The sequence below is a fragment of the Conger conger genome, chromosome 4 (genome assembly GCF_963514075.1).
Source record: "Conger conger chromosome 4, fConCon1.1, whole genome shotgun sequence".
In the NCBI taxonomy this organism is placed as follows: domain Eukaryota; kingdom Metazoa; phylum Chordata; class Actinopteri; order Anguilliformes; family Congridae; genus Conger; species Conger conger.
The window spans coordinates 29,469,879-29,758,236 of NC_083763.1; the positions used below are offsets into that span (position 1 = coordinate 29,469,879).

Sequence of the window (288,358 nt, forward strand, 5' to 3'; positions counted from 1 at the left end):
CTAGCCTATGGTTCCTATTAATTATTTATGAGACAATAAGCAAATATTTATCAGATCGAAAACTGTGATGTGTAAAATCAATTTAGCTTTTCTGTTTAAAACTAAATTACACATTCGCGTATTTACGTAATAGGCGGACAGCCTATTTGCGTTGATCAGCATGCACCCAACCAGCTGGATTCAGCACGTTTATTTAACCTGGCTTTATGTCGCACGTGAGCTGAAATCCCAGAGGAGCGCCCCCGAGTTCTGACGCAGGGTATCCAAAGTCCGGAAATTCCCCAAGACCCTGAGCGGCTCTGTCCTGCATGTGGACCAAGGTGGGCTGACTGACGGCGTCCTCGAACCCTGCTGGACAGCTTTCCCCCACACACGGTCTTGGTCTTGGCTTCGGCCGTATCCTCATCGGCAGTTTGCATTCAATGCCCCGGCACTCTCTTGTGTCGTTACTGGCTTGTCTTTGAGGTGTAATGCAATCCGCCCCAGTGCATCCATAACTAACTTCAGAGGGTCTCATCCTTGCGCTCTCCCTGCGGAGGTCGCTGCCTCCACGCTGAGGATGAATAATCGTGTACGGATCCGATATAGCTCTGGATGGAGAACTAGGGTGATGGGTGTTGTGGTGGTTGGGCGCGATCTGTGCTGACCTGCCCTGTGTCGTTGGAGTAAACTGCCAAGGCTGTCGAGAATAACGCCCCTGGCAGTGCGTCCCTATGCATGGTCTGGAGTCTGCAGTCTCCGCGGTGAAACAGTGCACTCCTCGGCATATTTCTGCCACACTTCCAACAATTACAAAGAGTACAGTGCGCTGCAAAAGAAACAGCCGTGTTCTAGACACTATCATGTTGTTGTCAGTCTGTCGTTCTGAGGGGAGAGAAAAATCTCAACATTATACAGGCACTGTCATCCATAATTCTTGATTTATAGAAAACACACAGTCCATCCTGAATATTTTTCATGCAATAATCTGAAGCAAAAAACGAACCATGCGAAGTAGCCTAATGGAAATATTACATAGGCTACATTTCATTTTCATTACAGGCTTACGAACTCACCCAAACACTATTTCTCATTGTCGTCACATACTGTATTAGCCTTAGTTTTCCATTGTAACTTATGAGTCGGTAGCATCATAAAGATGTAACAATATGCTGTAAAGAATGTCTGAAACAGAGCGATAACACCAAGCACGATGTCACCCAATATAAAGAACAGTTTCTGAGTAACTGAAAATTACCTGCCGTTCTTTGATTCAGTGCCCGTGACCTGTCGGTGTGTCAGTAGCACGGACAATGAGGCTCGTACATTACTTCCTTCCTTAGTTTCTGACCCACTCTGAATGGTTTTGAAGAAAATGTCAGTATATGGCATTCCTTAGACTTAATTAGCATCAGGTTTCTCCTGAGGTTTCCAGATTAACCCTTCGCGTTCTCCACTCCGAGCCGTCTTGATTCCTGCGATCATAGGGTTTTTGAAGTTCGTTTCCAGAGTTCGTTTAGCTATTTGGATATTTTGTTATAGCCTATATTTTCATGTTTCAGAAACAAGGCAACGTACGCATTTTAAACCTCACAAGCGCTGCAGGAATGGAATAGAACAGAGTCTGGCATTGTTGCCAACTGGATATCTCTTTCTCCCATTGAAGTAATTGAAGTAGGGTACTATACATTTCGCTAAAATTAAAGCATTGAAGGTGTCCGTAAGTTGTAAAATGAACTTATTTTCTGCACGAGTCGCTTTCATTTTGTTCGAAACGGGGGTGTCTCCTGCTTACTCTAATCAACTGCAAGTTGCTTTGTGTGTCACCGCGATAACTGCAATGTAATGTTAGCAGCAGCTATGTGGAGAGAGCTGCCTGGTTTATGCTCTTTAAATCACTGACACTAGACAGGCAGGCACATTAAACATGTTCGTGTGCAGGTACCAGGCTGCTCATCATCAACGGGAGTTCATTCATTAGGCTATTGTTTTTTCTTCTTATAAACCACAAACAGCTGAAGGCTGCTTTATTATTTAAATAGTTAAACTGTATCCTAAATTGGTGGCACCAAACCACCCACAAAGTTCACAAGGATACGGTCTGATTAACAGACGGTGCATCTATAGTAGCCATTCAACAGGGGGCGCTGTTGCACTCCCACAAACTTTAACATAAACACTGAGGCCTGGATACTTTTCCATAAATCTTTGCTTGGAGCAAAATATGAGGATAAACTTGTACAAGCACAGTGTGACACTTTGATGATCACAAAAATGCATTGAAATGAGCCAGAAGTGGGCACTGCAAAAAAAAATATATATATATATATATATTTATATATATATATTTTTAAATTATTATTATTATTTTTTTTTTTTTATTTCAGAATCCAGCATAAGGACACAAGCTGACTAAATCCAGGCCACATAAACCTACAGTAGTATGTGTAACATGTCTAAGACTCGATGACTCAGTTGTGTTATCCTGGTAAACAGAAGGTGCACAAAGTACTGAATCAGGGGGTGGCAATAATTTTAGATAATAAAATAGCAAATGAACAATGTTTATCATGAGTATCAGTCAATGTAGGTGAGTGTGTATGTATGTGTGCACGCGCACATGGGCGTGTGTTTTTGCCCAAATGTGCTGTGTGTGTATGTGTGGAAGTCTGAGGGCACTTCCAAGTCCTGGTTGTTTTCCTTATTTATCAAGAAATAATGCAATTATGAGACTCCAATTACACTTCTTAACAAGCAGAACGGATTAGGATGGCATTCCCACTACCGTCACTGGACCTGAACCCAATCAAACTTCCGTGGGAGCTGCTGAAGAGGGGAAAAGGCAAACATCAAGTCACATGAACAGATCATCTCTGGGAAGTGTGTGAGACAGTGTTGGGATGAAATGGAAGATGAGGTGTTGCATAAGCTTGTGAATCAATGAAAAGCAGAGTGAAGGTGGTAATCAAGACAAAAGGTGAACATACCAAGTACTAATCAATTTTGACCTTCAATACATACAGTGCCTATATGCTTTTTGACTTATGTTATTAAAATAATGTATTATTGAATATGGGAGTATCGTAATTGTATTAGCCCTTAAGAAATAATTAAAGTAATTATTGGTAGTGTCCTTAGACAGATGTGTCAGTACAGTTTGCTGAATAAATAATATTCAGCGAGTAGCAGTGAGCGAGTAGTGCATTATTCGTATCTCCGTATCCGTTAAACCAATTAAATTACTCGTATCCGTATCCGTTACTCGTACTCGGAAGTTGGCATGAGGTAACCCGGAAGTGGTGTCGTTTAAACAGTCCCCCGTACTACTTTGCGATTTGCGGTACATTGAAACCAAGGCTTTCACCTGAAGCACAACTACTACAGTTTTGCACTGTTATGCAGTTAAATCTCAATTAAATCTTTATCTGGTTAATCTAGCGAAACCGTCTATATAAAACTTTTTTACAAGGAACACTTTTGGCTATCCATGTTGCCGTCACACTCACTCTTTAAACACACACCCACGTTGTCCTAAAGCACTATACTCTTAAGCAATACATCCGTCACAGTTTGTTACTTAAATAAAATAATGCAGATAAAAATCACTCAAATGAAGTACCATAAACCACACAAACAATTGTGTGACCAGCGACCACACTCCCGTTCAGATCTTCAGACCACTAACTCTCACGGCAATCTGTGACAATACATCTCATTCAAAACACTGGATTATTGGTACGTTTCAAAATAAGTAATGTCAGAACTAAACTGCCCCATACCTTGCTATCAGGTGACGTCTGACATACACTACAGTACAGTCAGCCTAAAGTATCTGGCTAGGCTACCAACCACCACCTAAGGTTAACGTTACAATAAACTGGCTTAATGTTATCTCAATTCAGCTACTTCACCATTTTAAGAGCTAAAAATGTAGTCAAGAACATGATCATTAAAACGTAGTATGATTGATTTATTTAACAACCCTGACGGGAGAATGGGCGGCACGGATGGTGCAGTGGGTAGCACAGCCGCCTCACAGCAAGGAGGTCCTGGTTTCGAATCCCCGTCGGCCGGGGCCTCTCTGTGCGGAGTTTGCATGTTCTCCCCGTGTTTGTGCGGGTTTCCTCCGGGTACTCCGGTTTCCTCCCACGGTCCAAAGACATGCAGGTTAGGCTGATTGGCGAGTCTAAATTGGCCGTGTGAGTGAGTGAGTGAGTGAGTGAGTGAGTGAATGGTGTGTGTGCCCTGAGATGGACTGGCGACCTGTCCAGGGTGTATTCCTGCCTTTCGCCCAATGTATGCTGGGATAGGCTCCAGCCCCCCTGCGACCCTGATCAGGATAAGCGGGTTCAGATAATGGATGGATGGATGGATGGACAGGAGAATGCAGTAAGTCCAACCCAGGTAGAAAGCTCACTCCATGCAAAGTGCCACCATTCATGCTTTGACATGTTTGGGGCGTTATGGGTTTATTCAGCACAGTAATCCTGCTATGTCAAATACCACCAGTTCAGATTGCATTTGTCACTGATGTTAAAGCAGGCCACTTTGGGTGTACAAGTGCTTTGATAATGACAACATTGTAATTGTTTACACCGCGATCGCTGCTGTAATTTGTGTCTTTGTGCTGCAAATGGGGTAAGAGTGATTATTTTAAAAGTTATGTTTTATGAATTCAGAGTCTGAAAAGCTGAATGACTATTATCCTATTTGATTGGAATTGTTTTTGTGTAGGCTATTAGTCATCCAGGGGCGACATGGCTCAGGCAGTAAGAGCAGTCGTCTGGCAGTCGGAGGGTTGCCGGTTCGATCCCCCACCCGGGCTGTGTCGAAGTGTCAAGACACCTAACCCCCAAATGCTCCTGGCGACCTGGTCGGTGCCTTGCATGGCAGCCAACCGCCATCGGTGTGTGAGTGTGTGTATGAATTGGTGAATGAGAAGCATCAATTGTACAGCGCTTTGGATAAAGGCGCTATATAAATGCCAACCATTTACCATTTACCATTTAACATACATTTCAATTGTGAATAAAAATAACAACTCGGACTAAATACAAAGTAAATCCAGGATTACGGATAATGAAACCAATTACTCGTACAACACTTGTATTCGTAAAAAAAGTAAATATTCTTGACATCAACAATTCCCTGACCTAATGGCCAATAAATGTTTTAGTCTCGTTGCAGATTTCCTCCACCTGTAGCATGAGCCATGTGTCGGCATGGTGGTGCAGTGGATAATAGTGCTGCCTCACAAACAACAATGTTAAGAGTTCAAATCCTGCCAAGGGGAATTTGTGGAATTAGCATTTTGCTATTTTTCAGCTCCCTCTACCTACCTTATCCCTCTGCCAGTCTTCCTCTTCTCCAATACAATGAATGATTGATTTTATGTGCGAAATTACTTTCAACAGCGTTATTCACGCAATTAGCTTCAATGTGTCAGTCATTATGTTGCTGAATTGCATAGGTTGCCCTACACATTCACTCCTGATAATGGCACAATTTGTTTGCATTCCTTGAGTGAGTCAAGTTTATTTTTTATTTTTTTTAAACACATGTACTCTTTAGGAAAAGCCATGGAAGGAGGAGGGTATTGCATTAATTGTGTTGCAATCCATGTAATTAAGGAAATAAGAAACAATTGGGTAGGTGTCGTAGCCTAACATAGGGGAGCAGCCACTCGGAAAATAAACTAGTGAGTAGATGGGATCGTTTAGGCCTACTTATTTTTTGTGTATTGATGTGCTGCAAATGAAAACATTTTTTGAGAGAGACCAGCAAAGGTGTGTGTGCAGACGCCAGCAACAAGAAAAGTAGAATAAACTGACACTGACATTTGATTTAATATTAATCATAATAATGAATCCCACAAATCTTCAACATCTTCGTCACTTGGCCAATTTCTGTGAACTTCACGAGTGGTCTCAGCTGTTCGTATTGTGCACGGAAAAGAAAGCGCACGGTTGTAAAGCGTGTTTTATGAATGTATTATTCCATTAATTTATATTTTATTTTGATTTAGTGTCACAAAATTATTTTTAATAAGTCAATTGAATACTATAATTATTTATATCATATAAAAACACAATAGGATTAAACATTAAAATGGGTGATGTTTCATTCCGGTAATACTGATTAATTAATGCTTAAGTGGAGTTCAATATGAAATCCATAAAACACATAAAAAAGTTTGCTATAAATAGAGCATAGCCTACAAGTCTAAAATTTTGCTATAAATAGGGCGTAAACTGTCATATAGCTTATTAGAAGAATTGGGACTTCGGAAAGAGTACATCTTCCAAGATTTTTTTGGTGAGGCATACAGAAGAAACAATGAACAATAACAGTGAGTTCAAGTTCAAGTATACACCTGCTAAGACCATGGTCTAGAAGTGGCATGGCATGTGGCTGATGCGCTTCATTTGTTTATGAATTTAATGTCAGATAGAAGATTATTAGAAGATTTGAAGCATGGCCACATAACCACTTTATTTGAGGCTTGTGACACCTCCTTCTGGCTCTCTGCAAGGACAGGGAAAACGTCTATTGCTGTCACCCTCCAGTGTCATTCCAGATAGCGATGTCTCTACTTTAATTTGCCAATGCGTTCCTCCAGCCCTGTACTTTCCTACCCTCAGTGAAGCCTAGACGGCAGCAGCTTGTAGAACTGGTAAACTAATCGTCACGGGTTTAGTAAACTAGTTAACTTAGTAACATAGACAAGCACAAAGAAAAGCTGCCTGCAAAGTAATATTATGTAGCTACACATAATCTGTGGTTGGTGGAGCTCAAACTTCACTGGGGGAAAGAAAGTACCTCAGTTTTTGTTAGTTGAGAAAGAGTTTTCAGAGAAACAGTTAGGTTATATATTGCCAGGCTTTATTTTTCCCTAGCTCTAACAATTCACTGCTTACACTATGAAATAAAATATGTTTTTGAATTGTACTTCCATTAAGAGAACTTCAATCTCCGCTTCAGAGAACGTTTTTTTTTCAGTTATCTCTTTAAATAGCCGAATTTTAGGGGCGTAAATTTCATCACATAAATTAGCATAATTTATCAACGTACTCATGTGGATACAAAAAAAGCTGTTTGTTTGATAAATCCCGTAGAATTTGTTCGTTCGGTTCTAATCACACATTATTTGCACACGGATTTCCGAAAATATGAATCCACTGTGTTCCAAACCGAGGTTGCTAGAGTGGGCGGGGCTTAGGAATGATCTATTAACACCCTTCATTTTCGTCACCACTTCATTTGCAAAGCTACAGCTGATGCACCAGCAAAGAAGAATGTGGAGGACCAACAGGAAATATGACCGGTCTCATATTAGATTTTATATTTTTCCATTTTTTAAAATATTTTCTTATTGCAACACATAATGGATTTATAGCTGAACGATAGACGAGTATTTGAAGATTCCAAATCCGCGCTTTTTTCATTTTTGACCAAAATCGAATCGAACTTTGTAAGTATTCTGTAAAACAGAGAACTGTGCGATGTTACCCCCATGGTCACGTGTAAAACCCCACGCTAACCCAACGACGGAATTTAGCGAGGGCTGAAGGTATCAGCGTGCTCGTCCTTCTGGTGTTGCTGAAAGAATACTAGTAGGGTTAAAAATTAGTGGCCCCTAAGCAGAGAGTCTAGATCAGCCAATAAATAAACCATGATACAAAGACAGTAGTACCACTCTGCCTTCCGCTCTTTACTGGTCCGGGCTGACCAAGAATCTCCACAATAGGGCCAATAGATTCACCTTCGTTTATCTGACTCCATTTTAGAATAATAATTTAGATCAGTTGTCCACATTTAGTGGATGTCGTATTTATAATTTTGATTTGATCGCTATAGGAATCCTGTACTGAGATTTACTCTCCGAACAGTCCTCTGCTGGTACCGCCGCATGTCACATCGCGCGTTATGTGCACGTCTCACGAACTGACTAGCTATCTGTAGTCATCACAGAGGTCGCAGGAATAGCTACTCTTGGGTATATCTGTTTACAGCCTAGGGACCCAAGCAGACCAACCTAGCTACGGCTGTGCTCGACATGACTGAACTACCACACGGAGGCGAGGGATTTACCATCATAGGTCTACGGGTGCTATACGCCGTGATACATTAAGCGTAAATATTCATCCTCCCTAGACCAGTTCGAGGGTGTAAACCAAGCATTCCCTGTACAACTTTGAGTGTCAGTAAGGAAAACCAAACAGATCAAGTTTTAACAGTTTATTTTACCAGGCAGGTTACATACAAGTAATTACATACTAGTTCCAAATCAAAAAACATTACAACGTAAACCAAATTACGGAGTCTTAAAAGTCATGCCTGGTAATAAAAGCTACATACGGGAGTCTGACTACAGACACCCTGTACGTAGAAATTACGTGCACTGTGTGCACGGGAGGCTGATTGCATTCTCCCAGATTGCTTAGTTCACTGTCCTTAAATCCAAAATCTGGCCTTTGATGTTAACCCTAAATATGGGTCACCCATCTGTAATTTGGAGCCACGCCTCCCCAGGAAGCGCAGGGGGGTTGAGGCACATGGCTTTCACTGGGGCAGAGCTCCACACAGTTTCTCCTGGTTGGTTATGATGTCCAGGGTTTGCTGTTGCAGAAATAAAACCATTGCACCAGTCGCACTGAAACAATCAGAATAATACCAAACATGAATATTATCTAAACTGACTTTGTCATGAAACATCCAATGCTGTACACATCATTTAGTGACTGAGTAAAGAGGGAGAGAGCAATAAAGGGGGGTTCGAAGGGAATAATGGGCCCAACAGGCCGTGCCCTCTGAAACCTTCCCGTGCCGTAAAGGATGTTGCCCCGTCGTAACGAGTTTTACGGTTGGAGGCCTGAGTCTTCCCCCACAGGCTCCTGCCCGTATGGGTGCGGAGATAGTGGGGGTTAATGGTGCATGCTCCTGAGTTAAATTACTTTACAGCCACATATTCCACAATACCAGAGGAAGCCAGCAAGCTGACCAGCCCTGAGTGATAATGCCAGATTTCCAGCCTTACACACGCAGCATCACAATTTACCTATAGATGGTATTTTGGGAGGAGTTGAGGAAGGAGGTGGGGTGGTGAAGCAGTCTAGACCACACCCATACAATCCTGAAATACAGAAATTATTCCTGACTTGAAATGTGTGTTATTATAGTTATTTACATTATTTAGAATATATATTTGGTGAATGTGTAGTAGATGCACCCATCGGTGATAATTTAAGTTTTCCAGTCACTATACGGTCACTTTAAAACCTCCTGGACTGACCGGAAGTCTTTGATTTTCTCTCTGGATTACAGAGTACAGTATGTTGGCAAATTCTGATTACAGAGAGGGTGGCCCTGCCTTCTTGTAGGAGCTCCACTTATAAAGAGAGTAAGGGGAAAAAACACCAGCCCTTTCCCTGTTTGTTCTGTTTGATGGGCAGAAAATGCTTAGGTTGGGTTTCCTTTTCCTCACAATTCAATACCAAGGAACACAAATGCAGTTTCCCAGTCTGTCAGTGGAATCTGACTTCTCACCTCACAGTTGCGAGATGGTGGCTATGAGATGCCACGCCTGCTGATATCACCTTTGGGCAAGGCTTGCATGAAAATTTGTGATTATAAGGTACAGCTGGGTGATGAGACACCCTCTTTTCACCCTTTCATTACTATTTTTAGTTCAATCACATCAGCTACAATGGTGGATGGTGAATCCTGATTTCCATGCTGGCTGAGATGGGCATTTTTGGGACTGCCCTCTCTTGGTTTGCATCCTATCTGCCAGATCACTTGGAAGGGGTCCATCTCTGCTCCTCACCCCCTACTTAGAGGAGTCCTACAGGGCTCTGTACAGGGGCCTCTGCTATTTTCCCTTTACACAAAATCTCTTATCAGTAATTGCATCACATGGCTTCTCATATCACAGTTATACAGATGGTAGTCCATGGTCAATGAGAAAACATCTGCCTGCCTAGCCAACATCTGATCATGGAAGGCCAGGCATCACCTGAAGCTCAATCTCAACAAAACAGAGCTGCTCTTCATCCCTCACAGAGCCTTCCTACGAGAATAACTGTCAGTCACCATTGATGGTACTACAGTCACTGGCTCCTGCTCTTCTAGGAGCCTGGAGGTGGTCCTGGTTGACCAGCTGGACTTCAAAGAGCAAGTTGTAGCAACATCACAGTCCTGCAGACTCCTTCTGAATAACATCAGGAGAATTCAACCATACCTGTATGAGGCCAACCAATCCTATATGAATTGTACATTATTTTACGTTCGGTAGTTTGTTCTATGTTTTGTATGTCGTTTGCATCACTTTTATTGTCATGTATTCATTGTTCTTATTAATTGTGATTTATTCACATGATTCCTTTAGCATTTCTTGCTGGAGACAGAATGTCCACATAATAGTTTGGATCAGTGTAGTTGTGGGGCTGTTCCCTTCATTTCCTTTTGAAAGCAAAAGCGTGCACCAGCTTTAACGTCTACTGAAAACCCCACCCTTTGAGGTGTTACCACACACGCAGATACACACACAGATGTCCACATAAATAATATTGTCGAAAGACATAAAAAACCTTTCCTTTACACATACACACACAGAAAAACTGTGCTATAAAGTCCAAACACTTGGACAGTGAGGGGGGCACTATCTGCCTTTTAGCGCTCTTTTGCTATCTACAAACAGGCTTTTGTTTTCATTTGTTTTAATAAACCAGTGCTCCTTTCTAAGAACTAGTACTGCAACTTTTCAATTTAACATTCCTGCAAGACCACAATATTATGGACTGTGCAGGTGCATTTTCCAACCCCTTAGGGAGTGCTGCAGTTACCTGGAGGGAGCGCTTTCTGTTTGACGTGTCACATTTTATACTCCGGGTGGAATGCAGTGAGCAGGTTGAGACCTGAGCTTCCGCAAAAGAAAGGCAGGAAGCTCAATAACTGTCAGGGTGTAGCGGACTCGGCATAAGACGCCCTGCTAGGTGTGTGACGTGCCCCATGCATTATTTAAAAATTTAAACCCAATACAGTTTTCGTCATATATAACTGGATATAAGGCTATCGCTCTAAAGGTAAGTTTCTTTTCTGGTTTCTGTCTTTGGCTTGGTGTGTGTGTTTCATGTTTTGGTTTGGGTAATAGTGTGGTAAATTGTGTTGTAGGGTGCTAAGCACCAAAGCATTTTCATTAACCTCAGTCCTGAAACTTGAATTGCAGTATACTCCACCATTAAATATGATTCCTTTCAACACACTTTTGAATATTACTATTTCGAAATCGTTCAAATCTCTGTTTTCATATTTGAATCCTACAATCTTTTTTAACTGCTATCATGTTGAGGACCATTCAGTCTACAGCTGAATAAAAGTAACTTTCTTACTTTGAAAATTATTTCAACAAAATTGTGAGCACAATAAAAAAGTTTTGTTCCTGTAGGGACACACATACAAGACAAAATATTGCATTGTATTGTGGCTTCAAATTGTATTGCGATCATGATCACATGACTGCATTTAAAAGGATTTCTTGAGAGCAATCTCAGTAAAACAAGATGTGTAAAGAGTGAACCATTTCTGGACAGAAGAAAATTGTTGTAGCATAAGAAAATAATAATAAAGCAATAATTCAATATTTTCTTTAGGTCGATCTAGAAATCCCAACATACAAAAATACACAAATACAAATATGATCAGTTCTGTGATTAGATTTCTGAGATTGCTCGGCCTTGAACAGACGTTATTACTCAGACATCAGACTGGTTTATGCTGCAGAATACAGTAAGCAATCCTTTTTATTTATCACCTTAAGGTAAAAAAGCAGTGTTTTTAATGGCAGATGCTGCTCAGCGATGGCTTATAAATTATATAAATTATGTGCCGCTCGATAACTGTGGATGTGTAAAGAATCCCACTTGGGAAACCTTCGGTTGGTCACAGAATGCCAAAATCACCAGGAGTTTGTTCCCTGTGACAACATTCACTAGCAGACAGACAAAATGGTCATGACCTGTTGCAACATGTGCAAGCAGCTCAAGGTGGTTATCAGTATGAGGGGGTGGAGGCTGAGGCAGGCAATGTAAATTTGGTGGAAATGCTACCATATCTCTGTCACTATTGAGAAACTCAGACTTTGATGGCTGAGAGAATGAGATTGTGTAACAGAGGGGATATTGCAGAAAGAGAAGCAAACTGAACCCAGGGCCTTTCTGAGAGATAAATGACCATTGCAAATTTCCGACAAAACCCCAATGTAAGTGGGCATGTACAACCAAGGCGGTGGGAAATGTCATGAATGAATTTGTCATGAATTTGAAACTAAGAAACCGCTTACTGAATTACTGATAAAGGCTTTGCTCCATAACCGCAGATACAATTACTCCTTTTTGTGAACATTTGTATACCATATGTTCCTGCCCAAATTTATACATCCTATCAAATTTCACTAGCTGCCCATGCTGTTCGCCGTAAATGTGGGACAGTGCACACTAGCACATGCCCTCCTTCCCCTGTGAGATAACATTCACTTGCCTCCCCTTACAGACACTGTGGCATGAATGGGGTAGTAGTCTCATACATTATGACAGTTCCTGTTGGCCTCCTAACATGGGCATGCACACACTTATGCTCACTTGGGCATGCGGTCAGTGGCAATGATGTTTCACATGATATAGACAATATACAATCCGTTTATAATAATAAAGGGATAGTGGCATATAAAGGTAGTTTATGATTAATATAGGACGGTATAAAAGTAGCTTTCAATTCCATGAAAAGGGAAAGCCTCCTTTTAATCTACATGCACTGAAGTAGGTGCCTCTTCTCGTGTGTCTGATTCCCAGAACATGGTTGTTATGTGGATTTTGCTGTATGCTTGGAGTGATTGTCCTGCTGGACAATCTACTTATGACCAAGACTCAGCTTCCTGGCAGAGGCAACCAGATTTTCTGCCAAGATTTCCTCGTACTTTGTTGAATTTATTGTGCCACTGACTGCAACCATTCCATATGTTTTACACCTTTTTATTATTGCAGTGCTAAATGGCATGTTTAACCATTTATGTATTACCATATGTGTCTTCTGAATTCACAGTTCTTTGGCTTTTCCCATGCCAATGGTTGACAAAAGGATTCTGTATGCTTGTTACCTCATTTCTTATACTCTAGGGAACAGGAAGTGATGCAATGACACAATATAGTTCCTTTAGACTGAGATTAACTAAACTAATTGTACAGCCAATTCGATTTTTATTTTATCGACAATAATTCTTAGGGGTGCCAATAATTTTGGCACCTGTGTTTTTAAATGAGATCACTGAATAAAAAACATAGAAACATGAGACTAAATGTATTGATATAAAAGTATGTAGTTTTCCTGTGTGTTTGAACATAAAATATAGATCATTGTACATGTTGTTTATTAAGGTTCCAATAATTCTGGAGCCCGCTGTGTACTGTACAGTACTGTGTGTGACAGAATCTGAAGATTTACTGAATATATATTTACAGTTCACCATTCTTTGTTTGATGGTTTGTTTTGCTAGAGAATGAGTGAAGTTTTTCATGCACATGGTAAAACATAGTGCTGATTTGGTTGGTTTCTGTACTGTTGTGGTGGATGCATTTGGACTAAGAATAGTGGTCTAGGAACAATCCATATCCACACGTTAATTTGTATATTTTTGAAATATTTCTAAATATTTATTTTTACATGATTATGGCCCAAATAAATAAATTTAAAAATTTAAACATACAAGAAACATATATGTAATTTCCCAAAAATATAAAATACATGTGTGATAGAACTGGAATGTTTTTTTTTACATATAAGGCACTTTAATTAATTAATAATTTAATTTTGCATTGTGATCATAAGAATTGTATTTGTGTAATGTGTCACTATATATAGGGGCTTCAGAAAGTATTCAGACCCCTTTATTTCAGTTTTAGTTTTCGATTTTTAATAAATGTACAGACATTTCTAAAACCATGTTTTCACTTTGTCATTATTGGTTATTGAGTATAGATTGATTGGCAAAAAGTGAAGGGGTCTGAATACCTTCTGAAGCCACTGTATAAAATCTGATCAAAATAAGTATATTTTCTATATGTTTAATTTAGTAAAACATACTAATCAACATACGATTTTTGAAAACTTTTTGCATATGGAATGTTGAAGTGATGCTGGCGAGTGCCCTCACAAACTAATAGCCTGGGAGATTTCACATGCTTTGAAGACTTTTTCTTTAGGGGAAGTGATGAGGTGAAAAGTGTAAGGCTACATAACCAGTATCAATATCACAGAGACGATGACCTCAGTCCCACCTCTCGAGTGGAATGCCTTTTTCCAAATATATTTTTATGCCTTTCCCCCTTTTTTTGGAATTTGGAACGCACAATCATGGTCACACTGCAATGCCTCAATTTCTGATTCGAGAGAGCCCAGGCAAGGTTGTGCTGTCACCTGAGATACACTGTCACCTGTCACTACTTACTGCAACATAGGCAGGCTCCCAGAGAAATTGTTTCATGTGCAGCTTTACAGCTACCATTTTTCGAAACAGCTAGTAGACAAGCTATCAGCACTAGCTGTTTGACCAGCTCATCCCCAGCTAGACCAGCTTACTGTATGTCCACTGTATTTTCTAACTGGTGAAGCTGGCATAGCTGAATTATACAGTAGGGTGCTCACCATTGGCAGACTTTATCATGGTAAAACCCATATTGTTTTCATGGAGCCATCAACTTCTTGTTGTTCTGATACCTGAGTGTCCATGCTGTAGTCATGAAGCATGGGTTACCTTTCCAATAGAAATCCAGTCCCAGTACTGGTGCAGCTTCTGGGGTTTTGATAATTTACTGCGATCTCTCCAAGTCATCTTTGAGAGGTCTGTCTGAGTTGCAGATAAGCGCTGGATTGGTGTTGTGAGTGACCTTCAATATTTGCATCCTACAGTGGTTAAGTGAACCATGACAGGGTCTTTGCATGCCTCATTAAAAGCATATTGAGAGTAGCATCGAATGTAGGCTATGTCTGCATGCTGCTTGTTTTGAGTGTAACCCACCTAACTATCGGAATTATTATTCATCTTGAAGGAGGCTATAAAATAAAGGACTGGCGCTAAAGGACGGTCCTACCACAGGAAACAAAACAGTGTTGTGCAGCAGTTTCACAGCCTTCGAAGGCATTTCCACTCAGGGGCAACAGATCAACGGCATGAAGGAAAGGGTGTTGCCTTAGATTGGGGTCACACCACAGCAGCTGCACCTGCACACTTCTTTGTTTACAATCAGCCATTTTGGTTTCACTAAAGCCTTTCACACCATTAGATGTGTCTAATGGTGATTAGCAGCACCGCTGATAAAGTCAATGCAACCCGACAAGGGTGTTGTCCTACGACCAATCAACTGCACTGATTCACATCAAGGACCACAGATGACCACTGCTGCATTGTTATATTAGGCTGCTAGTCTTATCTTCGATACGGTATGCACTTACTGTCTATCGTTCAAGCATCCACATCACCATAGTATATAAATATATATACATATGTGTCTTTTCAAAATCGTGGTGGTTGCAGAAAAGTACCTTGTGTCACGGTTTCCTGCTGAAGGCTCACCAGCTACAGCTTTCAACATTGAACAGGAAATGGTTGCCACAAACACTTCCTTTAGCTAGGGGTACATCCCACTCATGAGCAGACTATCTCTTAGTGAGAGATATTAGAAAGAAATCAATGCGATTTTGTGTACTTTGCTGATACTGTATTGGATGCCAGAAGCCAATAAACAAGAGCTTGTTGGTTTTGGGTGTGTAAGTTGTTGTCAAACTCAGACAAAGACATTTACCTATAGTGTGTCTCACCAAATGTATTGCTCATTTACCACATGCTATTTCAAAAGAAGTCATAATGCCTCACATGAATTTACTAATGTGTCTGATGAGCCATTTTTGGATTGTACTTACTTCAGCTACTCCAGAAGCCGAGATTCTTCCACTCACATGAGCAATGTGTGAGTCTATTCGCTGATTTTCTTTTGCATAACATTTATTCAGCAATACTTTTTACATGAAAACTGGCAGGCTTCAGTTCAGAATTTGTGAAAAGAATCCCCTGGAAAGAGGTTACTTTATGCCCAGCATGGAATTAAAGAAATGAACACTAAAGAGCGTTTTTTCACCTATATGTTTGTGGCACATGTTGTTCAGATGTGAGATGACGCCAAGACCGGACAATATGCTCATCACTGAAAATAAGCTAAAGATTTGTCATGGATTTCTTTGGCTAATCTCCTCCCATTACACACAGCCCATCTGACTGAGGCACTAAACTGCAAAAACAGTTTGTATTAACAAAAAAAACCTGCCCGCAGATTCTCAGAAGTCATGCCAAGTCGTTTCATTTTGGAAAATAACCTTACTGGCTTTCAGTCGAATGGGATTGCCAGTCCACCTCCAGAAAGCCGCTTTGCACAGGATATTCAGTGGGTTTGGTCTTCAGGAAGTTCAAAATGGCAGCGTAACAAATCCAGATCCTGCTGCCCATCCCCTCGTGGCTGCAAATAAGCTGTAATTCGAGAGACAGGGCCTGGGGAGCGACCCTGCTTGCCAGAGATGGCTGATTCATTCCATCAAATCCATGCAAAGATCAAGGCGTCCATACTTCAGCACGCACAAGAGTCCCATTATACAATCAGAAAAAAATTCAAACAAGTCTGCGCTTACATTGCCTACCCCAGCCATCATAACATTTGTTCTGCTTAATCAAGCTGTGTGTGTATAATGGCCATCATGATGAAAAATGTGATAGAAACCCTGAAATGTTTTATTACTTTATTAGGGACTTACTAAGATGGTCTGAGTAGTTTTTCTTTCCCCGTTTCCAATGCACAAAATGAGGGGCCCTTTAACAATAAAACTTCACAGGTTCAAAACCGAAATCTATTTTCATCTGACAGCATGAGGCAGAAAAGGCCACACATCCTCCTCTATGGCCAGCCAGAGTTCAGCAGGCTCACATCCCGATAAAAAACATGCTAGCTAGCTAGTTACCTTGTGGCACCCAATCACTGTACCACAGTGTATTTACGCCGATGTGGCAAGGCATACACTTTTGTCATATCTCTTTTTGCTGTCTATGGGGGCTCCAAGAAAGTGCTGAATCAGTTTGGACATACACTGATCTGAAATTTGAGGTTCTCAACAGAATGTGTCTTTATATCTTCTAGTGCTCAGATGTCTACCAGTATGGCAATTTTCAGATATTTGGGGTACAAAATTATAAAATGCATTGACAACCAAATAAAGAGGTGTGAGATAAGGGTGTTTAATAATATGCCATTACATGCCATATGTGTTATGCCAGAGCCATCACTTGTAAATCATATTGTGCATACATTCACCACTTGCAATGCAGCTGACTTGGACATAGCATGTGTGAAACTGACACATTTTATAAGTGCACCGCAGTCATGCACTGCAGTGGGTTTAATAGCCTCAGGACCCAGCAGTCGTTCAGAACAATATGGTGTTCTCCAGTGCTCAGTGATGTTACTCGAGGAGGTTATAAACCACTCAACGCAAATTATTGATTGCAAGACTGAGCTGCTTGATGATACTGCTGTCCTTACATGCTTGTGTCGCAGTTCTTGTCTGTGGATAGATCAAAGGCGCTCACATCCTCAAGCCACAGCACTATCCTTTTATATTTCTGTCCGTTTTCAGTTCTGCCTATTGCATGTTCTGTTCTTTAGAGGAAATCCACAGTTCTTACTCCTTCTTAGAAAGGGCTTACAAAAAATATCTGGATTGTCAAACCCAACATCAAACAGAACACCTGATATGCATTATTCAAGGTTTTGAAATAATGGTCGCAGTGGGTGTTTAATTGCAGTGTGCACATGGAAGATTAAAACAAACCATAAAAAACATGGAATCAATACATTTCCATGTTTTAAAAATGATGGCGAAAGCTTTACAAAAGACATACTCAGTGGTACTCAAATGGTAAAGCGTCATACATTACATGAATGTATGGTCTATAATATTCCTATTATAATGAATCAGTCTTTGAAAACTGCTTAAATCAAAGATGTTTCTCAATATTTCCGCCCATTGAAGATGTTCATTATTTCTTCCAGACCGGAAATTTGATCTGATTCTATATGGGTTAATCCACTGATTATTCACTTTGTTTTCAATGACAAAGATTTTTTTATTACTTTAATCTAGAGCTTCAGAATTAAATAGCATTTTTCTTCAGCAGACCATAAACCTCATTAACTCACATTAATAGAGAAAGATTCCCCTTTGATTGAAATTCAATAGTTCCATAGAATTTCAGTTTATCTCAGAGCATTCTGTTGGCTGCTCATTATTATTGTACAAGCCATGGTAGGACAAAAGGACAATGCATTTTAAAAACATGCTTCCATGGTGGAAATGACCATGCATTTAACTGTCATATGAAGAGACTGTCAGTATCCACAAGAAAAAAGTAATGGATTGTAGATTATGGTGAGGATCAGAAGGCCTTCAGATTTATAGTATATACTTATAACTAATTTTGTAAAGATGTTTTTCTTTTTAAATATTGTTTTATGCGTGTGGGGATCATATATGGTAATAAGCCACACCCATTGGGGTTGGCAAGAACACACATTTGTCACAAAAATTAAGAACATTTCATTGGATTCAGTTAAGATATTGATTGTTCATGGAATTTAGATTATTTGAACAGCTGTTCTTAGGAAAAAGGTTCCTACTTCCTGAGCTCCAGCCAACAGGAAGTAAACACATAACTCTGGTACCGAATCAACAGTTCAGTTTAATCTCTAGATGCTCTCCACAACTGTACTGTGCAGAAGTTAGTTTGACACCGAGAAACTTTAATCAATGAATGTAATCTCAGTCTCTCACAAATACATTTGCAGACAGGAGGCTTGCAGGATGTGCATGTCTTGACAGGGAATGAATGTACAGTACCAGTGAAACTATGCAAAGCATCTATGACTTACCGATACGCTTAACTTGTTGCATAGAACAAATTGCCCAAGGCTATGTATTTCACCTGGATACTGATTTGTGTGTGCATGTGTGTGTGCATGTGTGTGTATGTGAGTGAATATCAAAAAGGAATACGGTTTTTATTTCAGTTTGAGCATTGAATAGAATAACTTTTGAATTTCTTCAGAACATCTCAAGACTGGGCATGTTGACTGTTTCATAATGTCTCCACTTTTTCATATTACCCAACATTCTTTGAGGCTTCCACGTGCACAGCTTAGCATAGCTATAATGTCCATGTAAACAGAGCCACGTGATTGATGTGTTTACTCTGTCTGACAGATGGACGATATTGACGCAATGTTCAGTGACCTGCTGGGGGAGATGGACCTCCTAACACAGGTGAGTTCACAGTCACATTCTGGGCTATAGCTTAGCAGCCCGAGTTAGCATCTCATACCACCTCTGTTCAGTTGAACCACAGAATGAAGCATGTCTGTCTGAAGCATGTCACAACTGACCGTTATTCATATGCAGCCAACATTTACAACTTTTAGTCGCTCTTCTACTTGCATAGCTATGGAGTCTGGTAGCTATGTTCAGTGGTAACAAAATGGTGGGGGCTGTACAACTATTCACCACCCTCATTAGTAATAATGACTGTAATGGAACCAATAACTATATGACATAATTGACTTAATTTGTCCACAGGCAGCAGAGGTTCAAGTCCTCAAAGATTTTTGCATTCCTGCAGTATTCATTCCAACACACAACATCCCATTTGCTGACAGCCTATCACTGTCTGTCACTGAGAGATGTGTGTCTCACTGAATAGAATGTGAAATAACCATGGCATGAATGGAAGCGGTTCAGCTACAGTGCTTCTCACTTGCAGTGTGGGCGGAATAGTAATAACTCACTATTAGGGATTTCAAACTGGGATGAATTATATCTTCTTCTTTTTTTGGAGCATGGTGGTTGGAATGTAGTTACTCATAAAATTACACATCAACCTATAACTTCTGACCAGACTTCTGTTCACGATTGGTTTCAATTTTGTTTTTGTATAACTGAAGGTAATACAGGTCATTTCGCTTCCCTGTTTGCTGTAAGAAAAAAATATTAATTGAGGAACGAAAACCTATGTCTGGTTGCAAGGAACCAAAATCTAGATATACATATTAAATGCTGAAAAAAAACAATTTCCAGTGTGATGACATCCACATACTGTATTGATATGTTATTCTAAGAAAAGGAAAGATAAAAAGAGTAAAAACAAAGAAACCGTTTGTGAATACCATACAATGTGTGCATGATAGACAATACATTTAATGCATTTCCCCCAATTTCTACCCCAATTTGGAATACTTTTGTCATACTTTAAAGCCATGCTCATTGCTGCATACATTGCTGAGTGCAGAAAAGTATGTGAAAACACATACTGTTTTTTCATGCTGGTATTTGTTGTCTTATTGCAGTTCATTAGTTGAGGTTGCAAAGAGTTCAGCCAGAGGAAGACATTTCATGAGAAGTTTTAAGAAATAGACTGTGGCGACTAAATTCTTTGGTTTGGAGGGGCGGGATAAGACACTGAATTCCTCCATCTTTGGGCACTCCTGCTGTCAACACTAGCATAGTGGCCCAGAAAATGTGTGTGTATATATAAATATATATATATATATATATATATTTTTTTTTTAAATATGTTTTGTCATATAGGAACAATGATTTTCTAATAGATGTATTATAATTATTTTTATTTTATGTTTTGTCATAAAGGAACAATCATTTTCTCATATATGTATTATTAATCTTTTTTGTTATTTTTCTACTCTGCAGAGTTTAGGGGTGGACACTCTTCCCCCAGAGTCTGAATCAAGTTCAAACAAAGAACTCAACTTCTCCATCGGGTTCACAGATTTGAACGGTATAACACACATTGTACAACATCCCAGTCGTAGCATTTACTATATGTAGGTTTCTTTTCGTTTCAATTTGAGAGTCATAAAATGAACGATTACATAAAAGTAGGAATATAATGGCATAACAATATAAAAATAGATTTTATTATGTTTTCAAAATATTCATAAAGTTCATTGCTAATGCACAAGGAAACTTGAAGCATGAACTCTCCAGTCTATTAAGGGCACATTATCAGATTAATTAGGAAAAAAGTCAAACACAGGAGAGTCAGTAAATCCTTATATATAGTAAATATAGTACAAGCATGTCAGAGATTTCTCCTTGTAGTCTGATGGTATTTGGTTTTTCAGCCAATTTTATTAGATTGTTGATTCCTACTGAATAAAATCACGAAGTGATTATTCTATGACTATTAGCATTAGCATTAGTATTAGTAACAGTGGTGATTCTACTGGGCCAAACTGTTAACTGTAGCCAATGTTCTTATTCTTTTTCGGCCTTCTTTGATTATGTTCAGAGTCTCTCAATGAACTGGAAGACAATGATTTGGATGCCTTGATGGCGGAGCTGGTAGCAGATATCAGTGCAGCGGAAGAGAAGCTGACGACGGCAGAGAGCACCCATCCCGCACCCCACCCTGACCCCATGGACCTGCCCCCACCACCCCTGCCTCCACAGAACTACAGCCTCCTTTCCTGGCCCAACAATGACGACAATGCCACAGTCCCTGTGCCCTCACATGCAGCCTTGCCTCCAGCACCTTCCTCACAACCCCCAGCCCCGCCTCAGGCGTCTAAGCCTTTACTTCCGGTAAAGGTCCTTTACCCGACACTTACCAAACTGATATTTCCAGTCCTGGATGCTGATTGGTCAACCAGCCTTCCTAGCAGTGCTAATGTTTATGATATAGTGCAGCTAAATCGAACATTCATGCATCATTTTGTCATCTTTCATAAATACAAACATCCTAGATATTGAAATTTTGCAAAAATAATAATTGATTGGAGAAAATATATATATATATTGGTTACCCTGGACTTCACCGGAGGCTGTTAAAATGACACTACACCATCTTAAAGAAGCTCAGACATGGCACATGAACTTGTATTGCCTTTCTCAGGGTAGCTGGACAAGCTGCACACAGTTAACGCATTTTGCCCTCGTATTTATAGGATGAATGCAGGTACAACAGTCTGTCTGGCAGGCCACATGTCTCATGTGGGGGCGCAAGGAGTAAATGGACCCTGTCTGGAAAAGATCAAACACTGCAAAGGCAGGATGGAAACAGTTTTGGGATCTGTGTGAGGTGGAGGGGGATTTTTATAGCCTCTATAACCCCATCTAATAGACAGGACCAAAAGACAAATCACAAATTGTGCCAGCAGGAGAGCTGGCCGCTTGTCATTGTTCCTATCAGATGAGAACAGTGGTCTTTGTTACTCACACAGTATGGTTCACCCAGCGGTGAATTATGGGGGAGGAGCTTCCAGCTGTCATTTATTGTACCGGTGTAAAATGTGCATCACATGTATCCTGTATGCTATTACATATTTCACTAGCATGCTTGCTTATTTTCTCAGGAAGAAATAGAAGCACAAGCCAAAGCGGACAAAATAAAGCTTGCCCTGGAAAAGCTGAAAGAAGCTAAAGTGAAGAAGGTAAGATAATTCCTACATATGGTAGTAACATTGTGTAGATACGGTAGTGTAGGTATTATATCTCAGTTAATTATTCAGTATTCAGTCATTAGTCAATTATTAGCCATCTCGTCAATCAGTCAATTCCCCAGTTAGCTCGACTGTATCCTTCTCTCCGGTCACAACGTTCACAGACATTTTGAACATTCCATCTATATCTAACACTATACAGTATGTAAGAGTTCTATTATATTCAACTAGTTGAGCATTTTAACTATAATTTAAAGACCACCTTTGATATTCAGAATCTGCTGTTCACTGGTTCAGCCAATATTCAAAATCAAATTTCAAAGAGTTTACGTCTTACTTTAAAAATAAGATTACTACATTGAGTGAAAAAATACAAACCTGTGTGAACTCAGAATTAGACTCCCAACTACAGTGTGTGTGGATAATATGGGCTCTTTCTCTGGAATTAATGAGGTTCAGCTTTGCAAAATCTTCTCGCAAATGAATTCCTCTATCTGTTCCCTAGATGCCATTCAAACAATGTTTTATAATATAATATCACTCATCGAACATTTTTACTCTATTACACCTACTTATTCATGCAATTATCTAATCAGCCAATTGGGTGGCAGCAGTACAATGCATACAATCATGTAGATACGGGTCTGGAGAACAGTATTCATGATAATTTCAGGTCTGGTTTTCACTAAAATCATAGCACAGAGGCAACAGGTAATAAATTACCTTTGGCATACTATTAATGTAAATAATACATCAGTTCTTATTCTTTTAGACTTGAGTACTGAATTTGACACAACAGACCATTAGATATTAATGTATCAATTTAAAAACAGGGTTGGTCTTTTGGAAACTGTGCTAAGATTGTTTCAATCGTGTTTGACTGGGAGGCAATTTTATGTCAGTCTAGGTGACCATGTTTCTCGGAAGAATGAGTTCCACAGGGATCACTACTTGGGCCTCTACTCTTTACTGTGCATATGCTCCTCTTAAGGAAAATTACTAGCAAGCATGGTGTAAAATTCCATACATGATGACACAGTTATATATGTCTGCAGGACCAGATGAAGACAATGATTTAAACCATTGGTTAACTGTCAGTCAGATATTAAAAGCTGGATGTCCAAAAACCATCCACAAAGAAAGCTGAGAGAAAAAAAAAATGGTTGCATATTTTTTTACATTTTATACAGCTACAGAGGGTAAAGCTAACCCCACACACAGGTGAAGGAATGTTTATACATTATAAAATTATAAAAATCATGCAGTATCAAGACTAAAAAAAGTTAACTGTTTTTTAAGAGATAGACCGGAACTTTACATGATGCTAATTTCTGAACAAAGCTAAACAAAAAGGAATATGGAACAGGAAATAGAAGGGCCGCTCTCCCTCTCCTTCCGTGCTGCACCTGGTCATTGCTGTGAGATGGGTTGGGTTTCAGTTGTTTAGAGGTCATATACCATGGTGGTCCATAACTATATTTCCTGAAGATGTCCTCACCATTATTTGTATTTGTAATATATTCATGTTTATTACGTATTTGTATACATTATCAAATACCCTTTTCAGCTTCTTTACAGAAACAGATAGATCAATTGAAATACATTGACATTTATTATATAATAGCCCATATACAATAATTGCACTATTACATTTGCTAACGTTGAACTTTGAGAACACAGATGGTGAGGTATTGTCTCCACTAATTTTCTTCAGCTGTTACAATGTAGTTCTGTTTGGCTATCAGTCTATTCATAAGATGACTGGACATCTGAGGACGAATGAAGGCCAGTTCAGACCAGCTTCCAGCTCAACATTGTTTGACCAGCCGAAGCTATGTTTCTCAAACAAGCTACCAGCACTAGCTGGTTGACCAGCTCATACCCAGCTAGACCAACTTTATGACCAGCAGAAGTTGGCATAGCTAGATTTTACAGCAGGATAAGTGCACACAAAATGGATCCCCCACCCTACCACAGATGTATAGTGTCATTATAAAAACCAAATCCAAACTAAAAACAACAACGCTGATGTTTTGTGTCCTAGCCGTTGTGCACATTCTCCCACACTCGCTGCCGTTTTTTCCTCAGCTCGTGGTTAAGGTGCACATGAACAATGGCAGCTCCAAAACGCTGATGGTGGACGAGAGGCAGACGGTGCGAGATGTGCTGGACAACCTCTTCGAGAAGACACACTGTGACTGCGGGGTGGACTGGAGTCTGTACGAAACCAACCCCGAGCTTCAGATTGGTGAGACAATATGAACATAACTTGGGTCTTGCAGCAAGGTTCTGAATCACGTGTTGTGTTTGCACTGGCAATGTGATACACCTGGCAGACCCATAGCACAGTACAATGAAGCACGCTTGGATATGCTAACTGTCAATCATATTCAGTATCATGCGCAAAATCCAGGTCAAATCACTATTAATTATTTATTGATTATAAATACAATCATTTCATAGCATGTACAATACAATAGAACAGAATGGAAAATATACCGTATACCCTACAACACAAGGTTATAAATACAGTTAAAAATAGTAGTGGGACAGAGACACAATTTTTTGTTGTTATGGCTATGTACTTAGCACATTGGATATGAAGTAAAACAAATTCAAAATAACAGTGCTTACATAAGTCAGGAAAAGGGGGAAAACCCTTGGTTCCTTGATAGAGCTATCTTCCTTTTTGCCTGAGATGTTGAGCATTACAGTATATTGAATGATCATGAGTGTGTTCTGCTATTTATGCCCTTGACTCATAGGCACAAGTATAGGTTGATGTGCTGTCATAAGCAGTCATTTATGCCTCTACGCAATACTCCCTACACTGATTTTGATGCAGCCACATAACATTTTATTTTTGGATTGCGTATTACCTCACATGCAATGTTTTGTACTTTATCCTGCCTGTAAAATGCTATCAGATATGGAACTAAATACAAATTGTATTTATCCCCTGTAGGCACTATTCATTTAATGCAATACATTCAGTGTGGCTCCAAGAAGAAGCCAGCTTTTTAACGGGGGTGGCTTCTAATTGAAAACTGAGGCTTATATATCCAGAATAGTTGAAAGTTATAAGCACAGGGTTGGTTTTACAGCGTTTGTTTTACAGTCTGGGTGGCAATGATTAGGGGCAAATTTTCCCATTGTGTCACACACGCTGGCTACAAAGTTTTCTCTGGAAGCAACACGTTATTTGTAGTTTATTGCCCTTATGAAACATCAGGACTTTCAAACATGAGGATTATATAGCACCATCACTGTGAACTCAAAATGATCGTGCTGTGCCTGTATGAACACATTTTCATCGTAACAGATTTTTTAAAATATTTGATTTTACACTTGTAGATGTTACAAATGTGTAACATGGAAGATAGAAGAATAGGGAATACTACTGATGAAATATGACCATTATATTATCACATTATGAGCGTGATCAGATTAACTGCTTCTCAAATTATTCAGTGCATTGTTGATAGCTAGTTGTCTATGATCGTCAAAGAAACTATAGTAATAAACTTGAAATTATGTATTTTTATGTGAGGCTATTCATTTTTATATGTGTGGTGCTTCAACAGAAAGAGGCTTTGAAGACCATGAGAATTTAGTGGAACCTTTGTCTGCATGGACACGGGACAGTGAAAACCAGATTCTCTTTCTGGAGAGAATTGATAAATATGCTGTCTTTAAAAACCCTCAGGTAAGCTTTATTTTTTCCCCTCTGTGAGTGATGTTGTTGCTCACACTCTGCCAGTGAAGTGCATGTGAGGACAGTTGGCCTCAAGAGTCAGTTTAGATTTCAGGCCTATGTGTTTGTTTACTTGTTGAAAAACATCAAGCTGACTGACATACAGTAACAAAAGACAGCTTTTTCTAGAAAATAATTTTTTGACCAGCAAATAAAATACAATTGCATGAACTTCGCATGGATGTTAATCATGTAGTAATGTAGCAATGAAGTATACAGGCATAGAGGTGAGAAGGTTTGACAGGCCACAGACCCATATAAAAACACGTTTTTTGTCACATGTAATTCATTATTTGCTCAACACACTCCCTTATCATACATGTGTACAGTGTAGCGGATATATTGCTTGAACCTGTAGAGTTGTGGTTAATACATTGGCCTTTGCCATAATTTGACATAATGGCATATACAACATGCAGAAGTGACTGCAGTATTTTTACTTTAATCACTACTTTTGAGAGTTTAAAATACACAGTGCCCTGCCCAAAGTCACTGGGTGGCTAATAATCATAAATGCAGCTTTGACAAAATATGATGGATGAATGTAATGCACTTTATTTACAAATGAAGTCACTCACGTGTATTGTACTGCTTCCCCAGATTAAATTCTGAGACAGGAGTCTAGCCAGCAGCTGCCACATGGCTGAAATACTTTGCAATTATGAAGGTCTGAGCTGTCAAAATAAGTACAGTAATAATTGCTGTGTTTACATTCTACAGCTCTATTTTACAGTGTAGTATTGTTCAATGAAGACATAGGCCAATCTCTGATTTCAAGAGTATCAAACATGTGAAAATAAATACCTCATAAGAGGAAGAAATATGAAGATACATTTTGAATAAACAGAAGAGAGGCCAAAGGGAATTCAATTTAAAAATGCAGAACCTCTGTTGTGTTGTGTTCATAAAGAAATAATAAGCAGTTGAAAGTTGCAGGCAGTTGGAGGCAAAAGTCATGTAAATATAAACCTCCACAATGAGTTTATTTTCCCATATAATTCTTAGTTTTCACGTTCTGGATAGTTCAACCTAGCCATCAATTACATAATAGGGCTGGTTACTTCCATACCATGAATGAATGATTAATAGTCTTTTGGAATGTGGCATTGCATTAAAACTATATGAACTTGAGAAATAAGTGGCCATGGATCTTAATCATTAACGCTCTCCAGCTCACATCGCATGTCCATTTGCAAAAAGTGCTCTGAATTCTACATGGTGAAACCAATGTGTATAAATATACCCTTAAATAAATGTTGAGAAAGTGTACTTTACCCACGCATGTATTGTTTGATTACAAATGTTAAATTGTGGAGTACAAAGCCAAAAACAATTATTGTCCCAAACTTTATGGAGCTCACTGTATCTCTGTGGGGAACTGCCATTTCTCTCTCTTATTTCTGCTCTCCATTTTGGTACCCTAGAATTTCTACCTGTGGAAGAAAGACAAAAAGACTCTCAAAGACATGAAAGAGAAGGACAAGGAAATGCTGCTGAAGGTGAGTGTGCCCCGCCCAAACACACACACCACCATCTCAGAACAGTGCACTCACACTTTTCCAAAACTGCATCCAAGTAACGATAAAAGCTGCCAAAAACAGAAGCTAACTGGGGCAAAAGCTGTTACCTCATTGTCACTGAAGTTTTTTTTTTTATTGCAGTGAGCTTGTTGGTTTTGTCTAAGAAAGCCAGTGACTGCTTGCCTTCTCAGTGACTGATGACCTTTTGTCAAAACAGTACTCTATGTGGTGGTTCTACTGCACACAGAATTGTTTCTGAAGAAATGTTTTGTTAATTTGTCCCTTATGCTGTTTATAGGTGGAATAAAAACAATGAGCATTTTGTGGTTATTTATGCAGAATAGTCATTACAGTAATGTCCTATACCTCTGTTGGACTTCTGAAGGCTAATGTAACCATCTGGAGTGGTTCCTGTATTGAATGGTTATGTTCGGGATCCACAGTGCAACAAAATGGGTTTAACTTGAGCAGAAAATTTTTCTGTGTGTGACTGGCTTGGCCCCTATCTCCACTTTCTTTAACTTTTCAGGAGAACTTTTGTGGGTCCTCCATCATTGTTCCAGACCTGGAGGGGCCTCTCTACCTGAAGGAGGATGGGAAGAGGTCCTGGAAACAGCGTTATTTCCTGTTGCGGGCTTCAGGGATTTATTACGTTCCCAAAGGAAAGAGCAAGGTCAGAATCCTATAGGAAGTTTCTTGGTTGGGGGTGACAGCCTAAACACAAAAAAACAGCGATTCTGTCCAGTGAACACAGAGACCCACCCCAATGATCTTGTCACATTCATGTAATCATGCGGTTAAAAAGTAGGCCTACCTCCTTTTAAAATAAAACACTTATTATTAGGGTACTGCCAGCTCAAACCCATTCTGACAAGAGGATTTCTGCTTTGAGCTCCAAGAAAAGTGTTTGCTTTCTGCTGTGACTTTAAATCTGACCTGGAATCTAAAAATAAATCTGATCACCCACAGAGCTGCTTAATTCCTCTCTCCAGTCATGTGCCTATCACCTTTAGCTGCTCTGCACTGATAACAACTCAACTGTGCTCAGCTAATTGTCTTATTTAGCATGCACTTGTAGTTGCTGATAGGTGCACAGATTATAATTATTAGTACACTGGCAATAAACCTTTACAGCATTTATGATTACTGTACTAGATATGTTGATCTTATAAATTAGGTACAGTGTTATACTTTGTGTCCCGCTATTTAAATGAAAAATGATTATAGATATGCAGACACAAGTATCTGATGGTGTGCTGCCCTCTCTAGCCACTAACACATGGATTTCACATTTGTTGAGTGTTGGCTGGCTATCACAAAAGGGAGGCTGTCATGAAAGGACATTTCAATTTGGCAAATGGAATGTCCTTCCTCCTTCAAATGTCAGTTCAAAGCTACGTTAGTTACAAACGTGACAGATGGGGAGAGGTGGATCCACAGGTGGATAATTTATATGTCAATATGAAATATACATTCAATATGAAAAATACTGCTTATTGCAATATTTTCTTGCTCAAAGGAAAGATTGGGAGTTTCTAACTTCTTGCTCATGGAAGGAACATTTAATGGGGTGGAATCATAGAGTGGAGAATCATTTCTCTCCCTCTCTACTCTAGTTGATGTGTGGTAAGCGTTCTGGTGCAAAATGGCTGCCGGGCATCACCTATGTGGGAGCTGCACATTAGTGGTGGTTGAGGCGAATTGAAATATATAAATGCAATGATCTATCTACCTCTCCTCTCCCTCCACAGACATCACGTGACTTGACTTGCTTCGTCCAGTTTGACAACGTGAACATCTACTATGGCAAAGAGTACAAACAGAAATACAAGGCACCCACAGAGTTCTGTTTCGTTCTCAAGGTAAGACAAGATTGAGTCAAACAGTTCAGGTAGAACCGACACAGCTCTAGTCTGATAACAACTGTGTGGTTTGGATGTAAATTCATGAGATTTGATGCAGAATGACCATATAAAGACAATGTTAGAAATGGTGTTGGGCTGGTCACCTTCAATTATCAACCACAGACATTGCATGTAGTTGTAAACATACGTATCTGCTTTCTCCCCAAGTTCCACCAACAGGCCAAAAATGTATGTGTAGTTTAATACACCAAAGATATGACTTATTTTCATCTGAGTGTTGAATGACTGTTGAATAGGGGCATCTTTTTCTATCAATGCTTCTTTAGAAGCACATTAATGGTGTCTATGATAAGATATAACATTAAGTTCAGTAAACAAAAAGGTTTCGGTAAAACACGCTGAGGTTCCGTTCTTAAAATATCTATAATGTTGACCAGATGAGAGGCAATATGCCTGGTACTTTCACCTTAGTTAACCAAAGCTAGCATACATTCTGGTTTTACTGCACGGTCCCTGCAGCATATTGACTACACATGCTGCCTGGAAGTAAATCAATGATGCATATAATTTCAGGGGTTACATGTGGTCAGGAGCACACCTCCACACTCAGCAAGAGACGTCCAGAATAACGCTCTTTCAAAACCTTCTCACCACTCTTATATAAATATACACTATTGTATGATCTCATTCGGATTTTAAATTTCCAAGAGCTGAAGCCTACAACAAATTTTTTTATGTGTTATTTTTCCAATTATGAACTTATTTTAGCTGATAAACCCATTTTGTTCGTCTAATTCAAAATTGGGACAGTGGAGGGAGAGAGCACAGACTTATTTTTTACCAATACGTACTGCAGAGCAGTGTTGGCTCACATTTTGTTTGGGCATGTGACGTTGGTGAACATCACTCAGCTCATGTGAGTTTCAGCCCACCAGAGCCATGTATGGAGGCTGTATAGGACTGTGGTTAAAACCATAATGACTGATCTTACTCTGGGCACAATATCATTACAAACTAGAAAATTGCAACGAGGGCAACCCCTGTAGGAGAAGACAATGCAACTCAGCTCCTACCAGCCCTGGTGGCAGCATGGCAGATTTACCTTCTTCCGTCAAAACAACATGGCTGTTCCCTGCTGCTAGACTGGGCTGCCTCCCATTATCTTTCACTCCACTCTCCTTTACTCCACTTTCCCACTACCACTCCTCCACTCCAGCAGAAGTAAGTGGAGCAAAGGCGTGAACGAGGGGGAGTGAAGAAAATTGGGACAATCTTTTCGCCTTCATCAAAGTCGACATCCCGTCCAATTAGTGATTGTATACAGGGTCAGCCCTTTTAAAGCTACAAAGTCGCTTGTAAGTTTCTAGTATTGCGGGATACAGTAGCCTGTGAAAACACATTGCGGTTCATCTCAGACACTAATTAATATGCAACATTGGATCAAAGTAAAAATCCCAGAATCCATTTTTTCTGATCTGAACACCTTGTAGTGTAACAGTTTAAGTTCTTGGCTATTGTCTGGTGCATATCACATATATGCTAATTCAGAAACATTTCTATAGATTAGTGAAATTTAGCCTAGCCTATATGGCGCTTCATATGTGAGTTATCGTTTTCCAATGTTCAGTGTTCACAATCTGGGTAGGATGATATGCGTGAGAATAATGACACACACATTTGGCTAAATATTTTGCATAGTTGGGGGAATTCAAGTTCCCTGCCATGTCCGCTTTCTGGATCTAGACAGTGCCAGATTTTGTGGTTTGGGTTTTCATAGTATGTGGCCATGAGAATGATGAAGTTACCCAGAAAGATGAAAAGATTTCCACTGAAATCGCTGTACACTACGCTGGGGGAGTGGAGGAGGGCAGAGTTGAAGCTGCTTTGTTCATCTACTTCGAAAATGGGACAGTGGAGGGAGGGAGTCCACAAAGATCGGTTTCCGGGGCACGGAGTGGAGAAGGGTGGTCATGGAGTTAAGGAGGATGCACTTCCCGGCTAATGGGACACACCCATTGACTCTTGGTTTGCTTCACTTTACTTTAGCTCTGTCCATTTACAAAAAATCCTGCTCATTTTATTAAAAAACAGAACAAAAAAAAACACTGAATAATGAGATGAGCTGTAATCACTTGAAGTAAAAGAAAGGTTGAAAAAACTAGCATTTTTACAAGACACCATTACAGCTTGACAATACTGTATGTATATATAGCGCTGTATGTGAGTGAAACAAAAACCTGGAAGATTAAAATTGTATTACAGGAAGTGTAAGGGACTCTATGTGAACACCTGGAGACTCAGAGCTAAAACAGAGACCAGACAAATGCCTGTGAATGAGTGGCAGAGAAGGACCAGCACAAAAGTGCTTGACATTATTTGCTTTGACCTAACTGTGAGCACAAGTGGAAAAATTCTTTGAGGACTACTTTACCCAGAATTCATTTAAAAGATGTTCATTGGTGACACATTGGTGCAGTTGAAATTGTACTTCCCTCTAGGGTCTTTCAGCGCACTTTCCCTGGTTATGGGTATGCACTTTGCACTTTGCGCTTTGGATAAGAGCGTCTGCCAAATGCCATTAATGTAATGTAATGACACTGTGATCTCTAGCCGTGCACTAAAATCTAGTCGTATGATGGCTTTATGAATGGTGAATTCTGAGACTTGTTAAATGTTAAATGTTTAGTCTTAAGTTCTGGTGACAGTGATTTATTGGCGGCAGTGTAATTAGACTGTGGCCTGTTTTAAGCAATTCTGGCTTTCCAGAATATCTGTTCATGGTTTGGAGGTGACAAGTGGATGTACAGGGCCAAACAAATGGAATCCCCTAAGTGTGTACAAAGAAGAATTCAGGTTTTGGAGTCTGTTTCCGGTGTTGACCCGCATGCTGAGGTTATGGAGACGGAGAGAAACACAGCCGCTCTGAACCGTCAGATGGTAGTTATTATGGGAGCATATGAGAGCATTTGCACTTTTGAAGTTAGCAGATCTGAATTCCTTTGTCAAGGGCTCTCATGGTTCAGCCGGCTTTCCTAAATCTGACACCGACAGTGTTTCCATGACTACACTAGTTTGAGAGAAAAAAAAATCTGATGAAAATCACTGCACCAACAAAAAAAATGTGTACTGCGACAGAGTTAAATACAGATTTCAGGAAGTGAAGGTAGAGTGTGGTCTCCATAGTTCTGTAAAATCTGTCGTTCTGGAAAAGCTGAAATAGATGATTAGCATATTTCATTATGCAGTGCACACTCCATTATTGAACTCCTGACTTTTCTGGATTTTGAAGCTGGCAGGATAACAACCATTTCAAATGAAGCTGACTGTTCTTTCCTCTTATCTTTACCTTAAAATAAAATTTGTTTTGAAGATGAACTGCAAATGTTTGAGCATTAACCTGCTTAAATCCAATTTCTTTGGGACAAATCTGTTGTTGTTAGTTTTAGTTATCTAGCATGCGGTGTCCCCTATCTCTCCATTCTGCAATGTCATCATACCTGGTGAGAGTTGTGAAGAAAAGGAATCGGTACTTTTAGGGAAATGAAACTTTTTTTCTTCCTCCACCGATATTCTCCTTGGAAACCCCTGATTCAGCAAATTCATTATTTTGGGGTGTTGGGAGTCAAAACCAAGTACTTACCAGAATAAAGAAGCTAAATTACATTTTAGTAAGAGATGTTCTCCTCCAGGGAACGATGAAGCCAGAAAATGTGCTGGTCTGACAAGGCAAGGCTAGATGACCTCAATTAAAGGCATACTATGCAGGATTTTTTATCCCTGCTGTGGTGCTGTGGTTTGTTTACAATCAAATAAGTCTCCTCTTCTGACCTCATTCCTGTCCACTCACCTCCCTTTTTTATATTTAAAATCAATTGAGCTATTTTTACCATTATACTGTATCTTTGATTTTCAATAGCTTCCACCAGCATATGGTGGAACTTCTGATAAGTAGCTGATTTCAATGTGGGTAAGCAGTGGAATGTGTTGTATACACACTGGAGCTGTGCTGCGTGCGGAGTAAAATTGGGGTAAGCAGTGGAATGTAAAGGCAGGGGAAGACGAAAACCTGGGAAGATATTGCTGTTGTATATTGCTCTACCTCAAGTTCCAGGTACTATGGAACAGGTAAAACAAAAATGGTTTGACATTAAACTGGAGGCAAAGTTAAAATTAGAGGAGAAAAATTGCTGTCTGGAATTGCCCATGAGGGCGACAGCAATATGTTTTCTCTGTCCTGTGCTAGTCCCCAAAAAACTGAAGACAGAAAGCACTTGAACATGTTTGGAATTGGACAGGAATGGCGTGTGGATGTTCTGAGTTCTGGCTTCAGTGTGTTACACAAACTTAGAAGGATTTGGCAAGGCAGTTGGAACCCGTTCATGAGCCTCACTAAAGAAATTGGCTCGGTCTTTGAAGATGCGCTCTCTCCGAAATACACGTAAATGTAATGTAAAGAGAGATCAGCCATAGTAAGGACAGTCCAAACTATGACTTGTATGCCCTATTTATAGGAAACTTCATGTGGTTAATGGAATTTATATTGAACTCCAATTAAACATTAATTAATCATTCCCTGAATGAAACCTCACCCATTTTAATGTTCAACCCACTTGCGTTTTTTAATATTCAATATCATATATTATCATTATAATATTCAATATTAAAATAATTTTGCCACTCCAAAATAAAATTAATTAATGGAATAATAGGACAAGTGAATAATAGCACAAAATGAGCTTTACAACAGTATGCTTTCATTTCCGCAAACAATACAAATGGCTGCGAGCACTCATAAAGTCCATTTGGATCCTGGTAAATAACAGACATCCAAAAACTTTGATAAATCCCACATTGTTGCATTGTATTGCATAGCATTGCATTTCCGAACGATTTACAGTCAAACTCGTTCGGCACACGTTTGATAAATGAGGCCCATTGAGTGTGTCCTTAACCTCATGAATATGCATATGGCGCCGATTGTAAATCAAGATGGTTTCTCTTTCATTGCTGATGAGATTCTTGGAACGGTTAGGAATTGTAAACAGTTTGCACCATCTGGTGTCACTGTGGAGAACTGCATGCACTTTGATCAGCCAGGCTTCTTTCATCAGAGAACAGTGCAAAGCCATGGCAGTTTTACAACCCCAAAGATCTGAGCACAATCTCATGCAGCAATGCCAGAGGCTAGAGATCTATCATTGAAATGCATGAGCTGTTGTTCTTTAAACACTCTAATGTCCTGACTCTTGTCAGAGAGCCAGGCGACAGAGGCTTCTTCTGTGCCGTATGGAAAACACACAGACATGACTAATCAACATCATCACCCCCTACCCCTAATGACTCTTCTAAAAAATTTAGCTCCCTGCACAATTTCCAGCAACAGTGTGTACACTTTTAAACCGTAGCTAAAAAGTAATGAGACCGATTGGTGTTTCAGCCACTAACAGTCCCTGTTAAGGTAGAGCTCTTCCAGAGTTGTCTTCACTGTCTAGGATGACACGTCCTCTGTATGACCCCGACCACTTTCTCTGTCATAGCACCCTCAAATTCAGAAGGAGTCTCAGTACATCAAATACCTGTGCTGTGAGGATGCCTGGACCATGACCCTGTGGGTAACTGGGATCCGAATCGCCAAGGTGAGCCCCAGCGTCAACCACCAAGAGAAATGCCGTGACTAAGACGAAAAATGTGCTGAAAAAAAAGCTAGGTTTTGAAACAGCTGGTAGCTGGTTGGCCAGTTCAGACTAGCTCCCAGTTTCACATGGTTTGACTAGCTCAAGCTATGTTTTTAAACAGCTGGTAGCTGGTTGACCAGCTCATACCCAGATAGATCAGCTTTATGACCAGCTTGGCCATGCTAGTTCACCAGTTCATACCCATCTAGACCAGCTTTATGGCTGGCTAGGCCATGCTGTTTGACCAGTTCATACCCAGCTTGACCAACTTATGACCAGCTTGACCAGCTCAATTTTCAAATTGGTGAAGCTGACATAGCTGGTTTTTTGCAACAGGGCTAAATAGCTTGTTCCCCAAAATAGCGTGTTGGTTTGTTTGAATGCAGTGCTATTCTCTTTAGCACAAGAGTGACAAGTGTTTGACATTTTCGTGCTTGTTTCTTTCAAACTCTTTTCCATCAGTACGGGATGACGCTGTACAACAACTATAAGGAGTCCATGAAGAAAGCTGCAGTGTCCTCTATGTGGTCCAACCGTACCATCGGCAACTCAAAAGGTAAGAAAGGTATCTCCCCTGTGACTGATTAGCATTGGCTTTTGCCACACACCTCCCCCGAGCATATCAAGTGATATGCATGGGGAATGCCACCAAATCGAAAACTGCAGCTTACAACTTTCATATACAATTTTGTGATTGCAGCAATGAAACAAAGCATGATACTTATCATGGAATGATAAACAGATGTGTTGTCTTTTTGAGAGTATTTCATAGTTCCAATACACCAGACACGCTCATTAAAGCATAGAAAAGTATTTGAATCTAAAACAATCATGTGTTTGATATGGGTGAGATCGCAGTCTCATTGTATTATTATTCTCCAGGAACAACGTCCTCTCAGCCCAACGGACATGCTCCACAGCCCCCTGCACAGTCACCTGCTATAGCCACTGCCTTCTCCGAGGCCTGGAAGTCTGCCGACACCAAGGTACGAAAGGACCGCCCGGCTGTAGGACATATCTGTGTTTAGCTTACATGCATTGACATGCACCATGTTACCCAACTGTACTGCACTGCAGGTCTTTTTTTCAGTTCTGACCAAAACAAATGCACAGTGCTTCAACTTCTTTCTCAGTTACTTGTCATGTTTGTGCTGGTATATGAAAACATTTAGTTTATTAAGTCCTGGGGTCTTTCACTGAATCCTCTACATATGATTTCCAGATGTAATACTAATGTCAAAAATGAGCTCTTGCCAAAAGTTTGATCAAGCCGCCATTGCTCAATAGCTCATTCACAGCTTTGTTCAATAGAAAGCTCTTCAAGCCAACAGGCAGGTATGTGTGCTTTCTATGGATGCTGTTACCTGAGGAAAAACACCAATCTACTTTTTCCATTAACAGCTGCACTGTATGGTTCCCCAAGTGTACACCCTGACAGCTTGCTTGAATCCATTAGACTGACATTCTCATGTTGTGAAAACTCCCTTGACACAAGCATTATCAGCTGACATCTTAAATAAACACTCAAGCAGGTCTAAATTTACAAAAAAGGGGAAGGGATTGTAGAACTCTCTGGTAACAGTCTGCCAACTATGATTGACCTCAAAACACACTTTTTGTTACAAATTGAATAGCAGTAATTCCAGCTGCTGTTTAAAAACTCTGTAAAAATCTGCAGATGAAGTGCAATTTTACGGTGATGCCAAGTTCTTTTTTATAGGCCTGTACTTACATACACACACACAAGCACACATACACATATATATATATACACTATGTATACTGTATGTAGAGCCGCATTCGTTTTTTTCTGTTATTTTCTTTTTGTGACATATGGGTTTCCCCTTTGGAGTAATAAAATGAAATTCAATTTAATCAAATATATTAATATTCATAGAGAGAATAGGAATTCCACCACCGGGACAGGAAAATGGCAGTCTCATGTGTTGGGAAAGGAATACTAGCCTCTCACAGCTTGAGTTAGCAAGCGGCAAGCTGCTATTGCCACTCTATTTCGCACGCCCAGCACGTCCGTTTGCCCTGAGGAGATAGAGTCAGCCATCAGGCACCCAACACCGTCTGGCACTGACAGTGATCCTGGAATAGCTGAGCACTTTAAAAACGTTTCATTAACTGGCATTGCCGGGACCCTGACACCTGCTGTTGCAATCTGGGTGCAGAGCTGGCAGACTTCGAGCTTCAACACAGACCAAAGGGTCTGTCCTAATACGCTCCGCTGCTGTTGTGATTTGGATGTTTGCAGCATAAGGGGCGATTGTATATTGTTGTGTTAGGGATTCACTGGTTGCCCCATTCTTGCTTGCCCCCTCGTGGTAGTGCAATGTTTTGTTTTTGGATATAGCTGGAGGTAACCCAAGAAATTCTAATAAGCCATTTAAATTGCTGGCAGAGCAAGCTGCTCCCACAAAGCAACAGCAGTATTTTGTTTTACCACTAGGTGGCGAAAAGACCAGCAAAGTGGCTACAGAACCTCAGCAGCGCTTGTTCTCGTTATGCTGCATTTAAATAATGTACATTGCCGTATAATGTCGAATGAGGTCTAAGGTAATAAGTAATCATCAAATTTTTGTACTGTAGCTTAGTGGCTAAGGTACATGACTGGGACACGCAAGGTCGGTGGTTTGATTCCCAGTGTAGCCACAATAAGGTCCGCACAGCTGTTGGGCCTTTGAACAAGACCCTTAACCCTGCATTGCTCCAGGGGAGGTTTGTCGCCTGCTTAGTCTAGTCAACTGTAAGCTCTGGATAAGAGCATCTGCCAAAATGCCATTAATGTATTGTAATGTCATATTTTCCATTTTGACAGGTTCATGGCAATGCTTCCTCTCTGCCACTTCCGCCCCCACCAGATGATTTTCTACCACCTCCGCCCCCTGACCCAGTAATTCCACCTCCACCCCCACCCCCAGACTCCATGCTCCCACCCCCACCCCTAGACCCAATTCTACCACCCCCACCTCCAGGCTGCATGTTGCCACCCCCACCCCCAGATCCCATGATGCCACCCCCACCTCCACCCCTGTCTGGAAAGAAACATTTAAGGGACTCCCTCAAAGCCGCGGCTCAACAGCAGGCGGCAAACCTCCCTCCTCCGCCCATGGAAGACTTTCCGCCTCCTCCCAGCCACCTCCTGGATGCACCCCCGGACTTCTTGCCACCTCCGCCTCCTGCCCCCGGGCCTATCGGAGGAGGAGGAGGAGGAGCTCCTCCCCCACCGCCTCCACCACCCCCGCCTCCTCCCGCTTTTTCGGCTGCTCCCACCCCTGCCCTGAGAAAAGTGCGTCCGCCCCCGCCAAAGAGGACTGAGCCCGTAGCAGCAGGGCCCCCTGCAGGCGACCTCATGTCGGAACTGATGTTAGCCATGCGGAAGAAGAGGGCCGACCAGTAGTGTTTTTTGACATGTTGCGAAAGGGTTCACCGGTTATATTCGTGCCAAAACTGTTGAACACAGGAAGTAATACCTACTAAATATTTACCAAAATTTGCAATAATCTTAAAGGGCTGTTAAGATACTGTTCTAGTGCATTGATGAGTCCCACAGTATGGTGTTGAATCCAGGGATGGGAGGGTTATAGTTGGCCAGGATGTTAGCATCTCACCAGTCGATCAAGCACCTGAAATCTGTTAACCTGTTAATCTGCACAGCTAACAAACCAATGTAAATAGCATATCTCACCTTCTCTTTGTATTTAGGGAGTACATGTACATACTGTATAAACCAACAAGTTTATTGATGGTCAAGGAGAAACTGAAACTAAAAACCTGTCTGACTACGGCATGGCTTCTGGTGTGACAGAACCTTGGGTGTACGTTGAGAAAAATAATGGAAGAAGTCCAGATTAACTGTCTCAATAAAAATATGTATTTTAAGTGGAGCTGCCTTCAGCTGTCTGTTTAAAAGTGTTTTCATCATGTAGTCCCTGTACATTTGAAAACTATTTTGTATCTATTTTGTATCCATTTTGTCTTTTTTGTATCTTTTTCAACTGCAGTCTATCAGGTGAGCTGCACCTGACCGCACCTTTGTCAGAGGAACCTATTGTGCAATAAAATGAGGATAATTCCACAGAATAAAACCCAACTGCCAATTTCAACACTGCTGACCATTTCGCACTGCTGACCACAACAAGGAAGGAAATGGTCAGGATACCATGAAGAATGTCAAGAAGGAACAAAGGTACAAATGCTTGTCGCTGGGACAGTACCTTATTGGTAAATAAAATTGTACCCCTAGCCAGCAATATCATTAATTTGTTCTTTTAATTTGTGCTTGGAAAACATACTTATTTGTACCCAAAGAAAACATTACTGTAATAACTGCAATAAATAATATATGAAATGTATTATTCACTTTTCATTGAGTGAAAAGTGCTATATAAAAATATAATATGAAAGATAAGCAAATAAAGGATTTTAAGAATATTATAAAAACAAAAACAAAACAAAGTTTTTGAGTTGGCAGACGGAAAAGCAAATTTTAGTACTTTCAGGGTACATTTGTGAAATTTGATCCTTGAAGAACAAAAATGTACCTCCACTGTCACTTTATTGCTGAGAGTGTGTAACAATGTAAAAAACAGTGTGTCCTCAATGCACATATATACAGGGGGTGTCTGAAGCAGGTTTAAATCAAGTGGCTCCAGTCAGGTACAATGCCTTGCAGTTGTACAATCAGTTTGGTGACATGCATAAGCAGATTACCCTGAATTTGTCATTGTGTGTTTATAGCATGTATCATATCTCTGGTTTGTACATGCAGTGGCTCAAAGGATTTAACCTTAATATTTATTTTATTTTACATAATGTCAAAGGAGTGGAAATGAACTACACCAGATCCGCAGCCAATTTTGGGCAGATGTATCAATATATTTATATTTATTCCAACATTAAAAAATAGAAAAATACAGGAAAATGAAGGTCATTTTTGGTAACTGTCGGGTGTTTTCACAGCCTGGAAAGCTGGGGGCAGTGATGTGTTGTTGAATGTTGGAAGGTGTGGTATGTGTCACTACTCGACACCTCTGCTCTCGCCCATCAGGAGGAACAGCTGACACGCAATCTCTGGGCCCAGCTGGGGGGCTGAGCAGCGTAGCCCATCCTCTCTGCGGCCTCCTGCTCCTGGAAGGGGTGTCGCAGAACCTGCAGCAATAGCTGCACCTGGGGGTGGGGGGACATCTGCTCAATCTCCACCTTTCACAACCTGGTCACTAGTTTTCACCGATTGAAATTACATTGTTATATTACACTTTTTTAGCAGACGCTTTTATCCAAAATGACTTACAAAAAGTACATATCAAGGTCATTAGAACAAACTACAAAAAAGGTTGGATAAGCTATAATTCACACAGAACCAGTTGCAAAGCCATGATCATTATTTCCAGTACACATGGAAAATAGGCCAAGTTGTTAAGGAATTAGGACAGTAACTACAGTACCAATATAATTTAACTGGCTTAATAAATCTGTAAGTTCCCCTAAAATAGCTGCCATGCATCACCTAGGGTGGTCCCACAGTATGAAAAAAACAAAATCCAAAAAAAGGGCTGACTAGCCCTAAAGCCTGCCACAAGCCATATGAACAAACATGTAAACAGAAATCAAGATGTGACTCTTGTGTGTGCCGTACAGCTTACATGTTGTGCATGAATAACAAAATGCCTTCCAGCTTGACTTCAGTGATAATCAAAATAAATGTTGCCATCTGGTGGCCACTCATTGATAAAGCAGGAATTCAACAGTTGTTAAGGTCCTTTCAGACCTTAAAAAAACATTTTATTGGTAGTTTAGTCATGCATAAAACTATATATGAATTTAACTGAAATAATTACCTCTGAGAAATCATCCTTTTCAGCTTTTCTGATTGCGGACTCGGCCATCCAGGTCCTCAAAACGTATCTGGGATTAACTCCTGCATTTAAGACAACAGTGTGTGCAGTGCATCAAAATAGACTCATACAAACCTGCACAAGTTCACAAGGTCATCAGCAGAACAATTACCAATTCTGATTTCATCAATTAACAACCCAATGGCTATGGCTAATTTCTGAGATTTGAGAGTCACCAGCAACATGGCCAATCAACATTTCTGCTGACAAAGTCACAGGCGGGCAGTGAGTTCAGCCCCTACTCAAAACAGAAAATAAGGCTCCAGCAGCTATGCCTTACAATGAAAATCAAGCTTTATTTTACATGTCCCATTTTCCATCTAATTATCATTGTACCGGCGTGTAGCTGCTCTGGAGTCTGAGCTCTGTAATCCATGGCCATGTGTCACTACGTTCAGCACAAAATTGTTTCAGGGGCCCAAATCTAGTTAAGAGGGAATCCGTGGCCAAATTGTCACAGACATCTGGTAAGAAAGAAAGCTATTGTTACACCACCACACAAGGACACATATGGCGGCCATCTTGCCACAATGTTGTAATGAGCCCGTAGGAAGGGAAACGGGTGAGACGAGGTGACAATGAGGCAGCAGTACCCTTACGCAACATCAAGCACACACTCGTCAGGTCGTTTTCCACCGCTCCATAACGTTTCCTAGCCTCTAGACGCCCCTATCTGGATCGGCATGCTTGCACATCCACATTGATTACTCCGCTGTTGGATTCAGCCACAGCATCTGCCCGAATCTATGCTGCGCTCGCTGACCGGTACTTTACCGGTTCTGCTACCGGCTAATTCTGATGCGCTACTGATGTTGTTTAGTCGTGCAAACAAATGCTGGTGAGCACCTGGTCATGTGGTCCGTGAGTGAGTTTACTCTACGACGTTTTAGCAGAGACTGGTCAGCTGTTAGCATTAGCCGTAACTCTTGTAAAAATTGATGGCAGCAGAAATGAGCAAATCTTCTATTCATTGTGATGGACAACGCTATGGATTATGGCAAATTTTGTGACAAAGGAGTGCTAGGCCTGTTACCTGTCAAAAAAATGAATGGAAGCCAATTTGTTACTTCATTAAGGGTGCTACAAAACCTTGATAACAACAAAATCTTTTATCCCCATTTTTTCTTTATGCATGAAAAGAGCACGTCTGCCTCAAGGTATGATGAATCACGAGTAGTGACAACTAATTTAGTGAGAGAAGATTTTGCAACATTTTGCAAGAGCAGACCACAACATACGGCTTCTCAATCAGATTTAAGACCTGAGCCGTGAGGTGCAACAGATGTGTTAAAATGATCCATTGTATCTGCTCCTATTGTTAAAGTACGTCACGGTCAGTCGACAATTTCATTTTTCAAACTGATGCCAAAAACATAAGAATAACATCCGATAATTTGTAAAATTTATTTTCCTTTGCATAATGTATAAACAAACAATATGTATCTTCATTATCATAAGCAATTTTTAAGGCTTTCAGAGTACTCCTTAGAGCAGAAAAGAAGAGCTTACTTTTCATTCTGTTCTGTCGGTCTTCGTCTGAATCTTCCTTCTGCCTGCAAACAAATACAACAAAGATGACATAAATTGAACAAAATCACTTCACCTCATTGCAGGTTCCCTAATCAAAGAATCAGCATTTGTATAAATGAACATCGTTCCATCAGCTCCCTCCATGTCAGCCATTTTCAGAAGAGCTAAACTAGGCCACAGGCTCTCCCATTTTAGGGGACCAGAAGTAATTGGACGGTTGGCTTCTCAGCTGCTTCTGAATACTGAGGTTCCTTAGTACAGCTATATGAAAGCTTTCAGTGCGATTCTATGCTTTAGAGTCTGTTATTGGCATTTGTCAACATGACACAACATGAGACCCAGAGTGCCATTGACGGTCAAGGAAGCCATGATGAGGCTGAGAAATGATCAAAATGGCGGCAGGAGCCCTCAAACCCCAAGGTATCTCACCTCTTAAGTCTCAGTAGGTACATGCTGACCCAATTAGCGAAGAGCTCATGGGTGGCCAGATCCCTCAGAGCCCACATCCCCTGGGAGGTTATGTAAATGAATGAAAAAATGAAGGAATTCATGAATTAATGAATTAATGCATTTTTAATGTCATCCCAAGATTTTTTTCTCCTGTGTTTCTCCTGTGCCATTCTAAAATCGGTTCTATTGAATAAAATCAAATTCAATTCTGCACTAGCCGAAGAACGGATAACGGGCTAGCGCGTGTGGGTGGGTCCACGGCAACACGGCACCTGCGAGACGGAAGGTTCCAGCAGCCCACGGGAAGGAAGCTCGCTGAGGTGCCGGAACGTCATGGTGAAGTCTGCCCCCGTGTCCTCCATTAACTGCAGAGAGAGACGCCCCATTAGCGCACCACCCACCCCCCCCAAACAACGTCCAGTACGGCCCCCGCCAGCTCCCCGCGCGGTAAATGGAGCGTGGCCGGTGTCGGCGAGACAGAAAAAACGCTGGGCCATTGCGAAAAAGGGCTTACCCTCAGTAAGTAGGCAATCAGATAATCATCCTTTTCCTGCTTTCCCAGCAGACCCAGCTTTGCCTTAAATAGCTTGTGAAACCTGAAATGAAATCCAACAATACTTGTAAGACAAAGGAGAATGGGGAAGCGGGGCTGGTGCAGCAATTCAAAACTATTATAAAGACAATGACAAACACAAGGCAGGATTATTGCCTTTATTACAAATACATTTTATTCTCGAGATGAATTTATTTTAATTTGTTTTATGAACTGTGAGCCAGCCCTTGCAGTAGACTGAATTCCCCTTTGGTGTGTATCCTATTAGAAGTAGGGCAGACAGGCTCCCTCTGGTTCAGTCAAAGGATGAATTAATCTCTATCCTAGTGATCCAGCACAGGCACACAAACACAGAAACACACACAAATGAGCGTGCATGCTCTCGATCTTACCATCTCTGGTAAATGCCAGGATATTCTTTCAGGATCCTCTCAATCCTTTACAAAAACACAAGTAGAAACTAATGAGAAAAAATGGTAAAGATGCATATACAGTGGCTTAAGAAAATATTCAGACCCCTTTAATTTATTGTGTTGTAGAATGAATTTTAAATGGATAAAATTGTCTCATAATGACAAAGTAAAAACATGTTTTTTTTACATTGTGGCAACCCTCATGACTGCCAGACGACTGCTCCTACCAGCTGAGCCAATGTCACCACAAATCACGCAACATTAGTGCAATTCTCAGATTTTATTTTATATTTATACATCTTGTTTTCACCATGTATAAATTACAGCGGAGTTTATACATAGTCCCCCCATTTCAGGGCACCATAAAGTTTTGGACACATGGCTTTGTGTTTGTAATTGCTCAGGTGTGTTTACTTGCCTCCTTGGCACCTAGTCTTTCGGCCAGCCTTTCGATCAATGCATTCGCATTGCAGCGAAGGCATTTTGAGTGATTGATTTTATGTGCGAAGAAACAATGGGCTAGGTATTGTAGCCTAAATCATTTGTCATGTAGGCTGCAGCCTAACTTCACTGTGTTCCGAACCGAGGTCGATAGAGTGGGGGCGACCCATCAACATTACATTACATTACATTACATTGCAAAATCATCAGAGTCTGGACATCTTAATTTCAGGTTATACTAAAACTCTTTGCATTTGAATGGATCTCTTTGGGAACTGGGGGGGTGTCCTGTCCTACCACCAGGCGATATTTTTTTTCTTACATTTACACATTTACAGACAAGATCTGTCTGTATTAATCTTGCTGCGACCACCTACATTTCATCACAAAACAAAAACATTTAGCCTGTTCCATACATGCTATGTTTTACAGATGAAGTTTGTTGCTGTTTTTTCCTCCACAAATGCTGTCTTTCACTTTGACAGATATCTATTTTAGTGTCTGACGAGGGGGTTACGCCTTGCAGTGTAGTCTCAGTATTTACCATGGTGACATCTTCTATGGATCAGGGTACTACATATTTCCAGTCATACTGTCTGGAGAGTTTATTTTTGATTTCTCAAACAGTAATTTTCTTCACACTTGGAACTGTCAACCATTACACTTTTATGGACAACCTGTTCTAACCCTACAGGCAATTGCTCCGGTGGCTTCCTTTCTCAATCTTGCTGAATATAATTTTCTTTCCTCTCATCTTCAAAATAGCTTTTTTCCCATCAGTAGACAGCTCTCTGGTCTTAATTTGGGGTTTTGCTGACTGAATAAAGCCGACTCCAAAAGTAGTTTCAAAGCACCACAAGCCTAGACCTTCACAGGTCTTTTATTTGTGCCAGAACAATGCAACATGAAACATCTGTAAAGCTATTTGTTCCAATATTTACAATAACCTAAAATGAGGGGGGTTGAACACAAAGAATGCTATTGTCCTACAATGGTAAAATGTGTTTGTGCAAAAATACCCAAAGGAAAAAGGGGATGTTTTTAACTTTTGTCTTGTATTCATTTTTTACACAAAATGTACATTTCACCTCAAAATGAAAAACTTGGTTCACACACAGACACACATGCAGACACATGCATGCACACACACACACACACACACACACACACACACACACACACACACTTTTGTATTCAGGGGACAGTGAGGCACTCACATAGGTTGTTGCTTGGGGCTAAGTACTGGCTTCAGGGCCTCTCCAAGCTTCTCCAGGTTGAACAAACCACTGTTGGCCTGATTTCCTATGCTGTACCTGCCCTCGTCATCCGAGCTGTTGGGGATGAAATCTGCGGATTGGGGGAAATGACTAGTTTTCATCTCAGTACAACAGGCACCGTTCAGGAGGAGATTGCATTTCTGATGCAAGCTGAAATCACTACCCAGTACAGGTCTGTGTTCAGACAGCCCTCAAAACTGATCTAATACTGTTGATCTACATTTTTATAGTACCCACAGGTTCGGTATTACAATTTCATATTGAATTGCAAAGTAATTACAGTAATATAATCATATTCATATAATTACAAAAATTCCAATGCTTACTTGGATCATAGGATTCCATAAATCCAAATGGACCATAATCTATGGTGATTGAGAGTAGACTGAAATTGTCTGTGTTGCATACACCTGAAACAAGAAGAGACCGCCTTTCTTAATGTACCAGGGCAGGTTACAGTGGGTTCAGCAACAGTGAACCTGAAGAAGAGCTGAACATGTTAGACCCTATAGTCAGGACAAAACTCTTGCATTTAGCCTCAAACCATTGAGACAGCAGTTCAGTCCACAGCAACACAACGAGGAAAACATAAGCAAATGCATGAAGCAAATACTTAATAACATAAGACTGGCCTACCGTGTGCAAAGCCAACGGACATCCACTGCGCAATAAGATGAGCCGTTTCATTCACAACCTTTGAGTAGAAAGCCTGAAGAAACAGTGATGGCATCAGGACATGGTCACTCTTAACCAAGTTACTGGTGGGGTAAGCTTGTGACACAGCCTGTCAGGCAACTGACTTTCAATCCCATATACAAATCCAACTTGTGGCTGGGGGTCTGAATCCCAGATGTGATACTTTCTTTACTGCGATCCCATCTCTGTGTAACCCACGGACGTCTGTAACCCACCAACGCCTCTTTCAGTTTAACTTCGGTTTCAACAGTGAATGAACACAAAGGACTTACGACATGGCAATGCACTTGGGTCTAAACATTCGCTGAATAATTGAAACTAGCATTACTTGGGCTTCATTGAAATCAGCAGAAAAGAAATGAAACCCAAATAAGAATAAGTAGTAATCACATCTGTTTTTCAATGTTAAGTACAAAGCACTCTGTGGTTAGGCCGAATCTTTGAGTGCATATACTACTACATACGGTTAAGATAAGTGCATTCTATTATAAGGCCAATGTGCACCCTCTGTGTATTTTTCTTTTCCAGCAATAGCCTAAGGCAGATTATAATCTAGGACACACCAGCAGTGAAGTTTGTATGTTCTAGATATAAAAACAAGCAGTTTCTTGATTTAAAATTCAGGGTACATCGATAGCTGTGCAAAGATTCATCTCACAGGTCAAATGCGATTAAGTAATTCTACATACTAATTTCAGCAGCAAAGGATTTCAACTTGTCTTTCAGTTGCATTAAAAACTAGCCACTAGGCCACACTTACCAAATATTTATCCGGGTCACTTAATTTTATTGAAGGGAAGTGTTCTTCTATAACGTGGTTTAATAATTTCCTTGAAGAGAAAAGTCATTGAAAAAGGATGAGAAAATAGCTACCTTGTATATCTGATTTTGTATACAAATTAACTGGAACTGTTTTCAACAACAATTTCATTTAATGCAGCAATTTAATGCAGTCTCACTGTAACACATCCAACTCTCCAGCCCTGGTTAAGATCTCTAGTGACCCGATTCGGAACCAGGAAGGAGCCAAGCGGAGAACAACAGCTCCTACAAGAAAAAAACAAAACATGGTCTTATGTTTGCTTTAATTCCTGCATTTCTTCCACACATTCTGGTTAACCATCTCATGTGAACTGGTTTGAAAGCATGCACAATAGCAAAATTGCCTCATTATCATTAAAACACATCATTTAAAGATCCTGTGCAATCAGGTCAGATACATTAGAAATGAAGAACCAAAGAAAATAAATGAATACTATTCATTTATGAATGACTTCCTATTCTGTTGAGATCCTTTTTTAACCTTAAAGCAAAAAGGTTCTTATACAGCCCACTGCTGGATGAATTTGGTACTGGCTTTGGAAGACTTAATTCTATCAGTAACAAGCTGGTTTACATCATATCATTTTTCACCAATCAGTCGTGATAGAAAACCATCTCATTGTACAAATACTGTAATATGCCAGCATGTCACTTCACCAGTACTGACTATCAAAGAGACTGTGCACACACCTGGGTGAAATATGTAATTGCTTTGGATTCTAATATTTTTCTACATTTTACTGAGCTTGTCTGGAACCGGTGAAATACACCCAGAAATTGCAATTGAAACATGCAAGATCAATTGAGGACAGAAAAGTATTACGTATTTGATCCAGGTCTGAGAGTACAGGCATAACTGCTTCTTGTATAAGCAGATGTGTGGGCAGTGTAAATATAATGTAAAAGTAAAAATATAGCTGGGCAGGGAGGAACACATCATTGACGAGTTAGCCGGCTAATGACATGCTGTCTATCAACATCACACGGCTTCAAAAGAATGGTAACAGTATGACTTTATTATGACATGGAGGAAATACGATTAGCTAATTAGTAAGCATTTATGTGTGACATTGTAGTTGACAATGTGACATTGTAGTTGACACTGGAACCTGGTAGAAGGCTTGATATTAGAAATCAATCACTTGCTAACTTAGATAAATTCTCTACCAATTCACTACCATGAATCCATATTGTCTATAAAACATTATCTTGTGAATATTCAACGCAGAAGGGATATGTCTGCACAGTCCTTCAAAACTCCTGTTTAGAAATATTTTGCTTTACATCAAATATGATTGCAAATAGCAATTCCAAGAAGCTGATGGCGTCTTTATCTGTCCCCAACAGAAGAGAACATAACTACATGAGCTTCAATTAGCTTTCTCTGAGGAAAGAAAGCTGTGCATGTTACTGTAATTGAGAACACAACATCAGGATTTGTCAGTGAGGTCTTACCTCTCTCCTTTCTCAAATTTCCATTATAGAACTGGTCTCTCCAAACTGGCTCCTCACTTACAATGAGACTGAAGCAGAAGAAAACATTCTAAACCCGCTGTTATTCAAAAGAGAAGATTGGAAACCAGCCTATATGACAGAATTCCAAGAATTCCAGACTGAACTTGAACAAATGCATTTGACCCCTTCAGCAGTTTCAGTAATAATATCCAATTTTGCAAGCTGTCAAATTTAAGCCCGGCAGTTAATAGCAACACTGTTTGAACACATGATAGTAAAAGCAATGTCTGTTCCTTTGTGACCTGAATGTTAACACTGTTGAAAACCTTCTGCTATAACAATTTCCACCCCCATAAGACTATAATTTCACGTCAACATCACAGTTCTGTTGACATTAGCCATCCAAGCCTATTGCCCTCTCGGTGACACTGATTCAGGGACTATTTTCAGTCTGTAGTTCAACACTAATAGTGAAAAACCATTCTCTATAACATACAGAGTCTGCCTGAATCTAATAAGGTTCAAGCAGTTCAAGAAAATGCCATGGCTGCAATATACAGTGAAGTCAAGAATTGTTTTCCACCTGCGATGTAAGAAAAAAGTTGTGTAAAATAAACACATATATAGTATATTTTATACTCAAATATATATGGGACAATGATATACTTATTGTAATACTGACTTTCTCTCAAAAAAATAGATGTTAATGTTATTGGCTTACCTGGCAGCCCGGCTGGTGGGCACACTTAAATAGTGCATAGCCTCGCTGCATAGGAATTCTCTGACAGAGGAGCGAATCACAGCCCGCCCATCTCCAGACCTGTGAGAGCACACATGACATGCAAGTGCAACAAGTTAAGAGATTTTTTCCTGAGTCTAAGGCGTGAACCCCAGCCTCTGACTCGTCCAAGGAATTGGTAGACGAACGCGTTACCAGTCAGCTAAACGCTGTCGTGGTAACCAGCGCCAAGCCTTTGCCGCAATTAGGGCGAACTAGCCGAGCTAACCCTGTTACACAAGCCTTCTAAATGTTAACAATACTGCTCCTTTATCTGTTAGCTCTGAAAGACTTAGGCCTAGATTAGACATGCTTTTATTCACAAACACTTTTTGGTGAATTCATGTTGGCAGTTGCTGAACTCGCCGAGCTATGGTTGTGAAGAAGACAAAGGCCACAGTTAAGGACATGACGATGCAGTCCAACAGTGTGTTGAGATGATGAGAAATTTCCCATATTACCGTGAATAGGGTGTTTTCCCAGACCCTTTCAGCTGGAGCTCCCATTTCTCACCATTCCTGTAGGACAAACATAAGACAAGTTGCATGAAATCCTGTGCTAAAATATTGACCAATGGAATATTATTAATAAATACGGCAACACATTTCATTTTCACCTCAGAATTTCCATTAACAGTTCAGGCATCTGTGAACATTCTTCCACTACATCCTGTAGAAAACCCTGTGTAACTCTTGACAACTCTGACAGCTCATTATTAGCATAAAGAACACTAAAATTATTTAACTTTATTGATATCAGGCAGACAGCCAAAGTGCATTCAGCAGAGAGAAAAGTGACAAGTACAATTTAGGTTATAAGCCAGTGAAGATACAACATTGGCTCTACACTGCACCAGCTGTACACATACCCAGGACAGTGAGAATAAATCATTTACCAACATATTCTCATTGTGATCTCACAATTATTGCATTTGCAAACAACCCCAGTGGCAAAACCCAGGCTGTTAACCTGTCTAAAATGCACAGGGGTACTCACTTGTTTGTGTATTCACCAAGCAGATGTGCCCTACCATCTCCAAGCTGACCTGACCAGAATCCAAACTAAGAGACAGAAAGTTAAGTCATTGACTGTTTTGCAGGAATAGTTCATTGGGTCACAGTAGAATATGAAATTACCTGGTGTCCACCGTATCTGTGTGCAAGGGGGACAGACTCTGGCCATAGTTTTCCACCACTGAAGTAATGGGCAAAATCGTCAATCTGTGAAACAGAGGAATTCAAATCCAAAATCTCCTCGAGTGCATCCTGTGGAATATACATAAAAGAAACAAGTTTACTGCAAACCATCAACAATTGTTATGTCCCGGTACATGCAAGTTCTACAAATATAAAGCTTCACAAGTCTCACCTTTGAGTCATAATCACAATGACAAAAATGGGACTGGTACATACAGTAATATAAACCAAGGGGGCCCAATGCAGTTGAAAATTACTTCACCCCGTGGTCTAGAATCTAAGGAAGTCACTATTCTGACTGCACATTGACCTCGGAATCGCTAGTGGAAGGAGGACAACTGGGCATGCACTACGTCGTTCAAAGCCCGCAGCGCATGAAGCGCACTTTTGCGCAATGGCTGTCCGCCACAGTTTAGCTTCAGGGTGCGTGTATGTTAGTCTGTGGTCTCCATACACAAGATATAGCAGCAATGGGATTACGCATGAAAGTGACTACTCTAGGCTAAATATAGGTATTGATATTGGCGCGGTATTGTAGCTTTACCTCACAAGCTTACCTTTGATACAGCAGCGACTTTTAGAGGGCCTTTGAGTGGGGTCGGTTGAGTAACCGAGAATACGCAGTGATTCACTGTCCTTACAAAATTATCCCTTACTTCATCCAGTGGAAAAGCGTCTTTAGAAAAGGACGAAATGACGTTTATGAAATATGCTATTACATTATTAAATTTAAACGCCAACATTAGCATAGACACATAACACTTTAGCTATTAATTAGCCGAGGCAGCCTACCAATTAATTTTCTACACGATAACCCGAGGGAGTCCAATGCGAATGAGTCCGTTTTCTTCCCAAAGCAACTTACGTTACTTCGCCTGAAGTGATCATGCAGTTCGCTTTTACTGTCGAGATAACTTCCACCGTTTTCACAATAATCCAAATCTGCTGCCTCCAACAGTATTAAAAAATACACAAAAAGTACGAAAACATATGATGACCGACAGTTCCATGACATGACTGAGGAAAGTTGGTAAAATTTCGAGCTTCTTCAGCGAGCGCGTATTGGTCCAAGTCTAAGAACATTGATCTTGCCCGTTTCTATCACAACCACAGCATGCAAACGTTAGATTACTTAACCGTTTGGCTGATTAATGATGTTAAAACTTGTAAAAAAACGCAACGTTGGATATAGCCTAGAGTAATTATTTAATTGCGAGTCTACTTTAAAATCTCAACATAAATGAACACTTGCAATGCCAACAGAACATAGCATACATAACACTAGACTAGTTTTTTCTTAAGTTATATCAGCAAAAATAATTATGTATGTTCTTATGTATCTCGATGTTATGTACATTCCGGTTTCCATGCGGAAATTCCTCGTAAGTGCAATGATCTTCACCTCCCCAGCATATGAAAATACTGAATACTGAACCTTAGACAGACAAATCCATTTCATATACACATTGGTGGATCGCAGCGCCTGTTCGTAACAAACGTTACATTGCACGTTTCCGTTTCCTGCTTTGTTAAAAGAAAAATGACAGGCGTTTGTTGTTGTAGGAGTTGAGGGGAAATGTTGATAGGTTTGCTTGCTTGTTGTGTAGCTAGCTTGTTAGCTATTCATTCACGGGTGTCGCTGTCAGCAGCTGAAACATGAACTTGTAGCTTAGTTCGTTGCCATTTCCGTCCGTTTTTAGTAGTTTGTTTCCGGAGCCTTAAAAGTAAACAATGCAAAAGTCTGATATGACAGGCTTCAGACAGGTTTCAGACACGTTTGGTGACTGAAAATCTTTTTGTGTGACATTCTCACACGAACAGTTCAATATGTTCTGACTAAGCTTATTTTTAGTAGAAGGTAAATGCTTGCACGCTATGATATCTCATAAATTGACACTTTTAGATGCTAGCTAGATGCTAGCTGGCTAATTTCTATCATGCTATTTTTTCAGAATGACAGGTAGCGTTTGTCCGTTCTTGTTTATTTGTTTTCGGTAGTGACTGCGGATAGACTTGTGAGTCAAACAGAACTCATTGGGCTCCAGAATTATTGCCAACCTTAATGAAAAATCGCGCTAGCCTACTGTATATTGATGTTCAAACATATGGGAAAACTATATACTTTTATTTCCATACATTTCATCTCAAGTTTTTTTTTATTAAGTAATCTCAATTATTAATGTAGTTAATCTCAGACAAAGGAAACTATATTGTATCATTCCATAACTTCCTGTTACTTAGTAGCTTAAACAAGCATGCTAAATCCCTTCGTCCATCAGCATAGGAAAAGACAGAACAGTCGATTTAGAACAGACAGACGGCAATTGCAGTCTGATAATGGGTACAAAAAATACATAAACAGTGAAACATACCAGTTAGCACTGTAATAATAATAATAATAATAATAATAATAATAAAAATAATAATAATAATGAATTTCTGGAATGGTTGCAAACTTGCCAGGAAAAGGACACATTGGCTGTCAAGACGGTGAGGAAGATGGTGAGGGAGGCCATAAACAACCGAAGGATCCCGGTTTAAGAATTGCAGAGATCAGTTGCATCTTGGGGTCATCAACTCTCAAAAAGAAGCATAAAATGGCACCTCCATACCAACAAACTATCTGAAAGGGTGGCAGAAAGACATCCCTTACTGAGCACAATAGACAAAATAATAATAACTCTAACGATGTTTGGAGTTTGCTAAACATCATTCGAATTATGACTGCAAGAGAGGGCTATGGTCAGATGAGACCAAAAGTGAATATTTTGGCCATACACACCATCAACATGTTTGGTGGAAAAAGTGGAATGCGTAGAAGAAGAAGCACCTCTTACTACGGTCAAATTTGGAGGTGGTTCATTGATTTTTTGGAGATGTTTTGTGGTCAATGGCCCAGGGGTACTATTTAAGATCAGTAGCACAATGAATGAAGTCAACAAAGTTCCATGACATTGTTGCAGACATCTGGCCGTCTCTGCAAGGAAGCTGAGATACTGTAGATTGTCCAGGCGGACAATGTCTCTGAGCATACATAACAATACACACATAAATAGTTCAATGAAAAGATCCATGTTCTGCAATGGCCATCTCAGTCTCCAGACTTAAATCCCATCACCGAACTGAAGAGCAGGGTCCATAAACTCAAATCCAAGGTTATCAATTATTCAGAAAGGCCAATGGTCAAATTCCCTCCAAATGTGTTCACATGTAATCTTATCACAAATTACAAGAATAGACTCATGGCAGTAATTTTTGCCAGGGATGTGTGTACATAGTATTAACACAGGGGTCCTAATAATTCTGAAAATTCTTTGTGGAATCTTTATTAGAAAAATAGAATACTTTGGTTTATTCCATTGAATCATCAATAAAGCACATACCTTTTTTTCATTTATTTTTTGTATATAAATTTCAACATATTAATAACTTGATGTCTCAGATATTAGTGTAAATATTATCAATATTAACCAAGGCCTCATATCCACAATGTAACCATACAATGCAATGTACACTGAGATTTTGTACATTAAACCTATATTGTGTACACAATGCCAATCACCACAGTATCCTTTTGTGTATATAGGAGAATTATTTATTATATAAAAAAAGCTGTACATAAATTTCATTTTAACATACTTTTATATATACAAATTATGGGAGGAAGAGGAGTTTTAGATTCCTCTCCCTGAAAAAAAAAGAATTTAGCATTTTTCAGCAGTTAATATACCAAAGCATACGGACAGAAGAATCAAGGCATTGGCTGCAATATCCTGTAACACACATTGGTGATCAATATACTGTAAGCATGGTCAGTTTTGGCCTGATGGATTTTTCCAGAAGAGGAAAAACTAAAGGAATGACTTCCTTCGCAAGTAGGTTTACTGGTAAGTTTCAAACTTATGTTCATACATTAGAAAATGTAGAAAATGTACAAAACTAAGAGATGACAAGATGATACTGCCTTGCTCTGTTCCAGTGGACGTTTAATAACAAAGGTGATTACTAGACAGGAGTTATGAACCCAGACAATTAATGGAGTAATGTTACTTTTTCAATGAACCAATTCCTTGACAGGAAGTCCCTTGTTCTCCTTCTCAGGAAGAGGAATACGTTGTATTGGTTTTCATTACAATTTTTAAAATGGAATACTCGTATGGCTTTTTAGGTGACAGATGAGAAATTCTTATAACCCAAACGAGCACGTGGGCAACATCAACAATATCCATGTTTGATCTAGAGCTCATTAACACAACACAGAATATCAAATCAATTGGCATTTTTAAGAAGCATGTTTTTTTTTTCCACAGAAATTTTAATGACTTGAGGTTTGGTATTTGTAATGAATGGCCATTTAAACAGTTTCAACACCAGTATCAAGCAAAGGCAAGAGTTCCAGACTTCTGAGACACCTTACCAACAAAAGCAGCCTAGCTTTACATATATAACTCGATGTAAAAATTCATCATGTAAATTTAATGATATCAAATGTCTTAAATACAAATTAGGGAATTTCAGAACAAAATAAGACTCAAGAAATCAAGTCCACAAATGCTTCAGACTTCTCATTCAAAAAAACAAATTTTGAGTGCTCACTGTAAATATTACAATATACTGGAAGCATAATGGAATTAACAGTATAGGTTACAAATACAGTTCTTTGTGTGCATGCTTTACGGCAAGGTTTAACTACATTTCAGGAATTATGAGTAGCCAGGAAACGCTGTTCTAAAAAGTCTGCAATTCTGGCAAGCAGTTTAGTTTGCATTCAGGATCCAAAATGCATTAATTGGTCTTGTGTCTTCAGAGTAAGAAAGGTAGGGAAAAATGGCACAATTTAGAACCTGACTGATAATAAAACATAATTCCTGCTTTAACTTGTTCACTTGTGGCACCTGCTGCTCGGAACACTGATCAATATTAACAGTAACACTACCAACAACTCAACATTATATACAATTAAATCATAGCACTGTCAGACACGAGCGTGTTATGAACCAAGCCATTGGACCTCATCAGAGTAATGCATTATATCCCACAATCTCCCCACCATAAAAAGTAAATAGATTATTTTTTTTATTTGCCATTCAATAAAGAACAAACATTCTGTCATATCCTAATGCACTTATATATGCTTTTGCAGACCAGTTTTATGTTTTTATAATGGTCTAGGGATGACCGAACAAAAGGGGTGCCTTTAGTCGGCATAGTGCATGATGGACTCCACATAGTTTCCGGGAAAGAGGCCAGTGACGCCGTTGCAGATGCCCTCAAACCAGCCGTCGTCGTTCTTCTTGATGATATAGATGATTGACCCTTCCATAAAAGACAACTCGTCGTCCTTGTCCTTGGTGTAGTCATATATGGCCACCACTAAAGGAGGAAGAGCAGGGGATTAGCAGTGGTTGAGCCCCGTAACTGCAGCCCCAAATCACACACAATACCAGGAGACAAAGATACCATAATTTGTAATACCATGTGCACTGTGTGACCATAGTTTGTAATACCATGTGCCTCATGTGACCATAGTTTGTAATACCATGTGCATTATGTGACCATAGTTTGTAAGTGTTCCCTTGAGGCAACCGGGTGGGGGTTGAATGCCAATTCATAGTAGCTGCAGCATATTTACCCAACAGGCATCATACAACCTCGACTTGTGAGCCCTGTTCTCTAATTATATCATTCAGCACTCAAATCACCCAAGCCAATATGCTAAATACAGAAAACAATAATTATGCAGTTGAGTGCATCTTTGAAACTTTAGTTTGGATCTCTGCCTGGCTCAGATTTGTGGAGCGGGGGGGGGGGTCACCTTTCTCAGTGTACGTCTTGGGGGCCCACTGCGGGTCGCTGTCCGCATAAGGGTCGTTGTAGCTGACGATGGCCGCCTCCTCGTCTTCGTAGTCAACCGGCGGCGGAGGGGGTGGCGGCGGGGATTCGTCGAACAACGGGATGTCGTCCGGGGGAGGAGGGGGCGGGGGGCTGGGGGTGTCGGCGACTGGAACGATGCAGAGTGATGAAAGATAAGGGGGGGGGGTTATAATCAAGCCTGCTCCCCCCCAGCCCCTGGGGGGCTGGATGGAAAGTTTGGGAAGAGGTATAGTCGGCGCACATGCACAGCAGCCCTTAGAACATGGACCATGCAGTTGTGGCAAAGCGGCAGGCGTTTCAAGAGCCTGGTTAGGTTAGTTCCACCTACGGTCCCGAGAATGCCGGTTCCTCAAGAATGGCGGTTCAGAAAGATGAACTCGTACTCAAGGCGCTTCCTTTGAAAATGAACAAGGTTTTTGCCTAACAGGAAGTGAAAAAGGTGAGAGGACTGTTTAAAACGCACATACTGTATTCTCTATGCTCCAGGCCTCGCACCACCTGACCCCAGCAGGGGGCAGCAGAGGAAATCTCCACAGGGACTACTACCCATTCCACTTACTCTGTCAAAAAAGCAACTAGTGTTGTCCACCTGCCTTTAATATGTACCTGTAATTTGGAAATGTATAAATAATATCACAAATTCCACAAATGTGACTCTCTGATACTATTTTCAATATACATTGCAATATCCATCAGTATAGACACAATATTATTCAGTTCAGTCACATTGACTTACCCATGCTGCCAGCAGGTGGCAGTCTGCAATATACGGCTTGGTTAATTCTGTCTCTGACTTCTGCATGCATCGTGTGTTCTTGAGGGCAATCTGAAGTGCTCTTGAAATCGAGTAGTCATTTAAAGGATCGACGGAGAAAAAGTACGGCCGTGAATGGCCAGAAATTGTAGAAATGTTCACGGTTTTGGGTATGTTTAGTTTTCACACACGCTGTTGAAATTATGCTGTATTTTATTCCTGTATTGTTTCTGACGCACAATCCCATGCCTGGGCGAATGACAGGGACTGTCCTCGCCCTTAATATAAACAAAATGCCTTTCCCTGCAAACAAAAGCCAGCACTCTATTTGAAGTCACCTTGTAGCCAAATGATTCCAGGAACAACATGAAGAGCACTAATTTGCAGCAGGGAGCATTCATTGTGAGGCATTTGGTTAATCCAGGGCTTCTGACATGCCCAACATGCGTGTGTTAGAGGCATTCACACGTTGCGTGCACAGCGTTCAATCATACACCTATACGGCAGGTTTACGTTCTCTTGCTTGTTTCAGCTGACTTGGCTGAGGCCTGCACTGATGTCCAGCTAACACAAAATGTCCTCACAAGATCGGTGAAATGTTTTGTCAATGTTACATTACATGGCAGCAACATTGTGAGAACATTTTGTCTTAGCTGGCTGGCTTCTCAGGAACAGGCATCATTGATGGAAATGTCAACACACAATGAGACTAGTCAGAGGGGTTTCAGAGGACTACTAAAACAGAAAAAAAGCACACACATACACACAGAAGGGAATGTACACGAATTGTTCTAAGACAGACAGACGGACAGGCACGACCATGGCGTGACATGCTGTGTGTGAGGCATGCTACTCTCAGAGGCAGCTAGGTGGCGCTGCTGTGCACTTACTGTTCTCCTGCACCCTGGCCACAAAGCCTGTGAGTGGTATCTGTGGAGTCAGCTGAGGCATGGGGGGAGGAGGGGGTGCGATAGACACTGGGTGGCCACGAAACAAAATGAAATAAAGGGTGGTGGAGGAGGAGGAGAAGGAGTGGTGGAGACAGGAGACAAACGGAAGCAGACGTCAGTTACAGTGAGGGGGAAAAAAAAGACCCAGCGCGAGAGGAACCGTTAGCCTCTCCCCCCCCCCCCCCCCGACCCAGATACACAAACACGACGCCGCGTTTGTGGGGAGAGGGGGTTCACAGGTGTTTGTGCGAGCAAGGTTTTGAAAGTGGTGACAGAACAAAACGGCACATAAATATGCTTATATTTATCGCCAGAATGTTTTGTTAAAGGGACAGTGGACTTTCGGAGGTTTTTACTCCTCATCTGTGTTTTCAATGAGGTTTTGTGTGCAATGGATATCCTCAATTTTTACAGATGTTTCTGGTATTGGGGGCATGTGGAGGTGTGCCCAAAAGCAACAATATACACTCCAAGCAACTCCAAAGCATCATGCAACATTACTTTTCCTGATAGGAGCAGAATAATTCTATAGAAAACATCAGTAGTTACAATATCTTGTCTCATATACATCTACGTATGTACAGTAAAGCAGTCTGAAATAGGTCATATAAATGCAGTAATCATTGGTACAACAGCAGAATATTTTTTGGTCAATATTCAGTGGCATGTTGTTCTAGGATTCCCTCTCCCCTGCCTTTATGCTGACACCACGCTCAATTTCCATGACTACGGATAACGCAAGACAAGAAACGCAGGAAAAGCAGTGTCTAGTCGCATCTTGTTCAGCAACAGAACCCAACAGAGCTCTAACTAACAGCAAGCAACAGTTACAGGGTTTTCTTATATATAAAAAAATAAATAAATAAAAAACTACTCAGAGATATACTGACACGCTGTGCCAGGAGCGGGAAGTCTTGGAGACTAAACCGCTTTATTTTCTGGCAAATTTCCAGAAAAGATTTCTACATTCATCAGACAACATCCGGCCCATCTGTCCTAACGCCTGTCGACATCCGCCAGCGACATTTCAACATGGCGTCTCGCAACTAAGGTGGAAAATCACCAAATCAAAAATTGGTGCCAACAGTTCAAGGAAATGCACCACTTCAGGACAGTCCAATTTAGCCACAGGTCAACCATTGCCCCAAAGACCAAAGACCTATGTATTTAAGGAGACAACTATGACTAACAGCCTGCGTAATATATGCGCCACCCGCACCAAATTCACCTTGAGGACTGTGTGCCGACTACATCAAGAGAGTGGAGGTGTATATTTAACTTAAAAAAAAAAATGACAGGAGCACCGGCTGCCTCATCCAATTGCCTGGATAAAAGCTGAGCCCGTATTTAATTTGCCGATATTGACTGGCTGCACTGCGTCTTATTCTAAACACAAGGACATCCTGAACTTGTAGGAAAGACAGCAAAACCTCTCTCCAAGGAATCAAATAAAGCCTTATCCTGCACTTTTCTACAAAATAATTCAATACACAATACTCGTGTCCTTCCGATGGGGCAGGGGGTTCGTATGCGAGTTCCACGCAGTCAAATGGCTGCCATCTTTGACGAGTAGTGGGTGAGGCATGTGAGCAAGTGCTAGACAGCATGACAATCTGAAGCGGACCCTTTTCCTCAAAAAAAAAAAAAAAAAAGAGCCCATTCATTGCGGTTGCATGCTTTGTGAAAAAGTGTCCAGTTAACCACACCAAAAGCATGTACAGTGTATGAGTAATGCTGCATAAACAGTGCAGTCCGTAAGTATTTGGACAGTGGTACATTTCCTATCATTTTGGCTCTGCACTGTGTAGCGCACTGTGTAGCACACTGGATTCGACGCCGACTGATTGTTCCTTATTTACCTGCCTCATAATGGCTTCCTTGACGTTCATTGGCACAACTCTGGTCCTCATGATGACAAACATCAGTAAAACAATAACAGACTCATAAACCATAACCATAAACAACTAAAGACTATCATAAACCGGAAATTAAGACTAGATACTTATACCTGCAATATGGGACCTATAAAAAGGGCTGTAATTCTTAAACAGATCTCCCAATATGGATGTAAATACCCTCAAATTAAAGGTGCACTTTAACCTCATATCCATCAATTAATTAGAGTACAGAGCCAAAACAACAGAAGTACCACTGTCCTAATACTTAGTGTAGGCTGCACTCTATGCGTACATTCATGACTTGTCTTTCTAAAAGGAGGCACTGAGCATAACACACAGGTGAGGCTGACGTCTAAAGCAGTGGGTGGAGCTGTCGACAGGCCCGTAGTGATTGGCTATCAGGCGTGACAAACAAACAGGGGAGACCAACGGAGCCTTACTTGAGTTCTGGGGGAATGCCTGGGGGCCGCCGTTAACGTGCGGTTGCTGGACTGAGAACTGTGAGGTGACGGATGGGGCCCGTCTGTACGTCCCCGTGGCCGAAACCATGGAGACCGAGGAGGTGGTGGAATTGTGCCGGGAGATCTGCCGAGACAGCGTGCCGAACTGGGACATGGGGATGGGGCCAGGGCCGGGCCCCGGGGCCACTGCTGCAAACACCGAGAAAGGGAAAGAGAGAGGGGGACAAGAGGCAGAGAGAGAGAGAGAGAGAGAGAGAACCCATAGGGAAAATGAGCAATACCCAGTTACCCAGGCAAGAAATGCAGAGCAGTCCCCAAAGAACCAGGGCCAACCAGAGAACCAGGGCCAACCAGAGAACCAGGGGGAGGAGCAGGCTTGCAGCACTGGAGTGGATGATGCGAGATGTAGAAAAGAAGTCGAAGCGCTGACGAGGAATGAGCACCACACCACGTTATGCAAGCAGCAGGAATGCATGGGCCGCGGTCGCTGGGCACGCGCGACCATGCGCCAACCGCAATGCAACCGCGGGTGGAAGTAGAGAGGAGGAGAGCGCATTTGCAGCAGGGATTTCGATCCTGCCTGCGTGGGGCGCGATAAGTCGTCCGGTGTCCAGAGCTCGTGCCGACTTGTCACACCCTCGGCCTCCGCCGCGGAAAGGCCGTGTTGTAAGGCTTGCGATTCTATACTTGCGACAGCACCCTTTACAGACCCCCTGCTCTTCTGCAATGTTTAGGTTGGCTTTACAGGTTTGTGAAGCTCACCCTTCAAAGAGGGAAGAGATGGCTCGAGGGCTTGTGTCGTAACGTAACAATATTTCCACATCTACACTTGCCGTCAGTTTCCTTTGCTCCATCGTCACAAACAGTTCCTTGAGCACTTGCACAACTTTAACTGAAGCACTTACCCAGCAGCTTGGTGTGAATTACAGTATCTATGTGTTAAAGAAGACGACAAACCTGTGGGCCAAGAGCTTTTCATAATACAGTCAACTCCAAAGACCGTTGTAAAACTGGCTCAAATACTGCTTGCTCAACAAGAATGTACAAATACTGTTCACACCTCACAGGTGCTAGAAATGTGGTGACCAGATAGCAAGAGGAAAAAAAATTAATCAGTACCATCTAGGGGCCTAGAAGAATGATATTTTCCACTGGTTTAAATTTTGGTAGACTATAGGCATACGCATACAACCTTCTGTGAAAAGTTTTAGGTTATGATGAATTGCACACACTGAATGACTTTAATCATTTCCATTACAAAGAAAGCATTACAATACATTGTAAATGCATTAAAAAATAATAATAATTCAGTCACCAAAATGCACTGCCTGCAAATTATCAGGACAAAAAGTGTCCTGTTCTACATGTCAAGATGAGAGGAAAAAGCTTGAAAGTCTTGATTTTATCTAGGTCTGGTCACTCTAGTTTAAAAAGACTTATGAATTGTGTATTCATAATGTAATTATTTTTAAGTGAATACTTTCCAAGATATAGGAATATCAAAAATTATTTTCTTAAAACGTTTTTTTGCTTGTTACAGCAGCCACTTTGCTTCCTATTGCAGTATGTAGAGGGCATGCAATCACACAGCTTGCTTTAATTTCTGATTCAGAGAATGGCGATTTACAATTTACCAGTTTCATAACCCCATTGACCATGTCCTGAATTTTGCCAATGCCCTACAATTCTGGCGTAGGCCAATAGATTGTTGACAAATAGAGAGACTGAATACCTTTTTCTTTCGCTGATGGTACATCAGAGAGATGTAACTGTAAATGTCTGTTAGTGGATAGTTTTCCGGAAACTTCTTTCAATTCTCAATTTCAGGACCATGCCAACCCTGGTTGTGATAAGGATTCTAGACATGTCAAGTAGCAGCTTTGGCCAGAGTGTTCTTATTTTGAAATTGAACAAGAACCCCTGGTCAGAGATCGGACTAGATTATAAAGAAGCAATTTCTGTCCAAATAAATGCTTCCTGTTTACAGCAGCAGATAACAGCAGCTCTTTGGAGGAAGCTTACACAGTTTGATGTTTGTGTAGGGTGGATATCTCAGAGGAACAGAAAAAATAAATTATATATATATATATATATATATATATATATATATATATATATATATATATATATATATCTTTGTCGCATCCCATACCCCTTCGAAATAAATCTCCTGAGATTTTTTATTAACACACTGTGAAAATAAAAGTAATCACGTAACATATAGTTAGACACCATTCACAAAAAGCACAGCCTCGCCTTACAGACATGTCAGCAATGAGATATAAAACAAAGAAGAAAACTGCTGTAGAATAAAGAAGGTAAAACGTGTGGAAGTTGCTTTGAGTCGGGCATAGTCAAACGCTCACTCGCATGCTTCGCAAGCCCAACACCACAAGACAGTTCAAATGTGATTCATGTAATGACATCATTAACAAGCTGATTTGAGATTGGCAGACCCACGGGGTGAAATACAATCATACACATATAAATAAGGCTCACAAGATGCATGTCATGTAGCCAAATTACCTGGAAGATTTTTTTTTATATATAAAATGGGGCCCCTATTCAATCTAACTGCAAAAGGACTTTGACCTTGGCCAATAATGAAAAATTCTTACATTCCTGCTTTTGGTACCTTGGGCAGAGTCCAAAATCCTCTGCGTAAGCAAATAAAAGAATATATGCTAGCTCAAAATTATTTTCACACAAAGGTCAAGGAGAACTGTGCATCGACTGAATAGAGGCCGTACAATCTTAAAAAGAGCATATGCTGAAGAAGTCTCTGATAAAACACACAGTGCACAGGTTCTGTACTGAAAACAACCTAAACTGAATACGGTCACTGTAAATACTGACTTATTTTACCTCTAGCTCTTAATTAAAGTGCAACTTTTGGGTCCAGTGGAGAATAATATGTGGAGAAATTATCCAGGAAAACAATGTTGAGAGCTTTTTTAAATATATACATTCTTTAAATATAATTACAGCTGGACTCCCAATTTGTAATGCAATTAGCCATGCCCAACTCAAACACAGTAAGGGTTTCTCTTTGCTACCTCGAGCAGGGAGTCCTTTGTGCTATTTCACTGGCCAAGATATTTTTTCAAAAAAACTATTTTGAAGGGGACGTGGCAAAATATTTTTCAAAAATGAATCCACACCATGAGTCCAGCTTTGTAAATCCCTTAAAAGAACAGAAAGTTGCACTTTAAAAAAGGGACAAACGTGTGTGACCCGACACCGGCGCCAACAGCACTGCAGAATGAGCTCATTGTGCCCTGGGACCAGTGCTAGTAATGGAGGCAACAATGAACGTTTACACACTGCACTCCGTCCGGCCATTAGAGACTCCTTCAAGGCATGATGCGGAAGAATGACTGGGAGGGAGGGAGAGAGAAGAAGAGAGAGCAATAGTGCTGGAAGTCCCGTCCACCTGTGAAAAGCATGACTGACAAATCATTTTGATTGGAACCAGACAGACACGACGGACAGACAAGCAAGCAGGGCACGCCGGGCGATGATCCCACGGGTTTTCCGCGTGCAGACGTGGAGGGTCTCACCTATCGCAGCCGGGGCCACGGGGGGGCCCTGTCCGGGGAGCGGGGGTGGAGGAGGGGGGGGCGGGGGTGGAGGGGCCCCCGTGGGGGCGGACATGGACGGTACTGAAACAGCCGGGGCAGAAGAGGAGAGTCAGGCCCCCGTTGATACCCTTATGCATCGACAGGCCCGTCCGTGTCTGCACACACCCACACGTAACATACACTTGCACCAGTGGGCCTCACTCCTGGTTCTGGAGAGCCGCAGGGTGTGCTGGCTTTTGTTGTTACTTAACTGCTTTAATTGATCAATTAAGTGCTACATTAACTCACCTCACCCGGATTCTTGAGTCTGAACCGGTTGCTGATATTAAGGTGAAGACAAAAACCAGCACACCCTGCGGCTTTCCAGGACCAGGAGTGAGGACCACTGACCGACATATACACACATACATTCACACATGCACGCACATTGTTCTGCACACAGTTCTGCTACACAGGTTGGCTTGACACACCTTTGTGGTTGACAAAACCATCCTCTTCACACACCGACCTAGAAGAACTCTTTCAAAGCCCTTATGTGGCCTTCACCAAGTGAACCCCTATCTTTTTTGAGTGCTAGCTGTGAGCTTCCTGTCAATAACACCCTCATTTCAACATCCCCGTTATCTCCCAATAGGGGTGCATCCCAAAACTAAAAACTAAAAAAATCATTCATATCTCCCTTGTTTCTACTGGGGGATGGGGGGAGGAAATGAGTGGAGGAAAGGAGGATACATTTTTTACAGTATAGGGAAACACCCTATGACACCCCCATTTTCCTCTTTTTATCCTTTCAATGACACAACTGCTACAAATGAAGGGCATGAAATGAAGGGCATGCTTACATTATTTAGTTATTTATGTGTTATGAATATGATGACAGAATACATTGTACATATTTTACAAGCCAGTCATCTAGAGAGAGACCTTTGTGATGAAGAATCCCTTTCTCCGTCTCTCTCGCACACACGCGTGCACACGCACACGCGCACGCACACGCGCACGCACACACAGGCACATACAGGCACATACAGGCACATACAGGCACATACAGGCACATACCTCCACCCCTCCAATGGTTAACAGCAGAATGAGAGACTGGTTAACACTTAATAACGTAAAACTAAACTCTGAACTCAACTGAACTGAACTGAACTGAAGTAAGGTAAATCTTGATCATTCCCAGGTAGCAAATGTAGGCTTTGTTCCATGAACAATCTGCTTGCCCACAAAGTCAAGCACATGGTCTGACTGGTGATTTTCTCTGAGGCTACCAGCGCAGGTGGAGTCAGTGGTGCTGTAATACGGAAGTGGTGTTTGGCGAGAGGCATCACAAGATAACATGAGTTTCTCACATTGACACAGAGGACAGAGCAGAGCCGGGAGGCTGGAGGGAAGTGGAGACAGAAGAGGCTCAGTGCTCACCTGGTGCCATGGTGGGTGGAGAGGGCGTAGGCACGGCCAAGGGAATGCCCGCACTGCTGCTGCTCCCGCTGTTCTCGCGACTGCCGCTCCCCCCGCTGCTCCCACTGTGGAGACAGATGTAGAAACCCGCTGTCACATGCCCTGTGGCTGCGCAGACAGACACCCTACCCTGACCCCTGTATAATGACACCACACCATGGTCCCTACCGCCATTTTGCGACATCACGCACCTTGCTGCTCCCTCTCCCTATATTAAAAGCCACACTCACTGCACGTGTGTGTGACTTTTACACCCAAACACCCCCTGCCCAACTAGGGCAAACACACTCATCCAGTGGCAGTGCCTGGCACACTGCACCTTCCTCCATTAATGACATTCAGTGTGTATGTGTGCATGTGTGCGTGTACAAATAGAAACACGCATATTCCAGCAGAATGTAGCCATCACCCGATAAATAAAATGCTCTGCGATGACTTCCTTTGTTTGCTCAGGCATCCCAAATTATCAAATTAAATGGAACAGCTTGGTGAGGAGACAGGCATTCTTGCAGTCTATGAAAAACTGCTCTTCCAAACGAAGCAAAGCACTATGCTGCAGGACACAGGGAATATCACAATGCTTCCATATGGACCATTCCTGACCAGCTGATGAAATTTTCGGCTGAAATTACAACCCCCTACCCAATCAAAAAATGACAAAAACGAAAGATAGCCTCTTAAAGCATACCATAAATCCAACTCCAGATTGCAATGGCTAATCAATAAACAGATTTAATCTATGAAAATGACCTCCAAGCACATTAAAAGCAGTGCTGAGTGAATTATCAGAGGGCTAGTTGTAGAAAGTTGTAGTAGTACATAAAAGACAGCTATTCAAAACAGTTCAAATAAGCTTTGCAATAACTACTACGACCATAATCCATTCAGCCTACACACAAGTAACGAGCCAGTTTGGTAGAACACACAGAACTCACAAAAAAGATTCTGTGTTTATATTATTTACCAATTTTTTGATGGAGGCAGCATGCCCATGGGCAAGAGTTCTGCTGTTTTTTCTAATCAGCACCAAAGCCTTTTCAGCTAATGAAGCAGCTTCAATCAATCATCTCTGATGATCTCATCCTCTCCTCCCTTTCCTTCTCTCTCACTTTCCCCTCTCAGTGAAGGATAGCTGACACAGATAGCGATAGATGGATGCATTTATATAGCACTTTTCTCGTACTCAAAGCGCTTTACAGTGATGAGGGGAAACTCACGTCAACCACCACCAATGTGCAGCACACACCTGGGTGATGCAGTGGCAGCCATTTTGTGCCAGAATGCTCACCACACTTGACACAGGGACATCTTGAGATAACAAAGATTCCGTGCTTCTCTTTCTAGGCCACGGAACAGGGTTTCATGTGTGCCAAAGTCTTTTCCCTGACTGGAGGGTGACATGCTGGCCAGCTGAAAGTGGTCTTAAAGGAGACTGAGACAGGGCAGTGTGGTGCTGCAAGGGCACACACACTCGCATGTACTCATAGGCACTCACGCGCGCACACACACCCAGGATACAGGATGTCCTAAATCAAATAATGCCACGATCTGCTCAGTACAGCAGTTCTGTGATGAATAGCAGCCTTGCCGCTGCCAGTTTTACTTCAAATTTTGAGTTGAGACTGAGTTTAAGCTCTGTGCTGTTTCACTGACTTCCAAGTGTCTTAGCAGTGAGTATTACATCTCCCACCTGTGTGTCAGTGAATGAGACTTAATTGTGAGTTCTGGGCCTCTAATTGAGGGAGGCTGGGCTACCTGTGAGTTTTTGGGCCTCTGGTTGAGGGAGGCTATGTTACCTGTGAGTTTTTGGGCCTCTGGTTGAGGGAGGCTGGGTTACCTGTGAGTTCTAGGTCTCTGGTTGAGGGAGGCTATGTTACCTGTGAGTTCTACATCTCTGGTTGAGGGAAGCTGTGTTACCTGTGAGTTTTTGGGCCTGTGGTTGAGGGAGGCTGTGTTACCTGTGAGTTTTTGGGCCTGTGGTTGAGGGAGGCTGTGTTACCTGTGAGTTTTTGGGCCTGTGGTTGAGGGAGGCTGTGTTACCTGTGAGTTCTAGGTCTCTGGTTGAGGGAGGCTGTGCGCCCAGGGCTGTGCTGGCTGCCCAGGCGGGCGGGGCTGGTCATGTAGTCATTGGGCACCACAGGAGGCTTAACAGGTTCCAGGGTTTTGTAGGGTGTGTTGCGTCTGCCGAGTAAGGGGTGATATTTCAGTACAAGACCACGGAGAGCAGATCCAACCTCCTGAAGTATAGAGCCTCCCACCATAGAATAGAGAATATTACCAGAGATATTATACCCTTATAACAAGTTCTCACAAAGCTGGGTACAATAGAGAAGAGCTCCTGTAAACACAGAGGCATAAAGCATTTTGGTGTTGACTGCATCTCTGAACCCACATTTTGGGCGTAGTCCAAAAGTCTGCGGATACATGCAAAGTAAGCTCTCCAACGCAGTCTCAAAAATACCGCCGGATACACTTGCGCTTCGAAGCAGCGCAGCCCGAGGAAAGGCTTACCCGAGAGTGCCACGCCCTGGCATGGGTGGGCTGGGGGGCTTCTGCGTGGGTGGATTGGTTCTCGATAGTGTCCCTCCTCTGGCCGGCTGGCTGTTCCCCTGCTGCAGGGCAAGAGGTGGAGAGAAACACGTGAGGGGCCAGTGGCGAGTTGGAATCATGCGGTCCTATGCACATAGACCGTGAATGTTACTGCACAAAATGGAGGGTGAGGGTGGGTGTGGGTTCAGTGGTCTCCCAGAACCCAAATAGTTTTCGGGCCAAAAAATGTGTTTAGTTTGAAATAATGTTGTTACTTATTATATGTTATTTAATTTTGTTATTTTTTAAACTAAACTAAGAAGGGGACAATTCCCCCTGGGGCAATATGGGGTTAAGAGCCTGGCTCAAGGGCCCAACAGCTGTGCAGATGTTATGGTAGCTACACAATAACCACCAACTGGGGCTTCAACCACCAACATTAAGGGTCCCAGTCATGTACCTCAGCAACTAGACTACAGGCCGCCCCTGTTTTAATGAAACAGGCCCTGATAAATTCACAAAAGTTTAGAAGGTGTGTTCTGTCCAACCACAAACTTTTCTGCTAGCTCATGTTTGTGGATCAGTCTCTGATTTAGCTTCTGAAAATCATTCTAAATGTCACTTGAAGCCATGGGCGATTCAATGAGTTGCTAACTGAAAGCCAAGAAGCTGACAGAGTATATTTTTCATAGTGGTTAATATTTAACATACTGCATATCATTTTGACAGTGTGGTAAATTCAGCATGTAACAAATTTAATTTCCAAATGGAGAAATCAAAAAGGGAAGCATTTAAATTGCTCACAAACTTCCTCTGTTGTATCAGGACACACAAGTCATCATAAATATAATTAGCAGAGTACTACAGGATTTTTTTTTTCTTATTCAAATCTTTCTGGGAATCTAATCTGGGAAACCCCAAGTAAATGATGAAATTCTGAAATTAACCACTATGAGGGAAGCAAATATAAAGATGATGATACAGTGAGATACAAGTAAGATCTTGACAGTTTGTGAGGGATATAAATTGCAGGATCAGTAGAGTGGCAATGGCAGCCTATGAAAAGTGTACTATGGCATTATGAGTAATGTGATAAACAGCTCTTACCTTTGCTTTCAGCCACTTAATGTGGGTAGAGGAGAAAAGAGAGAGACAGAGAGAGAGCACGTCACAAATGCCACACCAGAGAGGTTAAGGGCCCCTAAGTGTATTGAAGGAGTCCTACATCTCCACAGCTCTAATTACACCTGGCTTAACTTTCGGCCCAATAAATTCTCCGCAGCAGCAATGGAATTTCGCAATTTTGCCAAACAGGCGAAAAACGGGGTTGAGCCATTTAAATGAATTTAAATCCACGATGAATTTAAATCCATGCCTTTGTTTTTAACAGCAACAGCAGCATTGTAGCTCCTGGGGTCATTAACCCGATGCCATCACAGTAATGTACCTTCCTAGGCGTCGTCAGTGTAGTTATGATATGTGCCATATTTAAAGTACAGATGAAGCTCTGATGTACCCTGGAGTCTTGAGGGATTACAGTCAGATGGGGTAAGGGGACCGCTCCACAGTGCGAATGAAAGAATTTAAAGTACCAAATTCATTATTTATGTGGGCAATCCAGCAGCAAAAGAAAATAGGCCATCACACTTAATGAAAATTGGTCTGAACCAACGCAAATGCAGGTTCAAATGTAAAAAAATAAAAAAATAAAGATAAATTCTTTATCTTTGGAAATTATTATATTATTATTATCATCATTATTGTTATCATTATTGTTGTTATTATAATTACATTACATTATTACATTATATTAATGGCATTTGGCAGACGCTCTTATCCAGAGCGACGTACAACAAAGTGCATACCCATAACCAGGAATAAGTGCGCTGAAAGACCCTAGAGGGGAGTACAATTTCAACTGCTACCTGCACAACAAAGATAAGGACCAGGGCCTATTTGACCATATTTTTTTAACATTTTTTAACCGCAACACGGTTGTATGAACAAACCCCTTAACTAGCCAAACACTGCTTACCTAGCCAAACTAAAACATCCCTATACACAAATTACAAATTATAATTTGTGTAATTTGTGTAATTATAATTATTATAGATAGTCAAAAGTCACCTGGCGGTCAAGCTGCACGTTCACGCCTGTTTTCCGTTCTGGTTCCTCAGTGGTGGAATGACTTGCCTACCACTGTCAGGACAGCAGAATCCCTCCCCCTATTTTGACGCAGACTAAAAACACACCTTTTCAAACTCTACCTTAGTCCTCCCACCCCTTTCTGATATCCCTATCCCTCTTGTCTAACCCCAAAAAAGATATATATATATTTTTTAAATTGCACTTATGATGACTATATGTTTAGAACAACACTTCATGTGTATTTTACTAGTTATGGATGAGATGCTTTAACTTGTGGAAGAACCTATGCACTTGTAAGTCGCTTTGGATTAAAAGCGTCTGCCAAATGACAAAAATGTGAAATGTAAATGTAAAAAGAGAGACAGAGCAAGGGAGAGAGCTTGAGGGGAGAGAGAGAGGAAAAGAAGAAGAGAACTCCACACAGGTGGTTTTGCTCTGTGCTTAAAGCTCATAGCAAAATTCTATTTTTTCCACAACATATTCAATTGTTCATAACCATACCCAGACACCTTAATTATATACTCAAAAGAAATTATGAAATTGTAAGACAGAAATTTTCCATCAACTTGGTACCAGTATGACATGGTACATGATGATGTCAGATCAAATGTATGTCAGTCAATTCTCCGTTCCTCTTCAATCAATATCTGCTTCACACAGCGGCGTGCATCCTCATGCGATATCCCCCTCTTCATCTGACGTAAGTTAAATCTCCTCCCCCACCCATTCAAAAATCCCCCAGAAAGAGCAGTTTCACCACGTATGTAATATCACGGGAGCTAGTGCTTGTCTGTAAAGTGAAGCCAAACACCCCCACAAGGCTGCCTGTATCCACATTACAGCGTCCGGGTCACTCGTAGAGAACCCAGCACCTCAGAGAGAGCTGACAGACAGCGTGCGATGGCCCCAGAAACCCAGGGCGTACGGAGCATTCGCTTTCCCAGCCAACAAATGTCTTAATTTACTGCCCGCTCCGGCAGCACCCTTCACGTTCTCTTCCCCAGCCCGCGCTCTATAAAGTCCCATTACTCCTCATTCTTTATTGCCCACTCTTTATTTTTACAGACACGAAAGCGTATATAACTTTTACCAGCGTTTATATGTGACATCGCAGCTAAGTCGTCAACCGTTCCCATATACCTCCACTCCAGTAACCCTGAAAGTGGCATCCTCTGCTATTTGAAGTTGAGGGAATACAGTTGAAGATATGCAAAATGTGTATCAAAACACAGGCGTGTGGTATTATAAAACCACTGCACGTTTCTGTACACTGCTAGCAATGCCACATTTCTCATTTGGAATGTGATGTCTGAAATGTGCAATTTTGCCACAGGTTGACTGATGAGGACCAAAGTTTTCAGATTAGAATTTTCATCTTTTTTTTTTTTTGCATTTTCTGGGCGAGTACAAAAAAAAAGACTTCAAGATACTCCAGAAACTGGACAAGAGCACTTGTAACAAACATCAAATAACAACATCTGACATCTCTCCTGCATTCCTGAACAGATGACTAGATTAAATGTCAGCCGATTCGCAAAACAAATCTCATCTACCGCACTGGCACGAGCAGCACAGCCGACACTGTGGTCAGATGACCTGGTTTTTACAGTACATAGCGGGTTTCACATCAGAGGAACGTCAAAAGACACAGGGGAGTACGGACGGACATGCATCACAGGAGCCTAAATCGCTTCAAAGTCTTCTCATGAATTTTATTTATCTACAAATACCTGCCAGCTCCTGTCATTTTGGCCGCTCAGGCTACGTTTGATTTGCTAGTAAAAAACTACAGATGACTACATTACAAGAATACAAAATATTTGGCTTTGTACAAGCCCCAGAAGTTATTTTTCATCTTGCGTGCCCAAGATAAAAATACTTTTTGGAACTTTGTGGGCTCCATCGTAGCCTACATTGGGAAGTATACACGTTGCAAAAGCCCCACCTCCCTTTGTCTATATAAGGAGCATGATCTAGTTTTTCGCATGCAATTCATCTGCCCTTTATAGCAGAGCTGGTGCGCGCAGTTATCCAAGATGATCCAATGGTGGATTGACTAATCAAATCGTGTTCACGTTTATGAAATGGAGTAAGGCTGAATGCTATTCATCAGAATTTGATGAGTGATTCGATGTACTCCTCAGCTCCTAAGCAGTTACAGCACTGGGCCTTCACTCGAAAAATGCTAATGCTAATGCTTAAAAAACTAAATTAAATAAAATGTTGGCTATTCATGTGACACGTTAACAGCTACCGTGTATACCCCCCACCAGATGTAAGAAACACATGGATAGAGGTCAAGCCACAATATTGATTCCCCCATGTATATATTCATAGGGGTGTGACAAATGGTTCTTTGAGGAATCGGCGAATAATTATGCTAAAGCCCCGACAGATTTTTTCAAACTAAAGCAGAATACAGTGCGATCCTCAGATAAATGCTTCAGATTTACATATAGGGTGGACAAAAAAATAAATAAAAATAAAGATATTTTTTTAATTTAACTATGCCAGCTCATTCCCTGTAGGATCACAGCAGGTACTTCTTTCAAGTGACAAGTGTGAAATTTGAAGTGGCGTTTCACTTCAGAAAGAGCAAAGAGACGTTAACAACACCGTGTTTCTGACAGGAGATGAATCTGCCACATGAAAGCACACAGGGGGACATTTCCTGCAGTGGAGCTTAAGGGACGGACGCCCACCAGGCGTTTGTTTTCTCAGGAATATCCACTCAGGGCTGTGGTAGATATCCACTGTGGGATTCAAGAAATTTTGCTAGAGCAAAAAGTCCACACCCAAATGTTGCGAACGTATTATAAAAACTGCAGGGACTTTTTAGGGTGGGACCACTCCCTTGCCATGTTACGCTTCATGATCTTCAAATATTTAATCAGCCTTCATCGACCATTTTGTGTGTGTGTGTGTGTGTAGGTGGGTTGGGACGTGTCACCTGAATCTTTAACGTCAGCAACGAGACTACTCAGTGGTCCAATGGGAATCAAGGTGCCTTTGGTGATTTGCGGTTAAATAAATGGAGTATGGCAGGAAAGGGGCTTTTAACCTGCATTATCATGGCTTATCATTCACCAAAACGACAACGGCAAGCAATGTACTGCAACTTAATTCAATCCCCCTGACAGGGGCAATCGATCGTTTGATTCATGAGAGGGGTGGAAGTGGTGGGGTTGGATGGCGGCAAGACCCGCCGTCTGGGATCTGATGTAATTAGCGTTGCCGTCCCGGGCCATCTAAACCTGATGCACTGAGCATGACTTGTGCTAGCGGTGGCAGTGACGTCACCTTGACCAGCGGTCGGTATATTGAGACTTTCTTAAAAAAGTACACATTGAGGAAGTCAAATTATAAGGAAGAACTGTCGACGAGGTGCCACTGTATAGCAGGGATCGAAGGAACACTGCTATTAAGGCGAAAAAGCGATTCCTTCTTCCCCCAAGGAGGAAGTTCAGTGATGGATCTGACGCCAGAGTGAAATACGAGCGGCTTATTGAGTGGCTCGTCAAGGATGCTGCTCGTCTATAAGTGCCTTTTAAAACACTCGTTTATACATCTACTAAAACGTGGCTTCACATTTTTAATGGAACGGCCATATCCTTCAAACAATATTATGTCCATTAAGGACTCTGATGTTTTCAGGGGTCGGTTACAGCACCCACAATCCACGGCACGCCTCTGTGTGGGTCAGGCTAGAGCAGAGTTTCTCAGCTCGAGTCCTCGGGACCCACTTGCCAGAAGGTTTTTGTCGTCAGCAGGAACTCACACACCTGATTTGATGACTGAGACAATCAAACCAGCGAAAATGCCCTTCATTAGTTAAATCAGGTGTGTGTGTTCCTGGTTACAACAAGAACCTTCCGGCAAGTGGGTCCTGAGGACTGAAGTTGAGAAACACTGGCCTAGAGAACGTAAAGGAGATACCCTCACCTTGACTCCATGGCCCACGTCATCCAGCACCGCGTAGTCTATGGGCTTCCGAATGTACCTCACAGGTCTCTCCATGTTGGCGGGGGCGATGATTTTATGGGTCCTCGCCGTGTTCTTGTTCGTCGTCAGAATTCCAATCTCCCGCCTGGCGACCTTCTCCTTGTGGATGTCCACAGTCTGGGATGAACAAAGACGGGAACGAGAGTGAGAGAAAAACAGATAAAGTAAATGAGAATAATAAAGGAAGCTGCAATTCACAAAGCCAAGCTTTTAATCCTGTTATACAGATAACACACGTTGACAAAGTCAGTTACAGGGAGTAATATATGCCAAATTGCATAATGACTCCATTGTGAACACATAATTTGTTTTGTGTCCGTGTTCGCTCCTCCAATATAAATGAACTATTGTAAGCAGCATACGCACAAATAGCATATAATGAACAGTCTTCGCGGTCTTTATCAATGAACATCTGGAGGGAATTATGGACTAAACCCCTGTAAATGTGGGCCAAAAGGTCAGACAGGATAATAGTGCTCAACTGCTACAACTCTACAGTGGTAAACAAACCTACAGAACATCCACCATCATCTACACTGGCTAACAAACCTACAGAACCTCCACGGACATCGTTCTAGCAAACACGACTCTAGAAATAATGAGAGAATGAACAGATAATAAACAGAGTTTTATTCTTAACCCTGGATTAAAGATGCGTCATATGTTAGTGGATATCCTGTGGGTCTGATAGCCATGTTGGTAGACCTTCTGTAAGTTTGAATGGTGTAGATGTGGTTTTATTGCTACTTTTGTTTGGCTATGTAAGCGGTTTATTGTTGTTCCTACATAAGTGTATATCATGCTTTCACGTTATGTTGTATAAAAACGGTTTTACAGATATAATCCATTGTCAAAATAATCTACATGGCTCAAGTCCTTATCTTTGTTGTATTCTTAGCTGTACTTCCCACTAGGGTCTTCCAGTGCATTTCTCCTTTTCATTAGCATTGCAGCAGTCCTCTTCCAGTTGCATTTAATATAAACATATGAGGTGCAGTATTTTACACCCCATAACACCCATATCTTTTGGTTACCAAGTGTCTAAAAGGCCTATTTGGGAACCCACCTGGATATATTGCAGCTTCGGAAAAACAAAGCAGAATGCATACTTCGTGGTGGTATTGTCATCAAATTTGAAACAGGATTTGCTCAGTGTTGTGGCTTTGTTTCTATGCCCACCAGGCACATCCACTCACTTGTTTCAGCAATATAATGATCAGGCTTGTGTTAAAAAAGACAGTACTAAAGAAGGGGTTAACTGAGGCTGCCAGTGTATGTCATGTGACCCTGCCTGCATGTGGCTCACTCAGCAGAAAGCCAACCACCCTGTCCACCCACAACTCCTGAAAACAGACCAGAAGACAGAGACACACAGCCCAATGGCAGCTTGCCACACGGCTTGGCTAGGGTGTGGCTCTCCCTGTGAAAACCTCCACAGAGTAGGACAGAGTGACCTAATTCACAGAGTGACGCTATTCGCAGAGCGACGCAATCTCGTTCATGGAACAGTGATGTCACTTACAGAAAGGAACAATGTAATTTACAGAACAGTGATGTCGCTCATAGAAATGCGATGTCATCTACAGAACCGTCACACTCAAAGGACAGAGAAACACCGTGATGATTCCGCTTCCTGAAAGAGGAGGTCATCACTAACGTCTCTCCAAAGCCCAGACGGCCAAAGGCTCAGAGCTTATCCATGTGTCTGTGGTGTTATACAGCCCAATTTCTTTAACATAATAAACTCCATGCAGGAGGTCTGTAAGGATATTTCTGCTGCGCAATAATGGTATGACTAAGCTAGAGCCTCGAGCCATGGCAGATATTCTAACCATAGCTGACTGAACCAGTTTGGATAGGACTGTTATGCGTTCCAGGACATTTGCTTACCTCAGCATCAGGAAACAGATCTGATTAGAGGCAGCTGACATAAGGCAACATTTGATTTTATTTGTTGTTAATTTGGTTCGCCGGGATCTTGTTGCCCTTGCATGCGTGCGAGAGTGCATAACCACATGTATGCAACATAGAAAGAGAGCGTGTTGAGGGGGAGCATAAATGTGTGTGCGTGCATGAGACAAACATAGTTTTGCGAGTATGTGTGCTTGTGTTTGTGAGTGTGTGAGAGACCGTGTGTATAACCACATGTATGTAATTTAGGAAGAATTGAAAAGATAAGTGTTGAGTGTGAGCATAAATGAGTGGGTGGATGACAAAGATAGCCTTTGTGTACACGTGTGTTTGTGAACGAGAGAATGATAGTGAGGGTGGGTGTGTGTGAGGAAGAGAGCACGTGTGTGTGCGTGGGTGTGAGCGTTTACGCGTATGTGCTTGTTGTGTGTGAGAGAGTGCATGTGTTGTGTGTGAGAGAGTGTTTGCCCATATGTGCTTGTTGTGTATGAGAGAGTGCACGTGTTGTGTGTGAGAGTGTTTGCGCATATGAGCGTGTGTTTTGTGTGAGAGTGCGTGTGAGTGTTTGCACGTATGTGCGTGTGTTGTGTGTGTGAGTGTCAGTGCGTGTGCGCGGGTGTGAGAGAGTACGTGTGTTACGTGTGAGAGAGTGTCTGCGCGTATGTGCGTGTGTGAGAGAGTGTCAGTGTGTGTGCGCGGGTGTGAGAGAGTGCGTGTGTTGCGTGTGAGAGAGTGTCAGTGTGTGTGCGCGGGTGTGAGAGAGTGCGTGTGTTGCGTGTGAGAGTGTTTGCGCGTATGTGCATGTGCTGTGTGTGCGGGAGTTTTGTGCATATGTGCGCGTGCTGTGTGTAAGAGAGTTTGCCCATATGTGCTTGTTGTGTGCGAGAGAGTGCGTGTGTTGCGTGTGAGAGTGTTTGCACGTATGTGCGTGTGTTGTGTGTGAGAGAGTGTCAGTGTGTGCGCGCGCAGGTGTGAGAGAGTGCGTGTGTTGTGTGCGAGAGAGTTTCAGCTCCCCTGCCCAGGCACTGTCTGTGACTGGCTCCCAGAGCCCCTCCCTGCAGCAGACTCTGGAGCACGGAGGAGCTGACCAGCCCACAGCCACTCATAATCACATAATCAGTGTTTACAGCTCCACCATGGCACCGAAGAGCCATAATGTTCCCCAAACACCAGCTCGGGCCCTTCCACAGATCCTGTGGGGAATCACGGAGGAATCGCTGCAATTCGCAAGCCTGCCAATCACTCATTTATCTTCGGCAGATAAGGACGGAAAGGCGTAATCACACAGGACTGCAGCAGCAATCTCGGGCAGAATAAATCGCAGGACAGCTGCTGCAAAAAAGGGAAGTGAGGAAAGAGTGACTTTACCTTCTTCCTGTTCAGGAGGAAGGACCAGCACAAAAGCTTCATGATGAGGTCACCCGAGTATACTTCCTGCTAACGCGCTGCGGCCCGTACTCTAGTACGACCTACACGTCGCTTTCTTTTAGCGCATTGGAAGGTTTTTGTGAGCTACCCACACATTTGTAGTTCATTTAGTAGTTTGTAGTTCATTCACATTTGTAGTTCATTCAGTAGTATGTAGTTCATTCAGTAGTTTGTAGTTAATTCTCATTTGTAGTTCATTCAGCTGCTGCCTGTGAGCAGCCTGAAGTCCTGCATTAACCAGCAAGGCACAGCGGCCTTGAGAGGAGGAACAGGGAGAGATATCTACCATTCTTTCACTGTGGGAGGATTTTGGGAGGTGGGGGGAGAGGAGAGAAGCGAAGAATGAGGGTGAAAGAATGCCAAACTCAATGCTTATCTTACAGTCCCAAACAAACAGGCCTCCGTTGAGGGTCACCCTTCTAAAGCACTACAGCTCCAACTGCTTTTCAGTTGCCGCCACGTCAACACAGAGTATCAACACATACGATGTAGTCTGCTCTGCATCAACCAGCAAAGCTGGCTAACATTTGGCCTTCCCCTTTTCTGGTATATCCTTCATTGACTTGTGATCCACTGAGTGGTTTACACTTTGATGTTGCACTGGTTCCAGACAAGGGGAGAGTTTGTGTCGTTCACTTGGAGTGTTTCCGAACTACAAATGCGCAGATAAATACGGCAGGGCCTGTAAATCATCCAGTGCGAGTGGAATTTGTGAGGCTCAGACAACCTTGTCGGACTCCTCAGGGGGAATATTAAGACTTCAAACACCAATACCGATGATGGGGGGGGAAGGAAAAGTTGATTGAAGTGTGTTGGGCCTAAAAAGCAGCTTTAGCAGGTCTCTCAAGCCTGGCAACATCATCTGTATGCATCATTCAGTATCTCCCAGCCCTGCGTGCAAAATTGTTTAAAGTTTGCCCAGTGCTCTCGAAAAAACCCTCCCCCTGTGCCACGGTGTGGGCAGGCCAACGGCACAGATGTGTCCACAGTTAAGAATAGCATGTTCTGCACATCATTATTTTTAGCCCAAAAAAAAAAAAAAAAAAAAAAAAAAAAAAAAACAAGACCACGCCTTAACATTTCAGCAACTGGTGGAACAGGCAAATGTCACCCGCTTCCTGTCTCCTTTAGAGCTCTTTGCAGACCTCCGAATGGGAGGGGGAGAGAGAAAGAAAGAGCGAGAGTGTGTGCGTGCGTGCATGCGCGCGTGTGTGTGTATGTGTGATAGAGAGAGGTTGTGTGTGTGTCAGAGTGAGTGTGTCAGAGTGTGTGTATGCGTGTGTGTGCACGCGAGGGTGTGTGTGTTGCGCTTGATGGTGTGTGTGTGTGTGTGTTCTATCAATTACTATGCATTGTCGTATAACTATTATAATGCTATGTTAAACATTTCAAGGCATTCTGTATTGTAAGTTTAATGGAATGTCTTTATGTAAAGCTGTGGCAACACATTGAAGAGCAAGAGAGAGTGAGAGAGAAAGAAAGACAGACAGAGGGAGAGAGAAAGATTGGGGGGGGGCTTGTGAGAGAATAACAGCTGCTTGCTAAAAGCAGTGTCCACTGACAAACCAGCCAAAGTGTCCAGTTTGTATTGTATTGTTCCTCCAGTTACTTGGATACAATACAATTTTCCCCTTAGCTGCATGTGTAACCCTACATGTTCTCCATTTTTTATGAATAGTTCTTACAGCAATTTCTGCTAAATTTACCGGTTTATATTTAATACTCAACAAGGCATTTGAATTTAACTGAATTGAGACAGACAGAGACAGAGACAGAGACAGACACAAAAAGGGAGATGCGCCTGGTTAAGGCTGATAACGAGTCTACAGCAAAACACATGAACGAGCGGCGATGACAGAGGGTCTTTCTGGATTTACGGCTGCGTTTCTGCGCTCCGCCCCCCTCTCCGAGATTTTCTCAGGACAGCGTAAGACGGAACATGTGAAAATGTGTCTGCGGAGAGAGCCAGGGAGGACGAGCCCGAACCTCTCGCCAGACTCGGAGGCTTTTCAGCAGAAAAAAAAAAAAAAAAAAAAACACAAGAACAATAGTTTGCAAAACCCAGTCGTTCTGGGAACTTGCAGCTACTGCCTGATGGAGATAAAGACACAGAAACGTCGGGATAGCAGAGCGGAGAGACAAAAAGGGAGAAGGAGAGAAAGAGAGGAGAGACTGAGGGAGCGCAAGAGAGGCGGGGGGGGGGGAGAGCTTGAGGAAGAAGAGATGGAAGGAAAGAGAAAAGGACACACCCCTGCACAGATGATCAGTCAACCGATTTATTTACACAAGGCAAAGAAAATTACATATCACACAAAAACACAGTCGCAAGGCAAGAAAGCACAGTCGGAGCAGATTGGATGTCCACAATGACAAAATATTTGGCCAAATATTCTGAACTCATAGCTAAGGAACGCACACCCAAGCAGGCAAATCTGGCAACCGTGATTTAAGCACACTGCAGTGCACGTGACGTAGTGGTAAAAACAAATTTCCTCATGGCTGAATTCCTAAATAAATCCCAAGAATAACAGAATTCCCCACAGAATAGGCCAGAGGTGTACAGCATTCACAGACTATCACGATGCACCCTGCCACTGTCTGTGGGACAAGTAAAAACACTTTTACATCGTTTTCTATTTTAAACATCTATTTTAGAGTATGTTGATTTTTCTTAACAGGGTGTTAATGCTTTCTTATCACTGATAAGTATATCATAATAAATCATTACACAGGGTTCTACTTCTCGTGGTTCCACAGAATTAGAAGTCCCATCTGTTATTTTCTGCATCCAGGCAACAGACACAGGATTCCTGAAAAAAGCGAGCTGAAGCTGACAGAGGGCAGAAAGAGGGGGAAAGAAGAAAAGGACAAATGGCAAGAGAGGATGGTGAAGGGAGAGGGGGAGAGAGAGACATCGTCATTCTATCGATCGTCTGTTCGTTCATCGGCTTGACGGCACCCTCAGTGGATTGGTCGATAGGAGACGGCGCTATTGAGTGTGTTTGAGTGTTTCTCATCGCCGAGCTACAACAGCGGCTCGGCCGATTACGCGCCATTCATCCTCCCCAGAGAAGCTTCCGGAAAAACCGAGAGAAATGCAGTCAAATCAGCTGATATAGGCCGGCCAACTCCAGCTTGCCAATACCTACATGAGTTTACATGAGATTGGGAAAGATTTAAGTAACCCAAAATAAAACAAGTGGACTTGTACACACTTCCTTATCGAACAGCGCATGCAGAAAATTAGACCGTGAAAGGTTTAGTTGCTCTCGGCATAATCTAAACATAGAGGACGCAAGACGTGATCTTTGCCATACGAACATCTGTCTCTTGTTTAAAGTCAAGCAGTCCGATGGAGGGAGATATTCAGCGCTTCGATTCCAGGTTATGACACCGTTAAGGGCCCTATGATTTACTCAACAGCTTTTGTGGAAGGAAAAATCCCTCGCTTGGCTTTTTTTAATGAACCGCATCACTCCCTCGAGGATGCGCTTCAACACCGGAGGAAATGAAGGGGGGCTTTCGGAGCCGATGAGAAGTCGTTGGAATGTTTGGGTGACTCACGAATGCCGCCTGCCAAACAGGGCGCGGATGAGCTGTTCGACTGAAAGTTCTGTCTGAGGGACAAGGAGCAGTTTGGGGGCGGTGGGTGCTTTGCAGAACAGTCCCCGTGGAACGGTTTTGGGGTTTCCCGCAAAGGCCCTGAGACCCAACCAAAAAAACGAACAAAAAAAAACCTGCTCTAAAAAGCGTGCGATACTAAATTTGGTGAATAAAAAAAAATCCAGATGAAGGTAGCATGAATTCAAAGACCGTGTCACTAAACACAAGAAAATAAAACTTCCTTTGGTAGGACACCTTGGTAGGTAGGATGAAATGCTAGAACTAGTTAACTAGTTCTCGATTAAATGAGCATTTCTTGAACTTTGTTCATGTCCATCAGTAACTATGTCAGTATATTTGGAAAGAGACGTTCCTGTTGAGTTTTTAATAATGTAAACTGTTGTGTGTTCTGGGATGGTTATATAGTACTCTGAGTAAGTGAAAACACGCTTTAATTTCATTCTTGGGTGAACCAGAACTGAAGGGCACAACAACTCCAGCCCAGCTTGGCCAACTGCTGCTAGCTAAATGTGTCCTGATCGACCCCCGAATTTACCCTATGCACAGATGGGCGCATACGTGCATATGCACATGCAAACGCGTACATGCGCAAGCACGGACCCAAGAGCACATATGCGTGCAGACGTGAGCGTGTGCACACGTACACCCTTCAAGTTCCCAAAGAGAAAACCCATTTTTTTAAACAAACCTCATTTTATTTATGTTTATTTAACTCTCCCTCACCATCTGCTAAAATGCACTTCCGTCCAGAGCATATACAGAGGGGTCACTCCAGGTCACCCCCAGAGGAAGAAGCTCTTACACACCAGTGTGCAGGAGAGAGAATGTAATCACTGTAGCAGGGGTAACATGCAGCACTAAAATGGAGAAAAACCTAATCATAAATTTGAAGGGGCACAAATAGAAATTAGCAAAGGATATATTCCGAACAGTGGTGAGAGTAGTCACTATGAAACAGCTTACCAGGTCATGTAGTGGAGGCAGAAATTCTGGGGGGTTTTGAAGACCAGGCTTGATACGGTGCTAGTTACCACCTAGCTTTTAAGTAAGCTAAGCATTAGGTGCACTTCAGCGACAAGGAAAGGCTAGCATTGCTGGGCTGGATGGCCTGTTCTTGTCATTATGTTGTGTTATGAAGCACACCAGGAGAACGTCTCAGCCAGAGTGACCCTGATGGCATTCAGCACTGGATACTCCCTGGCGAGCACACTTCCTCGTGGAGTCTCTAACCGAGGAGTAACACCAGCAGACACCTCGGGGGAGAGGCACCCGTTATAGCCGGAGCGCTCCGACACTCCACCACTAAAAGCGTTAGCTTTCAAAAAACAACAATACAAAAGCACTGCCATGAATCTTTTCAATGCGATGGCTCAGGGCCCCAAACACCCAGCGCTTTGTCTCGTCTCTGTGCACCAGACGAGGATGAATGAGAGAGAGAGAGAGAGAGGGATAGAGAGAGAGAGAGATACGCGTGAGGAACCTCGCTTCATTACTGCCAAGTGTCTCTGTGTCAGCTCATTACCTCCGCTTACTCTCCCACTCAACCCCCCCCTCACCCCCACCACCCTTCCGCTGCCGGCACCCTGCAATCACTCCCTCAGGCCTCACTTTCCAAACACTAAATACCAGCCATATGTCTATAACCTACACATTCTATATTTATTCACGCAGAATGAGAATATGCGCAGACTACTGTTATTTATTCCAATACAACTACGGTTCTAAAGCTGAACTCTGGGGAGCCCCCATATTTGCAGTTTTCTGCAATGGCTTCATAAATTTATATTGTTTGGCTTCTCAGTTACCACGAATGGTTTAATTTAGTGGTCAGGGTTCCGCAGCTCAGCAATTAAGGCCCCACAGATTTTATCTGTCAGTTGAAAATCAATTTGAAAAAGTAAACGTTCTTAAGGAAACATTTGTCACATAACAAAACAAATGTAAATAATTTGTTAATGTGTCTGAATAATTATGTTTGTTGTTGGGTCCTGTGTACAGGAAACTACATTCTAGGATATAACATTTATGATGACAAAATCAGGCTCAGCTTGGCCCGGTGTCTAATTAGGTTGCGCCAGGTTAGCGCGTGTGCATGCCGATGGCTGGCGATAAAACGTGATTTAGTGTAAATTGCTTTGGCAGGGGCTGGTGGTGATGGGGACAAAGATCCACACACCAGCCCCGCACTCACCATCACAGTGAGATAATACTCTTTCTGTGCGCCAATCACTGAGGAGCGGGAACAATAGAGCCATCACCTCTGCTGAAAGACATGGCTTTTCAAACAGCATCTCCCAGCAGTTCATCCTGCTAACATGGCTGTTCCATCAATATAAATTAAATACAAACAAACCCCTTCAAAAGTGGCTGTTTGGCCACAATGGACGAAGTGGACGAAGTGGACAATGTGGACACATTTTCAAATAAATGCCTCCCTACTTTTATCATTTCATCTCAATTTTGGGCTGCAATCAGACAAGCGCTGCAGTATAGCTTGAAGATGGTCCTCAGCGGAGTGGAACAGGAGCGGTCAGAACAAAGCACTCACTGTGTGCAGTGTCTCTGCAGCAGGTAGCAGCTCTCTCGGTTCCCTTGGCTACTGCAGCCCCGCTGACGCGTCCGCGGAATTCTAATACCGAAGAGCCGGCTCTCTGCACACATACACACCAGAACAAACACACACATACACCCCAGAACAAACACACACATACACACCAGAACACACACACATATACACACCAGAACAAACACACACATACGCACAAGAACAAACACACATACGCACCAGAACACACACACACCAGAACAAACACACACATACGCACCAGAACAAACACGCACATATGCACCAGAACAAACACACATACGCACCAGAACAAACACACACATACGCACCAGAACAAACACACACATACACACCAGAACACACACACACATACACACCAGAACACACACACACACATACACACCAGAACACACACACACACATACACACCAGAACAAACACACACATACGCACAAGAACAAACACACATACGCACCAGAACACACACACACTAGAACAAACACACACATACGCACCAGAACAAACACGCACATATGCACCAGAACAAACACACATACGCACCAGAACAAACACACACATACACACCAGAACAAACACACACATACACACCAGAACACACACACACATACACGCCAGAACAAACACACACATACGCACAAGAACAAACACACATACGCACCAGAACACACACACACACCAGAACAAACACGCACATACGCACCAGAACAAACACACATACGCCCCAGAACAAACACACATACGCACCAGAACAAACACACATACGCACCAGAATAAACACACATACGCATGAGAACAAACACACACATACACAACAGAACAAACACACACATACGCACAAGAACAAACATGCACAAACGCATGAGAACAAACATGCACAAACGCATGAGAACAAACACGCACATACGCATGAGAACAAACACAAATACGCACCAGAACAAACACAAATACGCACCAGAACAAACACACACATACGTACAAGAACAAACACGCACATACGCACCAGAACAAACACGCACATATGCACCAGAACAAACACACACATACGCACCAGAACAAACATGCACAAGAACAAACACACACAGACGCACCACAACAAACACACACATATGCAAAAACATACACACGTACAACACACATACACACGCAAAAACACACCTGCACACACACACACATTTACAATGTCTAAAGACACGCAGACTCACACACAAACACATACTGTAAAACACACACACACACACACACACACACACAACTATGCATGCACATGCAAATGCATATGCAGGCATACACACACACGCACACATACACATACAAAGCAAGCACCCGTTACCCTGATGTTTAACTACAGCAAAAGCCTTAATTAAAAATCATGGCAGAGAGGGGGCCCCCAAGCGCACTGCTCTAACACAATGCACATTTGCACAAAAATAATAGAATCTTTGGATGTTCTATGCCCTATAGAGGAGAACAGGCATACTGTTGCTCCAAATCACTGTGCCAGAGATATGGTGTGTTGAGGCCTACTGGCTCCACACCCCTTACATTAGCAGCGAACAACCACCGTCAGTAGCCTACCAACAGCTTGGTACTAGCTCACCGAGTTGAAGGCTGGTGTTGTGTACATTGACACACCCAGTGAGTCTGCATTTGGAGTATTTGGACAGTGGTACAGTTGCTGTTCTTTTGGCTCTGTATTCCAGCACATTGTATTTAAAATTAAACAATGGATATGAGGTTTAAGTCCGGCCTTAATTTGAGGGTATTTGCATCCATAATCGAGTGATCTCTTTTATACATAGTCCCCCCATTTTAGGGCTCCTCAGCAGTTTAGTCCGATTAGTCAGGTGTACTCAGTAATTTCATTAGTGCAGGCATATGGACGATTTCAGTGTCTAGTCTTGATTCTAGGCTTTTGATTGCCTTTAGTCTGTTCATTTCACATCCAAAGCACTGGAGTACAGAGCTGAATGTATCAGTCCCTTGTTCTGAGCAGATAATGGGGAAAAGCATCAGAGAGAGGGAAGAGGAGCAGTTCTGCAAACCACAAGGGATTGTGCATTTTCACACAAACAATGACAAATTAGATACTGTAAGCAATGATATGATAGCTACACCTGACAATGATGAAATGCTATTTGAACAATGACATTTGCCAGGGAGCATTTGATGCAGCCATGAGGGTCATCAATGACAATGACTCATCATTAGTCCGTTTAACACATCCCAGCACCTGTGGATCTGTACAACAGCGGGGGCACCCCTGTTCTTTCCCTTCCAACATTCACACACATAGCAGTCTCCTGTTCTTTAGAGCAGGTAATGGAGTGGTGGATTCTAAGAAGCAGCAATAATGGGGGCGGCATAAATTTGCACCCCCTTCCCGTATAATACACTGTCACCCTACACCAGAGTGACAGTGCAGTATAGTGGTTGGGGACCTGGGCTTTTAACTCAGTTGTGTGTTTCCCATCAATTCCCATAGGACACATGAGCAAGGTACTTTTCCATGAATTGGTACATGAATGGTAAATGGTCATCTTTCTGCAGGTTTTGATGGAGGAGTTCTTTCCATCCTTACATCGATAACATTGATTGTTTTTTGAGTCGTGTTAGGTTACCGGTCCCGTTTGGGGCATTGTGCAGTGCTTTCCCGGTAAGTGTGCTTTGGAGCATGTAAAAAAAAAAAAAAAAAAAAAAAAAAAAAAAAAAAAAAAAAGTTGTGCGAGTCACTCTGGATAAGAGAGTCTAGCAAATACCTGCATGTAATACAAATGTATAAATACACACGCACACACACGGACATGGACACCCCATTCCTCTCCTACTTAGCAGTGCCATAAAGCCTGCACTTGTTTCCCCACCGGAAGACCCACAACCTCAACAGCCTTGCGTACACCCACAGAGTGGGTATCTGTGAGCTCCGGATCTCCCTGATACGACAGATAACCATGTCAAACACCGCTTTACTCAACGCATGTCCGACCATAAAAGAGGCGGATAAGAGAGAAAGCAAACAAGCAGGCGTTATTTTTATTCAAAAATAATTGAGCAGGGAGAGACCTCGATGAGGAGACCGGACTGGAACGGCCCGCTTGCCGCGACCTCTCATTCCGACGGCTATCTTTAGGAGACATCGCCATGGATACCGAGCACGCTCACATGCACGTCTGGGAACCCAAGACAAGAGAATTCCCTCTGTGTGTGGATGCAGAAATCTGAGCCCTGTGCCACAAAGCCACTCTAGAGACCTCCATGTCACATCCTGCTGTGAGGAAGGGGGGGGGCACTGAACACATGTCAGCATTATATAATTATATAAGCCATAATAATTATATAATAACTAGTATTATATAACTACAGAATTAGTAATAATATGTTATTGTAATAATAACTATTATTATTGTGAAGGTGGAGGTGATGAGGAGTATAACATGTGGCCTCACCTTGGTTACAGACATTGATTCTTAAAGCCTTAAACACTATTCCGGCTGATAATTACCATCCAAAGGGACCAAGCTTAAAAGGTCTGAGCAGTGCATTCCAGTATTAAAACAAACAGCAGTTGATCATCTAGCATTCCACACATTCATGATGTTGTTGAGCTGAGGAATACCCTTCCATTCGATGTCCAGCTTTCTTGATTTAGGCATATCAAACGCAAGTATTAATTTTAAGCTCAGACCAGTGGCCTTTATTTTGCTCAAAAGTTTTTATTCTTTTGTAAACACAAGTGAAGATACATAAATACTATGAGTAGCAACCCATGATATAAGAAATACCAAGGACCCTATCAGAGAACTGGCTGAAATTTTGCCTTGATTTTGTCCTAATTTAGACATCTCTTAAACAGCAGTCTAATTAACCACTTCTCCAGCAGGGAGGGAAGAGAACCATCTCTGACCAGATCATCCATTATGCAATATACAAGCAGAAGAATTAGTTCTGAAAACCTACGCAAGCATACCTTGAAACACAAGATGCATACAGTACATTCCATTTGAGAGGGCTTAAAAGCATAGTTATCAGCACCCACTGCTACCGATTTACTGCATGTCCTTAATTAACCTGCACATTACAGGATGATCGATAGCAGGATATGACCAGCCGCAAGGGCTTATCAGCAAGGAAATGGATATGGACTGAGCGAACTGAGAGAATGAGATTACCGGGGTGGGTCCAAAAGCAATTACTGCGTTTCATCATCTATGGCATTTAAATTCACTGATAGTATTGGGCAGCTAATAGTACACAGGAAATGGGATGCAGTAATTAGGGTGGGTGTGTGCAATGAGATGGATGGTGTTTGAGGAGGCTAAAAAGTTGTTAGCATGAAGTAGCGGGGTACCGAATGGGTAGACGCAATCGGCAATGCTCTGCCCAGATGGACAGTGGGTCGATAGTTACAGTGCAGTCCGTAAGCATTTGGACAGTGGTACAATTTCAGTTATTTCGGCTCTGAAATTAAATTATGAATATGAGGTTAAAGTGCAGACTGTCACCCCCCCTCCAATTCTAGGGGACCAAAAGTAATTAACCACTGATTTGCTTCTCAGCTGTTTAATTAGTCCTCAGTGTTTAATTAGTGTACTCAATCGCTTCCTGAGTACAGGTATAAAAAAAGCTAAAAGAGCCAAAAGAACAGAAATTGTACCACTGTCCAAATACTTATGGACTGCATTGCATAAGTGTGCAGTTTGGGTAGAGCGGGGATACTCAAATGAGGCCCTCGAGGCCAAGCCTCACTGCCAGTTCTTTTCACCCGATAAGCCAATTAGAAAATTAATGCCACTTTATTATCGGCCAAAGATTGAACTCAACCGGGGTCCCAGGTTTAAATCAGCCCTCATTCCAGGGGAAGAATGAAATCCAGCAGCACTACTGGCCTCGAGGTCCAGATGTGAATACACCTGAGGTAGAGGATGGATGGGTGCACTCCTTGGGAGGGAAAAGCAGAGGGTTTTGGGGAAGATTAGGCAGCACAGAAGGTAGGATGTGCACGGTCAGACAGTGTGGAGGCCCGACCTGGGAGATGTGGTTGATGGACGACTCCATTCTTCTCAGCTGGGAGGCCTGGATGTCCAGCAGCTGTAGCACGTTGTTGGCTAAGGCATTGATCTGGTAGGCCACGCTAGCCAGAGACTGGGTGGTGTAGGCTTTGGTCTCCTCCAGAGCTTTCCGCTTGTCTTGGGCCTGTAGACGGGGGGTGGAGGGGGAGCAGTTAACTTTACATTTTTACTTTATTGTCCATACTGGGAGGAAATTAGTTTTTCGGTTTCACGTTACAATATAAATACATTAAAGACATAAAAAAAACAAATCATCACTCGCATCTGAATCTCATTCATGTTAAAACATTAAGACATTCAAATAACATATAATTGCATAAAACTGCCTCATAGGTCCGTATTGCTGAAATCTTGCATTATACTATGATACGTTTATTTATCAAAATTCTATATGCTAATTGCATTTGGTATAAAAAAAAAGAAGTGATATTTAGGTAGGCAGTATTTTAGCCATTTGATTATTAAGGTATTCTAGGCATAAATTCATGACCAGGGTTTCGGCTCGCCTGCCTTTGAGCTCAGGGTTGTTTACAAGGCTCTGGGTTCGAGCTGTAGAAAGGAACGCCCTCTTGGGAACGTTACTTCCTGGAAACATCCCGTTATTGTACTTAGAAGACTCAAAGGCGGCACCGCTAAGCTCAAGGACTGAAATCACCTGCCAGAGGAAAATAGACAGGACCCCCCCTAGGAAACCTGCTCAAATCGCCCAAAAAGTGTTCTCTCATAACAGAAAATCTCATCAGCTTATAGCTGTCTGACAGTAACTTTAATGGAGTTCACGCTTAAAACTATTAACAACTACAACTGATTAACTAATGTAGTTGTTACCATGAATTGCCAAAAGATATATAAACAAGTACACAAAGCTTTACAGATGAACTTCTCAGTAGTTAGTTATACATTAGTTAATGCGAATTCATGTACCATTATTGTAAAGTGTTACCTGAGAGGGTTTGTGAACACCAAACAGAGCTGAGGTGGTTTTACAGGGGTAATACAAATCCTTTTTTCCAACAAGACACAGTAGACAACCTAAGCAATTTCTGAGCCTATTTCTGCATTGTGCCATAATTCATGACTCATTTGCCTATATGCACCAAATGGGCATAACATTTGTCTAAACCTTAGTGAACAGAGAAAACTCACAGCTGGGACAGGAAGACAATTGATAAGTGAGGACATGAATACTTCCATATTCTCAGAATGACATTTAGCACATTGAAATCCGACAGACCTTTTCACAAACATTTAAAGGAAGACATTAAAAACACCAGGTCCGCCCGGGTGTGGTCAGCTATTGTTCATCTAAAGTTTTGACAATGTTTGGCCTCAAAATACGGCCTGTGAGTTCCATGCTATCGATTAGCTGCAAACCTACGAATAACAGTAGAATCATGTGAAATGATCCTGAAGGTCAAAGAAGGACAGGCTACTGCTGTTCTCGTTAAAGGGGTAACAGAAAACACCCTAGGGGAATGAGTTGACATTCTTCCAGGGAACTTTTACTGTGCAGTAGCCATCTATCTTGGTAGACACCAGCAAGCATGGTCATGCAGGCACACTCATACAAGCACAAATGCACTCATACACCCACACCCACACCCACACCCACACCCACACCCACACCCACACACATCACCTTGGGTATCACCATATAAAATCATACTGTGTTTTACAGTATAAATGTTGACACATTGTCCTTTCAAAAAAAAAAAAAGGGTCCACACAATTGGCTGCACACAGGAACATCACAGACCTAATAGTGCCAGTGCCAATAATAAATAATAGCCTATATATCATATTCCATATTATTTATGGATTTGGCTTGCATACTGCTGTAATGCAGCACCGGTCTTTATACATTATTCATTTGCACAGTTTACAACTCACAGTGAAAGGGATTCATTCTGTTCTACATGCAAGACGATCTCGCACATCTTCAGTGATTTCAACCTCAGACACAGAATACTCCCTCCACATCTACATCTGGAGCAAAGATGACCACATTTCACAGTTCACAGTTCACATTTACATGCTAACAAAAGCATACATTAAAATAAAGGTCACAATCCGCATATTTTGCATTCTGTGTGCAGGAAATGTTTCAAAATCTGGAAACGGAGAGTGATACAACAAAACCAAATGCATTTTCCCCGGCACTGCTGTCAAACATCACTGCAATCGGGGATCTCAAACTGAGTGCTGGAGGGATGTGATGTCTGTCGGCTTTTGCCATTTCCTTTGAATTTGGGGCCAAATTAGGCTTTGGAAACAAAGTAGCCTAAATGTAAGCAATTCAGTGACTGAAATTATACATTTTAATGTGTAAATGCACAAAAAAACATCCAGCAGACTGGGCACATGCACCTGGAGCTACAAATTCATCCCCCTACCCTCTGAACTCCAGACCCTACACCCCTCAGTACAGACTCTAGTTTACCTACTAGTTTCATAAATTAAACTTATAGGGCAGCGGCGGATGGGCATGCCCCTATAGCCGGGTTCCTCCTGAGATTTCCTCCTATCTGGGAGGTTTTTCTCACCACTGTTCGAGGGTTTTTCTCCCCTAAGGCAGACGTTTACCTTACATGCTATTGGGGACATAGGGCTGATATGTTTAATTATCTTCTGTGTTACTCTGTAAAGCATCTTTATGACAGTCTCCTGTGAAAAGCGCTATACAAAAATGTATTTCATTTAATTTAATTGAACCATACTATAGCACTCATTAATGTTACTGCAGTGTTTTTTTTTTTCTGCGGAATTTAATCATGAAAAAGGCACTGTTCATATCAATTTGTTTAAATTGCAACCAAGACAACCCAGGTGATACGGTCAGCTTACATTAAAATGGAACTCACTGTTCTCAATATAATAAATGAATGGCTGCACAGGCTTTTCAACATCATCAATAAAAATGGTAGCTACAAAAACGTGGTTACTGTGGGATAAAGCCATAGACTGTAGACAAATATGGAGCAAGTGCCTGTTGAGTCACCCACTGACTATCCACAGGCTTCTGAAAAACGTTTTGAAGCCTGGGACGTTTACTGGCACCGCCATGTTGTAGAATTTGGAGCCAGAGACTGCACAGTAGGGAAGCCCATGTGGCTCCTCCACTAAGTATGTGAGAGAGAGCGACATAATCTGCCCCTGATTCGTCCACAAAGTAATGCTGTATTGTCCCAACACAATAGCTTGAAGAAAATCAGCACATGTGGAGGCATTTGATGAAGAAAAAAAAAAAAAGAAACAATACAATTTGTTGTGTGAAAAAAATGATTGATTTTGTATTTTCACCACAATTGTACCATTCACTTTGAACCTCAGTGGCGCTAGTGAGCACAGTCTCACAGTGCTCTCAGCATCACCAGGAAATGAGCTCGGTTTTGGCCGCTTGGATAAAACCTGCCATTCCTCTTGCCTTATCGCCTCTGGCCTTACGCACCTGTCGCAACTTTCTGTGATGATTTAGACTGACTAAAAACAATGTCACTGTCCGTCAAACCACTCCACAATCTCAAGGCCACGAAGCTGTAGGGGCTTTTATCCAATCAAGACAAACTAGGTCAGCAGCGAGGAGAATTTACACATTCTGATAATATGATTAATACAGAAAGATAACAGCAATCCTTACTGTGTCGATATACAGCAGATAAGAACTGTGTTTGGGGGCCCAGTAGGAATGCGGTGGTCTTCTCTGGAATGCAACAAACATTCTAGCCTCTGACCTAAGGGTAAGCCCTGTTCCGGGCTCAGTAAACATGAAACTTCATTTTTGTTTAGGAAACTCAATAACAGAGTACAGTTGGCCATTCTCTGATAATCTTCCTTTCCCCTTGGGGGGGGAAAAAGTCATAATGAGTGTTTCAGTGAAATCAATCTCCTTACTTTGTCTGGTTTTGCAGGTGTGCACAAGGAACTCAACTGCCTTATAGCACTTGCAAGAGTAATACACCCACCTGATAACACAAAGTAATCTGAACAGGGGAAAGTTCTAGAAGATAAGGAAAACAAACTGCCCTGAATGATTAACCCAAGGTAGGTGGCAATAATGGAATATGGATCTTGCGGTTGCACAGTGAAGGTTGTTCATGCTAACTTTACTGTGTGACCGGAGGGGAGCGGGGTGTTGATAGAGTGACAAGGTGATCATTGGGCAGGGTCGCACCAGGAAGGAAAGCCCTCCAGACTTCCTCCCAAGAGGATGATGTTCCAGGGTAAGGGAGGGCATTGCCTAGCCAGCTGGATCCACCGCTGTCCTCTGCTGGAGAACCAGGACATCCTCCCAGCAGTGAAGTAAGAAGGAAGCCTCTCCCAGCCGCTAGATACAGAAATGCTGGCAGGGTAGCCTCGTTGTAGGTTGCTTGACTGGCAATTGTAGAGTTGCTGGTTCAAGCCCTCGGTGGGCACATAGGGATGCTGACATGCATCCGTTCTGGTTCCTCCGTGGTGGAATGACTTGCCTACCACAGGACAGCAGAATCCCTCCCCCTATTTTGACACAGACTAAAAACACACCTTTTCAAACTTTACCCTAGTCCTCCCTCCTGATTTAACCCCCCCCCCCCCACCCCCCCTTTCTGATATCCCTCTTGTCTAACCCCCCCCCCCAAAAAAAAAAGTTGCTTTGGATTAAAAGCATCTGCCAAATGACTAAAATGTAAAATGTCAATGTAAATGAGGAGAACTGAAGTAATGTCCCTCAATGAAAAAGGAAGAACTCCAACGTTGGACCCTCGAACAAGGCCCAAAAACCTGCTCCTGGGGCTTTATCCCTGTTCTCTCTCACTCTCCCCACTTGCAACTATTCTCTCTGGCATTTCTCCCAGGGTGACCTTGAAAAAGAGAAATGTTCTCAACGGATTTTTATTTTATTTTTTTACTTCTAAAATGGCTAAGGAAACCAAACAACTATGCTCAGTGTTATTTATTTTCTTTGCAGGGTCATTACCCAGGTCAACAGGGGTAACTTACACACCCTCATGGACACACACACCCATCTCTCCACACTTATGCACACACAAATGCCATTAACATTACGTTCCTACACAACAGCAGCAGAGCCTACTGCAAACTGGTCACAAGTACAGTTCGGCAACTGCATATTTTCCATTTCCATTTCCAATGCATAAAAGGTGCCGCTCAAGATGTCGTCAGACATTTTCTCCTCACAATTAATCTTCAGTATCAGTTCTGGCCCCGGGCCTGATCCACAAAGCAGGTTTACCGAGTTAGCTGGATAACTGCACTGCATAAAACCCGGAACCATCCCAAATCTGGAAGGTGGACCGAAATCAGTAGACCTGTTCTGAGTTTTACTTTCGCAGTTACCCAGCTGACCCAGTAATCCTGCTTTGTGGAACATGACCCTGGTAGTAGTCACCTCCCATGTCACAGAGTTACTAAAAGTTACCTTTTCAATACCAGATGTTTTAAAGGAAATAGTTTAAATCCAAAAAATAAATGCAAATCCTTTTTACTTTTTATCTTTTAGCTGTACCCTTGTACTTTTAGTTGTTACAAAAGCAATATTCTGGAATGTAAAACGCAAGACAGGAATGTTCGCTGGATTCTTGAAAGAAAAGACACACGGAGGCTGAACATGCAATGAGAGAGACAAGCTGGAACGTTGCCCTCTGAAATAACACCGTGCAGAGCCCTGGTGGGGCCCACCCCCCAGCATGATGACAGAAAAACGTAATATGCACATACAAATGTCCTGGAGAAAAATACCCCTTCAAACACTGGGAACCTAAACACCACACCAAGGACCAAAACCAACACAGGCTTACCTCTTAAACCTGGGCCAATACGATCTACAGAACTATCCCAGAAAAACAGCACTGTTTGGCCCACACAACTGAATTTCATTATTTGTATTCGCAGTGGGTGTTCCTACCCAGGCAGGACTTGATAGCAAGCCCTTTTTAATACAGAACTGCACTATCTTTTTATATAGCTGTACATTTCCAGAGGAAAAGAAACTACCTTGAGCCCATGCATTACAACTACTGAGGCCCATCTGGGAATTGAACCTGCGACAGTTTGGTTGCCCAGTGTCTTCAGCACTACTTAGCAATCTCAGGGGTTGATCTCCCAGGAAGGTGATAGCTGCAGATCAAGCTGACAACGCAAATGACATTAAGGGGGCTGGTCCTTTTTTGTTCAATCATCTCTGCCTTTACATTGGACAGGAGTAGCACCAAGTTGAAGGGAGCTTACCCCTACCAGTACCCAAAGAGAGTTTACAAAAGCCAAAATCTGCAAAAATCTGCCAAGACCAGTGCATGGCTGGGATGTTCAGCACAGCATCATCAACTCCGGCTGGAGCCACTATATATACGGGGGTGTATATGGAGACATGGCCTGAAGTGAGTCTTCAAAATTGGCAAGAAAAATTCCCCTGCACCCACCTGGGAGGCCAGTTCAGCAGCACATTTCTGAAAACCCTTCATGAGTCTTAAGTGGTTGCTGGAAAAGTACTGAACTCAAATACAAGATTTGAATCCCGTTTAATACTTCCACTGTGCTAATCCATGATCAGCAGTATGGCGTGCAGCATTTTTTAGCTGTGCCATCACGGCTCGGCACAGATTTTTCTGTCACAACCAGTCCATATGCTGCCGTTCTCTCACTGGGGAAAAAACTCTTGCCTTCTATTTTGTCTATACCAAGATGAATACAGGATTGAGGCTTGAAGCCTGAAAGAGTGAGATTTCGGAGATGAGGGAGAAATCGACAGCAGTGTGAAAGGAAGTTGCTGACAGCAACCTGCTGCTCTCCCCTACTCCCGAATCCTAGTACAGCCCCCTGAGCCCCCCTCCCTCCACCTTCAGGGTAGTCCCATGCTAGGACTGCCCTGGGCTCCTGCACGGTTCCAGCACCGAAAAGAAAACAACAGCCAAATATCAGCGTTGAGGGTGCTTCTTCTGGGAACCAACACCAAGCCGTAAAAGACAGTGGTCCTCACTCCTGATCCTGGAGAGCCACAGGGTGCACAGGTTTTTGTTTCTGCCTTAATATCAGCAACCAATCCAGACCCAAGCAACCAGGTGAGATGAGTTAACTGTAACTAACTGCTTTAATTGATCAATTAAGTGCTGAGTAACAACAAAAGCCAGCACACCCTGCGGCTCTCCAGGACCAGGAGTGAGTGCAGTGATTTGTGGAAAATATCAATGTGGACAGAGATTTCTGACTACCAGGGTGTGACAGGGAGGAGTAATCCTGCGGCAAAAAAAGATTACAGGCCTCAGCAGTACGGACAGTGCATCCCAAACATGGCTCTTACTGCAAGGCTCTCTCTGCTTCACACACGTCTTACCAAACACACAAAACATGTACTACTGACCTGGCCATCTGACGAGATCGTCACACATACAACCACATCGCAGCCACTACACACATACATACAGAGGCATACTAACAAACACACGCACATGAATACTGACACACACACACACACGACATGTAAATGGTAAATGGTAAATGGTTGGCATTTATATAGCGCCTTTATCCAAAGCACTGTACAATTGATGCTTCTCATTCACCCATTCATACACACACACTCACACCGACGGCGATTGGAGCATTCGCCAGGAGCATTTGGGGGTTAGGTGTCTTACTCAGGGACACTTCAACACAGCCCGGGCAGGGGATCGAACCGGCAACCCTCCGACTGCCAGACGACTGCTCTTACTGCCGGAGCCATGTCGCCCCATGTACACGCAAACACACGCACACTTGCATGTGCACACATGTACTGGCAAACACACCCACACAATACCGCCCTGTGACTCAAATCACGGTCCTCGAGGATCAAGAACTACTGGTTTTCTAGCCCACTTTCACCTGGGAGTCAGGTGTGCAGACGGCCTGGCCAATCAGGCCTCTGTGCTGCCGATCCAGCCGCCGTCTCTTGTAACAACCATAAAAGAACTGCTGCCCTAAAACTGCTCCATAGGGTGAGGGTCTCTATCTATCATAACACACATAAAAGTAATGGTGCCCTGAAACTATTTCATGAGGTGACAGCTCCTATCATAACACACATAAAAGTAATGTTGCCCTTAAACTCTCAAGGGGTGATGGACTGTCTATCACTACACACAAAAAATAATACCGGTCTAAAAGAGTCATGCAGAGATGATGGTGTATACTATGCTTACTCATACACTGGCCATACACCAATGATTGACTGGAAATGCAGCCTAAAACAGGAAAAGGACAACCACGCACATCACACACGTGAAGTGTGAAGTCAAGCTGACACCATTGGCCACCAAATGGTAGTTAAGCACAGTGCTGCCTGTGGTTTCAGGAATAAATACATTTATAAGATCAGGGGGTCCACACCCTAAGGTCAATGTGGTCATTTCAGGAAGCCTAGCGTTAGCGTTGTCTTCATGAACGATCTGAATGAGGTCATTGCCGGAACCTTCCTTTGTTTTCCAGGAACAATGAACTGCGGCAGCGATTCCGTCATGCCAAAGTTTAGCGGAACGGAGGGCGGCGTCATGAAACTTAAAGACAGCGGGGCAGGAAGGGGAAAAAAAACACTGCTTTTGTGGCACTACACTACAAACCTCTCAGAGCGGTCACAGATGGCAAAGCTTTTATCCAGAGCACCGACTGTTACACTTAGCCTACAGGTTGAAAACATATCCCGCCCCGATCGCACATAATGACAGGCTACGCCGTAAGAAGCAGCAGTCTGGTCCTGGCACTCCCTGTATGACGGCAGTCATTTTCGGACACCGCAGAATTTCTGAAACACCCAGCTCGTGCCAGCTGACGCATTAGACTAATACCCACTGGCAGGTGAGTTTGTTTTCCCCCACTTTCTTACACACTCCACTTAAATTTTAAACGTTCTTCAATGACTGGAGAGGCAGAAGGAAGACTCCGGAAGCTAAATTCTGCCTCACCTTGAGGGATTGTCTACACAATTAAAACTTCCACTGACATGATAGGAAAGGGCAGAGAAAGGGGAATCATTGTCGAACATGGAATGCAAATAGCACAGAGCCATCTGCGTTTGGTCTGATGGGCTATTCCCAAGGTAGGAAATAGGAGATGCAATACACTGCACATACCCAGCACATACTGTAGCAATAGCTATTACAACATTAGGTTTGAATAATATGTTTTTATGTTGTTAAATGACAAAATGGGCACAACCAAACTGGGAGACAAACAAATCATATTTATGGAATCACTGAATCCTCACTACCGGCTTTTTGGCTCAAGGGTAGGATGATGAAACCTGAAACCTGAAACGCAAGCCAACACCCATACCACAGTGTCCGCACAACTGACAACTGATACGTATGGCTGAGCTCATTATGCAGTTAAAGACAACAAATTTTAGAAGGTTTCACAACTAACCATCAAGGATCAAGGCCAAATAGAGTAATGTACCAGAAGTAACAGTGACCATTCAGCTACAACACACTGGAAGTCATTTGCAAACTGATTTATCAAAATGCCTTCAAAATACATTTTCAAGCACATTCCACAGTGAGATCTCCCACTCAGTGTTTGTCAGAAAGGCTGCCCTGGTGTTCAGACCTCATGTTTAGGATCACCGAACAGACGAGACACCTGTTTGTACAGCCAATGGTTGTGAGAGGAATGCTATGGTGAATGGGGCAGGGTAACAGGTGGTGGTAGAGATGAAAGGATCTACAACACATGACAGCCGTCAGCTTTGAATTCAAACAGAGAAACAGAGCTGCACTACCATGATATGATAGGATACTTTATTGAAAGTACACACTCTCACACACTGATGGTGATTGGCTGCCATACAAGGCACTGACCACCTCGTCAGGAGCATTTAGGGGTTAGGTGTCTTGCTCAGGGACACGCACATGAATACAGACACACACACACACAACATGTAAATGGTAAATGGTTGGCATTTATATAGCGCCTTTATCCAAAGCGCTGTACAATTGATGCTTCTCATTCACCCATTCATACACACACTCACACACCGATGCCGATTGGCTTCCATGCACGGCACCAACCGGCTCGTCAGGAGCATTTGTGGGTTAGGTGTCTTGCTCAGGGACACTTCGACACAGCCCGGGCGGGGGATCAAACCGGCAACCCTCCGACTGCCAGACGACTGCTCTTACTGCCTGAGCCATGTCGCCCCCACATGACTACAAACAGGAAGAGGCAGACACCCAAACTCTGCCTTAGCCGATCTCCAGGACGATGCCTACTTTGATTCGCACGATCCAATCATGGGGCAGCCTGTCATGTATTGGCTAAGGTACAAGACTTGAACCCAAAAGGTTGGTGGTTCAAACGTGGTGTAGCTCCCTGGGCAATGCACGGTGGCTGCCCACAGCTCCCAAGTAACTTGGATGGGATGTCCTCAAATGCAGAGGACAAATGAATAAAGTATATCTTCTTTTCCTTCTTCAATCCCCAACCATTCCTCCCAAAAAGTCTAAACTAATTGAGATTCAGAGCATTGAACCTATTGATAATGGCAGCCGGTTCATAAATACGGCAGAACAGCAAATCCTTGCCATCCAATCACTTTGCCGTCCACTCCTCCACCCGGCCCCACCCTTTACTCTGTGTGGCCATACAGGCTGTCGCCTTGGCCAGGAGCTCCTCTCCTTACTGCTGCCTCTGTGGGGAGGATACAGCCCCATCTGACAGGTTAAACAGCCTATCAGCTGTGCTCCTTAAAAGTTACAGTCCCCTGCCAAAAATGGAAATTGGCTTTTTCCTTAATCTGTCACTGTAATACAGTGATATGCAAATGTGTGGCCGCTTCTGTGAATTTCCTTACGGGTGGACATGATTTTCTGTGGTGCGGCATGCAGGTGCCGCCACGCAAACTAAACCTCAGGATCAAGCACAGGAGCCCATGGCAGTCTTTTCTTCTCATTTTTAAGAATTAAAATAGTGTCATTGTACAGGTGTTCAATTCACTCACAAGTGAGTACAGTATTTGTAACCATACAATAACTGTTTGCCAATTATCTCACCATTAGAATACAAATACACAGTTAAATGTACTGTATACAGTTACATGCTAGTATTGGGACAGTGCCATCATTTTTGTGGTTTTGGCTCTGGATTCCAGCACACTGGATTTGAAACAAAACAATTAATATATGGTCAAAGTGCAGACTGTCAACTTTCGTTGGAGGGTACAAACAAAACACAAACCTAAAAGATGTGGCATTCCAATGAGTGGGGGGGGGGGTGTTTTGAGGTGCAGAGGTGGGAGTTTGACAAAACTACACTTTTAATGAGATACAGGATGTTCTTTAAGAGCCCACAACAGAAGGGAATGAATGAATGAATGAATGAATGAATGAATGAATGGATCTTTCGGTTTATCAGCAGTGACGCACCGCGGGAGGACACAAGAAACTCTCCCACTGCACTAAAGTGGGGCAGTTGCTGTCCTTCTTACGGACTACAGTGTGCGGGCTCTGTTCCACTGCGAACCATATGTCGCCACAAGTCCAGTTCCCTTTGGCTGCAGTCATAGCTGCAGGGGCCATTTGCTGCAGATTCCACAGCCAGAGATGAGAGGGCAAAGACCTACAGCCCCTGGGAGCACACAAGTCTGGACCTGCCCTGAGCTGTTCAGAGACTGCCTTTCCATGAATACCTGGGGCCTTAGCTTGGGGGGGCACAACATTTGACAGCAATGTGGTGAAAACACAAAAATGCCAAACATCAGGAACATCTTTTGCATGTTCTGTATTCTGTACAGGAAGTCACAAAACACAGCATACTATTGCACATCAAGTTATTTTAAATATTTACCTTTGCAGTGCAAGCACAAAAGACGATACATACTGTATAATAAGCCTCAAAAAAATCTGCATTCTCTGAAAGTATAATATTTTGAAAGATAATCTGCCTCAGCTTCCCTGCCCTCCATGCATGCTACCATGAACAAAAACTGGACCTCTTCTATTAATTAGGAAGATGTTAGTGTGCTCCAATTTAGTTTAGTATGCTCAATTTAGGGGCACGTCTGCTCCTTGGAACCTTTTTTTTAGCATGCCCATTTTGCAGGCTATGGTTTAAGCAACATCACCAGGTGAGGACAGGCATTACTTGCATTTAATGCCAATGCTATAAACAGCCCTCCACAGGTCATTCACATATCCTCATATGATCAGTGGCAAACAGAAAAACAGCCAGGATGGAGACTACTGCAAAGTGCAAACAGGCAGTGCCACACCTCAGAGCTGTGGCTTGAGGTCAAGGACACACTCCCGCCCTGTTGCAGCTTGCCTTGATATCGGCCAAAGACATTAGTTATGCGCAAAATGCTTTTTTCACTGGCTAAACAGAGTACAAATGTACCCTCTTTTTTGGGGAGAAAACCATTATTCATTCCAGACAGCATGGCAACTCTCCTACAGTTCAAGTGTTTTCCCACCTTTTGTTATCACCCAAGTTGCAGTAGAAACATTTCGCCAATTTATAGTTCCATTTAAATATCTACAATACAGAAAGAGGCAGTTTAAATGAACCAGTAAGTTTGGAAATAATATTTTCTTACAAATCTGCTCAATTTCTTTTTCATGTTCAATATCCTAGAATACAGAAGGAAGCTGTTCCCATAGTACAACATAATTGGAATAAAAAATAAAAAATAAATCGAACTGACAGATACACTTATTATGTGTAAGGCACATAATATATTTTAGATATGATCTTGCATTCCACTGTATGAAATATCTGGATGGCTTAGAGCATCAAGCAGTTTACGGCAATAAACTGCTTGATTCCACTCAGAGAGATAATATCTGCTCCATTGAAGATAAAAAAATTTGCGTTTTTAGAACGGTTTCAAGCATGTTCATAACCAGCAGGTTTTTGACAATGTCATTAACTCAAGCGCAGCAAAACAAGCACTCTAAGAATGACTGTAAGAGCAAGTACGCCAATCTGGCAGCAGTGGACAAAGCATATAAAAATACATAAAATATAAAAGAAAGCTTGCGTGATTTATTATCATTATTTCAAGGGGATTTATCGAATTAAAAAACGGTGTGAACATTTAGGAATGGAACCGTTCTGCAATGCCCTGTTCAGGCTAATTTCTTCTCAAGATAGCAAACTGCAGCCCAACACATCACTGGAATATAGCCCAGGCTAGCCGACTGAAACATCAAAAAATAAAAATCGGCATCTGACAAAACTAAATAGGCTAGCTACAGCTTAAGTAATAAACATGATCGTCTGTCTCAATGCTATAGTTCCCATTAGCCCAGTCCTTTAATTCTTAGACAAAACATTAATTTATCAGACATTCGGTAGTTCATAGCCTATGGCTCAGCTATGAACATTTCACGTTCAGGTGGTCAACGTTTGCAAGTAATCTGTTTTAGCTAGTAGCATAATAAACGACAATGTGGGCTGTGAAACCAGACAGTTCAAAATTCACCATGTCACAATACCATTAACTTCAACTAACAATCTAACGAATAGTTCGAGCAGGAAAGCTGTCCTAGACCAGATATCGCGAGCAAGATAGGCTACACAGCATTTGATGTCACAATGAAAGCTTCCGAATTGTGGTCATGCTAACGCTCACCAAACATACTTCAAACTATTAACAAGCAACCAATACAAACAGAACTTTGGCTTGCAATCTAGGTTTGTTTATCGTACAGCGATTGACGAATTGTTGTCTTTAACACAGAAATTTGTCGAAATGTGACACGATTTGATTTTAGACACACCCTCTAGATACACTGACTAAACCTGTCGCGAAAATATAATTCCAATGAATGGGTAGGCTACATCAGAACAAATGTATCCATTACAAATTAGATGTATGATTGCTTGATACACAGTTGCCCATGTTCTATAAACAACAATGCGATACATTTACGTTATTGTTTTAATATCCAGATCTCCGCTTCCCAGGACCTACAACGCTCCACATTTCCTGTGTTTCCTCACACTACCTCGGCAAAAAATCCCACGAAATCGGGAATCTGTCATTCAAATCTCTAATTTTTCAATCTTACCTGGACATAATTGCTTTCACAATAGTCCGCAACCCTGGTGAGGTTCTGGTAGCTTTCTACGAGGGCTCTTTTGCCGGCTGGAATTTCCTCTTCTAACAACATTTGTAACTCTGCCATCTTACATGTCTCTGCATCGCTTCTTCGCCTTCCCTTTGATTAAAACCACAAGCTCAGCCCCGAAAAGGAGCTCCTTCGCCTAGTATTGTGGGATTCCTGGCCTCGATTTCACCACAGCGACCTTTCACCAGCAGACATACAAAAAAAAAAAACGAAACGACGGAATAAAAACATTGCAATGTGGACATGTGCATTCTGGGAATCGTAGTTTTTCCATTCCTCTTCGTCTCGTTTTCACGTAGGCCAATTTAATGTTCATCTAATCTAATTCGTCCATGTTATGCCAAGAACAGTGTCATTGTAGCTCAACAAATTTATATAATTTACGACTGCTCTTATACTGCCATGGACCTAGCCTAGAAGAAAGGCTTTCCAGCGTAAGGCAACAGTTTGGAACGATGGTGTGGAAACTATAATTCGAGGTCATCCTAGTACATAATTAAACCAGGGTTATTTAGCACTACAGCTCCCAGAAAAACCTGATAATGTCTTTGCATTGTGGGTGTTGTAGTGAGGTTTTCATGTGTTCTATAATCTACACCAAGCAAACGCTAGTGGTTTTGAAAAAGAACCACAGTTCCCAAGCATACAGTGCATGCTATAACCGTATGGCGTCTGTTTGGGATTAACCGTAGTGGGCTCAGAATAAACAGCAGGTAGGATATAGATTATTAAATGCTCAGGTGCAACTGGCAACTGCAAAACATCTTAGACGCTTTTCTCTAAACCTGTATTCATTTTGTACTGGAACTCTGAGTGAAACTCGCTAATGTTTGTTTGCTAGGAATTCCGATCACGACCGTGAACAACATAGTCTATCTGTTGTTATTGAAAATGTGAAACATTTACAGCTTTAGGAAAATCTGGGTGTCATTTGATACGACCACCTCCCTTTTCTAATAACCAGGCAATGGACGACGCATGACATTCACATCGCTCCAAGGCCGGTCGAAGACGACTAGATAGGTTACCTTTAGCGATTTAAGCGTTTTATGCATAGCCTATTTGTAATCCATACTGTAGGTCTGGACTTGCTGACACCCTGGGTGTTTCGTGTCACGATGGCGGATGACAACAAACCGATCAATGAGCTAAGGTTTGATGCTGCAGTAAAAGTCATTCAGAGTTTACCTCCAAATGGTGAGCACTTTCGGATTCATCCACTTAAGAGATTGTGAAATTCCCCTGACAACTACACCTGTTTAACTAGTGTAGCAGAAATGCTACATAGTTTTCTTTCAACAAATACAAATAGGTGACTATAGCCTAATGTATGAACAGAACCGCGGTAGGAGTCGTTTACGTTATGTCTTTGTCAGTTAAATATAGTGGTTCTGCGAAAAACACTTTTGAAATAAAAAAAATCTTCTTTTCCCCCCATTGCAGGTTCTGTTCAGCCTTCCGAAGAGATGCTGCTCAAATTCGACAGTTACTATAATCAAGCTACGCAAGGACCTTGTGACATCCCAAAGCCTGGATTCTGGGACAATGTCGGTAAAGTGAAATGGTAAGGAATGGGGATACATGGTTTTACTAAATGTTATGCAATTAAGTCTTAATGCTGAATACTAAGGAGGGTTCTTGATCAATACACCTAATTGAGTTGACAAGTTCTTTCTTTAAGTTCTTTCTTCCATCACCTATGTAGCATAACTTAAAAGTGGGATATACACTTGCATTACTGTAATTTTCCTGGTCGTTCAAAGAACTGAGGACTCTGGTTGAAACCACCTATTGAAAGTTCCTGCCGAAACAGCCGTATTTACCCCAGAATGCTTACTGCTAGACATGAGCAATTGCATCACAAGCTTTGACAACCATCCTTTTCTGTTGACAATATGAGAAATGAAAAACGCAATGATGCAAAAATTCTGAACTCAGTTAATTTTTGTAATGCAAAAGAAAGTGGATATGTAATGGAGAGATGTGTAGCCTACATTCTGCTTTATGCATTGCAAACAGTAGTTTATATCGATACCTAAACGTATTGAAAATCATGACACAGTATATTATCATTATACAAGATGGGCTAACTATGGGAGAGAGGGGACACTGGCTGAAAAATATTCTTGTAACAGTGCTTTGAATTCAATTTGGAGAACATCAACAGGATAAAGGAGCATGCTTGTATGTGATTGACTGATTAACAAGAAAATTGACTGCCTTGCTCATACTAGATATATAAACCGGTGACATTAACATTTACACAGAAATTTGTACAACTACAAAAAAACCTTAAAACTTGAAATCGCCTAAGTGGTTTTGAAACTCATAGTAGTTTTTTTTTTTTTCACATTGTTTTAACAATGTTTTCTTCTAAATAATTGGGGATTGACTGTGTGAATTGAGATCAATATCTGTAATTTATCTGTGCATATGTTTTACATGCATGTAATGGAACATATCAGAATAATATTGGTATTCATAATAATGGTAATAATCATAATAATAATAATAATAATAATCATAATAATAATAATAATACTTATAATAATTTTGTCATATTCTAAATATGCAGGCAGTGGTCTGTATGGTCTGTGATGTGTATTTATTGTATATGGGGTTTTTTTTTCTTGTTTTTCTTTTCCAAAACCCTAGAGTAATTTATAGAGTTTGTATTCATTTTATTGTGTTCATTTTCTAATGCATTTCTCTGCACAGGGTAGTAATTTATGTGCAACTTTTTTTTGCCCACTCCCCAGTTGTTTACACACACATACACATATACAGGAATGGGATGCCTTTTATCCACGTTTGAACTGCAGGACAATCCTTGCCTCGGAGCAGTGCCATGTGCTGTTAATGTTTGGACAGTAATCCGATACAGGCAGTGTGTAACTTTCACCTTTGATTCCTACTAGCATGGTGAACTGTTACACAAGTCAACATTGACGTCTTCATAAACCTGACATGTAGGCCTCAGTGCTACACACCAGTTTCCATCAAATCATAAAGTGGACGACTTGAAACGTGTACATGTTAAGCACAACTGTAGCTAACGCTTCCTCCTTCTTTTGAGTTCTTATCTTCAGTTGAGGCATTGACACGATTCGACCTCTGTCTGAGGCCTGTCTGAGTTTTGAATAAAACGTTTTGAATAAAAATGTTCAGATTGAGATGACGGGCCTTATATCGCTGTGTTGTGCTTCATGTGTAGGGAAGCATGGAGCTCTTTAGGTGACATGCCGAAGGAGGAAGCTATGACCGCCTATGTTGACGAAGTGAAGCTGGTAAATAATCTTTCATTTTTTATTATTGTAAAGTTTAAAAAAAAATGTTGGTTGCTTTACTGCAACGAAGATCTAGTAGTGCTTATCACAGAGAGGTGTGTCCAAAGTTTGCTCCTTGTTGTTCCAAATGTGCAGATTCTGGAGAGCATGCCAGTGACGGATGAGGTGGAGAGGTTGCTGCATGTTCTCGGACCCTTCTATGAGATGGTGGAGGAGAATAAGAAGATCAGCAAAGTGTCTGACCTGTCCGCAGGTACGCTCCAACACGTCACCTCTCCGGGGTTCACTGGGGGGAGGGGACTGTGTCCAGCGTGTAGCCATTGCATATCTCAGCATTTCTGAAACAATAATGTCAAACCAGTTTTTGTGTGTAAGCACGTCTGTGTGAGCGTGACCGAGTGTGTGTGTGTGTGTGTGTGTGTTTGTGTGTGTGAGTGTGTGTGAGAGAGCACATGTGTCAGTGTTTGTGTGCGTTTCTGTTATAGAAAGGAATGGGCAGAGATGTTATCGGCAGAGGAAAAAATGTGTCCCTTTTGGCACAATATCAGTTCTTTAACATGCTGGTTTTTGCTTTTGTTTTATGCTCAGCCCGGTTGGAAAAATTTGCTAGGTCACTGGAAGGCAAGTCTATCACTATGTAGTGCTCCTAGTGATGTTAGTGGCTAGTATATCTCCCTGTCAAATGATGCCCTTAACCTTATCTGTTGCTTGTGTGTTATATGTTGCTGGTTAGGAAAAACACTGTAGATTAACACACCCAGGTCCTGTACAGATCAATGGGTTAGTTGTGGGATAGTAGTCCAGCTGGCTCAAGCAACAAGAGCAGTTGGTACAACACAAGCTTCTACACAGAATCTGCATGTTCAGGTTGACATGGAGGGATAACTGCTGGACTCTTTCCAGTAAATGGAGAAAATGACTGAGTACATCACATGCATCCTTAGCAGTAGTAGAGAATGTGATGTACTGTAGTCCTGCCTGTTCTCCTTTTACTATAAATCAATCTAGTCTTGGTTTAAACACCCTAGGTGGAAAGCATTGAAAAATGCACTTGATTGTGGCATACCTTCTCACAATAGATGGATGTCACTGATGCTGTCCAAGTTTAAGATGATCTCATTGTGGATACTAAGTATATACTCACTGACCACTTTATTAGGTACACCAGCATGCAGCACTAATTTATGCAAATATCTAATCAGACAGTCATGTGGCAGAAACTCACAGACATGGTCAAGATAAGAGGTTCAGTTGTTGTTCCGACCAAACATCAGAATGGGGAAGACCTATGATCTAATCAACTTTGACCATGGAGGAATTGTTGGTGCCAGATGGGGTGGTTTACAGTTGTGGTGTGAAAAACAAAAAAACATTCCAGTTATGTGGGCTAAAATATCTTGTTGGCCAAACTGATTCAAGCTGACAGGAAGGTGACTGAAATCACCATGTGTTACAAGTACAGTATGCAGTATGGCACAGTATGCAGAAGATCATCTCTGAACACACAACACATCAAACCTTGAAGTGGATGGGGTACAGCAGCAAAAGACAAATAAGTCTAAGAAAATAAAGTCTAAAATACCTAATAAAGTGGTTACTGAGTGTACGTATATATATTGTATATCCATATCCATTTATAGGCACAGGTTCGAGTTTTAGGAAACTTTTAATTAAAATTTTTTAATTCGTCCTCAGGATTTGGAGGTATGCTGACAGCCTCTTCAAAAAGTATGACTAAAAGCATTATCAGGACAATGACTCAGAATGGCACTTTGGAGAGCAGCTGCAAAAGAGCTGAACTAGAATACAACACATTCATGAACACTGAAGAGGAAGAGGAAGAGGAAGATGAAGAGGATATGGAAGAGGAAGATGAAGAGGAGGAACAGATAGAGAAAGGTACCCTTATGGAACATTACTTGCTTTTCTTTTTCCAGTTTTACTCCCATACACGCCCAGCACTGGTGGTGCATGCTGTGAATTGGCTTGTTAATTAGCCCGTATAAAGGGGTTGAAAAACAGTATAATGTACAAACTGGGGCACCGGGAACGTTTTGGGAATGCAAGGAGATATTTTGTGAGTAAGTTCACATTGTCCTTTGTGAAAGGAGTAACATGATGGCTGGTCACAGTTTCTAGGTTTTTTTTTTTAATATGCAATTTGCACAAGAGGGCATTGAAAAAACACAATGAAAGTATAAAATGTGTCCGTTCTTTAGTTTTGGAGAAGTAAGCTTTTTAAAGGTATCCTATTTTCAACCGTTTGAAAATGTACTCCTCACAGTGTGTCACACAAGGATAACCACTCCCATTATCCCTCTCCTATAACTTGTGGCTTATAGTTTGTGCTGTTGGCCTCCAGGCAAGACAATGCAAATATTTGACTAACATTAGGTTAACTTAAATTAGAGTGCCTTTCAAGGACTGTTGGAATAGGATTACACTATTTCTGGTTGTATTCATTTAGCTAACTAACGTTAGCTAGCTAGCCAGTTTGTGATAAGGTGACGTTATCGATAACGTTAGCCTGCCAGTTTGCTTTCATAAGGACATTATAGTTGTGCTTTTATCTTAACTTGGCTAGCTAGTTTGTGAAAATTAAATCTTCCAAGGTGAGCGCATATCATGGAGGTAGCTATGGCAACAAACAACAATGTGTGGAAAGTGGAAGCACAGTTTGTCAATCATAGCTAATTGACAGTTCTCATTACACTCTCATGACAGTTTGGGTGAACTTTTATTGTGGGAAATTTAGTCTTAGAAAAATAAGTTTGACAATACATTTAAATGACTGAATAATATAAAAAATTATGCACATTTGTTTTGTTCTGGCTTAAAGACAACTGATAAGTGTCTCATTCAACCACCGTGTTACTCCTTTAAATCCAAATGGCAGTATTTTTGTTGTAATATTTGCCATTTTTGTTTTGTCTAAATGACTTTCAAGAAAAAGAAGTTTCAGCCTTGAATTTGAAGAATGAAGGCTTAGTAGAAAAGCCTGAGCTCCCATTGTCAAATGGTAACATGGAACACTCACCGCTGACCAATGGCAATCACAGTTCTAAGGCAGCCCTCAATGTCGAAGAGCCCCAGGGGGAGCTACTGGACACCACACATCCCCTGGAGACCACTAAACTCAACAGCCATCTCAGCGGTAGATATGATTATCTTTTTTCCATTCAACGTGCATGGAGGGCTACAGAGATTAAAATGGGTCCATTTATGTAGGACCCAATTTAGTCAGATGTTTGCTTATCTGAAGTTTTGGGAGGCACTTCCTTGCAAGTACTGGAAAACAGCTGTACAATTGATGCTTCTCATTCACCCATTCATACACACACTCACACACCGACGGCTATTGGCTGCCATGCAAGGCGCCGACCAGCTCGTCAGGAGCAAATGGGGGTTAGGTGTCTTGCTCAGGGACACTTCGACACAGCCTGGGCGGGGGATCGAACCGGCAACCCTCCGACTGCCAGACGACTGCTCCTACTGCCTGAGCCATGTCGCTCCATAGACAGACTGACAAGAGAGGATCACAGGCAGACTTTACAGAGAGAATCACAGACAGACTGACAGAGAATCACAGATGTTTACAGAGAGAATCACAGGCAGACTTTACAAAGTGAATCATAGATGTTTAGAAAGAGAATCACAGACAGACTGACAGAAAGGATCACAGACTGACAGAGAGGATCACACAGCCTTTTACAGAGAGGATCACAGATGTTTACAGAGGATCACAGACTGACTGACAGAGAGAATCACAGATGTTCACAGAGAGAATCACAGACAGACTGGCAGAGAGGATCACAGACAGGCTTTACAGAGAGAATCACAGATGTTCACAGAGAGAATCATTGACAGACTGACAGAGAGGATCACAGACAGACTTTGACTCAATCTGTCCTTGGATCCCAGCTTCTCGATCAGGTCCTGCAGTGGGGCCAGCTCCCTCCAATCGATCAGGCTGAACTCCTGTATGAAGTAGATGAAGTGTTTGAAGGAGGTGTTGAGGTGGGCCTCCTCCTCCTGACGGAGTCGAAGTGCTGGTGGTAGATATGAGTGTAGACCCGGAACAGCCTCTTCAGGATGGTCTTGGCCACAGACAGGAAATTCTTCGGGAAGGGCACTCCGATCTTGGAGGGGAAGAGAGTCTCGTCGTCCAGCTGGTCCTGCACCCAGTCATCAGATAGTCAATGTATTTGGGAGCTGAGCATTTGATGGGCTTCTTAATGTTGGTGCCGTTGGCCCAGTGGTACTCATACCTGGGCCCCGCAGACATGACAGCACAGCTGATCTCTGTGCAGAACTCTGTGATGGTGCCGTACAGCATGTTGATCTGTTTAAAGAAATCCACCATGTTAACGGCGATCCACTCGTTGAGGTCTTCTCCCTCCGGCAACATCACAGCCTGCTGCAGATTCCCACTGCCCAGTGTGGCCTCGGCGTGGCAGGTCGTACTGGTGGAATACACCCTGGACAGGTCGCCAGTCCATCACAGGGCACACACACCATTCACTCACACACTCATACCTACGGGCAATTTAGACTCTCCAATCAGCCTAACCTGCATGTCTTTGGACTGTGGGAGGAAACCGGAGTACCCGGAGGAAACCCACGCAGACACGGGGAGAACATGCAAACTCCGCACAGAGAGGCCCCGGGGATTCGAACCCAGGACCTCCTTGCTGTGAGGTGGCAGTGCTACCCACTGCACCATCCGTGCCGCCCCAGTATTTAATATTTAGTATTTATTTTACTGTACTGTACTAAACTGAGATGAGTCATTACAGATTAAATATTTACTGGAACCCTCTTGAAGTTACATCATTCATGAAATTCGGTGGTTTCTGAAAATTTCTCGTCAAACATCACTAGAAGTTATCACTTGTGATCTTAAAATACTTTCAAACTGAAAAATATTGAATCATGACTGGGTTTTTTTTCTTTGCTGAAGTGAAGCCTTAATTTAAAAAATTAACTAGAATTTTGAAGGTAATAAAATCTCTAAAACAATGAAATGACATTCCCAGATTTAATGGCCAAATACTACTATATATAGTAGTAATCATAATATTCAAAGAATATATGTCAAATAGAAAATATTTTTCTATGTAATAATGAAAGGGTGGGAAATAAACACGTGTAATACAAGTTGTGCTGAATTTAAGCTATCTAAACCATTAACAGTATAATTTACCATTAAAATGATATCTGGATTGAGTATTCCACACAATACATTAATAATAGAAGTATTTGGTTTGTGTCAAATGATGATTGCATACCTTGGTTCCTGCATATTGGTATGCTCATTGGTGTCACGAGTGTCACACTGTATAATTTCCCCCCAGACCACAATGAGGACGTGTCCGGTCTGCATCATCTGGCCAGTGATTCTGACAGCGAGGTGTACTGTGACTCAGTGGACCAGTTCGGTGCGGAGGAGGTACTAGTACAGCAGAGATTTAAAATGGACGTCGAAGTCCAGCACATCATAGTGCCTACTGTGAGAGAGTGCTATGGAATCTGCAGGCCAGCAGGACAAGACCGTAGAGTTATTCCATGCCAATGCCTGGAGGTTAGATTAGCACCTCTTGGATTAGATGAGATGTAGAACTCAATGTGAAAATCTGAGCTTCATGCTTCATTCATGCATTTTGTTTTGCCAGTAGAGGCAAACAAAGATGTACCTGCATGAAGTTTGGATAATTGGTCAGTGTTTCATAAACCAAACGTACCAAAGCTAAATCTTTCTCGAAAAATTGATTAAGCAGGTACCATCAACATATCCAAAGTAGAGGGTCGAGTGAAATTTCTGACATTCGTTTCTGGGCGGACTAAATGTGCCAATTCTAAAGAATTTTATATCTCATCATTACCTACCAAAAATGGAAAAATCCAAGAGGTGCTGTGGTGAAACCTGGAAGTTGCATGGAATGGGCCAGTACACAGAGGTTTTTTTCCAGGCCTAAACGTCAGTGTACTTTTCACCAGGGTTCCGAGTGCCTCAGCAACCACTCGATGGAGACGGACGAGGGGTGCCATGTTAACCACCGCGCCAAGCATCGGGCTCAAAGGAGGGAGCCCGGGGGGACAGACGATCCGCAGAGAGGTCCGGGGGGAGTCCAGCTCGGAGGAGAGGATGGCGAGTCCGGCAGGAATGTTCCTCGGAGAGACAGAATGGGCACGGACAGGCCCGATGGCTCCTCGGCCAGGAGAGGGCGAGGTACGCCTCTGATACCATATGGCACAGATGGTCTTGCACAACTCGTTCCCTGTGGCCCGGTTTGTACATTATTTGTTTCTACAGTTGCTCAACCACTTTATACTGGCTAATTAAGCTAATTCACAACACACACCAGTGCTGGGCTTGAATGTGAGTAAAATACCATATTTCAGCTGAAGATACATGTTAATGTTAATAAACCCCAGACAATTAAAAACTTTAAAAAAAGTTACTGTGTAATAGTCGAATGCTGCCAATATCCTCCAGCTTTCAGTTTGCCCACAGCCTGCTCTTTACTCTGGGTGCTTTAATATCAAATCCCTAACATGACATGTTGGTGCTAAATGACTCGAAGGGTAAGAAAAAACTACACGGTAAATGTTACATTGACTTTCGTCAAATGCTGCAGTCGATGGACATTACAGAATCATGTTCTGTCCAAGGGTGAATCTTCAGAAAACAAAGGTTTCAGGGAGTATAGAACTTTAGTGTACAGTACTAGCAACCATGACAAAATTTTCATTATGTCTTGTTCAGCCATATAATCGTAAAAGACTGTTTTCCCTCAATGTTTCTACCTAGAGGGAAAGTGAGGCCTTGCAAGTTAATCTTACCTCAGAGTAAAGTAGGTCGTTCCTCGATGTCCTGGCTAAATTTCCAACCTGGCTCTTTCAACCTGCCGCCGAATTATCCCCAGATTCAATTTGCAAAAACATAATTCTCTGCCTCTCCACTTCAGCTAGTGTGTGGTGAACGTTCTGGCACAAAATGGCAGCCGTGCATCACCCAAGTGGGTGCTACACATTGATGGTGGTTGAGGCTAGTTTCCCCCTCATCACTGTAACATGCTTTAAGTGTCTAGAAAATCCATCCACCCTCCCTCCCTCTCACCCCTCTTTGGCCAGGTTCCAGGGACCCAGCGTTGGGATCGAGGGCCCAGGGGATGCTGCTGGGCAGCGCGGGAGATGGGGAGCGCCGGGGGTCGGAGGGCAGGGCCAGCTGCAGCCTAAACGAGCAGATCGTCACAGCGCTGGCGCGGCTACAGGAAGACATGCAGAGTGTGCTGCGGAGGTTACAGACCCTGGAGGCCCTGACTGCCTCACAGGTGAGGGGGGATTTGGCTGGATGAGGGGGGATTTGGCTGGATGGGGTGGGATGTGGGCGGGGCAGAGCCTGGATGGGGCAGGATGTGGGCGGGGCAGAGCCTGGATGAGGTGGGGTGTGGGTGGGGCAGAACCTGGATGAGGTGGGGTGTGGGCAGGGCAGAGTCTGAATGGGGCAAGGATCTGGGCGGGGCAGAGCCTGGTTGGGGCAGGATGTGGGTTTTAAGTGACAGAAATGCAGCACTGGCTCTAAAACGGCTTGTTTTTCGGGTTTTTTTTATTTACTCATAAATAAAAATAAACGGAGGCATGTCATGAAAATGCCCTCTATATTGGAGCCAAAGGTGTTGCTCTTCCTCAGAAATATTCAAATATTCAGACTTGGCATGCGTATTGAAAATGCTATGGTTTCGTTACACAGGCAAAAATTGTGTTGTTTTATGAAAGCCTAACAAACTATACACCGTTGGATAAGTGGTGTCATTAGCTAAAAATCTTCTCAGTCATTATTTCAATACCATACCACTAGCCGGTTCTAGGCTCAGCTGAAGCTATACTGTATTTTTTGCTCACGGACGGGGATCACAGGCTGGTGAGATGTAAGGGGTTAACCAGTTAACCAACATAGCTGTAAGTCTTGCATGATCATGTGTTGATTTTGTTTGTTTTCTCTTCACTTCCAGGCGAGGTCATTAACTCTACAACCAAATTACCCATCACTCCCTGCAAGTAAGGCAAAAAAGGTATGGTCACTCATGATGGAATCTCTGAAAGTTTTCCCTCCTCTCTCGTAGATGCTTTCCATTTCAGGTTTGTACAGTCAGTGACTGATAACAAATACCCTTTGTATCTGTCAACACAGGCAGAGTACAGATGCAGATACTGTACACAAGCTGTTTTTGTTTGATCATTTTCCATCTAGGACACTGTACAACTGCAAATATCTGTGGCACACAACACCCAGCATTCTCCAGTTTTGCCACAAGCTAATTTATCAATTCAACATTTACATGCAAAATAAAAACGTTAAAAGCTCACATTAATTGTGCGTTGTAAGCAGCAGTGTGTGTCTAGCTTTAGATTTACTGGTGTGTCTCAGCAGGAGTTAAACTGTGTGCTTCTTCCAGAAGCCATCGTGGTGGCCTTTTGACATCTCTCCCGGCACTGTGACCTTTGCCGTGATCTGGCCCTTTGTAGTGCAGTGGCTGATACGTGTCTACCTGCAGAGGAGGAGAAGGTAACTGCACCGGGGGCCTAAAGACAGACTATAAGGGGAGCTATAAAGGGAGGGTGGAAAACCAGGAATTAGTGACCCCAAACCATGTGATGCTGCTTCAGATAAGTAATAATCTCGGCAATGACTCAAATATCCAAGACTGAATTTTCTGGAGATGGTGTCAACATTCTAACCTAACTTTTTTGAAAATGTAATCGATTTTAAAATAGTTTTTTGGCTTAGATTAGATTAAAATCACTCATAACTCTTAACTTTCATTTTGGGGTGAATATAATATACATTCACTGAGCACTTTATTATAAACACCTGTACACCTACTTACTCATGCGGTTATAAAATCAGCCAATCGTGTGGCAGCAGTGCAATGCATAAAATCAAGTAGATACGGGTCAGGAGCTTTAGTTAATTAATTTAGTTAATCAATTATCAGGATGGGGAAAAAATGTAATCAAAGTGACTTTGACTGTGGATGATTGTTGGTGCCAGACAGGGTGGTTTGAGTATCTCAGAAACTGATCCTGGGATTTTGACACACACCCTCTAGAGTTTGTAGAGAATGGTGCAAAAAACAAAAGAAATCCAGTGAGCAGCAGTTCTGTGGGCAGAAACGCCTTGTTAATGAGAGAGGTCAGAGGAGAATGGCCAGACTGGTGACAGCTGACGGGAAAGTGACAGTAATGCAAATAACCACACATTACAATAGTGGTGTGCAGAAGAACATCTCTGAACACACAATGCGTCAAACCTAAACCTAAGTGGATAGGCTATAGCAGCAGTCTAAAATAATAAGTCTAAAAAATAAGTCAAATAAATGTGTCATAAAGTGCTCAGTGAGTGTGTGTGCAAAAGATAGAGCTATAGGCCTATATAGTGATACAAGAACAATATTTCTGTGACCTACAGTAATGGAGATAAAACAAGTCAAAATCACAGTCACGCAAATTACCGCAAACTTTGTTTATTAATAATCTGTCGTTTTCAGTTTCCAGTGGTTTCTTTCAAGCCAAATTAGCATGCTAATTCTCATTAAAATCTCTGATGATGCAGGTGAGTTGACATGGGATTACCCTAATGGTGTTTAGGAGCCACTTCAATTCTTATAATGGTGATAGCTCAGAGATGTTTAGTACTGAATGTGATCTCGGATGGCCAGATGGTTACAATGGTGTTCCAAATCATGGGATTAAAATATACATTTTTACTGTAAGTAATCATTTCTTGGTCCAGGGGTCAAGCAGGAAATCTACAAATCATAAAGCCCAAGTAACAGCACAAGTTCTGACGGCCGTAAACAATAGAGTTTGTTCCACGGTGTACAGTGTTCAGTTATGCTCAACTGGAGAAATAAAGCGGTCATATTTGAAAGCACAGGAGTGATAAACCTATTAATGTCTCGTTTACTATAAGTAAAAATTGTTACCTGGCTAGCCAGTTCTGATCATTACGAACAATAAAATATCAATGATTCCTCTATTTCACAAACATTATGCAAATGCATGTTCAAAGAATGAGGAAGTTGCTCCTGTGCCGTTTGTTGCAGAGGTGCAAGTGAAACGTATACACTCACCGAGCACTTTATTAGGTATTTATTAGACTTATTTTTTTGACTCCTACTGCTGTAGTCTATCCACTTAGAGTTATGATGCGTTCAGAGATGCTCTTCTGCATACCACTGTTGTAATGTGTGGTTATTTGCTGTCACCTTCCTGTCAGCTTTGACCAGTCTGGCCATTCTCCTCTGACGTCTCTCATTAACATGGCATTTCTGTCTGCAGAACTGCTGCTCACTGGATTTTTTGTTTTGGTTTTGCACCATTCTTTGCAAATTCTGAAGACTAGTGTGCGTGAAAATCCCAGGAGATCAGCAGTTTCTGAGATACTCAAACCACCCTGTCTGCCACCAACAATCATTCCAATGTCAAAGTCACTTGGATCACATTTTTTCCCCATTTTGATGGTTGAACATTAACTGAAGCTCATGACCCATATCTACATGATCGTAAGCATTGCTGCTACACAATTGGATTAAGTCAGTGTAATAAAGTAGAACTGTTCCTAATAAAGTTCTCGGTGAGTGTATATTGACTTAAGTCACATATAACCAAAAAAAACAACAAAAAACATTGGTTTGGTAGCGCTTATGTGAGAGAGGACTATTCGATGAACGTCACAAAGCCAATGAGAGTAGGAGGCATTGGGGGACACCCTTCATAAATGCTGTGTAGTGTGACCACATCTGGCGTGCTTTGCAAATTAATATTGCCACAGTCTCAATGTTGGCGCCATTTAAACTCTTTATTAAAGATTGTGAGATTAATGTCCAACAATGTGAGCCAACAACACTTTATAGTTCAGTGGTTGAGTGTGGTTTATTTGACCACCACCATCACACATTCATGTGATGATGAGCTGCCCATTGGGTTATTGACAAAGCATATCTCCAGAATTTGGGCAAAGACTCGCATCAGTGCCAACAACCTAGGAGTTTATGTATCACTTGACCTGTGTTTTGTGTCCTTTCTATTATGGTGACTTCATTATCTACTTTTGAATGGAAGATATTATCCAGTGAAATCTTGGTAATGGAAATACTATTCCAAGTGCATTGCTGTTTTAACCATGATAAAGTTTAATTGAGGAAAGTAAATTGAGAAGCAAGTATGTACACGGTAGAAGACAACAACAGGCTGTATCTAATCAGAGTAAGCTGCTTCTGATAAAGCCTGGAACAGCTCAATTGTCTTGAATCGAGAGAGCTTCTTCCATCACCAAAAGTGAATGTTTGCTAAGCCCTTATCATGACACGTCCTTCTGCCGTTCCAGGAAAATAAACTGATGACCTGATTGTCCCTTGCGTATGAAGACCAAATGCTGCGAAGAGGGCACTCGCAGTCCATAGTTTTGTTTTTGCATTCTTCTGTGTGTACAACTCGCTTTTGCACTGATAGCACTACTGAACAAAAAGTGCTTTCTGCCATCTGCTGATACTAGAAATGGGTTCAATCAAAGAAAAAATGTGAATGTATGACATGGTAACTTTAATCATGGAACATTTTTATATAATATCTGTCAGAAGTGGCAGTGCACTAGCAGCATTAACTTATGAAATATAGACAACTGTATGGATGAATATTTTTGTTTACGGTTTGACGGTAGTACATTTTTCGCTTTGGTTCTCCTGTCTCTTAGTTTGATGTGTAAACCTAAACCCTAATCCTGTATCATGTATTACACAATTAGGTTCAAAGGGCATTAAGGTTATACTCACAGAAAGCTAATGCAACCCTTAGTAACAAGTAGCGATGAACACTATGTACCGATTATCAATTATGCAGAAATAGCTGCCAAAGTATGTTAAATCTGAAGTTAAATTCCAGGCTGTAATTGTGTTTTCAATAAGTGACATTTGAACGGAGTTAATTGTTGTGTTTTGCTACGAATGTATTTTATTAGCAAATAACAGATGTAGGGGCAAGTGGTATTTTATAGAGTGTATGAATGAAACTGTAATACAGGCTTGGGGTTTTATTCCCAGTAGCTGCTGAAGGGATTTATTCTATGTGATGTGTATGTTCAACGTTTAATGCATTTATAATAGCTGTGGCCAGACTGGTCTTTGAATTTTTTCTCAGTTTATGTAGCTTAATGGAAACAGCCTATACACCATTTTCAATGTAATTTCATGACATTGCACCACTGACGTTTAAGATGATACAAGACAGTGTAGTTAAGAGTCCTTGAAGTATAAAGATGCAGTACGTCAGGATTCACCTGTAACCCTCAGAACAGTTTCATGGAAATAGGGTAGAATAAACGGGTGACTAATCCGAATTAAAAAAAGATAAAGACCCAAGCAGCATAAGTGAAGTGACTTTCAAATGAAACACACTACTTTACGCTTAAAGGTAAAGGTACTATGATCTCCACGGACACCCCACACAGCGGTACGTGGTTTCCTCCAGTTATTTCAGTCGAAACCTCAGATGCCAGATGTACATCTAAAAAGTTTCCATCCTAGGGACAGTTTTCAAAGTGAAATTAATCAAACAAAAAAATGTTTCATTAATTGCTTAAATGTGAATTGTGGTGGACCAAAGATGTCCAGTTTCCATCACAGGACACACATACCACTTCCACTCACATGCAATTAAGACCCTCCAGTTAACCTAACCTGCATGTGTTTGGACTGTGTGAGGAAACTAGAGCACCCCAGAGAAAACCCATGTGGAACAGGGGTGGGTTTCCTCTGGAAAAAGCAGAGAACATGCAAACTTCACACAGAAAGGCCCAGGCTGAGATTCAAACCCAGGACTTTCTTGCTACCCACTGTACCACCTGGTTTGGGATCATGTTAATAGTTGCCTAGAGGAGACAACGATCAAATACAATATTTTAATTACACTATGGAAAGAGCTGAAAAAGATTAACTGTATTTTCAATGAATCTGTAATATAGTTTGCTTTTGCAATAGAACTGATTGTACAGTTACAGATGACTTCTTAATGCATTTACTATCTTTCTAAATAAAGCTCAGCTTTCTCACTTTTTTCTTGGCCTCAAAAAGGCAGTTGTGTGAATATCAATAACCTCTGAAGCATGAATAAAGTTTTTTTTTTTTTTTTTTTTTTTTTTAACCCTTTTCTTTGGTTTTGCACAAATATATTTCTTGTCTTGGCCATTTCAGAGCTTTGTTCTTGCCTGGTTTTACTCATTTCTTCCCACTGTTGAATTAAATGTTATGCTTTTACATTTTCATCAGTGCTAACCATGTAGCCACGCTTTTTAATTTGTGGGAACGCAAATTCCATTTTAATTCTCAAAGTTTTATGGTGCAGAATATTTTCAGTTAAATAAAGCAGCGTGAATTCAATTGTCACAGAAGGTCAAAGTGCAAAAACTGTTAAAAGACGATGAGCACGTGTATTAATAATTGTTAAAGGCTTTAATGAATCTGAATCAAACATTGGATTGTTCCCCTTCACCAGTTTCATTCTTTCAAAGGGCTTGTTCGTATTGGAAAGAAGAGGAGTAATTGGTGAACCGTATATTTGACAGCAATGGCTTTACAAAACAGCTTCCAAAATGGCTTCTCCAGGACACAGCTCATTTTCTGCATGAAATAAGTGTGTTCAAGAAAATACTATGGAAAAATAATACAAATCATATATTCATTTTAAACAATGTAAAATTTGGCACAGGTCACACAAATAAAATGTACACCCAAACAGGAAAGAAAACACAAAAAAACAATTAAATATGACAACTTAAAATGCACAAATATTAATATGGATACAAAAAGGGCATATCTGATTTCTAGGATCCAGATTTTCTCCAATAATGTGGTTTCTCCAGATTAAATGTGCAATGATTTTGGAATGGGGATGCCCTACAGTGGCACTTTATCATCGGAAGGCAGGGGAGAGGGTGCTACGTTAAGTACAGTGCTGTGCTCCACCACCAGTAGTCAATAACCTTGAGTGAAGAATATTCTAGCAAGAAGAGCTCCGGCTCAGCATCCTTTGCCAATTGGCACAAGCAACGTCCCCTCAGGCTGTGGTCAGCATTGTGCTTTTCTTTTGACGCTTTATATTTATTAAGAATAACGGTAGCAAAGATGGGGAAAATGCCTGCCGGACTCCCAGTTCCAGTGTTTAGACCCCATTTCACAAATAGTGCATATTAAATGTGTAATTGTGCTGACTCGTTTCATGTAGTATGCACACCAATTACATACATATATTAATCCCCCTCCACTCATTTATTCTTAGACATTATGTTCATATTTATTTTAGTCTTGATAAAGCTCATCTGTCCTACTTGTTTTATTTTCAATTTCACCAGTTTCCATCATGAAAACAGGTTTGTAGACTACCAGTCTTATTAGCATGGGTGCGTACATATTAGAATTATAATGATATAAAACGGTTGACAGTGTGATTTTTATTACACTTTTCATTCCTAAAACAGTCCAAGCCTTGGACCTGTTGCCCAATCGTATCCATTATAGTTTGACTTTACATAGTATAAATTGCTCAACGCCCGTTTAAAAGAAAAACAGATCAATCAGCTGAAAAAAGAATAGGAGATAAAAGAATTGCACATAAGCCATGGTTGGCTATTTCCTGAACGTGGCATCGAGCAGTAAAAAAACTCCATGCCACAATACTGAAGGCCTATTCAAAGGCACCTTCAAAGGTGTCACTCATATTAAAACACATACAGGTAACATACAGAACATGTACAGGTACAGGTACATAAGTACAAGCAGAAACTTGAAGATATTTTACACCTAAAACAAAATGGCTACTCGTTTCCTTTTCATACAATATTCTAAATCACAAAGTTTTGAATTCATATGAGAATTTCTGTGCCTGCATAGATTAAATCGATAATTTAGTGTTTATCAATTTATGTGAAGCAAAGATACTTATAAATGTTAATATTTATCTATTCAGTATCCATCATAATTTGTATTAATCATAATAGAAATCTCTTTTGCTAATTATTTTTCAATAGTAGTGTGGGCATGGGGCATGAAGTCTCCATTTTGACTGTCCTTGACAGTCTTGATAAAGCTCTTCTATCTAACCACTGATTTTATAAGTTGTTGCTGTGAAGACAGTGGGGAGAAGACCACTGACCAGTTCTCTACAAGCTGAACCCTGAAACAGCCAGGTGCTGGGCCTTGTTCCTGGCTTCAAAGTATGAAGTGTCCGTTTCATCTTCTGGCTGAGGGATGAAGGGCATGACCTGGTTCTGGAGGTTTTCCCAGTCCAGGCCTTCAAAGAGAGCATGGCCCTTCAGCTCTGAAACACATTCACACCAAATGTGTCTGTGAAGAGCAGTCATTGTCAATGAATAAGATATGAACTCAACTGGTTCTACTGGCAGTGTGGCAGCCCTAAATCTCAGGCAAACTGCTAAGTATTGATGGATGAATAAAATAAATACCATAACGTATGCACAACATTCTGGAGTTGATATCAATAACCAATATATCGACAATATATCATTAATGAATGCTAAAGCGCGCCTCTTGGAAATTTTATTAAATATTGGATGGCTTACTACAACAGTTCCACTTGGAGTATGACTTCCAAACTTCAAAGACTAGTAGATATCCATTATCTGAACCCGCTTATCCCGATCAGGGTCGCAGGGGGGCTGGAGCCTATCCCAGCATACATTGGGCGAAAGGCAGGAATACACCCTGGACAGGTCGCCAGTCCATCGCAGGGCACACGCACCATTCACTCACACACTCATGCCTACGGGCAATTTAGACTCTCCAATCGGCCTAACCTGCATGTCTTTGGACTGTGGGAGGAAACCGGAGTACCCGGAGGAAACCCACGCAGACACGGGGAGAACATGCAAACTCCGCACAGAGAGGCCCCGGCCGACGGGGATTCGAACCCAGGACCTCCTTGCTGTGAGGCGGCAGTGCTACCCACTGCACCATCCGTGCCGCCTGGTTAAGAACAGCCACACTGAAAATTAGGTCAAATGGATCATTTATTCAAAAATGATACAATGCAGAATTTTGGTCTGGCCAGAAAATGACCAAAAAGGGTTGCATATTCAATCAAGTAGTTGGTAAGGTGGAAGGTTTCTTATCAAAATGAAACTTTATGTAGTTCAAAAGGTACAAATCATACTTATGTAAAAAATTTGCCTTGGCATGTTATGATCAGTTTAAAGAGAAGCGTAATTCACAATAAAACATAATTTGATTATTTCCTACATTAGAGCCACTTGGTGTATGGTATCCAGATTTGAAAGACTAGTAAATATCCTGGTTAAGAATGGTCACAAACAAAAACAAAATGAAGTCAAATAGATTATTTATTCAAAAGTTATACAATGCCAAAGTTGGGTCCGGCCAGAAAATGTCCAATCAGGTAGAAAGTTTCCAATCAATATGAAACTATATTGATTGAGCACAATTGGTTTGGTCAACTCCCATAACTGGTTGATTTTTCACGTAATGACCCTATATAGCTTTGTCGTGGGAGAAGGTGGACTGGCATGCCGACAACCCGTTTGAGGACAATTAGGCACATTTTCAATTGCTCTGGGTTGTCTGTCTGCAGGTTGTGGGGGGAAAATGACAAAAATGTTTTCATATTGCTTTCGCCAACTACTTGAGATTGCACAATTAAACAGGAACCCATTTCAGTCCTGTTGCTTTCAGACATTTCTCTTGCATGTAGTACTATTAATGCTGGAAGCCATTGTGCTTTTTCTTTGTGCACAGCATCTTCAGATGGCATTAAAATGGTTTCAAACACACGTACAACCACAAGAGCCATAATGACGCTGTACAAGCTGCTTCAGTGTCGCCTGAATTGTATTATCTGCTTTAAAAGAACCCATTGATGCCCTCACACAAGCCATTGTGAAGCTGTCAGGTCAGGAGAAACTATTGCAAGCATCTAAAATATCCTTCCTTGCATAAAAAACCTGGGCCAATTGAAACTTTCGCTATTTTTCCAGAAAGTGAAATGTGTTAAATTACAGCTTACAGCTGCCACCCCCATTTCACAATTTCTTTGTCCCTTTCACATTGAAGACATTTTACCTGAAACATCTTCAGCAAAGATGTTAAAACTGCACACGTATGTGTGTGTTTTAACCTTTGCAGGAGCCAACCTCACCTTTCAGGCCAGCTCTCCTGGTCATGTCCATAGTGAGAAGGATCTCAATCGCATTCCTCGCGTTGTGAGACAGTTCCTCTTCACCGTCTGGCCATGGGACATCTGAGAGATTTAAAAAACATATGCATTCACATAGGCTTCATTGACACTCCATGAAACATCAGGAATACATGCGCATGGTTAGTTCTGGGCACAGGGAATTCCCAAAGCACATTATGCTGTGGTACTGTTCTCAGAATAGAACATAGAATCGCCACAATGTTCTGCACTAGGGATTACATGACTGGTGCTCTTATTCTTATCATTTCTGCAGGTAGTCATTTTAAACAGCCACTTCCTCAGCACAATGGGCCGGGCCGTATTAACCAGACTCCCGGGACAGCAACATTGGCAATGTTGTCGGAAACTACACCTCTGTTGAGAATGTTCTGGAACACCAGCTGCGGAGTTTCATCGTTGAAGGGAGGTACGCCGGTCAGGAATTCAAACAGGCAGACTCCTAGTGCCCACCAGTCCACCATGAAATCTAAGGGGAACAAAGAGCTATGATGTCTTTTATAGATGCTGCATAGGACACAGGACAGAGAAATGTTAGACTGTGTGTTTAATTTATGGCGGTCACAGCAACAGCGGTGTTCCCCACAGAGTTAGGTAAAAACAGCAGGGATAAGTTTAGTGAGAGATGTGGGAGAATAAAACAGCCCATATTTACCATGGCCTGAATAGATATACTATTAATTAGGGATGCACGATATTGAGATTTTGTCCTAATATCACCCAGAGAAAATGACAAAAACAAAGAAACGGATCATTTGCAGTATATTTAAACTGTAAACTATGCTCTGTATAGATATAAAGACAAAATAGTTAAATGCATCATGTATTCTTAGGAAAACCAATTCAAAAACTGTTCTCCATGTTTGACACCAATCGATCAAGTGTTGCAAATTACATGTTTTTTGTTGTTTTCACTCGCATCGGGGGAATCGGACTCGCAACGGACAATCTTTGCATCAGCCTGATACCAGTAATTTCATTTTAAGCCGTTATCAGGCGATACAGATACAATGCCAGTATTATCGCGCATCCCTATTACCAACGGTGAAAGCAGGTAAAATAGTTCTGCTCGAAACAAAACTATTTTTCACAGACTTTGATTCAGATCCCAATTTGACCACTTTTATTGATCCTTTTGTGTTAAACAATACAATTACATTTCAATTACATATTCAACTAATATTCAAAATTCAAAATATTAATCCAGCCAGTTAAAATGAACATAAATGTGATGTTGAATAATGGCTACTCTCATTTCAAATGCTTTTAAGTTCATTTATCCAATGCTGAACAATACTTTTTTTTTTTTTCTTTTCTTCTGGGAGACATTTTTGTATAACTAAATTCTGAAAACGGCTCACACTCAACATGGTGAACAGTGCACAGAAAATGTTTTTTACTTAAAAAAAGAATCAGTGGTTTCCAACCTCTGAAAGCAGTCAACCCCCCCCCCCCCCCAGCTGGACAGAGGGCAGAATAGTCAAGCCATCCGAAGAGAAAATATAGAATAGCAAATTCTGTCTGCTGAGCTCATGTTAACTCCTGCCACCACTTCCTTTGGGGCCCAAATGCGAAAAACATGGGGAGAAGCATAAGCAGATGAAGCCATCAGCACATGCGCCACGCGGTTTAACTTCTCATGGCAGCCAAACTGGCACAACTTACCGCAATTAACAATTCCTGAAACTTAAAGAGAGGGATTGTTAAACAGCTTACCAGGGCATGCTGCAGTCACAATATGCCATTTCCTATCGTACAAGTACAACAGAGCTCGTCAGTCAGCTTCGTGCCATGATATTCTGAAAGGTATGAAGGTTTGAGGCTTTGGGGGATGGGGGAAATTGGTTAATCGCCCACCACAAAAGATACTGTACATGGCTCACTTTTGTGGGAGTTGTTTGCTGTGATTCTGTCGCTATAGTCACAATAATGAGCAGCCTCCCCTTGCAGGCCTGAATACTATGACAGACACACTACGTAACAGAGCCCACGACAGGTACGCCAGAAACCCTCCTCTCTCGCAAGACTATGTAGGAAGTATATGCCATCAGCTAGTAATGATTAGTGATATACACTGACAGAGCACTTTATTATATACACCTACTTAAGTATGCGATTATCTAATCAGCCAATTGTGTGGCAGCAGTGCAATGCATACAATCGTGTTGATACGGGTCAGGAGCTTCAGTTTCAGTTTCACATCAACCATCAGAATGGGGAAAAAATTTGATCCTAGTGATCGACAGTGGCATGATTGTTGGTGCCAGACAGCCCGTCTGAGGTTTGAGTATTTCTGTAACTGAAACGAAAAATAAAAAACATCCAGTGAGCGGCGGTTCTGTAAGCAGAAACACCTTGTTGATGAGAGAGGTCAACTGAGAAGGGCCAGACTGGTTCGAGCTGACAGAAAGGCTGCGGTAACCTATCAGTCAAGAAGAGGGGAAGAAATGGGTGTTTGACTTTATGTAGATTTGAAAGTTCTATTCACAGACGTTGGCTCCAGGCGAAATGGAACAAAACTTTTCACCTTTGGGTGGCAGTGCATGGCTCTTTTTTTCTTTCTCGCAAAATGCGGTGGGATGGCTTAATTACATTTTGGTTTCTTTTTGCAATAGGACTAATTTCATCTATCAAATGGAGATGAGATATTCAGCTTTATAACAAAAAATGTGATTTAGTGTCGATTACCCCTTTAAGCTTTGTCCTGCACTAACGCACTTGACTGATGAACATGAGAAATAGTTCATGTGGGGCAAATAGGTTTAAAAAGATTTCAAAATGAAACGACCAGCACTAAAGCTGCAGTATCATCGCTGAAAACTGCCAATGTTGAAATTGTCTCTCCAGAAAATCAATGAGGTAATGCTTGGAAAGCAATTGGATTCTTATGGGAAGTTCAACAGAAGGCCACAGTAGTTTTGAGAATCAGCAAAATGGAGCATAAATATCACAACTATTACTCTACAATGCTCTCACTTGAGGAGAATTTTCTCCTGAAAATGTATGTGTGCCAACTGGGAAAATAATTTGGAGCACACCTACAAATGAGACGCATTAGTGTGCTCCTACTTTTTCTTCCAACTTCTGCTCCTTGGAAACAATGTTTTTAAACTGCTTTTAAACTCTGCATCCAGCAGAGTTGCCAGAAATAGTAAGGTATGAATGTAAGACAGGAGAAGTCTGAGACTTGAGAAAAAAGGGAACAGGAAGCTGTGGTCACTCACCATGGGCTTTGCCCAAGAGAAGCTCTGGAGCCAGGTAATCTGGTGTACCCAGGATGGGTGCCCCTTCAACAGGCACGGGCCCTCTGCGGACACTCTTTGGCGTCCTGAAAGGGGTGTGAGAGGTGGCCTGCTGTGGTGTCTGAAATAGGCAAATTCCCCTGTCAGTTCACTCATTAACAAAGCCACAAGAGGTGACGTGATCAGGTATAAAAGTTATTGCCCATCACAATGCAGACTATGGCCAGAAGCACAGCAGGGCAAGGCATATACAATACATAAGACTTTAACAAGCCATACAATTATACCCAAAAATTGGGGGTGGGGGGGATAACCTTTAAATTACCATGTAACATTAATACACTGCGATATTGCAATATTCTGCCTGAGCGTTGTTTCCTTCCTCTAACCTGGAAGAGAGAGCTGCTGGAGCTGGTCTTCCTCCTCTGTACAGGAGTCACCGTCCCCGACAGGCTGTGGAAGGAGGGTGAGGCGGACATGTCCATCACGTCCGCAGACGCCAGGCTGAAGCGCGAGATGGCAGACACGTTGGACCTGTCGATGGAGCTGCAGTAACTCCTGAACACCACCACGTTGCGTGGCTTCAGTAGAGCAGGGGACCTCGGGACCCCACCGGACGGCAAAGGCCGAAACCCGGGCAACTGCTCCCGATTACCCCAGCCCGCCTTGGGGGTGCCCCTCCAGGGCGCGACGGCGGGGCCGCCCGCCCCCTCGTCCGCGTCCTCAAACGACGACGACAGAGAGCCGGCCTTCCGGGGCGCGGCCTGGCGGTCGCCGTTGGAGAGGGCGGACGTGTCTTCCAGAGAGCCGTCCGAGTCGAGGCTCAGGCTCCTCCTGGGGTCGTCCTCGGGGGAAGAGGCCAGGCTGGAGTCGGCCGACGCCCCGTCACCCTTGCAGCTTGGGTCCTCCAGCTCACTGAGCAGGTTCTTCGCCACGGGGGCCGAGGCGGCTTGGGGCGGCCCTTCACCGAAACCGCCGAGCTGGACGGCCGCAAACACCCCGGTCAGGCCGCTGCTGGAGCCGGTGGGGGCGTGGCAGAAGCGCTTGCTCTTGCCGTTGCTCTCCCCGTTCGCCTCGCTGCTGTGCTCAGGACTTCGCTCCACCTGCTCGAAGCCCCTTTTCAGAGCGGAGGTGGCCCGGGCGGGCAGCCGGGCCTCGGCGGTCTGGACGACGGAGGGCCGGGGGTGAGCAGATGAACACTCTGGTTTGCCGAGCGGGGAAGGTTTCCAAGGCAAGAGGCTCGGAGGGCATGCTCTCAGGTCCAGGTTGCCCAGAGGAGCCAGAGAAGAATCACGGCCGGGTTTTCTAAAACCCTGCACCTTTTCCCCGGGTAGATTAGAGGAAGGAAACGGATCACCCACTTTGTCAACTGCATCTCTCCCGTGTGGGTAAGGAATATTCTCGGTCTCTTCAATTTCCTAAAAACAATTTCAAATTAACAATAGAAATTACCACAGTATTTTGTTGTCATATGTGACATGCACACTACTCCACAACATGATTCCAATCTGTACTTCTTGGTGAAGAACATCTACAGAAAGAGAAGTATAGTTGAGATTTCAATCTTTCCAAGTTCCCCATCACAGCACTGTGTGATAGTTTGTATTACCTCTATATTCATTCCAAATAATATTTTTGTATTATACAAGGCTTTCCTTTCCATTGTTTGCAAGGCTTTTGGTCTAGAACATTATGGGCAAGTTTCACTGACACACATTAAGCCTAGTTCTAGACTAAATTCTATTTTGAATAGAGGTGGTCCAAACAGAGCTGAATTTAGTTCAGCACTAAACCTAATTTGTCTCTGAAACCTGCTCTAAAAATGCCGACAGTATTACCCACCAGCTCATCCTCCCAAAGGGGGCTCACACAGTCTTCAGACTCCGTGGTAGAAGGGAAGAGACAGGATTGGCTACTGGCGCTTGATGTTTCGATCCTCTTCCTGGAGGTGAGGAGCCTCGGTGTCAAACTCCTGGCCAGAAGACCAGGACTGAACGTACTGCTGTGGGGGTCTGACCAAAATGCAGAATTTACATCATAATTTTTATGAAAAATATTTATATACGTAAAAAAAAAAAATGTATCACCAAAAGTCCTGAACCCTTTTCCATACTGGAGGAGACATTTCCTCTTGTTGCTTCCTTCTGGAGGCTATGTCTCATACTGCCAAACACTCAAATATCCAAAAGCAGGCTTAGTCTACAAACCTAGTTTCCAGCAGGGATACCATTAACATTCAGTGCCTTCCAAAATTATTTAGACCATGGATAAAGATGGGAATAGATTCATCAAATAATACAAGTATTATTTATTTGAAAACATTGCTCAAAGCAATTGGCATAAAAAATGTTGGGCATACAAAATAGATCATTGCCCATTATATTCCTTTAACACAGCCTTCTTTGTTCATCTTTATCAAGAACATGAATACATTTGGAGGGGAGTGTATTTAACTTTTATTTTCCACAGGTTGTAATGAAAACCGTTCTGAAATATATTTCGCACAAGAACACTCACAGCACGCGTGGAGCTTTCTGTCGGCGCAGATGGGGGAGAAGAAGTGGTCCTTCTGTTTCATTATCACAGGTGAGAAGAAGGACCTTCTGCGCTGCTCCACTTTGCCGCAGGACATGGGGCTGGACACGGCCGAGGCGCTGCTGTGACGCTTGCCTTCCACCGCAGGAGTGTTCTTTCAGAAAAGGAAATGAGACGACGTAACCAAAACATAAGAATTCCCTGAGAAGGAAACTTTTATTTCATAATTTCATTTATTTCACATCTGCGAAATCATAATTTTTAGCATACTTTACATTTGAATCTATTGAAAGTGAAAATTGTACTCACAAGACCGAGGGAGCTTATCAATGACAAGACTTGACCAGGAGTACGGAAATAATCTTGTTTTGGCTTCACTAAGGAAGGTGTCGTCAGGATATCCACAAGATTCAACTCTGAGTAAAATTAGGCCGATAAATGTATAAATTAGCAGCTCAAACAGTAACACTCTTGGAAAATACTTTTAAAGCATCTTAACAATCCACAGCCAAAATGACCGTAGTTGTCCATATTGTATTATTATTTGATTGTCTTAGCAGACATAAGTGCTGTGCATTTATTTCAGCATAATAAAAAATACATGTATATACAAGTAGCAAAATACTACGAACCAAATGTCATTATTCCCAAATCAACACAGAACAGAATTCCACCAAGCCCTGCCCCATTCAGGGTTCGCACATGTAATAGAATCAGTAGCAAGTCGTGCGAAGATGGGGGCCTACTCTGATATAAAATCCAAAACTTAACACCAGCCCAGTTGCTTCAGAACCCACCTCGATCAAGCTTGACTTTGGAGAGGCCAAAATCTGTGAGCTTGATGTGTCCTTCGTTAGAGACGAGCATGTTGTCTGGTTTCAGATCTCTGAACAAAGAGATGGGATTTTAAAAAGGTAATAATCCAGCATCCATAATTTTTAAAAATCATGTAGCCTAAATATCCATTGTCCATGTGATTGGACAAACAAGGAGGTCATGTCCATATACCTGTGAATGATTCCGTGCCTGTGCAGATAGTCCAAAGCAAGAGCCACCTCTGACACGTACTTCATTGCCATGTCCTCCTCAAAATATCCATAAATATGAAGAAGTGATTTAACATCCCCACCAATAAGATATTCCATCACCTGGTGATATTAAAAAAAGAGAAATAGGTTAATGTTCATAAATAAAACCTACCAATTACACAACGATAATACTAGCAGAGTATAAACTATTAGCAAAGTAATAAACATTTGCAGCTAGCTACAACTGGAAAAACTTTTAGAAAAGGGTGCTGCAATCCAGGTTGCAGGTTGCAGTAGGGTCGGTTAGTTTTTGTTTTCACCTTAAAATAAGTGAAATCCAGTGAGGTACCAGTGTAACTGTTAATGAACTGCTTCTGTGGATTACAGTTCTGAGTAACCAGGAAAACCAGCAGCTGGACCCGTTGTTCACTAGAAACAGGGTTGCAGACTCCGGTTTTAGACTCACATGAATAAGACGCTCTTCATTTCTTGGATGTGTTAGTTTAGGTCTCACTTACCAGATACACTTTGGTGACCGTCTGAAGAGAATAGAATAAGTGCACGATGAAAGGACTCTTGCTGAGAGCCAGTGCATCTCTCTCGGCCTTCATCTGATCTGTCATATTTTTGTCGACCATATCCGCCTTTCTCACCACCTGAACATAGACAATGTTATTTGTAGATAGCTAAAATACAACCCACTTCAAAAACGTTTCTTATGCTGGCTAGGTTGCTGTAATATCGACAGCCTACCACTGGAAAATTATGTCAGCTAACTAAGCTTCAAGAGACCATTAGCGAACGTTAAATAGCAATCGGCTAATTAGCCAACTAACAGACGAACAGTTGCCTACCTTTATTGCATAAAGTCTCGAGTTTAATTTTTTTCGTGCTAGAAAAACCTTTCCAAAGGCGCCTCTGCTGATAGGCTTCAATACAATGAAGTCCTCAATTGTTGGAGCCCTGGGAGCTTCATGTACCGAACTGGTAGAGAGTGCAGAACCGTCAGGGTTTTCTTCTCCCTCCATAACTTAGCTCACTAACGTTAGCCCGTTAGCTAGCAAGCGACAACCAGCTAACATCAAAATGAAAAATTAAATCTATTTCGGATGGCGCACAACAACTAAAACAGTCAATTTTTAATTCGAATAAAAAGGGCACCAAACACTTATTCTGCAACCAAAACAACAGACAGCTGACTATAGGGATGTTTTGAAAATTTGAAATCCGCTCCAACTTGGGGGTCCTACGACGTGACGTATAGTTTGCTGAAAGCCTGCCTGATATTTAAATCGAAACACATATTATTTATTTATTGATTCAATTTCGACTAACTGTGTAAAATATATATTCATTAAATTAGAACTTTCATAAATACAGGCGAAAGCCATTTCTGTGCGCGCGCGCGTGTGTGTGTGTGTCAGAACAGGCATCAGTTTGGTCACCCAACCCAATTTCCAGTTCTGAAATTTTCTTGCTTTCTCTTGTTGTACTGCGTCTGATTCATTCGGATCACATTTGGTTGCTGTTATGATGAATGGATTTTTATAACAATATTTTTTTTAATGACAACACTTAACAATAATTATTAAAACTATATTGTTCAATTCAGTGATGGTATGATAAACTAGCGGCACTAGTCAAGAGAACAATTGGTATGATACATTATTATCGTTGCTGTTTTTTCTTGTTCTCTACCAATATCTCAATGAGGCCATTTTAAGTTGACATTTGCAGTTCTGATCCCTAACAACAGAGTAGTTCAAATAAAAAGGTATGTTTTGCCTGCAAGTCTATTGGATGTAGTTTCTATTTCACTTAATTCAGTGTGTTAATAATAGAGCATATCTTATTCAAGTGAAATGCTTCAGCTTACTTATTTCATTTATTTCCCTTTAATCAATACTTAAATATTATTTATCCTACATTATAATCACAATTCAAAAAAACGTTATTTATCCACAGTGGGCAATAAAGAAGTAGGCATAGCACAGTATAAGCAGGAGGACACATCTCTATAATAGACACTATTGCGCTATTGTCTTATTGAACAGTACTCAGTGTCCTGTTGCTGAGTACAAAATCCATATGCCAAAATGTGTGCAATGTGTTCCAGTCAGAGGAAAATTCCACAAACAGAAGCTTAGAATCCGATTTTGGCCTCACAATGTGTTTGGACGGAGTCCAGCATGAACAATTTTGGATCTTTACCCATCTGCCAGCCCAATACGCAAACTGGACTGGATCTAACTGAACAACTGTGACCTTTGTGATGTGATCCACCAGCGTCTCTCAAATGCCTCCATCAGAGTGGTGAGAGCTGCTGGTCTTAGATCATCTTGGTTCATCATCTCACCTAGTTAAATAAAGGAGAAATAAAAAATATAAATGTTTTAACAGTAGGACCTTGGGGCTTCCATTTTTGGAGTTATTATTGAATACTGCTTCTCATACAAGTTCTGGTGAAATATTCCATTCATAATAACCATAACCATGCTCGCATAACTACATTAAAAATAGACTATAATGCATTGATTGACTTTTAAATTCTGTTTACCTTAGTCAATCAACAAAGTCAAACTCCTTCTATATGCTTATTATCATCAGAATTGGTAACCATACATAATGTGGGCAGACAATGACATTGCTTAACACAACAGTAATATTATATTTAATTTGTTTCATTAACTTAATATAATTGTTTTCTGGCTGATCACAACATTTTTGTTTCTTTTTTGGCACATGTAGACTTTGATTACATTTAAGTCTTTTTCAAACTGTGGACACAAGAATGTAACTATCATGAAATAATATTGTTTTAAATTATTGCCCACATGCTCTGTATTTACAGGACAAAATGCAAAACAGTATCTCACAACTCCATTGCTCTGTACATCGGCCGAACTACATGTTCTACATGTTTAACGGTGCAATCTACAACAGGCCTTACAATGTGCTATAATACAAAACAAACAATATGCTTGAGGTTATAAAAGCAGTAAATAAAATATTAAATGAATACACCCTCTTGCCACCTGCACAACCCGCGTCTGACGTAATAGTATTTCAACCGGTAGTAATATCTGAAAAGCAACTTTTAAAAACAAGATCAATGTAAAATGTTGGAAACGAAATGTACAGAGCAAGTTTTTGGTCTTTTATCGGAACTCCATAGATACCGGAAGAACTGTATACAGCCGGAACTTCTTTTGTATCCAGAAAAACGTGCGTTAAGTGCATCTCATTATGGCCGGCGTTGTTTGGTTTGACCTCTTGACGCCTTTTTCATAACGGAGGAGGCGAAGGAAAGAAGGGTGAATAGCAGAAAAGGTGATAACATCAGCGGGACAAACATCTCGGTCTCTAGTTATTTTATTCGATATATACCTGGAAAATATGTTTTCCCTTTCGACGACGTTCCAGGCACAGGTAAGGGGCCCAACACTTAATCCGAACAAATGTTCCGTGTATTCTAGCTAGTTCGCTAGCCTTGGTAACATTAGCTTGTCACACTAGCTAACTGAGAGAACTCCGCCTAACGTTAGCTAAAATGAGCAGTCGTCGGTATGGAGTACTTGAACTAAGTGGATGACTAATAAAGTGTGATGAGAACGTTTACGTTAGTTGATTAACAGAAAACGCCATTTAACATCAGACTAGCTAGTGAACCCTTCCAGAAGAAATGAGCAACGGCTGTCAAAAAAGTTAACTCACTGTTATCTAGCTAGCTATTATTAGCTACAGTTTGTAACAGTGAGTAAAAGAGCTAACGTAGCTAGCTATATCATGGAAACGTCAACTGTCGCTTTGCTGGAATTGAGCCGGTCATAACAATTGGATAGCTTATGCTGCAGTGCAGTTGCTAATTGACGTTACCGATGCACAGAAGTCGCTGGGTTCTTGCACATGTTAGGCTAGTTAGCTCGCAACTGGCGAATATTGTCGAACGAACTGCTATTTTCACTTTCCATTTTAGCTAGCTAACGTTAGCGAATATTTTAGCCGTTGACGAACGTCATTTATTTTAATATAAACTACTCGAATCGGTTCATTGATTACATTAAGTTACGTAGCTATCTTGGGTCAGTCCTATGTATTACACAACACTTGACCAGGTACAGCCAGCACAGAGGCAAGAAGGACAGTGATAGTGAGATGAAAGTTTATAGCATAAACGTGAGGAGGACACTCTCACCTAACTAACTTTGGCATTTCATTTTCCTTCATGTGCTATTAATTTGTTTATCCGTCCCTTGGGATTTTATTGTATCTTGGCTCGAGCTAGACTTTACGGAATCGAAAGGGACTAGGATATAATTTAATTAAACCCGTGGATGTCTGTTGGCTCTGTCTCTCCTAATCTGCAGATTACTAACACGTGCATTTTAAGATCTCAACCTTGTGACGTAATGTTAACTGGTAGTTAACTGCATGTTGGTAACATATTGTGTAGTTGTACGTCTTATTATTGTCCTCACATCATGCAAATCTACAGTGCAGTCTGCAAATCTGTAGTTTTTCGTTAGCAAATAAAGAAGCCGATGACATTTGTGATAGAACTCTCTGTCAGTCTAGTTTTTGCTTGTAGTCCGTAAAGGAAAAAGTGGGACGAAAATGAGAACATTTTTATAAATGTGTAGTGTATGTTGGTGTATGTTATATTTAAAATGTGCCCAGTTCTAATGTTTTTCTGGCTTTAGCTATGTACACTGCTAACATAGACCCCAGACAATGAATAGGTTATGCCCACTAAATAATACATATAAATATTTAAAATACAAATAAAAAACATTTTTTCCAATTTGCCTTTATTGAACAAATTGCACATGAACAGTCAATCAATTTAACACAACATCAATTTAAATAAATACTATTCATCACTGTTCAAGCACTCTTTCCCAATGTGTTTATGGTGCATGATTATAACTCGATGACAAATATACTATACATTGCGCAGCCCTATTCTAGACGTCTGTTTTCTTGTCCAAATGTTGACATTGATATTTTGGGATGGTACTTTTTGTCTCGTATAGTTAAAATGGAACTTTTGTAATTGGCAGTTGGATTTTTTGGGTGTTCTTGCTTTAGGCTTCTGCGATAATGCCAGTGATAAAGCCCATTTGCTCTTGATCAGCAGGCATTTGAGGCCTTGAGAGCACAATGGCTGAATTGGACTTGAATTGCAAGTGCTGAAACACACCAGAAACCAGTAGACGCTGCAACCCTCCAATACTAGTTTCTGACACCTTTGTTCTAAAAGGTATTTGGTGACAATTTGTGTGGGAGTGCAGTTGCATGTTTTGTTTTTGTTCATAACTGGCATGAACTATTCGCTCGGCAGATAGGTTTAGTCAAAACCACTGCCCGTGTAAGCGGTAGAGAGAGAAGTTGGGGCCCCTTCCCTGCCAGGTCCTGAGATGCCAGATAAAGTACTGAGAATTTCTAAAAGTAAGTTATGGTATGTATACAAAAAGACGCTATTTTGGTTCTGTACTCTAGCACTTTGAGTTTGAAAGGATACAATGACAAGGGTGAAGTGCCGACTGTCAGCTTGAATTTGAGGGTATTTAAATTTTCATCCATATTGGATGAACCGTTCAGAAATAACAGCTTTTACACTTGGTCCCCCATTTTAAGGTACTATAAGTATTTTTTTGAATTGGCTTCACAAATGTGTTTCATTAGGCTGGTGTATTTATTTGTCGTGAATGTAGAAAATAGCTTTTGATGTCTAGTCTTGATTGTAGACTTTGCAATTGCCTTTGGAGGTTGTTGTTGGCATGTGACAACATGAGGAAGACATGAGGAAGACATCTAAATTTCAGTCATTTACCTTTTTCTGGTTACTGCTCCAAATCATCCCTCAACTATTCAACATTCAGAATAATACCACATTTTGAATGATTACAGCATGTGTATGGTGAAGTTAGTATTATTTATCATTTCTAGTGATTGAGTTGATTTTCTCAACCTGATTTTGGATGAGATTGTAGGACTCTGAACCTTTTTTCTCTCCATAGTGATCCTATCATCATGAATCTTTGTAAACCTTTATTCCATATGCAGGGGAGTGTTTTGAGCCAATTATTTTCTTGTTATAAGCTTTAGGGGCAGGTACAGCATCACAAATGTTATTGTTGGATCCTGAAATTGCATAATTTTTAGAAAAAAAACTATTGGCTACTGGTTATAAAACAGTGGCTCAAAACTATCTTGAAACATGTCTTTAGAATCAGAAAAACTTACTTGCTTCAAATTAGACTGCTACCAAAATTTGTAATTTCCGCCATCTTAAATAGCTAATTTACATATTTTGTCAGAACTTATCTTTTCAAGTCCATACATTATGATAATTTAAGTATTTAATTAAATGATCTGGAAGACCGAAGATGCGTTTTTGGTGGAACATAGCCTTAATCTGCCCGTCATAAGGCTCAGAAATTAAAATCAATCAATCAGGAACATTCCAAAAACCCTGGGCATGCCAAAGTCAACAGTTTGTTCATTATTAACAAGAAAAAAAAACTGGAACTCTATACCAGCGACGACCAGAAGTGGGGAAATTCTTGACTGGTCGAGTCAATCACCAGATCTGAATCCAATTGAACATGCACATTACATGCTGGAGACTGAAGGCGAAAAGTCCCTGAATCAAGCAGGAACTGAAGATGCTGCCATACAGGTCTGGCAGAGCCTGTAGCGTAGTGGTTAAGGTAAATGACTGCGATACACAAGGTCAGTGGTTCTAATCCCGGTGTAGCCACAATATGATTCACACAGCTGTTGGGCCCTTGAGCAAGGCCCTTAACCGTGTATTGCTCCAGGGAAGTATTGTCTCCTGCTAAATCTAATCACCTGTACGTCGCTCTGGATAAGAGCGTCTGCTAAATGCCAATAATGTAATGTAATGTGGCAGAGCATCACCAGGGAAGATATGTAGCATCTGGTGATGTCTATGCATCGAAGACTTCAAGCAGTCATTGCATTCAGATATTAAACATGATTAGTAATGATATCATGGATGATATTAAAGCTGACAGTGTGCACATCAACATCTTTGTCATTGTATCCTTTCAAACTCCAATTACTAGTTTACAGAACCAAAATGAGTCACTTCTCGATGAATTATGGTGCTCACTGTCAGTCACCATATTTTAGAAGGCTCCCATGCAGAGTGAATGCACCTTGCTCTGTTACTGGTTGTACGTTGATCAGAATGTTCTGTCAGTGTCAAAGGGCACATTGATGACATGCATACAGATTCTCAAATTAGACCTTCACTTGGCAAATGTCCTAGTACATGGTCTGCATGTGTACAGATGGAATAGGTATCAGCCATTGTATCACAACAGTTGCATTTCTTGCATTTCCACTTTCATTCCTCATGTTTTGTTCCTGCACCGACTAGAACACTGTATGAGTGTGCAATGTCACCATTTCCGTCGGAACCCCTGCCTAAAATAGGCTATTTACTGTGTCAACACCACAACGTTGTGTTATCATGTTACTGTACATCACGCAAATATTGGACATTACCTTGACCATGGAATTGAGTGCACAACCCTGTCTGTCACAAAGTTCTCAATAGCAGCAGATTGGGCATATTTCATGCCAATCAAGTCTGTCAGGCGGAATCCATAGGGAATAGGGATGAAAACGCAAAGAACTATCATTTTAACTGATGCATTTTAAAAATGACATGATCAACCAGCATGCCTAGACGTAGCCTACAAGGCTTTAACTACAGACTGCTGGATATCTGTCAATGTAAATCCGTCATTTGGCAATTAGGCTATTATCTGGCTTAAATGGTTAAATATAAAAAAATGGGATGGCAACTGTTTAGAAAAATGGATTGTCACATCCCTAGTAGTTACAACAGATTATTGTTTATTTTTTTATTTTTTTTATAGCATAGTACTTGTAATGAAACGGTGACATGGGTCTGCATAAAATAGGGCTGCCCAACCCTGTTCCGGAGATCTACTGTCGTGTAAGTTTTCACTCGAGCCCTAACAAAGCACACCTCATTCAAAAGCTAGAAATCATTACATTATATTACATTACATTACATTATTGGCATTTGGCAGACGCTCTTATCCAGAGCGACGTACAACAAAGTGCATACCCATAACCAGGGATAAGTTCGCTGAAAGACCCTAGAGGGAAGTACAATTTCAACTGCTACCTGTACAACAAAGATAAGGACAAGGGCCATTTATTTTTTTTATTTTTTTTTGAACAAACAAACAAACAGAGCAAAACTATCCAAACACTGCTTACCTAGCCAACTAAAAATACCGATACACAAAGCAAGTCACAGAGACAACAATTAAGGTTCACAGGGAGGTAGGGAGGGATGGGGAGAGGTGCTGCTTGAAGAGGTGTGTCTTCAGCTTGCGCTTGAAGGTGGGGAGAGATTCTATAGTTCTGACCTCAACGGGGAGTTCGTTCCACCACCGTGGAGCCAGAACAGACAGTAGTCGTGAGCGTGAGGTGGAGGTTCTGAGAGGGGGAGGTGCCAAGCGGCCTGTGGAGGCTGAACAAAGAGGTCTGGCAGGGGTGTAGGGTCTGATGATTTTTTGCAGATAAGCTGGGGAAGACCCTTTAACTGCTTGGAAGGCTAGCACCAATGTTTTGAATTTGATGCGAGCCATGACAGGCAGCCAGTGAAGGGAAGTAAGCAGGGGGGTGACGTGTGAGTATTTGGGAAGGTTGAAGACCAGACGAGCTGCTGCATTCTGGATGAGTTGGAGGGGTCTGATGGCGGACGCTGGGAGGCCAGCCAAGAGGGAATTGCAGTAGTCCAGGCGGGACAGAACCATCGCTTGGACCAGGAGCTGGGTTGAGTAGGGGGTGAGAAAGGGGCGGATTCTCCGTATGTTGTATAGGAAGAACCTGCAAGACCGGGTCACCGCCGCAATGTTCTCGGAAAGGGACAGTCTGCTGTCCATCACCACGCCGAGGTTCCTTGCACTGGGTGACGGCGTGAGTGTGGTATCCCCGAGGGAAATGGAGAGATCCAGATGGGGAGAGGTATTGGCAGGGATGAATATCATTTCAGTTTTACCTGGGTTGAGCTTTAGATGGTGGTTGTCCATCCAGCTCTGGATGTCCCTCAGGCAAGCAGAGATACGGGCTGAAACCTGCGTATCAGACGGCGGGAACGAGATGAAGAGTTGGGTATCGTCCGCGTAGCAGTGGTAGGATAGCCCATGTGCAGTGATCACAGGGCCAAGGGAGCGAGTGTAAAGAGAAAAAAGAGGCGGGCCAAGGACTGAGCCCTGGGGAACTCCTGTGGCGAGGGGCTGAGGTGTCGATACCGAACCAGCCCAGGCAACCTGGAAGGAGCGACCAGAGAGGTAGGACTCAATCCAGTCCAGGGCTGTGCCACAGATGCCCGTTGCTGACAGGGCAGACAGGAGGATGGAGTGATCCACAGTGTCGAAGGCAGCAGAGAGATCTAGAAGAATGAGGACAGAGGAGAGGGAGGCTGCTCGTGCGGCATGGAGTGACTCACTGACGGAGAGGAGCGCAGTCTCTGTCGAGTGGCCCGATCTGAAGCCAGACTGATGGGGGTCTAGCAGGTTGTTGTTAGAAAAGAAGGAAGAAAGTTGAGTAGAAGCGGCTCGTTCTATAGTTTTAGAAAGGAAAGGAAGAAGAGATACCGGGCGGTAGTTCTGGATGATGGAGGGATCCAGGGTAGGCTTTTTTAGCAGCGGAGTGATGTTGGCCCTCTTGGAGGATGCCGGAAAACAGCCAGAAGACAGGGAGGAGTTGACAAGGGAGGTGACAAATGGGAGAATGTCAGGTGTGATAGTTTGGAGAAGAGAAGAGGGGATAGGGTCAAGGGCACAGGTTGTAGGGCGGTGGCAGAGCAGGAGTTGAGAAACATCAGAGTCTGTAAGGGGGGAGAAAGTGGAAAAGGAAGGGATGGGCCTAGAGGGGGGAGAGAGAGAGGAGAAAATGGAGAAAAGTTTCCGGGGGTTAGAAGCGGAGTTCTGAATTTGTTGAGCTGCTAATTAATAGAATCAGGTGTGCCAAATCAGGGTTCTCATGAAAATCCGCAGGAAGGTCTCCGGGAACTGGTTTGGCCAGCCATGGCAAAAAGTAAGCCTTATTTCAAACGGCCTCTGATTTCTGAATCACGAGGAGTTGAGAAATCCTGGCCTAGAACATACTGAGGAATGCCAGCCTTGGCCCATTTTTGTACTCTGGCGACCTTTGGTCTGTTGTGCTTCTGTGCGTCAGCCCTGCCTGCATCATGATGACTGTGTATGTCTGTCGCTCTCAGGCAAGTGTCTCCCTGAGCCACCTCCTGAACACTCTCCATTCCCTGACGAGTTCAGCCAGCTCCTCCATTCAGAGTCTCCAGAGGGAAAGGAGTCAAGAGCTGGACCTGCCCTCCAGCGAGGTACGGTGCTAACCGGCTAACCTGAACTGTGTTTCAGTGTTTTTGAAATTCAGTGTGTTGCATAGTGATGTATTTGAATAGCATTTCATTGTGTTTCATTTAAATGTGATGAAATCATTTGGTTTTGCCCTGTGTACTGTGAGTAAGTCGGTTTTGGTCTAACCATTTGCCGTCAATGTTGGGTCAACATTCCTGTTGTATGATAATCACCTTTTAGGAAGCTATGTCGTTGAGCTGAGAATGGCAACAGACCATTCATGTTTTGAACACATGGACAAAGTAGGCACTGTAAGCTTGAAGCTTATCACCTGATGTAGAAGCTTCTCTGAACAACATTTAATCTCATTTGCGTTTTTTGTCATGCTTATGGTTTTAAGTGGTTGTTCTTGAGTTTTATAGTCCTGTAGTCTCCACATGCCTTCAGTAGTAGGCTGACAACAGCAGACATCACTGGTGTCCACTATCTGTATCTGCAGCCGACGTTGAGCCTGAGGGAGCTGGGCTTGGCAGACCTGAGAGCAGGACAGCTGGACCAGCTCGTGAGCAGCCTGCTGCCTGGGCCAAGTTCTGTGGAGATCCCCACCATCGCCCCTGTTTGTCACAACTGGAGGACGTCCCATGTCTCCACAGACTCCTTTTTCAGGAACAAACATGGTACACCTCTCTCACTTCCACCCTCCTTCAGACATGCCCACAGAATGAGGACTAAGGAGGGAAAAGAACTGGCAGACTTGAAGTTTTAGAGAAATGTGCCCTGTGTAAAGTTTTGAGCATACAAACATTTTTACACACATTTCTTTGTGAGCCCATTTTTGTACACCAATGTTTGGGCATGCAAGTATGGTAGTATTTGTTGGTGTAATGTTTGGTGTAATTTACCTAACTTGTATTTCATCTGAATTGTGTAGGGTTCTCCCACCGAACAGGGAGTGTGTTTGGCACTCATGTGCTGTGCAGACAGAGCCCCTCCCCTCTACAGGCCGTATGTTCAGATCTGCAGCAGTGGTCAGGTAAGCAAGCAGAGAGGAGCTTGGAATCGTTCAGTGACTATTGGCACTTTCATAAAAACTTCTCTACAGAATTTCATTTTGTGGCTTAATTCACCATTTAATATTTCCTACAGCTACAGCAACATAACTAACAATCTTACTTTGTGTATTCATTAAATAGCTACCAAAGTAGTTATACCAGAAATACAATGGTTTATAAAAGTAAGATAAAGGCTACTGTGAACTGCCAAGATGTAACTAGTTAACTTGTTTATAAATTAACATATTAGTTCCCGAAATGTAGTTTATTCACTAGCTGGTTTTAAAAATGTCCTTGGGATATTGTATCCTTACCTTAGTATGTAGCCAATACAACATAAACGGTTTATTTTCCACAACTCATGAGCATTTTTTGGTTTATTATGTTTTTCTGGCAAGGAACCAAATATGAGCATCTTAATCAGCAGGTTGAACCATTTTAATTTCATTAGGCTTTTGAAAAATGAACCCAATGACGTGGATGTCTTATGTTAAATAATATAAAAGCCCCAGAGCAGTGATAATACACGTAGTGTTACATCAAACCACTATCTTTCAATGCAAATTATAATCCATATAATGGTTATGTATTCAGAACTTCTGCTTTGGTTCCTGGTTAGTTATTCTAGTTATTACAGTATTGCTCATATCTGGCAAAATTAGCTAATTCATTAGAGGGCTCTATGCAGAGCAACTTACGTTGCACATTGTACTTGCATTGTAAATCGCTCTTCATAGGACTGTCTGTTAAGTGACAATCATGGGTAACATTAGCTGTGAAGTAAACTAGCTACTACAAAAAGTAGGCAGACGAGATGTTCCTTTTTTGCGACTGGATTGTAGCTCCCAATATGACAAAACGGGCAGCTACAAGATGCCAGGTTCTGCAATCTCCTATCTGGAATTTGTCAACAGCAAATGCCGCTGTTCCACTTTTTCTAGAACAGTTTTAGCGAAGTACTACGGTTTATCCATTAAAATCTGTATCCATCCTACCAACGACAGGCATCAAGTAGGCTCACTCAATAAAATTAGAGGTGGTGGGAACAACATGTTTACTATCTTGTTGTTGATGACACTAAAGATATAACGGTTCAGATAAGAAGGCCTCAAGTGGAAAATGGCTGTGGGGAAAATGGGTGATGTCTTTGTGTATTCGTTATTGCTACATTTAATTTGGTATATAATCCTGAAAGTTTCAATCATTGGTGTACTGTCTCAAGGGATTGTTGGGCCTTTTGTTTTTTTTACATTTGGTTTATTTTATTTTGTTGTATTCCCTCCCTATCAGTGTTGATCCAGAGCCGAGGTTTTAAAACATTGAAATCCAAAACAAGACGGCTACAGGCTGGCTATGAGCGGCCTGCAGAACCAGATGGCTACACTCCAGCCTTCATGAAGGTTTGCCTCTGCTGTGTTCTCTCTTCATAAGTTGTCTTGCCCGCACATTTAGCATTGCATTACATGGCACTACAGGTGTCATAGAATTTTGTCACCGACAGTAGTCGGCAGTAACACTCTTTAAGCTTAACAATTTTTATTTGCAAATAGGAAAGGTTAACACACACCATTCAGATGTGCTATGAGTCTCAAAATCATGTCACCTGATTGTTCTCTTATCTCTCTGTAACTTTCCTTGAGCCTGATCAGGTGTGAGGGGCGGTTTTGCTAAGTGAAGACGCACTTAGCAAAATTGGAATGCAAACCAACCTTGGGACTGATACACTAAGCTCTGCAGGGTTTTGTGCGCGTACGCACACACACAGCTAAAACATTTTTTAATCAGGAGCAACCCTGACCATTTGGCACTTGCAGTACTGTTCCTTGCATCAAGCTTTTGGATACAAGTACAGTCCACTTTTCAGCATGTATGTGAAATGTATCGATACATTAAATGATGGGTCTTTATCTGAAACATTAGAGGGCACTGTATTTTTGGAAGATTCTTCCGGCTTATTTCCTCTCCTGGGCAGGGAGGTCATGCCTAAATCCAAACAAGACTAATAATGTCAGTTAAAAAGCTTGCTAAATGGCTTATGTGGAAAGCAACTTCTAAAGCATCAATATTTAATCTTATTAGACCACGGTTTTCTTAGCTCATTGCTATCACGTCATAGACGTTTTCTGTATATAAATGAAGGGCCACCTCAAGGTTTAAAATTCAGCATAGAATGCCTTTATCATCAAATGACAAATTTGACGTTTTACTGTTGGTTAGAGCTCAGTGGGCATGAGTTGACCAGGCATGCTGGGAGAGCCCTTCCCGATTACTCGCATGCGATTCAAATAGACTCATATATTGAAATGAGGAGAAAATTCACACCTTGATCTTAGTGTGTTGAACACTGTCCAAATATCTTAAGTTTGGTAGCATTTCCAGTCGCACTATTGGACAGGAGAGTTCAGTTTTAATGTTGTCATTGAAAGTGAGTTAAGGGACTGTCTTTAAATGCTAAATAGTAGTGGCTCTTCTCAGCATTCTAACTCTTCCTTACCACTGCATTATCATCGTTACTTTCGTCCCGAAGTTGTCATTTTTTCTTGCCTTTAGTAATATGTGGATTTAGGGGTTTTGAGTTTGTGTTCTCATTGCAGTAATATTAGAGGTAGGCAAAGGCTAACGTTATAGTACTCAAGAACTATAACTTGCAGTTATAAATTTTGTGTTAGCTGTAAGTACTTAGCTGGTTAATGTAACAGGTTACCTGATCTATCTTGGCGAACTAACTTTACTGCCTAACATTAGCGTAGCTGCTAACATTACATCACGTTATGCTTCAAGTGTCTTGCATCTGATCAGCTCTAGTCTGATGAAAATGTGATTTTCGTTTTATCAAAACAATTACAGGTTGTGTGCAGTTGTACTGGGTCCTGGCAATCTAAGCATACATAATCTTGGAGAAAAAAAAAATTATTATTTCGAGAATTTGGCGAACTGTTTTGTAAAACTCCATTGACTTCCATTCGTTCTGTGAGTGCCCGCTGTCTAATAAAGTACCGGAGCACCCCCTTTTCCTGTTTGTAGTTGCCCTCTGAATGGGCTGTTCATAATTGAAGAACCTCCCCGCGGGCTCGTGATCCCATTGTTTCTGGTTTGCTCTCCCGCAGGGTCTCCTGATGAGGGACAAGGTGCCTGAGACGGAGAGCGTAGACAAGCTGGTGAAAATGAAGAACCTCCCAGAGATGCAGCACGATGCCTATAAGTCCGGATTTGCCGAGGGATTCTTAAAATCCCAGGCTCTGATCCTGCGAAAGGAAGGCATGTCTGGCTGAGTTTTTGATTCCCCCCCTAAAAGTCGATGGTCCCACATTGTGGAAAATGCGAATTCAGTGAAGTTATGACACCATACGCTCATTTTCCTCAGCAGGATCTACCTTGTAGCCGGAACAAATCCAGGCACTCTGCACAGACTGCATTCAGTTCCTTAGAGCAGATCAGAATTTAAGGGTTTTTTTGTACTGCATAAATGTTGTATTATAGATTTCATTACCTAAAATTAAACACTGGAAAGGTGTACAATATGGGACCTTTCAGCGTGATTCTGGTATTGCATGTCCTGGCATGTTTACGATGACAGATAACGGGAACTGCTTAGAAAGTTCCTCGCTAAAGTTGGCCCCATATTTTAAAATGCAGCCATTTTGAGCCTTAATCTGTCTGACCCATGTAATTATATGCAATATTACATGTTTGTTATTTGTGAAGCCACTGGGAAAGGTCGAGACGTATACAATGTAGCCTCTAGATGGCACTGCTGTATTGTGCTGTCCCTGCTTGCATGCATTAATTGAATATGTTTGTTCCCTTTCCAGAGACTTTCAAGAGGATACGGCTAAGTGTTCTGCTTATCTTCTTGGCGCTGGGTTTGTACGGAATCTTTGGAATCCCCTTATCAGGTAAAGGCTCCTTTTCTGATACTGGTTTGTCTGTTTTGTACCATTTCTCATCACTCATTCTCTTGGCATTTGTCCTGTTCCAAAACAATTTGCTGTTATGTTAAGGATGACTGAATTGATCCAAAAGATGATTGCGTGGTGCATGAAAGTAGGCAACCCTGATTTGGATACGTTTAAAGAATTGTACACTTATTCGGATTCCAAAAGAATCTAGCTAGGCCTTGGTTTAACGGTTCAGAAACTTCTTAGAAAGGCTTCCTGTGACACTGTTGCCTTTACACACTACAGTCTGTCTTGATAATTGATCAAAACTATCAAAATGATCATTCTACCCTCAAACTGCACTAATGATTTGAAACATGAAGACATTTTAGTCTTAAGTTGTTAGTTTTCAAAAACACTAGCAAATGACATATTGCTACGGCCCCTGTGGCCTGTGTGACAGATGCATAAAAGCAGAAATGATCTATTTCAAAACCGTGACTGGAAACTGCGCAAAATAGTGATTCTTTCTGTCCTACCCCGCCCATATTAGTGATAGAAACTATTGAATACCCAGGACTGTTGTTCTTTAGAGATTCTTCGGGGCGTGCCCTATGCTGTGCATCCATCCATCCATCCATTCATCCATCCTTTCTGATTCTCTCCCCTCTGGACAGTGCGGTTCCGTACTGCGACAGGGCTGGACGCCGCAGTGGACCCCATCCAGATGAAGAATGTGACATTCGAGAACGTGATGGGGGTGGATGAGGCTAAGAACGAGCTGCAGGAGGTGGTGGAGTTCCTCAGGAGCCCTGATAAGTTCACTGCCCTTGGCGGGAAGCTCCCCAAAGGCAAGAATGGCCATTTCGCCCTAATTTAGTAAACTATGAAACAAGGTCCATGTCATTTAGCATATGTATAACATACCTAACACATGCCTACAGTGGTTTTGTGTTTCATTTGGGGCTTCTGCCTCAGGAGGTATGCAGGGCCTGGTGGCAAAAGTGAGCACTCTAAACCAGAGCTGCCTGAAATACTTACAATGTTTCAACAGTAGGGGGCAGCTGAGTGCCTTCTAATGTAGGCCTACATTTCAAGAACCGTCCATAAACTCCTCCAAAACTATCCTGAGATACAGTACAGAGTACAGAGTCTGGGGTCCAAGATGCAAGACACTCATATGCAGGTTTCCCACCCTCTCTCCAGGAATCCTGCTGGTGGGACCGCCGGGCACTGGGAAGACCCTGTTGGCACGGGCTGTGGCAGGAGAGGCAGACGTCCCCTTCTACTACGCGTCAGGCTCAGAGTTCGACGAAATGTTTGTGGGAGTGGGGGCAAGTCGCATCAGAGCCCTCTTCAGTGAGTCACCCCCTGCCCACCCCTCTGGCGGGTGCTTCGAGACATTTCATCAAAAGGGCACTTGTCCTTCTCCAGCGCGGTTTGCTTCTCATCTCACCCGCTGGCTCTCTGTCTCCCTTCTCAGAGGACGCCAAAGCCAGTGCGCCGTGCGTGATCTTCATCGACGAGCTGGACAGTGTCGGGGGGAAGAGGATAGAGTCCGCCATGCACCCGTACTCCAGACAGACGATTAACCAGCTTCTCGCTGAGATGGATGGGTGAGCGCCGTTCAGGAAGTTCTCAGAAGCTTACCTTCAAAGGGGGAGCTGGGGGTGAAGGGGGGGAAGGAGGGAGGAGGAAAAATGAAGTGCTCCAATGACTGCCCGCTGATGCGCACGCCGGTCTGCTTTCTTCCAAATGAATTCTTTGAATATCCTGCTGTAGGGGTCCTCGCACGGGACTCCAAATTATGTAGGGTCCTTGCACGGGCCGCCAAATAACATAGGGATTTTACTCTCTACGAAACCGGGGCGCCAGTTAAACGTTGTGTAGCAGTATAACTGCAAAAAGTAATCAGTCTCATAAAATTACTGTTATCAGAAATATCTAACCACAAATTTAGTATTTTAATTAATAATTGAAATAACCAATATTAATGATTAAACATACCGATAACCTGAAGGTTGGAAGTTCTTCGAAAGACTGCTTTAACTCGGCTCTCATGTCTATGCGATTCCAAAACGGACACCGGGGTTTAATAAAATGTATTTATTAAACAAACATACAAACACATAACAGATAAACTAATGGAAATTTAGTTGGGTAAATGAGTAGGTTAAGTTAGGGTGTGTGTGCGCGTGTGTGCGCGTGTGTGCGCGTGTGTGCGCGTGTGTGCGCGTGTGTGTGTGTGTGTGTGTGTGTGTGCGTGTGTGTGCGTGTGTGTGCGTGTGTGTGCGTGTGTGTGCGTGTGCGTGTGTGGGCCCGTGTCGCTTCAACAAAGGAAAGGTGGGAGTAGCTGGAGTTCTGGGTGTGGTAATGAGTTAGAGTTAGCTGTGAGAAGGGACTACTTGCGTAGTTTTACTCTATATATGCGCAAAAGACGGCGAATCAATTCACGTACATATATATGTAGCTAACCAAACCCATTACAATGGTAGGATGGTAAATATTGAAACAGATTCACAAAAACAGTTAAGACTAAACTAAACACTGGCTATGCCTGAATGTTTGTTCTCTTACTGAGTCCATACGCATTGGATCCAAAAGACGTGCTGTCCTTATAGGAGCCGCGATGGTGCTGTGAATGCATGTCCTGGAGAGATGCGCAGGCTGGGGCGGCTTAGCCGCGCGTTGTCGTCTGGTCCACTCGGTTGCTGGAAGGATGTTCGTTGCAGTAGTTCTTTGGTGAGCTTTGCAGGGGTAAACTGATGTAGCGTTCTGCGTACACCAGTTTCCACTCGCTATAGGCCACGAAGTTACCGCGAGGTAACTGGGTGTGTCCGTAGGCCTGGTAGTGCGCTGTGCAGCATTCAGCCTCTGTCTGAGTCTCGGAGCAGATGAGCTGAAGCGAATGGCCAAAAAGGGTGCGTCGAAGAGAAGAAGCAGAAGAGACAGAAGAGAGAGATCCCAAGAACGTGTATTGCTCTTATACGGGACTGTTTATTGCTCCCGCCATTACGGGATTGGCTGAACCAAGTTAGACGTCATTCGTGGTGGACGTCGCGGAATTTTCCTGTGGGAATGTGGAAGTTGTAGTCCCTACACTGCAAATCAAATTGACTGTTCAAAACTCCTAGCAGACTAAAACGAGAGACAAAAAGATGTTCATAGTAAACAGTGCAACAAACATCTTTAAAAACCTGCTTAATTCATGAAGTAATAAGACAGGAGAGCGGAAAGTTCACAAAAATTGTTACAGGGACAGGAAAGTGGTAGAATGTGCTTCAGTTACTACCTGCTGTGAAATGGCTGGTGTGTGGTCCCATTTGTCTGAAAGACAGGAGGAGAGAACTAATTCAGCGGTCTCGTCCTCTGCAGGTTCAAACCAAATGAAGGGGTCATCGTCATCGGAGCCACCAACTTCCCAGAGGCCCTGGATAAGTATGTTTAGAGTCAAAAGCGACATCACCTCTCCTTCAGGCATTTCCACCCTGCAGGCCGAGGCTTCCAAGGGGGTCTCGACCGGCAGATCTTATGGGCTCTGCAGGTCAAGATGGTGTGCTACAGAAGCTTGAGATTTTTTCTCTCTCTTCCTTTGGTTATCATTCTGTACATCCCATGTATTTGAAGTAGCTAAGCTATGCAGTAGCCATTTATTCATCTACTGTTATGTCATAAGGGTCGTGGGAGAAGGTAGTTATTTTTAATAATTGATATTAGAACGCTTACAAATTTATTAAAGCATCAATGGAAAATGGCGCTGGAAAAAGGTCCATGTCAAACCCTGTCTTTTCAACAGGGCTGGGATAACTAGGACTTGAGATTTTAGTTCTGTGCTGTCCAGTATTTATAATTCTCTGTGTTTCCAAACGTTCCTCCCACCCAGCGCGTTGGTGAGGCCTGGGAGGTTTGACATGCAGGTGACGGTCCCCCTGCCCGACCTGAAGGGACGCACCGAGATCCTGCGCTTATACCTGCAGAAGGTTAAAGTAGACTCCGGTATGTTTAACCCATTAAGGTGTAAAATCATAAATGTTCTGAGCTGAACATTCTAATACTGATGTAAATCACTCATGGAATTTGAAGGCTTTGGACTTCAAGAACGCTGACTTTGAATTTTGTAAAAATTAGAAATAATAAAAAAAAAAAACTCATTAAAAAAAAAAAAAAATCCTCTTGTGACTGCATTCTTGCAGTGCCTGGTGTTGACGTACACCTTCATGACATCAGTTTCAAGCAATTTTCCATCGCACTACAGTCATCAGAACTTGAGCACTGTCACACTTGTTTCAGTTGAGCTTATTTGGATTAAATGCTTAAATTATGTGTGTAGGCATTTTTTAAATCACTGTCAGTGTAGCACTAAATATGTTGTTTCCTAAATATGGGGCAAAACTTCTCAAAAAAGCACAGTGATTAGGTTTTGTCCTTTAACTAACAGCATAAGTTAACATAGCAGCTTCATGTGCGTACTTCCTAATTGTGATATTTGTCACTACATTAGATTTAATAAGATGCATATGCTTATGGTGAACTTGCATGGCTGTTGTGCCTGCTTGGAATCTGTAACCACACACTGGATTTAATTTGAGCAGAGGAGGAAAATCCAGGTTCAGAAAGTGAAAGCATTTTGCTCCAAGTACCATTCAGCCAGGAGTTGGAACTAAGGTAGTTGGTGCAATAAGATAGTTGATTTCAGGGGTGCCATTTACTTTCTGACCCTTGGGCTTTCTACCTATGCACATTTGGGGTGGTGAGACCCCAGGAACCAAACAAATGGCCAAAATATCGAATATAGGGATCTGCGGCTGTATCACACACACTGACGGCTGTCACTTTGTGTTTCCCCAGCCATTGAGGCAGCGGTCATCGCCAGAGGAACTGTGGGATTCTCCGGGGCGGAGCTGGAGAACCTGGTCAACCAGGCTGCCCTCAAGGCGGCAGTGGACGGGAAAGACATGGTCACCATGAAGGAGCTGGAGTTTTCCAAAGACAAGATTCTCATGGGTGAGAGCTCATTTTGGCATGTGAAATGGAGGATGTTTCACAGTTGTGGTGAAGTTGCTTCCTGTAGACTTCCTAAGGCCTCAACAAACTGTTTTGTACTTTAACTTTGTACGGTTTCTCTGTGTGAATGTAGGTGAAAGTGAGTTCAATCACTCGCTCTCTGACCGACCAAAGTTCTGAACCAGATGCTGGGTATATTCCCTGGTGATGCTCTGCCAAACCTATAGTATTTAAAAAATAGTATTTTTCCTGTGTGAAAATTTCTACATGGTGTTGTAGTGTGCATGTGAATCATGGCCAGAAGGTCAAATTCAGAAGCAGTCTCTCACTCTGTTGCTGTTTATCAGTTCTCCACTTATCCGGACGTTATTTTTCCTCATCCCCCATGAATAGGCCCAGAACGCAGGAGTGTGGTGATCGACAAAAAAAACAAAACCATCACAGCGTACCATGAATCCGGACACGCCATCGTCGCTCTCTTCACCAAAGACGCGATGCCCATCAATAAAGCTACAATCATGCCACGGGGCCCCACCCTCGGCCATGTGAGTCTAGCATGAGTCTACTTTGCTTAACATTCCACATACAGCCTAAAGCGTGGCATATTGTGCACACAGCCTGTGAATAATTAAATGTTTTGAGTAACTGCACAGTTTAAACGCACATAGTTGTCTCTGCGTTGACTGAGAATGTGCATAAAGCCCACCAGTGGTGTGACCTGGGCGCTTGTCCTCTGCAGGTGTCGATGCTCCCGGAGAACGATCGCTGGAGCGAGACACGCTCTCAGCTGCTGGCGCAGATGGATGTCAGCATGGGCGGCAGGGTGGCCGAGGAGCTCATATTCGGGAACGAGTACATTACCACAGGTGAGGCTTCCAGGAAGACTTATACCAGCTAGAACTGACCTTTTAGTGTACATAGCTCATGTTTGGGAACGAGTACATTACCACAGGTGAGGCTTCCAGGAAGACCTATACCAGCTAGAACTGACCTTTTAGTGTACATAGCTCATGTTCGGGAACGAGTACATGACCACAGGTGAGGCTTCCAGGAAGACCTATACCAGCTAGAACGGACCTTTTAGTGTACATAGCTCATGTTCGGGAATAAGTACATTACCACAGGTGAGGCTTCCAGGAAGATCTATACCAGCTAGAACTGACCTTTAGTGTACATAGGCTCATGTTCGGGAACGAGTACATTACCACAGGTGAGGATTTCATGAAGATCTATACCAGCCCAAACTGAACTTTTAGTGTACGTAGCTCATATCCGGGAATGAGTAAATCAGCACAGGTGAGACTTCCAGTATTAGAACAAGAAAGACCTACAACAACCGAAACAGACCTTTACTGTGTACCTAGCTCATTTTGAAAATAATTGATCACATTTGACGATTGGAACATGAGAAAGTGCTCATACGCCTTGCCCTTTTGTTCGTAGTCCAGAGTACATCCAGCAAATTTTGGGATTGGCACACATTGCCATGGGTCAATGAACCCATGCAAAGTACAGATTTGGGCCGAAGTCTTGCCATGCAGCTCAATTTGTGCCTTTCATTTGCAGGTGCTTCCAGTGATTTTGACGGTGCCACTAGAATCGCAAAGATGATGGTGACCAAGTTTGGGATGAGTGACAAGGTAAAAAGGGTTTCTGTGAATGGAGACGTGTTATGTGCATGTATATATTTTTGCCACTGTTGCACTGTTAAACTAGAGAGTGTCTGCAAATATATGGGTGGCTGTAGTGCAAAGGTCCAGCCTGCTCCATAAACCCACAAGGCACAGGACGCTGAAATGCTTTTAAACACAACCAGGAGGGTGGTGGCTCCACACTAGCATTCCTTTTTTAATTCTCCTTATCCTAACCCTCTCTCTGTATGCCTTATACTATACATCCCAGAAGCAAAGCACAGTTACCTATACTTTCGCTCCCTTTAAATATATTACAAGTCTTGATGATACATTTGGATCTGTTCGGTCTCAAAGCTAGTATTGGATTGAAAAGGATTAAGACCAAAAATGGACAGCTCCCGGCTGTTGTCTTTCATTAATGTCACTATAATGCTCACCAGGAGTGGGATAATGCCCTTCTAACCTTTTAGTTTTTGAATTTGATCTTGGTTGTCTTTGAACTCCTTACAAAACCACAGCTTGTTTCTCCTATCTTCTTTCATCATTGTCTTTTCAAAACAACATGTCCAGGTTGGCGACATTTATTTTTTGTCAAGGTAGTTGAACCTTGATCCTCTAGATTAGATTAGATTAGATCAGTGTTTCATCTTGATAAATCTCATTTTAATCTGGTTGTAAATTTTAATAAAGGTTGACCGTGTTAAAAGTGTTGGCTGTTAAAACTGCTGGACTCAGGAGCATATTTTACTTAATATTTACATCCTGACAATGCTGATTTAACAATCTATACTGGTCATTTGCAGTGGAGTTCTGTAACATTAACTTGTCGTTTTGAAAATCCATTCGAAAAAACTTATGGGAGTTTTAAAAGAGTTAAAGGCTTCTTGCATCTCAAACCTGTGTCCCCCTGAATGGTCCAACCAGGGTGCAACAAACCCACTTCGTTTTTCACGTTCCAGCTGGGAGTGATGACCTACAATGACCTGTCCAAACAAAGCCCAGAAACTCAAGCTGCTATTGAGCAGGAAGTCCGAGTGCTGCTTAAGGTAAGCTCTTCCACCCCAGGGCTGCATTTCCGAGGCCAGGGAGGCATATCTGCCTTGCCTTCCTTCAGTGCCTCCACCTCCCATCCTTTATGAAGGAGGAATCTTTAACCCATTATGGACTAAGGCGCCCTATAGAAAACCCATAGAAAGGCCTAGGAATCATGATGTATTTCAACGGTCATGTGTCTTGAAAAAGAGATGATCATATACAACACTGGCATCACATCCGTGTGTTAGGGAAGATGTAATGTGCAGGTCACATCCGCCCATAAGGGGTTAAATGTCCTTTTCAGTTGAGGTGCTCTTCATTCAGGTGGTGTACATTCTAGAGATGTGAAACCTCTCATTCAAATGATTTAAATTGTGGGAATGTGCACATATGAAGAAAGGCGAATGATTGGAGGCAGGTTTCTTACCTGCTGAAAAGCAACTGTATTTGGAGTTTAAGAAACTGTCATATTTCATACGCCATATCGTACAAGTCAAAAATGGTATATGTATACTTAAGTTGGAGTAATACAGGAACCATGAATAAGCATTCCCAAATGGCTCAAGCAAAAGCACTTAAAACAAGCAAGTTATTGTGTAAGAGTATTGCTTGTTGGTGGCTGGTGAGCTAGTTAAACTAACGTGTGGGCTTGTCAACTGGCCAACTGTAGTCTGTTTGCAGCAACTGCACTTGAAGGTGGGGTGGCCTGTAGCGTAGTGGTTAAGGTAAATGACTGGGACACGCAAGGTCGGTGGTTCGATCCCTGGTGTAGCCACAATAACATCCGCACAGCCGTTGGGCCCTTGAGCAAGGCCCTTAACCCTGCACTGCTCCAGGGGAGGATTGTCTCCTACTTAGTCTAATCAACTGTACGTTGCTCTGGATAAGTGCTAGTAATGTAATGAAGGTTAACCAATGATGTGGAAATGGGGGGCAATGTAGCAATGCTCCTCAGGAACAAACTGCCAGATTCGGGTATCAATGGAGGTGAGACTGTGGTTCTGTGGTGATTCCCACAGGGACGGGCGAGTCCCAGAACCCCCTCGTCCCCACCGTCTCTTAACGCCGTTTCTGCTCTCGACAGGACTCGTACGAGCGCGCCAAGAGCATCCTGAAGACCTACAACAAGGAGCACAGGAACCTGGCCAACGCGCTGCTGACCTACGAGACGCTGGACGCCAAGGAGATTCAGACGGTGCTGGAGGGGAAGAAGCTGGAGCCCAGATGATGGACGTCTCTCCGCACAGCAGGGCGGGGTTCCAGCCGGGGGTTTTTTTCCTTTCTGTAAATAAATACGTATGCACCGCAGCGATGGAGCCTTGAGAAGAAAAGCAGGAAGTCTGTCCACCCGTAGATTATGACTTTTTTTTTATTTATTTTTTATGTGTGTGTGTATATATATATATATATATATATAATCAAATGGGTTTTTTGTTTTTTTTGCTCCACCTTTCTGTACCAGAAGGTTTCCAGGACGCTTCCCTTCTAAGTCCACAATATCTCCAGCACAGCCCAGTGACTGAACCTCCACAATGTGCAACAGCCCCCACCCTCCTTTTCTCTAGTGGTCCGTTTCTCAGTCCTTGTAAGCACTGCACTGGAAGTGTTTGCTGCTCTTTCCATGAGTTTGTGTGCTATAGGCTCCAGAGAAAAAGTGCAATAAATGTCCCAGCTCAACTTGCAGTGTTAGAGTATCATCAGTCTGTCCTCTTCCCTCTAGTTTGGCTCGGGGTCCTGTGGGGGGTGCAGGGGATGTGGGGTGTTTGGCCACGCAGGTAGGGTGAGGAGGTTGTACATCGCAATGTCCAGTTTAGGAAGGATATAATACAATGTGTATAATACAATGCCATATTAAAGCCAGCCAGTCATTTTCTATTTAGCACTTAAGGTAAGGAAATCACTTATGGGGTGGTTTTTATGTCTAGGGTGTGAAATTTATTTTTTCCCCCGATTTTTTTGGTGGGGTGGGTTTGTGAAAGAAACTACTTTAAAGTGCTGTTTCTTTTTTCGACATATCTTTAACAGTTGTGTACGTCACTTCTAAAATGTGATATACAACTGTTCAAAGTAATTTACATTCACGCTGGCAGGTCCACTGTTTGGCCAGTCTCCTGTAGATAAGAAGGTTTTGGAAATGCATTCATATGTGTACAGACTTCAGATTTGATTTGAGGGCCATTATTTTGAACGGCATCAATTTTTTGAAGAGAGGACTTTGTAGGGAAACAAATGCTGCATTCCTGATCAAAACTAAAGACAAAGTCAAGAGTAAGTCACTCTTTCGGGGACACCTGAACAGGCAAACAGTTTTTGCTGGAGCTATTCTTTTATCCTGCGTGTAACTTATTTATGTACTTTGGACTTCATTTGGCCTCAATTACAGGTTTTTACATTTTCGTGTCTGCTTTGACTGTACCCAGACCTGCCTGTGTAGGCAGCCTGTATATAAGTGTATGTCAGGATTGTCTGTTTTATGTGCTGCCTTGTTTGGTTTTTAAATGAACTCCCTGTGCTCTCATGTTTGTCTGATTAAAAAAAATAAAGAAATAAATAGAGATTTGAAGTTTGAATAAAGCATATTCTAGCAAAGCCGGCTGACTGTGTGATGTGCTGGATGCTGCTTTTGAAAGTTGAAAGTAATTAAAGTGTTTTTTTTTTGTGGTTTTTTTGTTTTTTTTGAGGGGTGGGGTGTGGGCTGGGGTGTTGTGTAATTGCCTACCGCATTGGATTGCCTGTCAGGAAGGAAATGTAAACTTTCATTTCCTTTAGGCTTATCGCTGGATCACTACTGACAAAATCCTAATGCTAGCATGCTCATTTACTCAGCATACACTATTTGTAAACAAATTGGGCTAGACATTGGTGTAGGTGGATTTGGCTAGAGTTTTCCTGTTTTGCACTGTGTGGTAGATATGGATATTTGTCCTGATGCTTCCTAGCCTTAGCATCATGACCTTCATTTCACCGAATCTTAAGGTTATACTTAAAGAACCTTAATGGGTGGTGTTCCAATGACCTGCTAACAACAATGGCCACTTGTTCAGCATTTGTCTGTTCAAGTAACAGTTGGCTATTCAGTGAGCCCTATTTCAATATAATCAGTAGTTGTTGCTGAATTTGGCAAGGGATTATGTAAATACACAGTTGGATCGGTCAGGGGGCTATTTTTAAGGATTTATCATGCAGAAATTATTTATGAGATGTCGACAATGATAATACAAATCTCTCCATGAACAATTGTGTCCCTATCACATATTAAACAGAATTTGTTTTGATTTGATTTGTTTGGGGCTGCAGCTCAAATGATTGGAATCCAGTTCTTCTCCAATTCAAAAGATCCATTCACTGAAATTGGTTATCCTCAATCAAAGTTCTGGAGAGTTGAGGGGTATGCAAGTTCTTGTTTTCATCTTAAAATCAACAAATTTGCATTCAACCTGGGTTAGGCAAATTAACTAAGCAACTGCTGTATTTATATTGGGAGCAGTGACAAAATCATGGAATAACCATCTTTGCATATTACGAGTTTACCTTAAATTGGCTAACAGAAAGTTACAAAAATGGCTCCCATCTTGTGAGGGAATAATCTATTATTCGATGTGAATTCATAAATATTACATATGAAACATTGATGATTAGGGTCCAGTCTTACACACGCGCTCACACACACACACACACTGTAAACCCTGTTAAAACCCATTTGATGGCAGTAATGCTTTTTTTTTTAAGTGAGGGGAAACTAGAGTCCATTGTATCTTGGTATCAAGTGCTGTATCACTTCAGAACAGAAGCACTCAAGGTTGACCTCAACTCAGACCTCCAATTAGAGGTTTTTGTTACAGATCATCCAATTAAAATATCTTTGAGGTTATAAACAAGACCTCATTGAGAGCAGGCTATCCTTAAATAATCAAAGCCTTTGTGCTACAGACAGGAAATTATATAGAAGCTTTAATGTTGACAATGTTTCCTGCTCTTGTTGCCAAGACGCATGGCTCAAGGGATGAAATTTCAGGTGAAAAATACTATATAAAGGGGTCCAGGGAACCTGTGAAAGGCTAATACCAATAGTATGAGTTAAGGAGACAGCTCTATTGAGCTGTGGGAAAGTTTTTAGCCACTATTTCTGTAATTGTTGAGATTATGTGTAATTTATTTTGGCAATATTCTATTCAATGAAAAGAATATTGGCAAAATAATTTTAGTCTTTTGCAAGCTTAATGTGAAGAAACCGTAAAATGGAGGACTCGGGTGAAGATATTGCTGTGGTCGGCATCGGATGCAATTTTCCTGGAGGTAAAATTGTAACTAAATTGTTACGGTGTCATTTATTTATTTAGAATTTTAGAACTTTTTAATGTTATTGTGATATATATGTATATATTTTTTTCTCATGATTTTGTTTGAAGGTGAAGGACTTGAGAATTTCTGGAAGGTTCTGCTGGAGGGAAAGAACTGTGCCAAGCAGATTCCAGATGAGCGGTTCGACAGTGCCTACTGGTATGATCCGGACAATAGAAAGGCAGGAAAAACACAGACCGTCAAGGCCTCACTGATTGATGGGTAATGTAATCCTTCACATACTGTGATCATAATTGCTTTACTTTTAAGTAATCTGACCCATGATGTCTTGCTTTGTATATTGATTGTGGTCCATGTAGTCCAATATTGCTCAATGAGAGAAACAGTACAGAAACAAAATATTCTGTAGAAGACCAACATTAAAATGTATGAAATAATATGTGCATCACAGGTTCTCATGCCTCTGCGGTATGTTAATCATAATACAAGCTCTTCAACTGGGAAGGAAATGAGAAATGATAGCAAGAACGAAACTACTATTAACTAAGCTTACCAACCTGGCCCATTTACCAGGTTGAATGAGTTTGACCACAAGTTCTTTGGAATCACTGAGGCAGAGGCAGACTTCATGGATCCCCAGCAGAAGCTCCTGCTGGAGTGCACCTACAGAGCCCTGGAGAATGCTGGGATACCCATGGAGAAGGCCAGTGGAACCAGAACTGGGGTTTTCATTGGTACAAACTACTTATTATTACTTTTAAATGCATTTATAGTTATAGCTGGGTCCAGTGCATCTGTGTATGAATTTAATTATACAACTGAATTCATGAACAAAAAACTTACATTTCTGATAGGACTCATGAACAGGGACTATGAGACACTTCTGAACAACAGCCCAACCACCATTACCCACTACAACGGTACAGGAACAGCAATGAGTATGGCTGCCAACAGGATCTCCTATACCTTCAACTTCACTGGCCCCTCATTGGCTATCGACAGTGCCTGCTCATCCTCTCTAGTAGCTCTTCACTATGCTGCCCATGCAGTTAGACAAGGTAAGGCTGCCTATTATTTAATTTGGTCCTTTTTTTTTTTACCTTTTCTGTGTTATTTAATAGTTTTATCGTAATATCTCTTGGATATTTCTGGCATGCATACTGTATTGAAACAAGCTGGAGAGCCTTATCCATTTAACCATTCCTTTTTCACCAACAATGGTACCTTATTTTGTAACATGCGGGTGGTAAAACAAGAGTGGGGAGACCTCACTTTCTCTGCATTTTTTTAAATCACGTACTACAAGAAATACGGTAATGTCAATGTCCTTGTCAGGAACATCAATAGAATGTCATTGTTGTCTGTTTCGCTGCTGTATACTTATTCAAAAGTACTTGTACATAGAAGTGCTATTATCATATGACATATGAGGGCATTTTCAGTGACGTGGCCCCATTTTATGTTGGTGAGCATCTAAATTAATTCTCAAAATATTTCATTATTATTCAGTATGCTTATAAATGAGGGGCCTTTTTTGAATAAAAAATAGCATGTGAAATTATGGAATGTGTGTGACTTGTTGATGGGGGTTGGATATTTTACAAAAATCAATGGACCTCAATGAATATATTAGTATACAAAATTGTATTATTGTGATTATTGTACTTATTTTTCATGATCTTCTCGATCTGTTGCTGTCTGAGGATAGCTTTTCAGGATGAAAAGTGTCCTAGTTTTGTAAGCAAAATGCAGTATTTTACACCTCATAAGACCCATAATATAATTTAGTTTCTGTTTCCTTTGGAGTCTCCAAATATCTCCAAATATTTGGAAGACTGCCTAGACATAGATTAGAATAAACAATGCAGAATGCTCTTTTTGGTGATATTGTCCTCAAATTTGAAAAGGGATTTGTCGAGTTTTAAGACTTGGCTCTATTGTGTTTCTGAGCGCACTAGCTACAATAATCTGTATCCAGGCAAAAACAGAACCTTTCAGTGAGAAAAAAAAGCTTCAACTTTCACTGTATTCTATGTTTGTGCTTCTATAAATTTGTTTTAGTAATATTTGGAGAAGTTTTGACTCTTAGAAAACATACCCCAAAGGGTTACCTTTCAGAAGATGCCAGGATTATGAATGTCGTCAAAAGGGTTCAAGAATAGTAACCATTTTATTTTGTTATGTCATTTTCAAGCTTGTTTAAATTACAGTCCGTAAGCGGTACAATTTCTGTTAATTTAGCTTATGTCAGGAAAAGGGGCGATAATTAAGGGGTTAATCCAATCATATCTGCATGCATCAAGAGAGGAATTGCAGCAACAAAAACGCTCAAACCACAACACTGTTCATCCCACCTCTTCTCTGTGAATTTGCTGACGTTCAAACACCATTGGCTGCGGCAATTAGAACCAATTTTCAACCAATGAGCTTTAATTATTGTACAGCTGTACGATGTTTTGGTACAGAGTGCCGGCCTGTCAACTGCATATTTTGAAACCCGAATTTAAAGACTATAAACACAGGCAGAGACTGAGTCATTGTACCCTTAACTTGAATTCTGAATTCTCTTCATCTCTGATGACTATTCTCTTCTTGCTTTTCTTCCCAGGAGACTGTGAGATGGCTTTTTGTGGTGGAGTCAGCTGCATGCTTGAGCCACGGGTCTTTGTCGCTCTTAGCAAAGCAAAAATGATCTCACCTGACGGCTCCAGCAAACCTTTCTCCAACAAAGCAGATGGCTATGGAAGAGGGGAAGGCTGTGGGGTGGTCCTACTCAAGCCTCTGGAAAAAGTAAGGCAATAATGTTATGTCTTTATCAGTATTTAAGTATGTACATGCTTGTATCAATGTGTCTATAATGTGTTCATAAGAATATAAGAATAAGAGAACACATAATGACAAGAATAGGCCATTTAGTTAATCTACATTAACTATTTTATCTACAAACTAAAATATCCAGCTTTGCATAAAGCCTGGAAGTGAACAACCCTTCGAACTCTGCCTCAGTTACATGACCTAGCAGGCTGTTCCACTTAGTATCACCACTTTGTGGAAAAAATTACAGGACAAATAAATGAATTAAGCATGAAATTAACTTCTCATAAGTTAATGCATTTGTTAACAACTAACTGACGTATTTGTACATGAATATTTATACATTAGCAAAACACAGGATTAATTATAATTAGTTAAAATTCATGATGTAGTTGAATTCATGATGTACAAATACATTAACAAGGCTGTATCTATTAACTTCTCAGTAGTCATTAGTTAACAACTACATTAGTTCATGACAATTCATGGAGCTTTATTGTAAAGTATGACCATTACTTTTTTGGGCAGACCCTGTCTGTTCATGTATAACACCCTGTATAGTCAGTGGCACTTTCTGCACTGTGACCCCATCTCTGCTTCCAAATTGACATGTATTAAATACAGTGCAGTATGTGTGTTTATATTTTATTATTGGCTCTACTCTAGCAGATTGGATTTGTACAGTGGCTTCAGACCCCTTCACTTTTTGCACACTTTAATGTGTTGTAGATTTAGGATGAAATTGCAATTTTACCCATCCATTTTTACTCAATAATCCATAATGACAAAGTGAAAACATGTTTTTGAGAATTTTTGCAAATTTATTAAAAATCATAAACTGAAATGTCTGATTTACATAAGTATTCAGACCCTTTGCTGTGACACTCCAAATTGTGGTCAGGTGCATCCTGTTTACTTTAATTATCCTTGAGATGTGTCTAGTACTTGATTGAAGTCCACCTGTGGCAAATTGAATTGATTGAACATAGTTTAGAAAGGCACACACCTTTGTATATAAGGTCCCACAAATCACACTGCATGTCAGGATGAAAACCAAATCATGAAGTTGAAGGAACTCTCTCTAGACCTCCGTGATATGGCAAGGCATAGATCAGGGCAAGGGTATGAAATCATTTGGAAAGCTTTGCATATTCCGAGAAGCACAGTAGCCTCAATAATTGTGAAATGGAAGATGAGTAACCGGGCAAGAAGGGCCTTGGTCAGGGAGGTGACCAAAAACCCCAGTCACTAACAGAGCTTTGGAAGCCCTCTTCAGAGGTGGGACAATCTGTCGGAAGGACAACCATCTCAGCAGCACTCCATCAATCAGGCCTTTATAGTACACTCGGGCAACGATTCACCTTTCAGCACAAAGCATACAGCCAAGAACATGCAGGAGTCTCTGACTGTCCTTGAGTGGCCCAACCAAAGCCCAGACTTAAACCCCATAGAACGTCCATGGAGAGACCTGAAGTTGGCAGTTCATAGATGCTTCCCATCCAATCTGATGGAGCTTGAGAGGATCAGCCAGGAAGAATGGAATAGACTGCCCAAATCTAGGTGTGCAAAGCTTGTTGAGACTTACCCAAGAAGACTCAAAGTTGTAATTGCTGGCAAAGGGGCTTCTACGAAGTACTGAATTAAGAGTCTGAATACTTATATAAATGAGAGATTTCAAATTTAGATTTTGATAAAAATGATAAAAAACATGTTTTCACTTTGTTATTATGGGTTATTGAGTGTAGATTGATCGACAAAACTGGCAATTTATGTTATGCCAATGAAAGTTATGCCAATGAAAGTCAAGGAAGCCATTATGAGGCTGAGATAAAACAGTCAGTGTCAGTAGGCTTACCAGCAAACAGTTTGGAACATCATTCATTGAAGAAAGAGACCATTTCTGTGTGTTTGGGATCCTTGCCTTGGGTTGTCAGATGAAGCACTGTCCAATGAGTTTAGAAGTGAACTTGAGCTGCAGATGCTACACTATATTGCTTCTATTAACAGGTGGCAAGTAAGACAGCACCTGTGGTCGCTATATGTGCTGAAACTATAATCTTGTTCACAGATGGGGGGGGGGGGGGGGGGGGGGCTTTCTTCTTGGGCAGTTCCTTTTAGTCTCCACATTTTGCTCTTGCCATCACCAGTCAACCTTGCTTTCCACAATACCTACTTCCAGAACTCCGCAGGCTCTTTTTGGTACTACTGTGACATGGGCATTCTTTTAATGCAGCTAAAGAATGCTTTGCATTCTTGCAGTGTAGCCTCTGTAGATCTGTTTGAGTCTTTTGCAGAGAGTAGTCACTAGCACCTCCATGCCTGATTCCTGAAGAATATTTCTCATCAGTTGTACAGGTGTTTGGGGTATTTTCTTAATTATTATGATAATTATTTGGTCATGAACTGTAGATGTCATCCTTGGCCTACCAGTGCCATTGCAATTGCTGAGCTCACCAGTGCTTTCTTTCTTCTTAATGTTATTCCAGACAGTTAATTTTGGAATCCTATTGTCTGGCCTACCTGTTTTTCTTTTTTTTTTGTGTGTTATTTCTTAGCGTCATAATTGCTTTCTTGACCGTCATTGGCATAACTATTGTCCTCATGTTGACAAATGCCAATAGCAGACTCCAAAGGCAATCAAAAGCCTAGAATCAGGACTAGATACTGAAAGGTTTCTTATACCTGCATTAAGGAAGCAATTAAATACACCTGACTAATCAGAGACAGCTGAGAAGTCAACTGTCGAGTTACTTTTGGTGCCCTAAAATTGAGGGACTATGTACTAAAAGATATTGATGTAAATACCCCCAAATTACAGCTAACAGTGCACACTTTAACCTCATATTTATTTAAAAAATTCTAATCCAGCATTCTGGAGTAAAGAGCCAAAGCATCAGAAATTGTCACTGTCCAAATACTTTCTTGTATGTGTAGTACCATGGGTATCTATAGTTGCAGTTGTGATCGTGGCTACACTGTAAATTAAATCATTCTCAATTTTCCTTCAGCTTTGCATTTTAAATGCCTTTGTGATCAGAAACTATCTATGATCCTAAGATGGCACTACCATCAAATTCCTGTGTGACATGAAAGCCATGAAAGTATTTCCTATGTTGTCTTGTGTACAGGCTCTCCACGACTTTGATCATGTATGGGGCATCATAAGCAAAACTGCTGTCAATCAAGATGGCCGCTCTGTCACTCCAATCACCAGGCCATCCATGGCCCAGCAGGAGGAGCTGCTGCACAGAATTTACTCTGCAGGGTTTGATCCATCACATATCCAGTACATAGAGGCTCATGGGACTGGAACCCCTGTAGGAGATCCAGCAGAAGCAGGTAGCATCTCCAGAGCTGTTGGCAAAGCCAGACATCCAGAAGAAGCACTCTGCATCGGCTCTGTGAAAGGCAACATTGGACACACTGAGTCTGCGGCTGGAATGGCAGGACTCATCAAGGTGCTTCTGATGATGCACCATGAAACCATTGTTCCCACACTCTCCTACTCTGAGGACAGTGCCAGTATTGATGCTAAATCTTTGAATCTGAAAATTTCCACTGAAGTCCAGAAGTGGGAAAAGACTGGTCCAGCAGGAAGGGCTGCAGGTATCAATAACTTTGGGTTTGGAGGGACCAATGCACATGCCATTGTTAGAGAGTACAGGCAGATAAACAATTCTAGATCCTCCATTCAGGATGCAACAAAACTGTTTGTGTTGTCTGCAGCCTCTGAAAAGTCAATTACAATGACAATTGCAGACATGCATCAAGAACTGGCCACAAAAAATGCAGTGGCTTTAAAATCTCTGGCATATACATCAGCATGTCGGAGAAGCCACCTAAAGCACAAATACAGAAAAGTGTTTCTGACATCCTCTCTCAGTGACTTACAGGAGCAACTCAGATTAGCACAAAGCTTTGTGCCATTAAAATCAGACTTAAAGTTAGTTTTTGTGTTTTGTGGAAATGGAGTGACCTACAGAGGCATGTGCAAGGAACTGTTGAAAGAGGAGCCAGTTTTCAGAGAAAAGATGAAGGAGGTTGAGAACCTGTTTCTGAATTACAAAAGCACTAACATTTCACAAAAACTGGAAAATGAATATGACAATGAAGATTATTCAAAACCAGATATTGTCCAACCCCTTCTCTTTGCTATCCAGGTTGCCATTTTCAGCCTTCTAAAGCACTGGGGTATTAGACCTGATGCCGTTCTTGGACACTCTGTAGGAGAGGTTGCCGCTGCCCATTGCTCTGGTCTGCTGTCTCTTGGGGATGCAGTAAAGGTGATGCATTTCCGCAGTATGTTGCAGAGCAAGGTGACAGGAGGGAAGATGCTTGTTGTTAGTAACATAGAGGTATCAGAAATTCTGAGGTTCCTGCCAGCTTACTCAGGGAAGGTCTGCTTAGCTGCCTTCAACAGCCCTCAGTCATGTACCCTATCAGGTCATGCAGATGCAGTTGACTGTCTTCACCATAAGTTGAAGACCTCTTTCAACAACAAGAATCTGTTCCTTCACATTTTAGATGTCCCTGCTGCTTACCATAGTCATATGATGGATCCCATCCTGGACCAAATACAGAGCAGCATAGGGTCTTTGCAGGAGAATGAAATGGAGGCAGAATTGTTTTCAACTGTGACTGGAGAGGTGTGTTCCCAATTGGATTTTAGCTCAGGGAAATATTGGGTGAGGAATGTCCGTGAGCCAGTTGCATTTGAAAAGGCTTTGAGATCAGTCGCCAAAAACAAGAAGAACATAGTCTTTCTCGAGATAGGTCCAAGAAGGGCCCTCCAGAGGAACATCGTGGAGACATTGGGGAATGACATCACTGTATTCCCTTCTGTACAGCCAGATAAAGATCATGAGACACTGTTCACTGCTGTGTCTAAGCTCTTTGAGATGGGGGTGGATGTAAACTGGGATCGGTTCTACAAAGGACATGAGGCACCACCAACACCCATCCCAAGGTATCAATTTGATTGTGTAAAGAAGGAGGTGTACTTTGAAACAGTAAGGCAGGGCCATGAGACAACATCTCATACCCTTCACCCAGTTATAAGGCCAACAAAACACAGCAACACACAGTTCATTTGTAATCTTTCCTCAGATGCAACAAAGTACATGTGTGAACACAAAAACAATGGTGTTGCTCTTGTCCCTGGTGCTTTGTATGTTGAATTGGCTCTAGCATCCTTCATAGCCAGTATGAAGTCAAATATGCCTCTTAGCTCACTGCAGCTCAGTATCAGTTTCCAAAGTCCATTCATACTCAGTAAGAACTCCCCCAACATGAAAGTACAGGTTGAGCCGTCAGAGAAAACAGCAGAATTTAAAATACATTCTCAGTCAGCTACCTATGCCTCTGGTACAATTAAATGGGAAAATGGATCAGTGGCTCCTGAGGAAAAGAACATCTCTCTGGATTTTGTCTTCAAAAGATGCCAATCACTTATGACGGCAGAGCAGGCTTACACTGCCCTCTCTCAGGCCGGATTTCAGTATGGTTCAGTCTTCCGACAGCTGGGAGATGTGTACTATGGCAAGGAGTTCAAGGAGGCTATTTCAACCTTCAGGGTTCCAGATGAAATTCTGTGCCAGCTGCATGACTACTATGTTCACCCTGTAGTACTGGATCACTTTCTGCAGATGACGGCTGTTGTAGCCGGGAATAGATTTGCAATAAGGCCTGGGTTCCCATCTGGTATCGGCTGCATCACAGTGTCTGGCCCCCTGCAGAATGAAATGGTCATATATCTGAGAACAGCAAGAGAGTCATCTGATGGAATTGAGGTATGTGGCTGTTTCACAGACAAAGAGGGTCGTGTTTTGGTTGAACTAAAACATGTGAAGATCACATTATTGGGAGGGGGTTCTTGTGTTGCAAAAGAGTTCTTCTTTCACAATGAACAGCATGCCACTTCTGAGGATGCCAGCCTCTTCCACAAACCAAAATCCTTAGTTTTTGCTGATCAGTTAGGGATTGGTGAATTGCTACAGCAGTATTTACACACAAGTTCTATTTTTGTGAAAAAGGAATGTGGAAAGCTATCCAACTCCAAGGTTGCAGAATTGCTTGCTGAATTAAGTGTCACAGATGGTGACAGGAATTTCAAAGAGGTGTTGTTCATGTGTGGTATTCAAGATCTCAGTCACTTAAATGCAGAAATGGTCCTTGATCATCTGGTCGACTGCTGTGAGCTTTTTCGTGAAATTGTTCTTGCACTGAAAGCTGCCAAATACACTAGCAGTATCAGAATTATAACCTACAGATCAGCAGAGGGGACAGTAGACCATATCAGTCCAGGTTTTGTCATTTCTGGCATGACTCGAGCCTGCGCAGCTGAAACTTCAGGTTTCTCATTCCAGCTAATTGATCTTGCCTCTCTGACAAGTGAGGATATCAGGTCATTGGCTCATGTTGTATGTTCCTACCCAGCCACCAAGTACCCAGAGCTAACAATAAGCCAAGGTCAGATTCATTCAAGCGCAATCACTCGCACTCCCATTAAGACCACTGAGAGTCCTGAGAGGGATGTCTTCTATTCAGGAGCTGAACATGTCATCCTGCAGACTGCTGACCCTTACAAAATTACAAGCTTGTCTGGAATTCCCTGTCGTGAGCCTGGAGAACAAATCCGTGAGCAAACTATTGAGGTTCAACTGAGTAAAATCTGTGTTCATTCATCAGATTACTTCCCTGTCAGTGTCTCTGATCTGATCTTTGGTCAGACCATGTACTGGAACAAGCACACATCCCAAAGCCACAGTCTTCTGGCACTTGACTTCAGTGGTACTGTTACGGCTGTGGGGAGGGATGTGGGAAAACTGAAAGTGGGAGATCATGTTGTTTCATGTTATCCCATTACTGCATCCTCAAAGGTTGTGATTCCAGAAGCTGCATGCTATAGAACAAAGAAGCTCCCATTTCTTAAGGAAGTACCATGCGTTTCCTTCTTTATCCTTGCATGGGAAATCTTGCATCGTATACTCCCAAAAGTAAGACAAAAGAACAAGTTGGGCATTATTTCTCTTGAACCTGATTCAAATCTTTTGCAGGTGCTAATGTTTACTGCAAATCAGTCAGGGTGGAATGCCATTGTAGGGACCCAATTTAGTGGACTGCTACAGAATGTGAACAAGTGTGATGCATTTGTCCTTTTGCCTCCATTTGATGCATCATTGGTTGCTAAAGCTTGCAGTGTTTCTACAGTCAGAAACATTGCTTTGGTGTATGACAACCAGATGCCACCAATTCTTTTGCAAAACATGTTTAGAACTGATCGTGAAAATGTCTGTGTTCAGATCATTCAGGCGGCTAATCTGTTCCAGAAAGCATACCTGAAGAAGCAGAAAGCATTGCTTTACAGTTGGCTGAAATCAATGCGAATGATGGAAATTCCAGTACTGAAAAACACCATCTTTCAAAGAATGATTTCAAGAAGCATTGAATGCTGTTCTGTTCAGGAATCAAAATCCTACTTCAGCTCAGACACCACATCTGTAGTTGTGCTTGATGGAAACACTAAGGATGAGGTGTCCAACCTTCCAATTCAGGAGAAGCCAAAACAGCATTTCATGCAGAAATCTACATACATAGTGACAGGCGGTCTTTCTGGACTGGGATTTGAAACGGTGAAGTTCATTGCTCAAAGAGGAGGTGAGTGCATTGTCATTCTTAGCAGAAGGTCTTCATCTCATTTGCAACATGAGATATCTGACCTGCAGAATCGGTATGGAGTGTCAGTCACCAGCATACAGTGTGATGTGTCAGTTTCAGAACAGGTTGTGAAGGCAGTCACTGCAATTGGACAGATGTTTCCTTCTTGTCAAATCAGAGGAGTATTCCACAGTGCAGTCGTCCTGCATGATGGTCTACTTGAAACTCTTGACAAATCACACTATGAAAAAGTGTTCAGACCAAAGGTTAATGGTGCTATGAATCTTCATCATGCAACAAAGCACTGCAAACTTGACTACTTTGTGTGCTACTCTTCCATCACCTCTTTCATTGGCAATGCCACTCAAACAAACTATGCTGCTGCCAATTCGTTCCTGGACATGTTTTGTCATTATCGGAGGAGGCTTGGACTGGCTGCACAGTCCATTAACTGGGGGGCTTTGAACCTTGGCCTCCTATTGAACAAGGAATCTTTGCAGAGATTTTTGGAGAGAAAGGGAATGATAGTGATGAATGCAGCTGAATTTCATGAAGGCCTCGAGCAATGTTTGTTGCAAAACAATGCCCAACAGGTTGTGTGCAAATTCAGCTTCAAAAACCTTCAGAACCATGTGCTGTCTCAAAACGCCTCCCTCAAAATACGTTTATCAACTTTGGTCGATGACGAACTGAGAAAAATATGCAAAACAGAACCTAGAGTCCAACTATCAAATTTGCACTATTCCTCACCAGTGGAATATATCAGGACCATGATCAGCGAGACTTGCAATGTAGACCTTCAAGAGCTGAGTGATGGTACTACACTCTCTGCTTTGGGTGTTGACTCCATGGTGTCCATGACTCTGCAGAACCTCATGTTTCAAGAGACAGGAGTCAATGTTCCCCTTGTTAAATTACTGGACCCAAACAGTACACTATCTACTTTGGTATCAATCTTGGAGGAAAGAGACGAGTGGCAACTTCAGAAAGATGACTTTACAGAGTTTTAGACATTTTGGCTTCGGATGCAGTTATCTGACAATTTTATTTTATTCTTTTTTTTTTGGAATTATGCCTTTTATTAGCCCATATAAATTATTATATAATTCAATGTAATACTTTAAAATATGACTTGGAGTTATAGGTATATTTTGAAAAATAAACAGAAACTTTGGAAGCCAAATAATTTGAATAAGATTCATTTGGCCTAAGAGATTGATAGGCAAATCAGGGGGAGAGAATAATGTCTTAGAACAATTGTGTTTTATTCAATGTTGATTGACTAAGTTCCAACAGAAAAAAAAATGTTTAAAAAAAGGAATGTTGAATAAAATATTAAGAATCTGAAAAGAAATACGTAAAGTCACAAAAGACTAATGCCTATTCTAACACTTGTGCTTGCTAGTCTCTATAGTGAGGGTGCCACGTACAGTGCATTGGCAATAGACTTACAGTACAGATTTTGCCTATGTAAACGAAATTTCCAGCATGTCCATGCGTCCTGTTTTGGACATATCTTCTCTGTTATGATTGATGATGATGATTCATTCCTTTTATCTGTGTTTGATTAGTTCCTCCGCCTCCTGCTCCATATTTGTACGTCCTTCTTGTCTCCTGTCATTACACCTGTCCCTCGTTTTAAAGGTACAATAGGTATGATGTTTGTATTAAAACATGGTTACAAGACCATTGTAAATCCCTTTCTTTCATTGAAAAAGGCTCAATGACATGTTGACTCACCCTCTGTCTGTGTTTATAGTCCTTAAATTCAGGTTTCAAAATATAGTTGACGGGCTATCATTCTGTACAAAAACATTGTACAGCTGTACAATAATTCAAGCTCATTGTTTGAAAACTAGTTCTAATTGCCACAGTCAATGGTATCGGGGCTTATTCTGATTGTTTGCATGTAGTTGCCCAAATTGCACTCCACACAAGCTATCACTGAAACTCTGTATACTATTGCTTATTATTCATGCGAAGACTACATATCTGTATATAAAAAAAAAAAAAAAAACAGTTTGCTATAGGTAGCAACAAGCAAATTAGCCATAGTTAGCTTGATGAATTTACAAGGCAATACGAACGTAGTAGTGAGCATTGCGAGTATAGTTGTACAGGGCGTTGTGCCTCAGGTTGGATAATAAGAAGCAAAGAATACATGTTTTAGGTAAGCAAAATGCAGTATTTTATACCTCATAAGACCCACAATATAATTTAGTTAGAGACTCCAAATGTCCCTTTTGGAAAACTTCATAAAGGACCGCTGAACACATATGTATCTAGGTCTACCTTTAGAAGGTGCGTGGATCACTGCGTTTAAACTGCAGAAGACTGAAGGATGCATGTGTGTTCAGCGGCCATAGTTCCAACTGTCTAACTTCTCAGAAAACAACGTCTCTCATTTTTACAATTCTTTTCCTGCACGTGTATTTCAAATAAACATGATACCTCAGGTAAATAAGAGTTGCTGTAAGGTATATTTCTTCACATTGAAGGAGGTAGGCTACTGGCTCCTATAGGCTTCAAGTCTTTATGCTAAGCTAACACATTATGCTAACATGGAAACAGAGCAAATGAATGCACAAAAATGAAAATTAAATCGAACATCTCATTTAAGTCTGGGGAAGTTGGAAAAAAGGTATATTTCCCAAAATATGACGATTACATTTTGTGTTTTAACAGTAAATTACAGTAGATACAAACTAAATGGCATTACAAAATAACATTTTATTGTTCAACATTGCAAACAATTACAGTAATCATTGAGTTCCTTTATTATGCATAATACAGATGTTCAAAAAAAAACAAAAAAAAAAAACACCAACACAAAATCACTTAAAGAAGCAGTGGGCCTGTACTGCCTATATAGACTATGCCAGGGCATAGAGTTTGTGAGCATCTTGAATTTGGTAGAAGGATGATGACACCATAAATCAAGCCACCTTTTCCATAGCACATTTAAAATAACATACAGACCAAAGTGCTGTACAGAGTTAATAAGATCCATCCATCCATCCATCATCTTAACCCGCTTATCCTGAACAGGGTCGCAGGGGGGCTGGAGCCTATCCCAGCATACATTGGGCGAAAGGCAGGAATAAACCCTGGACAGGTCGCCAGTCCATCGCAGGGCACACACACCATTCACTCACACACTCATACCTACGGGCAATTTAGACTCTCCAATCAGCCTAACGTGCATGTCTTTGGACTGTGGGAGGAAACCGGAGTACCCGGAGGAAACCCACGCAGACACGGGGAGAACATGCAAACTCCGCACAGAGAGGCCCCGGCCGACGGGGATTCGAACCCAGGACCTCCTTGCTGTGAGGCGGCAGTGCTACCCACTGCGCCATCCATGCCGCCGAGTTAATAAGATGCATGCATTAAAATAAGATTACACATTACACAGAAGGCATAATACATGAGTCAGACAGACTCATAGGCTAATGAGAAGAGTATGTCTTATGACAAGATTTAAGATATCAATGGAGGGGGAGGACTTAATACTCAGAGGAAGGCTATTCTCAACCTCTCAATGGAGAAGGCACAATCACCCTAAAATAGCATTGCGGAATGCACATGAGCAATTTGTCAGAGGATCTAAGAGACCTGGAGGTGGAATGGGGTCAGAGGAGTTTGGAAATATAGAGGGAGCAATCCATGTAGGGCTTTAGAAACAAAGATTAAAACCTTGAACAAAACGAACTTTACTGGTGGCCTGTGAAGAGAGGCTAGTATGTAGGTGTGATGTGATCTCACTTCCTCGTGCCAGAGAGAAGCTGAGCAGCTGTATTTTGGACTAGCTGTGGATGGAAGAGGATTATGTTGGGAAGTAATAAAGGCATGCATCTCCTGAGCCTTCAAAAAGAGCAAAAGTTTTAATTTAGCAATTGCTTTAAGTTGGAAAAAGCTGCTACTCACCACAAAGAGAGAATATTTGATGATAGAGGCCCTAAAGTGCTAGCTAAGGTGGAGTCAGGGGGACAAAATAAGATAACCCCAGTTTTACTCTAGTTTAGATTAATTAACTCACACTTATTACAGAGCCACCTAAACACTTCACTGGTTTTCTTGACCTGTATTTTTCAGTTTTAGGATACAAATGGCATGTCAGGGTTATTATCCTTATTATCCCAAGCAAATCCTTGATTATCATAACTGCACATGTTTTCTTTGATTGTGTCCCTTTGTTCATTTGGTCCAGTGGCAGTTTCTGCATTTTTTGCCCCAGAATAGGTTTTCTCATTTTCTGACCGACGATACGGGTTCTCATTGTTTGGCCAAGCATCATTATTTCCATATTTTTGTCCAGTGACACTTATCTCATCTGACCCAGCATCACTTTCTTCATTTTCATTGTTGACTTTGGCAGAGGAGTCGCAGAAAAAGAAAGTAAGAAAAACTGGAATGAAAGCAATTCCATGTGCTGCCCCAAACAGGATGACTAGGAACAGGATTTTGAAGAAGGTTCTGAAGATGTAGCTCGGAGATGTGGACAGCGCCACCAACCCCAGTATGGTTGAAACAGCCCCCTGGACTATGGGATAGCCTAGTTTGTGGAGTGCATCAACAGCCTTCTTATCGGGTTTAACTTCACTGCTTGAGATAAAGGCATAAGCAATGTGCGCAGAGAAATCCACAGAAAACCCAAAGCAGATGACCAGATTGATCATGGATATGGAATCAAGATTAACATCCCATAAGGTCATGAAGCCAACAACACCAATAATGACAGAGGCAATGGCAAAGGTCACCCACAGAGAGCAGATAATATTTGGAATCAGCAAGAGGGAGATGACCAACATGGCTGCTGTGGCCACTAGAATATTCTGAATAGTATTATTAACTATGACAACATACTGGTCAAAGTAGATGAATGCAGGGTGATAAACCATGAAATAATAATTCTTATTCTTATCAGAACAATTTACAGCAACCTCTCTTAGTTTAGTCAACATGTTCTTTTCTTTATCACCATCAGTTATGTTTACAGTCTGGATAAAAAAACGGGAGGCATAAATCTTGCCATTGGTGAAGTTAACATCTTGCTTAAAGTAATTATTTTCTAAAAATCCAGGTAAATGTGATTTAAATTCAGTTTCATTATTTTTAATAAATCTGTTTTTTGCATAATCTTCATAGATATCCAGCCAAGAAACAAATAAGCTTTTGCCAATAAATGGTAGACTTAGAAATATTTCCAAGCTTGAGTTAAGAGTGGCTCGTTCTGTTTTGTTCCAATACTGAAATTCACCATCTAAAATCACCATAACACTTGGACCATATGTACTGAAGTACAAATCCTCATCGCTGTAATACTTAACAACATAGGAAGTGTCTGGGGCCAGGTTTCTGAGGTCTATACCCTCTTTTATCTGGGTGCAATTGTAAATGCTGCCAGCCAGGTAAGTAGCATAAAGTAGGGTCAGAAAAGCTTTGCTCCCTAATTTTGTTAAGAAAGGCCCATAGAAATCCCTAAAAAAGTCATTGATTAAATGTACTTTCTTCTTTTCTGTTTCAACATGTAATTCTCTACAGTATTTGCTACTGCATTTATATCTTCCTATGGAGTTTTTGAATTCAACCTTTTTGCACGTCAACCAGTGCAATTCTTTTTCTTCTCTCTGTCCATCCAGTGCCATGAAAGCCCCAAAGAATGTCACATTGTAACAGAACAGGATAGCTGTTCCAGTGTACAGACAGAAAGACTGCACGGAGCGGAACTGTGTCATGAGACCAATGTAGAAAGCCAAGAGATTTGTCAGGGTGGTGATGGTGATAGACATGGCAGCCTCTTTGTATGTGTCTGCCAGACGCTGATGAACAGGGTCGCAAATGTTGGTCTGCTGCCAGGCGGAAATCATGATGAACATGTCATCAACACCAATCCCTTGGAAAGAAGAACAATGGTTTTATTAGCATTAATGCAGAATTAATTTTAGTCCAACATGTCCCTACATTCGACTGTTTGTTTGTTTGAAATAGCAGACAGCTTTGTGATTAGCTAGGAAAAGAATAGCCCAGCAAAAGAACATCACAAAAAAATTTAGATTTTCTTAGAAAGTACAAATCACAATTAAACCTAAAGTAAATTCAGCCAAGTCCAAGTCAATTCTATGAAGTCCCTAATAATTATTTTAGCGACTCAAGTGTGATTTCAGTCCAAGTTGCAGACAATGTATATAAATCTGTATTGGCCAGTTGTTCTTAAGTATTACTATTAAAGCTAATAATAATTCAATGTTAGATTTATAAGTGTATGTGGGAGTATTGTATAATGCTGACTGTACTCTTTAAGAAATACTTTACAACATAAGTCACCACACTTATAAGCATTACCCACACCCAAAAAAGTGCTGCAGGAAAAGGTTGTATTTCAGTCATATTTTTTTATCAGTGATTAATCAGTGTAAACAGTGTTAATCATGTAATCAATAGGCGCATATATATATATATATATATATATATATATATATATATATATATATATATATAGGCAATTTGAGCAATTAAAGACTTTTTAAAATAATACCAGAGAAGATGCCCTAAGGTAAAACGTCTCACCAAGTATCAGGAAAGGAGCAGTGGCTACGGTCATGGCAAAGGGCACACCAATGTACAACAGCAGCCCAAAACTGGACAGTACTGCCAGACCAGCAGAGAGGACACCAAAGGTCGCCACCCACACCTTGTTCCATACATGATCCAACCTGATTAATTATTTTTTAAAATAAAACAAATATATATAAACTATCTGTAAAAGTAGAACACCTTGTTTTATGAGTAAAAACAGTTAGTTATAAAACACATGATTATGACTTACAACAATGTGTAATTTTGCCATTTGAAAATATTTGGAGACAGTAAGGGACACCAGGGTAGACTGCTTACATGTTGCTTCATAGATCTTTAGTAGTTCTGCATATCATCCTCACCAGCACAATTGTGGTCAAGGAGGTTATGATCCAGGAAATGTATAGGTTACCTGTTTTACATTTGTGACAGTATTTCAATGTAAACTAAACTAAATTTGTGAAAATAAACCAAGTATTGTAAATGGCTCAAGTGTCTTGCTTCATTTAAACATTTTTCTAGTCTCTGTGATGATCACACCTGGAGTTATAAAGCATTTGTTAATTATCATTTAACAACAGCGAAGAACTACAATTGATTTTCATTTATATTGTTACCATCGAAGTAGGCTACAGATTTGATGGTTTCCACAAAATGCAACTTCCAATTTGCATTTTAATTGAAATTATTATGGGATCATTCATGCTTCCATCAACGGGCCCTCCGGTAAAACAACCATAGAGCATCAATATAACTGGAGTCGGTGTGAGGGTTCAGGCAGTGAAGCACCCAGAAGAATGTCTGCTGAGCGCAAAAGAGCTTTCTGCCCATTGACTTCAATTTTAAAAGCTGATTTATGAGCTTAGGGTTTTAATAAAGAAAACCTGATCTGTACATTTTTTTTTAGCAATAAATGCAATTATGTCTTGTAGTTCATGAAATGATGATTGTTTTGGTCCAGATGTTTTGAAAAAATATTGAATTTTAATAGGTCGTAAAAGTGGTGGCCACTAGCGGAGTGAGCTGACAACATCGCTAAGGTATAGCTAAGAGTGGTCCAGACCAACCTTACGAAAGTACGATGTACAGAAGGTATACTTAGCTAAGAACGTTTTGGGAAACACACTGAATCATTAAGGTAGAGCTTAAGGTACAACTTATGAATGACGTAGCATTAAGAAGGCTTCGGGAAACGCACCCCTGATCTGTAGCTCCATCAAGTGTAGGATATTTGGAGACTTTAATGTAAGACTTTAATCCTTTAATTAGAGACCTACAATTTGTTGAAAAAATCTTTTCATTTTATTTATCTTGCAATGTTCTACTAATGGTTAAAAAGACCCATTATAGAATCATTACAGGAATATACCCGGCTGCAGATGTTCTATATAAAAGATTTAAACTTGATATAGAACCCTGCACGTTTTTTGCTTCTCAGGTTGAAACGAGAGAACACCTGTTTTTCTTTTGTCCTTTAACTCAACATTTCTGGAGAGACATACACGCATGGTTATCTTTAAAAATAAATGATATTCCAATTTTTGAGTGTATTCTTATTCTCCTTTACATGGATAACCTTCAGAAAAACATATCTGATTTAATTAACTTAATCATTATCTTGGGTAAATATCATATTCACATTTGTAAATGGAAGAAAATAAATCCAAATTTTTATCACTTCATGAATGAATTTTCCATTTATTTAAAATCTTTTAAATTTGTAAAAAAAAATATGAACAAAAAATCCATGAAACAGTATAAATCAATATCTCTTTTTTATTATGTTGATGTAAAATCTCCTTAATATTCCAATGTATTTGCCTTTTTGAACCTGGCTGTATATACAGTACTGAGCAGAAGTCTTAGGCACCCTAGACTTTATTATATATATGTTTATTTTTTTGTGTGTGTTAATATAAAGGAACACATTTGGGATTTCCAAACATTCATTTTCCAAAAGATGTTATTTTACAGAGGCATTTTTCTATTAAACTAAAAAAGGTAACATATTAATGAAAGCATTTGACTACTTTTTACATAAAATTTTTATCAAGGCTGTCAGAAGCAAGGAGCCAACCAAAGTCTGCACTGAACTGTGGCTGAAAAGTTCTCCAACATGCTTGAAACAACCTCCCTGCTGATTGTCTTATAGAACTGCAGGACAGCGTTGGCTATCTCAGAGAAGTGATGCAGTTTTAACGCCGAAGGGTGGTCACAAAAAATTATTGATTTGATTCAGTTTTTAACTATTCTGCCAAATTACTAAAATGTATAGTACGTTTATTTAGGACCTTTCATTGAATTTTTTTTCAAAGAATCTTATCTGTACAGAATGTTATACAGGTGCCTAAGACTTTTGCACAGTACTGTAAGTGTATACAAGTGTATGTCAAACCCCCCTATGCTGTATAACTTGATCCCTAATTTGTTTTGTAAATACTTTTTTTTTCTGCCAAAAAAAAGAAAAAAAGAAGAAAAAAAAAAGGTTTCTACACTACTTGAAACGTTGGACTTGCACAGTCCAACTCAACTGTTGGGAATGCTCCTCAACTCAAGTTTTGTAGAACATTGACCATCTTCCATCAATAATCCTTACATAGATAACGTCAACAGAAAATCTAAATTATTGACAGGAATTAATTGTCAAAATTTATAGTGTAACGCTATGAGAACTAAGCCAATCGACTGTTACAGAAGCAATGTACAGTATAGGCCAGAAAGTCAGTCAATATGGTGTGAATCCAAAGTAACAAAATGTTGGCTACCTCAAGCAAGATACGATTGAGAAAGTGATCACAAGGAAGTATGTCACTGAAAATAAAGGCATCACTTCTTTTGTATTTGCCTCAAGCTCCTCCTGCCGTGATCGAGAAGTGAAATAAGACACCTGAAACCATAATACACATTAATATAATATTAATAATAAATCATATTTTATTGTAATCAATATACATTAATACAGTATACACTTCTCACGAGCACGTTCTTAAACCATGTAGCATCAGTTCATCAACGAGTAGGCTAAACATGATCGAAAAGAGAATTCTACATACCTCAAAGTTTGCAGTTGTGTTATTTGATACAATTTTCACGAATTCGTCCAGCCATAAATTGACTTCTTGTCGATCTTCTCTTAAATAGTAATATAGTCTTATTGCCGTAGCATTTTCGACAACATTATCTTCACTCAGTGTCACTCCACCGACTTCAGAGCCAAGGAAATATATTTCCGATCTGTTCCTATACGTTGGAAATGTAATTTTGGTTTGCAGTACCATTTCATTGTTGTAATCAATAATCTCTAATATCGCATTTGAGACGCACCTATCATTCGATTTAGCGCAAATGTTAGAAAAAGTTATTAAGTTATTGGCTTTCACGGGTACGTTGCGAATAGTTTCGTCCAAAGTGATTATTTCTTTAAAAACCTCATTTGTCAGTACATTACTTTTATTTTTTGCTATGAAAGATGCATATGTTCCTTCGGTGTAGAGCCTCTGACTTCAAAACAATTAATTATTGCTGTAAGGAAAGTTTTCCATGACAAAACGTCTTTCGTACTTGGCAGGTCCGTTCACCGGGGTAAATTGATCCTCGATGTCATTCGCCTCTCTGTCTTTTAGAAAATAGAATCCCCCTCCTAAACAAGCGGAGAGAATAACAGGAATTATGAAAAACGATAAGGGGTTTCTGCCCACAAAACGACCAAATTGCTCAAATAAATTGCATAAGCGTCTCGAGACGCAGTCTGTGACACAGAAAGCCATATTATTCGTTATTGGTTATTAATATGGTCCCAACATGTTATTCCAAAGCAGTCGGACACAATGCTCAATGTCCTTCTGTTAATGTCTGAGACGCGCGGAGAAGTCCAGGGATTACTCGTGTAACCACGGATGAATGGACCGCGCGGAGATATTCTGTGTTGTACTACTGGATTGGCTCAATAACTGTCCATCAAACGAACATCAGCTATGATTAGAGGAAGATAGCCTGCTATCCAGTCCTATATTGCATCCCCTTGGGGGACCAAGCAACAAGGCTGCCTGGCAGCCTATTCATGTTGAATGATGATTGTAGCATAGTGATTAAGGTATGTGACTGGGACCTACAAGGTCGGTGGTTCAATCCCTGGTGTAGCCACAATCTGCACAGCTGTTGGGCCCTTGAGCAAGGCCCTTAACCCTGCATTGCACCAGGGAGGATTGTCTCCTGCTTAGTCTAATCAACTGTATGTTGCTCTGGATAAGAGTTCTATGAATGCCAAATGCCATTAATGTAATGTGGTTGTGATATCATATTAAATGGGTCAATTGTATTCGTCAGGTATTCAAGCTGATGTCTAGATTTGCCCAGAAGGTCAAATAGTAAATCCCAAAAGCCCCCCTGCCATTTATTAAAGTCTCCTTCAAAAGATTTGGCCAGTCACTTTGTAATAGTTTGTTTCGTGAATTTTGCAGGGTCATGTCCAGAGACAGTGCCCAGGCATAATATACTAGCATGGACCATTGCTCTGCTAGTCTCCCTGGAAGTCATGATGGATGTGAGGCCATCTCACTCCTGGGCACCAGACAGAGGTAGGTCTGGGTGTTTACTGATATATGTTCTCAATCATAACAGGATCAGAATGAAAACCATATTATGTGCAGTCCATAAGTATTTGGACAGTGACACCATTTTTAGACAAAGTCCAAACAGGCCCAATGTGATTATGAAGTTATTTGTACACTGTTTCTCAGGCTATGTGCATGATGCCAAATGAAATGAAAGGACAAATGAAATAAGAAGGCAAAACAAACATTTTCCATTGCTTCATTTTCTCTCCTTCTGTCCTGAAAAAAATGTACAGTAGTGCAATATCTTATTGTTTAACGGCCAATGCGACAATATGCCAATTCTGAATTCACCTTACCATAATAATATGGGTTTTGTCAGCGCTTTAATTCTCCTGATGATCATGCACTAATGTCACAGCATTACTTTTAAACACAAATTTAACTTACAACATTTTTAATAAGCACCAGAAATGCTTATAATACAGGGGACCAGATGGATATGAGATATTAGGAATTTAGCCAAAGCTGAATACCCTATTAGGAAATTCACATGTAATGCCTTGTATTATTATGATAATGATTATGATGATGATGATGATGATGATTATTATCATTATTGTTTTTATTTTTATTATTAGACAACTAGACACACTGTGTCATAGATGCGCAGATGTGTAGATTTTGTGTCTAATTAGCTCTGAGCTCAACATAACAGAGGCTACAAATACAAAGCTCCAGTAGTTACTTACAGTGAAAAAGAGTGGAATAATTGAACATATTATAAGTAAGGGATAATATCCGATGAATGTTTCAGTTATGAGGAAATAACCTCCTGACATGGTGGTGGCACGTTGATGCAAAGCGTTAAAAATTAACCAACAACTGCCTTGGTTACCTCAAACCTACAAGGAAGTAGAAAGACAAAAATGCTGCAAAATTCCCCTTAAAAAAACCAACACTCATCTTATTAATTAAGAATTAACTGTTTACCTCAATGACCTGAAGTAGTATGAGGAAGTTGGATGCAACTATATACTAATGTCATCAGCTATTCCAATCAACATAACATGCTACAAATACAAAGCTCCAGTAGTTACTTACAGTTTAATAATTGTACAAAATGCGAAAATCGCCAGCCTTGTCGTTTCACCATTCCGGGACCAATATACATTATATTTTGGTAAGGCAAACGTGCTATTCCAATTAATCCAGAAATCTCATAAAAATCTGTTTGGTAGTTTTTATTAAAAAGATGAGTGAAAATATTAGTATTTTCATAAGAGTTTTTTTCCCCCTCTTCTACAAACATTTAAAAGTGTTTTACAGTTTCTCACCCAATTAGAACACGTCCTACTTTTAAACAGACAAGTGCCTTTTCCTAAAAGCGGGTTTTCATGTGCTATGGTTGTTATTGACATTTTCCGATGGAGGCCCCGTTGAAAATGAAAATTGTTGATTCAAAGATAATATTTAATTAAATCCTCAGCAGCCTGCACAGTGGTATATGTTGTTTTAAGTAGACCACCATAGTTACAGTACCCATAGCAGGTATTAATACATTGTATGTTGGAAGCCTTGTCAATGCATAGGTCAAGATCATTTTCTCGGTGCTTCTATGAATTCTATGAACGTTTCAGTTATGAGGAAAACGGTGCCACGTCCTGACGCAAAGCATTAAAAAACATTAACCAACAACTCCCCTGACCTCAAAACTACAAGGAAGTCCAACACTCATCCTAATAATTAAGCTTGAATAGTTTACATTGACACTGAAGCAGTAGGAGGAAGTTGGATGGAACTATAAACTAGTGTTGTTTGAGTTTCACATCGGACTACATGGACATATGAAATATTAGGGGTTTGTCTGAACCAAAAAACCCCATTGGAAATGAAGATTCATTACGCTATGTACACAGATTATTATTGTTATTATTGATTATTATTATTATTATTATTATTATTATTATTATTATTATTATTATTATGATGATGATGATGATGATTATTTTTTTTATTATTATTATTATTATTATTATTATTATTAGTAGTAGTAGTAGTAGTAGTAGTAGTAATATAATTACTACTGAATCTTTAGCATACTGGCCTGTACAATCATTGCATATTTAAATGAAAGTCCCATTTTAAAAAGTTTATTAAATGCCTACAAACACATAATATTTCATGATTTACTAAACATTTCCATGCATATTAATCAGCATAATACATTTAAAAGGTAAATTAAAACAGAAGACAAACAAAAAGAAAACAATCAAACAGACAGGAGTGCATATAACATTAATTTTAACACTGAACACAGTGGTGTGTATGGTCAAAAAGATTGTTGCTATGGATAGGAGCACTTGCTAAAATGCTGAAATGTTATGTACAGTTTATACTGCAATCAATCGAGGGCCACATGTGTTACCTGGGACTTGCAAAATCTCCTGATGTTTAATAGTAAAACTTGTATGTCCTTCAATACACAGAGAACACCTTCTATGCGCAATAATTTAATTAAACGATACAAAAAAGACGACCAGTTTAAGAAATTTTTTAATACATCATATTGATGTAATAATTTGCACTATATTTTTCAAATGTTTCCAAACATAATACATAAGTCCCTTTGGAAATACTAGTAGAAAAGGGAAGTGGAATGCAGTATTAGGAAAATCTGTTTAGTTGTATAAAGCATTGAATTGATGATTGGATAGTAGTAAGTTAAAAGTTACTTTTACTTTTAAACTTAAAAACAAATTACAGCAAACCCCCCAAAAAAACAGTTCACTGAAATATACTTACAAGTGTAATTCAAATTGATTGATCATTTAGAAAATCAAGGAAATTTTCAGAATATAACATAAAATTCATTTTGCAGACAACTCTACTTATACTGAAAGTATACAGTTTCAGCTATCGATTAAAAAAAAAAAACTCAGGAATGAAACTCATCATTCATTCATTATCCTAACCCACTTATCCAGGGTTGCAGGGGGGCTGGAGCCTATCCCAGCATACATTGGGCGAAAGGCAAGAATACACCCTGGACATCGCAGGGCACACACACCATTCACTCACACACTCATACCTATGGGCAATTTAGACTCTCCAATCAGCCTGACCAGCATGTCTTTGGACTGTGGGAGGAAACCAGAGTACTCCGCACAGAGAGGCCCCGGCCGACAGGGATTCGAACCCAGGACCTCCTTGCTATAAGGTGGCAGTGCTACTCACTGCACCATCCGTGCTGCCAGGAATCAAACTATTAAGCAAATAAGAATGCATGTAACATTAATCTTCACACTTTCAAGGGTATTATTAAAAAATAAATTACATTCATCAATAATTTTTATAGTATGTTTGCTATTTTTGTTTCTGAAAATATCATGGATAAGGAGGGAGGACACACACCCAAAACTGTAGCGAGGTGCAGCCTAACGGAGAGCAATCATAAAAAGAAAAAGATAGTGACACACTATATTGTGCTCCCAAGTAATTTATTACAAAAAAAGAAATTTTGCGTTGGACATACACCCTGAGGAAGTCAAAATGATGATTTCAGCAAATATACAATTATTTTTAAGTCTAACTGAAAAAGGTTTATTTTCAGACACAAGTAAACATAAAATATATGTTCCTTATTGTTATCCAGAAAAGATTCACTTATAAATATAGGCCATCATTATTCCCATTTAGTTTGCAGATACCCTTCATCATTTCAGAATAAAAGAAATTGAGCCAGTGTTGTTAAAGTTAGAATCCTTCTTAATAATTTTAGGCAATACAAGTCATGGCTTGGCTCTGTTCTGGAAGACCTCCCTGCCATCCACACAAGCTTGCATGAATAAGACAAAGAGTCAAGCAGCAAAACACCCATTCGAGGGATGCACACAGAATAGACCCTTAGCACAGTATAGGTTATTTGTACAGAAACCTGACCAACCAGAGGAATGCAAACTTCTAACCCCCAGAAACTGTTCTCTATTTTTTCCTCTCTCCTCAGCACACCACCTCCTCCACCTCGGTCCTCCTTGAGAAGGTCACAGACATCCGCAGAACCTTTGCAACCACCAACTCTGATGTTTCTCAACTCTTGCTCCCCCACCGCCCTACAACCTGTGCCCTTGACCCTATCCCCTCTTCTCTCCTCCAGAGTACCACACCTGACATTCTCCCATTCACCTCCCTTGTCAATTCCTCCCTGTCTTCTGGCTGTTTTCCATCATCCTCCAAGAGGGCCCACATCACTCCTCTGCTAAAAAAGCCTACCCTGGATCCCTCCACCATCCAGAACTACCGCCTGGTATCTCTTCTTCCTTTTCTATCTAAAACAATAGAACGAGCTGCTTCTTTATTTTCCTAGAACAACCTGCTAGACTCCCATCAGTCTGGCTTCAGATCTGGCCACTCTACAGAGACAGCACTCCTATCCGTCAGTGAATCACTCCAATCCGCACGAGCAGCCTCCCTCTCCTCTGTCCTCATTCTTCTAGATCCCTCTGCTGCCTTTGACACTGTGGTTCACTCCATCCTCCTGTCCTCCCTGTCAGCAACGGGGATCTGTGGCACAGCCCTGAACAGGAGTGAGTCCTGTCTGGTTGCTCCTTCCAGGTTGCCTGGGCTGGTACAGTATCGACACCTCAGCCCCTTGCCACAGGAGTTCCCCAGGGCTCAGTCCTAGGCCCGCATCTCTTTACACTCGTTCCCTTGTCCCTGTTATCAGTGCACATGGTCTATCCCCTACCACTGCTATGCAGACAATACCCAACTCTTCATCTCATTCCCACCATCTGATACACAGGTTTCAGCCCGTATCTCTGCTTGCCTGAGTGACATCCAGAGCTGGATTGACAAACACCATGTAAAGCTCAACCCAGGTAAGACTGAAATTAGATTAATTCCTACTATTACCTCTCCCCATCTGGATCTCTCCAATTCTCTAGGGGATACCTCACTGACGCTATCATCCTGTGCAAGGAACCTCGGTGTGGTGATGGACAGCAGACTGTCCCTCTCCGAGAACATTGCGGCGGTTACCCGGTCATGCAGGTTCTTCCTATAAAACATCCGGAGAATCCGCCCCTTTCTCACCCCCTACTCGACCCAGATCCTGGTCCAAGCGATGGTTTTGTCCTGCCTGGCCTACTGCAACTCCCTCTTGGCTGGCCTCCCAGTGTCCACCATCAGACCCCTCCAACTTATCCAGAATGCAGCAGCTTGTCTGGTCTTGAACCTTCCCAATCACTCGCATGTCACCCCCACTGTTTACTTCCCTCCACTGGCTGCCTGTCATGGCTCGCATCAAAACATTGGTGCTAGCCTTCCAAGCAGTTAAGGGGTCAGCCCCAGCTTACCGCCTAAAAATCATCACCCTTGCCAGACCTCTTCGTTCGGCCTCCACAGGCTGCTTGGCGCCTCCCCCTCTCCGAACTTCCACAGTGGTGGAACAAACACGGTGGTGGAACAGTACAATCTTTGCCATCTTCAAGCGCAAACTGAAGACGCACCTGTACAAGCTGCACCTCTCCCTGTCCCTCCCTACCTCCCTGTAAACCTTAATTGTTGTCTTTATTTGTGATATTGACTTGTGTATTAGGATGTTTAGTTTGGCTAGGTAAGCAGTGTTTGGCTAGGTAAGCGGTTTGTTCGTACATTTGCATGTTGCGGCATTACGATAAATGTAAAAAATAAAATAGAATAAAAATAGGCCCTGTGTCCAGTTGCATAAAACACCTTAAGTGTTTCCCTTTAGCTAAGGGAATTACCTGAGGGTGTTGCATATAAACCCTTAGACGTTTTTCTTAGGTAAACTGTTAAGTGCTTTGCTGCAATGGTTGACGTTTTACCGTAGCAAAATTTTACCGTAACCATGGATGTGTTATCTCATCGGTTACGATCATTGACTGCAGGCTATACTGTAAAATAAGGTATTGACCAGTAACCTACGGTAGCCTAGTTATATTTTATTTTGTGAAAATGGAAAAAAGTATTGAGCAATTAGCTATCGGAGGGAATCCAGCAAAACCAGAGAGAACTAAAGTAGCCTAATAGCTAGCTAGTTAGCTACCCATAGATAACTATAGCAAGCCATATTCGATCAAGTAACGTTAAAATTAAATTTTGTGTTAACGTTTGAAGCCCAAATGATCAGCTACAATTCTACGCCGCTGTTGAAGCCAAACTAACATTGTTTGATAGGAAGTGGACCGCCTCCAGCCTTTTTATCAGAGTCCATGAAAATGGTCAAATACATTCTTGGGAAGGACTCATCAGTTCTGGCTGGTATCCCAGGCGGTTTAGAGAGTGGACTCAGTAGTGGACACCTGAGCCGATGAAGTAGCAGAGTGAGAGTCATTTAAGAAGTAACTATGAAATATGAAATAAATGAGTATGCCTAGTATAATCACTCTCTTCTCTGTAGGTCGAGCACTGCTTTGAAAATTTTAGCACAAAACCGCAGTGCAATTAAAAGTTGTAATATATACACGGTATATTGGGTGATCGAGTTCGCCTTCCAGGTTGTTTGCGATCTCGTAAATAGATTTACGTGCAAATCTATATTCAATAACTTTTCATCTGTCATGTAGTAGAGAGTATTTTCTCTATCATGAAAAATTCACGGAGGGACATTTTCTAAGAAGAAAACATTGAACTATTCTGAAGTGGCCTTCAGTGAATCATGATCTAAATCCTATCGAACATCTATGGAAAGAGATTAAACTTGCAGTCTGGAGAAGGCACCATCAAACCCGAGACAGCTGGAGTAGTGCTCAGGAAGAGTGGGCCACAATACCTGTTAACAGGTGCAGAAGTCTACAGAATATGTTTGATTGCAGTGTTTGCCTCTAAAGGTTGTGCAACGACATATTAGGTCAGGGGTCCCATTGTTTTTGTCCAAGCCATTTCATTTGTTTTATTATTTACAATATTATGTTGAAATTGTATTGCCATGAGGGCATCTCCGGACAGCAACCACTAGTGGCACACCACTGGCGACAGTAGCATCAGAAGCTATAAAACCCTCTGGCATTTCAACCAATGAGGCAACAATACAGGATGAAAATGGATCCATTCTGGCGAACTGATGCCAGTATGCCAGCGGTGTGCTTCCAGAGCCTGGGAAAGGCCTGCAACCATTCATTACATTACATTATTGGCATTTGGCAGACGCTCTTATCCAGAGCGACGTACAACAAAGTGCATACCCATAACCAGGGATAAGTTCGCTGAAAGACCCTAGAGGGAAGTACAATTTCAACTGCTACCTGTACATTCCATGAGGAATAAGATAATCGCGACAAATACCTACTGTATCTCTTTGGGAAGCCAGAATGTGGACAGATGGTCTAAACTGCCACAGCACCCTACATGCCTCTGGGTCAGGTCTCCCCATGACAGGTTTGTGCTCAGAACGCAGTGATAGAGACTAATTAATATGTGTGTATCCAGGAAGAAAATGTATGTAGATTACATGTGTTGGTGATGGGATGTGTATATACTGTATATATACAAATAATGAGGAAGCTAAAGATGCAATACTCAATTATGTATGGACGTGATTAAAATGTATAATAGACGATGGAAAACATGGAATGGAAGGTATCTGTATGTAGGGTAGAGAATCACATATGTAGTAACTTAGATACAGTGCCAAGAAAAAGTATTTGTTCCCTTCCTGATTTATGCTATTATTGTGTCACATTGAATGGTTTTTGATTTTTAGACAAAATATAATGTTAGACAAAGGCAACTTGAGAAACACAATTTTAGTGTAGCCAGGAAAGGCTTGACATTCTTTCAGGCTTGACATTATTTGAACCAGGACAATACATGGGTGAAAATGAATAGATTGAAAAATAGGGACCAGCAGGCTTGAGTCTGAGGATTGAGTCTCTTAGCCGACTTCAGATCCAGGTTATGATGATCAGTCCAGACGATGAATGGGACGAACAAGCCTTCCAATGGATGCCGCCATTCCTCAAAGGCGAGTTTGATGCCAAGAAGCTCCCTGTTATCAATGCACATGGTCTATCCCCTACCGCTGCTTTGCAGACAATACCCAACTCTTCATCTCATTCCCACCATCTGAAACACAGGTTTCAGCCCGTATCTCTGCTTGCCTGAGAGACATCCAGAGCTGGCTGGGCAAACACCATCCAAAGCCCAACCCAAGTGAGACCAAGGTAATCTTCATCCCTGCTCTAACCTCTCCTGCTTCAGATTTTTCCATTTCACTAAGGGATACCACAGTGACCTCATCCCCCAGTGCAAGATACAAGTGCAAGTGGTGATGGACAACAGGCTGTCCTTCACTGAGAACATCGCAATCAGTGACCCAGGCATGCAGGTTCTTCCTGTACAGCATCGGGACAACCCGACCCTTTCTCACCACCTACTCCACTCATCTCCTCATACAAGCAATGGTCCTGTCCCACTTGGACTATTGCAATTCTCTGCTGGCTGGCCTTCCAGCATCTGCCATCAGACCCCTACAACTGATCCAGAATGCCGCAGCCCCTCTGGTATTCAATATCCCCAGACATTCTAGTCAGCCCCCTGCTCAGCGACCTCCACTGGCTGACTGTTATGGCTCGCATCAAATTTAAAACTTTGGTGCTGATCCCTTAACAGGCAGCAAGTCCCCTCCATTCCGCTACTTCAGGATGCCTGGCACCTCCCCCTCGCCGCATCTGCACTTCTCAATCACGACTCCATGCCGTATCCAGAACAGGTGGCAGATGAGGCTCAAGGTGACGTCGGGCAGCTTTGGAACTGGTGCCCCTTGGGGAGTGGGCAGCTTGGGCTCCCGCCAGGGAGTCAGTGAAGTTTGTTATCCAGACATGCAGAGTCTCGTGAGCTTGGCTGAGGGACCGGATCCCTGATTCACGCATGCCCAATCTCTGTCCCTGGACGCAGAGAGTTTCCTGGGTGTCGGGTTCGCTGGTTCCATCCTTGGCCACATTGGTTCCTTGGTGCTGAGCCCTGACAGAACAATCGCGAACAGGGAGGTATCCAATAGAATGTATTTATTCAATTTATTCAAATCACAACAGGTCAGTCAGGCCATAGTCAGACACGAGCAGACGGGAATATCACAGGCAACAAAGTTTGTGGTGATTAACACATGGAAGGGTTCGAAACCTGACACTTGATCATAGGTAGATTGTCCAGCAGGACATTGAATCCAAAAATAAATTGAAATCCACACAGAAATGGTTCAGTAAAAACAACATTCATGTTCTACAGTGGCCATCTCAGTCTCAGACTTACTGTAGATCCCATCAAAAACCTGTGGTCTGGATTGAAAAGTCTACAAGCCCAAGAATATTAATTCTGAAAAGTTCTACATGGGGAATGGTCAAACATCCCTCAAAATGTGTTCTCTAGCTTTATCACAAATTATGAGAAAAGAGATGTTTGCACAAAGTATTAAACCATGGATGCCAATAATTGTGGAACCTTTTTTTCTGACGCCCCAGGCTTGGCGGGTGGACCCAATGCAGACATGGACCAGTGAATAGGGTAAACTCCCCACGGGAGAATTTAATAGCAGCCTAAACACAAAGCAAGTTCAAAATCAAGTCCATGCACAGGTCACACAGTAGAATAATCAATCCGCGAAGGCTAGGCACAGTAGGGCAAGGCTGAGTCGTAGTCGGGTGGCGATCCAGGAGAGGCGTCCAAAACAGGCTGAAGGACGGGGTAGTAGAAGTCAGGCAGGGGTTTTGACTAGCCCGGTCGAACAGAAGGCAGGTAGCGGAGGCTGGGTACAATAAGTGGCAGGCAGAAGTGGTGGTCAAACAGACAGGGTTCAGAGCGTGGCAGACAGAAGTAGTCGTGGGACGAAGAAAAGTTGTAAACAGGCAAGGCAAGGCAAGGCAAGGCAAGGCAAGGCAAGGCAAGGCAAGGCAAGGCAAGGCAAGGCAAGGCAAGGGATAATGCTCAAAAGTATCTAGGCACAAGAGGGACGATTTCGCAATGAGTGCTGGAAAGAACAGAGCTTAAGTAGCATAGTGAACAGCTGCTTAGAATCACGGTCATTGATTAAGCGGAAACAAGGTGCAGATGAAAGTGATCAGCATGCAAAGGGAATCACACTGGAAACAGGTAGGAAATGGGAGTGGATACTGAACGAGATATGATTAGTGGTTAATTGGTTAATTTGTTAGTATCTACGCTGATCTAATGTTAGTCGGTTAACAAGTGTTAGTAATGAGGAATGGCGGAGCAGTGGCAGGTGAGAATAATGACGGGCATGTTAATTCATTAGTTGGTTAATATCTACTCTGGTCTAAGGTTAGTTTGATTAATAATGGTTAGTACTGTACAAGGGAAAAACTAAGAATGATATCTGAAACGGCAGAGACAGTAAGGGAACAGCAGAAATGCATGCAACACAAAACAGCGCAGGGATAATGTAGAAGCATAGATAAAGACGTGATCAAGTAAGATAGTGTAAAAACTATGGATAGAATACACCCGGTAATATTAAGGATAGTCAGAAGCACCCTGAAACATGGCACAGAAAGCAGAGTGTGACAGGTTTTTGCTGAAATACATTTTTTATTTGAAAAATGTAAGCCTTTGGTTGATTCCATTGAATCATTAATAAAGCACACTACTTTACACATCTTGGAAAACAAAGCTTATGTCAATAACTGTATTCTCTTTTAGTTTGCAGCATTTTTTGAGCATATATATCAATGGTGCCAATAATTCTGCCCAATGTATGTGTACTTAAAATAAATGAGTATTTTCAAAAAACACACTCAACCTTTGTTGTCATAAAATGTAGGTTTCTAAATGCTTGGCACATCCAAATAATTACTGATTTCTGCAGACTTGTGTGACTTTAAGCAGATGGGCCAGAGCCAAATGATTCACTCGCACAAACTGTCTTGTTCTACAGCTGCTTTAATTCCATCCATCCATCCATCCATTATCTGAACCCACTTATCCTGAACAGGGTCGCAGGGGGGCTGGAGCCTATCCCAGCATACATTGGGCGAAAGGCAGGAATACACCCTGGACAGGTCGCCAGTCCATCACAGGGCACATACACCATTCACTCACACACTCATACCTACGGCCAATTTAGACTCTCCAATCAGCCTAACCTGCATGTCTTTGGACTGTGGGAGGAAACCGGAGTACCCGGAGGAAACCCACGCAGACACGGGGAGAACATCCACAGAGAGGCCCCGGCCGACGGGGATTCGAACCCAGGACCTCCTTGCTGTGAGGCGGCAGTGCTACCCACTGCACCATCCGTGCCGCCGCTGCTTTAATTCAATTTTTATTATTATTTTGGTACACACATTTTATTAAAGTACATCTTCTTGATTACAGGCTGTAAAAGCTATCCAGAGTAAAAACACATTAACCAACACCTCACCTTTTCCTATTTAAATCCCTTTAACCTCAAAACTACAAGGAAATAGAATGAGATAAATCCAACACTCAAATTATCTTATCACCTTATCTTATCATCTTATCAATTAGGAGTTAACTGGTAACTGGTTACCTCAATGACCTGACGTATGAGGAAGTTGGATGCAACTATGAATAAATGTCATTACAGTTTCCACATTCCCATCACAGTATGTGAATATGCAACCTTTCGTAATCTTGTGCGGTCCTGTGCCCGTGTCCTGGGGACAAAGTTCTGTTTTAGTCATAATTTTGTTTTGATTTCACTGAGAGTTTAGCAATAATAAATTAACTGGAAGTCACATTTATCATTTGAACTTTATACATGCCCATCGGCACCACCCCAGATTTATATAAGCTTAAAAGATTCTATAAAATGTTTTGAAAAGCTTGAAACACATGAAACTCCAATAGCTTGGCAATGGAAGTACCATAATTTTCGTCAGAATTTGGTGAGTTAAAATAAAATTGAATTATAACATGGAACATCACATGGAGTATTACCACAGGCCCACAGCAGCTTCATTGTGTAAAACCAGGTGCAGGTGTTCAGATTAGAGTTTCTTTTAAGCTCATAATATACTTTTTGTTGAACTGTAGGAAGGAAGCATGGAGTAGGAACATTAAACAGTATCATATCAGCATGTATCGTTATGGATGCTTTTATATACATTGTTTTTATTTATATTATTTAAATTAATCTTTTCTTCCATTTTTGAATGTCCACTTCATGTATTTTGGTTCATTCCTGCTTTGGGTTGTGTAAGATATGATTTTCACACTTTCATTTTGCAAAGGAGAGAAGGCTGAACATGGCAGACTCAGATGAAGAGATTGCTGTCGTGGGCATTGGTTGCAATTTCCCTGGAGGTGAGGTGTCTGCCTTTCAAAAAGTTGTAAATTTTTGGGGAAAATTGTAGAGATTTATTTCACTGTACTTGCACTGTATTTATTTCTCTTATTATGTTCAGTGTACTGTACTGTACAGATATTATACTGTATAGTATATACAATATCCTACAGGTAACTCTAATGTATGTTCAAAAAAGAGATAATACAAAAATCTGATTTTTAAAAAGTTCAGCTATTGCTGTGATTTGATTTCTCAGTGGTTTACTATCAATTGACTGGCTTGGTTAGAAAGAACTAAAATAAATATTTATGAAAACGTTAAAGCACTTATTGAGTTTATTTCTTGCTCTTATGAAATACACCAACACCACCATATTAGAGCTACATAGTAAGTAAACGTAATAAATAGTGGTAACCGGCACCTTTGGTTTTTTTTGTTGTACAAATGTGTCGTATTGTTTGTTTGTTGTTGTTTCTACCCTTGGGGAAAATAAAGTTCTCTGAATATGAATCTAAATGTAAACATTTTTCTATTTTTAGCACTGGTTTCAGTATATGTGAGCAGACTAACAGCATAATAGTTCATTTTGCAGGAAACCTTTTATTTTAATTTTAAGTTGCTTAGTCAAGAATGTTTTTTGAAATGCAAATTTTATGTGAATGAATTGCCTAATTATGTGATTTTTTTAAACTAATTGCTTTCTTTAATGGCATAGAAAATGAATGTACAGTGGAAGTAAACATTACCTCTATATGTCAGGTGAAGGACTTCACAATTTCTGGAAGATTCTGTTGGAGGGAAAGAACTGTGCAGTGCAAATTCCAGATGACCGGTTTGACCCAGCATTCTGGTATGATTCAGATGACAGAAAAGCTGGGAAAACACAGACTGCCAAAGCAGCCCTAATTGATGGGTAAGCTACATGTTTCCTACATTTACCTGAATATTTTGCAACACATATTTATGAAATTCATGCAACTGGAACAACCAAAAACATAATTCTCCAAGTTATCTTCAATTGTCCAGTGTGCTCTTGGAGATTTTCTGATGGAAATAAATGTTTCATTATTGTTTTATGAATACAGTCCCCTCAAAAAGTATTGGAACAGCAAGGCCAATTCCTTTTTTTTTTTTTGCAATACACTGAATATATTTTGGGTTGAGATAAAAAAATGAACATGAGAGAAGCTTTTATTTCCTGGTATTTACATCTAGATGTGTTAAACTACTTAGAACATAGCACATTTTTAGGTGAGCAAAAGTATTTCAGCAAATGAAAGTAAATAACACTTAATATTTGGTATTGTATCCCTTGCTTGCAATAACTGCATCAAGCCTGTGACCCATTGACATCTCCAAACCTGAATTCTTCTTTTGTAATGCTTTCACTGCAGCCCAAGGGCGATTCTAAAGGGGTGGCTGGGGTGCCAGTGCCACCCCTAAAATCTGATTGGCCACCCCGCACATAGTCAGTTGGCTATTACGTTACCAAGATATTGTTTTTACCAAGACACCACCTTCCCGTTTCCCTTCCAAATGTGTTTCAAAAGTGCACCTGTCAGGAGCACCAATCTGATTTGCTGTTTTATCAGTCAATCTGTTTCTAGGAAGACACTGTCTTTTCCGCTTGCAAGACTACCAAATGTGCGGTAAAAAGACTGAATCACCAACACGTGACAGCACAGCTTGCAAGCTTATGTGGTGCAGTTTGTAAGCCACTGTACTTCATTTTGCTCTTGTCTGTGTGACAGGTTGAAATATTGAATATGTTGAATGGTAATGTTACGGTTGAAATATCATTTAAATGTAATCCTTAAATAACATCAAACTAGTTCGCTAGCTGACGTTAGCTAACGTTAGCTGACTAAATTGAGGACTAGCTACTAGCTAGCTAACGAACGTGAGTCACAACAAGAAATAAATTACTTGAATCCTGTGTTCCTTTAATATAATATGGCTCCTTCTGTACTACTAGCTAAATCAGCAATATCTATATAGGCAAAGTCCGGTAGCCAGGAAAGCTGTCAGCAGGGCAGAAGTACAGGCGGATGGTAGGCAGGCTCAGGGTCAATGACAGTGCAAGAGCCAAGACCGAAGTCTGCTCCGCGGGGCAAAAGCACAAAAACAGCAGGAAAATTCGTGGTACAGGCAGGCGATGGGCAACAAAACAGAAGTCAATAAACAATGGTCAATAAACAGGCTTGGATCGTAACGGGTAGACAAATGGCTTGACAATGACGCTCAAACGATGCACTGACGAACAGGAGGCAAACAATTTCACAAAGACAAGACATGAAACTGAGCTATAATTGTGGAATAATTGTGGAACCTGTTTTTCTGACACCCCAGGCTTGGCGGGTGGACCCAATGCAGACACGGACCAGTAAATAGGGTAAACTCCCCACGGGGGAATTTAATAGCAGCCTAAACACAAAGCAAGTACGAAATCAAGTCCATGCACAGGTCAAACAGTGGAATAATCAATCCACGAAGGCTAGGCACAGTAGGGCAGGGCTGAGTCGGAGTCGGGTGGCGATCCAGGAGAGGCGTCCAAAACAGGCTGAAGGACACGTTGATTGATGCAAGACAACAATCCATTCATATAGTTTCCATATAGTTTCTATATTTCATATAGGTCTGTTACATGTAAACATTCTTCTCATGTCACATTGTGACATCCCTGTGTCTGACCTGTCTATTGTTTTAAATTGTTTCACTGAAGTGACTGGATTTGTAACATGCATCAGAGCTGGTGAGAATGTTATTTTGGAAAAAGCAACAATGTGTATTATCATCATTTTAATTAATTTCATTAATCCTTTTAATCATATTAAGCTCATTTGTTCGACATCCATGACCGCAAATTCTTGAAAAGGCTTAGTTATAGGTCAGAGCCTTATTTATTGTGTAGAACCTGCACAGCTAGTCCAATGAGGGAATAGCTGGAGGTGAAGGGATGACGTGTTCTTTCCTGGCTGTTTGGAAGTAAATGAAAGATTTTAATTATCAAACTCCGCACACGGACAGAGCACAATTATGTTTAGGAATATACTGGGTCTGTTGCCACGGGTCGGATATGGATTGACCTGCCCCATATCCCGCTTACAACTGGCCTGAAACAGATCAGTAAAATTCCTAATATTCTCCGTTCGTAAACGGGGCCGTCTTTGAAAGCTTAGTGGTTACTCTCGTTCCACTCGTTTATCTGACTCCATTTAAGATATATAATTTAGAAATTTGGGTTTGAAATTTACGCGAACCTCGGGAGTGATTACACTCGACTCGTACCTGCGCCACCATTACTCAATATATGTTCTCGCGATTAACATTATTGCTGAATATCTCAGTTCGGTGGCTGAGGCTGAGGGTCCAGTCAACACAATACATGCAACACTGTCATGATAGTTGCGAGCCCAGGTCGGCGTAGCATTAACTGGGCTCCTTAGAGATAATTTGACAGGAACCAGCGCCGTAACGCCCAGGGGTTCCCTTCGCGTCAAATCACAAGAGCCGTGCCTAGCCGACCCTTTACGTTGGCAGAAACTTGCTGGCCTCACAGCTTAGAACTATCACCTGTACCAAGGGACTCCCGATCGGTCAGTCTTTGGTCCTCATTGTCCCCCTCAATATTCAGTTGTAATTTAGGCTGAAAAGGTACAAGATGAATTAGAGTCATGGAGATCATGCAAGTTACAAACAAAATAATTTATTCGCAGACGGGTAGGCAGTTAGCTTAGAATCACACAGTCAATTACGAATAGACAAATTGAAGATAAAAAGAATAGAGTGAAATAGTCTTACCCAGCCTGCTTTCGCTACACACATATACAAAGTATGCACAGTGTGGGAAGTCGAGTGCGATCTTCCCTGATAGGCTTGTCTCCCTGGCTTTTATGCCAAATCATGTGTTTGATCCAGGCGGCAGTGCCATAAATTAGCCTGGTGGGGTTGTCGAATCTGGAATTTAGACCCCCACCGTTGGGGGTTGTTGCGTAGGGAAAATTAGATGATTACCAAGAGAGGACGTGTAGGTTTTCCCTTGAGTGATTGAAACTATGGTTTATTATTCCATTTGGTATGAAATGTATCTCATCTGATTCCTTGATTTTACTGGATCACATCCATACCAAACAGATTATCCTAATGTTTTGTTTTGGTGCAGTTATCATGAAACCTCCCTCCTGTGTATCCATTTTACATGTAATTCCTGTTATTACAACACTGGGCATAATGCAATACAACCAGGATCACATGGGCAATGTTTACAATATTTTACCGGGTCTATTGACCATCTCAACAACAGTTTTGAGGTTTTCATCCAAGAGAGTAGTCCCTGGGGTAATGACAGCAGTGCCCAAAGGACGGCACTGTGGTACTGCCCGGAGTCTTTCCCCCTGGAAGTGACCAGGTGTGGGGTCATAAGATATATCTTCTTGGCGTCACTGGTCTGGAACTCGTCAAAAGGTACTACAAACAGCATTGTCCTTTGTCCCTTTTGACACACATCAGAACCCCCACCTCACAAATGGCAGAGTCACACTTTGGCTTCCTCCAGAACCCCCAGCTCACAGGCTCCTCACAAATGGCAGAGTCACTCTTTGCCTCCCTCCTACAATTGTAATAAATCTCAGGTACATCATGATGATAATACACATTCTTTGTTCAAAATTACATTATCACCAGCTCTGATGCATGTTACAAATCCAGTCACTTCAGTTACTTACTTGTCCAGTCACTTCATGGTATTATTCTTCTCAGATTGAAACAAGTCTGTAAATATTTGTATTATGTTGATGTGCCATGGCAGGGATTGCTCTACACCATGTAGTTTGTTCTGCCGAATACAGTCCATGACTTTAATGCCCTTAAATATGACCAAACAATTTGTTTTTCTTCTTGGTCCATAAATATGTAATTGTGTTATGATAACAATATCTCATGTATAACACTATAGCCTATTAATTTATGTTTAGTCTTAGTACTTAGACTAGTAATGCTTCATAGACTTTTGCACATGAAACAATAAAACACAAAAATAACCCCAAAAATGATTTGCGTGAAGCCAGGAGATATGATGGCCACCCCCAGACAACCCTTGGCCACCCCAGTAAAAAAATCCAAGAACCACCCCTGCTGCAGCCTATTTCAGTTGTTGGAGGATGGAATGCATGCTCAATTGGGTTAAGGTACGGTGATTGACTTGGCCAAACCTTCCGATTTTTGTCCTTTGTTGTATTGGCAGTATATTTTTGGTCATTGTCTTGCTGCATGATGAAGTTCCTTCCAATTAGTTTGGATGCATTTCTCTGTAAGTTGGCAGACAGAATGTTTTTATAGACTTCTGAATTCATCCTGCTACCATCATGAGTTACATCATCAATAAAGATATTGTGCCCACTTCAGAAGCAGCCATGCAAGCCCAAGTCCTGACACTTCCTCCACCATGCTTCACAGATGGCTCATGATCTCTTCTTTTTCCACACTTTGGCCTTTCCATCACTTTGGTAATAGGTTAATCTTGGTCTCATCAGTCCATAAAACGTTTGTGGCTCATCTCTGTACTTCTTTGAAAATTGTAATCTCGCCTTCTGATTCCTACTACTGATGAGTGGTTTGTATCTTCGGGTTCAGCTATATTGCTGCTCTCTCAGTCTTCTTCAAACAGTTGATTGAGATATCTGAACCCCTGCCCTGATTTATTCTTTGTGATGTCACTGACTGATCTTTTGGGGGTTTTTCACAGCTCTCACAATGGGTTTGTCATCAACAGCTGCTGTTTTCCTTGGCCGACCTCTTCCATGTCTGTTGTTCAGTATGCCAGCAGTTTCTTTCTTTTTCAGGATATTCCAAGTTATCCGCAATGCTTGTGCAATGGATTAGCTTTTTTTTCCAAGCTTCAAAATGGCTTGCTTTTCTCCCAAAGACAGCTCTCTGGTCTTCATGTTGGTTCATCTTTTCTAACACAAATGCATCTTCACTGGCAAAACCCAAGGCTAAAACTGAGAGTAGACATTCAGATATATGTCTTACTTAAACACTCAATCTAACAGGACACATCTGGGCAACAAGAAACACCTGTCAGTGGCGTGTCCCAATACCCTTGCTCACCTAAAAATTGACTTCATGGATCCCCAGCAGAAGCTCCTGCTGGAGTGCACCTACAGAGCCCTGGAGAATGCTGGGATACCCATGGAGAAGGCCAGTGGAACCAGAACTGGGGTTTTAATTGGTACAAACTATTCATTTTTCAGTGAGATAAAAATAGATTTTCCTTCAGGGGCATACATTGGTCAGGGAAACGTAATGGTGGCCATCATTGTCTGAATGGAGCTGTTTAAGATTGCCAGCCCCATAGCCAACTTTTAAGTACATTTAATGTTTTCATGGTCCAGTGAAGCCATGCTTCGCAGCATACTTTTGAATTGTACAATTAAAATCCTGATTTTAGGACTCATGAACAGGGACTATGAGACACTTCTGAACAACAGCCCAACCACCATTACCCACTACAACGGCACAGGAACAGCCATGAGCATAGCTGCCAACAGGATCTCCTACGCCTTCAACTTCACTGGCCCCTCATTGGCTATCGACAGCGCCTGCTCATCCTCTCTAGTGGCTCTTCACTATGCTGCCCATGCAGTTAGACAAGGTAAGGTTGCATGTTATTTACAGTTTTTTATTTTTTAACATTTTTCTTCGTTTAATTGATCTCTCTGTTACTTATATCAGGTTCAAATAGTACTTGTTTGGATTAAAATATCATTCTATGGTGTAAATGGACAGGGCTTACACTTTTGGGATTTTTTCACTTCTTACAATACACCAGGTAAGCTTAATCGAATGCAAAAAAGTATTTAAATCCAAAACAAATACTATTTGAGCTCAGGTTTGACTTGTATAGTACATATTGAAACAAGCAGTAGAGTCTTGTCCCTTTATTATGATTATCTCTGCAAGCATTGGTGTCATGTGTAGATGTGTATCTTGTTTAGACTTGATTATGTGGATGACTATGGAGAGCTATTTTTGTGTGAATTTGACCAGGACATATGGGATCTTTAATGACAACAGCAAATCAGTACCTTGATTGAATTCTTGTTCAGTTAACAATTTATTGAATTAAAATATAAAAAATCAACACTAAACTTTCTGGATATTTTTGAAATAATGTGACTGCAGTTCAAGACATTTTGGTTATAGAATTATTCTTCTTGCTTTCTGTAGGAGACTGTGAGATGGCTGTTTGCGGTGGAGTCAGCTGCATCCTTGAGCCACGGGTCTTTGTCGCTCTTAGCAAGGCCAAAATGATCTCACCTGATGGCTCCAGCAAACCTTTCTCCAACAAAGCAGATGGCTATGGAAGAGGGGAAGGCTGTGGGATTGTCCTGCTCAAACCTCTGAAAAAGGTAAGGCATTTCCAGGGGGAAGCTGGAGTTTTATTACCCTAAGAGGCTGATAAGCATCTAAACTGCTATTCTTGCTAGTGGACAGTCTTTTTAACAATCTGCCATTACCATTCTGTTCAGTTTTATTACGTTGCAGTTTATATTTTTATAGACATATGAATGCAGCAATAAAATGGGATGTAGATGTCTCAACCTATCAAGAGATTATAGAGTGAAAGAAAATATACTGCAATAGTACAGGATGCAAAATGGGAGAATGGCAGTGTATGTACTCAAAGCACAATGACTGGGTCCAAAATAAAAAGTCCTCTATGGACACAATAATCAGGCCCCAACACACATACACACATGTGCATTTGACAAGAGCCTAAAAAAATGTACTAAATGTAATGAAATAAAATTTGTAATGTGCAGTTATATTACTGTACTAATAACCCCCCTTAACGCATTTAAAAAAACTGTTGAAAACCCACTTTTTTCAACGTGCATCTCTTTAATACAGCAGCATTTTCCCTGGCTTGTTTTATATGTTTTTATTTGGTGTTATTATTATTATTATTATTATTATTATTATTATTATTATTATTAGTATTATTATTATTATTATTATCATTATTATTATTATTAGTATTATTATTGCCACTTCTGATACTTTTATTTACAGCATTTTATTGGTATTTTAAATTGATCTTAAAATGGTGTGCTTCATTTTATCCTGATTTTATGCTTGTTTCTGTAAAGCACTTTGTAATTTATTTTGGAAAAGTGCATTAAGAATAAAGATCTATCTATCTATCTATCTATCTATCTAGCATTTGTCAGGAAACCTTAAAGATAAACAACTTCCGCCTCTTTTGAATTCATTTTGGCAGAAATAATAACTTTTGAGTTATAGTGCAGTCAGCAGATTTAGCAAATTACTTTTAGAAGTGTTGTAACTGAATTGGATACATCAGCAACAATTTAGAATTCATAATCACCTAAGGGTAATTATGTGTTACAGACTCATAATTATAGACTTACTGTACATTAGAAAATTTGAGATTTCTTTTTTTTCTATTGGCTTTGTGGGATTCTCTTGTGATCATAAACATCCACATGCCTCTATTAAAGGAGCCTGTGGTGGCACCACTATCAAATTCCTGTATGACCTCATGGAAGTCTTTCCTGTATTGTTCCTGTGTGACCTCATGAAAGTCTTTCCTGTATTGTCCTGGACAGGCTCTACAGGACTTTGATCATGTGTGGGGCATCATAAGCAAAACTGCTGTCAATCAAGATGGCCGCTCTGTCACTCCAATCACCAGGCCATCTATGGCCCAGCAGGAGGAGCTGCTCCACAGAATTTACTCTGCTGGGTTTGATCCATCACATATCCAGTACATAGAGGCTCATGGGACTGGAACCCCTGTAGGGGATCCGACAGAAGCAGGTAGCATCTCTAGAGCTGTTGCTGAAGCCAGACATCCAGGAGATGCACTCTGCATCGGCTCTGTGAAAGGTAACATTGGACACACTGAATCTGCAGCTGGAATGGCAGGACTCATCAAGGTGCTTCTGATGATGCACCATGAAACCATTGTTCCCTCACTATCCTACTCTGAGGACAATGCCAGTATTGATGCTAAATCTTTGAATCTGAAAATTCCCACTAGAGTAGAAAAGTGGGAAAAGACAGGCCCATCAGGAAGGGCTGCAGGTATCAATAACTTTGGGTTTGGAGGGACCAATGCACATGCCATTGTCAGAGAGTATAGGCAGATGGACAGTTCTAGATCCTGCAGTCAGGATGCAACAAAACTGTTTGTGTTGTCTGCAGCCTCTGAAAAGTCAATTGGAATGACAATTGCTGACACTCATCAAGAACTGGCCACAAACAATGCAGTTGATTTAAAATCTCTGGCATATACATCATCATGTCGGAGAAGCCACCTAAAGCACAAATACAGAAAAGCGTTTCTGACATCCTCTCTCAGCGACTTACAGGAGCAACTCAGATTAGCACTAACCAAAAGCATTGTGCCAATAAAATCAGGCTTAAAGTCAGTGTTTGTGTTCTGTGGAAATGTTGTGATCTACAGAGGCATGTGTGAGGAATTGTTGAAAGAGCCCATTTTCATTGAAAAGATGAAGGAGGTTGCAAACTTGTTCCTGAATTACAAAAGCACTAACATTTTGCAAGAACTGGAAAATGATGATTATTCAAAACCAGATGTTGCCCAACCCCTTCTCTTTGCTATCCAGGTTGCCATTTTCAGCCTTCTAAAACACTGGGGTATTAGACCTGATGCCGTTCTGGGGCACTCTGTAGGAGAGGTTGCCGCTGCCCATTGCTCTGGTCTGCTGTCTCTTGAGGATGCAGTAAAGGTGATCCATTTCCGCAGTATGTTGCAGAGCAAGGTCACAGGGGGGAAGATGCTTGTTGTCAGTAAGATAGCGGTATCGGAAATCGTAACGCTTCTGCCTGCTTACTCAGGGAAGGTCTGCTTAGCTGCCTTCAACAGCCCTCAGTCTTGTACACTATCAGGTGAGGCAGATGCAGTTGACTCTCTTCACCATAAGTTGAAGACCTCCTTCAAGAACAGTTTGTTTCTCCACATTTTAGATGTCCCTGCTGCTTACCATAGTCATATGATGGATCCCATCCTGGACCAAATACAGAGCAGCATAGGATCCTTGCAAGAGAATGAAATGGAGGCAGAACTGTTTTCAACTGTGACTGGAGAGATGTGTTCTCAAGGGGATTTTAGCTCAGGGAGATATTGGGCCAGGAATATCCGTGAGCCTGTTGCATTTGAACAAGCATTGAGATCAGCAGCCAATAACAAGAAGAACATAGTCTTTCTAGAGATAGGTCCAAGACGGGCCCTACAGAGGAACATCATGGAGACATTGGGGAATGACATCTCTGTGTTCCCTTCTGTACAGCCAGATAAAGATCATGAGACACTGTTCACTGCTGTGTCTAAGCTCTTTGAGATGGGGGTGAATGTAAACTGGGAACGCCTCTACAAAGGACATGAGGCACCACCAAGACCCATCCCGAGGTATCAATTTGATTGTGTAAAGAAGGAGGTGTACTTTGAATCAGTAAGGCAGGGCAATGAGACAACATCTTGTACCCTTCACCCAGTTATAAGGCCTACAAAACAGAGCAGCACAGAGTTCACCTGTAATCTTTCCTCAGATCCAACAAAGTACATGAGTGAACACAAAAACAATGGTGTTGCTCTTGTCCCTGGTGCTTTGTATGTTGAATTGGCTCTAGCATCCTTCATAGCCAGTATGAAGTCAAATATGCCTCTTAGCTCACTGCAGCTCTGCCTCAGTTTCCAAAATCCATTCATACTCAGTGAGAACTCCCCCCAAATGAAAGTACAGCTTGAACCATCAGAGAAAACAGCAGAATTTAAAATACATTCTCAGTCAGCTACCTATGCCTCTGGTGCCATTGAATGGACAAATGGATCAGTGGCTCCTGAAGAAAGGAACATCTCCTTGGATTTTGTCTTCAAAAGATGCCAATCACTTATGACGGCAGAGCAGGCTTACACTGCCCTTTCTCAGGCCGGATTTCAGTATGGTTCAGTCTTCCGACAGCTGGGAGACGTGTACTATGGCGAGGAGTTCAAGGAGGCTATTTCAACCTTCAGGGTTCCAGATGAAATGATGAGGCAGCTGCATGACTACTATGTTCACCCAGTAGTACTGCATCACTTTCTGCAGATGACGGCTGTTGTAGCTGGGAATAGATTTGCATCAATGCCTGGGTTCCCATCTGGTATAGGCTGTGTCACAGTGTCTGGCCCCCTGCAGAATGAAATGGTCATATATCTGAGAACAGCAAGAGAGACATCTGATGGAATTGAAGTATGTGGCTGTTTCACAGACAAAGAGGGTCATGTGTTGGTTGAACTAATACATGTGAAGATCACATTATTGGGAGGGGGTTCTCGTGTTGCAAAAGAGTTCTTCTTTCACAATGAGCAGCATGCCACTTCTGAGGATGCCAGCCTCTTCCACAAACCAACATCTTTAGTTTTTGCTGATCAGTTAGGGGTTGGTGAATTGCTACAGCAGTATCTTCACTCAAGTTCTACTTTTGTCCGGTTCAAGGAATGGGGAAAACTATCGTCCTCCAAAGTCAGAGAATTTTTTACGGAATTAAGTGTTCCTGATGGCAACAGGAGTTTCAAAGAGATTTTGTTCATATGTGGTATTCAAGATCTCAGCCATTTGAAAACAGAAATGGTCCTGGATCACCTGGTCGACTGCTGTGAGCTTTTCCGTGAAATAGTTCTTGCACTGAAAGCTGCCAAATACACTAGCAGTATGAGAATTATAACCTACAGATCAGCAGAGGGGACAGTAGACCATGTCAGTCCAGGTTTTGTCATTTCTGGCATGACTCGAGCCTGCGCAGCTGAAACTTCAGGTTTCTCATTCCAGCTAATTGATCTTGCCTCTATGACAAGTGAGGATATCAGGTCGTTGGCTCATGTTGTATGTTCCTACCCAGCCACCAAGTACCCAGAGCTAACAATAAGCCAAGGTCAGATTCATTCAAGCGTAATCACTCGCACTCCCATTAAGACCACTGAGAGTCCTGAGAGGGATGTCTTCTATTCAGGAGCTGAACATGTCATCCTGCAGACTGCTGACCCTTACAAAATGACAAGCTTGTCTGCAATTCCCTGTAATGAGCCTGGAGAACAAATCTGTGAGCAAAATATTGAGGTTCAACTTAATAAAATCTGTGTTCATTCATCAGATTACTTCCCTGTCAGTGTTTCAGATATATGGCCAGACCATGTACTGGAACAAAGATACATCCCAAAGCCACAATCTTCTGGCACTTGACTTCAGTGGTACTGTTACGGCTGTGGGGAGGGATGTGGGAAAACTGAAAGTGGGAGATCATGTTGTTTCATGTTACCCTATTACTGCGTCTTCAAAGGTTGTGATTCCAGAAACTGCATGCTATAGAACAAAGAAGCTCCCATTTCTCAAGGAAGTACCATGCGTTTCCTTCTTTGTTCTTGCCTGGGAAATCTTGCATCATGTCCTTCCAAAAGTAAGACAAATGAACAAGTTGGGCATTACTTCTCTTGAACCCGATTCAAATCTGATGCAGGTGCTAATGTTTACTGCAAATCAATCAGGGTGGAATGCCATTGTAGGCACCCAATTTAGTGGACTGCTACAAAACGTGAACAGGTGTGATGCATTTGTCCTTTTGCCTCCATTTGACGCATCATTGGTTGCTAAAGCTTGCAATGTTTCTACTGTCAGAAACATTGTATTAGTGCATGATAACCAGATGCCACCTATTCTTTTGCAAAACATGTTTAGATCTGACAGTGAAAATGTCTGTGTTCAGATCGTTCAGGTGGCTAATCTTTTCCAGAAAGCATGTCTAAAGAAGAAAAAAAGATCAATCTACAGCTGGCTAAAGTCAATGCGATTGAATTATATTCCAGTACTGAAAAACACTATCTTTCAAACAATGACTTCAGGAAGCATTGAGTGCCTGTCTGCTCAGGAATCAAAATCCTACTTGAGCTCAGACACCACTTCTGTAGTTGTACTTGATGGAAACACTAAGGATGAGGTCTCCAACCTTCCAATACAAGAGAAGCCAAAACAACCTTTTCATCAGAAATCTGTTTACATTGTGACAGGGGGTCTTTCTGGGCTGGGGTTTGAAACAGTGAAGTTCATTGCTCAAAGAGGAGGTGAGTGCATTGTCATTCTTAGCAGAAAGTCTTCATCTCATTTGCAACATGAGATATCTGACCTGCAGAATCGGTATGGAGTGTCAATCATCAGCTTACAGTGTGATGTGTCAGTTTCAGAACAGGTTGTGAAGGCAGTCACTGCAATTGGACAGATGTTTCCTTCTTGTCCAATCAGAGGAGTATTCCACAGTGCAGTCATTCTGCATGATGGTTTACTTGAAACTCTTGACAAATCACACTATGAAAAAGTGTTCAAGCCAAAGGTTAATGGTGCTATGAATCTCCATCATGCAACAAAGCACTGCAAACTTGACTACTTTGTGTGCTACTCTTCCATCACCTCTTTCATTGGCAATGCCACTCAAACAAACTATGCCGCAGCCAATTCGTTCCTGGACATGTTTTGTCATTATCGGAGGAGGCTTGGACTGGCTGCACAGTCCATTAACTGGGGGGCTTTGAACCTCGGCCTCCTATTGAACAAGGAATCTTTACAGAGATTTTTGGAGACTAAGGGAATGACAGTGATGCAAGTAGCAGAAATTCATGAAGGCCTGGAGCAATGTTTGTTGCAAAACAATGCCCAACAGGTTGTGTGCAAGTTCAGCTTCACAAACCTTCGGAAGCATGTGCTGTCTCAAAACACATCCCTCAAAATGCGTCTGTCAGCTTTGGTAGATGAAGAACTGAGAAACATCAGCCTAACAGAACCTAGTGTACAACTGTCAACTTCACCCTCCTCACCAGGGGAATATGTCAGGACCATGATCAGCGAGACTTGCAATGTAGACCTTCAAGAGCTGAGTGATGGTACTACACTCTCTGCTCTGGGTGTCGACTCCATGGTGTCCATGACTCTGCAGAACCTCATGTTCCAAGAGACAGGAGTCAATGTTCCCCTTGTTAAATTACTGGACCCAAACAGTACAGTCTCTACGTTGGTGTCAATCTTGGAGGAAAGAGAAGATTGGCAATTTCAGAAAGATGTCAAAAAATCTACGCTGAGTTTGACTGAGCACAGAAAATATGAGTTCACACAGTTTTAGACATTCGATCTTCAGATTACAGCAGTTGTTGGAATGACAGTATAGTCCTAGTATGTAAACAGAATAGTAGAATACATTATTCTAGAATCAGAAAATAAATGTCAAGAAATTAATAAAACTTTGATTCATTAATAAATTATTTCTATTAAAATTAAGTCAAATTTGAAAAAATTCTGTTGACGTAGAATAAAAATAGAATGTAAAGTTTCCCATTATGACCATTACAATTATGTGTTGAATATCTAAGCAATTTATTGTACTCTCAAAATCAGGCTTTACAGAAGCAATGTACTCTCAGCCAAAATAAATATTATGAAGTTGGAATGGCATGTCTAGCTTAATAGCTGTAGGAGCTGTGTAGAAATGTAGGCATACGAAAATAATATGAAGAAGTTTGCTTCCACAAAGTTGTTATTATTAGTACTATTAGTAGCCCTGTATTATGTGCATGTGTATTTCTTGTGGTCTAGTTGTGATACATTTTCATTTCCATTCATATAAAAGGAAATCACAAATATCAAGTAACACAAAGTGTATTTATTTTAATAAAGTGCTTTTGCTTGTATCCATCACATTCTGCAATATTATGCTCTTGTCACATGTGCAGTTGTATGAGATAGCAAATAGTGAACACCCCAATGAAGTTGTAGGCTTTGTAAAATGAAGGTCAGGTATTTTACTGTCATGATACTTTCTTGTAAAACTGCACAGAACAAATAAAGTTTGTTACAGCAGTGTATTGTTTGCTTCTTTTTTCTTTGCATAAGCTTACAACAGGATTATTTAAACTAGGCACTGGGATGGGGGGGGGGCAGAGAGTGAAATAGGTAGGGAGGCACAGACTGCCCAGACTGAAGCGGCCAAGGCTACATATAATGGTGAGAACACTGATAAAATATTTTTAAAGCAATATTTTAGTAATGGTGACTTGGGAGTGAGGGAACAGGAGAGTGCAAAAGCAGCAGTCTGAAATGTCTTTGTTTAAATGCTTGAAGTATAAATACTATTTGGAACTTGGAGGCTGTTATTGAGACATACTACTGATTACAGAGACATGGCTTGGGGATGAAATGGGGATGAATATGATATAGAGGGGTATAAAATTATTTGGAAGATCAATCCAGTAAGAGAGGTTCCATCTTCCGAATAATGATCTTCCTTAATTGGACAACAGATTTTTGTGTTAAAACATTGTTACAAGACCCTTGTAAATCCCTTCCTATCATTGAAAAAGGCTCACTGCCATGTGTTGACTCACCCTCTGTCTTTATCGTCCTTAAATTCTGGTTTGAAAATATACAGGTGCATCTCAAAATATTATTGTAAAAGAATATCATGTAAAAGTTTTTTTTTCCGTAATTTAATTCATTTTCATATATTATAGATTAATTAAACATAAAATGAAACATTTCAAGCCTTTTTTGGTTTTAATCTTGATGATTACGGCTCATGAAAATAAAAATAAATCTCTCAAAATATTAGAATATGACATCAAATGTTGACCTTCTGAAAAGTATGTTCATTTATGCACTCAATACTTGGTCCTTTTGCAGGAATTACTGCTTCAATGTGCTGTGGCATGGAGGCAATCAGCCTGTGGCACTGCTGAGGTGTTATGGAAGCCCAGGTTGCTTTGATAGCAGTCTTCAGCTCATCTGTATTGTTGGGTCTGGTGTCTCTCATCTTCCTCTTGACAATACCCCATAGATTCTTTATGGGGTTCAGGTCAGGCGAGTTGGCTGGCCAATCAAGCACAGTAACACCATGGTGAGCAAGTAGTTTTGGCACTGTGGGCAGGTGCCAAGTCCTGCTGGAAAAGGAAATCAGCATCTCTATGAAGCTTGTCAGCAGACGGAAGCATGAAGTGCTCTAAAATCTCCTGGTCGACAGCTGTGTTGACTCTGGACTTAATAAAACAAAGTGGACCAACACCAGCAAATGACATGGCACTCCAAATCATCACTGACTGTGGAAACTTCACACTGGACTTCAAGCAACTTGAAGTATGTGCCTCTCCACTCCTCCTCCAGACTCTGGAACCTTGATTTACAAATTAAATACAAAATTTACTTTCATCTGAAAAGAGGACTTTGGACCACTGAGGTTTGCTTGTTGCTCCCAATAATTAACTGGTATCATTTTATAACTAGATATATATTCTTTGCTTGGATAATAAGCAATAGTATACAGAGTTTCAGTGATCACTTGTCTGGAGTGCAATTTGGGTAGCTACACATTCCTTTTTCTCTTTACATGTTGAATAATGCGTGTTTAGTTTAGTAAACTATAAGTTTCAGTTGCATCGTTTGTGGTACACTATCATATCTTAATTATATAGCCAGCTAGTTTGATAGCCAAATAAGTTGCTTGCTCATAATATAGTTGGTTAGCTAAAGTGAAAACTTCAAAAAGACAAAAAAAAAAAAGATAGTGTTATGCAGCATACTCAAGTCAACATTTCATAAAGTCACCTGGTCGCCGAACATTTTCTTACTAGAACACTACGAAAAGACGGCAGGCTCTGTCGCGTGTGTCACTGTCAACTTTCCAAAACAGTGCATGCTGTGGTTTGAGGGTGTTTGTTGCCTCAATTCTGCAAGACTGTTAGGACTCTGAAATTACCCATTGTACCTTTAATGTGCCAAATTCCAGAAATTAACCATTGATCTTATGCCTAGTGAAGATATTTGCGTTAAACTCATTGGGGAACATGAAGAGAGTCTTGAAACAGTGTTTCATGGAATGCAAGCTTTAGACAGTAGTGTGAATCCAACGCTCTTTAGAAATATTAGGCAAGCTTGTTGGGGAGGTAAGACTATTATCATGAGTGACATCAGTTACCCAAATATTAATTGGAAATTGGCCACCGGAGTGAGGAGGAATTTTTAGATGTTATAACTGAAAAGGACTTGGAGGTAATAGTTGATCAAAGCCTTTCATGTTCTAGCCAATGTACTGTAGCAGTAAAAAAAGGCGAACAGGATGTTATAGGACACATAGTCAATAGTATAGAGTATGAATCTAAGGAAGTTATACTCACCTTATACAATACCCTTGTCAGACCACTGTGTAGTTCTGGGGACTATACTAAACGAAAGATATAGAGGCGCTTGAAAATGTTCAAAGAACGGTATCCAGATTGATTCCATGTATAAAAGATAACAATTATGAGGAAACACTTTGAAACACTCTTCAAGCTTTGCAAAGGGAGACTAAAGGGACATTTTATTGATAATCCCTTTAATGAATTTAAAAGCTTCAAAGTGAGGAGGGGCGGACTAAGCAGTAGGTATACTTTAGTGCAGCCATCATCAAATCTGGACCTCAAATCCAAATTGGGCCCTGGTCACTGGCTTCCTATTGCCGCACGCATCCATTTCAAGGCCCTAGTGTTGGCATTTCAGACTGCCCCACCTTACATACAATCCCTGATCACTCCCTACTCCCCAGCTAGACCACTCCGGTCTGCCAGCTCTGGTCGCCTTACGGTTCCCTCTCTACGTGCACCTGGCGGTCGAGCTGCACGTTCACGCCTGTTTTCCGTTCTGGTTCCTCAGTGGTGGAATGACTTGCCTACCACTGTCAGAACAGCAGAATCTTTCGACGCAGACTCAAAACCCACCTTTTCAAACTCTACCTTAGTCCTCCCTCCTGATTTCCCCTGCCCCTCCTTTTTGATATCCCTATCCTTGTCTAACCCCCCCCCCAAAAATACATAAATAAATAAATAAATAAATAAATAAATAAATAAATAAATAAATAAATAAATAAATAAATAAATAAATAAAAAATAAAATGCACTTATGATGACAACTATGTTTAGAACAGCATTTCCTGTGTATTTTGCTAGTTTCTGGATGTGATGCTTTGACTTATGGTAGAACCTATGCACTTGTAAATCGCTTTGGATTAAAAGCGTCTGCCAAATGACTAAAATGTAAATGTAAATGTCTTCTTTTCTCCCAGGTAATTAGCTGAACAATTATTTCTATGATTGGCCAGACTGTCTTCACAGCTGACTCCAAGGTAAAGGGAAGGTGGAAAACCAACAGTCCTTTGACCTTGAGGACCGTGATTTGATGATTCCTGCTTTAGTGCTCGTACATTTGAGGATGAGCAGGAGGCAATTTCTCTGGACCACCAAAAAAAATAAAAATAATAATAATCACTTTCCCTGCATGGGAGCTGTGCTGTAGTGGGTGCTGACTTTCAGATGATACCTCTGTTCATCTGTCCACCTAATCATACCATCCACATTTCCCAGACTGCACAACTGCTTGAATTCCCTACCTCTTTATCCGGTCATAAATGCAAATGATGTGTATATTTAAGTGGCAATTCTGGGTAACACTCACTATAGACCACACCCTTTTTCAATGGGCTTGAAAAACACTTTGTTCCCCGCTTGCCTGATTCAAAGCACTGTGGTCATTGGAGTCCCTCCACCCTTTACATGCTTGCTGGTGATACCAACGATGCTATATTTTATTAAGATTAAAGATATATCCTGCAGATGAGCTGGGAAGCATCATCAGTGATGGAACTTGGGGTCACTGGGTTTCGGGTCTTTCAACATCAGATACCCTTGCCCAGGCGACCCTGATGCGATGGAAGTCGGCTCGCTATATGTTCGACCAGGAGATCTTTTGTTCCAGTACACTTTCTTATCTAGTCCATGCTCCTTGCTATACTATCCCCACCAGCGGTGACATTGGCTCAGGCGGTAAGAGCAGTCATCAGGCAGCTGGAGGGTTGCTGGTTCGGTCCCGCCCTGGGTGTGTCAAAATGTCCCTGAGCAAGCCCCCTAACCCCTAAATGCTCCTGATGAGCTGGTTGGTACCTTGCATGGCAGCCAATCGGCGTTTGTGTGTGTGTGTGTGTGTGTGTGTGTGTGTGTGCATGAAAGGGTGAATGAGAAGCATCAATTGTACAGCCCTTTGGGTAAAGGCACTATATAAATGGCACTATATAAATGCCAACGATTTGCCATCCTGCTGGCTCGTACCTCCTCCATGCCTGCCTGCACTTCCTTCTGAACAAGATGTTCCCACTCTTTGCCCTGGATATTGACCCTAGTTGCCAGGAAGTAGCCTATGCCTGCATACCCTGTTGCTACAGACCCCACTTGTGGCTTAAGCCTCAGCCATGACTCAACCACCACCAGAGATTTGTCTGCACTCTATTTCCTGTGTGATCCTGGATACCAGCAGATGCCACTTTTGGATCCCTGGATTCTCTGTATGGAGAGCTTCCTGTGACTGTGATACCTTGACCTCTTCAGCGAGGTCACTGATCAGGAGCTGCAGGATGTTACTGGTACCATACAGAGCAGCATTGCTCAGACTGCGGGATAGGCCTAACTATCTTTGCAAGTTGCTGCTGATCTTCCTCTCCAGGGCCTCAATGGTTTTGCAAGCTCAACAAGTTTGTGTGGTATAGATCCATATGCATTTGCAAAGGTCCAGCCACAACAGTCAGTTCTCCCTTGCCTTTGCGTGCCTCCCTGATGAGTGGTGTGTTTCAACCAACCAGGCACACCAGTGATCCCACCCTCCAGTGATCCCAGGGCTGTCGGCTTATGAGGGTCATGTATGGCTCAAACGTTTGGTCTGTCTCTTAAGGTCCCTCAAGGTGTTGTGCAGAAAGTTGTTGACATCCTCAGCTGAGCACATGAGGCTGCCACTCTGCTGGTCCTGTAGTAGCTTCTTAGTGAGGGGAAAGGGTTAGAAATAAAAGCAGCATGCTTTCTTGCTCTTTCCTTCCCACGCCTCCAGTGCCACTGCCCTGTGCACGGTCCTGATCTTATTTCTTAAGATGTTGCAGAGCTCAGCAAGCGGTTGCTTTTCTTCTTCACTAGCCACCTTGTGCTGTTGTTTTTCGAAGCTCTTGCTGGTATATCTTGGCGGCTCTACAGTTCATCGTATAGGTTGACCTGGTGTTGCCTCTCTCGACATTGCCAAACCTCTCAGAAACTTAGTGGATTATGATAGCCATCATAGCTTCGAGCCCACAATCTATGTTGTGGTTTCAATCATTTTACGCATTTGTCTTCATCAAACCGCAAACACAGGGGGCCTCATTTATAAAACTGTGCGTAGGATTCACGTCAAAAGGTTGCGTACGCATGAAACCCAGGACGTGCGTACGCACAAAAATATTCAGATTTATAAAACAGTGCATACGCACGTCCCACGCCAGTTTTCCTTTATAAATCACAATCAACTCTAAATGTGGCGCACCTTTGTCAGTTTCATGTCCCGCCCACAGTTGCCTATAAATAGGCAGTGAAACACCCCTAATGAATATGCATTTCACGAAGATGACAATGGCAAACACTGAAAAGAAGGCCAAGAAAAGGGATTTCAGCCATTTGATTGCCTCTGAAAAGCTACAGGTGTGGGAATTATCCTGATTGATTGTAAATGACGAACAGTTCTGCACAACGAATGTGATGATGGCGATGATAATAATAATAATAATAATAATAATAATAATAATAATAATAATAATGATAATAATACACGTTATTTGTCTAGCACCATTGAAAACACAGTTACAAAATTAAGAGATAAAACGAACAAAAATCCATAACAATAAACACATTATAAAACACAATATATGAATATGATAACAATATATGAAACTATGCACTCGTATCTGCCCGACTGACGCATTGTAAACGGCATCAGTGCAGCGTAATTTGTCCGACTGTTCACCATATTATTTATGAGAATACATTTAATAACAGTATTGTTAGTATTGTTAAACAATTCGTCTCCATATTTGAGGGATTATTTTACAACAACATCTCCATTTATATTTATCATCCTAAATCATATTTTTTGGGCACTCCAGGGAGCATCAATCAAACAGCTGTTTGTTTATTCGTTGTAAGAGAGGCTTTTATCCGTTTTTGCAAATTAACTCTTCATATATGATACGTGAGAGGTAATATTTCGATTTATTTTACACAGTGGTATCAATTTCACACCATTTCTCGCGTTTCATCCCATTGCCATCGGAGTCGCAGTTTCTCATTTCTCCAGTTAATGTGCGTACGCATGGGTCAGAGTTTCCGTGGAGGACCGCACATTTTCCCGTCAAGTTCGTTTTTTAGAAATGCCTTAGAAAGTGGCGTACGCATTCTTTTGTGCATACGCAACGTTTATAAATGAGGCCCAGGGTCTGGCTGTCAACTGGAGGCCACTTGATCCGCTTCTGTGGGACTGTTCTACTGGGATTGGAAGGCTCTACTGCATGGAAGGACCGGGCTTAATAATGTGGGATTATTCCTGGCCAGGTTCCTCCAGTTCATTCAACTGCTCCATGCACTTCATCCTGGCCAGATGTACTTAATTTATTCTTGAATACTTTTCCGCATTTTCATCTCACATTTGTCATCAAATTTCCAGTCGATAACCTTGTGTCCATCCTGTTGGGGTTCCAATTATCATTTTTGTTAAGATCTTACCAATATACAGTACTGTGCAAACGTTTTAGGCAGGTGTGAAAAATGCTGTAAAGTAAGAATTCTTTCAAAAATAGAAATGTTAATCGTTTATTTTCATCAATTAACAAAATGCAAAGTGATTGAGCAGAAGAAAAATCTAAATCAAATCAATATTTGGTGCGACCACCCTTTTCCTTCAAACCAGCATCAATTCTTCTAGGTACACTTGTACAAAGTCAGAGATTTTGTAAGCATATAGTCAGGTGTGTGATTAACCAATTATAACTAGCTAACGATCATGAATTTAATATGTAGGTTGAAACACAATCATAAACTGAAACAGAAACAGTTGTGTAGGAGGGTTAAAACTGGGTTGCTGAAGACAGTTTAATGTCAGAAGTCATACACCATGGCAAGACTGAGCACAGCAACAAGACGGTAGTTATACTGCATCAGCAAGTATCTCTCCCAGGCAGAAATTTCAAGGCAGAAAGGGGTTTCCAGATGTGCTGTCTAAGCTCTGTTGAAGAAGCACAAAGAAAGTGGTCGGCCAAGGAAACTTAAAGACACATCATGCTTACTTCCCTTCACAATCGGAAGATGTTCAGCAGTGCCATCAGCTCAGAATTGGCAGAAACCAGTGGGACCCAGGTACACTGCTCCTTCGTAACTAGGATGGGTTAAATAGAAATGGGTTAAAAATTGTTAAATTAAATGGGTTAAATAAAAAGTAATTTAGCTAATGACATTACGTTTTCAACGGCATATTTTGTTAGGCTTGCATAAAACAGCACAGCATTTTTCCACCTGTTAACGAAACTGTAGCATTTTCAATACACACACGGAGACTGTTTCGCTTTGGCAAAAACAGAACACATGCATCCATTTCTACCTTCAGAAGGTATGTGGATCACTGCACTCAACCAGCGGAGACTGAAGGATACATCTGTGTTCAGCGGTCATGGTTCCAATTCTCTGAAAACAATGGTTTTACAATTGTATCTTGTTTTTACTATTATTTCCTGTAATATAATTATTTTAAAAAATACATTAAAAAAAACAACGCAAAATCACTTAAAGAAGCAGTGGGTCTGTACTGCCTATATACAGTAATCCAGGGCATAGAGTTTGTGAGCATCTGGAATTTGGGAGAAGGATGATGACACCATTAATCTAGTCAACTTTTACATATGTACATAGCACATTTAAAACTACATATTGACCAAAGTGTCACGTTTCATCCTTGTCACATCATGTTTCATGTTTAGTTATTGTCTTAGTTACGTTATTGTTCGGTATTACGTATATGTTACGGTATTATTCCTCTCAGCTGCACGTAGGCTGGGCCTGGAGGAACGTAGGTCGGAAATCCATGGGCTGGGAGGGGAGGATCGAGCAGGCCTGGAGACAAGAGGACAGAGTGAGTCAAGGGCTGAGGAGAGAGAGGAAAGCAAGGCGGAAGATACAGAATTGGTGGGTAGTTTGGAGAAGGATTCAAGAGGAGGGAGAGAAGCGATGACTCTGGGGGCAAGCGAGGAGGGTGATAGAACAGAGGTTACAGCGGACAGAAACAGTGGGGGTGAGAGAAGGGGAGGGAGGCAGGGGAGCAAGGGGGATGGAGAAGGAAATTAAGTGGTGATCAGACATGTGCAAAGGGGTAACAGTGGGGTTAGAAGAGGAGCAGTTCCTCAGAAAGATCAGGTCTAGAAGGTTTCCAGCCTTGTGAGTTGGGGGAGAGTGCTGCAGTTAGAGGTCAAAGGAGTGAAGTAGTGGTAAGACGGCAGCAGACTGGGAGGCTTCCAGGTGGATGTTGAAATCTCCCAGGAGGATAAGTGGGGTGCCATCCTCAGGGAACGAGCCGAGTAGAGCGTCAAGCTCATCAAGGAAACTTCCCAGGGGACCTGGAGGACGATAAACAACGACAATATAAAGTTTAACAGGGTGAGTAATTGAGACAGCGTGGCATTCAAAGATGGATAGGGATAGGTCAGTGTGGGAAAACACAGAGAATTTCCAGGAGGGGGAGATCAGCAAGCCAGTGCCACCTCCACGGCCAGATGGCCGGGGGGTGTGTGAGAAGGAGAAGGAGGATGAAAGGGCAGCGGGGGTGGCGGTGTTCTCTGGTGTAATCCAGGTCTCAGTGAGGGCAAGGAACTGTAGGGACAGGAGGGAGGCATAACCAGTAATGAAGTCAGCCTTCCGTGTGGCAGATTGGCAGTTCCATAGCCCCCCTGCAACTGTGTAGTTGTCACAGGGGGTCAGTGAGGGGTAGCAGAGGTTGGTGGGGTTCCGTTGCCGTGGAGGGCCACGTCACTGGAAGCATGTTCTGTCCTGTAATATACATCATACAGATGCTAAAAAAAAGAAGCAAAATCACTTAAAGAAGCAGTGGGCCTGTACTGCCTATTTATGATATGCCAGGGCATAGAGTTTTTGAGCATCTTGAGCATCTTTGGTAAAAGGATGATGACACCATAAATCCTTGATTACCATAACTGCACATGTTTTCTTTGATTGTGTCCCTTTGTTCATTTGGTCCAGCGGCAGTTTCTGCCTTTTTTGCCCCAGAATAGGTTTTCTCATTTTCTGACTGAAGATACGTGTTCTCATTGTTTGGGCAAGCATCATTTTCTTCATATTTTGGCCCAGTGGCAGTTATCTCATCTGATCTCATCACTTTCTTCATTTTCATTGTTGACTTTGGCAGAGGAGTTGCAGAAAAAGAAACTCAGAAAAACTGGAATGAATACAATTCCATGCGCTGCCCCAAACAGAATAACTAGGAACAGGATTTTGAAGAAGGTTCTGAAGATATAGCTCGAAGATGTCGACAGCGCCAACAACCCCAGTATTGTTGAAACAGCCCCCTGGACTATTTGATAGCCTAGTTTGTGGAGTGCATCAATGGCCTTCTCATCGGGTTTAACTTCACTGCTTGAGATAAAGGCATGTGCAATGTGTCCAGAGTAATCCACAGAAGACCCAATGCAGATGACCAACATATTATTTTCTTCATCACCATCAGTTATGTTTACAGTCTGGACAAAAAAAACGGGAGGCATAAATCTTGCCATTGGTGAAGTTAACATCTTGCTTTCAGTAATTATTTTCAAAAAATCCAGGTAAATGTGATTTAAATTCAGTTCATTATTTATATTAAATCTGTTTTTTTTGCATAATCTTCATAAATATCCAGCCAAACACAAATAAGCTTTTTTCAATAAATGGTAGACTTTCAAATATTTCCAAGCTTGAGTTAAGAGTGGCTCGCTCTGTTTTGTTCCAATACTGAAATTCACCATTTAAAATCACCATTTAAAATCACCATAACACTTGGACCATATGTACTGAAGTACAAATCCTCAGGTCTATTCCCTCTTTTATCTGGGTGCAATTGTAAATGCTGCCAGCCAAGTAAGTGGCATGAAGTAGGGTCAGAAAAGCGTTGCTCCCTAATTTGGTTAAGAAAGGCCCGTAGAAATCCCGAAAAAAGTCATTCATTAAATGCACTTTCTTCTTTTCTGTTTCAACATGTAATTCTCTACAGTATTTGCTACTGTTTTTGAATTCAACCTTCTTGCAGGTCAACCAGTGCAATTATTTTTTTTCTCTCCGTGCATCCAGTGCCATGAAAGCCCCAAAGAATGTAACATTGTTGATGTAACAGAACAGGATAGATATGCTCTCTTTCCAAGCTTCAAAATGGCTTGCTTTTCTCCCAAAGACAGCTCTCTTCATGTTGGTTTATCTTTTCTAACACAAATACATCTTCACAGGCTAAAACCAAGAGTAGACATTTAGAACTATTTATTGTTCAACCAATCAATCTAACAGGACACATCTGGGCAACAAGAAACACCTGTCAGTCACATGTTCCAATACTTTTGCTCACCTAAAAATGGATCTGATACAAAAGTTAATATGTTGTAAGTTGTTTAACAAATCTAGATACAAGTACCAGTAAATTAAAGTAGAAATTTGGATCTGTCATTTCATATACATCTTTTGACATCTCAATAGTCTTCAGTGTAGCAAAAACAAAGGAATTGACTTTGGTGTTCCAATACTTTTTGAGGGGACTGTATATCTCACGGAAACTTGAGATGAAAGTACTGAACAATAAATGATTTAATCCTCAGGTTGAATGAGTTTGACCACAAGTTCTTTGGAATCACTGAGGCAGAGGCAGACTTCATGGATCCCCAGCAGAAGCTCCTGCTGGAGTGCACCTACAGAGCCCTGGAGAATGCTGGGATACCCATGGAGAAGGCCAGTGGAACCAGAACTGGGGTTTTCATTGGTACAAACTACTTATTATTACTTCTAAATGCATTTATAGTTATAGCTGGGTCATTTATCATTGACCCAGTGCATCTGTGTATGAATTGAATTATACAACTGAGTTCATGAACAAAAACATACGTTTCTGATAGGACTCATGAATAGGGACTTTGAGACACTTCTGAACAACAGCCCAACCACCATTACCCACTACAACGGCACAGGAACAGCCATGAGCATAGCTGCCAACAGGATCTCCTACACCTTCAACTTCGCTGGCCCCTCATTGGCTATTGACAGCGCCTGCTCATTCTCTCTAGTGGCTCTTCACTATGCTACCCATTCAGTTAGACAAGGTAAGGCTTTCTCTGTGTTATTTCATAGTTTTATCGTAATATCTCTTGGATATTTATGCTTTGCATACTGTATTGAAACAAGCTGGAGAGCCTTATCCATTTAACCATTCCTTTTTCACCGACAACAGTTATTATTTTGTAACATGCGGGTGGTAAAACAAGAGTGGGGAGACCTCACCTTCTCTGCATTTTGTAAATCACATACTACAAGAAATACGGTAATGTCAGTGTCCTTGTCAGGGCAAGGATCCAGCGGAACAAATGCATAATAGTTTCTCATTCTGAAAAATCTAACTCTAAATAAAATGTAATTGTTGTCTGTTTCGCTGCTGTATACTTATTCAAAAGTACTTGTACGTAGAAGTGCTATTATCAACCTTTTGTATAGGCTCTCTCGAACACGATGAGCCCAAATACAGCTGTCTCTGGCCAGTATTGATAATGTAGTTGCAGAGAAAATGCACTACCCCCATCCGTGCGTACGGAAACTAAGTATAAAATTCAGCTCTTCAAAAAACGACTACGAACATGTTATTGAAGTGACGACTAAAAAGTTATATAAATACATATAGTTTGCTTGGCTTGGCTTGCTTAAAACAACACAGCATTTTTTTGCCTGAGTAACGAAACTGTAGCATTTTCAATATGCACACTGAGACTGTTCCGATTGGGGCTATAGACTCTTGAGATTTTATGGCACACATTTTTGACATTTCATTTTTTAACCAAAAAAATATTTTGCAATGCCTACATCTAAATAGAGGACTTCCTTTGGAGGAGTTCCAAGGAATCTCTCTTGGCCTGAGTGAATATTTCTGAGGAAGACAGTGAAAACACAGTTGACAACATGTGAGGGCATTTTCAGTGGCGTGGCCCCATTTTATGTTGGTGAACATGAATACTTATATAAATGAGAGATTTCAAGTTTAGATTTTTGTAAAAATTCTAAAAAACATGTTTTCACTTTGTTATCATGGGTTATTGAGTGTAGATTGATCGACAAAACTGGCAATTTTTGTTATGCCAATGAAGGTTATGCCAATGAAAGTCAAGGAAGCCATTATGAGGTAAAGATAAAATAAATGAGATAAAACATCTTACCAGCAAACAGTTTGGAACATCATTCATTGAAGACCATTTGTGTGTGTTTGGGATCCTTGCCTTGGGTTGTGAGATGAAGCACTGTCCAATGAGTTTGGAAGTGAACTTGAGCTGCAGATGCTACACTATATTGCTTCTATTAACAGGTGGCAAGTAAGACAGCACCTGTGGTGGCTATATTTACATTTACATTTACATTTTAGTCATTTGGCAGACGCTTTTAATCCAAAGCGACTTACAAGTGCATAGGTTCTACCATAAGTCAGAGCATCACATCCAGAAACTAGCAAAATACACAGGAAATGCTGTTCTAAACATAGTTGTCATCAGAAGTTTTTTTATTTTATTTTATTTTATTTTATTTTTTTGGGGGGGGGTTAGACAAGGATAGGGATATCAGAAAGGAGGGGCAGGGGAAATCAGGAGGGAGGACTAAGGTAGAGTTTGAAAAGGTGGGTTTTGAGTCTGCGTCGAAATAGGGGGAGGGATTCTGCTGTTCTGACAGTGGTAGGCAGGTCATTCCACCACTGAGGAACCAGAACGGAAAACAGGCGTGAACGTGCAGCTCGACCGCCAGGTGCACGTAGAGAGGGAACCGTAAGGCGACCAGAGCTGGCAGACCGGAGTGGTCTAGCTGGGGAGTAGGGAGTGATCAGGGATTGTATGTAAGGTGGGGCAGTCCCCTTAGCAGTCTGAAATGCCAACACTAGGGCCTTGAAACGGATGCGTGCGGCAATGGGAAGCCAGTGGAGGCCAATGAGAAGCGGGGTGACATGAGCCGACCTGGGCTGATTGGTGATCAGGCGGGCTGCAGCATTCTGGACCAGCTGGAGGGGCTTGATGGCACACGCTGGGAGACCGGCTAGGAGGGAGTTGCAGCAATGTGCCCAAACTATAATCTTGTTCACAGATGAGGAGGGGTGTTTTTCTTCTTGGGCAGTTCCTTTTAGTCTCCATATTTTGCTCTTGCCATCACCAATCAACCTTGCTTTCCACAATACCTATTTCCAGAACTCTGCAGGCTCTTTTTGGTGCTACTGTGACCTGGGCATTCTTTTAATGCAGCTAAAGAATGCTTTGCATTCTTGCAGTGTAGCCTCTGTAGATCTGTTTGAGAAGTATTTTGCAGAGAGTAGTCACTAACACCTCCATGCCTGGTTCCTGAAGAATGTTTCTGATCTGTTGTACAGGTGTTTGGGGTTTTTTCTTAATTATTATGAGAATTATTTGGTCATGAACTGCAGATGTCATCCTTGGCCTACCAGTGTCATTGCAATTGCTGAGCTTACCAGTGCTTTCTTTCTTCTTAATGTTATTCCAGACGGTTAATTTTGGAATCCTATTGTTTGGCCGATATCTCTACCTGTTATTTTTGTGTTATTGCTCAGCCTCATAATTGCTTCCTTGACCATCATTGCCATAACTATTGTCCTCATGTTGACAAATGCCAATAGCAGACTCCAAAGGCAATCAAAAGCCTAGAATCAGGACTAGATACTGAAAGGTTTCTTATACCTGCATTAAGGAAGCAATTGAATACACCTGGTTTATCAGAGACAGCTGAGGAACCAACTGTCCAGTTACTTTTGGTGCCCTAAAATGGAGGGACTATGTACAAAAATATATAGAAGTAAATACCCTCAAATTACAGCTAGCAGTGCACACTTTAACCTCATATTAATTTAAAATATTCTAATCCAGCATTAGGGAGTAAAGAGCCAAAGCATCAGAAATTGTCATTGTCCAAATACTTTCTTGTATCTGTAGTACCATGGTTATCTATAGTTGCAGTTGTGATCGTGGCTATACTGCAAATTAAATCATTCTCAATTTTCTTCCAGCTTTGCATTTTAAATGCCTTTGTGATCAGAAGCTATCTATGATCCTAAGGTAGCACTACCATCAAATTCCTGTGTGACATGAAAGCCATGAAAGTATTTCCTATGGTGTCTTGTGTACAGGCTCTCCAGGACTTTGATCATGTGTGGGGCATCATAAGCAAAACTGCTGTCAATCAAGATGGCCGCTCTGTCACTCCAATCACCAGGCCATCCATGGCCCAGCAGGAGGAGCTCCTGCACAGAATTTACTCTGCTGGGTTTGATCCATCACATATCCAGTACATAGAGGCTCATGGGACTGGAACCCCTGTTGGGGATCCAACAGAAGCAGGTAGCATCTCCAGAGCTGTTGGCAAAGCCAGACATCCAGGAGAAGCACTCTGCATCGGCTCTGTGAAAGGTAACGTTGGACACACTGAATCTGCAGCTGGAATGGCAGGATTCATCAAGGTGCTTCTGATAATGCACCATGAAACCATTGTTCCCACACTCTCCTACTCTGAGACAGAACCAGTATTGATGCCAAATCTTTGAATCTGAAAATTTCCACTGAAGTCGAGAAGTGGGAAAAGACTGATACAGCAGGAAGGGCTGCAGGTAACAATAACTTTGGGTTTGGAGGGACCAATGCACATGCCATTGTCAGAGAGTACAGGCAGATAAACAATTCTAGATCCTCCATTCAGGATGCAACAAAACTGTTTGTGTTGTCTGCAGCCTCTGAAAATTCAATTACAATGACAATTGCAGACACACATCAAGAACTGGCCACAAAAAATGCAGTGGATTTAAAATCTCTGGCATATACATCAGCATGTCGGAGAAGCCACCTAAAGCACAAATACAGAAAAGTGTTTCTGACATCCTCTCTGTGACTTACAGGAGCAACTCAGATTAGCACAAAGCTTTGTGCCATTAAAATCAGACTAAAAGTTAGTTTTTGTGTTTTGTGGAAATGGCGTGACCTACAGAAGCATGTGCAAGGAACTGTTGAAAGAGGAGCCAATTTTCAGAGAAAAGATGAAGGAGGTTGAGAACCTGTTTCTGAATTACAAAAGCACTATCATTTCGCAAAAACTGGAAAATGACTATGACAATGATGATTATTCAAAACCAGATGTTGTCCAACCCCTTCTCTTTGCTATCCAGGTTGCCATTTTCAGCCTTCTAAAGCACTGGGGTGTTAGACCTGATGCCATACTTGGGCACGCTGTAGGAGAGGTTGCCGCTGCCCATTGCTCTGGTCTGCTGTCTCTTGGGGATGCAGTAAAGGTGATACATTTCCGCAGTATGTTGCAGAGCAAGTTGACAGGAGGGAAGATGCTTGTTGTCAGTAACATAGAGGTATCAGAAATCCTGAGGTTCCTGCCTGCTTACTCAGGGAAGGTCTGCTTAGCTGCCTTCAACAGCCCTCAGTCTTGTACCCTATCAGGTGAGGCAGATGCAGTTGACTCTCTTCACCAAAAGTTGAAGACCTCCTTCAACAACAAGAATCTGTTCCTTTACATTTTAGATGCATCCTTCATAGCCAGTATGAAGTCAAATATGCCTCTTAGCTCACTGCAGCTCAGTATCAGTTTCCAAAGTTCATTTATACTCAGTGAGAACTCCTCCAAAATGAAAGTACAGGTTGAGCCATCAGAGAAAACAGCAGAATTTTAAATACATTCTCAGTCAGCTACCTATGCCTCTGGTGCAATTAAATGGGAAAATGGATCAGTGGCTCCTGAGGAAAAGAACATCTCTCTGGATTTTGTCTTCAAAAGATACCAGTCACTTATGACGGCGGAGCAGGCTTACACTGCCCTCTCTCAGGCCGGATTTCAGTATGGTTCAGTCTTCCGACAGCTGGGAGACGTGTACTATGGCGAGGAGTTCAAGGAGGCTATTTCAACCTTCAGGGTTCCAGATGAAATGTTAAGGCAGCTGCATGACTACTATGTTCACCCTGTAGTACTGGATCACTTTCTGCAGATGATGGCTGTTGTCACTGGGAATAGATTTGCATCAAGGCCTGGGTTCCCATCTGGTATTGGCTGCATCACAGTGTCTGGCTGTCATGGTGGGAGGTAGTACCCGGTGGGTCCACCAGAGGGCCGAGGATCATTAGTTCCACCTGTTCCTCATTAACTCCTGGGGAATTACCTTCCCCAAGAGTATTTAAAGCCAGTGCTGACTCCCTTCATTGCTTTTGTGTTCAACGTTCGCACTTGCTGGTAAGACACCAGGTAGACGCTGTACTGGTAGAGTCAGGTACGGTGTGGGTTTGTTTATCAGAACTCTCTGAGACTACCAAAAAATAGGTAAGGAAGGTGCTCGGTTGTGGTGTTTGTTCACCGACGCCTTCCTGAAAGGTTTTCCTTTCTTCCTTCTTGTTTGGGGCTTGTGTGAGCCGGTGGTAGAGGGACGTTGTCCCCGGTATTGTATTTTAGTTTGTGTTTTTCTTCCTGAGCTGCGCCTCATGGGTTTTTGTTTCGTGCCTAGCGGTTTTTGCTAGGTTGTACTTTTACTTGGGAAATTCACTATTATTACTCACAGTGCTCACTTCCCAGCACTATATTTGGTTTGTGTATTCGCCCTGTTTTCTGAGGGTTGTTTATTTTGTACAGCTGTTTTTTGGGCTTAATTTCTGTTCTTTCCAATTACCACCTCTGGGTTAGTTTCTGTTCCTCTCTGTGTCCCGGGAGAAGGTCCTATTGTTGTATGCCACTTTCTGTATTGTGAGTTTGAACCTCAGTCGCTAATGGCCCTCCACCCTGCCCCGACCCTACACTGGCCCCCTGCAGAATGAAATGGTCATATATCTGAGAACAGCAAGAGTCATCTGATGGAATTGAAGTATGTGGCTGTTTCACAGACAAAGGGGGTCGTGTTTTGGTTGAACTAAATCACATTATTGGGAGGCGGTTCTTGTGTTGCAAAAGAGTTCTTCTTTCACAATGAACTGCATGCATGTCATAGAGTATGATTCAATGTAATACTTTTAAATATGACTTAGGTGGAGTTATAGGTATATTTTGAAAAAGAAACAAACTTTGGAAGCCAAATCATTTGAATAAGATTTATTTGGCCTAAGAGATTGATAGGCAGATCATTCATCTTCTTTCAGTTTTTGTATGAGGGGGAGAATAATTTATTTGAACAATTGTGTTTTATTGAATGTTGATTGACTAAGTTCCATCAGAAAAATTTAGTACATTCTATCATGAAATGTTTCAGTTACAATTTTACTTGGCACAATCGTCTTTCTTCTCTTTATTTTTCTGCTTGCTAGTCTCTATAGCAAGGGTGCCACATAGAAGATGTGGGTACAGCGTTTTCTGTTCTCTGTTATACGTCCAAGTCATTCCTTTTTGTCTGGGTTCGATTAGTGTCTCTGCCTCCTGCTCCATATTTGTTTTAAAGGTACAATAGGTAAGATTTGTGTTAACACTGACATGTTGACTCACCCTCTGTCTGTGTTCATAGTCCTTCTGGTTTCAAAATATACAGTTGACAGGCATTGTACAGCTGTACAATAATTCAAGCTCATTGGTTGAAAACTATTCTAATTGCCACAGCCAATGGTGTGGGGCCTTATTCTGTGTAACTGCCCAAATTGCATCACTGGAACTCTTGCTATTACTTGCAATATACTATTGCTTATTATCAAAGCAAAGACTACATTTCTATTTATAAAACAATACCAGTTTGCAAATCAGTGAGCATTGCGAGCATAGTCGCACAGGGTGTTGTGCCGCAGGTTGGATAATACATGTTTTAGGTAAGAAAAATGCAGTATTTTATACCTCATAAGACCCACAATATAATTTAGTTAGAGACTCCAAAAGACTGAAGGACAGCAGAAGACTGAAGGATGCGTGTGTGTTCAGCGGCCATAGTTCCAACCGTCTAACTTCTCAGAAAACAACATCTCTCATTTTTACAATTCTTTTGCTGCACGTGTATTTCAAATAAACATGATACCTCAGGTAAATAAGACGGCTTCAGAGTTGCTGTAAGGGGTAATTCTTCACATTGAAGGAGGTAGGCTCCTGACTCCTATAGGCTTCAAGTCTTTAAGCTAATGAACTTTGCTAAGCTAACAGATTATGCTAAAATGGAAACAGAGCCAGTGAATGCACACAAATTAAATTGAACATCTCATTTAAGTCTGGGTAAGTCGGAAAAAAGGTATATTTCCCAAAATTTGGTGTATTCTTTTACGGGGTTATCCAGCTGTTCAGAGAACTATAATGTATTTTACTGAAAGAAACTTTAGAATGAAATAATTATTGCTGCATAGACTATTACAATTTGGGTTTTAACGGTAAATTACAGTAGATTCAAACTAAATGGCATTGAAAAATCACATTTTATTGTTCAACATTGCAAACATATTACTCATAATACAGATGTCACTTAAAAAAATCACAAAATCACTTAAAGAAGCAGTGGGCCTGTATTGCCTATATAGAATATGCCAGCGCATAGTTTGTCAGCATCTTGAAATTGGTAGAGGGATGATGACACCATAAATCAAGCCAACTTTTACATAGCACATTTAAAATAACAAATTGGCCAAAGTGCTGTACAGAGTTAAATAAGATGCATGCATTAAAATAAGATTACACATTACACACAAGACATAATACATTGAGCAATACTTCAGACAAACTCATAGGCTAATGAGAAGAAGTATGTCTTAGGACAATAATTTTGGTATCAATTGAGGGGGAGGACTTAGTGTGATGTGATCTCTCTTCCTCGTGCCAGAGAGAAGCTGAGCAGCTGTATTTCGGACTAGCAGTAGATGGATTATGTTTGGAAGTAATAAAGGCATGTATCTCCTGGGCCTTCAAAAAGAACAAAAGTTTTAATTTAGCAATTGCTTTTAAGTTGAAAAAAGCTGCTACTCACTTTTGCGTGTTAAGTGCCACCCAAACCCTTCACTGGTTTTTCTTACCTGTAACTTGCCATTTTAGAATGGCCAATGTCAGAAACAGTCAGGGTCCAAGTGAATATCATGAGCATATCCTTGATTAGCAGAACTGTGTATGTTTCCGTTGATTGTGTCCCTTTGTCCATTTTTTGCCCCAGAATAGTTTTTCTCATTTTCTGACCGACGATACGTGTTCTCATTGTTTGGCCAAGCATCATTATTTTCATATTTTTGCCCAGTGACACTTATCTCATCTGACCCAGCATCACTTTCTTCATTTTCATTGTTGACTTTGGCAGAGGAGTCGCAGAAAAAGAAAGTAAGAAAAACTGGAATGAAAGCAATTCCATGTGCTGCCCCAAACAGGATGACTAGGAACAGGATTTTGAAGAAGGTTCTGAAGATGTAGCTCGGAGATGTGGACAGCGCCACCAACCCCAGTATGGTTGAAACAGCCCCCTGGACTATGGGATAGCCTAGTTTGTGGAGTGCATCAACAGCCTTCTTATCGGGTTTAACTTCACTGCTTGAGATAAAAGCATAAGCAATGTGCGCAGAGAAATCCACAGAAAACCCAATGCAGATGACCAGATTGATCATGGATATGGAATCAAGATTAACATCCCATAAGGTCATGAAGCCAACAACACCAATAATGACAGAGGCAATGGCAAAGGTCACCCACAGAGAGCAGATAATATTTGGAATCAGCAAGAGGGAGATGACCAACATGGCTGCTGTGGCCACGAGAATATTCTGAATAGTATTATTAACTATGACAACATACTGGTCAAAGTAGATGAATGCAGGGTGATAAACCATGAAATAATAATTCTTATTCTTATCAGAACAATTTACAGCAACCTCTCTTAGTTTAGTCAACATGTTCTTTTCTTTATCACCATCAGTTATGTTTACAGTCTGGATAAAAAAACGGGAGGCATAAATGTTGCCATTGGTGAAGTTAACATCTTGCTTAAAATATTTTTTTTCTAAAAATCCAGGTAAATGTGATTTAAATTCAGTTTCATTATTTATATGAAATCTGTTTTTTGCATAATTTTCATAAATATCCAGCCAAGAGACAAATAAGCTTTTGTCAATAAATGGTAGACTTTGAAATATTTCCAAGCTTGAGTTAAGAGTGGCTCGTTCTGTTTTGTTCCAATACTGAAATTCACCATCTAAAATCACCATAACACTTGGACCATATGTACTGAAGTACAAATCCTCATCGCTGTAATACTTAACAACATAGGAAGTGTCTGGGGCCAGGTTTCTGAGGTCTATACCCTCTTTTATCTGGGTGCAATTGTAAATGCTGCCAGCCAGGTAAGTAGCATAAAGTAGGGTCAGAAAAGCTTTGCTCCCTAATTTTGTTAAGAAAGGCCCATAGAAATCCCTAAAAAAGTCATTGATTAAATGTACTTTCTTCTTTTCTGTTTCAACATGTAATTCTCTACAGTATTTGCTACTGCATTTATATCTTCCTATGGAGTTTTTGAATTCAACCTTTTTGCACGTCAACCAGTGCAATTCTTTTTCTTCTCTCTGTCCATCCAGTGCCATGAAAGCCCCAAAGAATGTCACATTGTAGATGTAACAGAACAGGATAGCTGTTCCAGTGTACAGACAGAAAGACTGCACGGAGCGGAACTGTGTCATGAGACCAATGTAGAAAGCCAAGAGATTTGTCAGGGTGGTGATGGTGATAGACATGGCAGCCTCTTTGTATGTGTCTGCCAGACGCTGATGAACAGGGTCGCAAATGTTGGTCTGCTGCCAGGCGGAAATCATGATGAACATGTCATCAACACCAATCCCTTGGAAAGAAGAACAATGGTTTTGTTAGCATTAATGCAGAATTAATTTTAAAAATTATGTTTTAAAAATGGTTCATCAATAAATGTTCAAAAGTGGGAATGCAAACCCCTAAACCCCTGTACCAGACAATGTGAAATATCATCAGTGAGGTATACTACTGAAATGTATTAAATTATCAACATTTACAGTCATCGGTTCATTGAAATTCTGTAATATTTGCCTTACATTTGTTACAGTTGTTTTCACAAACTGTCCCATGTCTTCTGCTGCAGTCAATGTTTACTTGTAGGCCTAGGGTAGGACCCTGAAATTCCTTTTTGAATTATTTTCGAACATTAGCCCATTAGCCTCAGAAAATAAGACAATGCAGTTTTCAAAAATACTAGCCTACGTGTTAGTCTGTGCATCCAGTCCGCTTTTTCGTTTCCCCCTTTTCATTGTATCATTACCCTATTATGTTCTCCACCTGTTGTCCATTTGTTTAGCCCACCTCACTCCTGTGCCCCGCCTACTTTGTCAACTTCCCTCATGTATTTAAACCCCAGTCTCTGCAATGTTCTTTGTCAGAACGTTGATCAATATCCAGTCGCTGATTCATCGAAGCCTGTATATTTGAGATTCAAGAACGACACCCTTTGCCATTGACACCGAGTTTGCCTTATCCTTGGTTTTTGACTTTTTCCTTCTGCCTTCTTCAACTTCGTTTTTGCCTAGCCCTTTTTGTACTTCAGCCTGTGACTCTCGGATTATAGACCCCTGCTATGACCATTCTTTTGCATCTCGATTCTGGCATTGTTTGAGCTCTGTTTACCTGGCTTGATTCTGGACTGATTAAAGACAACATTTTTGCATACTCCCTGGTCTGCCTCTGGGTCCTCTGAACAGTATGTCACACCCGAGCCCCGCCTTGACTGTCACCTTCCCTCATGTATTAACCTCAGTCTCCGCAGTGTTCATTATCAGAATGTTGATCATTATTCAGAGCTGAGTTACCAGTATGCCTGTTTGAGATTCTCTTTGATAACCCTTTGCCTGATTTCCAAGTTTGCCTAGCCCTTCTGATTTGTTTGCACTTCTGTTTATTTGGTTTTGACTTGATTCTGCTTATTCAACTATGATTTTTGCCTACCCCCTATGTACCTTCGCCTTCTGATTTTCTGGATTTTTGAATTGTTTCTTCCATTTCGTTTTGGCTTGGATGTCTAGTGATCTCTTGGCTTTGGTCTTGGACTGTAATAAACTATGTTTTGGAATATCCACTGGTCTGCATCTGGGTTCTCAGGGTCGCACATAACACACTAAGGTAAAATGTCGTATTAGTGTGCATTAGTGTTCTCCAGTGGGTTTGTAGCATTTTCTCCCGGATTAGCTAAGTATCATTTGTTTGTGCCGTTTCTAACTAAGTTTAGTTGTCACTGTAGTGATTCTGCTCTTTATTTGTTTGTTTGTTTGTTAGTTAGTACAAGTGCTGTTTATTTAGATTGCAGTGAAACTTGGTTGTGTGTGTAATTCTCCCAGGTGAGCTAGGCTATTGAGTTAGGCTGTTGTCGCCACTGGCTGGCAGGCCACAGCTTTTGTTGTAGGAGGAGTCATTAGTTTGCACCCTGTTCACGGTATAATTACTGGCACAGCTGAGCTCACGTCAGTGTGCATTAGTGTTCTCCAGCAGCATTTTCTGTGACTCTGGTTATTTAAGTGATTGTGTAGCGCACCAGCGGCAGCTGGGTGCAGCAGCCTTGTCTACTTGCCTTGGTGTAGTCGCAGGCATACAAAGTCGAGGGTGTCTATATACGGGTGTCCATTGAGGCTGTCTGAGAGCCTGACTATTGTTTTTGCTGCCTGCCCTCACTTCACTGCATAGGATTCCTTTTGTCCACCCTAGTTCTCTATCCATGTGTTTCCTCCCCATTCCTGTCCTCTCTCCTCTCCCCAGGTCCCAGTCAGGCCGGAATATCTCTAACCTGATCATCCCTCCCAGATCTGCTGGTGTTGATCTCTGTGTGGCTGGTGGCCTCTGGAACTGCCAGTCCACCATCCAGAAAACAGATTTATATCAGCCTTTGCCTCCCACCTCAACCTTGACATTCTTGCCTTAACAGAAACCTGGCTCTCACAAGAGAACACAGCCACCCAAGCTGCCCTTTCCTCTGCCTTCTCTTTTTCCCCACACACCCAGAACCTCTGGCAGAGGAGGTGGCACAGGTCTCCTAATCTCATCCTCATGGAGATCTAGTGTCTTCTCCTCATCCTTCTCCTTCTCCTCTTTTGAATTTCGTGCGGTTTCTGTTACTTTTCCATGCAAACTCTTTCTGGCACTCCCCTGATCCTCCTGGGTGACTTCAACCTGAGTCCACCAAGTCTACCTTTCCCTCCCTCCTTTCTTCTTTTGACCTTACCCTCACACTTTCAATGTAAATGTAAATGTCTCACCAAGTATCAGGAAAGGAGCAGTGGCTACAGTCATGGCAAAGGGCACACCACTGTACAGCAGCAGCCCAAAACTGGACAGTACTGCCAGACCAGCAGAGAGGACCCCAAAGGTCGCCACCCACACCTTGTTCCATACATGATCCAACCTGATGAAATGTTTAAAAAATAAAAAGGAAACAACTATTACAATTCACCACTCACTAAATGGAAAGAAAAGCTCTCATCATTACTGTGTTCTTCCCCAGATAACATGGCATTCACTGTAAAACATTTTTTAATTAAATTAACTAATTAGGTAACTTAGGTAACTGATCACAACCACACTTTTCAGTTTGCTCAGCTGTCAAGGTTCAAGATTCTTACCTCTGACAATAATTATATGTTGGCATGGCTTAATAAAGTCGAATGAACTCAAATTGTGCTGTTCAGTTAACAAAATATTTGTTTTTAAATAAAATAAAAACTCCATCAAATATGAAACCAAAATTGCATATTTCATGTGACTAAGAATTATACAGTGGGACACCCCTGACTGGCAATGCACAAATAATATTTGTCATATGCACAAACAATGCACAAATAATATTTAAAGATGAAAATAACTCAATACAGTCTAACAGTACAATAACTTTTTTTCCCTACACAATAGTAACCTACACCCCAAATTAATCCCCCAACAAAATCCATTTGAAACAGACACCATTCATTCTGTCCAGCTCTCTCATTCAGTGCAATCCAACCATCTGCCCTCCACTGCTTGATCAGGATAAGTTGTACTAAGGTGTACTACAAAAATGTATATAAGGTAGGCAAACATAATACACATGTAAGATGACTTTGATTTACTTAATGATAATGCCACCATACTGAAACATTAAATATAAATTATATAAACTTTAGGCTTTGGCCTATATTATTTTTCTTGACATGCACTGGGAAGTCATGAATAACAATATAGGCCAAGGCATAATTTAATGTTTCAGTGTGGTGGCAATATCAGAAAGCAAGTAAATAAAAGTATTATTTTAAATTAAATTGTATATTTGTACAAGGACATTTGAGAATGCTATGAAAATATTTATAATGTATTATGGAGGTTCCCCGTATAGCTTGAGAATGTTTTTGCTGGGCAGGGCCAAATTAATCGGCTGGATTTCTTTGTGCTTACACTATACAAGATAACTAGATTCTCAATGGAGAGAAAATACAGTAGCCTACATATGCAAGCTTCTTGAACCCGACATGTCTACTACTTCCCTTAATTTGTCACTTCTTACTCAATTACAATCATTCACATTATGTTTGAGGTGATCCCAAACGGTTTGTGTTCAATTTAAGCAAATGTAAATGTTGTTTGATGTTACAATTGTAAAGTATGTTCATTTTATGTTAATCGATAATATCTGCATTATTTTCCAGGACATAAACACTTGTTTCAAATAACCATATTCTGCATGAATGTTTAGACTAGCAACCAATTAGGAATGCCATTTATTTTTAGTTAAGTGTGAGACTGAATGAGATGTGGTTTCACATTTTTGTTTCTTGTCCACATTCTGTGAATGCGCTGCTTACAAAGAAATCCATATTTAAAACTTTTTCTGTGCTTTTATGTCCCAATGGTACTCTTTTGTAAATCATAAACAAATGAGGAGATTTTAAACTTTGGTTTATCTTAACCAAAAATAATTGATAATTGATGTGTTTTCCTGTAATTTAATTTGCATTTTATAACAGTTACTTTGTTTGGAACAACCTCCCTGCTGATTGTCTTAGCCAACGCTGTCCTGCAGTTCTATATGTCAGAGAAGTGATGCAGTTTTAATGCCGAAGGGTGGTCACAAAAAATATTAATTTGATTCAGTTTTTAAATGTATGAATGTATAGTACATTTATTTAGGACCTTTCATTGAAATTTTGAAAGAATCTTATCTGTACAGAATGTTATACAGGTGCCTAAGACCTTTGCACAGCACTGTACATTTGATAGATTTTTTGAGTATAAATATCTTTGTCCCGTACCTTTCTTTAAAATTTAGTTTTTCAAAGCCAAACAAAAGTTTTTTTTTTTTTTGTGAACTGAGTACAGAAAAGGGGCAACTGACAAAAATGGAGGGAAGTTCATATTTTTGTGTCCCTAAGTAGGGAATTTCATTGTACTCTTTTTCGACCCCCTGGATATCTTATCTTATCGTATCTTACTATACTGATGAAAATATTGTAATTGTCACTTTGAAAATGATGCAAAAGTTTCATGAGTCAAAACAGTTGATTACTTATAAAATATATGATTATTTTATTATTTACAACAATTTAGCCATTTGAAAATATTTAGAGAGAGTGAGGCACACTAGGGTACACTGCTTAAATTTTGCTTCATAGATCTTTAGTAGTTCTGCATATCATCGTCACCAGCACAATTATGGTCAACGAGGTTATGTATGGAAATGTATAGGTCACCTGTTTTACATTTGTGACAACAAACACAATAATGTTTGGCAAAGCAGCTAGCTCCCATTACTGTGCTACAGTTGAGGTATGCTTTTTTATTGAATATAAGAAAAAATGTGTTGTATGCTGTGTAAAAATAAAGCCCAGTTTTCCGGACTCCATGCTAAATATTTATTTTCTGTGTGTGATTGGAAATTGCTTTTAAAGTTCACCATGACTGCCCATTTTTGGGTTTAAACCAGTTTAAACCTATATGAGCTGGATTGATCTGTATCACCTGATTCAGGATTCACTGTTGTGGACATGCCGCATAAAGCTCAAGCAAGGCAGACTTCAAGTTTATATTTAAGTTTTCTTGAGTCCGCGATATGGAACTGACCTTGTCAAACCTTGTTTAGTATTACAGGAAAAGACTTCATGCTCTTATCTTTGTAAGAGGTGGATGCAGCATGTAGCCTACTAAACCAGGGGTGCCATTAATTATGAAACCTTTATTTGCGTTTTTTATTAGGCCTAAATTAATGTATGATTTTGGTTGGTTCCTTTGAAACATGAATAAAATACAGTATTTGAAGAAAAATATATATTTTTGTGTATTGCCAGGGGATGCCAATAATTTGAGCCCACTGTACATTGGGCCAACATGGAAAATAAACAAGACCTGGTAAAATACTACCAGTCTGTCCATCCATTCATCAGTTTTCTATACCAGTTGAAATGCTGGACTTGCACAGTCTGCTTGGTTTAACGAGATAATACAATACTAATGCTACTCAACTCAAGTTATGTTGAAAATGTACCACCTGCCTTCAATAATCCTTACATCTATAACCTCAACAGAAAATCGAAATTATTGAGAGTAATTAATTTTCAAACGTTATAGCGTAACGCTGTGATAAATAAGCCAATCGACTGTTACAGAAGCAATGTACAGTATAGGCCAGAAAGTCAGTAAGTATGGTGTGAATCCAAAGTAACAAAATGTAGGCTACCTCAAGCAAGATACGATTGAGAAAGTGATCACAAGGAAGTATGTCACTGAAAATAAAGGGATCACTTCTTTCGTATTTGCCTCAAGCTCCTCCTGCCGTGATCGAGAAGTGAAATAAGACACCTGCAACGATAATACACAAGAATATAATATTTAAATTATATTAAAAATACATTATAATATATTGTAATTAATATACATTAATACAGTATACACTTCTCACGAGCACGTTCAAACCCTGTTGCATCAGTTGATCAAGGAGTAGGCTAAACATGATCGAAAAGAGAATTCTACATACCTCAAAGGAATTTGCAGTTGTGTAATTTGATACAATTTTCACGAATTCGTCCAGCCATAAATTGACCTTTTGTCGATAGGCCTCATCTTCCCATAAATAGTAATATAGTCTTATTGCCTTAGCATTTTCGACAACATTATCTTCACTCAGAGTCACTCCACCGACTTCAGAGCCCAGAAAATATACTTCTGATCCGTTCCTATACGTTGGAAATGTAATTTTGGTTTGCGGCACCATTTCATTGTTGTAATCAATAATTTCTAATATCGCATTGGAGACGCACATATCATTCGACTTGGCGCAAATGTTGGAAAAGTTTATTGTCTCCTGGTCGGCTTTCACGGGTACGTTGCGAATTGTTTCGTCCAAAGTGATTATTTGTTTAAAAATCTCATTTGTCAGTACATTACGTTTATTTTTTGCTATGAAAGATGCATATGTTCCTTCGGTGTAGAGCCTCTGACTTGAAAACATTGAATTATTGCTGTAAGGAAAGTTTTCCATGACAAAACGTCTTTCGTACTTGGCAGGTCCGTTCACCGGGGTAAATTGATCTTCGATGTCATTCGCCTCTCTGTCTTCTAGAAAATAGAATCCCCCTCCTAAACAAGCGGAGAGAAATAGAGGAATTATGAAAAACGGTAAGGGGTTGCTGCCCACATAACCCCCAAATTGCTCAAATAAATTGCTTAAGCGTCTCGAGACGCAGTCTGTGACACAGGAAGCCATATTATTCGTTATTGGTTTATCGTCCCAACATGTTATCCCAAATCAGTCGGACACAATGCTCAGTGTTTTTCTGCTAATGTCTGACGCGCGGAGACAGACACCAGAATGCTGAAGCATATGCTCCGCAGGGCGTGTACTAAATAAACCAGTCATTATAGCTATTACCTCATTGGAATATCTGACGTGCAATTTCATGTCAGGAAAAAATTAAGAGCTCCGAAGTCCAGCGATTGTTGGGTTATCTGTCCATCAAACTAACATGAGTTATACTCGGGGTTGCTCTGGATAAGAGCGTCTGCTAAATGCCTTGTAATGTAATGCAATTATGATCAGAGGAAGAAGCCTGCTATCCAGTCCTACATTGGATCCCCTTGGGGGGATCAAGCAACAAGGCTGCCTGGTAGCCTATTCATGTTGAATGGTGGTTGTGATATCATATTTCATGGGTCAATTGTATTAGTCAGGTATTCAAGCTAATGTCCAGATTTGCCCAGAAGGTCAGATAGTAAATCCCCTGGCCACTCCAAAAGCTCCCTTCCAATTTATGAAAGTCTCCTTCAAAAGATTTGCCATGGATCTGGCCAGTCACTTTGTATTGGTTGGTTTTGTGAATTTTACAGGGTCATGTCCGGAGACAGTGCCTAGACATAATAAACTAGCATGGACCATTGCTCTGCTAGTCTCCCTGGAAGTCATAATGGATGAGAGGCCATCTCACCCCTGGGCAGCAGACAGACATAGGTCAGCTGCAGGGTGTTTACTGATATGTTCTCAAGTATGCCAGGACAGACTGATCAGACTGAACACCACCTTAAGTGCAGTCCATAAGTATTTGGACATCTTTAGATGTAATACTAGGCTTTATCCCTAAAGAAGGTAAAAATAGATCAGAGTGTGGTTCATATAGGCCGGTATCGGTCCTCAATGTGGACTATAATATATATAATAATATATACATCTATTATCTCTAAAAGGATGGAAAATATACAACCCCAATTCATACATTATGATCAGACAGGCTTCACACGACACCAATAGACCCAAGACAATATTAGACGTACATTACATAGGCCATTTTAATTCGTTTAGACGCTGAAAAAGCTTTTGATTCTGTCGGCTGGATACACTTATACAAGGTTTTGAGACGGGTGCGTGGGGGGTTTGGACCCAAAACACACGACTCAGAAACAATAGTGAAGTAAAGTCCCATCAGGGCTTTATTTGAGGAATATCCAGAGAGCATAGTCAAAAACAAGCAATGTTCGTACACGTAAAATCCAGCCAGAAAACCAAAGCGGAGTACCGAGGGAGAAGGCAGTCTCGTAATTGGTACACCATGCAAGAAGTCTGGTAGCCAGGAAAGCTGTCAGCGGGGCAGAAGTACAGGCGGGCAGTAGGCAGGCTCAGGGTCGATGACGGAATCAAGACCGAGGCCTTGTACAAAAGTACAAAGACAGCAGGCAAAATCGTGGTACAGGCAGGCAATGGTAAACAAAACAGAAGTCAATAATCTTTGGTCAATAAACAGGCTTGGACCGTAACGGGTAGACAATTGCTTGACAAAACTGCTCAAAAGACACACTGACGAACAGGAGGCAAACAATTCCGCAAAGACAAGACATGAAACTGAGCTTTATATGCAGGTGAAGACAGGTGTAGACAATTAGCTTGAGAGCAGCAAGATAATGGAAATCAACTAAATAACATGACATGGCATAATAATAAACTAAATAACATGACATGGCAAGAATAACAATTAAACATGAAACATAACATGACATGAAACATAAAAACGTGGTGATACTAGACTAACATAATACGTGACATGACAATAACCTAACCAATAACAATAACTAAACATAAAACATGACATGACAAACATGAAATGTGACAGGTTTTGTATAAATTTGGATTTCATGAGAAAATTATTATGATTCAGTATTCAGGTGTAATAAAATAAACCCAATGCTAGAATAAAAATAAATGGCCACTTGTCAGACCCCATTGAGTTGGAGAGAGGCACACGTCAAGGGTGCCCATGGTCCCCACTGCTCTTTGCCCTATATATATTGAGCCCTTAGCTCAGGACATAAGACAAAACAGGAGAATTAAGGGTATTAATATGGACGGTGCCGAGCAGAAAATGGCACTTTACGCAGATAATGTCTTGATATTCCTAGAAGATCCCTCCACTACCTTTCCAGAATTGATGACAAGGCTGGAGGAATTTTCGGGGTACAAATTGAATGTTTAAAAAACCAAACTAATGACATATAATTATAATCCTCCAAATACAATTAGAAGTAAGTATCCCCTGAGGTGGCACACAGAGTCAATAAGATATCTGGGAGTATCACTACCTAAAGACATTTCAAAACTATCAGAGATCAATTATGGCCCCATGAACTCCAAAATTAAAGCTGATATAATGAGGTGGAACCTAATCCCTTTTTTGAGTTTGCGCTTTTAACTCAGCATTTACGCCTAATAAATTTGATGGTAGATTCAAGTATTGGGTAACCAAGGGAATAACATCCTTTTGTAATATAATGAAGAATGGGGAGCTTCATAGCTTTCAAATGTTCAAAGAAAAATATACTCTGTAAAATGAAGATTTTTACAGGTATCTCCAAATTAGACCCTTTTTTGACCAGCATATAAAGAATAGGGGCGATGATAACAAGGGAAACTAAATAGTGAAGACCTTCACAAAACGTGAAGCAGAAAATCTATTTGGGATTATTTCAAGATTATATAGAGGACTCCTAAAATTAAAACAACACCCAACACTATATATATATATACGGGATGAATGGGAAGGAGATGGTGAAATGGTGATCTCCCATGAGGAATGGTTGGACATCTGTGGCTTTCAGTGGGCTTCTACTAGATCCCAGAGTTGGCGGAAATTCTGCTGGAAAAATGTTATTAGATATTTCACCACCCCTGTACAAAAGGCCCATTTCTATGCCGAGGCATAGAATGTGCTGGGGATATGGGCGGCATGGTAGTTGATCACGACCACATATATTTGGTCTTGCCCGAAAATTAAAGAATACTGGGAAGAGATACGTGAAGCCCTTCAAAATATATTTATGATGAAAATACCCTTTGAAAGCAAAGCTCTATACTTGGGGAATATATCCCTTGGTTTGGGGAGTAAAGATAAAATATCAATGGGCAATGCAATAGGCATACTTTTAGCTGCAAGTAAAAAAGCAGTGACACAGAAATGGTTGCTTCCTGAAAGGCCTAATATTGATAACTGGCTAGATATTGTAATAGAAATGTATGTGATGGAAAAGTTCTCAGTGAATTTACAAATTGACAAATTTTGGAAATGCTGGGAAAGGTAGGTTGACTATGTGATCCCTTTAAGAGAAGATTTTGTACCAATATGAATTGATGGAAACCCTTCTATTTTTATTTTTACTGATTATTAACAAGATAAACACATGTATGTAAGGTATAATGCATCGGCATTGTATGAGATACTGTATATGCTTGTACTCTCTGTCTCTGGTATGTCATTCCCTGGATGTACATAGTTGTGCAACAAATTGTGGAAAATTAATAAAAACTTAAATAAATGTTTTTAAATAAATAAAAAAACAGGTTTAAGTTTTCTTCTGTGTCATTTTTCAGCTCAGCAGCAACCACTGCTTGGGCATTTTAAGGGGGTGGGGGGGGTTAATACCAGCGAAAATGATATGGTAATAAAACAATAACCATAAATATAATATAGACAGTCCAGCAGTTGATGTCAAGCAGCACAATGTGATGATTAAGATGTTTGTTCACTGTTTCTCAGGCTGTTGCAGGCTATTGTGATGCTATGGCTCCCTCCCTCAAGAAGGCTGGTTATACATTTTGTCATTTAAATGTTATTGATTTACATATGGATTTAACATACAAATTTAATGGACAATAACCAAAAGAAAGGGCAAAATGTAAATTTCCCCTGTATCATACCATTGCCTCATTTGAGCTTGTTCTGTCCTGAAAAAAAGTAGTAGTGCAATATCGTATTGTTTAACTGCCAATGCGACAAACAAAGAAAAGGTTAGCCAAAGAAACCTTGTACTTTTTTCTTTGCCATTTTCCATTTCATCAATTCCCACAATTACCCTTAAGACTTCAAAAATGATTTGAGTTTTCTGTAACCTTCTTTTATCTTACTACATCCAGGGTCATCAAGTTGATAGAATATGATACTGTACATTGAGATTATTAAACAAATACATAACTTCATGGTGAGTAAGATATCATAAGCTATCCAATAAGGCAAAGGTCAAGTCAATTCAGGACTATCTGAACAAACTATTTCCTTATTACGCAAACAGAATTGCTTATCTGGAAATTTAGACCTGAGCCTTTCCATGAAGTTTTATCTTTGACTGTGTGCTAGTGAACACACTATTTCCTTATTACACAAAGTGAATTACTTCGCTGGAAAGGTTTTTTTTTTTTTTTTTTTTTACATATTGGTCTTCTACTGTTGTAGCCTATCCACTTAGAGTTGACAGATGTTCAGAGATGCTCTTCAGCATACCACTGTTGTTATGTGTGGTTATACTGGTGCATCTAAAAAAAATAGAATATTGTGGAGGTTTTTTTATTTCTTTTTAAATTTTTCCGTAATTTAATTCAAAAAGTTAAACTTTATATTAGAATATGACATAAGACCAATCAAAAAAAAGGATTTATAATACAGAATTGTCGACCTTCTGAAAAGTCGGCGAAATCCACAAAATCTGGTACTGTCCAGATCCAGAAAGAGGAGATGGCAGGGAACTTGAAATCCCCAAATTAGGCCATGCAAAAATACATCTATTATGACTAAAAGGATGGAAAATATACTACCCCAATTAATACATTATGATCAGACAGTCTTCATACGACACCGACAGACCCAAGACAATATTAGACGTACATTACATATCATGAGCCATATAAGAAGGAATAAACTAAAGGGAGTTTTAATTAGTTTAGATGCTGAAAAAGCTTTTGATTCTGTTGGCTGGATATATAAGTCTGTTTTGTATAAATTTGGATTTCATGAGATCATAATAAAAAGTATTCAGAGTTGGAGAGAGGCACACGTCAAGGGTGCCCATGGTCCCCACTGCTCTTTGCCCTATATATTGAGCCCTTAGCCCAGGAAATAAGACAAAACAGGAGAATTAAGGGTATTAATATGGACGGTGCCGAGCAGAAAATAGCACTTTGCGCAGATAATGTCTTGATATTCCTAGAAGATCCCTCCACTACCTTTCCAGAATTGATGACAAGGCTGGAGGAATTTGGCCTCTTATCGGGGTACAAATTGAATGTTTAAAAAACCAAACTAATGACATATAATTATAATCCTCCAAATACAATTAGAAGTAAGTATCCCCTGAAGTGGCACACAGAGTCAATAAGATATCTGGGAGTATCACTACCTAAAGACATTTCAAAACTATCAGAGATCAATTATGGCCCCATGAACTCCAAAATCAAAGCTGATATAATGAGGTGGAACCTAATCCCTTTTTTGAGTTTGAGTTCTAGAATTGAATCAATAAAAATGAATATTCTACCTAGACTCTTATATTTATTCCAAACACTCCCAGTTGAGGGAGTATTTCAAAACATGGAAAGACATCATTAAAGAATATAAACTAGACAATAATGTAGGAATATTAAAATGGTGCGCTTTTGACTCAGCATTTACGCCTAATAAATTTGATGGTAGATTCAAGTATTGGGTAACCAAGGGAATAACATCCTTTTGTAATATAATGAAGAATGGGGAGCTTCATAGCTTTCAAATGTTCAAAGAAAAATATGCTCTGGAAAATGAAGATTTTTACAGGTGGCTTTCAGTGGGCTTCTACTAGATCCCAGAGTTGGTGGGAATTCTGCTGGAAAAATGTTATTAGATATTTCACCACCCCTGTACAAAAGGCCCATTTCTATGCCGAGGCCCTATGTGCTGGAGATATAGGCGGCATGGTCGCTGATCACCACCACATATTTCGGTCTTGCCCCAAAATTAAAGAATACTGGGAAGAGATACGTGAAGCCCTTCAAAATATATTTATGATGAAAATACCCTTTGAAAGCAAAGCTCTATACTTGGGGAATATATCCATTTGTTTGGGGAGTAAAGATAAATATCAATGGGCAATGCAATGGGCATACTTTTAGCTGCAAGTAAAAAAAGCAGTGACACGGAAATGGTTGCTTCCTGAAAGGCCTAATATTGATAACTGGCTAGATATTGTAATAGAAATGTATGTGATGGAAAAGTTCTCAGTGAATTTACAAATTGGGGGGGGGTTAATACCAGTGAAAATGATATGGTAATAAAACAATAACCATAAATATAATATAGACAAATTCCAAGCAGCACAATATGATGATTAAGATGTTTGTTCACTGTTTCTCATGCTATTCCAGTGAACACACTATTTCCTTATTACACAAAGTTAATTACTTACCTGGAAATGTAGTTTTTTGTTTGTTTTTTACTTATTGGTCTTCTACTGCTGTAGCCTATCAACTTAGAGTTTTGACAGATGTTCAGAGATGCTCTTCAGCATACCACTGTTGTAATGTGTGGTTATACAGGTGCATCTAAAAAAATTGAATATTGTGGAAAGGTTTTTTTATTTCTTTTCAAATTTTTCCATAATTTAATTCAAAAAGTGAAACTTTCATATATTCTAGATTTGTTACACATAAAGTAAAATATTACAAGCCTTTTTTTGTTTTTATCTTGATGATTACGGCTTACAGCTGATGATCCAGTATCTCAAAATATTAGAATATTACATAAGACCAATCAAAAAAAAAAGGATTTATAATACAGAATTGTCGACCTTCTGAAAAGTCGACGAAATCCACAAAATCTGGTACTGTCCAGATCCAGAAAGAGGAGATAGCAGGGAACTTGAAATCCCCAAATTAGGCAATGCAAAAATATTTAGCCAAATTTTTGTGTCGTTATTATCACGCATATCATCCTACCCAGATTGTGAAATGTCAGTTTGTATTTCTGGGTCATATGCGGCAAACAAATTCAGCAATTTAAAATGGGAGTGGGTTCATTCATTTGGTTGTAGCCACTGGCGTAGCGGACACCCCCTCAGCCCCCGCTGTGCAATTATAATTTTTGCTATATATAACACCCAGCATTAATGATCAGTAATCTCACTAATCTGTCATATTTTCCAGTTAAAATTCACCAGAAATTAATATTTCTTTAAAAAAATGATGCCACTGGTTGTAGCCTACATAAAACCATTGTGACCATTAACAAGCAGGGCAGCTACAGTTATTTCAGTGGCCTACGAAAACATGTATGGATGCATTTATTCAACCAACAGTTTCCAAATGGAATATTTATCACCAATACATTCGTTACAGATGTTACAGTGGGAAATAATTGTTTTTCCTTGTGAACACTCGCGATAACTGACATATTAAGTGCCATATAGCATAGGCTACGTTTATGCAAGTGATGAGGTAGCTGGAGATACCACCTTTAGCACAAATAATTGTATCCAAACACTTCCTATAATTTGATATCAGTCTTTCACATTACTATATCCCATTCTTCTTTTCAGAACTGCTTCAATTCAGAAAATCTGGCCTTGACCATGATGTTTTAACACTGAACTTGAAGCATACTTCATGAGAAATAGGAAAACTAACAACGCAATAAACCAATAACAACTATAGCTTATCTTGACAGATAAGAATCAGTGTCATGTGTCATCTGCGTCCTAGTGTCCTTTCCACAGAATCACTGATAAAATCTACTCTTATCCAGAGCGATGTACTGTTATTAACAGGTGGCACCGGGTGAGTACGGTGAAAGTCTCTCAATAAGTCCTTGTCCAGAATAAATCTGGATGGAATCCAGCTTCTGTCCTCGGGGCCACAGCCCTCCCAGTCGACCAGGTACTGAAGGCCCCTACCCCGACGGCGAACGTCCATGAGTCGCCGAACGGTGTAGGCTTCGCCTCCATCGATAAGTCGGGGGGGAGGGGGGGGTTCAGGGGTGGGACAGAGAGGGTGGGTAACAGCCGGCTTGATTCTGGAGACGTGGAATGTAGGATGAATCCGGCGCATGGTGGTTGGCAGTCTGAGTCGCACAGCTGTGGGACTGAGGATCTTGGTGATGGGAAAGGGACCAATGTATCTAGGCGCCAGCTTACGTGTCTCGACGCGAAGAGGGATGTCTCTGGTGGTCAGGAAAACCTTTTGTCCAATACGGTAGGTGGGTGCCTTGGACCGATGCCGGTCGGCTGTTGCCTTCATCCGGGTACTGGCGCGCTGCAGGTTGATGCGGGTAGCTTTCCAGGTACTGATGCAGCGCTGGATGAAGGCTTCAGCCGACGGGACTCCCACCTCCTCCTCTTGGGCAGGGAACAACGGGGGTTGATAACCTAGGCAGCACTCAAAAGGAGAAAACTTAGAAGCAGAGGAGGTGTGGGAGTTAATGGCGTATTCGGCCCAGGGCAGCATCTCACTCCACGAGGCGGCGTTACGCTCACAAAGGCACCTAAGCACCGTCTCGATCACCTGGTTGGCCCGCTCGGTCTGACCGTTGGTCTGAGGGTGAAAACCTGAAGATAAACTGGATGAAGAACCAATGAGTGTACAGAAAGCTTTCCAAAAACGTGCCGTGAATTGGGGACCTCTTGTTGGAGGGAATGCCGTGAAGACGGATGACATGTTGGGTAAGTAAGTTGGCTGTCTCCTTAGCTGAGGGGAGTTTAGTGAGGGGAACAAAATGCACAGCTTTGGAGAATCTATCTACTATAGTGAGTATAGTGGTGAAAGTGTTGGAGGGGGGCAACCCAGTGACAAAATCTAGTGCTATGTGAGACCAAGGGCGGTGAGGAATGGGAAGGGGTTGTAACAGACCTGATGGGGGTGAGTGAGATGGTTTACCTCGGGCACAGACCGAGCAGGCAGAAACAAAGTCCAGCACATCCTTCTTGAGACCTGACCACCAGAATCTTCTTTGGATGAAAGTAGTGGTACGTGAGATCCCAGGGTGGCATGAGAGGAGAGAAGAGTGTCCCCATTGTAACACCTGCATCCTGGCTGCCGGAGGTACATATAGGCGGTCAACCGGACAGTTACTCGGGCCTGCTTCACCATTCTGGGCCGTGCGGACAATGTCCTCGATCTCTAGCTGTACCGCGTTGATGAAGCAGTTCGTGGGAAGGATGGTGTCCGGCCTCTCCTCCTTGCTGGAGGGTTCGAATCGTCTGGATAGGGCATCGGGCTTGACGTTTTTAGATCCTGGACGGTAGGCAAGGGTAAAATTAAATCTTGAGAAGAATAATGCCCATCGGGCCTGGCGAGAGTTGAGCCTCTTGGCAGTTTGCAGGTATTCCAGGTTCTTGTGGTCGGTCCACACCAAGAAGGCGACCTGAGCTCCCTCCAGCCAGTGACTCCTCCAAGGCTAGTTTCACCGCCAGGAGTTCCCGGTTGCCGATGTCGTAGTCCTCCTCAGTGGTAGATAGGCGGCAAGAGAAGAACGCACAGGGGTGAACCTTGTTGTCCTTGCTGGACCGTTGTGACAGGACCGCCCCTACCCCGATGTTCAAGGCATCCACCTCAACGATCAATTGCCTGGTTGGGTCAGGATGGATCAGGATAGGGGCTGTGGTGAATCGGTCCTTCAGACTCTTAAATGCCTGATTGGCCTTCTCGTTCCACTGGAAAATACACCTGCTGGACGTGAGGGCAGTAAGAGGAGCAGCAGTGGTGCTGTAGTTCCGGATAAATCGGCGGTAAAAGTTAGCAAACCCCAGGAAGCGTTGCAGGTCCTTGCGACCAGTGGGTTGAGGCCACTCGACCACTGCTGTGACCTTCTTGGGGTCCATGCGGATGTTGCCGGTCAAAATGATGTATCCCAGGAACGAGGTGGTGGAGACGTGGAAGACGCATTTCTCCGGTTTAACAAACAGACGGTTCTCTAGCAGGCGCTGGAGAACCTGACGAACGTGTTGGATGTGTTCCTCCCTGGACTTGGAGTGAATCAGGATGTCATCTAGGTAAACAAAAACAAACTTGTTAATCATGTCTCCCAGCACATCGTTGATCAGGTTCTGGAAGACGGCAGGCGCATTAGTAAGACCGAACGGCATCACCAAATACTCCCAATGGCCTGTAGGGGTGTTAAAGGCTATCTTCCACTCATCCCCCTCACGGATACGCACCAGATGGTAAGCATTGCGTAGGTCCAGCTAGGTGAAGATGGTAGCCTCCTGTAGCTGTTCGAATGCTGAGGCCATGAGGGGGAGAGGGTAGCGATTCTTGACAGTGATGTCGTTCAAGGCTCGATAGTCAATGCATAGGCGTAAGGATCCATCCTTCTTGCCCACAAAGAAGAATCCTGCTCCAGCAGGAGATGATGACGGGCGAATGATGCCTGCAGCTAGAGACTCCCTGAGGTATTTCTCCATGGTCTCAGTCTCAGGGCGGGACAAGGAGAACAGCCGTCCTCTGGACGGGGTGGTTCCTGGCAGAAGGTTGATGGCACAATCATAGGGTCGGTACGGAGGTAGCGATGTGGCTCGGGACTTACAGAAGACCTCACCAAGGTCCAGGTACTCGGTTGGGATCCCTTCCAGATCCGGAACCTTCTCAGGAACCCTTCTCGAGACAGGGGTGTGGGCCTGGCGAAGGCAATGAGCAGAACAGAATGGGCTCCAGCCCAAAATCTCATGCCTCTCCCAGTCCACCTCAGGGTTGTGTTTCCCGAGCCAGGGATGGCCCAGGACGATGGGGGAATGTGGGGAATCTATGATGTGGAGCACCAGTTCCTCTTGATGGTTGCCGGAGATCAGCATCTTAAGGGGAATACTCTTGTGGGTGATGCTGGCCAGTCTCTGGCCGCTGAGTGAGTTTGCCACTAGGGACTGTGGCATCTGGGTCAGTGGAATGCCCCACCTGGTGGCCACCCCGCGGTCCAGAAAACTAGCTTCGGCTCCGGAGTCAATGAGGGCGGAGATCTTCCTCGTCTGCCCCTCCCAGGAGATGGTGACAGGAAAACAGGTGCGGTTCTTGGAGGAGGCTTCAACAGGAGTCACGCCCACTAGTGCTCCACCAGTGACTAGTGGGTGTTGGCCTTTTCCTGGGCAGGTTGAGACGAAGTGTCCCTCCTGGCCGCAGTAGAGGCATAACCGACCCCTCATCCTCCGTTCCTTCTCCTCACGGGGCAGCCTGGCACGATCCACCCTCATTGGTTCAGTCTCGGTGGTGTTGGTAGGGCGCTCCACCCGGGGTGAGGGAACAGACCAGACTCTGGGGATCTCCCATCGAGACCGGACAGGACGGACTGGACTCTGGAAACCGCGGCGATCGCGTAGGCGAGAGTCCACCCGGATGGCCAACACGATGAGCCCCTCCAAATCGCCAGGTAGTCCCCGGGTCAGCAACTCATCCTTGACTCGTTCCGCCAGGCCGTTCAGGAAGGTGTCATACAGGGCTTGGCCAGCCCAGCCACAAGATGTCGCCATGGTCTGAAAATCAATGGCAAAGTCCGACACACTGCGTTCTCCTTGACGCATGTGCAGAATCTCGCGCGCCGCTTCGCGTCCATGTCTTGACCGGTCGAAAATCCGCTTCATCTCCTCCATGAATAGCCCTGAGGTCTGGACGCAGGGTAATCCAGCCTCCCAGGCGGACGTTCCCCACTTCTTGGCTCGTCCCGTGAGTTGCGTGATGATGTAGGCCACTCGGGATTGCTCAGAGGGGAAGGTAGACGGCTGCAGCTGGAAGATGAGCTGACACTGTGTGATGAAAGCCCGGCATTCTCCCGGTTCTCCGGCGTACTTCTCGGGAGGTGGAAGACGAGGTTCACGCACTGGAGCAGGTGGTGCAGTGGGAGCAGCCGCAGCGCAGAGGGGTGGAGTGCCGAAATTGGGGTTCGCAGTCTGGAGGGCCACGGTCAGGTTAGCCAAACAGTCAGATATTGCCCGCAGCTGTTGGGCAAACGAGTCCAACTGCTGCTGCTGGTGTCCCAATGCAGCTCCGTGGTTCCCCAGCCCGGACTGCAGCTGGGACTGGTCTGCTGGGTTCATCGTGGTCAGAACGTACTGTTATGTACGGTCCAGAGAACCCAGGCGCAGACCACAGGATAATCCAAAAGAGTAGTTTTAATGTCCAGAAGTCACAAGCCAAGAGATCCAAAACACAGCCAAAAATTAAAAGCAAAGAATAGTCGAAAAAAACAAGCAAGAGGTCAAAATCCTGAAAATCACAGGGCGAAGGTACAGCAGGGCAAAAGCAAAGTCGAAGTCAAGGCAAAGGGGTGTCTTTCCAGAATCTCTATAACAAGGCTTACAAACAATCGGCACTTATCAAGATCAACGTTCTAACAACGAAGCATACTGAGACAGAGGTTTAAATACAAGAGGGAAGGTAACAATCTAGGCGGGGCAGAGGAAGAGGTGGGTTAAACAAATGGACAACAGGTGGGGAAACACAATAGGGTAATAACATAATAACGGGAGGGAGACGAAAACGCGGACTGGATGCACGAAACAAAACATGTAAAACATACGGCTCCGGATTAGGGAGTAGACATTTGCATAGTTAGAAGACGTAGTGATAGTTAGAGACAGGTGCGAACACTTCGCTGAAACTAAACGAGTAATCAGGGATAGCATAGGGAGGCGGAGTTATAGAACAGTGGAGAAATACTAAGAGATAGCGTTAGTGAGTTAGTTTCGTGAATATTTCTAAACTACCCAATAAAAGTGATTGTTAGTTAGTTAGACAGACAGTAAGTGTATTAATCGGATTAGTACTGTACAAAACCTAGATTAGTAGTAGTTAGTAAGAATCGTGCTTTACAACATTTAACTATCAAGAAAAAGCAGGAAGTAAGAATCGAGTTTTAGAAAAAATGTTGAACCCCGAAAAACTACCGTAACCACCCGAATAGTGGGGCACGCAGACAGGGGAGTGACTAGACTGATAAACATTCAGACGTAGACATAACAGGGGAGGACAATAGAGAACTGTAATGGGAAAACATAAACCAGGTACAATGAGAAATTAATCATAAACAAGAATTAACATGAAAACAAACAGAACAAGTACAGAAACATTACATGTACATTTGATTAGATTAAGCAGGAGACAATCCTCCCCTGGAGCAATGCAGGATTAAGGGCCTTGCTCAAGGGTCCAACGGCTGTGTGGACTTTATCGTGGCTACACAGGGATTAGAACCACTGACCTTGCGTGTCCCAGTCATTTACCTTAACCACTACACTACAGGCCACCCATAATATATAACAATATATTATTGTTATATAACAATCAATATATTTTTTATTTGTACTGATTGATTTGTATAAAACCTCCAGAGTTTCTGGATCATTATCACAATTATTGATTGGTCCTGAACAGAAAATTTGTTTGCTACAATTATGTAAACTGAGATTGTCAAGGTTCAGTTTATTCATAGAGCTCACAACAGCCTGTTGTTTTCTATCTTCCTCAGTGTGGAGGAAATGGTCAGAACTGCGAAGAGAACAGAAATGTGGAAGGACTAGGAACTGTCAGCCAGCAGTATGAGGAACCAATAAATGTCTTTATTCAAAAACTGAAAGGTCAGGCAATGGTCAAACACCGGCAGACTGGTATGGCAGAGACAGAACAGTTTGCTGTCGCGGTCATAAACAATGGTTCAATCATGGGGCAAACAGTTATAACTAGGGTAATTGGATCCAAAACTTAGTTCATATCACAGGCGAGAGTCCAAACGCAGCTGAGCAATCCGAAAAGGCGACAGTACAAATGTGATCCGAGAATCGTAAGTAGTAATTCCAATCAAAAGACATAACAAAGTCAAATCAGGATAGTTCAAGAATAATCCAAAAAGCAGAGGTCGGGGTACACAGGTGTGTGTGAGGCAAATAGGCAACGAGACACAGGTGAACTGAATGACAAAATAAATGAAGACTACGGAAAGTGAGACGGGAGGCACGGGTAAACAGAAACACAAAACGGGAATACAGAACATGACAGGAACTAGATATTGTTATGTACGGTATATGTAGAGGCCCAAGTTTAAAATGGAAACGCCCCAGTGTGCTATGATATGGCAGCATATTTAAAGACAAGAAGGTGTGCACAGCTATGAGTGAATAACCATTTTCACATTTTATTGATTGCTGTAAAAACTATCCTAATTAAAAACACATTAACCAACACCTTTTCCTACTTAAATCCCTTTGTCCTCAAAACTAAACAGAAATAGAATGAGAAGAATGATGCCAAATGCCCCCTAATAAATCCAACAATCAGCTTATTAATTGAGAGTTAACTGGTAACTGTTTGCCTCAATGACCAGAAGTAGTATGTAGGAATAAGTTGGATGCAACTATATACTAATGTCTTAATATGAAACACTTAATATGTAAACTGCTTACAGTCAAAGTTTATTTGTGCTGTTATATTTGTATAGAGCCCTCAGAGTCTCTGGATCATTCTTGCAAATATTGATTGGACCTAAAGAGAAAAGCATTTGTTTGCTGCAATTCTGTAAAATATTTGTGGATTAAGTTCAATTTATTCATAGAGCTCACAACAGACAGTTGTTTTCCATCTTCTTCAGGGTGGAGGAAATAGTTCTGAGCAAAATATGGAAAAGCCAGAGTGTGGCAGCATATCTAAAAGACAAGAAACAACCATGAAAGTGAACCATGACAGCAGGCCTGCATTAAGGGGTTTTCCAACCCTGGGCTGACCTTAGAAAAGAGGGGAAATTGATCAGAGCCATTGCACAAGCATTGGGGATAGGTTTTACAACAACAAGAATGTCCTGAATAAATAAACCGCTGGCATGCTGAAAAACAGGCATCAAACAGTTTGACCAAGGAAAACAACAGCAGTTGATGACAGAAACATTTTGAATGCGAGATTACTATTTGGAAAGAAATACAGAGATGAGCGACAAACGTTCTGGAACAATGATGAATTAACTGATGAGATCAAGATTAACCTCTACCAAAGTGATGAAAAGGCCAAAGTGTGGAAAAAGAAGGGGTCTGCTCACGATGCAAAACATACAAGCTCATCTGTGAAGCACGGTGGATGAAGTGTCATGGCTTGGGCTTGCATAGCTGCTTCTGGAGTAGGCTCACTACTCAATCTTTCTTGATGATGTAAATGGTTGACATTTATATAGTGCCTTTATCCAAAGCGCTGTACAATTAATGCTTCTCATTCACCCATTCATACACACACTCACAGACTAATGGCGATTGGCTGCCATGCAAGGCGCCGACCAGCACGTCAGGAGCATTTAGGGGTTAGGTGTCTTGCTCAGGGACAATTCGACACAGCCCGGGCGGGGGATCGAACTGGCAACCCTCCGACTGCTCTTACTGCCTGAGCCATGTCGCCCCTGTAACTCATAATGGTAGCAGCAGGATGAATTCAGCAGTCTGCAAAAACATTTTGTCTGCCAACTTACGGAGAAATGTGTCCAAACTAATTGGGAGGAACTGCATCATGCAGCAAGACAATGACCAAAAACACACTGCCAAGGACCTCATTAGAGGGAAAAAGTGAAAGGTTTTTGATTGGCAAAGTCAATCACCAGACCTTAACCCACACTTTGGCCTTTCCATCACTTTGGTTGAGGTTAATCTTAAACAATACTATTTATATTTTTTGTCTTTTAGAAATTTTCAATTTTGCTAACCAACTATATTGTGAGCAAGCAAGTTATTTGGCTACATAACTAGCTTGCTATATACCGAAGATATGATAGTCTACCACAAACGATGCAACTGTAAATTACAGTTTTACAGAAATGAAGGTTTAGCTTAACACGGATGATTGAACATGTAAAGAGATCACTCACAAGCCACTGGCTGAGTGCCACTGTGTTGGAGTTTCACCCGGGGAACGAGAGGGTTGCCTCTCTGCGACTACGTGTAGTGAGGGAACGTCTAGCGTCCGCGAGGCCTTCAACTCTCACCTCTGGAGGAACTTCTCGTGCACCCCGGGGGTGGCTGGGGACATGGAGTCCGAGTGGGCCATGTTCAAAGCCTCCATTGCAGAGGCGGCAAGCAGGAGCTGTGGCCAGAAGGTCATCGGTGCCTGTCGGGGCAGCAAGGGAGGGAGGCCATCAAACTGAAGAAGGAGGCCTTTCGGGCTTGGCTGGCCCGGGGGTCCCATGAAGCAGTAGACAGGTACCAGGTGGCCAGAAGGGCTGCGGCTTCGGCAGTCGCTGAAGCAAAAACCCGGGTATGGGAGGAGTTCGGGGAGGCTATGAAGAAGGACTTTCCGTTGGCCTCGAGGAAGTTCTGGCAAACCATCCGACGCAGGGCTTGTCTCAGGCTGTTTTCAGCAGGGGAGGAGAACTGCTGACCCGGACTGGGGATGTTGTCGGGCGGTGGAAAGACAACACGTCTTCTGTGGAAGAGGCAAAGCCCGAAGACTCAGGGAAATCTGCACCTATATTCCTGGTGGAAGTTGCTGAGGTAGTTAAAAAGCTCCTCAGTGGCAAGTCGCCAGGTGTGGATGAGATTCGCCCTGAGATGCTGAAGGCTCTGGACATTGTTGGGCTGTCTTGGTTGACACGCCTTTTCAGTGTCGTGTGGAGGTCAGGGACAGTACCCAGGGGTGGTGGTCAGCATTTTTAAGAAGGGGGACCGGAGAGTGTGCTCCAATTATCGGGGTATCACACTCGTCAGCCTCCCCGGGAAAGTTTACTCTAGGGTGCTGGAAAGGAGGCTCCGACCGACAGTCGAACCTCGGATTTAGGAGGAGCAATGTGGCTTCCGTCCTGATCGTGGAACAGTGGACCAGCTCTTTACCTTAGCGGGGTTGCTGGCGGGGTCATGGGAGTTTGCCAATCCAGTCCACATGTGCTTTGTGGACTTGGAGAAAGCTTTCGACCGTGTTCCCCTGGGGAAACCTGTGGGGGGTACTGCGGGAGTATGGGGTACTGGGACTGTTGTCATGAGTCATCCGGTCCCTGTATAACCAAAGTGAGAGCTGTGTCCGCATCCTCGGCACAAAGTCAAGCACGTTTCCAGTGGGTGTGGGACTTGTCACCGGGCCTGTTTGTGATATTCATGGACAGGATCTCAAGGCACAGCCAAGGTGAGGAGAGTGTCCGGTTTGGTGACCTCAGAATTGCGTCTCTGCTTTTTGGGGACGACGTGGTTCTGCTGGTTTCATGGGACCGTGACCTTCAGCACGCACTGGAGCAGTTTGCAGCTGAGTGTGAAGCGGCCGGGATGAGAGTCAGCACCTCCAAGTCCGAGGCCATGGTTCTCTGCCGGAAAACGGTTGATTGCTCCCTCCGGTCATTGCCCCAAGTGAAGGAGTTCAAGTATCTCAGGGTCTTGTTCACGAGTGAGGGTGGAAGGGAGCGTGAAATCGACCGAAAGAACAAGATTGCATATTTACATTTACATTTTAGTCATTTGGCAGACGCTTTTAATCCAAAGCGACTTACAAGTGCATAGGTTCTACCACAAGTCAAAGCATCACATCCAGAACTAGAAAAATACACCTGGACTGCTGTTCTAAACATATAGTCGTCATCATAAGACATCATTAGACAGGGATAGGGGTATCAGAAGGGGGGGGCGGGGTAAATCAGGAGGGGGGACTAAGGTAGAGTTTGAACAGGTGAGTCTGCGTCAAAATAGGGGGAGGGATTCTGCTGTCCTGACAGTGAGTGGTAGGCAAGTCATTCCACCACTGAGGAACCAGAACGGAAAACAGGCGTGAACGTGCAGCTCGACCGCCAGGTGCCCGTAGAGAGGGAATCGTAAGGCGACCAGAGCTGGCAGACCGGAGTGGTCTAGCTGGGGAGTAGGGAGTGATCAGGGATTGTATGTAATGTGGGGCAGTCCCCTTAGCAGCCTGAAATGCCAACACTAGGGCCTTGAATCGGATGCGTGCGGCAATAGGAAGCCAGTGGAGGCCATATACAAGCGGCCGAAATGAGCTTCCTCCGTAGGGTGGCTGGGCTCAGCCTTAGAGATAGGGTGAGGAGCTCAGCCATCTGGAGGGAGCACGGAGTAGAGCTGCTGCTCCTTCACGTCGAAAGGAGCCAATTGAGGTGGTTCGGGCATCTGATCAGGATGCCTCCTGGGCGCCTCCCTTTGGAGGTTTTCCGGGCTCATCAAACTGGGCGGAGACCCCGAGGTAGACCCAGAACCCACTGGAGAGATTATATATATCTCCTGGCCTGGGAACGCCTCGGGATCCCCCAGGAGGAACTGGAATGCTTGCTGGGGAGAGGGACGCCTGGAATACCCAGCTTAGCCTACTGCCACCGCGACCTGACTCTGGATAAGCGGATGAAGATGGATTGATGGATGGATGGACAAGCGATCACTGAAACTGTATACTATTGCTTATCTAGTTAGAAAACAATACCAGTTCACTATCTGTAACAACAAATAAATGAGCTATTACTAGTTAGCTTCCCGAATTGACAAATATCCACCTGAAGCACAACACTTGTGCAATCGCTACTATGTTCGTATTTCCCATGGGTTTGGCAACCCTGGTCCTGGAGAGCCACAGGATGTGCTGGTTTCTGTTTTTGCCTTAATACCAGCAACCGATTCAGGCCCAAGAAACCAGGAGAGGCGAGTTAACTGTGTAATTGACTGCTTTAATTGATTGCTTTAATTGATCAAAAGCCAGCACACCCTGCGGCGCCCCAGGACCAGGGTTGCCAACAACCCCTGGTATTGCCTATATTTTATCGTAAGTAGATATTTGAAAATTCGTCAAGCTAACTATAGCTAATTCGCTTGTTGCTACCAATAACAAACTGGTATTGTTTTATAACTAGACATGTAGTTTTCGCTTGGATAATAAGCAGATAATATAATATAATAGTATTCAGAGTTTCAGTGATCGCTTGTCTGGAGTGCAATTTGCGCAGCTACACAAACAATCAGAAAATGCCCCCACGCCATTGGCTGTGGCAATTAGAACCAATTGTAAACCAATGAGCTTGAATTGTTGTACAGCTGTACAATTTGTATCTGTATCTGTTTTGATACAGAGTTACGGCCCGACAAATGTACACTTTGAAACCCGAATTTAAGGACTATAAACATAGGCAGAGGGTGAGTCAACATGTTAGAGAGCATTTTTCAATGATAGGAAGGGATTTATGATGGTCTTGTAACAATGTTTTAACACAAAAATCTTATATATTGTACCTTCAAAAATAAAGAGTGAGCCTGTAGTTAAAGATTAGAAGTCCCTGAGATGGCAGTTGTTGCAATCTTTGTTTCAGTGAAATGAAACCCACTGTACATTATGTCATTGTAAATGGCCAATAAAGAAAAGAAGATCAAGGAAGAATGGTTGCCAAAACAGCATTATTTAAAAATGTCCTTCACCTACAGAAAGTGGAAAGCAATGTTTTCTATTGTACTTTTGGTTGTGCTTGCAGTGTTTCGGATTTTGCTGTACATGTTCTTCCAGGGAGGAGGAGAAAATAAGGATGTCATCCAGGTAGACAAATACAAACTTAGAAATCATGTCTCTGAGCGCTAGTGAGTCCAAACGGCATCGCCAGGTACTCATAGTGGAGTGTTAAAAGGCAGTTTTCTTCTCATCACCCTCTCTTATATGCACCAGAAGATAAGCATCGCATAAGTCCAACTTGGTAAAAAACTTGCAGTTTTGGAGGGAGGAGCAGGTTGATGAGATAAGTGGAATGGAGAGTCTGTTCTTGACCGTGCTGTCGTTCAAACCCCGGTATGTATATATATGTGAGGGAAAAAAAGTGAACGGGGTAGGATCAATGGAGGCGCACGTCAGAACCATCTTGCTTTCTGGCAGGCATTGCCTTTTACTGGACAGTTGGTCACTCAATGTCCAGGTCCGCCACAGTAGCGACAGAGTTGTTTGATCATCCGTCTTTCTCTGAGTAGTATCCTCTCTCAGGATTATCCGCCAGGGCCTGGTTGCTGGAGTGTGGGGTGAAGGCTGGTCTTGGATTGGCAGGCTCCTGTGCCTGTCTCTCAGCCTGCCTGTCCCATCTCTCCATACCTCTAATCAGGTATCCACTTGAATGGCCAAGTCAATTAGCCTGTTGAGAGTAGGTGGCAGTTTGTAAGTGATCAGTTCATCTTGAATGCGATCCCAAAGTCCATTGTAGAAAGCCCTGTGTAGTGCTTCGTGGTCCCCTCCTGCAGATGCTGCCAGAGTCTGGAATTCAATGGAGTAATCTGACATGGAGCGATTATCCTGCTATATCAGGAACAGCTGACAAGAGGCGGCAGGGCCAGCGGTGGACCGATCAAAGGCTAAATAAATAAATTATCTGCAGGAACCGGGTTCTCCAGTGTAGCGCTCTGGAGGTGGCAGATGAGGGTCATGGTGATGTTAGGCAGCTTCAGAACCGGCACCCCTTGGGGAGCGGGCAGCTTGGGCTCCCGCTAGGGAGTCAGTGAAGTTTGTCATCCGGACATGCAGAGTCTCGAGAGCTTGGCTGAGGGACAAAATCCCTGTCTCTGGGATTCCTGGGTGTCGGTTTCGCTGGTTCCATCCTTGGCCAGATTGTTCTTTCAGGGCTCAGAACCAAGGAACCAATCGCAAACAGAGAGGTATCCAATAGAATGTCTTTATTCAAATCAGAACAGGTCAATTGGGCCATAGTCAGGCACGAGCAGATGGGAATATCACAGGCAACAAAGTTTGTGGTGATTAACACAGGCGAGGGTTCGAAACCTGAGACTTGGCCATAGGTAGATTGTCCGGCAGGACATTGAATCCAAAAATAAACTGAAATCCACACAGAAATGGTTAAGTAAAAACAACATTCAAGTTCTGCAGTGCCCATCAAAAACCTGTGGTCTGGACTCAAAAGTCTACAAGCCCAAGAATATTAATGATTCTGAAAAGTTCTACATGGGGGATTGGTGAAAAATCCCTCAAAATGTGTTCTCTAGCCTTATCACAAATTATGAGAAAAGAGGTGTTTGCACAAAATGGATGCCAATAATTGTGGAACCAGTTTTTTGCTGAAATACATTTTATATTTGAAAAATGTAAGCCTTTGGTTGATTCCATTGAATCATTAATAAAGCACAGTACTTTACACATGTTGGAAAACAAATCTTATGTCAATAACTGTATTATTTTTTAGTTTACAGCATTGTTTTAACATATTTACCAATAATTCTGCCCAAAGTACTTAACCGTACTGTACTTAATGTACTGTACTTAATAAGTATTTTCAAAAAACACACTCAACCTTTGTTGTCTAAATGCTTGGCGCATCCAAATAATGACTTATTCTGCAGACTTCTCAAGCAATTGTGGGACCTTAAGCAGATGGGCCAGAGCCAAATCCCAGTTCACTCACACAACAGCAAGAACTGTCTTTTTCTACAACTGTTTTACTTCAATTTTTTTTTTTTTTTTTTTGGTACACACAAAGTACATCTAATTTTTCTCCATAATTTTCTTGATTACAGGCTGTAAAAGCTATCCCAAGTAAAAACACATTAACCAACACCTTTTTCAATTTAAATCCCTTTGATCTCAAAACTACACGGAAATAGAATGAGAAGAATGGCCCCCTAATAAATCCAACACTCATATTATCTTATCTTATCAATTAGGAGTTAACTGGTAACTGTTACCTCAATGACCTGAAGTATGGGGAAGTTGGATGCAACTATAAATAAATGTCATTTCTCACATTCCCATCACAGCATGTAAATATGCAACCTTTTGTAATCCGCCAGATGATCATGTGCGGCCATATGCCCATGTCCTTAGTGGCAATGGGGATAAAGTTCTGTTTTAGTCATCATTTTGTTTTGATTTCACTGAGAGTTTGGCAATAATAAATTCACTGGAAGTTACATTTATCATTTGAACTTTATACCAGAGTTGGCAAGACCTTTGGAAGGTTGGCAGCTGCCAAAAACGCACCCATCGGCACCACCCCATACCTATATAAGCTTAAGATTCTATAAAAGTTTTGAAAAGCTTGATCAAATGAAACTCCAATAGTTTGGTAATGGAAATACCATAATTTTCATCAGAATTTGGTGAGTTAAAATAAAATTTTAATCTAACATGGAACATCACATGAAGTATTACCACAGGCCCACAGCAGCTTCATTTTGTAAAACCAGGTGCAGGTGTTCAGATTAGAGTTCATGTTAAGCTCAGAATATACTTTTTGTTGAACTGTAGGAAGGAAGCATGGAGTAGGAACATTAAACAGCATCATATCAGCATGCATCGTTATGGATGCTTTTATATAAATTGTTTTTATTTATATTATTTAAATTAATATTTTCTTTCTCGAATGCCCAATTGGTGTATTTTGGTTTATTGCTGGAACCGATATTGTCGATCTACACATTAGTTTTGAATTATGTTGCATGCTTTGGGTTGTGTTAGATATGATTTTTATACTTTGATTTTGCAAAGGAGTGAAGGCAGAATATGGCAGACTCAGATGAAGAGATTGCTGTCGTGGGCATTGGTTGCAATTTCCCTGGAGGTGAGGTGTCTGCCTTTCAAAAAGTTGTAAATATAGGCGGCCTTTTTTGGGGGAAATTGTAAAGATTTATTTCACTGTACTTTCACTGTATTTATTTCTCTTATTGTTTCAGTGTACTGTACTGTACAGACATTATACTGTATAGTATATACAATATCCTACAGGTAACTCTAATGTATGTTCAAAAAAGGGATAATACAAAAATCTGATTTTTTAAAAGTTCAGCTATTGCTGTGATTTGATTTCTCAGTGGTTTACTATCAATGAAAGTATAATAGATATATATATATATATTCATAAAATAAATATTTATGAAAACGTTAAGGCACTTATTGAGTTTATTTCTTGCTCTTATGAAATACACCAACACCACCAAATGTAAACATTTTTCTATTTTTAGCACTGGCTTTAGTATATGTGAGCAGACTAACAGCATAATGGTTCATTTTGCAGTAAACCTTTTATTTTTATTTTAAGTTGCTTAGTCAAGAATGTTTTTTTAAATGCAAATTTTATGTGAATGAATTGCCTAATTAAAACTAATTGCTTTCTTTAATGGCATAGAAAACAAATGTATAGTGGAAGTAAACATTACCTCTATATGCCAGGTGAAGGACTTCAAAATTTCTGGAAGATTCTGTTGGAGGGAAAGAACTGTGCAGTGCAAATTCCAGATGACCGTTTTGACCCAGCATTCTGGTATGATTCAGATAACAGAAAAGCTGGGAAAACACAGACTGCCAAAGCAGCCCTAATTGATGGGTAAGCTACATGTTTCCTACATTTACCTGAATATTTTGCAACACATATTTATGAAATTCATGCAACTGGAACAACCAAAAACATAATTCTCCAAGGTATCTTCAATTGTCCATTCAGTGCGCTCTTGGAGATTTTCCGATGGAAATAAATGTGTCATTATACAGTCGCCGCAAGTTAACAGAATCTTAATACAGTCCTCTCCAGAAGTATTGGAACAGCAAGGCCAATTCCTTTGTTTTTGCAATACACTGAATATATTTTGGGTTGAGATAAAAAAAAAATGAACACGAGAGAAGCATTTATTTCCTGGTATTTGTTAAACTACTTAACACCTTCGGTATCAGACAACCACATTTTTAGGTGAGCAAAAGGATTGAAACAGAGTATTTCAGCAAATGAAAGTAAATAACACTTAATATTTGGTATCATATCCCTGCAATCCCTGCAATAACTATATATCATGTAGTTATATCAATCCTGGGACACACTGACATCACCATTCTTCTTTTTTGATGCTTTCACTGCAGCCGCAAGGGCGGTTCTAAAGGGGTGGCTGGGGTGGCCAGTGCCACCCCTAAAATCTGATTGGCCACCCCAGTGCCACCCCGCACATAGTCAGTCGGCTATAACGTTGCCAAGATATTGTTTTTACCAACACACCGTCTTTCCCGTTTTACTGCCTTCCAATTGTGCATCAAAAGCGCACGTATCAGGAGCACCAATTTGATTCGCACGTTACTGGCTGTTTTATCAGTCAATCTGTTTCTAGGAAGACACCGTCTTTTCCGCTTGCAAGACTACCAAATGTGCGGTAAAAAATTCCGAATCACCAACACGTGACAGCACAGCTTGCAAGCTTATGTGGTGCAGTTTGTAAGCCTCTATACTTCATTTTGCTCTTGTCTGTGTGACAGGTTGAAATATTGAATATGTTGAATGGTAACGTTACGGTTGAAATATCATTTAAATGTCATCATTAAATAACATCAAACTAGCTGACTAAATTGAGGACTAGTTACTAGCTAGCTAACGAACGTGAGTCACAACAAGAAATAAATCACTTGAATCCTGTGTTTCTTTAATATAATATGGCCCCTTCTGTACTACTAGCTAAATCAGCTATATCTATATAGGCAAACTGCTAACTTATCTATTTAGTTAGCTCACGTAACTTTGTAACGGATGGTTTGAAATAATTTACATTTACATAATAATATTGTACCCTCTGTGTAGGTGCTGGTACATTCTTATAATATTTAGACAATTTGACACGTTGATTGATGCAAGACAAACATTCATATAGTTTCCAAAAGGGCTGTTACATGTAAACATTCTTCTCATGTCACATTGTGACATCCCTGTGTCTGACCCGTCTGTTGTTTTAAAAGATTTAATTTAAATTAAGATTATTTGCCTTTTGTTATTTTGAGTGTCTTTCTTTATGTCGAGTTTGTGTTCTCTGTATTAATTCAGAAGAAGACTAACTGAAGTGACTGGATTAGTAATATGCATCAGAGCTGGTGAGAATGTGATTTTGGAAACAGCAACAATGTGTATTATCATCATTTTAATTAATTTAATGAATCCTTTTAATCATATTAAGCTAATTTGTTAGACATCCATGACCACAAATTCGTGAACAGGCTTAGTTATAGGTCAGAGCCTTATTTATTGTAATAAATCTCATGTACATCATGATGATAATACACATTCTTTGTTCAAAATCACATTCTCACCAGCTCTGATGCATGTGTTACTTATCCAGTCACTTCATGGTATTATTCTCAGATTGAAACAAGTCTGTAAATATTTGTATTATGTTGATGTGCCATGGCAGGGATTGCTCTACACCATGTAGTTTGTTCTGCCGAATACAGTCCATGACTTTAATGCCCTTAAATATGACCAAACAATTTGTTTTTCTTTTGGTCCATAAATATGTAATTGTGTTATGATAACAATATCTCATGTATAGCACTATAGCCTATTAATTTATGTTTAGTCTTAGTAGACTAGTAATGCTTCATAGACTTTCGCACATGAAACAATTAAACACATAAATAACCCCAACAATGATTCACGTGAAGCCAGGAGATATGGTGGCCACCCCCAGACAACCCTTGGCCACCCCAGTAAAAAAATCCTAGAACCACCTGCTGCAGCCTATTTCAGTTGTTTTGGGGGGGAGGATGGAATGCATGCTCAATTTGGTTAAGGTATGGTGATTGACTTGGCCAAACAAAAACCTTCCAATTTTTGTCCTTTGTTGTATTGGCAGTATGTTTTTGGTTCCTTCCAATTAGTTTGGGTGCATTTCTCGGTAAGTTGGCAGACAGAATGTTTTTGTAGACTTCTGAATTCATCCTGCTACCATCATGAGTTACATCATCAAGCCCAAGTTCTGACACTTCCTCCACTGTGCTTCACAGATGGCTCATGATCCCTTCTTTTTCCACACTTTGGCCTTTCCATCACTTTGTAGAGGTTAATCTTAGTCTCATCAGTCCATAAAACTTTTGTGGCTCATCTCTGTACTTCTGCAAATTGTAATCTCGCCTTCCGATTCTTACTACTGATGAGTGGTTTGTATCTTTGGGTTCAGCTATATTGCTGCTCTCTCAGTCGTCTTCAAACAGTTGATTAAGATATCTGAACCCCTGCCCTGATTTATTTTTTGTGATGTCACTGACTGATCTTTTGGGGTTTTTTCACAGCTCTCACAATGGGTTTGTCATCAACAGCTGCTGTTTTCCTTGGTCGACCTCTTCCATGTCTGTTGGTCAGTATGCCAGCAGTTTCTTTCTTTTTCAGGATATTCCAAGTTATCCCCAATGCTTGTGCAATGGATTAGCTTTTTTTTTCCAAGCTTCAAAATGGCTTGCTTTTCTCCCAAAGACAGCTCTCTTCCTGTTTGTTCATCTTTTCTTTTTTTCAGATTTTTTTTCAGATTGTATCTTCACTGGCAAAACCCAAGGCTAAAACTAAGAGTAGACATTCAATTACATTTGGAGGGGAATGTGTATCTCACGGAAACTCAAAGCAGTGTAATGAAAGCACTAAACAATAAATGATTTAATCCTCAGGTTGAACGAGTTTGACCATAAGTTCTTTGGAATCACTGAGGCAGAGGCAGACTTCATGGATCCCCAGCAGAAGCTCCTGCTGGAGTGCACCTACAGAGCCCTGGAGAATGCTGGGATACCCATGGAGAAGGCCAGTGGAACCAGAACTGGGGTTTTCATTGGTACAAACTACTCATTTTCCAGTGAGATAAAAATAGATTTTCCTTCAGGGGCATACATTGGTCAGGAAAACCTAATGGTGGCTATCATTGTCTGAATGGAGTTGTTTAAGATTGCCAGCCCCATAGCCAACTTTTAAATACATTTAACGTTTTCATGGTCCAGTGAAGCCATGCTTCGCAGCATACTTTTGAATTGTACAATTGAAATCCTGATTTTAGGACTCATGAACAGGGACTATGAGACACTTCTGAACAACAGCCCAACCACCATTACCCACTACAACGGCACAGGAACAGCCATGAGCATAGCTGCCAACAGGATCTCCTACGCCTTCAACTTCACTGGCCCCTCATTGGCTATCGACAGTGCCTGCTCATCCTCTCTAGTGGCTCTTCACTATGCTGCCCATGCAGTTAGACAAGGTAAGGCTGCATGTTATGTACAGTTTTGTTTTATTTTTTTAAATATTTTTCTTCGTTTAATTGATCTCTCTGTTACTTATATCAGGTTCAAATAGTACTTGTTTGGATTAAAATATCATTCTATGGTGTAAATGGACAGGGCTTACACTTTTGGGATTATTTCACTTACAATACACCAGGTAAGTTTAATCGAATGCAAAAAAGTATTTAAAGCCAAAACAAATACTATTTGAGCTCAGGTTTTACTTGTATAGTACATATTGAAACAAGCAATAGAGCCTTGTCCCTTTATTATGATTATCTCTGCAAGCATTGGTGTCATGTGTAGATGTGTATCTTGTTTAGACTTGATTATGTGGATGACTATGGAGAGCTATTTTTGTGTGAATTTGACCAGTCAATCTTTAATGACAACAGAAAATCAGTACCTTGATTGAATTCTTGTTCAGTTGACAATTTATTGAATTAAAATATACATTTTTTTTTAGTAGTAGCAAGCAAAATCAACACTAAACTTTCTGAATATTTTTGAGATAATGTGACTGCAGTTCAAGACATTTTGGTTATTGAATTATTCTTCTTGCTTTCCCTAGGAGACTGTGAGATGGCTGTTTGCGGTGGAGTCAGCTGTATCCTTGAGCCACGGGTCTTTGTCGCTCTTAGCAAGGCCAAAATGATCTCACCTGATGGCTCCAGCAAACCTTTCTCCAACAAAGCAGATGGCTATGGAAGAGGGGAAGGCTGTGGGATTGTCCTGCTCAAACCTCTAAAAAAGGTAAGGTGTTTCCAGGGGGAAGCTGGAGTTTTATTACCCTAAGAATCTGATAAGCATCTAAACTGCTATTCTTGCTAGTGGACAGTCTTTTTAACAATCTGCCATTACCAGTTTTATTACGTTGCAGTTTATATTTTTATTGACATATGAACGCAACAATAAAATAGGATGTAGATGTCTCAACCTATCAAGAGATTATAGAGATTATAGAGAATGACATTGTATGTACTCAAAGCACAGTGACTAGGTCCAAAATAAAAAGTCCTCTATGGACACAATAATCAGGCCCCAACATACATACACACATGTGCATTTGACAGGAACCTTAAAAAATTTTACTAAATGTAATGAAATAAAATTTGTAATGTGCAGTTATATTACTGTACTAATTACGCCAACTAGGGCAGTTAGTTACCATGGGTGATCATGCTTTTAGTGTCTGTGCACCTACCCTCTGGGAATAACCGCCCATTACGCATTTAAAAAAACTGTTGAAAACCCACTTTTTTCAACGTGCATCTCTTTAATACAACAGCATTTTCCCTGGTTTGTTTTATATGTTTTTATTTGGTCTTATTACTATTATTATTATTATTATTATTATTATTGCCACTTCTGATACTTTTATGAACAGCATTTTATTGGTATATGTTAAATTGATCTTAAAACGGTGTGTTTCATTTTATCCTGATTTTATGCTTGTTTCTGTAAAGCACTTTGTAACATATTTTGGAAAAGTGCATTAAGAATAAAGATCTATCTATCTATCTATCTATCTATCTATCTAGCGTTTGTCAGGAAACCTTAAAGATAAACAACTTCCGCCTCTTTTGAATTCATTTTGGCAGCAATAATAACTTTTGAGTTATAGTGCAGTAAGCAGATTTAGCAAATTACTTTCAGAAGTGTTGTAACTGAATTGAATACATCAGCAGCAATTTATAATTTATAATTACCTAAGGGTAATTATGTGTTGCAGACTAGAAAATTAGAAAATTAGAGAATTTTGTTTTTTCTATTGGCTTTGTGGGATTCTCTTGTGATCATAAACATTCACATGCCTCTATTAAAGGAGCCTGTGGTGGCACCACCATCAAATTCCTGTATGACCTCATGGAAGTCTTTCCTGTATTGTCCTGGACAGGCTCTACGGGACTTTGATCATGTGTGGGGCATCATAAGCAAAACTGCTGTCAATCAAGATGGCCGCACTGTCACTCCAATCACCAGGCCATCCATGGCCCAGCAGGAGGAGCTGCTCCACAGAATTTACTCTGCTGGGTTTGATCCATCACATATCCAGTACATAGAGGCTCATGGGACTGGAACCCCTGTAGGGGATCCAACAGAAGCAGGTAGCATCTCCAGAGCTGTTGCTGAAGCCAGACATCCAGGAGAAGCACTCTGCATTGGCTCTGTGAAAGGTAACGTTGGACACACTGAATCTGCAGCTGGAATGGCAGGACTCATCAAGGTGCTTCTGATGATGCACCATGAAACTATTGTTCCCTCACTATCCTACTCTGAGGACAGTGCCAGTATTGATGCTAAATCTTTGAATCTGAAAATTCCCACTAGAGTAGAGAAGTGGGAAAAGACTGGCCCAGCAGGAAGGGCTGCAGGTATCAATAACTTTGGGTTTGGAGGGACCAATGCACATGCCATTGTCAGAGAGTACAGGCAGATGGACAGTTCTAGATCCTGCATTCAGGATGCAGACAACACAAAACTGTTTGTGTTGTCTGCAGCCTCTGAAAAGTCAATTGGAATGACAATTGCAGACACACATCAAGAACTGGCCACAAACAATGCAGTAGATTTAAAATCTCTGGCATATACATCAGCATGTCGGAGAAGCCACCTAAAGCACAAATACAGAAAAGCGTTTCTGATATCCTCTCTCAGTGACTTACAGGAGCAACTCAGATTAGCACTAACCAAAAGCATTGTGCCAATAAAATCAGGCTTAAAGTCAGTGTTTGTGTTCTGTGGAAATGGTGTGATCTACAGAGGCATGTGTGAGGAATTGTTGAAAGAGGAGCCCATTTTCATTGAAAAGATGAAGGAGGTTGCAAACTTGTTCCTGAATTACAAAAGCACTAACATTTTGAAAGAACTGGAAAATGATGATTATTCAAAACCAGATGTTGCCCAACCCCTTCTCTTTGCTATCCAGGTTGCCATTTTCAGCCTTCTAAAACACTGGGGTATTAGACCTGATGCCGTTCTGGGGCACTCTGTAGGAGAGGTTGCCGCTGCCCATTGCTCTGGTCTGCTGTCTCTTGAGGATGCAGTAAAGGTGATCCATTTCCGCAGTATGTTGCAGAGCAAGGTCACAGGGGGGAAGATGCTTGTTGTCAGTAAGATAGCGGTATCGGAAATCGTAACGCTTCTGCCTGCTTACTCAGGGAAGGTCTGCTTAGCTGCCTTCAACAGCCCTCAGTCTTGTACCCTATCAGGTGAGGCAGATGCAGTTGACTCTCTTCACCATAAGTTGAAGACCTCCTTCAAGAACAGTTTGTTTCTCCACATTTTAGATGTCCCTGCTGCTTACCATAGTCATATGATGGATCCCATCCTGGACCAAATACAGAGCAGCATAGGATCCTTGCAAGAGAATGAAATGGAGGCAGAACTGTTTTCAACTGTGACTGGAGAGATGTGTTCTCAAGGGGATTTTAGCTCAGGGAGATATTGGGCCAGGAATATCCGTGAGCCTGTTGCATTTGAACAAGCATTGAGATCAGCAGCCAATAACAAGAAGAACATAGTCTTTCTAGAGATAGGTCCAAGACGGGCCCTGCAGAGGAACATCATGGAGACATTGGGGAATGACATCTCTGTGTTCCCTTCTATACAGCCAGATAAAGATCACGAGACACTGTTCACTGCTGTGTCTAAGCTCTTTGAGATGGGGGTGAATGTAAACTGGGAACGCCTCTACAATGGACATGAAGTACCACCAAGACCCATCCCGAGGTATCAATTTGATTGTGTAAAGAAGGACGTGTACTTTGAAGCAGTAAGGCAGGGCAATGAGACAACATCTTGGACCCTTCACCCAGTTATAAGGCCTACAAAACAGAGCAGCACAGAGTTCACCTGTAATCTTTCCTCAGATGCAACAAAGTACATGAGTGAACACAAAAACAATGGTGTTGCTCTTGTCCCTGGTGCTTTGTATGTTGAATTGGCTCTAGCATCCTTCATAGCCAGTATGAAGTCAAATATGCCTCTTTGCTCACTGCAGCTCTGTATCAGTTTCCAAAATCCATTCATACTCAGTGAGAACTCCCCCCAAATGAAAGTACAGCTTGAACCATCAGAGAAAACAGCAGAATTTAAAATACATTCTCAGTCAGCTACCTATGCCTCTGGTGCCATTGAATGGACAAATGGATCAGTGGCTCCTGAAGAAAGGAACATCTCCTTGGATTTTGTCTTCAAAAGATGCCAATCACTTATGACGGCGGAGCAGGCTTACACTGCCCTTTCTCAGGCAGGATTTCAGTATGGTTCAGTCTTCCGACAGCTGGGAGACGTGTACTATGGCGAGGAGTTCAAGGAGGCTATTTCAACCTTCAGGGTTCCAGATGAAATGATGAGGCAGCTGCATGACTACTATGTTCACCCAGTAGTACTGGATCACTTTCTGCAGATGACGGCTGTTGTAGCCGGGAATAGATTTGCATCAAGGCCTGGGTTCCCATCTGGTATAGGCTGTGTCACAGTGTCTGGCCCCCTGCAGAATGAAATGGTCATATATCTGAGAACAGCAAGAGAGACATCTGATGGAATTGAAGTATGTGGCTGCTTCACAGACAAAGAGGGTCATGTTTTGGTTGAACTAAGACATGTGAAGATCACATTATTGGGAGGCGGTTCTCGTGTTGCAAAAGAGTTCTTCTTTCACAATGAACTGCATGCCACTTCTGAGGATGCCAGCCTCTTCCACAAACCAAAATCTTTCGTTTTTGCTGATCAGTTAGGGGTTGGTGAATTGCTACAGCAGTATCTTCACTCAAGTTCTACTTTTGTCCGGTTCAAGGAATGGGGAAAACTATCCTCCTCCAAAGTCAGAGAATTTTTTACGGAATTAAGTGTTCCTGATGGCAACAGGAACAATTTCAAAGAGGTTTTGTTCATGTGTGGTATTCAAGATCTCAGCCATTTGAAAACAGAAATGGTCCTGGATCACCTGGTCGACTGCTGTGAGCTTTTCCGTGAAATTGTTCTTGCACTGAAAGCTGCCAAATACACTAGCAGTATGAGAATTATAACCTACAGATCAGCAGAGGGGACAGTAGACCATATCAGTCCAGGTTTTGTCGTTTCTGGCATGACTCGAGCCTGCGCAGCTGAAATTTCAGGTTTCTCATTCCAACTAATTGATCTTGCAACTATGACAAGTGAGGATATCAGGTCGTTGGCTCATGTTGTATGTTCCTACCCAGCCACCAAGTACCCAGAGCTGACAATAAGCCAAGGTCAGATTCATTCAAGTGCAATCACTCGCACTCCCATTAAGACCACTGAGAGTCCTGAGAGGGATGTCTTTTATTCAGGAGCTGAACATGTCATCCTGCAGACTGCTGACCCTTACAAAATGACAAGCTTGTCTGCAATTCCCTGTAATGAGCCTGGAGAACAAATCTGTGAGCAAAATATTGAGGTTCAACTTAATAAAATCTGTGTTCATTCATCAGAATACTTCCCTGTCAGTGTTTCTGCTCAGATATATGGCCAGACCATGTACTGGAACAAAGACACATCCCAAAGCCACAATCTTCTGGCACTTGACTTCAGTGGTACTGTTACGGCTGTGGGGAGGGATGTGGGAAAACTGAAAGTGGGAGATCATGTTGTTTCATGTTACCCTATTACTGCGTCCTCAAAGGTTGTGATTCCAGAAACTGCATGCTATAGAACAAAGAAGCTGCCATTTCTCAAGGAAGTACCATGCGTTTCCTTCTTTGTTCTTGCATGGGAAATCTTGCATCATGTCCTTCCAAAAGTAAGACAAAAGAACAAGTTGGGCATTATTTCTCTTGAACCCGATTCAAATCTGATGCAGGTGCTAATGTTTACTGCAAATCAATCAGGGTGGAATGCCATTGTATGCACCCAATTTAGTGGACTGCTACAAAACATGAACAGGTGTGATGCATTTGTCCTTTTGCCTCCATTTGATGCATCATTGGTTGCTAAAGCTTGCAGTGTTTCTACAGTCAGAAACATTGTATTAGTGCATGATAACCAGATGCCACCTATTCTTTTGCAAAACATGTTTAGATCTGACAGTGAAAATGTCTGTGTTCAGATCGTTCAGGTGGCTAATCTTTTCCAGAAAGCATGTCTAAAGAAGCAAAAAAGATCAATCTACAGCTGGCTAAAATCAATGCGATTGAATTATATTCCAGTACTGAAAAACACCATCTTTCAAACAATGACTTCAGGAAGCATTGAGCGCCTGTCTGTTCAGGAATCAAAATCCTACTTGAGCTCAGACATCACTTCTGTAGTTGTACTTGATGGAAACACTAAGGATGAGGTCTCCAACCTTCCAATACAAGAGAAGCCAAAACAACCTTTTCAGCAGAAATCTGTTTACATTGTGACAGGGGGTCTTTCTGGGCTGGGGTTTGAAACAGTGAAGTTCATTGCTCAAAGAGGAGGTGGGTGCATTGCCATTTTCAGCAGAAGGTCTTCGTCTCATTTGCAACATGAGATATCCGACCTGCAGAATCGGTATGGAGTGTCAATCATCAGCATACAGTGTGATGTGTCAGTTTCAGAACAGGTTGTGAAGGCAGTCACTGCAATTGGACAGATGTTTCCTTCTTGTCCAATCAGAGGAGTATTCCACAGTGCAGTCATCCTGCATGATGGTCTACTTGAAACTCTTGACAAATCACACTATGAAAAAGTGTTCAAGCCAAAGGTTAGTGGTGCTATGAATCTCCATCATGCAACAAAGCACTGCAAACTTGACTACTTTGTGTGCTACTCTTCCATCACCTCTTTCATTGGCAATGCCACTCAAACAAACTATGCCGCTGCCAATTCGTTCCTGGACATGTTTTGTCATTATCGGAGGAGGCTTGGACTGGCTGCACAGTCCATTAACTGGGGGGCTTTGAACCTCGGCCTCCTATTGAACAAGGAATCTTTACAGAGATTTTTGGAGACTAAGGGAATGACAGTGATGCAAGTAGCAGAAATTCATGAAGGCCTGGAGCAATGTTTATTGCAAAACAATGCCCAACAGGTTGTGTGCAAGTTCAGCTTCACAAACCTTCGGAAGCATGTGCTGTCTCAAAACACATCCCTCAAAATGCGTCTGTCAGCTTTGGTAGATGAAGAACTGAGAAACATCAGCCTAACAGAACCTAGTGTACAACTGTCAACTTCACCCTCCTCACCAGGGGAATATGTCAGGACCATGATCAGCGAGACTTGCAATGTAGACCTTCAAGAGCTGAGTGATGGTACTACACTCTCTGCTCTGGGTGTCGACTCCATGGTGTCCATGACTCTGCAGAACCTCATGTTCCAAGAGACAGGAGTCAATGTTCCCCTTGTTAAATTACTGGACCCAAACAGTACAATCTCTACGTTGGTGTCAATCTTGGAGGAAGGAGAAGATCGGCAACTGAAGAAAGATGTCAAAAAATCTACTCTGAGTTTGACTGAACACGGAAAATATGAGATCACACAGTTTTAGACATTCGATCTTCAGATTACAGCAGTTGTTGGAATGGCAGAATAGTCCTAGTTTGTAAACAGACTAGTAGAATACATTATTCTAGAATCAGAAAATAAATGTTGAGGAATGAATAAAACTTTGATTAATTAATAAATTATTTCTATTAAAATTAAGTCAAATTTTAATAAAATTAGAATAAAAATAGAATGTAAAGTTTACCATTATGACCATTACAATTATGTGTTGAATATCTCAGCCATTTATTGTACACTCAAAATAAGGCTTTACACAAGCAATCTACTCTCACCCAAGATAAATATTATAAAGTTGGAATGGCATGTCTAGTGCCAAAAATAATATGAAGAAGTTTGCTTCCACAAAGTTATTATTATTAGTACTATTTACTGTCTATGGGAGGAAAGATACTTTACTCCTGGGCAAGTTCAAGGGTGCGACATTTGCAGATACACCCATTCCTTCATGTTAAAATAACCCTGTATTATGTGCATGTGTATTTAGTGTCGTCTAGTTGTGATAAGTTTTCAATGTTACCATTCATATAAAAGGAAATCACAAATATCAAGTAACACAAAGTGTATTTATTTTAATAAAGTGTTTTGCTTGTATCCATCACATTCTGCAATATTCTGCTCTTGTCACATGTGCAATTGTATGAGATAGCAAATAGTGAACATCCCAATGAAGTTGTAGGCTTTGTAAAATGAAGGTCAGGTATTTTACTGTCGTGATACTTTCTTGTAAAACTGCACAGAACAAATAAAGTTTGTTACAGCATTGTATTGTTTGCTTCTTTTTTCTTCGCATAAGCTTACAACAGGATTATTTAAACTAGGCACTGGGATGGGGGGGGGGCAGAGAGTGAAATAGGTAGGGAGGCACAGACTGCCCAGACTGAAGCGGCCAAGGCTACATATAATGGTGAGAACACTGATAAAATATTTTTAAAGCAATATTTTAGTAATGGTGACTTGGGAGTGAGGGAACAGGAGAGTGCAAAAGCAGCAGTCTGAAATGTCTTTGTTTAAATGCTAGAAGTATAAATACTACTTGGAACTTGAGGCTGTTATTGAGACATACTACTGATTACAGAGACATGGCTTGGGGATGAAATGGGGATGAATATTATATAGAGGGGTATAAAATTATTCAGAAGATCGATCCAGTAAGAGAGGTTCCATCTTCCTAATAAAGGGACAATATGCAAGATTTTTGTGTTAAAACATTGTTACAAGACCATTGTAAATCCCTTCCTATCATTGAAAAAGGCTCACTGACATATTGACTCACCCTCTGTCTTCATCGTCCTTAAATTCTGGTTTGAAAACATACAGGTGTATCTCAAAATATTATTGTAAAAGAATATCATGTAAAAGTTTTTTTTTCCGTAATTTAATTCAAAAAGTGAAACTTTCATATATTATAGATTCATTAAACATAAAATGAAACATTTCAAGCCTTTTTTTGTTTTAATCTTGATGATTACGGCTCATGAAAATAAATATCAATATCTCAAAATATTAGAATATGACATCAAATGTTGACCTTCTGAAAAGTATGTTCATTTATGCACTCAATACTTGGATCAGGGCTCCTTTTGCAGGAATTACTGCTTCAATGTGCCGTGGCATGGAGGCAATCAGCCTGTAGCACTGCTGAGGTGTTATGGAAGCCCAGTTTGCAATCTGTATTGTTGGGTCTGGTGTCTCTCAGCTTCCTCTTGACAATACCCCATAGATTCTTTATGGGGTTCAGGTCAGGCGAGTTGGCTGGCCAATCAAGCACAGTAACATCATGGTCAGCAACTAGTAGTTTTGGCACTGTGGGCAGGTGCCAAGTCCTGCTGGAAAAGGAAATCAGCATCTCTATAAAGTTTGTCAGCAGACGGAAGCATGAAGTGCTCTAAAATCTCCTGGTAGACAGCTGTGTTGACTCTGGACTTGATATAACACAGTGGACCAACACCAGCAGATGACATGGCACTCCAAATCATCACTGACTGTGGAAACTTCACACTGGACTTCAAGCAACTTGAAGTATGTGCCTCTCCACTCCTCCTCCAGACTCTGGAACCTTGATTTCCAAATGAAATACAAAATTTACTTTCATCTGAAAAGAGGACTTTGGACCACTGAGCAACGGTCCAGTTCTTTTTCTCCTTAGCCCAGGCAAGACACTTCTGACTTTGTCTCTGGTTCAGGAGTGGCTTGACACTAGGAATGTGACACTTGTAGCCCATTTCCTGGACACTTCCGTGCGTGGTGGCTCTTGATGGACTGACTCCAGCCAAAGTGCACTCCTTGTGAAGCTCTCCCAAGTTCTTGAATCGGCTTTGCTTGACAATCCTCTCAAGGCTGCGGTCATCCCTGCTGTTTGTGCACCTTTGCCTACCACACCATTCCCTTCCCGTCAACTTTCCATGAATATGCTTTGATACAGCCAGCCCTTTCAGCAATGACATTCTCTGGCTTACCCTCCTTGTGGAGGGTGTCAATGAGTGTCTTCTGAACAACTGTCAAGTCATCAGTCTTCCCCATGATTCCCGACCAAGTACTGAGTGCATAAATGAACATACTTTTCAGATGGCCAACATTTTTGTCTCATAATTTTTTTTATGTAATATTCTAATATTTTGAGATACTAGATTGAGCTGTAAGCCGTAATCATCAAGATTAAAACAAAAAACCGCTTGAAATATTTTACTTTATGTGTTATGAATCTAGAATATATGAAAGCTTAATTTTTTAATTAAATTACGGAAGAAAATGAACTTTTCCATGATATTCTAATGTGTTGAGATGCACCTGTTGTACAGTTGATGGGCCGTCACTATGTACTAAAACATTGCACAGCTGTACAATAATTCAAACTCATTGGTTGAAAGTTGGTTCTAATTGCCACAGCCAATGGCATGGGGACTTATTCTAATTGTTTGTGTGTAGCTGTCCAAATTGCACTCCAGACAAGCTATCACTGAAACTCTGTATAAAATTGCTTATTATCCAAGAGAAGACTACATATCTAGTTATAAAACAATACCAGTTGGCTATCAGTAGCAAGCAAATTAGCCATAGTTAACTTGACAAATTTACAAATATGCACCTGAGGCAATACGAACATAGTAGCAAGTGTTGCACAAGCGTTGTGCCTCAGGTGGATATTTGTAAATTCGGCAAGCTAACTAATAGCTAATTTGCTTGTTGCTACTGTGGCGGCCCGATCAGGGATCGGTACACCACGGGAGTGGAACGACCCGTGCGCCGACGCCAAGTGCTCGGGAGAATAATTAACAACGTGTATTTCCCTAGTTTGGATTTAATAGGTCAGCACCTTGGAGAGAGCCCGGCGAGGAGAGTCAGCACCAAGGCCAGCAAGGCCAGTTTTTTGTTTTGGACTATTGAAATGTGCCCTGAAGGCACTTAAAAAATTTAAAAAAAAATTTGATTTACCCATTTTTTGCTCTCTCTTCCTCTCTCAGCCCCTGGGTCTCCACATATGGTGGAGAATGCAAGCATAGTGACCCAAGCTACAGAGAGAGAGAGAGCAATTTAACCTCCCAGTGGCTGTGCTGTTGGGAAGAGACTGCCCTCTATTCCTCAGCTACTGGAATGAGAGGCCGACCCCTGAGAGGCCAGTCCCGACCCCCCGACCCCGCCGAAAGGGCCACCAGGAACCACACCCGGTTTGGGTAGCCCCTGCTGGGGAGAGTGATGAGGAGGAGACCCCTCCCCCAGAGGGGAGAAGACAGACGACGCAGCCCCCCATGGAGAGCACGGATACAGCCTCGGAGGGACCGGACCCACAGCAACCCCTGATGGCGGAAAGGGGTAGCAGGGGCGGATTCTCAGAGTTCCAACCCGAGTTAGAAAGGGCCCCAATGGATTTTGGCTCCGCCCAGCTGCCAGACCCCCTCCTCGCCCAGGCCTGGAGAGCAGCTGCCTACATTGAGGGCGTCCCACAAGGCGGGGTGAGTAGACCGGCCTCCCCATATACAAGTGCAGCATGGCTTGCTATATCGAACATGTACTGTTAACCAGGGAGAGATAGATGAACTCCTGGTACCCCAGACCCACACCTCCAAGGTGCTCACCTGTTGGGGGCCCACCTGGGACGGGAGAAGACGTACGAGCGGATCCTGTCCCGGTTTTTCTGGCCCGGCATCAAATGAGCCGTGGAGGACTACTGCCGGCAGTGTGCGGAGTGTCAGCTGCATAGCCCCAGGGTGACGTATCGCAATCCACTAATCTCTCTCCCCATTATAGATGTGCCCTTCTGCCGAATCACCATGGACATAGTGGGGCCCCTACCCAAGTCTAGCCGAGGTCACCGTTACATCTTGGTGGTCGTAGACTACACCACCCGCTACCCGGAGGCCTTACCCTTACGGGCTGCAACAGGAAAGAGCATCGCGAAGGAGCTGTTCCTACTGTTCAGCCGGGTAGGGATCGCTGAAGAGGTCCTGACTGACCAGGGTTCGTGTTTCATGTCGGAAGTAATGAGGGAGATGTGCCGCACACTGGCCACGAGCCACCACAAAGAGGCAAGTTTGCATGTTCCTGAGCCTAGTAGGGTACTATCGCCAGTTTATTCCCGACTTCGCGACCAGAATGGCCCCTCTGCACGAGCTGACCAAGAAGGACCAACGGCACACAGTGAAATGGTCTCAAGATGCCAACCGCGCCTTCCTGGACCTGAGAGCTGCCCTGGGGAATGAAACACCTCTTAACTTTTCACAACAATTTGTTTTACAGACCGACGCCTCAGAGACCGGGCTCGGTGCCGTCCTCTCGCAAATCCAGGACACAACGGAGCACCCCATCACCTATATCAGCAGGAAACTGCTGAAACACGAAAAGAACTATAGTATGGTGGAGAAGGAGTGCCTGGCCATAAGATGGGTGGTCGGTAAGCTGAAATACTACCTCCTGGGGCGAGAGTTCATCCTCATAACTGATCATGCCCCACTGAAATGGATGTACCGGTGTAAGGACACTAACGCTAGGGTGACCCGGTGGTTCCTGGAACTACAAAGTTTTAAGTTCAAGGTAGAACACCGAGCAGGGAGACTCCAGGGAAATGTGGATGCCCTGTCCCGTATGGACGAGGACCTCTATTGTGACGCTCCCGCCGAGGGCTTGGAGCTGAGGGGGAGGAAATGTGGCGGCCGGATCAGGGATCGGTACACCATGGGAGTGGAACGACCCGTGCGCCGACGCCAAGTGCTCGGGAGAATAATTAACAACGTGTATTTCCCTAGTTCGTATTTAATAGGTCAGCACCTTGGAGAGAGCCCGGCGAGGAGAGAAATCATTTTTGATTTACCCATTTTTTGCTCTCTCTTCCTCTCTCACCCCCTGGGTCACCACACGACCAATAATTAACTGGTATCATTTTATAACTAGATATGTATTCTTTGCTTGGATAATAAGCAATAGTATATAGACTTTCAGTGATCGCTTGTCTGGAGTGCAATTTGGGTAGCTACACGTTCCTTTTTCTTTTTACATGTTGAATAATGCGTGTTTAGCTCAAACTGTAATTTTCAGTTGCATCGTTTGTGGTACACTATCATATCTTAGTTATATAGCCAGCTAGTTCGATAGCCAAATTTTGCTTGCTCATAATATAGTTGGTTAGCTAAAGTGAAAACTTCAAAAAGACAAAAAATATAAATAGTGTTGTGCAGCATACTCAAGTCAACATTTCATAAAGTCACCTGGTCGGCGAACATTTTCTTACTAGAACACTACGAAAAGACGGCAGGCTCTGTCGCGTGTGTCACTGTCAACTTTCCAAAACAGTGCATGCTGTGTTTTTTTTGCTGCAATTCCTCTCTTGACTGTTAGGACTCTGAAATTACCCATTGTACCTTTAATGTGCCAAATTCCAGAAATTAACCATTTATCTTATGCCTAGTGAAGATATTTGCATTAAACTCATTGGGGAACATGAAGAGGGTCTTGAAATAGTGTTTCATGGAACGCAAGCTTTAGACAGTAGTGTGAATCCAACGCTCTTGGATTGTTGGGGAGGAAAGACTATTATCATGAGTGACACCAGTTACCCAAATATTAATTGAAAATTGGGTGAGGAAGAATTTTTAGATGTTATAAATGAAAAGGACTTGGAGGTAATAGTTGATCAAAGCCTTTCATGTTCTAGCCAATGTACTGTAGCAGTAAAAAAAGGCGAACAGGATGTCATAGGATACCTAGTCAAGAGTATAGAGTATGAATCTAAGGAAGTTATACTCACCTTATACAATACCCTTGTCAGACCACTGTGTAGTTCTGGGGACCATACTAAACGAAAGATATGGAGGCGCTTGAAAATGTTCAAAGAACGGTAACCAGATTGATTCCATGTATAAAAGATAACAATTATGAGGAAACACTTTAGATGCTTAATCTCTTCAAGCTTTGCAAAGGGAGACTAAAGGGACATTTTATTGATAATTTAAAAGCTTCAAAGTGAACTATGGCAGATTTTTTTAGGGTGAGATCGGTAAACAGAATGAGGAGGCATAAATGGAAATTATCAAAGGATGAATTCAGCACAGATATTAGGAAGTATTTTTTCCACACACAGTGGAAACATGCATAGACATGTAGTGGAGGCAGAAACACAGCAAAAGCTCATCCTCAAATGCTTGTACATTTGAGGATGAGCAGAAGGCAATTTCTCTGGACCACCAAAAAATAAATAAATAATAATAATCACTTTCCCTGCATGATGACCGGGGAGCTGTACTGTAGTGGGTGCTGACTTTCAGATGATACCTCTGTTCATCTGTTCACCTAATCATACCATCCACATTTCCCAGACTGCACAACTGCTTGAATTCCCTACCTGTTCATCTGAGGCCTCATTTATAAACGTTGCGTAGGCACAAAAGAATGCGTACGCCACTTTCTAAGCAAACTTTGGCATTTATAAAAAACGAACTTGACCGGAAAATGTGCGGTCCTCCACGGAAACTCTGACCCATGCGTACGCGCATTAACTGGAGAAATGAGAAACTGTGCCTTTAATGCTTGTGACGACCAGGAAGACCAGGAAAACGGGAAGTGAAACAGGATGTAAAAAGGTATAAAGATTTGCCGGGAGTTGTGGCTGGGTATGGCTGCTGTAAGGACGTGCTTCGTCCCTGTTATACTTATTAAAGTGTTGTATTGTTGAATCTCGCTATACGGGTTCTCTCCCTTCCTAAGTGCAACACAACATTTGGCGACGAGAGAAGTCGAAAATGATACACAACAGATACCACTGTGTAAAATAAATCGAAATTGATTGTTGTTGATTGTACTCTTAAAGGGGACTTAAATCACCAATCGGTTAGCAGCAGACCAGGTAAACAGGACACTATCAAATAAATTAAAACTCAGTCATTGAGTAGGTAAAAAGAATCTTAAAAAACCAAACGCATGCCTGCATCACCTACCCCAGTCACAGAGAGGAGCCAATATTAGCAACCGGAGAACAGCCAGAGAAAAGCAGAAGCAGCCATGCTGCCACAGCTGCTTTAAATGCCCTAACGAGCTACTTCGAGGGCGGGACCAGGAAGGCTGTGTGGGTGTGTCAAGACTACTACATAGATCTGGAAACCAGTGTTCCTACCACACAAGCTCAACAAGTTTGTGTGGTATAGATCCATACGCATTTGCAAAGGTCCAGCCACAACAGTCAGGTCTCCCTTGCCTTTGCGTGCCTCCCTGATGAGTGGTGTGTTTCAATCCAACCCTCCAGTGATCCCAGGGCTGTCGGCTTATGAGGGCCATGTATGGCTCAAACTTTTGGTCTGTCTCTGGGTCCCTCAAGGTGTTGTGCAGAAAGGTGTTCACATCCTCAGCTGAGCACATGAGGCTGCCACTCCGCTGGTCCCGTAGTAGCTTCTTAGTGAAGGTGAAAGGGTTAGAAATAAAAGCAGCACGCTTTCTAGCTCTTTCCTTCCCACGCCTCCAGTGCCACTGCCCTGTGCACGGTCATGAGCTTATTTCTGAAGATGTTGCAGAGCTCAGCAAGCGGTTGCTTTTCTTCCTCACTAGCCACCTTGTGCTGTTGTTTTTCGAAGCTCTTGCTGAAGCTGGTATATCTTGGCGGCTCTACAGTTCATCGTATAGGTTGACCTGGTGTTGCCTCTCTCGACATTGCCAAACCTCTCGGAAACTTAGTAGACTATGATAGCCATCATAGCTTCGAGCTCACAATCTTGGTTGTGGTTTCAATCATTTTACACATTTGTTTTCATCAAACCGCAAACACATGGTCTGGCTGTCAACTGGAGACCACTTGATCCGCTTCTGTGGGACTGTTCTACCGGGATTGGAAGGCTCTACTGTGTGGAAGGACCGGGCTATGTGGGGTTATTCCTGGCCAGATTCCTCCAGTTCATTCTCCTGCTCCATGCACTTCATCCTGGCCTGATGTATTTAAGGCCCCGTGGATTCTTAAATACTTTTCCGCATTTTCATCTCACATTTGTCATCAAATTTCTCATTTGCATGAGTCGATAAACTTGTGTCCATCCTGTTGGGATTTTTGTTAAGAGGTTACCAATATACAGTACTGTGCAAAAGTTTTAGGCAGGTGTGAAAAATGCTATAAAGTAAGAATGCTTTCAAAAATAGAAATGTTAATCGTTTATTTTTATCAATTAACAAAATGCAAAGTGAGTGAGCAGAAGAAAAATCTAAATCAAATCAATATTTGGTGTGACCACCCTTTTCCTTCAAACCAGCATCAAATCTTCTAGGTACACTTGTACAAAGTCAGGGATTTTGTAAGCATATAGTCAGGTGTGTGATTAACCAATTATACCAAACAGGAGCTAACGATCATCAATTTAATATATAGGTTGAAACACAATCATAAACTGAAACAGAAACAGCTGTGTAGGAGGGTTAAAACTGGGTTGCTGACAGTTTAATGTCAGAAGTCATACACCATGGCAAGACTGAGCACAGCAAGTATCTCTCCCTGGCAGAAATTTTAAGGCAGACAGGGTTTTCCAGATGTGCTGTCCAAGCTCTGTTGAAGAAGCACAAAGAAAGTGGCTAGCCAAGGAAACTTAGTGCAACAGGTTAAAGACACATCATGCTTACTTCCCTTCACAATCGGAAGATGTCCAGCAGTGCCATCAGCTCAGAATTGGCAGAAACCAATGGGTACACTGCTCCTTAGTAACTAGGATGGGTTAAATAGAAATTGGTAAAAAAAAGTGAAATAAAAAGTAATTTAGCTAATGACATTACATTTCCAATGGCGTATTTTGTTAGGCTTGCATAAAACAGCACAGCATTTTTCCACCTGTTTACGAAACCGTAGCATTTTCAATACACACATGGAGACTGTTTCGCTTCGGCAAAAACAGAACACGTGCATCTAGCTCTACCTTCAGAAGGTATGTGGATCACTGCGCTCAACCAGCGGAAGACTGAAGGATACATCTGTGTTCAGCGGTCATAGTTCTCTGAAAACAATGTTTTTACAAATGTATCTCAAATGTAAACGATTATTTCCTGTAATATACAAAATTATAAAAAAAAAAATACATTAAAAAAAAAAACTAGCAAAATCACTTCAAGAAGCAGTGGGTCTGTACTGCCTATATACAGTAATCCAGGGCATAGAGTTTGTGAGCATCTGGAATTTGGATGATGACACCATTAATCTAGTCAACTTACATATGTACATAGCACATTTAAAACAACATATTGACCAAAGTGTCACGTTTCATGCTTGTCACATCATGTTTCATGTTTAGGTATTGTCTTAGTTACGTTATTGTCATGTCATGTATTATGTTAGTCAAGTCTCGCCGCGTTTTGGTTTTATTTCCTGTTACGTTGTTACGACTTAATTGTTAGTCTTGTCATGTCACGTTATATAGTTTATTGTCATAGTTTTGCAAACTTATGTCAGGATTTATGTTTGTTTCATGTTATGTTCTGTTCATTGATTGGCATACACTTTTTTGTGTCTTTCTGCAAACCTTGCATTCATGCTTTTTCTCTCTCTCCCTTTCTGTCACTCACGCTTCCCTAATTGTTTCAATTTCCCTTGTCTTCTTACTAATCTACTAACTTTAGATCCGGATTGGGTAATACTAACATTCTAACCATGTGTTCATGTTACCTTATGTTTCTTGTGCATGTCATTTACTAATTTACTAACGCTAGGGCAGGATAGGTTTATTACTAACGATTACTAATTATCTTGTTGTCAATCCTCCACACCTGATTTCCATTCTCATGCTGCTCTCATTCTAATTGTCTGCACCTGTCTACACCTGCATATAAGCTCAGTTCCATGGCATGTCTTTGTAAAATTGTTGCCTCCTGTTCGTCAGTGCACTTGAGCGGGTTGTCAAGCCATTGTGTACCCGTTAAGATCCAAGCCTGTTTATTGACCATCGTTATTAACTTCTGTTTTGTTGACCATTGCCTGCCTGTACCACAAACTTTGCCTGCTGTTTTTGTGCTTTTGCCCCCCGGGGCGGACTTCGGTCTTGACTCTTGCGCCATCATCGACCCCGAGCTTGCCTACCATCCATCTGCACTACTGCCCTGCTGACAGCTTTCCTGGTTATTGGACTTTTTGCATGGTGTACCGATTACGAGACTGCCTTCTCCCTCGGTTATGGCTGAATTTCGCATGTATGAACTTTGCTTGTTTTTTCGACTACACTCACTGGACATTCCCTGAATAAAGCCCTGATGGGACTTTATTACATCTCTGTTGTCTGAGTCGTGCATTTTGGGTCCACCCCCCCACGCACCCATCTCATAAAGTGCTGTACCGAGTTAAATGAGATGCATGAATTAAAATAAGATTACACATTACACACAATTGCACATCACTAGACATAATACATTGGGAAATACTTCAGACTCATAGGCTAATGAGAAGTATGTCTTATGACAAGATTTGAGGTATCAATGGAGGGGCAGGACTTAGTACTCAGAGGAAGGCTATTCACAACCTCACAATGGAGAAGGCACGATCACCCTTAAATAGCATTTTCAAATGCACATGAGCAATTTGTCATAGGATCTAAGTGACCTGGAGGTGGAATAGGGGCAGAGGAGTTTGGAAATATAGTGAGGGGCCAATCCATGTAGGGCTTTAGAACCAAAGAGTAAATCTTTGAACGAAACAAATTACTGGTAGCCTGTGTAGAGAGGCTAGTATGTAGGTGTGATGTGATCTCACTTCTTTGTGCCAGAGAGAAGCCTAGTAGCTGTATTTTGGACTAGCAGTAGATGGGAGAGGATTATGTTGGGAAGTAATAAAGGCCTGTATCACAATTTCCTGGTCCTTCAACAAGAGGAAATATTTTAATATAGCAATTGTTTTAAGTTGGAAAAATCTGCTACTTACCACAGAGAAAGAACATTTGACAGAGAAAATGTTTGCTAAGGTGGAGTCAGGGGGACAAAATAAGATAACCCCACTCTTATTCTTGTTTAGTTGAATGAACTCATACTTATTAGAGAGCCACCCAAGCCCTTCACTGGTTCTCTTGACCTGTAATTTTCAGTTTTAGGATACAAATGGCAAGTCAGGGTGATAACCCTTGTTATCGCAAGCAAATTCTTGATTATCAGAACTGTATGTTTTTTTTGATTGCGTCCCTTTGTTCATTTGGCCCAGTAGCAGTTTCTGCATTTTTTGCCCCAGATTTGGTTTTCTTCCCACACATGTATTTCAAATACACAGGACACCTCGTGTAAATAAGACATCAGAGTTGTTGTAAGGTGTATTTCTTCACTTTGAAGGAGGTAGGCTACTGACTCCTAAAGGCTTCAAGTCTTTATGCTAAGCTAACACGTTATGCTAACATGGAAACCAAGTTGTATCTATACAACTATATAAGTGCCATTACAGTCTATGGCATATATAAGGCTAATCATGGTGGTGAGTTAGGGAGGGAAAGGTGTAGCCTGAAGAAATTAGTCTTTAGTCTGTGCTTGAAAGAGGTCAGAGACTCTGCTGTTCTGACATCCACCGGGAGGTCATTCCACCACTGTGGGGCCAGGACAGACAGCAGTCGTGAGCGAGAAGTGCAGGTGTGGCGAGGGGAAGGCGCCAGACGGTACAAAGTGGCAGAATGGAGGGGTCTTGCTGGTATATAGGTTTGGATAAGTGATTGAGTATATACAGGGTCTGATCCCTTAACTGCCTGGTATGCGAGCACCAAAGTTTTAAATTTGATGCGAGCCATAACAGGCAGCCAGTGGAGGTTGCTGAGCAGGGGGGGTGACATGTGAATGTCTGGGAACATTGAATACCAGATGGGCTGCAGCATTCTGGATCAGTTGTAGGGGTCTGATGGCAGATGCTGGAAGGCCAGCCAGCAGAGAATTGCAATAGTACAGGCGGGACAGGACCATTGCTTAGACAAGGAGCTGAGTGGAGTAGGTGGTGAGAAAGGGTCGGATTCTCCGGATGTTGTACAGGAAGAACCTGAATGCGTGGGTCACCGTAGCGATGTTCTCGGAGAAGGACAGCCTGTTGTCCATCACCACTCCAAGGTTTCTTGCACTAGGGGATAAGGTAACTGTGGTATCCCCCAGTGAGATGGAAAAATCAGAGAAGGGAGAGGTTAGAGCAGGGATGAAGATTACCTCCGTTTTACCTGGGTTGAGCTTTAGATGATGGTTGCCCATCCAGCTCTGAATGTCTCTCAGGCAGGTGGAGATACGGGTAGAGAACTGTGTGTCTGATGGGGGAAAGGAGAGAAAGAGTTGGGTGTCATCGGCATAACAATGATATGAAATGCCATGAGCAGAGATAACAGGACCATGGGATCTTGTGTAAGTGGAGAAGAGGAGGGGTCCGAGGACTGAGCCCTGGGGGACTCCTGTAACAAGGGGGCGAGGGGTTGACACTTCCAGCCCAGGACACGTGGGAGGACCGGCCAGAGAGATAAGATTTAATCCAGTCTAAGGCTGTGCCACAGATCCCTGTAGATGCCAGGGAGGCTAAGAGGATGGAGTGGTTGACCGTGTCGAACGCTGCAGAGAGGTCAAGAAGGATCAGGACAGAGGAGAGGGAGGTTGCTCGTGCAGCCTGAAGGGACTCATTGACGGAGAGGTGTGCGGTCTCCGTCGAGTGGCCAGGTCTGAAGCCGGACTGGTGGGGGTCCAGGGGAAGGAAGAGAGTTGGTTGGAGGCAGCTCGTTCAATGGATTTGGATGGAAAAGGAAGGAGAGATACCGGACGGTAGTTTTGAATGCAGGAGGGGTCTAGAGTGGGTTTCTTTAGGAGTGGGGTGATGTAGGCCCTCTTGAATGATGAGGGAAAGCAGCCAGAGGACAGAGAGGAGTTAACAAAAGAGGTGACAAACGGGAGGATGTCAGGCGTGATTGCCTGAAGGAGGTTCGAGGGGATGGGGTCCAGGGCACAAGTAGTAGGGCGGTGGGAGAGCAGGAGGTGAGACACATCAGCATCTGTAAGGGGACAAAAAGAGGAGAAACAGGGGGCAGGCAAAGAAAGGGAGACAGGCACAGAGGTGGTGGTGGTCGTGAAGGTGCTGTGAATATCTGCAACCTTTCTCGTCAAAAAATACTGCAAAGTCATCAGCAGTGAGGGAGGACTGAGATGGTTGGGGAGGTGTGCTGAGGAGAGAGGAGAAAATGGAGAACAGTTGACGAGGGTTAGAGGTGGAATTCTGGATTTTTGTTTGGTAGTAATTTATTTTGGCAGTGGTGATAGCGGAGGAGAATGCCGCCAGGAGAGACTGGTAGGAAGACAGGGCCGATGGGTCTTCTGATTTCCTCCACTTCCTCTCAGCTGCACGTAGGCTGGGCCTGGAGGAACGTAGGTTGGAAATCCAGGGGCTGGGAGGGGAGGATCGAGCAGGCCTGGAGACAGAGGACAGAGAGAGTCAAGGGCTGAGGAGAGAGAGGAAAGCAAGGCGGAAGATGCAGAATCGGTGGGTAGTTTGGAGAAGGAGTCAAGAGGAGGGAGAGAAGCGGTGTCTCTGGGGGCAAGCGAGAAGGGTGATAGAGAGCAGAGGTTACAGCAGACAGAAACAGTGGGGGTGAGAGAATGGGAGGGAGGCAGGGGAGCAAGGGGGATGGAGAAGGAAATTAAGTGGTGATCAGACATGTGTAAAGGGGTAACAGTGGGGTTAGAAGAGGAGCAGTTCCGAAAGTTCAGAAAGAAGTTCCTCAGGTCTAGAAGGTTTCCAGCCTTGTGAGTTGGGGGAGAGTGCTGCAGGGAGAGGTCAAAGGAGTGAAGTTGTGGTAAGAAGGCAGCAGACTGGGAGGCTTCCAGGTGGATGTTGAAATCTCCCAGGAGGATAAGTGGGGTGCCATCCTCAGGGAACGAGCTGAGTAGAGTGTCAAGCTCATCAAGGAAACTTCCCAGGGGACCCGGAGGACGATAAACAACAATATAAAGTTTAACAGGGTGAATAATTGAGACAAAATTGTGGCATTTGTGTGGGAAACATTGCAAATAATCACTTCAGCAGCTCCAAAATATCCCCCGCAATCGCCCCCTCCCCCCCAAAAAAGAACAACTAATAGGCAAAATGGCGTCTCTCCCGTTCTCTATCCTCACAATTTCTGAAAAATCCCAGATGTGTTAACCTTAACCTTACAAGAACATACTTCATGCTGTTATTCTTGTAAGAGGTTGATGCAGCAAGTAGCCTACTCAACCAGGGATGCCATTAATTATGAAACCTTGATTTTGGTTTAATTTTTTTATTTATTATTAGGCCTAAATGAATGTCTGGTTTTGGTTGGTTCCATTGAAACATTAATAAAATACCGTATTTATTTAATTTTCAAATTTTGAGTTTTTCAATAATTATATTGCTTTTTTTCTTTTTTTTTTAAGGATTTTTGTTCATTGCAAATATTCTGGAGCCCACTGTACATTGGTCCAATCTGGAAAATAAAGGTGTTTGTGAAATAAAAATAAATGAGGTATGGCTAAATACCATCAGTCCATCCATCCATTCATCACTTTTCTATACCACTCGAAATGTTGGACTTGCACAGTCCAACAGAACTGTTGGTTTAACTAGATAATACAATTATGATGCTACTCAACTGAAGTTATGTAGAACAATTACCATCTGCCATCAATACTCTGTATACATATAACCTCAATAGAAAGTCTATATTATTAAGAGTAATTCATTTTCAAATGTTATATAGTAATGCTATGAGCCAATCGACTGTTAATGTACAGTGTAGGGCAGAAAGTCGGTAAATATGGTGTGATTCCAAAGTAACAAAATGTAGGCTACCTCAAGCAAGATACAATTGAGAAAATTATCACAATGATGTATGTCACTGAAAGGAAAAGGATCACTACTTCTGTATTTGCCTCAAGCTCCTCCTGCCGTGAAAAAGTGAAAAGTGAAAGTGAAAAGTGAAAAAAGACACCTGGAACGATAATACACTGTTGTTACATTACATTTAATGAATATAGATGAATACAGTATACACTTCTGACGAGCACGTTCTTCAAACCCTGTAGCATCAGTTGATCAACAAGAATGCTGCAACATGATCGAAAAGAGAATTCTACATACCTCAAAGGAATTTGCATTTGGGTAACTTGGTACAATTTTCACGAATTCATCCAGCCATAAATTGACTTTTTGTCGATAGGCTTCATCTTCCCTTAAAAATTAATATAGTCTTATTGCCTTAGCATTTTCAACAACATTATCTTCACTCAGTGTCACTCCACCGACTTCAGAGCCCAGGAAATATACTTCTCATCTGTTCCTATACGTTGGAAATTAAATTTTGGTTTGCAGTACCATTTCATTGTTGTAATAAATAATCTCTAATATCGCATTTGAGATGCACTTGGCGCAAATGTTCAAAAAATTCATATGATCCTATTCGGCTTTCACAGCTACTCGTTTCGTCCAAAGCGATTATTTCTTTAAAAAATTATTTTGTCAGTACATTACGTTCATGTTTTGCCATGAAAGATGCATATGTTCCTTTGGTGTAGAGCCCCTGACTTGAAAACATTGAATTATTGCCATGAGGAAAGTTTTCCATGACAAAACGTCTTTCGTACTTGGCAGGTCCGTTCACAGGGGAAAATTGATCCTCGATGTCATTCGCCTCTCTCTCTTCTAAAAAGTAGAATTCCCCTCTTAAACAAGCAGAGAGAATTACAATTAAAATAATTTTATAAAAAACAGTAAGGGGTTGCTGCCCACAAAAAAGCCAGAAAGCCATATTATTTGTTATTGGTTATTAACATCGTCCCAACATGTTATCCGAAAGCAGTCGGACAATGCTCAATGTCTTTCTGTTAATGTCTGACACGGGCACAGACAGACACCAGAATGCTGAAGCATATGCCCCGCAGGGCGTGTAGTAAATAAACCAGTCATTATAGCTATTATCTGTGAGACGGGTGCGTGGGGGGTTGGACCCAAAATGCACAACTTGGTCAACAGGGATGAAATAAAGCCCTGTCAGGGCTTTATTCAGGGAATGTCCAGTGAGCGTAGTCAAAAAACAAGCAAAGTTCATACACGTGAAATCCAGCCAAAGTACAGTACCGAGGGAGAAGGCAGTCTCGAAATCGGTAAACCATGCAAAACGTCCAGTAACCAGGAAAGCTGTCAGCGGGGCAGTAGTACAGATGGACGGGAGGACAGCACAAGAGTCAAGACCAAGGTCCCCAAAAGTAGGCAAAGTCGTGGTACAGGCAGGCAATGGTCAACAAAACAGAAGTCAATAATCTTTGGTCAATAAACAGGCTTGGATTGTAACGGGTAGACAATGGCTTGACAAAAACGCTCAAAAGTGCACTGACATGACTTGACATGAAACTGAGCTTATATGCCGATGCAGACAATTAGCTTGAGAGCAGCATGATAATGGAAATCAGGTGTGGAGGATTGACAAGTTAACAAGATAATTAGTCATCGTTAGTAATAAACCTATCCTGCCCTAGCGTTAGTAAATTAGTAAATGACCTGCACAAGAAATGTAAGGTAATGTAAAACCCCACGCTAACCCAATGACGGAATTTAGCGGGGGCCGAAGGGGGTTTTGCGTGCTTGTCCTTCTGGCGTTGCTGGGAAAACATTAGTAGGGTTAATTATTATCCTCCGTACAAGAACAGAGCACAATTATGTTTAAGAATATACTGGGTCCGTTGCCATGGGTCGGATATGGATTGACCTGCCCCATATCCCGCTTACAGCTGGCCAGAAACGGATCGGTACAATTGTTAATATTCTCCGTTCTCAAACGGGGCCGTATTGTATGCTTAGTGGTTACTGTAGTTTTACTCGTTTATCTGACTCCATTTAAAATATAATTTAGAAATTTGGGTTTGTAACTTACGCGGACCTCGGGAGTGATTACACTCGACTCGTACCTGCGCCATCATTACTCAATAGATGCTCCCGGGATTAGCATTACTGCTGAAATCTCAGTTCGGTGGAGAACTCAGAGGCTGAGAGTCCAGTCAACACAATACATGCAAACCTGCCATGATAGTTGCGAGCCCAGGTCGGCGTAGCATTATCTGGGCTCCTTAGAGCTAATTTGGCAGGAACCAGCGCCGTAACACCCATGGGTTCCCTTCGCACCAAATCACAAGAGCCGTGCATCACCCGACCCTTTAATGGACAGAAATTGCTGGCCTCACAGCTTAGAACTACCACAGGTGTACCGCACTGCCGATCGGTCGGCCTTTGGCCCCCATTTTCCCCGAGTATTCAGTTGTAATTTAGGCTGAAAAGGTACAAGATGAATTAGAGTCATGGAGATCACGCAAGTTACAAACAAAATAGTTTATTCGCAGACAGGTAGGTTATTAGCTTTAGAATATCAGTCAATTACAAAATACAAAAATAAGAATAGCGATAGAGTAAATAATCATACCTAGCCTGCTTTGACTACACACAAACAAAGAGTATAGAATATGCCATGTATGGGAAGCCGATTACGGCCGTTTCCGCTGCTACACCTACATACATACATACATACATACATACACAAGACATGTTGTGTGGGAAGTCGAATACGATCTTTCCTGATACTTACATACACGTACAATATACTGTGTGGGAAGTCGAATACGATCTTCCCAGATTGGTCTGTCTCCCTTGCTTTTATGCCAAATCCTATGTTTGGAACCAGGCGGCAGTGCCATAAATCAACCTGGAGGGGTGGTCAAATCTGGAATTTAGACCCCTACCCTTGGGGGTTGTTGAGTAGGGAAAATGAGATGATTACCAAGAGAGGACGTGTAGGTTTTCCCTTGAGTTACTGAAACTATGGTTTATTAAACTCCATTTGGTATGAAATGTATCTCATCCGATTCCTTGATTTTACCAGATCACATCCATACCAAACAGATTACCCATGTTTTATTATGTTGAGGTTATCATTAAACTTCCCTCCTGATTATCCATTTTACATGCAATTCCTGTTACCATTACATAAGACTTAATGCAATAATACCAGGATCACGTAGGCAATGTTTTCAAGGTTTTACCGGGTCTATTTACTATCTTAATAGCAGTTTTGAATATTTAATCTAGGAGAACAGTCTCCGGTGTAATGGCAGCAGTGCCCAAATGAGGGCACTGTGGCATTGTCCGGAGTCTTCCCCCTTGGAAGTGACCAGGTATGGGGTCACAGGGAGGCTTCTACAGCTTTGCCCAGTTTCCCCTCGGCTCCTGAATGGTTATGATATCAAAGGTAGACTGTTACAAAAACTAGACCATTACACCAGTCGCACTGAACCAATCAGAATAACACCAAACATTACTATGTTCTGACCTGGCATTATCATGAAACATCTTCATGCCATCTCCAGTATTCCTGTGCTCTAACCTGTCAGGAATGTGAGAGAAGGGGGCTCCAGGAATCCTTCTCTAGCTCTCCCCCGCAAGCATGTGTGCCAAAAGGTGGGGGCTAACAATGCATGCTCCGGGAGGGGGAAGTCAGCAAGCTGACCAGCGCATGAGACCAAATGTTACTTATGACTGGCTTACAGTAACATGAACACATGGTTAGAATGTTAGTATTACCCAATCCTGATCTAAAGTTAGTAAATTAGTAAGAAGACAAGGGAAATTGAAACAATTAGGGAAGTGTGAGTGTGTTGTATTCTATGCCACTAGGTGTCAGGCTATTGTAATTCTGGTTACTATAGTAATGTATACAAATGAGGAGAAGA

At 41.6% G+C, this 288,358-nt stretch overlaps 12 protein-coding genes and 1 pseudogene across 19 annotated transcripts in view; 6 read left to right on the forward strand and 7 right to left on the reverse strand.

Moving 5' to 3' along the window:
• Positions 1–1,345, reverse strand: part of nell3 (NELL (neural EGFL like) family member 3) — a 10,130-nt gene extending 8,785 nt beyond the window's left edge. Inside the window, exons 1-2 of the mRNA XM_061237501.1 lie at positions 1,238–1,345; positions 199–864 (exon numbers count right to left, since the gene is read on the reverse strand). Of these exons, the coding sequence (XP_061093485.1) occupies positions 199–844 (646 nt within the window). The 5' untranslated portion in view covers positions 845–864; positions 1,238–1,345. The remainder of the gene's footprint in view (positions 1–198; positions 865–1,237) is intronic.
• A 9,556-nt stretch (positions 1,346–10,901) lies between these two features.
• Positions 10,902–39,290, forward strand: LOC133126583 (amyloid beta A4 precursor protein-binding family B member 1-interacting protein-like). The gene is made up of 14 exons (XM_061238926.1): positions 10,902–11,063; positions 19,333–19,392; positions 20,830–20,917; positions 21,431–21,723; positions 22,494–22,571; positions 24,669–24,828; positions 26,165–26,286; positions 27,759–27,833; positions 28,384–28,527; positions 29,606–29,716; positions 35,257–35,355; positions 35,857–35,950; positions 36,277–36,380; positions 38,222–39,290. The coding sequence occupies exons 2-14, from the start codon at positions 19,333–19,335 to the stop codon at positions 38,801–38,803; spliced, it is 2,010 nt and encodes a 669-aa protein (XP_061094910.1). The 5' UTR covers positions 10,902–11,063; the 3' UTR covers positions 38,804–39,290.
• A 970-nt stretch (positions 39,291–40,260) lies between these two features.
• Positions 40,261–52,538, reverse strand: LOC133126137 (protein adenylyltransferase SelO-like). 2 transcript variants are annotated; one of them, XM_061237988.1, is made up of 19 exons: positions 51,704–52,535; positions 51,469–51,587; positions 50,852–50,980; positions 50,712–50,776; positions 50,177–50,233; positions 49,659–49,757; positions 48,938–49,005; positions 47,620–47,707; positions 47,421–47,490; positions 46,601–46,673; positions 46,291–46,374; positions 45,905–46,034; positions 44,226–44,270; positions 43,795–43,876; positions 43,553–43,645; positions 43,260–43,339; positions 42,810–42,853; positions 41,244–41,323; positions 40,261–40,572 (listed from the first exon to the last, which is right to left on the reverse strand). In XM_061237988.1, the coding sequence occupies exons 1-19, from the start codon at positions 51,924–51,926 to the stop codon at positions 40,450–40,452; spliced, it is 1,752 nt and encodes a 583-aa protein (XP_061093972.1). In that variant the 5' UTR covers positions 51,927–52,535; the 3' UTR covers positions 40,261–40,449. The 2 variants fall into 2 exon arrangements, 1 of the variants encoding a protein (XP_061093972.1); XR_009708501.1 differs by lacking the exon at positions 42,810–42,853 and having other exon boundaries at positions 40,504–40,572; positions 51,704–52,538.
• A 1,945-nt stretch (positions 52,539–54,483) lies between these two features.
• Positions 54,484–103,484, reverse strand: LOC133127304 (abl interactor 1-like). Of its 5 annotated transcripts, XM_061240082.1 has the most exons (12): positions 103,219–103,484; positions 89,142–89,309; positions 74,510–74,686; positions 69,527–69,541; positions 68,402–68,502; positions 67,931–68,071; positions 65,852–65,955; positions 64,409–64,510; positions 60,828–61,037; positions 58,430–58,516; positions 56,727–56,912; positions 54,484–56,284 (listed from the first exon to the last, which is right to left on the reverse strand). In XM_061240082.1, exons 1-12 carry the CDS (start codon positions 103,333–103,335, stop codon positions 56,109–56,111), a joined length of 1,584 nt encoding a protein of 527 aa, XP_061096066.1. In that variant the 5' UTR covers positions 103,336–103,484; the 3' UTR covers positions 54,484–56,108. The 5 variants fall into 5 exon arrangements, with proteins under 5 accessions (XP_061096066.1, XP_061096067.1, XP_061096069.1 ...); XM_061240083.1 differs by lacking the exon at positions 64,409–64,510 and having other exon boundaries at positions 103,219–103,483; XM_061240085.1 differs by lacking the exons at positions 58,430–58,516; positions 64,409–64,510 and having other exon boundaries at positions 103,219–103,483.
• Positions 103,485–103,869: 385 nt separating this feature from the next.
• On the forward strand, positions 103,870–119,680 carry LOC133125770 (acyl-CoA-binding domain-containing protein 5A-like). The gene is made up of 13 exons (XM_061237352.1): positions 103,870–103,991; positions 104,359–104,475; positions 104,722–104,842; positions 106,493–106,565; positions 106,701–106,818; positions 108,261–108,464; positions 109,513–109,719; positions 111,920–112,014; positions 112,563–112,794; positions 113,700–113,899; positions 114,581–114,640; positions 115,025–115,134; positions 117,958–119,680. Exons 2-13 carry the CDS (start codon positions 104,397–104,399, stop codon positions 117,968–117,970), a joined length of 1,512 nt encoding a protein of 503 aa, XP_061093336.1. The 5' UTR covers positions 103,870–103,991; positions 104,359–104,396; the 3' UTR covers positions 117,971–119,680.
• LOC133125931 (MOB kinase activator 1A-like) lies at positions 110,376–111,867 on the reverse strand (annotated as a pseudogene).
• Positions 119,681–120,057: 377 nt separating the features above from the next.
• On the reverse strand, positions 120,058–133,652 carry mastl (microtubule associated serine/threonine kinase-like). 3 transcript variants are annotated; one of them, XM_061237351.1, is made up of 14 exons: positions 133,530–133,652; positions 132,865–133,009; positions 131,172–131,309; positions 130,634–130,773; positions 130,423–130,511; positions 129,935–130,041; positions 129,608–129,779; positions 128,933–129,102; positions 127,480–128,508; positions 127,073–127,211; positions 125,514–125,534; positions 124,204–124,317; positions 123,792–123,893; positions 120,058–121,940 (listed from the first exon to the last, which is right to left on the reverse strand). In XM_061237351.1, exons 3-14 carry the CDS (start codon positions 131,289–131,291, stop codon positions 121,783–121,785), a joined length of 2,361 nt encoding a protein of 786 aa, XP_061093335.1. In that variant the 5' UTR covers positions 131,292–131,309; positions 132,865–133,009; positions 133,530–133,652; the 3' UTR covers positions 120,058–121,782. The 3 variants fall into 3 exon arrangements, with proteins under 3 accessions (XP_061093335.1, XP_061093333.1, XP_061093334.1); XM_061237349.1 differs by lacking the exons at positions 132,865–133,009; positions 133,530–133,652 and adding an exon at positions 131,508–132,425; XM_061237350.1 differs by lacking the exons at positions 125,514–125,534; positions 132,865–133,009; positions 133,530–133,652 and adding an exon at positions 131,508–132,420.
• A 273-nt stretch (positions 133,653–133,925) lies between these two features.
• LOC133127094 (ATP-dependent zinc metalloprotease YME1L1-like) lies at positions 133,926–156,236 on the forward strand. Its single transcript, XM_061239733.1, has 18 exons — positions 133,926–134,082; positions 140,948–141,067; positions 141,544–141,721; positions 141,976–142,077; positions 143,387–143,496; positions 145,204–145,354; positions 145,909–145,992; positions 146,652–146,825; positions 147,181–147,333; positions 147,458–147,590; positions 149,350–149,412; positions 149,858–149,970; positions 150,823–150,978; positions 151,372–151,523; positions 151,718–151,844; positions 152,545–152,618; positions 153,572–153,658; positions 154,732–156,236. The coding sequence occupies exons 1-18, from the start codon at positions 134,050–134,052 to the stop codon at positions 154,873–154,875; spliced, it is 2,154 nt and encodes a 717-aa protein (XP_061095717.1). The 5' UTR covers positions 133,926–134,049; the 3' UTR covers positions 154,876–156,236.
• Positions 156,237–157,885: 1,649 nt separating this feature from the next.
• Positions 157,886–165,026, forward strand: LOC133125764 (uncharacterized). The gene is made up of 7 exons (XM_061237337.1): positions 157,886–157,943; positions 158,057–158,210; positions 158,523–158,683; positions 158,804–159,007; positions 160,558–160,739; positions 163,892–164,369; positions 164,924–165,026. Exons 1-7 carry the CDS (start codon positions 157,886–157,888, stop codon positions 164,959–164,961), a joined length of 1,275 nt encoding a protein of 424 aa, XP_061093321.1. The 3' UTR covers positions 164,962–165,026.
• Positions 165,027–171,854: 6,828 nt separating this feature from the next.
• On the reverse strand, positions 171,855–178,771 carry LOC133127634 (patched domain-containing protein 3-like). The gene is given in 4 exon segments (XM_061240656.1): positions 171,855–174,315; positions 174,990–175,135; positions 177,764–177,885; positions 178,052–178,771. Coding segments are annotated over 4 exon segments (2,781 nt in total). The 5' UTR covers positions 178,766–178,771; the 3' UTR covers positions 171,855–172,516.
• A 13,025-nt stretch (positions 178,772–191,796) lies between these two features.
• On the forward strand, positions 191,797–221,957 carry LOC133126584 (uncharacterized). Its single transcript, XM_061238928.1, is given in 10 exon segments — positions 191,797–191,854; positions 192,597–192,750; positions 197,888–198,066; positions 198,286–198,489; positions 199,065–199,246; positions 200,468–204,042; positions 204,044–205,954; positions 217,620–217,749; positions 221,180–221,316; positions 221,942–221,957. Coding segments are annotated over 10 exon segments (6,546 nt in total).
• A 1,869-nt stretch (positions 221,958–223,826) lies between these two features.
• LOC133126585 (patched domain-containing protein 3-like) lies at positions 223,827–234,709 on the reverse strand. The gene is made up of 5 exons (XM_061238929.1): positions 233,975–234,709; positions 233,678–233,799; positions 230,235–230,380; positions 226,240–227,803; positions 223,827–223,839 (listed from the first exon to the last, which is right to left on the reverse strand). Exons 1-5 carry the CDS (start codon positions 234,701–234,703, stop codon positions 223,827–223,829), a joined length of 2,574 nt encoding a protein of 857 aa, XP_061094913.1. The 5' UTR covers positions 234,704–234,709.
• Positions 234,710–257,185: 22,476 nt separating this feature from the next.
• On the forward strand, positions 257,186–276,242 carry LOC133126586 (phenolphthiocerol/phthiocerol polyketide synthase subunit C-like). Its single transcript, XM_061238930.1, has 11 exons — positions 257,186–257,243; positions 257,852–258,005; positions 261,089–261,249; positions 261,469–261,672; positions 262,266–262,447; positions 263,592–269,095; positions 272,772–273,138; positions 273,239–273,293; positions 273,434–273,711; positions 273,923–274,390; positions 276,219–276,242. The coding sequence occupies exons 1-11, from the start codon at positions 257,186–257,188 to the stop codon at positions 276,240–276,242; spliced, it is 7,455 nt and encodes a 2,484-aa protein (XP_061094914.1).
• Positions 276,243–288,358: the final 12,116 nt, after the last annotated feature.

Coding starts and splice junctions, on each gene's coding strand:
- LOC133126583 (XM_061238926.1), top strand. CDS start 19,333: ATGGACGATATTGACGCAATGTTCAGTGACCTGCTGGGGGAGATGGAC. Junction 29,717..35,256: donor AGTTCTGTTTCGTTCTCAAG/GTAAGACAAGAT, acceptor TCTCTGTCATAG/CACCCTCAAATTCAGAAGGA. Junction 35,356..35,856: donor CTGGGATCCGAATCGCCAAG/GTGAGCCCCAGC, acceptor CTTTTCCATCAG/TACGGGATGACGCTGTACAA.
- LOC133126137 (XM_061237988.1), bottom strand. CDS start 51,926: ATGTCATGGAACTGTCGGTCATCATATGTTTTCGTACTTTTTGTGTAT. Junction 50,234..50,711: donor CTTGGTGAATACACAAACAA/GTGAGTACCCCT, acceptor TTTGTCCTACAG/GAATGGTGAGAAATGGGAGC. Junction 42,854..43,259: donor TACCTACTGAGACTTAAGAG/GTGAGATACCTT, acceptor ATTTGTTTGCAG/GCAGAAGGAAGATTCAGACG.
- LOC133127304 (XM_061240082.1), bottom strand. CDS start 103,335: ATGGCAGAGTTACAAATGTTGTTAGAAGAGGAAATTCCAGCCGGCAAA. Junction 65,956..67,930: donor CAGAGACCTAGAACTCACAG/GTAACACAGCCT, acceptor CTGTCTCCACAG/TGGGAGCAGCGGGGGGAGCG. Junction 56,913..58,429: donor GGCCAGGGTGCAGGAGAACA/GTAAGTGCACAG, acceptor GCATCGTTCCAG/TCGCCGACACCCCCAGCCCC.
- LOC133125770 (XM_061237352.1), top strand. CDS start 104,397: ATGGCGGATGACAACAAACCGATCAATGAGCTAAGGTTTGATGCTGCA. Junction 104,476..104,721: donor TCAGAGTTTACCTCCAAATG/GTGAGCACTTTC, acceptor CCCCCATTGCAG/GTTCTGTTCAGCCTTCCGAA. Junction 113,900..114,580: donor AGGCCCTGACTGCCTCACAG/GTGAGGGGGGAT, acceptor CTTCACTTCCAG/GCGAGGTCATTAACTCTACA.
- mastl (XM_061237349.1), bottom strand. CDS start 131,681: ATGGAGGGAGAAGAAAACCCTGACGGTTCTGCACTCTCTACCAGTTCG. Junction 130,774..131,171: donor CGGTCACCAAAGTGTATCTG/GTAAGTGAGACC, acceptor TAATATCACCAG/GTGATGGAATATCTTATTGG. Junction 130,042..130,422: donor CAAAGTCAAGCTTGATCGAG/GTGGGTTCTGAA, acceptor AATTTTACTCAG/AGTTGAATCTTGTGGATATC.
- LOC133127094 (XM_061239733.1), top strand. CDS start 134,050: ATGTTTTCCCTTTCGACGACGTTCCAGGCACAG. Junction 141,068..141,543: donor TGGACCTGCCCTCCAGCGAG/GTACGGTGCTAA, acceptor CTGTATCTGCAG/CCGACGTTGAGCCTGAGGGA. Junction 145,993..146,651: donor CTTTGGAATCCCCTTATCAG/GTAAAGGCTCCT, acceptor CCCTCTGGACAG/TGCGGTTCCGTACTGCGACA.
- LOC133125764 (XM_061237337.1), top strand. CDS start 157,886: ATGGAGGACTCGGGTGAAGATATTGCTGTGGTCGGCATCGGATGCAAT. Junction 157,944..158,056: donor CGGATGCAATTTTCCTGGAG/GTAAAATTGTAA, acceptor TTTTGTTTGAAG/GTGAAGGACTTGAGAATTTC. Junction 158,684..158,803: donor CAGAACTGGGGTTTTCATTG/GTACAAACTACT, acceptor CATTTCTGATAG/GACTCATGAACAGGGACTAT.
- LOC133126585 (XM_061238929.1), bottom strand. CDS start 234,703: ATGGCTTCCTGTGTCACAGACTGCGTCTCGAGACGCTTAAGCAATTTA. Junction 230,381..233,677: donor TCAATCGTATCTTGCTTGAG/GTAGCCTACATT, acceptor ACATTTCATCAG/GTTGGATCATGTATGGAACA. Junction 227,804..230,234: donor TGCTCCTTTCCTGATACTTG/GTGAGACATTTA, acceptor CTTCTTTCCAAG/GGATTGGTGTTGATGACATG.
- LOC133126586 (XM_061238930.1), top strand. CDS start 257,186: ATGGCAGACTCAGATGAAGAGATTGCTGTCGTGGGCATTGGTTGCAAT. Junction 262,448..263,591: donor TGCTCAAACCTCTAAAAAAG/GTAAGGTGTTTC, acceptor TGTCCTGGACAG/GCTCTACGGGACTTTGATCA. Junction 273,139..273,238: donor AGGGCGTCCCACAAGGCGGG/GTGAGTAGACCG, acceptor CTGGTACCCCAG/ACCCACACCTCCAAGGTGCT.